The following is a 280497-nucleotide window of genomic DNA, read 5'->3' on the forward strand; positions in this document are numbered from 1 at the left end:
CCTTCAAGAGTAAAACCAAGTACAAGACACAGAAAATAGGTATAATTAAGAGCAGTAGTAGAATATGGCAAAATATGGAGCAGTTCAGTGCAAGTACAAGATGATGAAGTACTGGTACAATTAGGTGACATATAGTCTATTATAGTCAAGAGTTGTGAGGTTTACAGATGCTGTCTGAACAGGTGTGTCTTGAGGAGGCGTCGGAAGGTTGTCAGGGACTGAGCAGTCCTGATATCCGTGGGTAGGTCGTTCCACCACTGAGGGGCAAGGGTGGAGAAGGAGCGTGCTCTGGAAGCGGGGGTGCGGAGGGGGGGGCCAGACGGGTAGGGAGAAATAATAGTCTGAAGATAGGAGGGAGCAGAAGGGTCAAGGCAGCAATAAGCGAGCACAAGAGTTTTGAATTGGATGTGAGCGGTGATAGGGAGCCAGTGGAGGGAGCGAAGCAGCAGAGTAGAGCGGGAGAAACGAGGAAGGGAAAAGACAAGGCGAGCAGGAGAAGCTGGAGTCGATGGATAGCAGAGGCAGGGAGGCCGGCCAGGAGGGAGTTGCAGTAGTCAAGACAGGACAATACCAGGGCCTGAACTAGCTGCGTGGAGTAGTTGGTGAGGAAGGGGCGAATTCTGCATATGTTGCTGAGGAAGAAGCTACAGGAGTGTGCCAGAGTAGAGATGTGCCGAGAGTAGGAGAGGGAGTGGTCGAGGGTGACATGAGGTTCTTGGTGGATGAGGAGGGAGAGAGGGTGGTGGATTCAAGAGGAAGGCTGCGCAGGCAGAATAGAGAGTTGGTGATGGAGAGAAGTTTCAGTGGAGTGTGCTGGGCAAAAACCTGACTGGAGGGGTCGAGCAGAGGATGTTTTGACATGGTTGCTTGCATTACTGTATCAGTATTTCTAGTTGCAGACTGCATGCATATCTCAGAATGGATTTTATGAAACAAAATGTAAAATTAATAAACATCATTTGTATAAATAAAAATAATACTGTATGAGTTTAAAAGGTTAAAACACACTCCACACAAGAATATTTACTTATGAGAAAAGAAAAAAAAAACGGATTTGCTTCAAACTACGTATTAAACAAACACAAAATATTTCAATTGCAGGCATTTAAAAGTGTGAAGGGATTAGATATGGCCACTGTGCTGCACTTGTCTCTAACAGTCAGGAACACAATTTATTGTCCTGTTTAATGTTTACCTCAATGCTTAAAACAACGTTTGTAGCTGTAGTTTACATGGCAAGTGTTGAGAGATATCTAGTGCTTGAATAACGTGTTCATATTCGATGGTCCTGAGTGAATATTGTTCTTACCAGATCTTACTGTGGAATCTATCTTGCGTTCATTCAAATCCAACGACAGAATGAGCAGCTGAATCGCACTGTACCAAATCACTGCGGTACTAAGCAGATGCAGAGCTTTATGATCTCTAAGGTAGAAAAGGAACTTTCTTTTTCAGAATTATCCTTATTATATATAAACAGAATACTCCATGAACACCCACACAGTGCTGTGGATATTTCCCACGTGAGGATAGCTGGAAGTGGGGGCTCTTCCGGGTTATTTGTCTATCCTCATTGGTGGAACAGCTACAGTACTCTATGAACAGGCATGGTGTCTCCTCTATTTGTCATTGCAAGTGATAAAACATCTTGGGTTGGTTTGATAGCAAGTTTTATGATGCACATTACTTCCATAAAATGTGTTTTGCATTTTTATGGTGTTGGGTGGTAATGTGGCTTTGTTTATAACCTCAGCTGACTGAGGTTTGTGTTTCATATTTCAGTTTATTTAATGCTGACCATTTGTTGTCATTATGGCTGAATTTGAACTACCAAAACAAACAACTAGATAATCCGTTTTGATTGTGGAACTACTGAAATACCACAATGGATTTGGAGTAAGTAATACGTATGACGACATGAGTTGTGCATCATGCCTTTGCAGAGATATGTCCCTCTGATCAACCAACAAGCTTTTAAGGCCATCATTGTGTAATTGCCAGTATGAAATTATACAAGCAGTTACGATGCAACATGAATTCGTCAGCATCCATTCACTTGTATTATTACTACCTTAGCAATTACATTGCTAATTGTTAAAGTTTTATCTGTGACGAAGCAACAGATTCAGATGACTTGAAAAATGAATCAAATAAAACATCAAAGGATTGTGTTACGAAATTATTTTTAAAACAGGCTTTGCAGTGCAAGCTATGTATGACTTTGTGGAACACCTGCTTGTGTACTTTATTAGACAGAATAATTAAAGACTGCTGTACATATGTTGAGGGTCACTGAGTTAAGTAGTGGTGTTCTAAATAATGTTTTACAAAAAAAGGGTCAAATAGCAAATTAAAGGCTACCTTGTATAAAGCAGATTTGATCTCTCCTCTGTATTAGCGTCTATTGGACGTGAAAGAAATTGTGATATTAGTAGATAACAAAGCCATCCCTAATGGTGTCATTGATTGGAGCCATGCACTCGGAGTACATGCAACCTTCAGCACAATGTAACACCCAGTAGAGGTATAGGACAGCCCAGACCCTAGAAAGCCATTCAAGCTAATTTACAGAAATTAAAACATGTAGGATCTCTTTCTCATTTAAAGTTTCCCCGCTCTGTATCATTCATTGTTTAGAAAGAGCTTGCAAGACGGTTGTTAAAATAAAGCTGTTTCCTTCTCATTGAGGAGTGAACATGTTCAAAGGCAAAGCAACAGTAGACTTGAATTCCGACATTTCTAGTCTGTGGCCGTTTTTGAGTAGTACGAGTGAAAGGGAAGAGTTGTGTGATGCACTGCCGTGTCGGATTCTGGCCTGTTGTTCAGATCAGGTTAAAAACTTTATAACAACACCTGCAGAGCAGCTTGCTGTATAGTGGTTAAGTGATACTTAGCATCTTTCATACTTTCCATACATTTCATTTCTGAGTCCAATGTTATTTCATGCTATTCCAGAAAGCATTTTCTTCTTTCTTTCCTTTTTTTAAGGCAATGAAGTGGGGAAGCATATGAGCTGTGCACTGAAGCTCACAAGTGAAGGATTGTGCACTGAATCCAGTGCAACATGGACATGACTCCCCACCTCACTTTCCTCACAATCAGCCTTGATAATGCTCTAACAGAAACAGCAAGAGAATCATACAGCACACACATATGATATTAAAAAATGTAAGAAATGAAATATTAGGGAAATGTAAATGTTAAGTAGCCCTTTAACTAACATGTTTGGCCTTGCTTTAACTTAAAGAGAATGCCTTAGGCCTTGAACAGTTGTCCTTTGCACATGGAGACTGGGTCAGCAGTGGGGTTGGTTTTGTTATTTACTCAAACACTTACTCTACCCCCTTATAAAAGTTCTCCATAGTAAAAGCATAGCAAAGTGTAATACAGCATGGAGAAAGCATCGTAAAGTATAGGTAAGCATTGTAAGTCACAGAGGTATGGTAAAGCATATTAAAAACATGGCCAACTGGGGTAAACTGTGGTAACAGCATAGTATAACCATGGGAAAACTGCAACATGAACACTACAGTATTTTAACAGGAATACTTCAAATGGAATTTAAAGCGGGGTTCATGTTGTCATTTTAAACAGTACAGCGCTCTGGGGTGCTTTGTGCATTTCATACTGTAATTGGAATTTTTTACAAAAAATAAAGATATTTTTGTTGCAATATGTTTCATTGAAAGAGGGAGTTAATTTGCATGTTTTTTTAATAAAACATGTTTTTAATGACTGAAACAAGAAGACGAAGCATGCAATTAATGAAAGATTAATGTTGCATTCCTTCAGCGGTGGAAGAGCTGCTTCATAGTAGATTTGAATAGACTGATTCATATTTAAATAACCACTTTGATGATGATACAGCCACTTTCATCAATGGACCGAGATGCACTTATCTGCTTCAAAGGAAACATTTCTCTGAACAATTAAGTGGTATGTACTGTGCATCCCACTTTACACAAATAAACACACAATAACAACAGCAAAATATGGGTTAATAAAATCACGACAGCACTGAGCCTGTCGTTGGCTTAGCAGGGCTGGCTGTCCTAAAAGTGGCTTATTTCTTCTTTAAGATGCATAGATCCAGACATTATAGTTTTATGAACTGGCATCCATAGTTTCAAAATATATGTCTTGTTACAAAGATGTGTTAGTTAATATAAAAATAATGTTGTGTGTGTGTGTGTGTGTGTGTGTGTGTGTGTGTCTATATATATATATATATATATATATATATATATATACACACACCGTCCATAGTCTTCATATTCATTTCATATCGACAATTGCTAACTTACAATATATACATATTATAATTATGCAGGAGGATATCTGAGTTATAATAACACCAATACATATACAATAATAAATAAACCGTTTTTAAAACAACATTCTGATTTCTTCAAAGTTATCCATACCATATTGAATCAAACAAGAAAAGCATGTTTTGTTTTTTTGTTTTTTTTAATTCACATCCTAGCATGAAATGTCTACAGCTACTTAATGTGTGCAGCAACTGCAAACATGCAGAATTACATTCTGTTTAAATACAAATAAAATCATAATAAAATATCTAGCAACGCGCCTAGGCAACGCTTACACATGCAGGACAAACAGTTCTAAAGAGCCTAGTTAAAATTCATGCTTATCTCAAGTATCCCCGTTTACAATAATCAGACACCATCTGACACCGTGGTAGCTAGCGCTCCAGTCAGTGAACGCTGTGTGCTGCGTTGATATTGCGTAGCTGTGCAGTGCATGTATGAAGGAACTGTGTTAGGAGCTGTGTAATACACACACTCGAGCACCCGCAGCTCGGGAGCCGCAACCACATCGGTGTTTTTTTCTGCTGTTTATTTGGAGCTAAACTCACATCGTCGTCATACTTACCAGACTGTTGTTTTATTTATTTTTCAATGTGTTTGATTATTTTTTAAAGACACGGAGCATCGGGTTCTTTCTTTCTTTCTTTCTTTCTTTCTTTCTTTCTTTCTTTCTTTCTTCATTGAAGCATTTCTTTTTAAAATATGACCAGAGACAGATCGGCAACGTTTCCAAACGATCGGGAATTGCGATCCTATTTTTGCAAGAAGGAATCGCCGAATAAGAAGAAAAACTGAATTATATTAAAACATATATAATAGTATAATAACAGGAGTAAAATAAACGACCGGAAAGGAGAGAGCGTGAGACAGAGTGAGAGAGAGAGCAGCGATGATGAATATCAATGGCCTGGATCTGCAAAACGTCAGCGCTTGGCTTGTCAGTCTGTGTACTACAGTGCTATAGTGACTGTACAATGTTTGAAGCATGGTCCTACCTGCAATAGCCCAGTTGAATATTTCATATAAAGGTTTATTGTTATAATATCAATATGTATTATATGAAAAAGACATGATTATTGATTAAACCATAGGGAGCATTTTTTTTTTTTTACTGAAACTGTTTTCATATTTTTTATAGGTAATAATTTTTTTAGAGGGGGTTGAAAAAAGAAAGTAGCCTACCGTATAGCAAGTAGGGTATAACTTGTCGATACCATAGTGTATATGCCATTAAAAAAAACAAAAAAAAAAACAAAAAAAAAAAAACATGGAAATGACAGCAGAATCAACCAATTTCAGTGGGAAATTCAACAACCGTTACGAGAATAAAAACTCCTGGGGACCCAGTCGTAATGGCTACATAAAGACCTGTGTCACGCCATTAAAAAGGGACCCTGAATGCCAGATGTGGGGGGCATTAATGCTGAAGAGAATCTGGAGTTCCTGGAAAGTCTCGTCCGCGGTGTGCGTCGGCTCTCTCTCGGTTCTGTTGGCTTTGAAGTTTGTGAACGGGGAAATCGAGTACAGCAGCAGCAACAGGGGCAAGGTGCCGGACTCGCCGGTGCCCCACTCTCTCTCGGGGTGCGCGGCGGAGCTCCTGGTAGCTTGGTGGCACTCGGCGGCGCCCCTGTTCTCACTGGTATGTGCGTTCTTCTGGGTTGGCTTGTACCTAACACGCTGCGGGGTCATGCTAAAAACTGCGCTTTTCCTCCTGACGGTCTGCCACCTGGGAGAAGCGGCTGCCCAGCTCTTGCTCTTCGGCTCGGAGGATCAGTTGCTCTCTTTCACGGCAACGCTGGTGGTACTGGCCTGCTTGGCAACCGGGGCACTGCTGAGAGTGAAACTGAAGCAGGGTCTTTCTGTCATCGTCTTTATCAGCCTGGTCAGGACCCTTTCTCTGATCTCGCTGAATAAAGTCCGGGACGGTTGTAGACCCTACCTGGCGTACCTGGTTGGGGTGCTGGGCTTCCTTCTTGCGAGGTATACAGACCAGCTATTGCCGAGCCCGGGCCAGCACGAAGAGGGCTGTACTTCCCTGACGGGGGCAAAGGAGCACATCCCTGTATTTAAAAGGAGAAGGAGATCCAGCTCTGTAATTTCATCAGACATGGCGAACAGTCAGTCCAGCAGCAGCAGATCACACAGAAGGACTTCGTTGCCATGCATTCAGAGGGATCAGGTAAGGGCTTTCAGCATTGTGAGCATTCTGCTTGCTCCATCATGTTAGTCTTGCGGTCACACACGCATGGTGGCATTGTGCTGTCTTTGTTTTGTTCGATTTATGCAGATTGGAGTGGGGGTCTAGGGGTAGCAATACTGTACGCTGCCTGCTACACTATAGATATATTTATTACATGTTATAAACAAAAAAATTGTATATTTTGCATTATTTTAAATCAGCTGAGCTTTTTTAAATTAAGAAATGTCTGTTTTTCTATTTCACATTAAGTTTGTGTTTACATTTAAAATGTTGTGTGCGTTTAAACGCTAAAGGTATAACCTATACAATCTAATTGGACATGGTCATTATTTTCGCCTGTACTGTACTACTCGGTTTTGTAAACCTTACTTTAATGTGGTATAGGCTACACTTGGAGATACTGTTGCGATCTAAAATAACAGTTAGAGGTCCATTTCCACTATTGTATGCCGAGCTTTGGAAACTCTTTTCCAGTTACAAGCACATAGTCCAGCTCTATAGCTGTCCACTGCAGCTTCCTATGGTATTACAATATATAGAATATAGGCTATGCCAGACTTTTGGCGGTGTGTGGCTACCTGAAGTCAATTAACGAGAAGTGAAAACAACACAACACGGGTCATGTTTAGTTCAGTGCGAAACAACATTTCCAGTAGTTAGCATGCAGTCACAAATTATTATTCAAGAGGGGAGTAAACATGTAACGCGAGATATAGATACGGGTTTAGTGCTTTCAAAGATTTACTAACAAACAAAATGAAAAGTTTTCATACAGAACTACTGAAACGACACAGTACGTATATACCCTACTCGTCTCTATCTATCTATCTATCTATCTATCTATCTATCTATCTATCTATACGACTAAGTGCTGTAGTACTTAAGCTGCTAAACAGCTGCAGCAGTTTGGCAAATACGGTGCGTTTAAGCAATAATTGTAACTATTGATGTCATTTATGTATTTTAGTTTTCAAGTAAATTAATATAAAAACAATCATGAGGCTGGACCATTTACTGAGAAGAGACTAGTATAACTTCTTAAGTTGTTAGGGCATGCACTGTAGCCTATTATTATTATTATTATTATTATTATTATTATTATTATTATTATTATTATTAATAATAATAATAATAATAATAATAATAATAATAATAATATGTATTTGCCTCGTTAAGATAACTAATTCAATTCGTTTTGAAGCTCTAGATTTAAGAGAAATGGAACGTTTTGAAATGTTGGGTAAACATGTAACACTTAAATTACATATATACTCTATAAAAAACAATGATACATTATTATTATTATTATTATTATTATTATTATTATTATTATTTATTTCTTAGCAGACGCCCTTATCCAGGGCGACGTACAGTTGTATACAAAAAATACATATCAAGAATAACAATACAATTAAGAGCAAGATGTAATAATATAAGATATACTCTAATATAAGGGAGCTGTTTGCGGATTGGCTATTGTCTCCTTTTTTATAATTAAACGGGCTGTCTTAACTTTCATTATAACCACATCGCGTTGATACAAAATGAAGCGCAGGGAGGACGCTGTGAAGAGACCTGGATACTCTTTGTCTCTACCTGCTCGTTTTCAGACTACGACAGGAGCCAGTAAACGCTTACAAGACAGATCAAAGTCAACATCAGTGTTATAAACTGAACGTTTAATAAAAATAAAACATAACAGTACCGCTTCATAAGATAATTAAACCAGCAGCGTCTTGGTTTATGTTGAGAATACACTGACATTGTTTTTCTTTAAAACTTATCTACGGGCAGCGTTTGGGTTTCCAAGTGCAATTCTGTGCTTTAGTTGATTGAACTAGCTGGCCTCTAGTGGCGAGCAGTGGTATTGCACGCATTGGAGACACAGTGGAAGTCAGTCTCTGCAGAAGTAGGACAGACAACTGTCCTGTAAATAGCATCAGACTCAAACCTGAGAATTTGACATTACTGCTGACCTGAGCTGATAACTGCCTTGTTTTAAATGTAATAGAAATGTTGCACACTAGCTTGACTACCAGAAAATAGCATGCATACTGCAGTTAAAGATCATGTAGGAGTGTGTTTCTCAATGTATCGATATTGCGGGTCTTGCAGAAAGAATGAACCTGCATCGTGTTATTACAGCAGGTCACTACCCCCTGCAGTGGTTTATGCCACCACACTGCACTTCACGGCGCATGCATTAGGACTAGCTGGATTCTTTCAGGTTATTCGCTCGTATCCTATATGTAGCAGCACACACCTCCAAGGTGTGTAGTTCCCAATGCGAGTTCTTACACCGTGTACGTCTCTCAGTGTGAACTTTGCACCCGATATGGAAAGTCCACTTGGAACCCTTTCTATCAGATACTATTGTTGAGGGTATTCCTGTTTCGATAAGCAACCCTTAGCAGCCTCCACAGAAAGCACAAGGTGAATTCAATGATATGAAACACCGTGCTTTATTTATGTATTTATTTTTACTTCGTCAAGAACGTCTCACTTTTTACAATACATTTAACATGGTTTGCCATGTTTATTAATATGCTTTACCATACCTCGCTATTCCTTACAATGCTTACCCATGCTTACCCATGCTTTCACAATGCTTTATTCCACTTTGCTGTGCTTTCACTATGGGGAACTTTTATACAGTTTTCTCAGTCATTAGTGAGGATACTACTGTACGTAATTACAATATTGGCTGCCTGGTAGAAATGCAGCAATTCATTGACTAGTGATTGCCATTGCTTTTACGCCTCAGTTATATTTATTGATCAGCGAATTGCCCTGGTTATTTGGAACCTCGCGCCTCACGCTGCCACCCAGTGACGTCACTAGACTAAAGACTCCTCGGATTGTATTGGGAAATGTCAAAAACAAATTTATATATATATATATATATATATATATATATATATATATATATATATATATATATATAATGGAGTTTTCTTAATGCATGTATTATATTATATTTAGGGCTTCTGTTGTTCTGTTTTTATTCATTTCATTTTTCGGTGCTTTTTTAATTTTATTTTAGCTATTTTTGAGTTTTATGTAAATCGCTTTCGATCTTTATATAATGTATGAAATTATTGTTTTTGGTTACTTTCCAAAATGTTTTTTTTTTCTTCTGTCAAAATATGTATCCTAACTCGACAGTACTTGCACACTTAAGTTGTACCTTCTTTCCTTTGCTGTCTTCCACAATGAAATCCTTATGGTCACGGGCACATTCTTCTGGGGTTTTTGTGTGTAGGCATTTTTTTTTTTTTACATTTCACAACAATTTGCAATTCTGTTTTTTAAATCCTCAGTATCTTAACTGTAATACAGTTTTAAATCCCGCAAACAAACCATCCTAATTGCGATCTCGTTTTAAAGCTCGCAGGCAGAGTCTCCAATAGGAGTGTAGGAATGTGCTGTCACTCAGTAGCTGGGGTGTGTTTAAAGTATTCAGAACGAATCAATGATAGATACAAGTCAGGAAGGAGGGACATTGCCCAGCAGCACTACATAATAATTATATTTCACTACGTAATAATTAAATTACCCTACATAATTAAATTACACGACATAATAATTAAATTACCCTACATAATTAAATTACACGACATAATAATTAAATTACACGACATAATAATTATATTACACTACATAATAATGCGCACAGCTGTATCAAATGGCCTCTGTGAAAAGTCTACACATGCTTTATTTTGCTTTTTGCTTTTGAGTAATAAAGTGTCCTTAATGCATTCATTGCTGTTGATTATGAGTTATCCCATATTCAATTAGTAAATGCGTTGCTGATTGTACACCTACTGCTGTACCCGATAATACTAGTATCTGTTTCTCAAAGAAAATAAGCTCTCATCATTTTATTGTATTTAACAGTGAGGACTTCTTTTTGATGCGATTCTCCTGCAATGACACATCAAATTACCCATTAGATATTTGCACTACAACTCCATTGCACAGCAATCGTATTGTGCTACTAGTTTTTTCGCAGAAAAATCTTTCATTTGTGGGCATTTATCTTCATGAGCTGTCCTCAGAACCTCAGTTATTTTCATATAGCCTACATAATAACTTGCCTAGCATTGTCAAGAGGGAGTAGGGCTAGCATGGGCAGCCAGGACGGTGTTACCCTAGCATTGTCAAGAGGGAGTAGGGCTAGCATGGGCAGCCAGGACGGCATTGCCCTAGCATTGTCAAGAGGGAGTAGGGCTAGCATGGGCAGCCAGGACGGCATTGCCCTTGCATTGTCAAGAGGGTGTAGGGCTAGCATGGGCAGCCAGGACGGCATTGCCCTAGCATTGTCAAGAGGGAGTAGGGCTAGCATGGGCAGCCAGGACAGCGTTTCCCTAGCATTGTCAAGAGGGAGTAGGGCTACCATGGGCAGCCAGGACGGCATTGCCCTAGCATTGTCAAGAGGGTGTAGGGCTACCATGGGCAGCCAGGACGGCATTGCCCTAGCATTGTCAAGAGGGAGTAGGGCTAGCATGGGCAGCCAGGACGGCATTGCCCTAGCATTGTCAAGAGGGAGTAGGGCTACCATGGGCAGCCAGGACGGCATTGCCCTAGCATTGTCAAGAGGGTGTAGGGCTACCATGGGCAGCCAGGACGGCATTGCCCTAGCATTGTCAAGAGGGTGTAGGGCTACCATGGGCAGCCAGGACGGCATTGCCCTAGCATTGTCAAGAGGGTGTAGGGCTAGCATGGGCAGCCAGGACGGCGCTGATTTGCTGTGGGTGAGTCTGAAGGGTGTTTAAATTGCCGTGGAGGGATACAAAATCATTCCACAAGGAATACTGTCTCTAATTCCTTCTGTTCAGCAGAATGACCCACAGTCTTCAGATTAGTGAAGGCTCCTTGTTAAACATCAGTAATCTGCGCAGTCTTGCATATGGAAGCACCTGCCCACCGATCATCTTCTATTTCTCTAGCAAAGCCTGTCATAGCCGCTGTCTGTCCAGCTTGGTGAAATTGCAGGGAGGCAGGATTGCAAGCAGGGAGATGCAGCTTTTATATTTTACAGAGTACACGCAAAGGTGCCGTTTGTACAGTATAGCAAACTAATCCTTTAAGTGATCCCAAGGATGCAAAACCCCGTGCTGCAGATAAGAGGAGTTTCTGTTTTGTCCAGTACCCTCTGTGAATACAGAGTGAAAAGGGGAGCAGGGTCTCTGTATAGTCAGGTTCTTCACACTGGAGAGTTTGTTCAAAAGCACTAATAAGGAATCAGTTCATTTCATTGCGAAGTCTGTCTCTGTGCCTGGAAATAATCCAAGGTATTTGAGGCCACGGCGTGTTATCTCACAACCCAGGATAAACACAACAGAAATATTTACAGGGCTGGCTAATAGGGCACTGCCATTCACCCCAGCCGAGCGCTCTCCCCTTCATGTATGATACTGTGTGCATCTACACTGTACTTTTAAATACAAAAGCTTATATCAAACTATAAAACGTGAATAGACTTTTGTGCCACGTTTTACAATAAAAAAAAATTAAACACTAGCTACATTTAATAGAAAAAAAATACTATATAATTATACACAACACACATTTACCGATATACAGTATATATCTATATCTGTATATAGATAGATAGACACACAATGCGTGGGAGAGTACTTTTTCATAGGTAAACCATGCTATTTGTGCTTAGCAAAAATAACATTGATATATAATGTGTATATATATCAAGGATACCTGAGTTTTGAATAACCTTTGTTATCATCACATAGCAAGCGTCTTGATCTTTTCAAACCTGAGCTTGAGACTCTGTCTGTCTGTCTGTCTGTCTGTCTGTCTGTCTGTCTGTCTGCCTGTCTGTCTGACTGTCTGTCTGTCTGTCTGTCTGTCTGCCTGCCTGCCTGCCTGCCTGTCTGTCTGTCTCTGCCTGCCTGCCTGTCTGCCTGCCTGTCTGTCTGTCTGTCTGTCTGCCTGCCTGCCTGCCTGTCTGTCTGTCTGTCTGTCTGTCTGTCTGACTGTCTGTCTCTGCCTGCCTGCCTGCCTGCCTGCCTGTCTGCCTGTCTGTCTCTGCCTGCCTGCCTGTCTGCCTGTCTGTCTGTCAGTACAACTGGCAAGGTACATGCTGTGCATTAGTACCATGTGCATACATACGGTATATATGAAACACAATAAAATGTTCTGCATTACATCTATAGGATTTCAAAGTACAGCATTGCATCCATACCTATTAAACTCAGTAATGGTATGCAATATTTCGTAAAACTAAAAGACACATATACAATTTAATGACAAATGTTATGACTATAAAGACACTGAAATAAGCTTAGTCGAACTGTTAGTCATTGAGTATTACTAAGCGTAGTATAAAAGCTTACTTTATTAACGGATTAATAATATACTAACTGATTAAGGTTTATGGTTCTATTGTGTATTTATGTTTTTTTCTAGAAAAATATCTTTCTAAGAGTGTGTGTATTTAGTGTGCTTATTGTTTACTGTAAGAGTTTAAATGACATGATCAGTGCTTGACATTAAATACTTCACATGTGGCTCTTTTGAATGGGATGAGTAGTGCATTATATCACTCACCATACTCACCCCCTCTGTTTAAGTGTGGACTCACTGCAGGATTAATCTGCTTTAATTAAATGCTAAGTGGATAGTACAGATCCACAAAGCCGGCACCTGCAGTGACAGTCAGTCAGTCACTGCCTGACCTGTAAACTGAGCACTGAACCGCACTCCCGAAACTTACATTGAAGAAAATGTGTGATCAGGTTCAAAAACAATACATCAATGCTGAGAGACTGTTACTCGCAGCCTTTTGGGGATTGTAAAATATGATCCAGCCCTGCTGGTCGATTGCCAGCTACGTGCATCGCCAGCTGACATTTCTAGAAGTGTAACATGATGTGACTTTAAGCATCAGGTGCGTGTATTCTTTTAATATCACTGCACTGAAATTCATCTAAAAACAAAAAAACAACAACTGTACTGTGACAGTCTGGCTGGTGTACATATGCAGAATACTCTATTCAGGTGAAATCGTTTTGCAATATATACAGTGCCTTGCAAAAGTATTCAGACCCCTGACCAATTCTCTCATATTACTGAATTACAAATGGCACATTGAAATTTCGTTCTGTTTGATATTTTATTTTAAAACACTGAAACTCAAAATCAATTATTGTAAGGTGACACTGGTTTTATGTTGGGAAATATTTTTAAGAAAAATAAAAAACTGAAATATCTTGCTTGCATAAGTATTCAACCCCTGTGCTGTGGAAGCTCCCAGTTTACACCGATGAAAGAAATTGCCCTAACGAGGACACAATTACCTTACCATTGGCCTCCACCTGTGAACCATTAAAGTTGCTGTCACATTTTCTGGATAAAAACCCCACTGTTGAAGGATCATTGGTCAGGCTGTGAATCTGAAGGAAAATGAAGACCAAAGAGCATTCTACCGAAGTTAGAGATAAAGTAATACAAATGCATAGATTAGGGAAAGGGTACAAAATAATATCCAAGTGTTTGGATATCCCAGTGAGCACAGTTGGATCAATAATCAGGAAGTGGAAGCTGCATCACACCACCCAGGCACTGCCAAGAAAAGGCCGTCCCTCAGAACTCAGCGCTCAAACAAGAAGGAGACTTGTGAGAGAAGCCACAGAGAGGCCAACAATCACTTTGAAGGAGCTACAGAGTTCAGTGGCTGGAAGTGGAGTAATGGTGCACCAGTCAACCATATCAAGAGCTCTGCATAACACTGGCCTGTATGGGAGGGAGGCAAGAAAGAAGCTGTTACTCAAAAAGTATCATCTGAAAGCACGTCTGGAGTTTGCCAGAAAGCATGAGAGTGACCCAGCTGTGATGTGGGAAAAGGTTTTGTGGTCAGATGAGACCAAGATAGAGCTTTTTGGCCAAAACTCAAAGCGCTATGTGTGGCGCAAACCTAACACTGCCCATGCCTCAAGACACACCATCCCTACAGTGAAGTATGGTGGTGGCAGCATCATGCTGTGGGGATGCTTCTCATCAGCAGGGACTGGGCATCTTGTTAAAATTGAAGGAAGAATGGATGGAGCAAAATACAGGGAAATACTGCAAGAGGACCTGCTTCAGTCCGCTAAAAAACTGAAGCTTGGGAGGAAATTCACATTTCAGCAGGACAATGATCCCAAGCACAAGGCCAAAGCAACATTGGAGTGGCTCAAGAACAAAAAGGTGAATTTCCTACATTGGCCCAGTCAAAGTCCTGATCTCAATCCCATTGAGAATCTGTGGCACTATTTGAAAATTGCGGTCCACAAGTGTCGTCCAACCAACCTGAACAACCTGGAGCAAATCTGCCAAGAAAAATGGGTCAAAATCACTCCGACACTGTATGCAAAGCTGGTACATACTTACCCCAAAAGACTTAAAGCTGTTATTGCAGCGAAAGGTGGCTCTACCAAATATTAATGTGTGGGGGTTGAATACTTATGCAAGCAAGATATTTCAGTTTTTTATTGTATTTAACAGTGAGGACTTCTTTTTGATGCGATTCTCCTGCAATGACACATCAAATTACCCATTAGATATTTGCACTACAACTCCATTGCACAGCAATCGTATTGTGCTACTAGTTTTTTCGCAGAAAAATCTTTCATTTGTGGGCATTTATCTTCATGAGCTGTCCTCAGAACCTCAGTTATTTTCATATAGCCTACATAATAACTTGCCTAGCATTGTCAAGAGGGAGTAGGGCTAGCATGGGCAGCCAGGACGGTGTTACCCTAGCATTGTCAAGAGGGAGTAGGGCTAGCATGGGCAGCCAGGACGGCATTGCCCTAGCATTGTCAAGAGGGAGTAGGGCTAGCATGGGCAGCCAGGACGGCATTGCCCTTGCATTGTCAAGAGGGTGTAGGGCTAGCATGGGCAGCCAGGACGGCATTGCCCTTGCATTGTCAAGAGGGTGTAGGGCTAGCATGGGCAGCCAGGACGGCATTGCCCTAGCATTGTCAAGAGGGAGTAGGGCTAGCATGGGCAGCCAGGACAGCGTTTCCCTAGCATTGTCAAGAGGGAGTAGGGCTACCATGGGCAGCCAGGACGGCATTGCCCTAGCATTGTCAAGAGGGTGTAGGGCTACCATGGGCAGCCAGGACGGCATTGCCCTAGCATTGTCAAGAGGGAGTAGGGCTAGCATGGGCAGCCAGGACGGCATTGCCCTAGCATTGTCAAGAGGGAGTAGGGCTACCATGGGCAGCCAGGACGGCATTGCCCTAGCATTGTCAAGAGGGTGTAGGGCTACCATGGGCAGCCAGGACGGCATTGCCCTAGCATTGTCAAGAGGGTGTAGGGCTACCATGGGCAGCCAGGACGGCATTGCCCTAGCATTGTCAAGAGGGTGTAGGGCTAGCATGGGCAGCCAGGACGGCGCTGATTTGCTGTGGGTGAGTCTGAAGGGTGTTTAAATTGCCGTGGAGGGATACAAAATCATTCCACAAGGAATACTGTCTCTAATTCCTTCTGTTCAGCAGAATGACCCACAGTCTTCAGATTAGTGAAGGCTCCTTGTTAAACATCAGTAATCTGCGCAGTCTTGCATATGGAAGCACCTGCCCACCGATCATCTTCTATTTCTCTAGCAAAGCCTGTCATAGCCGCTGTCTGTCCAGCTTGGTGAAATTGCAGGGAGGCAGGATTGCAAGCAGGGAGATGCAGCTTTTATATTTTACAGAGTACACGCAAAGGTGCCGTTTGTACAGTATAGCAAACTAATCCTTTAAGTGATCCCAAGGATGCAAAACCCCGTGCTGCAGATAAGAGGAGTTTCTGTTTTGTCCAGTACCCTCTGTGAATACAGAGTGAAAAGGGGAGCAGGGTCTCTGTATAGTCAGGTTCTTCACACTGGAGAGTTTGTTCAAAAGCACTAATAAGGAATCAGTTCATTTCATTGCGAAGTCTGTCTCTGTGCCTGGAAATAATCCAAGGTATTTGAGGCCACGGCGTGTTATCTCACAACCCAGGATAAACACAACAGAAATATTTACAGGGCTGGCTAATAGGGCACTGCCATTCACCCCAGCCGAGCGCTCTCCCCTTCATGTATGATACTGTGTGCATCTACACTGTACTTTTAAATACAAAAGCTTATATCAAACTATAAAACGTGAATAGACTTTTGTGCCACGTTTTACAATAAAAAAAAATTAAACACTAGCTACATTTAATAGAAAAAAAAATACTATATAATTATACACAACACACATTTACCGATATACAGTATATATCTATATCTGTATATAGATAGATAGACACACAATGCGTGGGAGAGTACTTTTTCATAGGTAAACCATGCTATTTGTGCTTAGCAAAAATAACATTGATATATAATGTGTATATATATCAAGGATACCTGAGTTTTGAATAACCTTTGTTATCATCACATAGCAAGCGTCTTGATCTTTTCAAACCTGAGCTTGAGACTCTGTCTGTCTGTCTGTCTGTCTGTCTGTCTGTCTGTCTGCCTGTCTGTCTGACTGTCTGTCTGTCTGTCTGTCTGTCTGCCTGCCTGCCTGCCTGCCTGTCTGTCTGTCTCTGCCTGCCTGCCTGTCTGCCTGCCTGTCTGTCTGTCTGTCTGTCTGCCTGCCTGCCTGCCTGTCTGTCTGTCTGTCTGTCTGTCTGACTGTCTGTCTCTGCCTGCCTGCCTGCCTGCCTGCCTGTCTGCCTGTCTGTCTCTGCCTGCCTGCCTGTCTGCCTGTCTGTCTGTCAGTACAACTGGCAAGGTACATGCTGTGCATTAGTACCATGTGCATACATACGGTATATATGAAACACAATAAAATGTTCTGCATTACATCTATAGGATTTCAAAGTACAGCATTGCATCCATACCTATTAAACTCAGTAATGGTATGCAATATTTCGTAAAACTAAAAGACACATATACAATTTAATGACAAATGTTATGACTATAAAGACACTGAAATAAGCTTAGTCGAACTGTTAGTCATTGAGTATTACTAAGCGTAGTATAAAAGCTTACTTTATTAACGGATTAATAATATACTAACTGATTAAGGTTTATGGTTCTATTGTGTATTTATGTTTTTTTCTAGAAAAATATCTTTCTAAGAGTGTGTGTATTTAGTGTGCTTATTGTTTACTGTAAGAGTTTAAATGACATGATCAGTGCTTGACATTAAATACTTCACATGTGGCTCTTTTGAATGGGATGAGTAGTGCATTATATCACTCACCATACTCACCCCCTCTGTTTAAGTGTGGACTCACTGCAGGATTAATCTGCTTTAATTAAATGCTAAGTGGATAGTACAGATCCACAAAGCCGGCACCTGCAGTGACAGTCAGTCAGTCACTGCCTGACCTGTAAACTGAGCACTGAACCGCACTCCCGAAACTTACATTGAAGAAAATGTGTGATCAGGTTCAAAAACAATACATCAATGCTGAGAGACTGTTACTCGCAGCCTTTTGGGGATTGTAAAATATGATCCAGCCCTGCTGGTCGATTGCCAGCTACGTGCATCGCCAGCTGACATTTCTAGAAGTGTAACATGATGTGACTTTAAGCATCAGGTGCGTGTATTCTTTTAATATCACTGCACTGAAATTCATCTAAAAACAAAAAAACAACAACTGTACTGTGACAGTCTGGCTGGTGTACATATGCAGAATACTCTATTCAGGTGAAATCGTTTTGCAATATATACAGTGCCTTGCAAAAGTATTCAGACCCCTGACCAATTCTCTCATATTACTGAATTACAAATGGCACATTGAAATTTCGTTCTGTTTGATATTTTATTTTAAAACACTGAAACTCAAAATCAATTATTGTAAGGTGACACTGGTTTTATGTTGGGAAATATTTTTAAGAAAAATAAAAAACTGAAATATCTTGCTTGCATAAGTATTCAACCCCTGTGCTGTGGAAGCTCCCAGTTTACACCGATGAAAGAAATTGCCCTAACGAGGACACAATTACCTTACCATTGGCCTCCACCTGTGAACCATTAAAGTTGCTGTCACATTTTCTGGATAAAAACCCCACTGTTGAAGGATCATTGGTCAGGCTGTGAATCTGAAGGAAAATGAAGACCAAAAAGCATTCTACCGAAGTTAGAGATAAAGTAATACAAATGCATAGATTAGGGAAAGGGTACAAAATAATATCCAAGTGTTTGGATATCCCAGTGAGCACAGTTGGATCAATAATCAGGAAGTGGAAGCTGCATCACACCACCCAGGCACTGCCAAGAAAAGGCCGTCCCTCAGAACTCAGCGCTCAAACAAGAAGGAGACTTGTGAGAGAAGCCACAGAGAGGCCAACAATCACTTTGAAGGAGCTACAGAGTTCAGTGGCTGGAAGTGGAGTAATGGTGCACCAGTCAACCATATCAAGAGCTCTGCATAACACTGGCCTGTATGGGAGGGAGGCAAGAAAGAAGCTGTTACTCAAAAAGTATCATCTGAAAGCACGTCTGGAGTTTGCCAGAAAGCATGAGAGTGACCCAGCTGTGATGTGGGAAAAGGTTTTGTGGTCAGATGAGACCAAGATAGAGCTTTTTGGCCAAAACTCAAAGCGCTATGTGTGGCGCAAACCTAACACTGCCCATGCCTCAAGACACACCATCCCTACAGTGAAGTATGGTGGTGGCAGCATCATGCTGTGGGGATGCTTCTCATCAGCAGGGACTGGGCATCTTGTTAAAATTGAAGGAAGAATGGATGGAGCAAAATACAGGGAAATACTGCAAGAGGACCTGCTTCAGTCCGCTAAAAAACTGAAGCTTGGGAGGAAATTCACATTTCAGCAGGACAATGATCCCAAGCACAAGGCCAAAGCAACATTGGAGTGGCTCAAGAACAAAAAGGTGAATTTCCTACATTGGCCCAGTCAAAGTCCTGATCTCAATCCCATTGAGAATCTGTGGCACTATTTGAAAATTGCGGTCCACAAGTGTCGTCCAACCAACCTGAACAACCTGGAGCAAATCTGCCAAGAAAAATGGGTCAAAATCACTCCGACACTGTATGCAAAGCTGGTACATACTTACCCCAAAAGACTTAAAGCTGTTATTGCAGCGAAAGGTGGCTCTACCAAATATTAATGTGTGGGGGTTGAATACTTATGCAAGCAAGATATTTCAGTTTTTTATTTTTCTTAAAAATATTTCCCAACATAAAACCAATGTCACCTTACAATAATTGATTTTGAGTTTCAGTGTTTTAAAATCAAATATCAAACAGAACGAAATTTCAATGTACCATTTGTAATTCAGTAATATGAGAGAATTGGTCAGGGGTCTGAATACTTTTGCAAGGCACTGTATATACTGTATATATATATATATATATATTTTTTTTTTTTTATAGATTTTCATATTTAAAGTGCAGTTATTATATATATATATATATATATAATGGAAATGCTGAGCAAAAAAACGAATCCATGGGATTGTGCGAAAATGGAAAACAATTGTTTGTTTAGGACAAAATAATAACCTTACTTAGATTCGTAGCACAGTATAATTAAAAGAGAAAAGAAAACACTTGCAAATCATTAAAAAAAACACATTCTGCAGAACTGTAAAACCCAAAGCTACGTCCCTCAAGATGGGTAAAATAATGGGTTGTTTTGGTTAGTTTTACTTGTCAGTGAATGTGCCAGTTATCTCTCGTTTTATAAGTGATCTCATCTCGTGTAGTCTGTGGTGCTCTTTCATTAAAAACTTGTGTCTTATCTCTCACTCTCGTTTTCTTTTAACTCTCAACTCGCAGATCTGAAACTGGGGACTGTAGTCAAGATTTAATAAACACAAACACACCTTCATATCATCCAAAACTCAGTCAATGAATTGGAGGGAAAATGGGTCCCTCAACCAGTATCAGCTATTCTTCTTCTTCTTCTTCTTCTTCTTCTTCTTCTTCTTCTTCTTCATCTTCTTCTTCTTCTTCTTCTTCTTCTTCTTCTTCTTCATCTTCTTCTTCTTCTTCTTATTATTATGTATGCATGTATGCATGTATTTAATATACTACTACTACTTATAATAATAATAATAATAATAATAATAATAATAATAATAATAATAATAATAATAATAATAATAATAATGAATTGTCTGCCACTTATTGATATTGCAGTTATCATATTTTCTTATAGGGAATGACCTTGTTACCTGTATAAGCTGTTTCTCTATGTTTACTTAATAATAGTTACAGTTCTAAAACCCATGCAGTATAGTTAATTATAGTTACTTTTATGCATGCCTTTTTTTTATTCCCAGACTTATTTATACAGCAAATGATTTTTATTTTAAACGTCTTTCCTACCCTTTTTTGACTGACCTTCCTGTACTGTATGAGAAACCAGCCTGCCTGAGACCAGGACTCTGAAACCTGTTGCTTCACACAGTGTTTTGTGTTGGATTCTTGGCTCGGCAGTCTTAGGGTAGGTTCAGCTGCAGAGCAGCTAGTGGACTGGCTGTGTGCTGTATTTTAATGTTCAACTGCCAGACCAGCGGTTCTCTTCCAGGTAAATTGACCATTAAAGGGTTAATGTGGAAGTGTAAACAGCTGGTTGAAGCTGAAAATCTGACACTGCTCACCCCTTGTCAGGTGTGCTCCCAGTCACTTGGCGACTGTGTCGTTTACAGCAAAGATCCAGCCCAACAGCTGTGATTTATCAAGAGTGACATGAAAACAAATATTATCAGAGTAAGCAGAGGAAACTTTGTAAAGCACGTGCAATAAAGGTATTTTTAATCCACCTTCACGATTTCCTGATGAATTAAATAAAAGTATAGCTTTGTTTTTTTTTCTCAATGAAACTTCTTGTTTTTTTTTAACTACAACAAGGATTTCAGTGGTAAAAATACCACCACTTGGACCACATTCCCACAATCTAAATATTTTCAAATACCTTTGATGTTTTAAGGAGTGTTAATTCTCAGTACTTTACCCCGTACTGCAGCACAATTTTCAATTACATTTGGCATCAAAGGGTTGCTGAAGCCCCCAAACCAAACATGAAAGCAAGCAAAACAGCATCTTGCCCCGCAAGTCCTAGATGCTCTGTGTTTCTATCTCACTCTCTGTTCTTGTTGACTTTTGCATCGCATGAATTCAATTTCATCTTGAAGGCCGTGGTTCATTTTGCAGCAGAGGCCGCAAACTGGTACCATATGTGAAAAAAGAAAGTGCTGTAATTGGGCTTGGTTTTGACTACTGTTGTTTGACGTGTAATTTGCAGTTTTTTATCTGCAGTTTTCATGAGCTGTTGTGGATAATTGCTGCAAGTGGAATTCAGGGGAAACATGGGGGAAATATAACTGGCCACTCTAAATAAATACAAAATCAATATAAATACATAGCCGTGCATTTTAAATGTAGGTCTTAAAATGGTAAAAAGCCAGTTTTCCTCCTTTTCCTTATCTTCTTATGATGAGTTTAGACATTGGGAGATATGCTGGGTTCTCCCATGTGGAAAGATATATTTTTTTATGAATGGGAAACATGTTAAATATATGAATAATAACCTTACCATATATTTTCAACATATAAAATAAATAAATGGCTCACAGATTGAATTATATTTAAAATATATTCCAAATTCACAAGATATGTGTAATATATATTTTTATACATTACTAATTTATTTTATTTAACTGACTAAAAATATATTTTACAATATATTGTTACAAATATATATTTGCAACAAACTTACCATACATTTAAAATATATTATGTTTTTGCCTTACATTCGTCATACATTTTAAAAACATTATTTATGGATGCTGTTTAAATATATTAAAAACTATATTAAGCAACAAATTTGTGTAAATATTTTGGAACTGAATAAAAATACATTAAGAATGTATTCATAAGCTTCCCTGAAGCGTATAATGATGCTAATATGTGATGTTGACCTTGATTAAACATTGATAAGAACATTAACTAAATATATACAGTACATACATTATAGATTTAATTGTATTGAAACATGTATTCGCCTTTTTTTAAATGTAATATGAATCAATATATTTATTTGTTTTACATGTTTATTGTTCATTTGGGAGTTTAGTAGCCTGCTTGGCTGCAGAATAATTATTTGTTTTTTTATTATGTGCCATACACAAGTACATATATTATATTTCAAATGTATACATAACGTATTTTTCTCATATGAATTGTATATTTCTCAATATATTTACTTTATATTTAAAATCATTAATAATATATTTAACATATATACACATTTATGTATTTTAAATACATAAAACATATATCATATATTTTTCATATCTAGAAAAGGTATTTTTGGTGTATCTTGGTGATATATTTTTAATATATTCTATTTAATTCAAGAATGATGTTGGTAAAATATAAGTATCATACATTTCTTATTATATATAAAAAATATATTTTTGTTCCATATGGGCTGATACTCCCATATCGAGTCATTCTTTATTTTGTAATATTTATTTTAGTTCACCTGGTTTTGAACTTGCTTTGAGCTTGACTGGAGAATCCTAACTGCTAGCAAAGAACAGCCTTCCTCATTCCATTCAAACCATGTGACAGCGTGACTTTCCCGCACTGCTGACCTGGCCTACTGCACCATATATATACCATACACTAAACTTTGAAAATCATCAAAGAATACAATTTAGTACAACTTTGACACATTATACAACTTTAGGAACCATCAAAAATTCAGTAAAATGTTTCTACACTTTGATACTTGCTGTTAAGGCATTGTAATAATGTGTAATTGAAATTAATAAAATGAAAGTTCTTAGTTGCTTAACAACATAGACAGGATCTCCAGCCCTTACTGACGAAATAGAAGAAACATCAAGCATGAGGTTAATTTGCTTAACTGCGACAATTTAAAGCACGCAATGCTCCAGCTAAAGGTTTTGATGGTCTGAATAATTCTGTAACTTTCATTTGCCTCAGTCTGCTGGTCCTTTTTTTTGGCAGGTTGTGGCAAAGTGCCCCGCCCCTGTGTGCATTTGTGTGTTCTGTGTATGTATGTTGCGTGCGTATGTTAATGTTGGTGTATAGATTGGTACACGGGATATAAACGGGTCTGTGTTTCACGTGTGTTTAAATTGTATATTTGTATTTAGGCACGGGATTGCACATCACGCACGTGCATTTAAAATATAATATGTGAACACAGGGTTTCACGTAATGAATTCACGTGCTGGGATTCAAGTGAATAATTAATTAGTAATTGAATCCCAGCACAAACAGTATAAATAGACACACATTTCTTGCACTCGGGGTTAGGTGTTCGGTGAGTGGAGAACGGGATTGGAGACGGAGGTAAAGAGAATAGTGGTAATAATAATAATAATAGTTAGAGTATCTGCTCACCGTGTTTGTTTGTCTGTGTAGTCCGTTTTGTTTGTCTTTTTATTTTGGCGTGTAGTGCCGTGTCCTGTTTTGTTTTGTGTTAAAACCTTTTATTTGTTAATAAACGCTGAGTGCAGCCATTGCACTCAGCTCACCATCGCCGTCTGTCTGTGTGTGTATTCCTTCCTGCTTCCGGTCTGACGCCACCCACTCTGGCCGTCTTTGTGACACAGGTGTATTCAGTTGATTAGACAGTATGGTTTCCTTCATTTATACCTTCATTTCGGGCCCAACAGAACCTAGAACCAGTCTTCCAGCACGTAAATAACGTGCAAACCAAGTGAGAAAGCGCCCTAATTGATTAAGGCAAGGGAAAGAGAATACAAACGAATATAATGGTATTTGAAGGTGCTTTGGGATCATTTTAAACTGTTTGAAACATCATTGTTGTTATTCTTATTCTCATTCTTACTGTGGTAAGCACAGTCCACCAAACCCATTTTGATTCCAAATGAATTGGCGGCACTCCTAATATTAACATGTTTCCAGCTGTATAAAGAAACACTAGAAACTGGCAAAACACTGTAGTTCTATTGTTGTTTGACGGGTCACATCATTAAATTGTTCTTGAGATAACTTCCACTTGTATGGTGACCTTTAAAAGCTGAAGTGTGATGGTTACCAGCTGTTTACTAACTGTGTGTTCATTCCAGAAGGCTTGGCGTACCTCAGAGCAAAGGGAAACAGTAGTTTGCAGAAACGTGTATACATGTTCTGGAGATGTATGTAACAGCAGTTGTAATGTATATTGTGGGCTTGATTCTCAAAGCTGTGTACTCCAAATCAACATTAGCACAGTTTTTTTTTTTTTTTTGAATGGAAAGAACACTAATGAAACATCTGAAACGAATAGGAAACAACATCATATTCGAGCCCCTGAATTAAAAGTCTTTGCTGTTTATTTCTGGTTTGGTAACTTCATTGGGTGCGTTTCTCGTTTCTGAAAAAATTGTGCTAATGATGAATTGGAGTGAATAGCTTTGAGCCTTTAGTCCTAAATATGTCTTTTAATGTGTTCTTAAAGGACAAAGATTCTAAATGGAATCTCCTGAAAAAAATCAGACTTCATTTTTTTTTGTCATCAATACACATGGTGTCTGCTTAGCGCGACTGTGAGCGCAATGCCGACAGTTTACCATATTCAAAATGTTTAAGTTTAAACAGGAAAAAAGTCGACATTTTCTTTTCATGTTGCATACTTTTGTGGGCAGCTTGGACCTTGTATTAACATGTTTTCAAATATAATAACATAGGCCGGCGTGCTACACTAAATCAGTGTGAAAGTGCTTGGTGCAGAGGCTTGTTCAAATCACAAATTGAGACAGGGGGTGGAGGCATTCTTGTCATCAGAAGATACGGGACGTGCACTGCGCTGCTTGGCTGGGATTTCTTCATAGCAGATGAAAAGCGAAGCATACATCATTGCCTGGAGAATACAGTGGAGATTTACAGTACATGGCGATATTAAGGCCACTATCAGCTGTACCTTAAACCTTACGCCACTGTTAAATTACTTTTCTAATTAGGAACACATGCTCTAACTCTGGTGCTCATTTGATTTAAAAAAATAACTATTAGAAACTCAAACAGTAACTTAGAACAGGTTGCACCCTACACATGACATCATAACTTAAATCCAGCCACAGTCCAATCCCGCTTCATACATTCTAAACTTTTAACAAAATCCCATTACCATTGCAACATGCTAAAGGCATATCTGAAAACAGTTTCTCATTGACTCTGTTTCTTAAAAGATTTACATCAGTGTTAGGAATGCGAGAGGGCCATTCCTGACAGGCATCATATTTCAGTGGCAGGGAAACGAGACACATTCCCCTGCCGAGATAAAGAACAAGCACGCGATAAGTGACCACTACAACCCGCATACCAGAACGGGGGCTGCCAATGAGGCTTTGGATACAAAACGAAAGTCAGCATGCAAATGGGACGGGTTATCAGCACTTGGCATTTTTGTGCAAATAAGATGCAGTCACAACTTTTGAAGACATTTAGGGGATTTTTTAAACATTTTTTTTAATCTTCATCAAGACGCATTTAAGAGCAGGGAAATTCCTGCTCTCGTAGGTCTGTTCATGCGACCCGGAGTCTGTCTGGAAGTAGTGAAGCCGGGGACTCCATGTGAATATTCCAGAGGTGAGGATTGTGTTTGGATTATCATGTTTATAAAATAAATAAATATGGCTATTATCACTATGTAAAAGATCGAGCTGACTCTGGGTTAGATTTAGATGTCTAAATATTGTCGGAGGCCATCTGGCCCCCCAGTGCTCCTAGTAGGGGCAGCAGTGTGGAGTAGTGGTTAGGGCACTGGACTCGTGGGTTCAATTCCAGGTGGGGGACACTGCTGCTGTACTCTTGATCAAGGTACTTTACCTAGATTGCTCCAGTAAAATCTCCAGATATCTTGTAAAAATTGTAAGTCGCCCTGGATAAGGGTATCTGCTAAGAAATAAATAATTTATTATTATTATTATTTATTTCTTAGCAGACACCCTTATCCAGGGCGACTTACAATTGTTACAAGATATCACATTATACATTATTTCACATTATACAGATATCACATTATTTTACATACAATTACCCATTTATACAGTTGGGTTTTTACTGGAGCAAGCTAGGTAAAGTACCTTGCTCAAGGGTACAACAGCAGTGTCCTCCACTGGGGATTGAACCCACAACCCTCCGGTCTAGAGTCCAGAACCCTAACCACTACTCCACACTGCTGCCCATAATAAATAATAATATTAGTTGGTTGATCTCAAAACTTGATTTAGCATCAACAACATGGCTTGGCAAACCATTCCATATCCTTACCACTCTCTGGGTAAGAAATAATGTTTCCTAAATTCGTCTCCACTTCATTTTCTTCAGACAGCACCTGTAGAACACCTCTTTTCCCTCTGGACACTTTATCACTCTTCCTTAAATGCGCTTTAGTTGCTCTTATCTGCTCCCTATTTTACTGCATTTAATCCTGTACTTTAGAGTACTGTAATCTGTCAAGTGTTATTTAATCTGTAGTATTTTGTATTTAATTATATCCTGATGTAACGATCACTGACACTGTTATCTGCTCCCTTATTGAATCGTATTTTGTCATATACTTGTACTTGCTAGAACCGAAGTCATTGTATCTTATCTTGCTCTTAATTGTATTAATACTTAGTACTGTAATTCTTGAAATGTATCTTTGTTTACGACTGTAAGTCACCCTGGATAAGAGCATCTGCTAAGAAATAATAATAATAATAATAATAATAATAATAATAATAATAATAATAATAATGATAATTTTCAGCTCTGTCCTCTGATCCTGGTGTCTGTGCTCAGTTTAAACTACTGGCTTGCGTTAGCTTAGTCAGTACTTTAAAATTAGCACCGAAACCAGTGTAAAAAACAATATTTGATGACCTTTTGGCACAGCAGACAGACAGGTGCCTTGGTCACTGAACCTGGGTGTCGTTTTGCAGTAGCTGTGTGAAGGGCACTGAGATCCCCTTCCAGAAGCTCTTCCTGTTAGTGACAAGCAGTGTGATGGATGAGCTTTCAGAGCAGTGGCTGGTTGGAGAGACTTCCTTTCTGATCCCGGCCAGGCCTGACACACACCTCAGACAGATTGCCCACACACATCTGGCTACATCCTGACTGAGAACAAGAGGAGGCTAAAAGCACATATGTGCAACATCACCCAAGCTAGCATCAAAATAAACACATGGATCATTAAAGGCAGATCTCGATTGGAACGAGTAACCCTGCTTCATGAACCAGAATACACATACACAATCAATGTGCAACCGCACTTCCCAAATGAAATCCCATATGGAAATGAACAGCTGAAATATACAAGAACTTTTGTTATTTTATTTATTTTATTAATTTGGAATCTGCAATTATTTTTCACCCGATTTTAATTCACCACTGCAACCCTCGCACTAACGCATCCTCCGAAACGTGTGCCGTCAGCCATCCGCACTTTTTTTCACACTGCAAGCCCGCCGTGAAGCTACTACAGCGAAGTACAGTGTCGGAGGACCATGCAGTTCTGAGTTGCACACAGGCAGGCCTGCAGGCACCTGGCTAGCCACAGGGGTCACTGGTGCACGGTGAGCCAAGGATTCCCCAGCCGACCTAAACCCGGGCAGTGCTTGGCCAATTGTGCGCCACACACTGGGAACTCCCAGTCACAATCGGCAGTGACATAGCGTTGATTTGAACTGGCGACTCCAAACTATAGGGTGCATCCTGCACTCCATGCGAAGTGCCTTTACTGGACGCGCCACTCGGGAACCCCCCTAGAACTTTCATTTTTGACCCTATTCTATATGTAATATATGCAGTATGTTGCAGCACAAATAGTTTAACCGCCTGTGCTGCCATACTGTATGTAAGCTGTGTTTTAGCACAAGGAAGCAAAAACAGTAATGCAACAAAGGTAAAAAAGTCTATTTTTCCCTTTGTTACCAAGCTTATATAAAAATGTTCAGGCAACACCTATAAAGCTAACATTTTCAACTGAGGCTCGTAGGTATGCAAACAATATATATTTAAATATATAAACTTTACAGGGCTCCTTTAAAATACAGTGAGAGCTCTTCTTTATATTTCCGACATACAGTGGTTGGTTAGTAAATGATCTTTGGTAATTATTTTCATTTCAGCAGTGAAGTCTCCCAGGAAAGTTTTCTTCCTTTCCTTTCTTCCAAGCATCTGCCATCTAATATCTAATCCAACCTGATTGGCATTCCTGAACAAAATTAATTAACTTCTTTAGAACTGACTTCAGTTGGACTAAATGATTAATCATCCTCATCAATAAAATATCTCAATCCCACTCCGTGTTCTCAGTGCCTCTTTGACTTCCAAGCACTTAAACCCAACCTGGCTTGGAAATCGGTCACTGTAGTGTACAGGGCTGCGGGCAACTGCACAGTGGGAGGTGCTTTGGCTCCCTGCAGTGTCTGCTGTGTGTTTTAGGATGCTTCAGTTTGTGAAAAAAAGAAATAAAATGAATTTAATCTGAATGAATTGTGTGCAATGTATTTATCCCATTTGGTTAACCAATTTAAAAACAAGGTAGTTTCAGTTATTACAGGGTCATGAGGAGAGGAGGAATCATGTGCTCTGGTTATTGCAGGGTGTCAGTGAGGAGAGGAGGAATCATGTGAACTGGTTATTGCAAGGTGTCAGTGAGGAGAGGAGGAATCATGTGCTCTGGTTATTGCAGGGTGAGTCAGTGAGGAGAGGAGGAATCATGTGCTCTGGTTATTTCAGGGTGAGTCAGTGAGGAGAGGAGGAATCATGTGAACTGGTTATTGCAGGGTGTCAGTGAGGAGAGGAGGAATCATGTGCTCTGGTTATTGCAGGGTGAGTCAGTGAGGAGAGGAGGAATCATGTGCTCTGGTTATTGCAGGGTGTCAGTGAGGAGAGGAGGAATCATGTGCTCTGGTTATTTCAGGGTGAGTCAGTGAGGAGAGGAGGAATCATGTGCTCTGGTTATTGCAGGGTGAGTCAGTGGGGAGAGGAGGAATCATGTGCTCTGGTTATTGCAGGGTGTCAGTGAGGAGAGGAGGAATCATGTGCTCTGGTTATTGCAGGGTGTCAGTGAGGAGAGGAGGAATCATGTGCTCTGGTTATTGCAGGGTGAGTCAGTGAGGAGAGGAGGAATCATGTGCTCTGGTTATTGCAGGGTGTCAGTGAGGAGAGGAGGAATCATGTGCTCTGGTTATTGCAGGGAGTCAGTGAGGAGAGGAGGAATCATGTGCTCTGGTTATTGCAGGGTGAGTCAGTGAGGAGAGGAGGAATCATGTGCTCTGGTTATTGCAGGGAGTCAGTGAGGAGAGGAGGAATCATGTGCTCTGGTTATTGCACGGTATCAGTGAGGAGAGGAGGAATCATGTGCTCTGGTTATTGCAGGGAGTCAGTGAGGAGAGGAGGAATCATGTGCTCTGGTTATTGCAGGGTGAGTCAGTGAGGAGAGGAGGAATCATGTGCTCTGGTTATTTCAGGGTGAGTCAGTGAGGAGAGGAGGAATCATGTGCTCTGGTTATTGCAGGGTGTCAGTGAGGAGAGGAGGAATCATGTGCTCTGGTTATTGCAGGGTGAGTCAGTGAGGAGAGGAGGAATCATGTGCTCTGGTTATTGCAGGGTGAGTCAGTGAGGAGAGGAGGAATCATGTGCTCTGGTTATTGCACGGTATCAGTGAGGAGAGGAGGAATCATGTGCTCTGGTTATTGCAGGGTGTCAGTGAGGAGAGGAGGAATCATGTGCTCTGGTTATTGCAGGGTGAGTCAGTGAGGAGAGGAGGAATCATGTGCTCTGGTTATTGCAGGGTGTCAGTGAGGAGAGGAGGAATCATGTGCTCTGGTTATTGCAGGGTGTCAGTGAGGAGAGGAGGAATCATGTGCTCTGGTTATTGCAGGGTGAGTCAGTGAGGAGAGGAGGAATCATGTGCTCTGGTTATTGCAGGGTGAGTCAGTGAGGAGAGGAGGAATCATGTGCTTTGGTTATTGCAGGGTGAGTCAGTGAGGAGAGGAGGAATCATGTGCTCTGGTTATTGCAGGGTGTCAGTGAGGAGAGGAGGAATCATGTGCTCTGGTTATTGCAGGGTGAGTCAGTGAGGAGAGGAGGAATCATGTGCTCTGGTTATTGCAGGGTGAGTCAGTGAGGAGAGGAGGAATCATGTGCTCTGGTTATTGCAGGGTGAGTCAGTGAGGAGAGGAGGAATCATGTGCTCTGGTTATTGCAGGGTGAGTCAGTGGGGAGAGGAGGAATCATGTGCTCTGGTTATTGCAGGGTGTCAGTGAGGAGAGGAGGAATCATGTGCTCTGGTTATTGCAGGGTGAGTCAGTGAGGAGAGGAGGAATCATGTGCTCTGGTTATTGCAGGGTGAGTCAGTGAGGAGAGGAGGAATCATGTGCTCTGGTTATTGCATATGTGGGAGATTCCATACAATACCATAGCGATTTCATTTGTATATCGTCCGTCGTTTTCAAGCATTGCAGGGCCCTGTTATATAAATGTTTTCGCTAGTGCCTTCTGCAGTGTACTCGCTTTACAGAACTATATAACAAACTAAAGAAAAGGCCAAATCAAATGTGTTATGCTTAGCTTTCAAAATATTAGATGACAATGGAGTATTTTGTTACCTCCTTAAAAAAAATCAGTAAAAATAACTTATTTTAAATGCTACAACATGAAAATGACTATTCTTTGCTAAATTAATCATCGATATGAGCCTGAATTGTCTGTATTGACTGTTTTTCTTCTTACTTTTGCAGTGTGTGTGGTGTCATGGTTTTGTATTGAGACAGCACTGTCACTCCCCCTGAGTCTAAAAACGAACCTTAACTGACAGCATTTAGAACAAGGGGACTTTTGTCTCACTATCGCTATAGTACAGATGGCTGGACAGCACTGTCATAAAAATGCTGTGACCTTGTGCTGTAGCACCACAAGGTATACAGTATACCAGACTGGGTTTGGAAAATACACACAACTCAAATACTAAAACTGCCAGGGTTACACAACTTCTAAAGCCAATAACTTAAGGAGGTTGTATAGCTAACAAAAAAGTCCATCCATTTTCCATATCTATTCACTAATTAGGTCTCAGATTTGCAGTTTTGCTAATAATCTCTGTTTTAGCAAACATGTATTTTAATTTAAAAGCATGACATTTGGTACTACACTGGATTAAATAAATCAGCTAGTCCTGCAATTTCATGGTCATTTGGAATTGTCCCCACCTCTTCAGGGTTTTCTATGTTTGTTAGTAACCAACCAGCTGCTTCCCCTAATGACTGACATGCTCTGCAGCCAGTACAATGCTTGACCCCAAAGACACTGCTGAGATGAAATAACCTACAGTAGGAAGTGAAGGAGTAACAGACTTCCTGGAAGACAAAGCACGCAAACTGAGAGCTCTCTGCTACCCAGTGTAGTACCAGATATAAAAATCTATGTCATATTTTCTTTTGCAGTTGCACATTTGAGGCGTTTACAGTGAATGAAAGTGTAGGACGAGTAAGATAGACTGGGAGTACAGTGTCCGTTCCAAACACTTCAATATAAAGGTGATGTTCATTCTTGACTTGTTCTCGACAGCAGGATACCGAGTTGTTATTTTAGACCCACAGTACATATAGTACTGTGGGTAAAGTGCTTTGGTAAAGGAATCTCCTTTGCAGTGGTCTGCATGCGGTTGACAAGCCTGTGTGTGCACAGTATGTACAGCAGTGTCACGTAGGAACGTATTTGCTCAGTTGTGAAGCTGCATATCATTTACAGTCTGGATACTCAGTCTTGGTGAATGTGGGCTTCAAGAGTGTCTTTTGATTAGGAATGCTCAGTGGAAAACTGTTTGACTGGCCCGGGGTTTGACTTTGAGACATTATCGACTGGATCTTGAAAATCCTTAAAGGGTAGAGCATAGGCATTTTCATAATAGTTTATCTGTCAGTGTTTAATGTCCTGTTGTATTTGTTCTCTGTTATTCTCTATTGCTGTTACTGCCCATATCACTATTATTATTATTATTATTATTATTATTATTATTATTATTATTATTATTATTATTGCTATCGTTAAACCAGGCTTTCTAACTATGCCAGCCAAACTTGCCATTTCAACCACTGGGGGGTCTGCTTCTCTTTTTTTTTTTTTTTTTTTGTTTCTGAAGTGCTTTGAAAACAAGCCAAGACAGTAAATATGACATAATTTGATATTGGCACCAATAGCATGAATTCACAACCCCAAAATAAAAATAAAAAGGATCATTATTGACAGTTCTTTATTAGCCGTCTATTGGCTCATAAGAAGCTAGAAGGGCGTGATCTTTTTCATCCTGTCGTGTGGAACATGGGAAGGTTATGTAGATGCTTCAATCTCTAATCTGCAGGCTGGTAGCATCTGAAGAACCTGAATCTCTACAGTGGTGAATTTAAATATTTCTGCAAACAGTGACGTGTATAGAACAGAGATTATATTAAAAATAAAAAAATAAATAATAATTTGTGTTTTTATTACTGATTCTTGATTAAATAGGCCATTTAAGGTGAACAAATCTGAACTGCTGTATATTGAAAAAAGCATAAACAAACTTTTATTAAAATTTCAAGAGCATGACAAGCTACAGTACTAAAACACTTAGAAACACCCTTCGCAATACTGACAGCAGATAATATAAAACAACACAAGAAGGCTATCTCCCACGATGACTCATCTCTTCATTGGAACCCAGTTGCATCAGTGTTCTGCAACTGAGCCAATATTCTGCAAGTGAGCCAATGTTCTGCAAGGAGCAGACATCTCTACATTTCCACACTGAATTCTTCCTCAAATAAAGTCATTTTTTGAAAATAAAAATCAAACAATGTGTGCGCAGTGTTTTTAACTGCAGTTATGCACAAGCTTTTGAAATGAAAATGTTTCCTGTTCCAACTGAAGCCTGGTGATGGTTGTGTTGAGTACAGACACATGTCAGTAACGTGCTGTCATATCAAGAGAGAGAGAGACGAGAGAACAACGTGTGCCCTGATAATAAGAGATTGGAGCTCGACACTCTGATAATGGTGACGTGGTGCCTGCTTGTCAACTAAAGAGAGTTGGGTTAAGAGGGCTTGAATGTGGTCTTCAGTCCTGGAATTAGGGTTACTGTCAGAATGAAATGTATTCTGTTGTTTAGACCAAGACGCTGCTGTGGTTTCAAATCCCATGTTCTCCTTCAGCGATAATGTCAAGTCTACTATGGGCAACTAGGTATGCCAAAGAGCTAAAGCATGATAAAGTGCTCTGCAGTTTGTTTCTGGCTTACAATTGATTGTATTTCTGTCGCTGTTTCTGTAGTTCTGTGTTGCTCTGAGACTTTGGAGGCCAGCAGCTTTGTGCTTGCATGAGCTCCTACCTCCACTCCAGCACAATCGATGAGACAGACAAAGTCTGATTCTCTCCGGACATTCTTTTCCAAGTCTTGTGTTCTAAGAGAAGGCATGGTCATTTGTTGTATTGATTTCGTTTTTTCTTGGAGTGAACCAGGCAGTCACTCACAGTTGTGTCATTTGGAATTCCACACATATACTGTATCAATATAAACAAAGCACAGCTTACATTTTGTGCAACTTACTGTACATTAGTTTTATGAAAATGCGAAAAAAACAAGACTAACCCTAGCTGGGATTAAATGTGAGATATCCTGATTGCAGGTTTTCAAAAGCCCCAAATAACAAAGACTTTGAGAGCTGTGTTCAGTTATTTCATGATTACATCATGACTTGAAATGCCTTATCACAGTTCTTTCTTGTAATGCAAGTGTTGGCTATAATTTGTAACTTTGTATCCACTCTTAAAACTGAATTGCTGCAGAGTAAAGGCAGTACAATGATTTAAAAAAAAAAAAAAGAAAACCAAGATAAAAACATTGTCAGTTGGGTCAATGGGGAAGTTATTTAATATCGACTGTTGGAAGAATATGTGTGTATATATATATATATATATATATATATATATATATATATATATATATATATATATATATATATATATGGAATAAGCCATATTAATGATGGCTACAGTACATTTACCAAAAATGGTGAAATACTCTTTTTAATATTTACAGTGGCCAGATATTTCATTTTTTTAGATGAGAGGGTGGGATTTATAATCTGCCAGGAACTGCTTTTGCATAAGGGTTTGAAAAACTCCTGGCTCAGCATACATGCATTGCACTACAGCAGTGATTGTAAAAGTGTTTTTGTCTGAAGAAAAAAACAATTATCTGGCAGTATCTTGGTTTTGGACTTGATTAACCTAGCAAAGCAAGATAATATTGCAGGCATGGAGTAAATCCAGCACAGTACTGGTACATTAGATATTATACTGTATACTTTCCTGGAATAGTTAATTTCTTACCTGTTGAATGTCATAGTGTGTGTTCTGTATCATTTCCCTTTTCAGCCACAAACTGCTGAAAAGACTCCTAAAAGCTGGATTTTTAGAAATAACGACTACAACGTATGCAACCGAGGTAACTGTCAGATAGTAATGTGAAAATCTCAATACAAAACCACGGTTACTTAGGGATATAAAAATAATAATTCATTTCAGATGCAGACCCGTGGTTACATTTTTTTTCTTGAACAGTCAACAACTTTCCATTTTGAAAGTCCAGTCACATTATACACCTCAGGCCATGGCAATCACATGTTGGTTCTTTTTATTTTTTTCTGGGGGAAAAAAAGGGGATACTGTGGCTTTAAGATAAGGATAAGGAACAGTAACCTCTTCATAAGCACCAGAGGGCTTCTCCTGACCCGTCTGTTTGTTTTCACAGTGCTTTGGAGGATTGTTTGTGTTTAGTTTGAAGGGAAATTCATTTTCACATGCATGCTCGAGCGCAGTAATGTGGAGCACGTGTGGGAGGAGCTTTGATTGTGGCAGCATTTTCGGGCGATGGAGAGGGAGAGGGTTTATTTTTCCAGGTCGTGCTCCGGGCCTCATGTGGCTGTGCAAGGAATTCTTTCATCGCTCCAAGCACGTTTCCTTACTGCTTGAGACAGGGAACAGAGGGCACCTTTATTTACTTATTCCAGTCTGAGCAGACATGCCAGAGTGGCTCTGAGCCGGTACAACTGGAATATTTAAAGCAAAGTAAAAGAACTAGAAAAAAAGGCAGCCAAGTCCTGCACTCAGGCACTGTGTGATGATTGTTTTCAATGTCAGTCAACCAAAGAATCGGAAAACAAGAAGGATAACTGACTGTAGACTTCTTTGTGTTGTGTGTTTTCACACATATCCACCTAGGTGCATTTCATTGAGTTTTCAAACTCTTGCTAAGAGTCACCAAGGGTCTTTTCAATCATACTCTGCTTGTCTGAATTATTATTGTTATTATTATTATTATTATTACTATACTTCTATGGCACTTCATACATGATGTCATACTTGAACGTATACAATATATACATACATGATGTAATACTGGCAAAATGTAGCATTATGATCATGTCATCCGAGTCTTTGCCCCCTTCCCTTTGTCATCGTCTGCCGTCATAACTGTAACAAGAAGAGGTACTGGAAAACCTGAATGCCCCGAATGGTTCAATGACTGACAGGAAACTGGTGGCATTTTCACTGGAAGGGAAAGCAGTGTTGCAAGTACAGTAACATCAGCAATATCGGACATGTGTTTCTTTCATACAAAGTGCCTCTTGCGTTGTTATTCTCCTTGATGATTTCTCCAGTCTTTCTCACAGAAAATTAATTGAATTTATCATCTGAAAGTGAGTTTAAAACAGCAAAAAGAAAAAATATACATAAATAACAATCCCTAATTGCAGCAGAACCCAAGAGCATGGCTTGTCATTCACATAGGGGCCGGTGGAGGTAAATGCTTGGAGCTTGGAGCCGTTTAGCATGAAAAAATGTGTTGACTCTGAGCAGTCGTGACTATCACTGTCAAACCCAATTGAGCCATGTATTGGAAGTAATTACAATGCTGCACTATCACTGAGATTTGATCTTAATTAAAATAAATTAAACGGTGCAAATAAAAAAAAAGAGGCATTGGAGAAGGGAATCCATTCGCCATAAATCATTCTGTTAAGAGGGAAGGAGAGGGGGGAGGGATTAATATTGTGTGTCATTGACATCATATTTTATTTCATGTAACATTCGTGTTGAAATGCTTTGGCAACATTGGATCACTCCTGTCATGCTAATAAAGCCAGTTTGAATTTGAATTTGAAAAGTTTGAATTTGAAAATATGTTTGTCACAGTATGTAAGCTGATGTTAAAGCAATCTGAAATATTTATGGGTATGATCCTGGGTTCGCTTTGCTTCTCAGACAGTAGCCGGCATAACCTTTACTGCTTTGTTTTTAATTTCACTGCCGTTATATAAGGCTGTTTTCACATTAGCGGCTACTGTAAGTATCCAAACTGACAGCTCTCCTTTATGACAGCTAAGTAGCTGATGCATCTTCGCCTGGCTAAACCTGGAAATAGCTAGAGACAGACAAACGTCTTTCTCAGTTTCAGAGTTGTCCTTCACATCCTGAGCAAGATGAATAATTAAAAGAATATTTGCAGTTCTGTGAGCTGTATTTGAGGGTTTTAAATGTAAACAGCATCTTACTAATGTCACTACTGTTGCTGGAGTACCGTTTACAGACCTGCCAAGAATTTACCAATAAGATAAATCTAAAAAAACAAAGAGTATTTGTTTGTATTGCAAACAAGGCCATGTGTGTCAAGTGATACAAAGCATGCAAATTCCAACGCCGCATTCAGTTATCCGTAATGAGGATTGACATGGCACTCCATGTCAGGTATTATTTGTACTGTTATGTGTTGCTCAGCGGGGACGTGCTTGTTTGACAGTGGATTTGCTGTATTTATTAAACATTTGGCCTGTAAAATGGGCTCTCAGCAAAACAAATGACAGACATGTTATTTAAGATGACTGAAGGTATGAATGCAGGGTTGTGAAGAAGGGACAGCACAATGCACGCTGTTGCTTCATTTTTTCCCCCTGTCTTGTGTATTTATATTGTACTGTACTGTATTTTATTATAATTATTTTTTAATTATCAGCTAGTATTCTGTGCATCAATAGTTGCATTGGCTTCCTGATTCACAGTGTTCCTGGTTCACAGTGTTCCTGATTCATAGTGTTCCTGGTTCACAGTGTTCCTGGTTGACATCGTTCCTGATTCACAGCATTCCTGGTTCACATATTTCCTGATTCACAGTGTTTCTGATTCACAGTGTTTCTGATTTACAGTGTTCCTGATTCACAGCGTTCCTGGTTCACAGTGTTCCTGGTTCAGAGCGTTCCTGGTTCACAGTGTTCCTGGTTCACAGCGTTCCTGGTTCACATATTTCCTGATTCACAGTGTTCCTGGTTCACAACTTTCCTGGTTCACAGTGTTCCTGGTTCAGAGCGTTCCTGGTTCACAGTGTTCCTGGTTCACAGCGTTCCTGGTTCACATATTTCCTGATTCACAGTGTTCCTGGTTCACAGTGTTCCTGGTTCACAGCGTTCCTGGTTCACAGTGTTCCTGTTTCACATATCTCCTGATTCACAGTGTTTCTGATTCACAGTGTTTCTGATTTACAGTGTTCCTGATTCACAGTGTTCCTGGTTGACATACATACAGACACTGTCATTCCAAAGATCTGATTTAAAGAAAGATTTCTCTCTGAAGTTAGATGTTTCCATACAAGTCATTTTCTCAGCATCGTCTCATTGTGTAATATTGAAAAGAACACAAGTTCAGATTGAACATAAACCAGCATAACTACCAGCTTTTTATTTCATCAGTTCTGAATGCCTCATGTTATCAGTTCACACAGGTATGTGCTGCCAGTAGACTATTGCTTTTGACTTTGTTGCCAAGATGGCTGTATTTGCATCAAGGCGCAGGAGGAGCTGCTGTGAACGCTCCCTCTCTCACTCGCTAGAGCTGAAGCACATTATGAACTAAATGGCCCTCTATTAGTGTTTATCTCCAAGGGAAAGGCTGTGAAGGGGAGATCAAAGGACTTTCTTATGGAGCTTACTGCTGCGAAGAAGGGGAAAAAGAGGGCACTCACAGGCGGAAACTGAGCTAAACACACAGTTCCAGACTAAGTAGTGTGGCTGCTGAGACAATTGTGGGGTATCAAGGGGGGAAGCGTCATTGGGGCATTATTGTTATTTGTAATTTAGTTTTTTGTATAGGGTTTTAGGAATACCAGTGCGTTGGGTAGGGAACACAATTGTATTGTTTTATTGGTGGTTTTATGGTATTTATTGGGGAGACTTTTTTGGGTTGCACTCAATTTTGGGTGTTGTTTCTAAGGGGGGGGGGGGGGTGTTTCTGTGTGGATGTCACCAATGACTCAGTGGTGCTATTGTTTTTAAAACTGATATATTAATAAAGATTTGGAATTTGACACTGTGCGTGGTGTGTGGCATACTGGACCTCCTGTCTAAGTTACATTGGGATCCGACTGGCAGTGGAGTCTTCGCTGACTAGACAAATAGAATCGTACCTTTCACATACATGGAAATTTCCAAGAATGTGACGTCTGTATAAGCCATTATGAGGAGTGGCTGGGAACATTAACAGCCTGGCATATGGTATTTAGATGCGCCATTGACACAGAGCAAGAGACACCTGAGGGCACAGCGCTGTGCACAGAAGCAGCTCCGGGCCATGCTGTCCTCATTCTCTGCTTCCTGATCATTTCATTACCAATGCCATTTGTATCCATTGGTCTTCACTAAATGTCAGAGTGCAGGTCTGCTAGAACACAGTTAAACCTGCTTTTTCCAGTGCTTAGTGTCCCCGGTTTATATTGAAATGGTACACACTGTTTGTTTGTTTGTTTGTTTGTTTTGCACTGACCAAGGTAATATCGTAAATAATGTATCTTGACCCGCAGCTCAACTAGTTTTATTTTGCTTTGCTGAAGCAACATATGAATATGAGTCACAATATATTGTTTATCGCCAAAATCAATCACTTTGGTCAAGTCCGTTGCAACTTGGAAGTTAAAAAGCCTTTTCATACCCCGTGAATCTCCTGCAAGAGGTGCAGTTGTGTGAGTTTGACTTGACCCATGCTTTTTCTTTGCATTGTGTTCCTCCTTTGAGATATGCTGAGGCTTCTCTCAGTGTGTGGTAACTCAGCACTGGTCACTCATGGTGGGACTGGAGCAAATAAACACAGGCCTGTTGCCTTTAGGGCTATCAATGTGTTGAGCATGTTGACTGATAGGGTTAGGGTTAGGGTTAGGGTTTGGGTGGGGTCATTATACTTGCTGGGGCGGATCGCTTAAGAGGATGCGCCTACATTGATTGCCTTCAACCCTGACACTAGCAAACGCATGTCTTTCCTGTCAGTAGCCCCAGGGGAAGGGCCAGGGCCTGACGCTTCGCAGTTCATTGTCAACGTGTCGCAGTGCAGTCAGATGGCGGCTCTGTGCTTCTACAGATACAAAAGCACATAAAGGAGTGAAGTGCTTTTTCCATTACCGTGACTGCAGGGCTATCACTGGCGCCATTGGTATGCTTTTTCTTTTGGTTTCTTTTAAAGGTTTTTAAGTCGCTGCTGGTGTTAAAAACTTCAATGTGGTGCTAAGGCTTTGTTTCACCGATAATGCTGCCAATGCTAATAAGAGGGAAGAAAATGGAAGTCCTTTAACACTACAGCACTTATTTGTGAAAATATGGTAAGCAGCAGTGTGACTGGTAGCATTATTGGGTATTTTATCAGCAGAGTGTTAAAATATTATTCTAGGAAAAGGAAAAATCAGCCTCAGTGATTTTGAAGTTATTCTCCTGAGTTTACCTCAATGCAGAGGCACAGTTTCCAGCGAGCCTTATGGGAAAAGCCATTCCAGTTAAAAAATGTGCGTTTTATTACCATGTTCACTCTGCTGTGTCTGAAGCATGTTGATTCACAGAGGACAGATGGAAAAGTGAGTGTTACCTCAAGTGACAGGATCCAGCAGATTGTAGAACAGAACCTCGCTGGTGATGTCACAGCTGACATGACACACTTGTGAGTGACAGGATCCAGCAGATTGTAGAACAGAACCTTGCTGGTGATGTCACAGCTGACATGACACACTTGTGAGTGACAGGATCCAGCAGATTGTAGAACAGAACCTCGCTGGTGATGTCACAGCTGACATGACACACTTGTGAGTGACAGGATCCAGCAGATTGTAGAACAGAACCTCGCTGGTGATGTCACAGCTGACATGACACACTTGTGAGTGACAGGATCCAGCAGATTGTAGAACAGAACCTCGCTGGTGATGTCACAGCTGACATGACACACTTGTGAGTGACAGGATCCAGCAGATTGTAGAACAGAACCTCGCTGGTGATGTCACAGCTGACATGACACACTTGTGAGTGACAGGATCCAGCAGATTGTAGAACAGAACCTCGCTGGTGATGTCACAGCTGACATAGTGCCCACTATGGACTATCATCAGGGGTTCATTTGTTAACAAAAAGGTACCAGATCTTATAATTAAGAAAGAGGGATAGCATTTCTGTTTATATACCTAATGTACTGACCTTGATTTACACAGGGTTTCGTGTCTTATTGTCGGTGTCGGTAGCTGCTTGCCCACCTTTGCCTAGCCGTGTTTCAACATAATCTTCTATTTTAAACAATGCTAGCGGCGGGCCGACTAATCTGATGAACAGGAGTGATGACACTGCAGGTGTTAAGAGCGCTAGTTTTTTGGCGTTTCGTCGTTTGGGTTGTAAATAAAAACTATAGTAATTTTCTTACACATAGATGTTACATCCTAAAATATATATCGTTACAGTACACATTTGTCATTCAACTTTTTTTCATACGGTTCATCATTTGAAAACTGTCAGACGAAAAGGTACCAGATCTGGGATCGGACCGGGCAATATGTTTGACCGCAGTAGAAACCTGGTTTAGATCCTCTGCTTTATTTTTCTCATTTCAAAGTTTGATATTGGTGTGTTTGGTTTGAGTGAATTGAGGCTACAGTCACTACCTGACAACTTGCTTCCTTTAATTAATATGAGTTAGTGATGGATGCTCACTGTAATTAATGTGAATTAGTGACGGAAGCAGTGTGGGGGTTGGTGAGATTATTGTGCGGATTGAATCGATCTCAATCACAATTGCAATTGACGATTAGTCTTTTTTTTTTTGCATTGTTATTTTATTTTGTCCAAATTAGTGCACAACCCCAGCTACAATTATACAGCTAATAAGAAACGACTCCTTACAAGCACATTTAAATAATGTACTGGTGTGTTTTGGCCTCAAGTAATATGTTTATGGTAATTTACTGTAACTGTACCTGTCTGTTACCCCAGGAGTAGGTCCCAGAGGGCCAATTACAAGTTTAATAGGCATAATTCATTAGTGGATATCCTTACCATTATACAAAGGTGACATTGTTTCCTTATGTCCTCTGTAAGCTATAACATTATTTACAGGTTGGCGCCTTTAAAACTGAATCCAACCCAAAATGGGTATTCCAAGTTGGACCTTGAGTGCGCCAAACAGCCCCACTCTGATGAAGCCAAGGTGGTGCTTATTAGTAGTAGACAGGTCCTATGATTACTCTAATAGAACAAACTGTGCCAGAGGGTAGGGCTAGCTGTAACTATTCATTTTGAAATCTTCACCACTTACCAGGGCATAAACAAACAGAATTAATAAATACGTGAGTCTGACTGATCATGAGATACTACCAGTTTTTCGATAGCAACAGGGAGACATTTCTTACTCATTTCTTAAGCTGTTCCAAATGGTGAGTCAGCCACAAATGTTCACACTATTTTTACTCATGCACAGTAATAGGAAATACAATGCTAAGTTTAAGCCCCCAGTAAATATTTTTTTTGCTAGGATAAATATATAGTTTTTTTTCATGAAGATTCCCAGTCGGCCCCCATATCAGTCACATTCTTGGTGACCAGGCCACTGAGTGAGTGTGTTTGAATCATGGACTGTCTGCTTGGATTCATATCAGTATCGGAACTGCTTTTACATGGCAGAGATTGAGAAACATTTTTGGTGAATTGCAGGACTTTAAAATTGTAAGGAGATTGTGAGATGTGACCCATGGTGTTCTTGCACAAGACGTGACTTTTTAGGCAAATACATTTTCAAAAGGCAGATTAAATGATTTTAGTGCTTTACTGATTTATTACACTGGCAGCAGAGCCAGCCCTGGCAGTTTAAAAGAGCAATACGTCACTGGCTTTGGCTTTGTTGAGCGCAAAGGTACTTAGCACATCCTGTTATAAGCACTCTGTACCAATTCTGTTTTCATGTGGCCAAGAGAAATCAAATTATCCCGTGATTGATCTGGTGTTTCTGAAAAGTTTGGAGAATAACTGGAGTCTTTGCTCAACAGCCTTTTTGAAAGATGTCAAATTTATGATTTCCTTCTACTTCTTCACTGCCGGGCGCTCTCTGCTGAGTTCTAGGGTCTTTCTGTCTGCCTCTTGTTGTTATGAGTAATTGTGTAATGTCTTTCTGACGTCAGTCTCTGTGCTTGTTACCCTGGTTACGAAGTCTGCTCTGGTCCCAAGTGAGCATTTTCAGCATCCATCTTTACTCACTCAACCTTGACTGTGGATTGAACCCCCAGTTTAAAGGAAATTACTGTACAGTAATTAATTACTACTAATCATTAGCTCTTTGGTTTAAAAAAGTATAGACTTTAACAACTGTTGCCTTTTGTTAAACAGTTCATGATTTGAGTTTATTTGAATTTGCTTCCCCTACTGTGAGTCTGCAAGCTGTTCCTGTGTAATGCAGCATGGAAAATGCTGATTATTTTCTGCTTGCTTTTTGCTTAGTGCTTGATATTCTTTGCTTGGAAACTGCCTTTCTTTTTTCTGAGACATTCAGTTTGGTTTATGCTTAATACAGACCAGGTAGAAAAGCACAATGCAGTCAGCAGCGTGCAGTCAACAACATTACAGCAGAGAAAAGAACATTGAGGATTCAAAAGTAAATTGCTTCCATCTGCTATGGCTTTGATTGAGAGCAAAAAAAAAAATGACCAAACATGTGGCAATCAATTTTATTGTTTCGTTCTCAGTAATGCACTTCCAACAATGCACCTCTTCTTTGGATTCCAAACGCATTGACCTTAAACCTATGCAGATGTATTGTATGAAACCTGGATTGCAACTTTTACAGCATTGGGGATAATTGATTAACTTTACAGTATCCAAAAGATAACAGGGCTTTGGAATATTGAACCAGGCAGCACCCAGTCCAAAATAAAAACTTTAAAACAAGGCACATTATTGCAGGTGTACACTGTATAAGAGGGTAGAACTGTTTTGAATGGTTATATATGTATGGTGTACAGGCAATTCAGATGTGTAAACTAACTCAAAGCAGTTCATATAATGATCAAAGATTTGTTTAAGCAAATAACATCGATATTTCTGTTTCAACAGTGGTGCGTTTGAGAAGGATTTACAAGCCTGCCACATAATGCTATTTGTAAGACAACGAGTGGTTGATTAATGAAAAAAAAAATGGTGCCTTCATATAGTGTGCAGAAGAGGCAGCAAGTTTAAGAGTAGGTAGAAAGTTATAAATGTTAGGCAGGGTTACCAAACTTTTTAACATTTGACAAGCAGACATTCAGTCCGCTAAAACTAAAACTATATCGGTGAGTGGTACAGCAAAAGAATGTGTTTATCCACAAGTGTGACATCCAGCCTTTCTATCTAATGAGCTTTGTTTCATTTGAACTGGATTGTGGCCAGCTTAAATTGAGAATTGTGGCCTGTAAATACAGTACGCATCAGCAGAACCACAGCCTGGACGCTGCTGAATTACTGCAAACTTGCGCAAGCTTCTTGGTAATTTCCCAGAACAGGTCGTTCACTTGGTCAGTGAAGGAGTGTTCGCAATATGAAGCATGACCTTCTGTGGGATGCAGTGCTGTTTGTTTAGTGGGAGTGGATTCAGCAAGATGTCCTCCCAGAAAATATCCTTATCCAGGGCGACTTACAATCGTAAGCAAATACATTTCAATTCATCCTTATAAAGATGTATTAAAAGTGAAAGCGCTAACCAAATAATTCCATGAATATTGCCTGCTGTGCGCTTTCATGTGTTATATAGGTTTCAAATGTGCAGTTTTGAAAGAAACACATGCTATTTTTATTTTAAAACACCTTGGCCATTTCACCTGGATTGAGAATTGTATCTATCCTTTCAATGGCTTCTTTCCTGTCATTAACCAACCAGTAACATGCTTTGAGCCAGAAAACACTGCTGAGGTGAAATGACCTAGGAAGTGCACCTGTAACAGATTTCTTGAGAGTAAATCATGGAAACTGAACACTTTCTTTAAGCTACTGTAGTACGAGATATCATGTTTTAAAATGTAAATAGATATTTTATAAAAGCTGCACAATTGCGACTAGTGTAACTAAAAGAAGTGCAGCACAGGTTAAGATTCATGCCTCCTCTCGTTCGTAAATGTTCTTGTGTCCTAATGTCAGTTATATGGTTTTAATAAGTGCCTGTTAAATTAGGAGTGAAAAACAGTAGATTTTACAACCAGAGACAGCTTTGCCGCAGCAACCTCAAATTCCTGAAGAGTGTAGTTCCAGTTCATCAGACTACTGTAGAAATTATAATTATAAGGCAAATAAAATCGAAAGGGTAAGAAGACACAAATTGAATTGGAGAGGAGCAAGAAAAGGGGGAAATAACTTGTCATTTTGGATTAAGCCAGACCGAAATGTCAAGCCTGATTTTCATTCACTTTGACTCAGTCCTCAAGGTGACATGTCATCTGAGTGAAAATTAAGAGATGGGGTTTATTTTCAAAGAGTAAAAAATACTTTCAAAATGGGAAAATACCCATTAAACTTAAAAACAAACAAACAAAAACATTAAAGAAACAGAGCAGGTATTTACATACTACTGTGTACTGTATATGATGCAAAGTAAATTTGACATTTAGACTGGATTGCCAAACTAAGGATAAAAGCAATTCTCACCTGAGATACAATTGACTCTTTGTGGTATTCTTCTGACTAACGTGCTGTTTAAAGTATAAAACATTTGTAGTTGAACCAGCTGAGTGTCATAAGGACAGCTGACAGAATTTTGAATTAATTAGGTTTCATTTGACAAATGCTGGCTATAAATGTGCAGGTTATTGGTGTCTGTGTTGGGTCCTGGTTAATTCATTACATTCATTTGAAACACCAGAGCCCTCCCATTAGAAGAGTGGATGCAATCACCATAGCATGACCCCAGCAGTGTGGCTAATGCGCCCACGTAAGTGAATCATCCATAAGCCAGATCTGAGTTAAATCAAATTCGTCTTCATAGTTTAATCATACACCTGGGCCAGAAGCAGAAAGGGGAAGTGGGTGTCTAGAGAAGTGAAAGGGAGAGATAAATGATTTACCAGGACTGAGATTTTAAACAGTAAATCAAGCATCAACTTCCATTAGAGTGGAGGTCCTGTGAAGGTCCTAGGCAGCGTGTGTGCCGTTTTTTGCTCGACAGTTAATGGTGAGTCCACTGCTTTTTAACCCTCTTAATGTACAAATAATAATGCATTACTGTAAATGTCCAGTAGATGGTGTATATATATATTTGTAAGGTTAGTTCTGGGTGTAACCAAAAAGGAAAGGTTTGGTCAAAAGTGAAGTTTCACATTTCTGGGCTTGGGTTTGTGCTACAGAACTCTTTCTTTATGGCATTTAGGTTCTGATCAAATTGCAGATACATACCTTTGGTTGGAGGGGTGCATCAGGGTAGAAGTGCAGGATTAAGGTGCACCTCTTCTCACATATGCACTTGAAGTTAACAGTTCATGTGTGATCTTGTGCACATTTTACCTGCATTCAGAACCGTGATACTGCAGAGTCAGTATGCAACTTGTATTTGGAAATAGCTGTAGACCTGTTATTGAATGCTGTGCTCTGGACTGAGAGCAGGTACTAATGGCAATTGTGGAAAACTACAGTCTGTAGCAATTAACTGATTACAGTCTGTAGCAATTAACTGCTGTCAGTTTATGTTACATTTTCTTTTTTTTTTTTTTTTTGGAATCGCCAATTGTTTTTTACCTCATTTTCTCTCCAATTTGAAATGTCCAATTTCAAGCCTGGCTCACCGCTGCAACCCCCACGCTGACTCGGGAGTGACGAAGACGAGCACACACGTCCTCCGAAACATGTGCTGTCAGCCGTCCACTTCTTTTCACTCTGCAGCCCCGCCATGCAGCTACCTCAGAGCTGCAGCATCAGAGGACCACGCAGCCCTGGTCCGTTTACAGGCAGGCCCGCAGGTGCCCGGGCAGTCTACAGGGGTCGCTGGTAAGCGTGAGCCAAGGACACCCTGGCTGATCTAAGCCCTTCCCACTCCCGGCGGCTCTCGGCCAATTGTGCGCCGCCCCCTGGGAACTCCCATCCACGGCCTGCAGTGGAATAGCCTGTGATCTCCAAGGCTGTAGGGCGCATCCTGCACTCCACGCAGAGTGCCTTTACTGGATGCGCCACTCGGGAGCCCCTGTGTTCAATTTTGGGCTGCAGCTCGATGTTTTAGGAGGACTGAATATTTCCGCTGGCAAGACAATCGGCTCCTTTCACTTTCTGAAGCTAACCAATGGATGTTGCCAAGCTACTGAGCCATGGAGGCGAGGCCCAGTCTGGATAGTTTGATTGGAGCTAACAAAAGAATTTCATAAATCTTACGTGTTGTGCTCTTCTGATTGTTGCATAGGTCTCAAATGTGCAGTTTTGAAAGAAACACCTGTTATAGTATTTTTTTTTATTTTAAGACATGATATTTGGTCCTACACAAGGTTAAAAATAAAATCACTGTTTGCAAGCCTTCTTTGGTCATTTCATCTGGAGGGTGAAATTGTCCCCGCCCCTTCAACGGCTTCTTTCCTGTCATTTACCAACCAGCTGCTGCTTCCCCTGTTGACTGACATGCTTTTAGCCAGTAATATTCTTTGACACATGAAGACACTGATGAGGGAAAATGACCTAGGAATTTGAACAGATTTCCTGCATCGAAACTTTGCCCTAATATAGTACCAGATATCATATTTTATGAAAATACTGTACGTTTGCTATTTTAAGGTGTTTCTTTCAATACTGCACAAACCACACATGAGACCAGTATAGTGAATGGAATTGCCAAGCAGGTAAGATTCATGGAATGATTTTGTCCACGGTATTATTTAACACAGGAGCATGGTCTGCTGTTCACGAAGCTGACAATGGGGACTCTTTGCATGGATAATGTTCAGAAAAGCTAACCCCATTCTCTCCTCATTGCTTGAATGTATTGAAGCAGGCCCTTCTCTGCATCTCTCGTTACTCGGTAATGAACAGCAGGAAAGCACTCACTCTGTATGCCGGGTGATCTTTCTCAAGGAGTTTGCCAAGACTTGACACTTTAAGTAATTGGCTTTGCCAGCCAGGCTTCTGTAAGCGCAATCTGAAATACCCAGGCTGGGTTTTTAAAACAACACTCCCCTTTGACAGCTCACATTATCCATTACAATGTTCACAGTTCAAGAATATTATCCTGGATTTTTCATGCATGTAAATACTAGAACACTTTCCCCGGCCCCCTTATAGTACTGCAAAGTCCTGTATGCATTATGCTTTTGTATATACAGGGGTTGAACAAATACATAAATACACTGGAAACATCTCCAGAACTTCATGAGTTTGTTCACAGAATGGGCCATTCTGAGAACAAATCTATGAATTATTGGGATTTAGCCGTTTGCTATTTATGATGGTCAATGCCCATTGAAATAATTCTTACCTGTCAAGCACCTCCATTCACTATGTAGGTCTCACATGTGCAGTTTTTAAAGAAGCATGTGTTCTTTCATTTTAATTAATGATAGCTGGTTCCATACTAGATTAAAGAAAACTATGTGTGCAAGTCTTATATTAGAGTAGTCTGTGATACAACACATTCACTACATATGCCAGGCATACTGCCATGCTTTGCAGATGCTGGATGACAAGGACATTGCTGAAGTGAATTGACCTAGGAAGTGTAACAGACTACATAAAGGTAGTGAAAAAACAAAACAAAACTGAGAACTGCCTTTAACTTGGAATGGTAACAGATAATACATGTTTGTTATAACTGCACTTCTTTTATAACTGCACTTTGGAAGCACTGATTGAACTTGTGATACTTGTGAGTCAATGGCATATTTGCTACCATTGGAAAATGTGTCTGGGTATTTTATTTAATAAGCACTTTTTTGTTGACATCAACTTTGTAACCCCTAAACAAATTCCTGTTGTTTGTTTTAGCCATCTTTGGTCAATATTGTTTTGCTAACCCAAGCATGTGCATCATTTTTGAGATGACAGTATTTCAGTGAATGGACTGTGTTAGATGCTGGGCTGGGTGTCCAATGGGTACAGTTCAGTGATCTCAATCTGCTGTGGTTTTTCAGCCTTCTTGCTTCTATATATATTTCAAAGTTACATACATTCATTAATCGCTTGGTAACTGAATGGACTTCATGGTTACTGTATGCCAGTGGAAGAACAGTCTTATAACAGAGGGTAGGAGATGCTTTTTTACACAGAGAGTGGTGATGTTATGGAATGGGTTATCTAGCCATGGATCAATACGGTCCTTTAAGAGTCAACTTGACAAAGTTCTGAGATCAATCAGCTACTAGGAACCAGACAAGCATTGGTGGGCTGGAAAGCCTCCTTTTATTAATGTTCTTATCTTATGCAGATTTTAACTCTATACCTGCCATTGTGTATTCTGTATTCTGTATATTCTCATGCATTCGGACTGTATGAATGTAATATTCTCGTTCATTCGGACTGTATGAATGTAATATTCTCATGCATTCGGACTGTATGAATGTAATATTCTCATGCATTCGGACTGTATGAATGTAATATTCTCATGCATTCGGACTGTATGAATGTAATATTCTCGTTCATTCGGACTGTATGAATGTAATATTCTCATTCATTCGGACTGTATGAATGTAATATTCTCATTCATTCGGACTGTATAATATATATATACATGGACACACAATGCTCAGTATATTAAAATTCCCGAAAGCTACCGAAACAAAAATCCTGATATCCTTCCACAATAGCAGCCATTAATCTTCCAAATCTAAAAGGGGTTAGAATTTCCCAAACATAAAGTACAAAACGCGTTCAAATAGTGATATGTATAACAAATCACATGCATGGTGCGGACAACTGCGTAGAAATTCAAAAAACAGAGTCCGACACATTGCTCTGGATGGTGATATAACTGGGATGATTCTCCCAGTTATGGACAGCTTCGATTGTTAACATCTGTGGTCTACTGCAGAGGGCACACTGGGAGACTGTATAGCTGTGCATGATTATGATCTCTGTAAATCTGTGGACGTATGGAGGTGCATTCACGACCCCTGTCTGCCCAGTGAGAGGTGCACTCATTGCAGCTCTGTGCTCTGTGATCAACCCCAGCATTGCTACAAAAGTAAAAAGAAATCAATAAAAAAGAAACTAATGCTCTGTATATTTATCTAATGACTCTGTGTAGGTTTAACAGCAATATATCAAAGTCTTTACAATGTTTTCCTATTCCTGCGGTTTCTTTTCCAGGTTCTCCAGACCGCTCCTTGTTAGTTTGTCCCAGTGTCGTTTTCTAGACATGACCCCCCCCCCCCCCCCCCACCACGATCTTGTAAATAAATAACAGTGGGTGGTCTTCTCTAATCCCTGCCGAAATTACACGTCTCATGTGGAATTTGTGACCTCCCGCCATCGCTAATATGTTAAAGATGACCTGCGCTGTCAAAGCTTGCCTTTGCAGAGCCAGGGAGCCTGTGTTGTTCTTCCTGACAATCTAACTCAGCAGTGATGGTTTTTTTTTTGTTTTGATTAAAAAAATGAGAATGTTGGATTGTATTGATTTGGTATTTGATTAATTGGAATATCACTCTTTGTAAAGTTCCTAAATTAGTGGTTTGGGTGGCTTGGGAACTAGAAGGCTGTTTGCCTAGCATGCCAGATCACTCCATGCAGCTCTTGCAAATGTCACATTTGCAGGAAACGCTGTACATCAGCATTGCTGTATCCTGTGCTGTACATACAGCAGGAGCACAGCCAACAAAGATACAATACAACAATAACAATGCAATCCATATCATGACACACAGGTCAGTGTACAGGTATATAACATGGATATGAAATAAGGTAGCATTATTATTATTATTATTATTATGATACATACTTTACCTGCTCTGCCTGCCTGCCTGCCTGCCTGCCTGTCTGTTTATCGATCACCTAACATAAACATAATTAAGTGACAATGGCACTGCTAGGATTAAGGCGAACTTTCCCTCACAGCTTTGAAGGCACACCTCGATCCTAACCTTGACAACAACAGCCCTGTTCATTCTTCGGTCGCTCCAGACAATTGTTTCTAATTGAGTGATCATTGTGCTTGGTTGAGTCTGCCAGGCATGCTTCACCCCACCACACCTCCAGAGGACAAAGGCTGGAGTGTGTCTGAGCCTTTTAAGAAAGGGGTGTAATGTTTGTTGTTATTAATACTGTGCAAACTGTGTTAAAGGAAATGCTGAAATGCACACCTTGCGTGGGCAGCAATGGTACTGTTATGCTAGATTTTGATAAATACTGTGGTAAACTTTTATGAGGGTTATGAGAAGTATAAAGTTATTTCTTACTGTATTTGTTTTTTTGATAATCTAGCCCTATCTGCATTTTTTCTTACTGTCCAAGAAAATCCCTTTTTTGCATTTACAAACACCTGCTCTTATATCTTGTGTTGCGTCCAATCAAGACAGAAGAAACACGTTGTCACCGTGCTTCCTGTTTGATGAAGGGGTAGGGAAGCTATGAATGGAGGGTTTGGAAGGTCAGTCTGTTGGTCGGGCAGCAGATGTTAATTAGCAGACAAGCTGCAAAACCACAGCTAATTAGTGCAGGTGTTAAGGGATTCAAAATCCAGAGATTGTAACAAACCAGGTTCAGTTAAAGTAGCTTAAATATTATAGCTCTGTAGATGAATGGTCTGGAAATAAACCAATGAAGGCAAGCACAAGCTCACAGCACAACAGTTGTATCATAAGAACTTAAGAACATAAGAAAGTTTACAAACGAGAAGAGGCCATTCAGCATGGAGTGCCCTTTTCATCCAGTGCCCTTTTCTTAGGACATCATTGTATAAGTGTAATAATTAACATGCATGCAGTGCGATAATAATTATATTGATGTGGTTTGCGAGTCCTTGATCTGATATGTCAAGTCCTTGGGTATAATATGTACAGATTGGTTGATTTCAAAGTATTTAAAATTCCACTGAGAGATCATTTATGAGTCACCTTTTAAAGCTGTGTAACTGTGACTCAAAAGTGGCCTGAACATGAAAAATCAAAAGACATGCTCCTTACTATAGCAGAATAACACATTACACAGCAATGTTTGCTAAATATGCACAGAAACTTTCACAGTGTTTACTAAAAATCTAACTTTTTTTCATTTTTTAATCAAACCTCATATTGATTCAGGATCATAGATGAAATCCACCACAGATTAATCAAGCTTTGTTATTTTGGCATGTGAATCTCCCTATAAATAATGCAATGTAAACAGACGTGTCTCCCTCCCAGCCAGCCCCTCTCAAGTGATTCTTGCTGGATATATAACATTAATGCTTATGTATTGTATGATATGATGTTTTCTATAAAGGATATTTAATAATGAGAATACACAATGCCACACTTGTTGTCAGCCAGGATCTCCTTGTAACAAGATGTTTTTACAACAAAACTGGACATGTTTGAGAAATACATACAACACGTTCACAGTCATTTTTTGACACATTGGTAGCAATCACTGCATGAAGTCCTGTGAACTATTCCCCCACTCAGACATTGGCTTCCTTAATCTTTGATGGGATAAGTTTATGTTGTTTTTATTGTCCTGAACTGGCATCACTTCGAAAGTAGAGATTCACTGGAAGAGAAGAGCTGCTGAACCATAACCTTCTTTTAATTCATGAATAGAAAATGCTAAAACAAATCAAAATTCAATGACAAATGTTTAAACAATTTTTCATTGTTTTCATTGAAAGACTTCCAGTGGAAGCGTTTGTCATTGCAATTGACTTTCTTTTTGCATTTCTAAATTCAGCACTACTGAGTGTTTGATGGTTATGGGTGAAACTCAGAAATAAGTTGAGAAAAATACAATTGAAAAATGTGGGAAAGCAAACCTGTCTTTAAACAAGCACATGTTACTTATTTGAAATAATGAAAACATCACTCCTCGCTTTTGAAAACAAGCAATGATACTGATATTTCAAGTGGTAAATGTGTCATGGATTGTTCAGATTCAGAACAGGAGTTGGGAGGCTTTTTTTCCACTCAGAGAATAATAAATACGTATAATAGTGTTGTGAGTAAAGACTGTAGCACTGAGGTCATTCAAGAAACATTTATACTGTCCTGGGAATGAGGTTGTGCCAAAGACAGATGAGCAGACAGTCTCCAACCCAACATGTCTTGCTGTGCTGTGCTCTCATGTGGTTTACCGGTGGACAGTAATGTGGACTTCACTAGATCTGTCTTCATGGGAATCCTGGGTGGTTTTAATGGTGTTGACACGTCTATTAGCCTATCCCATGTGTCTGCTCTCCTGACTACGCAATTAAAAACTGTAAGTTCTTTGAGGGGAGGGTTAATGGGAGCCCTCTGGCAGCTTCCCAGGGATCCCTATTCATTCTGTTTTTCTTTTCTCTCCCTAACAGCCTTATTATAACACTGCACGACACTATATTCCCCTGTTTGGACTGAGAGCACTGTGAAGCTAGCGATTCTGCAATAGCATGAATGTGGTGTTATTCATAGCGAGTCAGGACCAGCTACCTATTGACGATGAGTAGCTCTTCTGAGTCTGGGGGACTAGCAAAGTTTACTTCTATAACAAATATAGAATATCGTAAAGAGATGAAAGCTGATATTCAGGGGGGATGTTAACAAACTAGAATGTCAACAAGGTGTGTGTTTTTGTCAATGCCGCAAAAAGAAAATGATTGTAGAAAATAATATTGTCAGGATTGTGTAGATAGGCATGTAGTGCTAGTGCTGGTCCTGTGCAGGCCTGAAGCCACCTTCTTTAATAATGGCTTCTCATGGACAGCCATGTGAAATAAGAGGCAGGAATCTGGGGATACTCCTAATGCGCCTTGAAATTAGGACCTTCTGCAATGCAGCACTGTGCTCCAGCTGTTTAGCTAATTGTGCCAAGTTTGTTGGGATAGCAAATGAATGTGACTCCTCTGACTATTCCGTGGAAAAAAGTGGCTCAGGACAAGGTCATAAACTCTTAGTTAGCATGCAGTTTCACAGAGGACCCCATTAGAATGGCAGGCTGCCAGGGCATGTTGGATTGGCGCACTCATTTATGAATAGCAATTATACAAAAATGTGATACACCCGGCTGATTTTGTATGTGTTTGTAATGTCTAGTTGCAGATTGGATTGTAGACTGCAATTGGGATTGGTGGCTGCCCCAGGTTGACACTGGAGCGAGATGTACAGACTGGTTTCATGATGCAGATGGGAATGTGGCTATTGTGTACCCTGTTTGGACCAGTTCCCTGGAATCAGTACAACGGTGTGCTCTCCCTCTTAGCATCAGGGCTTTACTGTCCCGGGCTGGCAGCTTTCATTGCTCCCGCTTCGGAGAAGCACACGCATACTCTAATTAAGGGTGGAGGAGACAGACAGTGCACCCGTGTTACAGTGAGCACGGCGCTGTGTTTCTCCTTCTCCTTGGCCTCCATGCTTTGGCAGCTCTCTCCAGTGATTAGCTCCAGCGTTGACGTAAATGACCCATATTGAGTGACCCCTGCGGAAAACCTGTAAAACATTAGACAGCATGAATAAGAACAGTTTTTTTCTTTTTTCATGAGGTCTGCAGATGGTTGAATGTGTGCTTATGGCTGGGGGAAGTCTGGACGAAACCAGTCACCTGGACTGGAATCAAATTTCTTGGAGAAGGTTTATTTTGGCATTTAGTCGTTTATTCAAAATGTAAGCCTTGCAAAGTCATTGGCCCGTGTGAGGGGAATGCTTGCTCTGAAACCACAGCCTCAGTCCCCCCTGCTGGAGATGAATTAGCTTGTGGGCTTTGTTTCACAGATCAGTGATGCACCCTGTAGACGTCCCTCGTGCTGATACCACAGAACGGTCAGGCTCGAGAAAACCACACAGGTTCCTGTGTAAAAGCGGTTTTCAAAGAACACTTTTGAAATGACCTGGAATTCATTTAAAGTGTTAAAAATACTATCTAGTTCTAGATCTGACAGTCCCTGAGACACCAATTTTGGACTATCTCACCTAAAGTGACATTGGATAGTTCCAAGATTAGTGCTAATCAGGGTCTGTGAAACCCGATGAACAGGTCAAAGATTCATCCTTCAATATAATTTAGTTATATAGGGGGACACGATAATGGTACCCACTAGGAAAAGGCTGTAGTTAAGATAACTCTGATATTTAACACCCCCTTACCAAGTTGCTCTTTAAGTTTCGAATTCATTTTATGGTTGTTTATCCTACTTGAACAATCAATGTGCTGATAACAACTCAGAATATCAGAAGCTTTGACACACTGGCCAGTGTCGATTGATCTGTGTAGCTGTTTATAAGTAAGTATGCAAGTGCCAAGAAAAATAAGTGATACTGCAGCAAAAAGACAAGACAGCCTCGAGAAAGACCCCTGCTTGAAAGAGAGAACTTTGCTTTTTACGCTCTTGAAACTTAAAGAGCTTGTAGTTTGATAGTTTTATTGACAGACCACTTACTTGCTGTATTTCACTTGCTGTATTTTTATAGCAATTACACAAATACTGTATAATGTGCTTCTTCTTTTTCTTCTTTATTTATGTTTTTATTTGTTTATTTATTTATGTATTCATGTATTTATTATTATTGTATTGTGTTCTAGCTGCCTGCTGCAGCTACATCTAGATACACTTTTGATTAAGTTAGATGCATGAGATGATGCTGACTGTACTTCTATAAAGACACTGGCTGATCTAGCCTATAAAACATATTTATTAACAAAGACTTGTTGTTTATAACTGATCAATAGCAATAAGAACCACCCGTAATGATTGACAACATTATAAAAGTGGAAGAGAACAGGTCTGAATACATGTTGGTGTCACGGAGCCCTATTCACAAAACATTAAGGACTGGTTTTTGGAACATGATTGTAATGTTATAATCTTTTTTACATAAGAGAATGTTATTCTCACAGATTAAAAAAACATCTTATAATTGAGAGTAATCTTCTCTAAAACAGTTTTAAAAAGGGTTTAATTATTTTTTTTTCAAAATGGGCTTAAAAAAAAAAAAACCTATCAATAACAACATTCATTAAACAGTCCTTAGCATTTTGTTAATAGGGCGCACTTTATCCCAATAAATAATAATGATATCAACATCTGTTCCTTTGTGTGTGTGTGTGTGTGTGTGCTGCTTGAAAGAATAACATGCCCATGGAACTGTTTAAAAGTATTCCACACTGTAACATGATCAGTGCGTAACAATGTAGCTCTCGCTGTTCCGTGACATATTCCGTTCCATTGTGTTTCCTGTTTTCTCTGCTATCTGTGTGGAGAGATGGAACACCTTGTTACAGACAGAGCTCTGAATGCATTTCAGACATGTACAAACTGTCTGTGTTCAGCATCAGGTTTGCATTATTGATTTCACAGCCTGCCAGGAAGTTTCTTAACTGTCAGGTTCCACTTACTGTATTAAACATTAACTTGGCTAAGGACATACTTAACGCATCCAGACTCTAATTACGTGTAGGATCCTGTTAATTAATGTGTTTACTTATTTAGTAATTATCATAGCTGCATCTCTTAGTGGAGGTATTCCCTCATTTTTTAGGTTTGTTTTTGGAGGTTATCTCACTTGTTTAACTGATTTCTTCACATCTCTGTGTAAAGAGAATTTTTTAAGGTGTATTTGCTCATAGGAAAATAAGATCAGACACCTATTTTAATACCTGTGTATTCCTCTGAAGAAACCTTCTTTGAACTTTAAAGTGGTTGCAGCTAACCTAATAATGACCGGGTGTCCACTTACATTCAGTGTAAAGGTCTCAAGTGTGCAGTGTTGAAAGAAACACATGTTATGGCAAACATGTATTTTCATTTTGAAACATGGCATCTGCTACACTAGATACAATACAGTTCTCAGTCTAATTGCCTCACCTTCCAGGAAATCTTTTGCAGCTTCACTTTCTAGGTCTTTTTGCCTCAGCACTTTGGGGTCAAAGCATCTTACATAGGGTTAGAGACTTGTATAGGGAGTGGATGGACATGGTGTAGAAAATGCATGTGTGCATAAACATAGGGTTAGAGACTTGTATAGGGAGTGGATGGACATGGTGTGGAAAATGCATGTGTGCATAAACACAGGGTTAGAGACTTGTATAGGGAGTGGATGGACATGGTGTAGAAAATGCATGTGTGCATAAACACAGGGTTAGAGACTTGTATAGAGAGTGGATGGACATGGTGTGGAAAATGCATGTGTGCATAAACACAGGGTTAGAGACTTGTATAGGGAGTGGATGGACATGGTGTGGAAAATGCATGTGTGCATAAACACAGGGTTAGAGACTTGTATAGGGAGTGGATGGACATGGTGTGGAAAATGCACGTGTGCATAAACACAGGGTTAGAGACTTGTATAGGGAGTGGATGGACATGGTGTGGAAAATGCACGTGTGCATAAACACAGGGTTAGAGACTTGTATAGGGAGTGGATGGACATGGTGTGGAAAATGCACGTGTGCATAAACACAGGGTTAGAGACTTGTATAGGGAGTGTATGGACATGGTGTGGAAAATGCATGTGTGCATAAACACAGGGTTAGAGACTTGTATAGGGAGTGGATGGACATGGTGTGGAAAATGCATGTGTGCATAAACATAGGGTTAGAGACTTGTATAGGGAGTGGATGGACATGGTGTAGAAAATGCATGTGTGCATAAACATAGGGTTAGAGACTTGTATAGGGAGTGGATGGACATGGTGTGGAAAATGCATGTGTGCATAAACACAGGGTTAGAGACTTGTATAGGGAGTGGATGGACATGGTGTGGAAAATGCATGTGTGCATAAACATAGGGTTAGAGACTTGTATAGGGAGTGGATGGACATGGTGTGGAAAATGCATGTGTGCATAAACACAGGGTTAGAGACTTGTATAGGGAGTGGATGGACATGGTGTGGAAAATGCATGTGTGCATAAACATAGGGTTAGAGACTTGTATAGGGAGTGTATGGACATGGTGTGGAAAATGCATGTGTGCATAAACACAGGGTTAGAGACTTGTATAGGGAGTGGATGGACATGGTGTGGAAAATGCACGTGTGCATAAACACAGGGTTAGAGACTTGTATAGGGAGTGTATGGACATGGTGTGGAAAATGCATGTGTGCATAAACACAGGGTTAGAGACTTGTATAGGGAGTGGATGGACATGGTGTGGAAAATGCATGTGTGCATAAACACAGGGTTAGAGACTTGTATAGGGAGTGGATGGACATGGTGTGGAAAATGCATGTGTGCATAAACATAGGGTTAGAGACTTGTATAGGGAGTGGATGGACATGGTGTAGAAAATGCATGTGTGCATAAACACAGGGTTAGAGACTTGTATAGGGAGTGGATGGACATGGTGTGGAAAATGCACGTGTGCATAAACACAGGGTTAGAGACTTGTATAGGGAGTGGATGGACATGGTGTGGAAAATGCATGTGTGCATAAACACAGGGTTAGAGACTTGTATAGGGAGTGGATGGACATGGTGTGGAAAATGGATGGAATTATTTTGTTTGCTTAAACCAGTTTAAATAAGCTATAACTTATTGCACTTGTGCTACCACCCTTATACAAGTTCCCCATAGTAAAATCATTGCTAAGTATAATAAAGCACAATAAAAGCATGGTAATGCATAGGGAAGCATTGTAAAGAATAGCAGGGTTTTGCATATTGATAAACATGGCAAAACCAGGGTCCTCTATAGTAAATACATAGTATAACCATGGGGAAAGCCTGATAAAACTGCAAACATAGCATGCAGAAACACAGTGGTAAATGTTTATAAGAGTAATGCCCCTTCGAACCGGATTATCGCATTGCTATTCAATTGTATGGCCTGATGCAAACATTTGTCAAGTTCTTGACTTACAAAATAAAATAATGCCTCAAGTTATGTTATAGCTGCTACTGCTAATTTTGATATTGCTGGACCAATTATAAAACAATTTAATACACCCGATTGCATTTTTCGAATATTTACAGTCAAAATGAAAAACCTTTTTAACCAAAATGTCTTCTTTTCTTGTAGAATTAGACACATTTACAAAATCACATCATCTCAAGGACCGTTTTATGAATGTTTTTTAAGGAATGTTTTTTTTAAAAGAAGTTTATAAACATTCTCTTACATGTAAAACAGTGCTTTGCAAGCTAAAATTAACCCGAAAACAATTGAAAAGAGTTCCTTGAACTGCAAACTGGGTTGAATTAATCAGGATTTGAAAAAAAACATTCACTAAAACAGTCTTTAAAGTTCTGTGAAAAGAGTCCAATATTCGAAAAGAGTCCAGTATGACTGGTCCCCTATCGCTGTGATGAAGTTTCTTTGATTTTTCAAACAATAATAAACAAGTGAAGTACACAACTCTTTGGCGTGATTATAAAGGGTCAGTGATAATGTTGCTCATTGTAAGGGAGTTTTCTCATGCTTTTCCCATGGTTATACTCTGCATTCTCTGCAGTCTACCCAGGTTTGCCATGTTTATTAATATGCTTTACCACCCCTCGCTGTTCTTTACCATGCTTCCCCATGCTTTCATTGTGCTTTATTGCACTTTGCTGTGCTTTTACTGTAGTAAACATTTATAATGGTTTGCTTTGGTTGAACATTTTTCAAGGCTTTGGATATGTAGATCCTGATTGTGTTGGTGTGAATGAACAACTTATCGGTGCACAGCGATCCCAGTATCATATCAGCACTTTCCACTTAATTTATTGTTTAGAAGTTTATCTTCTTCTGTCCTTTCACCTCTTTATCATTGCAAGCGTTTGCTTTTTGAACAGCACCTGTGTTCAGGACTGGGCTAGGTGTCCTGCTCACTACAGGAACCAGGATTATTGTAGGTTCTTTTTGTAACAGTTCTGTATTTTAGCGGCAGTAAGTTAGGTGTATTGTTTAAAGAATTACCACTTTAATAAAGTAATCGTAATGATCTAAACCTTGGAAGATCTTAATACCACCACACTTACATTTATTTAAAACTGGTATTTCGCAAACCTCATTTCTCTGTATTTTGATTGTGTGTTGTAATGATAATACAGTAAGTGGATCTATGCAGCAGTTAGAAATATCCAAAACTTTAGTCCTTTTTTATATAAGTTCTTGCAATTTCCTCCTTTACACAAGAGCCACCTGGAGTGCTTATTTTGAACTAACTGTACCAAAGTACAGTCTATGGTTCCACGCATAGAACAGAAGACTAGCTGTTTCATAATTAAATGCACTGCAACATCTGGTAAAAATTGAACCCAGATAAATTAAGAACTAAGAAATAATAAAAAAAATAAAAAGTGAAAAGCGAGCTTATCGGATATGATTGAGCGGTAGCCTAAACATTGGAACAATGATGTGCTTTAAAATTATATGCAATTAAGATTGTTATCAGTTAGAGTTAAAATTACCCAAAATTACATCCCATACGCTCTGGAACTAATACAGCACAGTTAAGTTCTTGTCTCGTACAGTTAGTTACAAAAAAATGAGTCTTTGAATGTATGTAGTCTGTGATATCAGCGGTCAAGCATTACACCCACCTCGTAACAAACAGCCATCATGATATGTAATTACAACTCATGGCCATCAGGTGGTGCTGTAAGGAACAACTCCCCTTTAAGATGCTCATGTGTATCACTGGTGCTTCTGAGAATTTCCATTGCACGTTTCTTCTTGTAGCCACACTATAATGTACTTATACCTATAACATTAAAGCCTCACTTAAATGTAACATACATTCCAAAAAACATATTTATTAAGCTCTCACTGTAACTTCATGTGAGAATTACAGGACTGGCTCACCATGAATGCGTTGTATTCCAACCATTTCTATGGGTGAGAGAGGGTACTACAGTTATGCTTATCAAGTTTCCCTTCTGAGGAGAATTCAATCCACAGTGAAGCATTCTTCACATGTTCTTTTGATGTATTCAGGCACTCATCTTTTGTTCTATACTGTAGGTCCATATTTAGTCTAACTAATGAATGCTTGTGAGGAATTAAATGAAAGATGGAGGAGACGCAGCATGTACAGAATGTACGAACGAGAGGAGGCCTTTCAGCCTAATCAGTACCTGTCCGGTTAAAGAAGGGGCACTATTCAACTGAAGAACGACAGACTCACTTCTGATAACTCCTGCAATATCTCCAGTCAATTCAGAGGAGACGTGATCCCTTTAATAACACGTCTAAACACATTTTGGGAACGAGAAAAGGTCATTCGCCCCATTAGCACACCATCCTCCCCTACTGGGGGAATTAATTTAAAAGCACAGAATCTAGTCTTTTTTTAAATGTTTCCAGTGTTTTAGATCCCAATGTTTTAGATCATGTTATCTAAATAATGCAGGACCATGACATTTTGAAAACATCATTTGGGAATGAATCATGTGGTTTCAACATGTGGTGGTTGCTTATTATTTAGGGAGTGTGGACAGGTTCATATTATGAACACGTCTCATATATTATAACCCAAAAGATAGATTGGGTATTGTCCAGTTAAGAGGTCTGACTGTACACTTTAGATCCATATTGCTAGAATTGCGGAAACATCTTGACCCTTGGTTAATCATTGGTCGCGTTCTGTTTTTGAGTTAATAAAAGCCTGGAACATGTCAGTGTGTGAAAAACGTTATCTGATCAGCATCAATCATGCTGTGTTAGCTCCAGTGCATAATGGACTATCCCAAGACCCGCACTGCTGTCTTTCCCTGCTTAACCTCTATATACTGCAGGCATTTACGCTCTGCAGTTTGTGTGCTTGTAAATTTTTTTTAAAGCAATAATGTAATGTGACCTTTTATGAACAAAATGTAATAAACTGTCAGCCTCGTAAAAAAAAAAAAAGTACAGTACCTGCTAGTTTGTCTGTGTGCAATTCCCATAAGAGAAAAGAGCCTTTAGTGTCATGGGAGTTCTTGTGTAAAAAGTTACTTAATGACTGTCAACTTAATCACATCAGTAAATAGAGCAAACTCATAAAAACTTGTAACAAGTGAATGTGTTCATAGTCGTGCTGTGGGAACGAGACACATACTGGTTCTTGGTCACCCAATGTAACATTGTGTGTAGAATATTTAAACCCTATATGATTTTGCGTGGATGGAGTGTGTTTGTTTTTACTGCTGCTTGGTATATTCACTGATTTCATTTTCTTTATTGTTTTTTTCTGTCCTTTTTATTGTTTTAATGATATTTTCAGTCATACTGATGTATTGTAACAATGATGAAGACACTGTGACTGCTCTAGCCTGTGAAATGTCTAGACAAACAGAACTGAAGAGCAGCTCCTGAATTCATAGTCAAAGCACCTCAAGACAAGAAATAAACAACACCATTTATAATAAGATCCACTCTGAATCACTGCAAACATCACAAAATGGTACCCCCGCTTTAAATTATGATTAGTATTTAAAACTGCTTCCTCTTTTAGCTGAAATTTATCTTTATTGTTTGGATTTCAAAAATTACAATTTTGTTTGAAAATCATTTTGTTGCAGAACATGACATAATGTGCATAATAATAATAATAGTGTAGGGTTAGAACTGTTCTGAAAAACATTAAAGGATTAGCACAATATTATAGACTCACTGCTTCAGAGCCATGTGTCCCAATTTGAAAGTCTTTATCGAGGAGCCTGCTGGATAAAGCAGGCTTAGTTTGCACTGCGGGTTTGACTAACTGTTACAGTGAGCTGCTAATGACCCATTAGTGCACCACTGTCTGCTAGCAAGGGTGTTTGTCAGATTGGGTCAAACAGGAGGCAGGCAAGCAGATCCCTGAGCTGTCTGAATTAGTGCTGTTCAAGGAAGTTGTCGTTTGTTTTTTGGTCACCACTGTGTGTGCAGCCAGTCGCTGCCTTGTGGGTGCTAGGCAACAACATGAATAAAGTATGGGGGGGGGGGGGGGGGAGCGCTCATATGTCAGGCTTATTGACATCTGTGGGGGAATGACAAGTTTACTAGCCTGGCTAGATTGTAAATTGCCGGGTTGTCCCCTGGAATTGTAAACAGCGCTGATCCTGCAGAAGCGTGCGCAGTACAAAGCTGATTGTTAGGACCACGTCTTCAATTGTTCAAAATAAATCCCTGGGAAAGTCACCTAACCTTTGACCTCGGGCCATTCAACTCTACAAAGGATAAAAGCAGGAATAAAATGAATAAAATACCATTGTACACTCAAGAAAATCTGTGGCAGAGCATTTCCTCTGCATTGCCAGCAATGGCATCTCAGAGGATTTGGCACAATGAATGTGCAGTGGGTACGACAGCACTGATGTTGTACTATGGCACTACACTGAATCACTGTGTTTGTGGTCCCACGGCACCGCACTGCGTCGCCCGTGCTTGTGGTCCCACGGCCCCGCACTGCGTCGCCCGTGCTTGTGGTCCCACGGCACCGCACTGCGTCGCCCATGCTTGTGGTCCCACGGCACCGCACTGCGTCGCCCGTGCTTGTGGTCCCACGGCCCCGCACTGCGTCGCCCGTGCTTGTGGTCCCACGGCACGGCACTGCGTCGCCCGTGCTTGTGGTCCCACGGCACCGCACTGCGTCGCCCGTGCTTGTGGTCCCACGGCCCCGCACTGCGTCGCCCGTGCTTGTGGTCCCACGGCACCGCACTGCGTCGCCCATGCTTGTGGTCCCACGGCACCGCACTGCGTCGCCTGTGCTTGTGGTGCCACGGCACCGCACTGCGTCGCCCGTGCTTGTGGTGCCACGGCACCGCACTGCGTCGCCCGTGCTTGTGGTCCCACTGCCCCGCACTGCGTCGCCCATGCTTGTGCTCTCACTGGCAGAGCCATTGCTTAGCCCATGACCTGCTTCTTAACCCTGTAATACACAAGCATTTTTTAAATGAGAAAAGCTGCTTTAGCTATGTAACTAGATTCCATTTCTTGTACAAAACACTTTTCCCGTCCGGCAACACATAATGCACTGCACGTGTTCTGTTTGTGTTCCAGCACATAACGAGATTGAAAGGGGTATAAAGGGGTGCCTTATAAAGGGGGAGCACTGTAAGCTTCATATTTCATACCCTTACAAACTCTCTAATCCTAAACAGGTTATTATTGTTAATCATCAGTAAGCTGAGGGTGTCTGGCCCTAACCAGCTGACCCTCTAGAATTAATACAATACTAAAGCTGAAATCAGTAGCAGGAAATATCTTCATGCCAAAATAGTTAATAAAATCAGAAATGCCCCTTTGGTGCGTGAATGTGTGGATCATCATACAGTATGTTTGGCATTGACGTAATTGAATGAAAGCCGGATTCATCTGGGAGTTGTTTTTCTTAGTTCAGCTGCAGACAGATTTTCTTTCTGAAACAAATCTACACAGTGGAACCTGAGCGGATAACGATTTACCCTATCAAACCTGTCAGACCATTTTATCTTAAAAACCCAGGAAGGCTGAAACCGTTTAACTCTTTGTTTGTATTTTGGTTGAGTATACTGTAGTAATAGCTGACCCTGTGTGGTCTATGCACAGTAACTGGACAATGCACTTCCTGAGGACTGTATGTACCAGTTGGCTGCACAGTAGGAATTGGGTAACATTTTTTAACTTGATGTTTTCAGTTTGGATTTGTACTGTGGGTATAGTGGTGATATCATGAATGCGATTTTTGTTTCACTCAGAAGAAACAAAATATTTAAACAAGGGGATTTCTTTAGTTTTTTATTCCATGTAATCATTATGAAGTTAATATTTTCAGCATGCATTCATGCACTAACCTAACAGCACTTACAGCATACAACCCATACACCTTCACAAAGGCTTAAGTGTTTTCCTTGTTGTTTTACTCTGCAGCTAATGATTTGCACCATCGTGGTACCCCTTAATGTACATACTGGACAATGTTAAACATGCTCTACGTGAATGTGCCTGTCAGAAAGGACTAGCTGCATGTAAACCCCCCAGTGATAGCGAGCCCCTGTGCAGTCAGGCATATCTGTTACAAATGGCCTCAATTTACGGTAATTATCTGGTCATTCCTCAAATTGAGGGACTTCTGCAGCTGAGCGGGGAGTGGTTGCAATGTTGAGGTCGATGTGCTTTTGAGCGGGGCACTGTAGAGTACACTGGGGTTACAGTGGGCAGGCTTGTTAAAGATGTGTCCACCACACTTGCTTCCTCATTCCCCTGGGAACAGCAGTGGAGCCGTTATAAATGTTTACCGGAGCAAAAGCGAGGCAAAGTGTAATAAAGCAGCGTGCAGGCATGGTGCATAGTATAACCATGGGAAAACTGCAGCATTACTGTGCAGATTTACTGTGGCAGGCTTTTAAAAGGAGTGGCAGGCTTTTCTAAGTTCCTATTTTGACGAACTGTTACAGTGAGATGCTAATGACCCATTAGTGCACCACATGGAGATTATTCATATATTCTAATCGTTATCCCCTGTAACCCACGTGGAGATCCGGAGCTGTGAATGTTAAACAAAGCTCTCCTTGATGATTATGGTTTTGTTTTCCTCTTATTATTATTGCTCATTAATAGCAATACTATTATTATTCAGATACATGTAAAGAACTAGCATATTTTAAGAGACACTATATATCTTGGTTCATTTGTTCATTTGATCTTAATGTTCCACTACAATTGCTACATTTTATACTGTGATTAAGTTTTGCTAAGAGCAACCGTATCACTATACGCGGGCTCCTTTATGGAAACAGCCTTGACCTTACCGAAGTTTAATACTGACATTAAGCAACACCTATTCATTATGCTGTACCAGAGAAATCCTACTTGTAAAACATACTGCATGCCTCTTGGACTCTAATTGCATGTGACTGTATAGGTTGTCACTAATTAGTGTAGAATGACTTGTAATGCCTTCAGGAACCTCAATGGTTGGTTATTGAGTGTGCTGGACTTCCACAAAGCCCTGGTTACTGTAAGCAAACAAAAACTGAACTGTAAAATGGAATCATCAGGTGTTGAAACACACCGAAATGGAAAGAGGACCAATCAAGATAACCCACAAGCATGTGTGCCGTGTTTTTAGTAGGTGTGCACTGTGCTCGAGCCCAGATAGAAACGTGTCATCTCTAATGGTGTTTCTCTCTTTCTTTACGGATGCTTTCCCAGTCGGAGTGGGACCACAAGCGCGGCTCAAGAGGATCCCAGGTGAGTGAAACAATTGATAGATTCACACATTTCATCACCTTGCTATTTCTTACTCAATTATTGTTATTGTCACTGTGTCTGATTTTTAAAGTGAAGTGTTGGTAATTGCACAGTGCTGCAGAACAGACGCAGTATGGCCATGCAAACATATAAAGGCTTCATTGCAATGGTTTCATTGTGGAAAGTGATGCTGTCAACTCAACATGGTCACCGGTGGTGAAAAGGAAAACCGAGTCAGTTGAAGTGAAAGAAACAACTTGTGTTTGATTCCAAGTGACGCTGTAATACTACTGTGGTATTAACTGCACAGCAGTAACATTTCACTCACTGTATGGTAGGTTATCAATCACACATTTCTTTATAACCCATTACAACATCACCTGATATTTATATATGCTTTCATGCAAAACTGAACCGCACTCAGTTAAAGAAGCCATTGGAAGTTTGGAAAAATTGACATCTATGTAGCTGAGACATGTTTCTGTTTTTGCCGATACTCCTAAATTGATTCTTGTAATTTGATTAGCTTGGTTGCATCGATTATGTTCATTTGAATGTGCGTGTGTGTGTGTGTGTGTGTGTGTGTGTGTGTGTGTGTGAGTGTGTGTCTGTCTGTCTGTGTGTGTGCTTTTTTATGTTTTATTGTATTATACGTCAACTTCTTGACCAGGTCTCATGTGAATAAAATATATTTTAATCCCAATGGGATTTTCCTGGTTAAATAAAATAACATACACATTTTGAAAATGGTGTAAGCTGCAGAGGCTTTGTAGTTTCTGGTGCTCTGCTTGAAGTATTTGTTGATCTCTCAGGATACAAACTAGAGTTCTCTCTGCTCTCGCTCTGCCAGTGGTGTTGTGAGGCAGGCAGTCACTGGCTCTTAGCCCTAGTTGAATTAGTACTGGAGGTTATGTAGAGGTTTCGTTTGGATTCATCTAAATATTTCTCCTCGTTGATGATGTATTAATTAAGTGTGAATAAACAGCGCTCTGAATTCACTCTTTAGTTCCGGTAGTGAACTGATAATGTCTGTCAGTGCTTTCCTCCAATCTAGAAATGAAGGGAACAGAATTGACTTTGCCGTTGGGTATTGCTGGGTTTTAAACGCTCTTCAGGCCTGAAATTTATTACCAAGAGAAACGCTGTTAGATTTATCAGCAAATCATGATGGCATGTTAACCCAGTTTGGATTTAGAAACAAATGGCTTCAGATGGCCTTTTCCTTCTTTCTGTATTTCCCTTTTTGCAGTCATTCTGAGTGGTTCTGCGGGGTTCAGCTGCTCCTATATTAAGGGATGGGGTGACTGAGTGATTAACCCTTTTAGCCAAGCCCTCATACCTATTTAATGCCAATTTTCACAATGTTAAATACTGTATATTGGACACTGGGCTGCAAAGGGCTCCTATTGGGTGATCAAAATCTACCTTTTCCTGACAGACAGACAGATACGTCACGCATGACTATTAAACACTCAGTAGTGCTGAATTTAGAAACACTGACATAAACTCAATTTCAATTACAAACGTTTAGACTAGAAGTCTTTTTCAATGTCTGCCTGAAAAAAAAAAGACTTCTAGTCAAAACATTTGTAATTTAATTTGAGTTTCTTTTAGCATTTCTTAAGTAGATGCAGATAAAAGTGTTGGGGCTGACAGAGTTGAAAGGTCACATTGTCACATGATATGAATGGTATGAGGAAGCCTGTTTAGTCCTGCAGCTGAGAATACAACAGCCAAGCTCAAAGCCAAGTAAAGGCAGAGCAAAATGATAACAATCAATACGGGACCAACTGAACTCAGACTCATTGCAAGCACCATACTGTACAGGATGAACTCAAGTCAAAGAACTTTGGAACTTGCTCTTTAATTGAATTGGACCCTTATTCCTGTTCCCGTTCACTACTGTACTGTGAAATTGAATCACTGTCCGTTTTGCTGCAGCAGTGTTCTCATTCGGCCCCCTGACTTGGAGTCACCCTGCATGGGACGGTTGTTTTCAGACACACAGACTGAAAGGTGAACTGGAATGTTATTGAAATACTGCTGATTGATACATAGCTGCTGTGAAGAATTGTCAAGTCCCATCCAAGAAAAGCATGTCTATTATTTTAACTGAATAGTTGTACTGTTCTGTTTTCTGTTTTAAATGTAAAATGAAGGCCTGTTTCCTCTCAGCTGTCAGGAAGCTCTTTATCTGGCATGCTGGTCATGCTTTTTAAATGAGTGTGAACTCCATATACAGTAGGCTCATTCTTGTGACTTATATTTGTAACAATGGTAAAATATCAGTGATTTAGGGAAGCCGATCCTTCTGCAGTGAAGTGTAGTACGTGTACAATTTACTGTAAGCTGAATTTGTAAATGGATCCATTTGTCAAATATCAATGGAGCATAGTAATAAAAAGACTTGAGATGAATAATACAAAAATGTAAAAACTCAACCTATTACAAAATTGTATTCTTTTTTTTTCAAAGAATTGTTGTGACTTTAATATGGGGCATATTTCACACCTTTCCCCCCACCTTAAAATGCTTTTTGGTTGACATGTTATCAAGCAGGGATTGATGATGACATCATTGTTTTATATGACTGAGAACCTGGACATAGAGCAGCATTAAACAGCATTGTTTTCTGTGTGGCACACACGTTATACACTGTTTCAATCCTCCTGAACATGTACTTAACATTTTCTGCTAAGGGAAAGATTTGCTTAAAGTTGGCATTATATATTTGCCAACAAATCCATTAAGAAACTAGAAATGTGTGTGCATGAGTTTTGTCATGCTATTTTGTTTTCTTTAATACAAACCCTCCACTGTACCAAACCAGGCCATGTGCATAAGTATGTTTTCATTGGCGTCTGTTCTGAATGGAAGTTCTCTTTTATTTGGATTTGTATCTCCGATCTCCTGAATGTGGGCAGATACCTCAGTTGCATGAAATCCAGCCCAAACAGCACTTCATTATATAGCCCAGAGGCTTTGATATTTGTCCTCTGGTCTCTAGGCAACAGCTATTTCAATAGAAGTGTTTCCTGTGCTTGCCACCTATTTCATATGGAGCTCCTCAGCCTGCCTCTGAGAAAACATTCAGTAGCAGAGGCTGCTCAAGACCAGCACTGGCTAGCAGTACTGTACAAGTGTGTGTGAACACTTTGGCATTGCACTCACTGGCATCACCACCGAATGGAGGAAGTTGGACTAAAGTGTTGAAATTCTTCACAAAGGAGTCTTCATCTGAGCCTGAAAAGATGAGCAGGGTGCGTCAGCTCCCAGCAAAGCGATGCCGAGAATCCAAGGTGCATGGTTATACCTTATTTCAATAGCGCACAGTGCGCCGTGCCGAGACTCCAAGGTGCATGGTTATACCTTATTTCAATAGCGCACAGTGCGCCGTGCCGAGACTCCAAGGTGCATGGTCATACCTTATTTCAATAGTGCACAGTGCGCCGTGCCGAGAATCCAAGGTGCATGGTTATACCTTATTTCAATAGCGCACAGTGCGCCGTGCCGAGACTCCAAGGTGCATGGTCATACCTTATTTCAATAGTGCACAGTGCGTCGTGCCGAGACTCCAAGGTGCATGGTTATACCTTATTTCAATAGCGCACAGTGCGCCGTGCCGAGAATCCAAGGTGCATGGTTATACCTTATTTCAATAGCGCACAGTGCGCCGTGCCGAGACTCCAAGGTGCATGGTTATACCTTATTTCAATAGCGCACAGTGCGCCGTGCCGAGACTCCAAGGTGCATGGTTATACCTTATTTCAATAGCGCACAGTGCGCCGTGCCGAGAATCCAAGGTGCATGGTTATACCTTATTTCAATAGCGCACAGTGCGCCGTGCCGAGACTCCAAGGTGCATGATCATACCTTATTTCAATAGCGCACAGTGCGCCGTGCCGAGACTCCAAGGTGCATGGTTATACCTTATTTCAATAGCGCACAGTGCGCCGTGCCGAGAATCCAAGGTGCATGGTTATACCTTATTTCAATAGCGCACAGTGCGTCGTGCCGAGACTCCAAGGTGCATGGTTATACCTTATTTCAATAGCGCACAGTGCGCCGTGCCGAGACTCCAAGGTGCATGGTTATACCTTATTTCAATAGCGCACAGTGCGTCGTGCCGAGACTCCAAGGTGCATGGTTATACCTTATTTCAATAGCGCACAGTGCGCCGTGCCGAGACTCCAAGGTGCATGGTTATACCTCATTTCAATAGCGCACAGTGCGCCGTGCCGAGACTCCAAGGTGCATGGTTATACCTTATTTCAATAGCGCACAGTGCGCCGTGCCGAGACTCCAAGGTGCATGGTTATACCTTATTTCAATAGCGCACAGTGCGTCGTGCCGAGACTCCAAGGTGCATGGTTATACCTTATTTCAATAGCGCACAGTGCGCCGTGCCGAGACTCCAAGGTGCATGGTTATACCTTATTTCAATAGCGCACAGTGCGCCGTGCCGAGACTCCAAGGTGCATGGTTATACCTTATTTCAATAGCGCACAGTGCGCCGTGCCGAGACTCCAAGGTGCATGGTTATACCTTATTTCAATAGTGCACAGTCGCCGTGCCTTTCTATTTGTTTGTTGGTTTGTTGCTTGGTTGGTTAAATTCTGAGGTTCGCTCTTTTTTTTATTTTTTGTATTCTGTTTCTGCAGTTTTCCTCTGGAAGAATATGCTTTCAGTAACGTGTTGCTTTAAATAGACAGTGTATTACTTGACTAAAGGAGTTTCTACCACTGGAATAGACCTACAAGGTAGTGTACTAAAAGTGATTAATAAGCAACACAATACTGGTATATAGCAGTAGAAAAAGTGAAGAAATGTATAAGGGCTTTAAAAAAAAACTGTTTCTTTGCATTAAAAAAGGTGCCTGCCTCCCAGTGGAATAATCTTGAATAAATTACTTCTAATAAACAAAATAAATCAATAAATAAGCATACAGATTTCCTTGTAAGATGCTCATACCTGTGAATGAGAAAGAGAACAATTTGTATATATTTGGTTACAGTATTTCCAATTTAAACAAGGGTTACTTTGGCACATGAAAGGGAATTGCAGTGTTTCTTTTGTGAACAAACTGCTTTTATCGTTTTATAAAGCGTAGTTTCATTTGTTTTGCAACTTGTTTTTAACTGCTATTGGGGCACAGTCTTCTAGCATATCACTTGTGGTGGCATTTGATTGGTCTGCATTGCCAACCATTTCCTTTTAAACTCTTTATCTACAGTACATCAAAACTGTGGCATCTGTGCTTTACCATTCTTCTCAGTGGTCTTTAGCTGTGATGTTCTGTATACTGTATTACACTTTGCTGATCATTCCCCATGGTAAACCAGGCTTTTCAATTGATCGGACTCGAACAGCGGAACTTACTATTGACCAAATTACTGCAGTATAGAGAAGAAAAAGCACTATGCTTGCAGACCCGATTTTATTCCTGTTTATTCTCGTGGGTTGTGAGCGGTACACTTCAAATTAGACGCTTGCCTTTAATGTTCACCGTAATTATACTTCTATAAAACCCTAATGTGCCTCTTACAAAATAACTAGCCACCCTTTTGGAAGGTTTTCAGTGTTCCTACTGTACACGTTAATGTTGTGTCTAAACTTTCTCGGAATGCTGAAATACAAACGACTCTGCCCAAACCAGCTGGCTGTACTGAAGTGAAATATCTAGCTGTGTTCTAGGCTAACTGCTCCCCCACACGTTCCAGTACAGATCACACACGTTCCTTTGTGTCAGTGCCTGCAAAGCTGACTGATCTGCAGCAGAGTGCCTTGCAAAAACACACAGATACTTATATGCATGATGCTTACATATATTTGTTTTTCAATGAAAGCATCCTCTGTTTTGTGTGAGGTTGTTTTTGCTTCACACTCACAGTACAGACACCAGGAAATGACTACAATACTAAAATCCATTATTGCTAGGTAATCCTTGACTATGTGACGACCAGATGTAATAAGTAGGGAAGTAAAGAATTGATTATGGTTTCATTGCAGAACATTTTGAGCTGGTTCCCACATACTTATCTCCACCAAATCTGGAACTTACCTAGAACAGAGGGGCAGGACTTTCTTTTCTTTTTCTTAATCTTTTACAAACTATCAAATTCAATTGTAAGTTGTCTTCTGTGCTGGTAAGTTACATTATAGAGGTCAGTTAGATGAAGAACATGCCAACAGTCAAGTTATATCACCAGCTATAATTGCTGATGATCAAGTTATATCAACAGATATAATTGCTGATGATTTCTAAAGCTCCAGCTGCACTTGGAGCTTTAGAAAGTCCCCCGGATGTGGTGATCGCAACAGAAAATAATAACAAGGATACATTTGTTAATATAACTCTTCTGTTTCACACCCATGCCACGTTGCTCTTTAATGAACCACTAACACATTATAGAAACATATAAAATACTAAGATATTGAACTAGTACCAAATCAGTGAACTTGTGAATCGAATTGCATAATCGGTCGGGTGATGAATTTCTGCTATGAACGATAGCTGTCTGGGGTTGCTAGGTTACCAGTGGCTACCACATTGTGTCAGTCTATTGTGTACAATACCTGTGGTCTAGTAACAGTGCTGTGCTTGAAATGCATCTGAATGGAAGCTCAATAGCACTGAAGAAAAGATCAAAGCTGCATACTCTGAACCCCTGGAACACTTTGATTCCAGTTGCTGTGTGGTTGTGACATTCCTCATGTTGGGAATGCAGTTTTTTTTCATGTTTACCATGTGTATGGCGAAGTGGCAGGCACGAAAACGCAAAGGGAAATACTGTATTAGGGGCCAGATTGTGCTTTTGACTTTTGTTGAAGCCTGGGCTTAATCAATGATGGAGAATTAAGCTGAGGGAAACATGAAGCCACTTTTTCAGGAACAGTGGCTTGAAACCTTGAGAACAGGAGACCTCGTTTGCGGCAGCTTTGCTGTATGGAAGTGTTTGTAATGTCTTGTCAAATCTACAGTATGTTGTCCAAAACTCAGTACGATATAAATCTACGGTCTCATTTAAAGATAAAGTTTTCTAACAAACATTCATTGGCAAGATAACTGAGAATGAATCAGCCCATTTAGACAGGTTTAGCTACAATAGGCTTGATAGTAAGTTTACATTACATGCAGGCTAGTAACCTTCCATATGTGCCCCATTCTTTCATCACCATGTCCACCAAAACAAAGAGAGTTAAAATAATACAGTTCATTCAACGACTTGCACATCAGAGGTGAGACGTATTACACTATATAAAGTAATGACCTGCCATTTGGCATTTTGTAGTTTGTTTTATTGACGGCAGGAAATACCAGTTTTGCAATTTTTACACATACTTCATACTTTGTTTAATAGCCCTGGGAAGAAAAATGTTCCTTGGCAACACGGTCTACAGTAATGATTTTAATGATACTACTTAAGCCTAATATAATGTCTGAATAGTTTTGTTCTAGCGTGAGCAAACCATAAAAAAAAACAACAAAAAAAAAAAAACTTTCCAGCTATATAATCTAAAGGCCTAATTGTTAAACTATATTTCAGTCCTCCTTTTAGTCAAATACACGTTACCGGTCATGATTGCTTGCAGACTTTGGTTCTTGGGTGATTTAAAAATCCCTAATCCCCACAAATGAATTTAGAAATGACTAAGAAAGGTGTAAAATGATATTTGGAGGAGTAATGATGTAGGCTTATTTATTAAGCCGAAGTTGGTGCCCTCAATTGTTAGTCCAAACACTAAGTGTAGCAGGAATGAATTGTGCCCCATTGCAATGCAGGTTTGCAACCCAGCTGGAGCGTCAGGTTAGTGGGGTGCCCAGTGAGTTTGAGAGCACACCCGCAGGGCTGGCCTTGGTCCTCCGTTACAGAGTCTGTCCTGTCCCCTGTCGGTGACATGAGATGAGGACAGGTTAAAAGCTCTAAAACCACGAATGCACATTAGCCCAGCTCCTTTGTACTGTGATTAAGGTCGCTGGTTCGAACTCAGCCTCCGTCCTGTTACACAAGGAGCTAGCTGACATGTGCTGACGAGCTCCTGGCTGTAAAGAGACCAGTGGCTTGGCTTTGGGCTCAGAAGACGCTAACAGATTCGATAGGCCTTTGCTTCAGCAGTTCAACATTCATAAACACAGAATTTGAATTCACTCGTTTTGTTTAGCATTATCAACATTCTTCCTATAAAAAATATTTCTGAAGGAGTTGTTCAGCCTCATAAACTGCACTTTGTTTTTCTCCCCCTTCCACTGATTTCTTGTAAGTTTAATGAGAACTGATTAGCCTGAATCTTCAGGCTGTATCTGTATTCTCATGCATTTGTACTCATGCAGTATTTGTTCATTTTTTGGTCACTGACACTGAGTTACAGGGACTTGCTAAGCCTGATGATTTGAACTGGGTCTGGGAATTAAATTAATGAGGCAGGAAGGCTGAAGCAAAGGTCAACAGAAACATTAAAAAGGCATGTTTTTAAGAAGCAGGAATACTTTTTCTTTTGTTTATTGGATTGCCATGCATTATTGTTCAACTTTCAAATGGAGATCCAGACCTTAAATAGAGGAGACCCGATACTGCAGCTATTCCATGAATGAGGAGAGCCAAATAAGCCACAAGCACCCAAAAGGGTTGAGTGGGTTGTTTACGGCTATCGTCCTGAATGAAATAACCACAGCACTCATATGAATGTTCGTGGACTATTCTGTTTATATAAAAAGGGTAGATCAAGCTCTGCACCTCATAGCTGCTTCCCAACACAGCTTACACTGGAGTAGCACAATTATGCATGGCATTCTGTCATGGAATTGAAAGTAATGCAAGATACATTAAAACAATGTATTAGTAAATACCAAATATTCAATGTAGATCTCTCAACACTTTGTTATGAAAATGTCAGTGTTTGCTGTAGGAGTCCGTATATCACCCATATTTCAGTTTCAAATGGAATGGATGTGTTGGTTTGCCCCAGTGTAGTGCAGTTGTTTTAGAGCTCAGCTGTGAGCTCCAATGGATGTTTCGGGGCTGACCAACTTCAACAGTGACTGCTTGTTTTACAGGATCAAAGCAAAGTTGCAGTGGATCAGATGGTGGGATTTGCCAGCTCTGGCTACCCCCGCAGTCCCGGTGACCCCTTCCAACCACAGATGGCGAGTTTAGCAACATTAAAAAGGCCAGTTTATTTTAGAAATGAGAAGGGGTGACATAAAAGCCAAGCCCCGTTCCCAAAGCATCGGGCGACTGTGTCTAATAAATTCCGCAGGCCCTTCTCAGTAACCTTCGCTGTCTCGTTCTTTTTTCTTACGCCAAGCTCCGAGCTCACAGCACTGCAGATGTAGTCATGCATACTTGAGGGGGGGGTGGGGGGTGGGGGTCACAAAAGGCAGTTTTGTCCCTGAGCAGTTTTATTTTTTCATGTCTGCTGACGTCAAAGAAAATCACCAGATGGCATTTCAATGACTTTACTGAGACAGGAGCCTTTTATTACGAGAGCCACGTGTCCCTATTCATTTCCATTCCCTGAGTGACCAGACTGTAGGCTGCCACTGTTGAGCACCTTAGAGAGGACAGTCAGCCAGCTCTGCATTGGATATTGTTACCTTGAAAGGATCTGTTAAGGACAGCTTGCTACAGCCCTGTGTTAGGTTACAGTGCACCATCAACAAGCAGCCCCTTCAGCACCACCTGACAAGGCTGGGTTTGTTTTCCAAAGCACACAATAGCGTCTGTGATATACCGGGAAGTATGAAGCCAAATATTTGCATGAGGTTTCAACATGAAATAGACAAAACGTTACCAGCAGACAAAGCCACCTCTTCTGCCGTAGAATGAAGCACTTCTGTAGCACATTGTGTTCTGCTAATGGGGCTGACAAAAAAAAATACATGCTTTCCTTATTCCTTGAAAACGCAGACTAGTTTACAGCATGCTGAGAAGTGTGGTTCATACACGGCTCTTTCTTATTCTCTTGGCTTGTTTGTTTGTTTGTGAACTTTACTGTACATCTGTGTTGCTCTGCTGGTACAAGGGGCAATCAATACTGCAGCAGTGTGGAGTAATGGTTAGGGCTCTGGACTCTTGACCGGAGGGTTGTGGGTTCAATCCCCAGTGGGGGACACTGCTGCTGTACCCTTGAGCAAGGTACTTTACCTAGATTGCTCCAGTAAAAACCCAACTGTATAAATGGGTAATTGTATGTAAAATAATGTGATATCTTGTAACAAATGTAAGTCGCCCTGGATAAGGGCGTCTGCTAAGAAATAAATAATAATAATAATAATAATAATAATAATAATAATAATAATAATAATAATAATAATAAGGGCGTCTGCTAAGAAATAATAATAATAATAATAATACTTGTGAAAGTGATTGGTTCTGAATGTGTGAATTGAAAATGTTAATTAACGCTGTGCATTCATGTTGTATAGTATCAGTAATGTCTACCTGGCCTGAGAAGTTGCAATGAAACTATGCAACATTCAATAACAAATAAAAGCGACCTTCAAAAAACTCACAGTGATAAATGCAAAGGATATCTACCACATGACTTGTTACTTCATTCAAACCCACTTGTATCATTTCTCTCCAACTATGGGTCAGCCACAGATTGCACAATATTACACAAAGAACAGACAAATTCTTCTCAGTTACTGGGTATTGTTGATAATTAACATTTTGTTTTGGTCTCTTAATAGCTGGTCAGTACAGTATCCGCTTACAGCTTAAACAAGACCTGGGGATTAAATAAATAAGGCAGGAAGGGAAGCTGATCAACATTTTAATAACAGAAGATGAAATAGGAAAATGCAGTAATCCAATTATGTGTGGTGTATTCAGTTTAAATATCTAAACTGTACTCTGTTCATATATATGGATTTATTTTCATGTTGATGGCGTTTTCTTCATGTTGATGGTGTTCTCATCATGTTGATGGTATTTTCTTCATGCTGATGGTGTTGGTGGTGTTCTCTTCATGTTGGTGGTGTTCTCATCATGTTGATGGTGTTTTCTTCATGCTGATGGTGTTGGTGGTGTTCTTCATGTTGGTGATGTTTTCTTCATGTTGATGGTGTTTTCTTCATGTTGGTGGTGTTATCTTCATGTTGGTGGTGTTATCTTCATGTTGATGGTATTTTCTTCATGCTGATGGTGTTGGTGGTGTTCTCTTCATGTTGATGGTGTTTTCTTCATGTTGGTGGTGTTATCTTCATGTTGATGGTATTTTCTTCATGCTGATGGTGTTGGTGGTGTTCTCTTCATGTTGATGGTGTTCTCATCATGTTGATGGTGTTTTCTTCATGCTGATGGTGTTGATGGTGTTATCTTCATGTTGATGGTGTTTTCTTAATGTTGATGGTGTTTTCTTCATGCTGATGGTGTTATCTTCATGTTGGTGGTGTTTTCTTAATGTTGATGGTGTTTTCTTCATGTTGATGGTATTTTCTTCATGCTGATGGTGTTGATGGTGTTCTCTTCATGTTGGTGGTGTTTTCTTCGTGTTGGTGGTGTTTTCTTCATGTTGATGGTGTTTTCTTCATGTTGATGGTGTTTTCTTCATGTTGATGGTATTTTCTTCATGTTGATGGTGTTTTCTTCATGCTGATGGTGTTGATGGTGTTATCTTCATGCTGATGGCGTTTTCTTCATATTGGTGGTGTTCTCTTCATGTTGATGGTGTTCTCTTCATGTTGGTGGTGTTTTCTTCATGTTGGTGGTGTTTTCTTCATGTTGGTGGTGTTTTCTTCATGTTGGTGGTGTTTTCTTCATGTTGATGGTGTTTTCTTCATGTTGATGGCGTTTTCTTCATATTGGTGGTGTTCTCTTCATGTTGATGGTGTTGATGGTGTTCTCTTCATGTTGGTGGTGTTTTCTTCATGTTGGTGGTGTTTTCTTCATGTTGGTGGTGTTTTCTTCATGTTGATGGTGTTTTCTTCATGTTGATGGTGTTTTCTTCATGTTGGTGGTGTTTTCTTCATGTTGGTGGTGTTTTCTTCATGTTGGTGGTGTTTTCTTCATGTTTATGGTGTTTTCTTCATGCTGATGGTGTTGATGGTGTTCTCTTCATGTAGATGGTGTTTTCTTCATGTTGATGGTGTTCTCTTCATGTTGGTGGTGTTTTCTTCATGTTGGTGGTGTTTTCTTCATGTTGGTGGTGTTTTCTTCATGTTGATGGTATTTTCTTCATGTTGATGGTGTTTTCTTCATGCCGATGGTGTTGATGGTGTTATCTTCATGCTGATGGTGTTTTCTTCATATTGGTGGTGTTCTCTTCATGTTGATGGTGTTCTCTTCATGTTGGTGGTGTTTTTTTCATGTTGGTGGTGTTCTCTTCATGTTGATGGTGTTTTCTTCATGTTGATGGTGTTATCTTCATGCTGATGGTGTTGATGGTGTTCTCTTCATGTTGATGGTGTTTTCTTCATGTTGATGGTGTTATCTTCATGCTGATGGCGTTTTCTTCATATTGGTGGTGTTCTCTTCATGTTGATGGTGTTCTCTTCATGTTGGTGGTGTTTTCTTCATGTTGATGGTGTTCTCATCATGTTGATGGTATTTTCTTCATGCTGATGGTGTTGGTGGTGTTCTTCATGTTGATGGTGTTTTCTTCATGTTGATGGTGTTCTCTTCATGTTGGTGGTGTTCTCTTCATGTTGATGGTGTTTTCTTCCGGTGTTGCACTGTGCAGGGAGTGTTCTTTGTTTATTCACAATTTTGAACGTGCCATTGGGAATGACAGCGGATTTGTTCTGACAAAACAATTTAAAAGTTTGAACCTGTTTTCTAAGGACAGTGCTTCGTGAAAGTAGGATGTTTAAATTAAGAAGCGAGCCAAAGTGTTTTTTTTTTTAACTTTAAAAGCAAGTGATGACCCCATATAAATCATCACAATGCTTCCAATAGATAGTACAGTTAGCTTCCTTGCTTATTCTTCCAATCAAAACCAAGATCAAACTCAAGTTCTGGGATCAATCAGAACCGTACGAGCATTCAGGGTCAGAACAGCCTCGTCTCTTTCATATTTTTTCTTATGTTCATTATCAAATTAATGTAAACATGACAACAGTAACTAAAGTATAGTTACATAGAATGTAAATCCTGCTCCCTGATTGGCTGCATTGCATTCCATGATTTATCTTGCAGAATAAAGCATTTTATACCAGGCCCATAATCGCTTAACATGGTACAAATGGGTTAGAACTTCAAAATGTAATTCAGATATAGAAATATGTCTCTTAAAGTATCCTACCTAGATTAATGAAAGTGACAGCATCTACCCAAAGATCAGAACTATCTGATGAGTTGCTAAAAGTTTCCTAGGGTTTGTGATGGCCATGTTGCTGTGACTATTGGAACAATGTGCTGTTTTTGGAAGTGGCGTTGTGAATAACAGAACCACAGATGGCTTTGTACTGCTGCCCCTGTTGCTGCTGCTTTCAGATAGATTGGCTAATGCAGGCTATCCAAGCGTTAGGCTGTGAACACACAAGACTTTATTATGCTACGAATATTCAGGCTGAAATCATGTATCTTTGTTTAGCTTATATTTTATTATAGGATTTCAACACTCAACCACAAACTGTTTTGACTGAAAAAAAACCTTTGTTTTTTTAAAAATATATAATGCCATTCTTCTCTGCTCTATTATAATTACTTTTTATTTTGAGATATAAATGGCATTAATGACACCCTTGGATACATGGCTTTCTCTGCCTCTGTGTCTCTCTCTAAAGAGACTGTGTCTGTGAAGTGTCTTTGAAGCTACCTAGCTGGATGAAAATTAATGACAATTAATCAGAACATGGAAATTAAAAAAACAAATAAGTACAGTAAGTACATCAAAGTGAAAAATGGAGGAAATATATATTATATATATATAATTTGTTTTTTTAGCAGACACCTTCATCCAAGGCAACTTACAGAGACTAGGTTGTGTGAACTATGCATCAGCTGCAGAGTCACTTACAGCAGGGGTTCCCAAACTGTGGTCCGCGGCCAAAAGGTGGGCCACGGGAGCAATGACATTCTATGTATTTTTTTCTATTAATAGCAAAAAGCAGGCGCTGGTGGCAGCTGTAAATATAGAAAGATAAATTATAGAAAGGGAGGCTTGGCGGACTGTCAATCAAAGCAGAAATTCACAAATCAGAGCTAACAGATTGCCTACCTGTAGGCGTGATGTAAAGCGAGAGCTCTGACAATAGGGCAGTGTCAAGGTCATGTGATCGCTCTGCTGGCAGATGTCATGTCGAATCCGCTACCAAAGAATACGTTTTACAAAATATAAAGAACAAAAAAAGCAGCAACTGGAGTTTGAATGGGTTTTTTCTTTAGCAGAAATGTTTTCATACTAACTTTTGTACTTGATAACATTCATTTAAAAATTCAATTGATGAATACATTTTTGTGACTAGCTATTAACATTTAAAATATTGAGTACTTTGACATCATGTTTCAGTAGTAACTAAATCGAGTTATCATTCAAACTCATAAATCTTGTTACATACCGGTAATTGATTTATGAAATTGTTTGGATATACTGCTATTTTATTAATTACTGGCTCGTTGACAATTAATTACTGGCTCGTTGTTGTCTTAAAATAACGCTAGAATATGTTTTATTCAGTAATAATAATAATAATAATAATAATAATAATAATAATAATAATAATAATAATAATAATAATAATAAACATTTTTTGACTGATTTCAAATTACAGTGCAGATTTATTTTCATAAGTTTTCTTTAAGTGGCACAGCTGCGCTCCGATTATTTTTTTTTGGGGGGGGGGGGGGGTGTTGCAAACCAACTGAATGTCATTTTGCAAGTTGTATTTAGTTGCACAGAGTATTGGCGAAAAAAGTAACTTGTGCAAGGCTCTCGTTTCCCTCTGTATTGTGCACATTTGTCTTTTTTGTGCATGACAGTTCAACATGAAAGGTAATGGTTGGATGTTTTAGTTACAGTGTTCAGAAATCAGGATTTAAGAGTTATGTTTTTGTGCACGTTGTACTGTTTTTACTCAAAAGTGATTCCTGTTCACGTATTTATGAATGGGAATAATAAGAGACATGCACTTCTTTCTTGTTTGATGACCAAGAAAAATAACTGCATTTCTAAAATTTTCAATTATACAAAGCTGCCTAATTTAAAGGTTTGATAAAAAATGTCTGTTTTAGTTTTTGCAATTTATTTTATTTACTAAAATTAAAATGTTTCAATTTTTTATTTTCACTCAGTTCATATTCTATGTGATTTCCATCTTTCTATTTATTCAAATGAATAAAGGACAGTTTAGATTAGGTTTATTTATAATGTTACAGGTTTAAACAGGTTTTTAATTTGACATTTTCCCCAAGGAGTGCTAATAGTGGGCTGCAGTGCCTAATTCAGTTGAACAGGTGGGCCTCAGGTAAAAAAAGTTGGGGAACCCCTGACTTACAACAACATCTCACCTGAAAGACAGAGCACAAGGAAGTTTAGTGACTTGCTCAGGGTCACACAGTGAGTGAGCTGGGATTTGAACCAGGGACCTACTGGTTACAAGCCCCTTTTCACCTGAAAAAAGAAACAAGGACCAGGGGTCACAAATGGAGATTAGATAAATGGGGCATTCAGAACAGAAAATAGGAGGCACTTTTTTACACAGAGAATTGTGAGGGTCTGGAACCAACTCCCCAGTAATGTTGTTGAAGCTGACACCCTGGGATCCTTCAATAAGCTGCTTGATGAGATTCTGGGATCAATAAGCTACTAACAACCAAACAAGCAAGATAGGCTGAATGGCCTCCTCTTGTTTGTAAACTTTCTTATGTGGAAGGATGGTGGGCAATTCACTGACACACATGGGAGACAGAAGGTTTATTTGAAAACACCACACTGGTGCCCAGTTTTATTATTTTAGAAATTAGAAATTTTAGCCCGCAGAGGGCGCTGTTGTCCATGGCCTGAGTACCGGCAACAGTAAACAGGACCGCAGGAATACCAATACTGGTAAACAGATAAAAGCTGGTGCACTCACAGGTGCTCAAAATAATAATGAAAATAAAAGGTGAAATGAAAAGTGAAAATAAAACACAGTAATAAAACTACAAAATGAAGGTGCTGCTTACGCAGTGCCCCCACTGCCGCTAAGCCGGTCAGCTCGGGATCTCCGTCCTACACTGTTATGCACTATACACTGGGGTGGCCAAGGTTCCCCTGTCATTACACACGTCCCCTTGGGTACGGAACAATAGATTTTAATAAATGATTTATTTATTGCTGGCTGTCTTCGTCAGTCGTGCTTGCTGCTGCCCCCTTCCTGCAGTACCATGCATGCGCCAGATAGTCAGCACAGATCTCCCCGTTACAGACGACGACTCTGCTTTCCAAGCCTCGAGTTCAATCAAGAGACAACATTGCAATCGGTTGAATGACATTCTGAAAACAATCCGGACTGTAGTGTGATCACACTATACTTCTTGCATAGGTGAGGTGGTTGCTTAGCTTTTACACTAGTACAGTCCTCACTGTTTCATAATTGTTGAGTTGGTTAATTCATGGTTTAGGCCACACTGACAGTAAATTGCACAAGCACTATATTTTACTGTATATGGGTCCCACACTAAGTCCCAGTTTTAAGTATTTTGTGGTTTATTTATTACAGTGTATAGGTGAGACAATTCCTGTAACTGAGCAGTCAGGATCTGTTTTCATTGGATTTTGTTTTAACTGAAAAGAAGGACTATAAGTTCATGCACTCTTAGGAGCAAATGTGGAGCTAAAACCTATTAGATTTCACCCACATACTGTTAATAGCTCCCTATTGGCTCTCTTTATAACATTACCTTGCATTTTTTTCCCCAAAACTCTTTCCTCGGTAAAAGGGTAATTTAATTTTCATCACAACAAGGAATTGCTGTGGGCTACACTGCGGATCTGAGTGGAGCTGCAAACTGTGGATCAATGGGAGTCTAAATCAGATTTTCTGACCCCCAATTAATGACCCATTAGCTGCATGACTTGGTAAATGCATAGTATAACTATGGGAAAAGCACTGTAAAACTGCAAAAACACTGTGGTTAACCTTTATCAGGGATCCTCGAGGTGTTAATACATACACTGTAGCTGGAAGTGATCCCACACCCAGTTAATAAAGTTTGGGAACTCTGCTGTACAGGGTTAAGAATGAACAACATGGAAAATCATGTTGATCCACTTCACTTATGCCAGAAAACCTAATGAGCTGTCAGAGTAGCTAATTTAGTTAAAACATAATCCTGTACCACCCTAAAATCTAATTATAATTTATGAAATTACAAACTATAGAAAAACATTCCTGGGAGATCTGCTTCAAAGTCCAGTTATTTCTTAAAATAATATACAGTGTTTTAAAACTTTTTTTAAGGAAACTTTGCTAAATGTGTATATTTAAGAAGTGAAATCGAAATGGTAATGTCATCCAATCTTCAGGAATGTGCTCTTTATTCCCATTCCTGGAAGCTACACCTTTTTTCCATGCCCGCTGCATATTTTCGGCGCTTCTAATACCAGATCAAATCGACAATCGAATTGCTAGTATCAATGTACCAAGTATCCAGGATTTCTATCTTCCCTCAATCCATTACGTCCCCGCTGTGCACCAGAGTTCACCTCCTCCTCTTATCCTGCTCCCCTGCCCATGGCTTCCCTACGGTCAGCCTCTCCACTTACCTGCAAGCTAATTTATGGGCAGGGGTATCTACACAGGTGAGGCCAAAGGCCAAAGAATAAAGTGTAAAATATGTATAATATAGTAGTGTTGTCTAGTCCATGTTGTAACAAATAATAAGAACATAAGAACATAAGAAAGTTTACAAACGAAAGGAGGCCATTCAGCCCATCTTGCTCATTTGGTTGTTAGTAGCTTATTGATCCCAGAATCTCATCAAGCAGCTTCTTGAAGGATCCCAGGGTGTCAGCTTCAACAACATTACTGGGGAATTGGTTCCAGACCCTCACAATTCTCTGTGTAAAAAAGTGCCTCCTATTTTCTGTTCTAAATGCTCCTTTATCTAATCTCCATTTGTGATCCCTGTTCCTTGTTTCTTTTTTCAGGTCAAAAAAGTCCCCTGGGTCGCCATTGTCTGTACCTTTTAGGATTTTGAATGTTTGAATCAGATTGCCGCGTAGTCTTCTATGTTCAAGACCGAATAGATTCAATTATTTTAGCCTGTCTGCATATGACATGCCTTTTAAACCCGGGATAATTCTGGTTGCTCTTCTTTGCACTCTTTCTAGAGCAGCAATATCCTTTTTGTAACGAGGTGTCCAGAACTGATCACAATATTCTAGGTGAGGTCTTACTAATGCATTGTAAAGTTTAAACATTACTTCCCTTGATTTAAATTCAGCACTTCTCACAATATATCCGAGCATCTTGTTGACCTTTTTTATAGCCTCCCCACATTGTCTAGATTCAGTATCTCCCATAAGATATTTATAATGCACATTTTTATTGCCTGCATGCAATACTTTACACTTTTCTCTATTAAATTTCATTTGCCATGTGTCTGCCCAATTCTGAATGCTGTCTAGATCATTTTGAATGACCTTTGCTGCTGCAAAAGTGTTTGCCACTCCTCCTATTTTTGTGTCGTCTGCAAATTTAACAAGTTTGCTTACTACCAGAATCTAAATCATTAATGTAGATTAGGAATAGCCTAATACTGATCCCTGTGGTACACCACTGTTTACCTCGCTCCATTTTGAGGTTTCTCCTCTAATCAGTACTTTCTGTTTTCTACATGTTAACCACTCCCTAATCCATGTGCATGCATTTCCTTGAATCCCTACTGCGTTCAGTTTGAGAATTAATCTTTTATGCGGGACTTTGTCAAAAGCTTTCTGGAAATCTAAATAAACCATGCAAGGAAATTATCCATTGTCAACGTTGCATCCTCAAAAAAATCAAGCAGGTTAGTTAGACACAATCTCCCTTTCCTAAAACCATGCTGACTGTCTCCCAGGATAATGTTACCATATAGGTAATTTTCCATTTTAGATCTTATTATAGTTTCCATATAATAGAAGTCAGGCTTATTGGTCTGTAGTTACCTGGTTCGATTTTGTCTCCCTTTTTGTGGATCGGTATTACGTTTGCAATTTTCCAGTCTGTCGGTACAACCCCTGTGTCAAGAGACTGTTGCATGATCTTGGTTAGCGGTTTGTAAATAACTTCTTTCATTTCTTTGAGTACTATTGGGAGGATCTCATCCGGCCCAGGGGATTTGTTTATTTTAAGAGCTCCTAGTCCCTTTAACACTTCTGCCTCTGTTATGCTAATCTGTCACATACGTTTCCTGACTGAACTAGCATTCTTTGTATTGAACGCTCATTAGGTGTCTGCCATCAGACGCTGGGCAGAAGCAAATTCCATGAGTCTATATTACAAACTCTCACAGTCGGAGTCCCAGTTCAGACCGTGTTGATATCGATCTGCTGCTGATGGAAACAAACAGAATGAGTTTCAAATCGCTCTCAACTCCAAAGAGTGAAAGAAGTCTATCAGGCTAATATGTTGATATGCTTTAATTTATAACGTGAAAGTCTTGCCGAATAACGCTGATCTGAACACGTTGAAACGCTGATCTGATCAGTTTCATAAAGTGACTTTTAGAAGTCTGTGCTACAATTATCAATGCTACAAGTTTGCAATATTACGTTAGCAAGATAAGCTACAAATTACACACTAGTAAGAATTTACCCCTTTCCACATTTAATTTCACCTGTGAAGACATGTGTAACTCTGTAATAGGAATAATTATTCTTAACAAAACATCAAAGGACATCTGCACCAGAAATTAATGTGCTTGCACGCATGCTGTGACTAACTGAAGGCTCGGTTGCCAGTGTCAATAGCTTCATTCAGAACTTATAATAAAGTTGTATGGGGGGGTCAGATAACGTCCTTTAGTGAAAGAATGTATTTATAATGTTCTGGCGTTGGCCAACAAGAACAGCCTGGTAGACATTACGTCATTATTGGTACCTTTTCCTTCAGATTTAGAAAGGGGTTTGAAGTGCTTTTGTTTTTATAAACCAGGGTCCAATTTTCAAAGCAATTGAATTACACAGGGAAAAAAATAGGGAATTGCTCATTCTTTATGCAACAGCCACATCAACTAATTCCCTGGCTGTTCTCAAAACAAAACACAGCATGAAACCCTCTTGTGGGTAAGAGGGTTTCATAATGCAGTCATCGTGTCCACTTTAAAATTGAAAGCCCTGTGTATAGTATGTAAACAAATGAAAAGCGTATGTTAACCATACAAGGGCATTCCAATGCTTCCTCATGTTGGCACTGCCACAGGTATTGGTACATAAATGATATGCTGGAACATCTTTAGAGTGCGTTTCGCAATATGAAGGCTGCATTAACAATGAACTTGTTAGACACATTGCAGGCACTGGAGGGATTTTATTTACATCCTGTTTTGTTTGCTGCAATGGAATAGATGGTGCGTTCCGAGACCAAAGGAGGACGCCCAGCATGTTACATGCTTATCCCAGTATACCATGGCAAAGGCATAGCAAGGTGTTGGAAAGGATAGTGAACTCTTGGTAAAACACAGAGAAACAATACATAGGGAAGCATAGGTGTGTGCAGAGTACTCGGACAGTAAAAGTGTATTTTACGATTTATGATGAATAATGCATGAGTGAACACTGCAGATACAGATTGCCAATAAAGTACTGATCAAAATGCTAGGTAAATGCATATGACAGCACTGAATGACATTTTTTGGCTCTTTGGGTTTTAGATCCAACAATGTCATCCAAATGAGGATGAGTTACGAGTGATGTTTTCACCCCTAGTATAGTCAGGGGAAATTGCTCTGCATCCCTATACACTTACCAGCATGCTAATTACTCTTTAAAAAACAATACATCAAGAAAACAGGTATCAGTTCCTCTCTTTGTCTTTAAATGGTTTTTCTCCATTTTATTTCAGTTTTGTTGTTCTGTTCTTTGTTCTGTAGTGTGTGGTGCGTCTGGAGCACTTATAAAAGTATAAGACTTCTTGCCAAGAAACAATTTGTTTGGCAAAATTACTGCGAAATCAGTCAGCAATCTGGCACTTTCAAACCCTGCTGAAAGCTTGTTCTGTACATTTGATTTTTATTAAGCTTTCATCTGCAAAGTAAAACACTGCATATTAGCACCACTAAACGACTTCTCTTTCACCAGATACAGCACCTAGCACCTTGAGATGCGTTTTCAGTGTATGTTGTTTTTCATTAAGAATGCTTGCTCTTGGTTACGTGAATGAAAGTAACTTGGTAGGATGTGCTTCAATCCAGCACCCCGATTTGCTACATAAAATTGACGTCTCCTGTGTTAAATCATGGCAGGATCAAAGCCTGCTTTCCAATGGAAATGTTCACTGCAGATCTGCGTTGCGTTATTGAATCGCCAGGCTTTGTCCTAACATGACATTGTGATTTCAGGACAGAGGGTAAGCAATGGACAGATGCCATGGCAGATGCTAGTTGCCTCACAAACCCAGAGGATCTGCCAGGGGCTTCATAGCAGGAAAGGGTGCATTCAAGACATTTCATGAACTACTTATGAGCGTGAGTCAGAATTTGGGAAGTCTCAGTCCTTAAAGGTGTACATGCTAGCATTTTAAAACAATGTTTCTACCATTGGATAAAGTGTTTACATGAATTGCATTGCTTTACTTGTTGTCCGTGTTGCAGCACTATATATATATATATATATATATGTTTGCCATAATTCTCATTATTTTAATATAAATCATCTGTAGGACGGTCACAAATAATTAAAAAAAAATTTGATTTATGACCCATGATGTGTGAATAGAAATATCAAAACAGTATATTGCTGCAATTCATACAACACAGGATACAACATATGGCTGCTAAAATAATGTGTTTGTTGTAAAAACTACAGGTTGTTTAGGAACAGTTGGTTCCCCGCTCCTCCTCTGGCTATGCTGGCCTGTGACTTCATGAATCCGATTGGTTCATCAGTCCAACCTTTCTGGAATTTTACAATGACATCATTGATTTGCACATATGCAGAGGCAGACACTGCAATAGAAAGAATGCAAGTCAAAAATTGGAGAGTTTATTATACAGATTAACTAATCAAACTGAGAACTCAGCAGCCACAACCGTCTCCACTGTACACAAAGCACGTGCATGAGAGGCAGGCTGAACAATGCGTAGGACCGTTCTCACTCCCTCACTCCTTTCCAAATCGCTGTATAGCTGAAGGTATGGTTTCAAAGTGTAATTCAAGCATGCCACACTCCTCGCTGGAAGTCTTTAGAGTAAAGAGTCAATGGTTTCAACTCCAGCTTCAATGTATGAGGATATTTTATGCGTAGTGGTTTGGGTGGTTCAGGGAATGCCATCAGTTTTATCAAAGACCAGGTGGAGGCAGGGCTCTCAGTCTAGGCATATGCTTGATGTGCATTAGCAAAATGCCTGTGTTGTCAACGTTCCCTTTTAAATGAGTAAGCGCACAGCTCGATCTTTGTTAGACAGTGGAAATGCATTACCGAGAGCCTGAGGCTGAAACAGAATGCACTGGGACCCAGAGAGCCTTGAAACCAAGCTCTCTATCTATCTATAGGGACCCTGAGTAGCCTATGGCTATTATAGGTTATACATCTAATTTAGTTAAACTCTCCATGTAAAAAATAAATAAGTAAATGCCAAAGATAAAGGGTATACTCATAATAAACAGTCTACACCATTGAAACTCAGTAATTGAATTTGGTGTTTGGGTTAATGTCACAAAGTTATTGCAAAGCCTTGGCACATAGGGTTCTTCAGACAAGAGAGCAAAAGAACCTGGAGCCTGTGAGAATGGTTGCAAACTTGAAGCTACCTTATCTTTTCTCTTTTTGAGTAGAAGTACACACGTTAACACTTTTCGACACATTGCACATCTCTAGCAACAACCCTTTTCCTCTACTCTTGAACCTAGCTGTGTTTTTGGAAGTGTGTCTTGTTACCCATTGCAGTTGTGGTCTAGGATGCTCTGACTAATCAGATGCCTACTACGACTATTACTTCTAGTGGCAATAAGATTAATTGCTTGCTGTGGTTTAAGGCTTTAGAAAAATAGTATGACCTCATGCTGTGGTTCCTAAACTTTGGTCCATGGTGCCCCTTACTGAGCTATGGAGATGGACTGGATGAACTGAATCTATTTAGCCTTGAACAAAGAAGGATTTTGGGGGGGGGGGGGGCATGATTGAAGTCTTTAAAATCTTAAAAGGAGTTGATGTAGTTAACCCTGACCAATGCTTTAAGCACCATACAAAAAACAGGACCCGAGGACATTAAGTGGAGACAGACTTAGGACAGAGGGAAGGAGACACTTCTTCACACAGAGAGTGGTAAGGGTATGGAAGATCCAGATTCACAAAGTTTTGAGAGCAATCACTACTAGGAACCGGAGGAGCATAGATGGGTTGAATGGCCTCCTTTGGATCGTAACATTTTCTGTTCTCACTTTTATTATGAATTAGTCATTTAGCAGATGCTTTTATCCAAAGCAACTTACAGAGACTTGGGGGTGAACTAAACCATTTTCGTGTACCAATCCCACAGTGGCGTAAAGGTCTGTCTTCCCCTCTCTCTGGCACAGTACTCTGGAACCACAGTCACGGTGGACATCGCTGTCATGGGGGAGGCTCACGGGCTCATCACAGACCTGCTGGCAGACCCCTCGCTCCCTCCCAACACCTGCTCCTCCCTGAGAGCCGTCAGCAACCTGCTGAGCACACAGCTCACTTTCCAGCCTGTCCACCGGCCCCGCATCAACCCGTTGGGGTCCTTCAACGAGAACTACACCTGCTCCGACTCCGAAGAGGGGCCTGAGCGCGGCGATAAGCTGGCCATCCCCAAGGTAGGAGGCTTTGACTCTTGCTGGTCTGAAGGGTCTGTAAAGGTCACAGGGCTCAGTTATCACTTTTAAAACACATGCTGGTCTAAAGACTGTACCGTTTTCTACAGGGCTCAGTTATCACTGTTAAAACACATGCGGGTCTGAAGAGTGTACAGTTTACAGGGCTCAGTGATCACTGTTGAAACACACACTGGTCTGAAGACTGTACAGGCTACTGGGCTCAGGATCACTGTGAAATGCTGTGCTGTTTGTGATCAGCCTTGTATCGAGAATGCAAGTACAGTGGAATGGCATTGTGGGGTGAATTGGAGTCATGACCATACCGCCTTAGTTGAGGGAACACTGTACTAAAAAAAACTGCTGTACATTTACCTCACATCTTACTTTCACCTTTATTTTCATTTTACTTTTCTTTACTCTTCTCTCTGTTTCTCCGGTAATTTCACAACATTACCATAACCAGGTGACAATAACAGACCACCTCACTGGTGAAAACTGCAGATCGAATTCCAAAAGATCTGATTAAGAGTATTTACCAAGGCTGGAGCCAATACCAAGCCGATAACATACACTAACACTACCAAAATAACCAACACCTGGAGCCAATACCAACCCGATAACCAACACTATATTACAACATATTGAGAAAGGCTTTTGGAATGGGACATTAGGCCTGCAGAGGTGTGAGTGTCTTACAATTGGGTGTTTTAAAGAAAAAATCTACTGATTACGGGTAGCATGTTTTTATCTTACTTAAGCATGCAAAGAAGAAACCAGGGCAAAGCAGACCCAAAATAAAGGGCTGCAGTCTTGACGCAATTCATATTCGAAAAAAATTATGCCAGCTGGAATAATGTGAGCTGCAAACTGCATCTGTACAATAAAGACTCATTTCAGATTTCAATCAACTCTAGTACTGTCAAATCTGAAGTGACCAGTCACCCTTATGCTGGGATTAAATTTGCATTATGCCGCCTCTATGCTTATCGTGACTTTAAAGCAGTATCAAATAATAAAACTGTGATCTATAAAATTGCAGTTATATTCTGCTAAAACCGATCACTTGACCCAAAAAATCCTGTGCATAATAAAGATCACAAGTCTTGCTTTATTAGAGTTTTTTGGCATTATTAAAAATGCACATAGAGGTAGAGCACACTGTTTCTGTTAGCTGCAGGGAAGATGATAGGAATGGAAAGTGGGCTGTATTCTCAAGCAGGCTGTACAGGGAACACGGATGAGCTGTTTTCATACAGACAATGCTTTTAAAAACAATGCTAAAGATTAATTGCACTGTATTTAGAGGGGCAATCAGCATCCAGTTAGCATCCTAATGGAATATCAGACAGGTATTAATCAGTGGTTCAAAATCAATCAAAATTCTAAAGATCTTCTCAAAAGCCTTCCAATCCACCTTCCAATCCACCCAGCTTCCATAACAAACGAAGGCAGAGCATTCCATAATTTCAGCGCTGACAAGAACACGGTGTGATGGATCAGCGCGTCCGTGCATATTATTATACACGGTGTGATGGATCAGCGCGTCCGTGCATATTATTATACACGGTGTGATGGATCAGCGCGTCCGTGCATATTATTATACACGGTGTGATGGATCAGCGCGTCCGTGCATATTATTATACACGGTGTGATGGATCAGCGCGTCCGTGCATATTATTATACACGGTGTGATGGATCAGCGCGTCCGTGCATATTATTATACACGGTGTGATGGATCAGCGCGCCCGTGCATATTATTATACACGGTGTGATGGATCAGCGCGTCCGTGCATATTATTATACACGGTGTGATGGATCAGCGCGCCCGTGCATATTATTATACACGGTGTTATGGATCAGCGCGCCCGTGCATATTATTATACACGGTGTGATGGATCAGCGCGCCCGTGCATATTATTATACACGGTGTGATGGATCAGCGCGCCCGTGCATATTATTATACACGGTGTGATGGATCAGCGCGCCCGTGCATATTATTATACACGGTGTGATGGATCAGCGCGCCCGTGCATATTATTATACACGGTGTGATGGATCAGCGCGTCCGTGCATATTATTATACACGGTGTGATGGATCAGCGCGCCCGTGCATAATATTATACACGGTGTGATGGATCAGCCCGCCCGTGCATATTATTATACACGGTGTGATGGATCAGCGCGTCCGTGCATATTATTATACACGGTGTGATGGATCAGCGCGCCCGTGCATATTATTATACACGGTGTGATGGATCAGCGCGTCCGTGCATATTATTATACACGGTGTGATGGATCAGCGCGCCCGTGCATATTATTATACACGGTGTGATGGATCAGCGCGCCCGTGCATATTATTATACACGGTGTGATGGATCAGCGCGTCCGTGCATATTATTATACACGGTGTGATGGATCAGCGCGCCCGTGCATATTATTATACACGGTGTGATGGATCAGCGCGCCCGTGCATATTATTATACACGGTGTGATGGATCAGCGCGCTCGTGCATATTATTATACACGGTGTGATGGATCAGCGCGCCCGTGCATATTATTATACACGGTGTGATGGATCAGCGCGCCCGTGCATATTATTATACACGGTGTGATGGATCAGCGCGTCCGTGCATATTATTATACACGGTGTGATGGATCAGCGCGCCCGTGCATATTATTATACACGGTGTGATGGATCAGCGCGTCCGTGCATATTATTATACACGGTGTGATGGATCAGCTCGTCCGTGCATATTATTATACACGGTGTGATGGATCAGCGCGCCCGTGCATATTATTATACACGGTGTGATGGATCAGCGCGTCCGTGCATATTATTATACACGGTGTGATGGATCAGCGCGCCCGTGCATATTATTATACACGGTGTTATGGATCAGCGTGCCCGTGCATATTATTATACACGGTGTGATGGATCAGCGCGCCCGTGCATATTATTATACACGGTGTGATGGATCAGTGCGTCCGTGCATATTATTATACACGGTGTGATGGATCAGCGCGCCCGTGCATATTATTATACACGGTGTGATGGATCAGCGCGTCTGTGCATATTATTATACACGGTGTGATGGATCAGCGCGCCCGTGCATATTACTATACACGGTGTGATGGATCAGCGCGCCCGTGCATATTATTATACACGGTGTGATGGATCAGCGTGCCCGTGCATATTATTATACACGGTGTGATGGATCAGCGCGCCCGTGCATATTATTATACACGGTGTGATGGATCAGCGTGCCCGTGCATATTATTATACACGGTGTGATGGATCAGCGCGCCCGTGCATATTATTATACACGGTGTGATGGATCAGCGCGCCCGTGCATATTATACACGGTGTGATGGATCAGCGTGCCCGTGCATATTATTATACACGGTGTGATGGATCAGCGCGTCCGTGCATATTATTATACATGGTGTGATGGATCAGCGCGTCCGTGTATAATAATAATAATCAGCGTACTAAGGTTTGGCTCCTATGCAGTTTGCTCAGTTTTTTACTATGTGGAATTAAAAGCTCAGGATATTTTATTTTAGAGGGGTTCTATTTATGTCATGAGTTTTGAAAATGAACAGTCTTTATTCAAAGCTTAAATGATACATATATATATATATATATATATATATATATATATATATATATATATAATGGTATTGAAATCAAGATTGCATTGTGTTTTCAGCGTCTGAGGAGAAGTCTGCCCCCGGGTCTGCTGAGACGGATTTCATCCACGTGGACGACCACGACGTCAGCCACAGGCCTGCCGACCATTGAGCCGGGGCCGGTGAGGAGAGACCGCAGCGGCAGCATCAAACCAGTCCATGAAGCCGCCACGAGCAGGTAAACTGGAGGAAACCGAGTAACAAGCACAGGGCTGACGTGGGAAACCAATTCCACAGAAATGGCGCTTTGCTGTTATAGAAACAGGTCATGGGAACTGCAGAGTGGGTATGAACAGTAGATCTGTGTGATAAGTGGAAACATTGGATGTGGCTTATTTGGGCGAGCATCCAGTGGAGAGTAACACACTTCTCTAAAGGGGAGGACGGTTAAGTTCACAAAACCTTTTTCTATTTAGTATTGAGTGTTTTATAGTTATTGAAAAACATGAATGCGAAAGAAAAACTTCTTCTGAAGACAAGCAGGCAAATAACTTTTTAAAACATTTTTATCAACTGTTTTTTTGGACACTGAAATGTCCTCAAGTTCTGTTATAACATTTTCCTGAAGGTTAGAGGAAGTGTTGGAACAGTGGCACTAAACCAGTCGGCCTAGAAGTAAAGAATTCCTCCCTTAAAAACAGGTAATTTAAAAAGAAAACAGCGAGAAAAGACATTTTTCACAGTGTCACCTGCTGTAAATACCCAGGAGTGTAGGAGGACTCGCTCTTGCCATATTTGGTATTTATTCCAAGAGTAGCTCTTTTTTATTTTTATTTGAGAGTTTTAGTTAAATATTACACAATTACATGTACCTCAAAGCCAAAACTTGAATTACCTTTTCACTCCATATATGGTAATGTTTTCTCAGCATCACTTCCTCTTATGGAATTTAAGCATAGGATATTTTTACCTTACTCCTGTACATTCAGAGCACCAATCAAGCCCTTAAGATATGCAGTCTGTCTATGTTACATACTGTACAGCTATGGCCAAAAGTGTTGCATCACCTAGAATTTTAGAATTTTAGTTTTAATTTATATATATATATATATATATATATATATATATATATATATATATATATATATATATATATATATATATATATATATATATATATATATATATATATATATATATATATATATATATATATATATATATATATATATATATATATATATATATATATATATATATATGGGCAGCAGTGTGGAGTAGTGGTTAGGGCTCTGGACTCTTGACCAGAGGGTCGTGGGTTCAATCCCAGGTGGGGACACTGCCGCTGTACCCTTGAGCAAGGTACTTTACCTAGATTGCTCCAGTAAAAACCCAACTGCATAAATGGGTAATTGTATGTAAAAATAATGTGATATCTTGTAACAATTGTAAGTCGCCCTGGATAAGGGCGTCTGCTAAGAAATAAATAATAATATATATATATATATACACACACACACAGTGCCTTGCAAAAGTATTCAGACCCCTGACCAATTCTTTCATATTATCGAATTACAAATGGTACACTGAAATTTCATTCTGTTTGATATTTTATTTTAAAACACTGAAACTCAAAATCAATTATTGTAAGGTGACATTGGTTTTATGTTGGGAAATATTTTTAAGAAAAATAAAAAACTGAAATATCTTGCTTGCATAAGTATTCAACCCCTGTGCTGTGGAAGCTCCCAGTTTACACCGATGAAAGAAATTGCCCTAACGAGGACACAATTACCTTACCATTGGCCTCCACCTGTGAACCATTAAAGTTACTGTCACATTTTCTGGATAAAAACCCCACTGTTGAAGGACCATTGGTCAGGCTGTGAATCTGAAGGAAAATGAAGACCAAAGAGCACTCTACAGAAGTTAGAGATAAAGTAATACAAATGCATAGATTAGGGAAAGGGTACAAAATAATATCCAAGTGTTTGGATATCCCAGTGAGCACAGTTGGATCAATAATCAGGAAGTGGAAGCTGCATCACACCACCCAGGCACTGCCAAGAAAAGGCCGTCCCTCAGAACTCAGCGCTCAAACAAGAAGGAGACTTGTGAGAGAAGCCACAGAGAGGCCAACAATCACTTTGAAGGAGCTACAGAGTTCAGTGGCTGGGAGTGGAGTAATGGTGCATCAGTCAACCATATCAAGAGCTCTGCATAACACTGGCCTGTATGGGAGGGTGGCAAGAAAGAAGCCGTTACTCAAAAAGTACCATCTGAAAGCATGTCTGGAGTTTACCAGAAAGCATGAGAGTGACCCAGCTGCGATGTGGGAAAAGGTTTTGTGGTCAGATGAGACCAAGATAGAGCTTTTTGGCCAAAACTCAAAGCACTATGTGTGGCGCAAACCTAACACTGCCCATGCCTCAAGACACACCATCCCTACAGTGAAGTATGGTGGTGGTAGCATCATGCTGTGGGGATGCTTCTCATCAGCAGGGACTGGGCATCTTGTTAAAACTGAAGGAAGAATGGATGGAGCAAAATACAGGGAAATACTGCAAGAGAACCTGCTACAGTCTGCTAAAAAACTGAAGCTTGGGAGGAAATTCACCTTTCAGCAGGACAATGATCCCAAGCACAAGGCCAAAGCAACATTGGAGTGGCTCAAGAACAAAAAGGTGAATGTCCTACAGCGGCCCAGTCAAAGTCCTGATCTCAATCCCATTGAGAATCTGTGGCACTATTTGAAAATTGCGGTCCACAAGCGTCGTCCAACCAACCTGAACAACCTGGAGCAAATCTGTCAAGAAGAATGGGCCAAAATCACTCCGACACTGTGTGCAAAGCTGGTACATACTTACCCCAAAAGACTTAAAGCTGTTATTGCAGCGAAAGGTGGCTCTACCAAATATTAATGTGTGGGGGTTGAATACTTATGTAAGCAAGATATTTCAGTTTTTTATTTTTCTTAAAAATATTTCCCAACATAAAACCAATAAGTCACCTTACAATAACTGATTTTGAGTTTCAGTGTTTTACAATAAAATATCAAACAGAACGAAATTTCAATGTACCATTTGTAATTCAGTAATATGAGAGAATTGTTCTGGGATCTGAATACTTTTGCAAGGCACTGTATATATATATATATATATATATATATATATATGAACATTATTTAGATATTTTATTTACCATTATGTAATCAAAGAAACTACTAAATGATATTGCAAACATCTACCGGAAGCCATAATAGTAGTACAGTATTTCATGTTAGATTTCGAAAATGTCGCATTTTTCAAGTATATGGAAAACCACAAAGCGGTATGTAATTCAATATGTTAACATAACATTATTCAGCAGATTTCATTTCACTTTATGCAGAAAAATTAGTTAATACTATTGGGTGATGGAAAACTTTTGGCAATTTGAATCTTGTTTTTGACAAGATTCTTGTTTTGCGGCACGGTCTAGAAGGCAGACTCTAACGGTTGTTCTGGCTCTTGTCCTGCAGCACAGTCTGGAAGGCAGACTCTAACGGTTGTTCTGGCTCTTGTCCTGCAGCACGGTCTAGAAGGCAGACTCTAACGGTTGTTCTGGCTCTTGTCTTGCGGCACGGTCTAGAAGGCAGACTCTAACGGTTGTTCTGGCTCTTGTCTTGCAGCACGGTCTAGAAGGCAGACTCTAACGGTTGTTCTGGCTCTTGTCTTGCAGCACGGTCTAGAAGGCAGACTCTAATGGTTGTTCTGGCTCTTGTCTTGCAGCACTGTCTAGAAGGCAGACTCTAACGGTTGTTCTGGCTCTTGTTTTGCAGCACAGCTAACAGTGACCCCTGGAACAACTCAATCATGCTGACGATAAACAAGAGCCGGTCCCTCTCTGCCTCGTACGCTGCCCCCAGTGCCAACCACCTGAACGCCAAGAGGCAGAGCAGACCAGGTGAGCCTCTGTTTTTTTTTCTTATAGTAAGTCTGGCTTACCTAGTGAACTGTATATGAAAGCTGTAGTTGTGTGATTGAGCATATTATTGGAAAACCATAGCCACGACCATGCTGCTTTATAACTCGTTCAGTGGTACAAAGGGCAGCATTATAAAGGGCAAGAATTGCACCAAACTCACAGGGATCCCTCTCCGCATCACTGCCTGTGACCTAAACTTGTCTGTACCAAAAACAATGGATACAGCTGCTCCAGCAGTGAAGCCTGATAAAACCACGGCTGGATGAAAAAAATCTGAACACCAGTCGAGATCTGAACTAAAAGGCAACAAATCTCAACGAAAGGCAAATCTCGGCTCAAAGGCAAACGAAAACACATTAAAGGGGGATACAGGGAATATTGGCCACAATATTTTGTTTTATTTTGTGATCTGAAAGACTGCCCTCAGCTGTACGACAGCCTGTTTACTCATTAAAATATAGTGCAGTCTGCCAGTCTTCACTTCACTGAGCAATGGCACTGAACAAAATCAACCCAGAGAAGTAGGTCATGTATATTGTCACCTTTAGTGCAGCGTGGTTGAGGGTTAACGAAGCAGGAAGGCATAGGCATGGGCTCTCCGAGAGGGAAATGTCATAGACTGAACTGTGACCTCCTGCAAGGAAGCACACAGATCAATCGGAGCAGTCTCTAAGCTAAAGCTGCAAGTCCACTTCAATCCAGCAGTGCTGTGTAGTGCATGCATTGTTTTGCACCTCACAGAAAATGTTCCCATCATGCCCACTGCAAACGTACTGCCAAGCCCTTCATAGATATTCAGCAGCTCCTAAAAATAAGCTACAGTATAAGGAACAGTGGTTTAGTGAATCGATAGCTTTTACTTTAATTAAGGTCGGAGAGTGTAATGCACTGCTAAGTAAATTGGTAACACTTAAAAAAGATGACTGCAAATTCATAATGAATTCCGGCTGAATACCACAGGAATAACAGCTGAATATCTACTGCATTTCCTCTGAGTTCTGAAGTCATTCATTTAGAATTCAGCCCTGTTAATCAATGTGAATTTAATTACCCCATATTCATTCTGTTTCTTCGTAGCAAATTATGTTGATCACAAGAATTTGCAGCCGTTCATTTGAAGTGTTACCAGTAAACTTTTTATTTCAAAAGAAATAAAGAAGCGTGTGTTTGCTTCATGTGGGTTTAATAAAACAGTTATTGAATAAATATTTGTTAGCACAGATTGTATTGAATTCTGACAGTTGGTGGTGACATTTATTGTGCTAGCAATAGGAAAGGAATAAAACAAGCACTTCCAAAAACAGTTGCATGAAAGCCAGTGTTCCATGAGATGATTTTAAAGCATGTGCCATTAAATTACGAGCGCTGCTGGAGTAAAGTTTGTTAGGAATGTTCTCCTTAACATGTGATGCTACTGCTTTATCTAGAGATGTGCACCAAATACATGTCTCCTTTAGGGTTTTAGTAAGATGTATGAGGGCATTGGTGCCACCTGGTGTCCAGATACTGAAATTACACTACATTTCCGAAACCCAGAAAAACTATTATAAACGTCACAAAAAAGTGATGTAATTATTTAAGATTGGTAACCCCATTCTTGATCATTTATTAAATATTAAATACCACTACTACTACGACTACTACGACTACTACTACTACTACTACTACTACTAATAATAACCAAATGTATGTTGGCAAAACCAAGCTGTTCTGTTGAATATGCGTCACCTGATATCAACAAATAGAAAAGTAATTCTGTTTTCTGCACATCTCTGCTTTCTTTTGTCCTTCTTAGTTTTTTCTTTTAATGTGCTTATGACGAGGGTGTTCTTTTGCTAGGTTGTCCGCCTTCCAACATCTCACCTCTCACCTCCCCGTGCAATTCACCCATCCAGGGGACCCCGGCCAGTAGCCCCACCAGCAAACACTCCTCTGTCGAGTTCCCCGACACGACGGACCCTGCCCTGATCACCCAGCACAAAGCCTTACCCTCCACTCAGAGCTCCTCGGACCCCCTGGGGCCGCACAGGGACCCCTCGGCACTCTGTAGTAGGTAAGACTGTGGTGTGAACTTCTAGCCATGTTTCTTTTATTCTTTTCATTGCCATTCTCCATAACTATCCAACACTACATATCTATCAGAACGGCTCCATCCATATCACCCTGGCCGCCAGTTGAGAGCGACACATTCAGGGCTGCTGGTTCCACCACTGTCTAGGTACGTCACGCTAGGGGGTGGCAGTTCTCCCACCTTGCTCCGGCTCTCTGGAATGCTTTGCAGGGATCATTGGCAATGATCAGATAACTGTGCACAGGATTGGAGTGCAGCTGTAGGGAAGCAATCACTCATAGCAAGGGGCAGCTGCAATGACTTCACCTGCCCCCTGCCAGTGGAAGTTTAATCACACAGCCAGGTGGTCCAGCCGTATTGAACCTGAAAACAAGGGCTTTACTGTCTGGAAAGGCCTGCCTCATGCAGTTCAATGTCCCAAAGCCTGTATTTCTATATCTTCTGGCAGATTGATTTGGAACAGAGATTAAACATAGTTTGAAGAAAAACATCCATGGTCCTTTACAAGGGATTACAGACAGCATATTGATCAGTCGGGCTGCAGGAAATCTAAGATCCATTTTCTATTGTGCTATTAGGGTTACTCATAGCATCCCTTCCTTACTGTATTTTAAATTAATCTAATATGATTAGTGGAAAAGATATGAGAAAAAAACATAATTTAATAAGAATTTCATGAAGCTTCTATTTTATTTTTTGTAGGTGACAAAAAAACTAAAAGCGCAAATGTTTACTACAAAAAAAGAGAAAATATATAAAAAATATCTGTATCGTATAAAGATATCTGAATCGTATAAAGATATCTGAATCGTATAAAGATATCTGAATCGTATAAAAAATATCTGAATCGTATAAAGATATCTGAATCATATAAAGATATCTGAATCGTATAAAGATATCTGAATCATATAAAGATATCTGAATCGTATAAAGATATCTGAATCGTATAAAGATATCTGAATCATATAAAGATATCTGAATCGTATAAAGATATCTGAATCGTATAAAGATATCTGAATCGTATAAAGATATCTGAATCGTATAAAAAATATCTGAATCGTATAAAAAATATCTGAATCGTATAAAGATATCTGAATCATATAAAGATATCTGAATCGTATAAAGATATCTGAATCATATAAAGATATCTGAATCGTATAAAGATATCTGAATCGTATAAAGATATCTGAATCATATAAAGATATCTGAATCATATAAAGATATCTACAGGATAAAAAAATGTAATTTTATATTCATCTGATATGTTGTTTTTTTTATCAGCTACATATAAAATGTCATTTTTGTATCCTGTCGATATCTTTCTGTCCACAGAATCCGGCATAAAACAGTAGTCTGATGACATTGAATTGGCTACAACAAAGCAATCATTCTATTCCATTCCTGAACTGGGTGTAATAAGGCAGGGCGGTGCTATGTGTGGGAGGGCTGCCTGGCTGCCCAGCTCACAGTCCTCTTTCCATTGCACACTGTGGAATAATTGACCTGACACCCCTGAGATATGCAGTGGTTCTAAAGCCCTTGTGATGACTGTTTTCATCTATTATTAATTAAAGGAAGCTGTTAGTTGCAAAGCGACTCAAACCTGAACTTCTGCAGGCTTTTCAAAAACAGATGATGAAATCTTTTTTTTTTCTCTCCTCAAGTTTTCAACTTGGGGCTCAGAGAAAACTGCTTTGTATATTCCATCTGGGGAAAGCTGTTTTTTCTTTTGTGTAAATAATTCAAAACCATCTTCATTCAGCTTCTCGCATGTTTTTAAAATGTTCCAATTTTTATGAATCGTAGGCTTTCTAAGGCTGATTCCCTTATAAAAGCTTGCCATAGTAGAATCATAGCAAAGTGTACTAATACATAGTGAAAGCATGGTGAAGCATAGGTAAGCATTGTAAAGTAAAACGAGGTATGGTAAATCATATTAATAAACATGGAAAACCAGGGTAAACTGTGGTATAGGCACATTTTTGACATTTTCTTCTGGTATGAACTCAAAACATGCTGCTTGCTTTAAGTTGTATAATTGAAACCAGTGGTACTAACTACGGCTTTTCTATTGAAAAAAATTACAAAATGAAGCTCCAAGCCTTTGCTATAGATACTTCTTTATATCCTTTTCCTAGCTGTGGAAGATCATTCAGCAAAATAAACCGCAGTGAAGGCAGTCTGGACAGAGCGGAGACACCCACACATTCAATTAACAGGACAGGTAATGAGTACCCTCGTACTGGTGCAGCTAATTACCATTGTGTCATTCTATAGCGAGGAAATGCAATCGTTATTTGCTTGTGCCAGAGAAATGACAATATTACCATTGACTATGGCTGGTTACTCAGTTAATGTCCTCATGTATGGGTTCTTTGCTTGTTTTTTTATTGTTTAATTTGGGATATGCAGATTTTCACATGCAAGGGTAGGATGAAAACCTTATAAATATTGTTAAACAAACTAATAAGAGGTAATGGGCTAGATTCTCAAAGCTATTTACTCCAAATCGTCATTAGCGCCAGCGTCATTATGTTTTTTCTGAATGGAAAAAAAACACCAATTAAACATCTAAAATGAATAGGAAACAACTTAATATGTCATTCAAGCCCCTGAATTAAAAGTCTTAAGGGTAGGTGTACTAAAATGTTGCGCCTGTCGCAATAGTCACAAACCAGTTTCAAACGAGTTGGAAGTCTAGAGTGAAATGTACTAAACAGGAGACTCTTGCAATGCTAGAGATCTCGCTAAGATGACGAAACAGATATTTAAATTAGTATATTGCTGCTCTCTTCATGAACATATTTTCTCTTAGTACATACAACAAAATGTATACTTTTCGAATTGTCTTAACGAAGATGCATATTGTGGTATGTTTGCGCTGCGACTGGCCCATCTTAGTACACCTACCCCTTAGTTGTTTATTTCTGGTTGCGTAACTTTATCGGATGTGTTTCTCCTTTCTGAAAACAAAATTGTGCAAATGACGAATTGGAGTAAATAGCTTTGAGAATTTAGCCCAAGATGTTAAAACTTCAGATAGATCTTTAAGCTATCTAATGTTTCAGCATCTTTATTCAGCCGGCTACAGTATTGCAGATCACCCTCTGTGATGGTCATTCTTTTTCCTTCTGGGTTTTCTGAAGCAGCACTGTAAAACATGCAGTCCTCTTCATGTGCTGATCATCATCGTGTATTAAGTCCACTCTTGTTTTGCAATGCACAGAGGACCCTGCTCAAGCGACGTCGGACTACGACAGCACCCACGAAACCAACAACAGCGACAGCAGCGACATCGCCCAGAACGAGGACCATCCTGAGTGTTCCAAAGCACAGGGCGAGCCCAGGGAAGGGTCTGTCTGCAGATCGTACAGACCAGACACCCTCATCTTGCACCCCTTGATGCCACCCGAGGTATATCACAGACCAGACACCCTCAGCTTAATGCCACCCTAGGTATATAACAGACCAGACACCCTCAGCTTAATGCCACCCGAGGTATATAACAGACCAGACACCTGCATCTTAACATGGCATAAAAAGTCAATTGACAGCCTGTAAGGTTTGTGAATTCAGGTAAACATGGAATTAACTACTTTGTTACGTTATAAGGATGAGTCCAGACCATGTTTCATATGTTAACAGCTAAAAATCCCTACATCTTTGTTATCATGATGACACTGTCTGTGACTTTAAAACTACAATCTATGCTCAACATTCAGCACAGTTTCAAAGTGGTTGTGTAACTTTGACCCCTAGGCTGTAAGCAAAGTGAAGACCCCAGAGGTGCAAGGGGTCATACAGTGAATACCATTCCAACAAGCCAGCAGCCATCCACTGGCATGCTCTGCAATGTGAAGTACTGCAAAGTGAGAGTTAAGGAGATGGTATGTGCCCTGTCTGTCTGCTGCAGGACAAGCCCATTCTAGCTGCAGAGCCCTTGGTGATGGAACACCTTCACCCCATCATGGAGCAGCTGAACAACTGGAACTTCCCCATCTTCGACCTGGTGGAGAGGACCGGGGGAAAGTGTGGCTGCATCCTGAGCCAGGTGGGTCCTCAACCTCCTCAAACAGAGTAGTGGAGCTGTGCCCGCTTTGCATTAGTGAGACAGAGGCGAGGGGCATGTGACGCTACACTGCCCAATGAGCAACACAGACGAGGCTGCGGCTGACAGTCTAGTGACACAAAAACGCTCAACTCATGCTTTATTCAGGAATGTTGTTGTTGTTTTTACAGGTTTGGGTATTGGGATGTCTTTAATAGTTGGCAGAGTTACCTCTAGCCAGTAGTTTAAGTGCAGTAAACCGATTGACTGTAAACCTGCTTGATGTCTACACTTTGTTGCTGTGATCCTTTTAAAGGATTTTCTATACCTGCTAACTGGCCAGTAGGAGGATTATAAATATTTGTTCCCTACCCTGAGCTGGTCACCATGGCACCAGTAGTTGCTGGAATTCTGAAGTGATATATATTGTCTTTTATGGGCCCTCATAAAAGCGCCTGCAGTATACCATGGTAAATCAGTGGAGTACTTTTGTACCAACCTGGGTTATTCTGTTCATCATTGTGATTTATATAGATTGGCTGGCCTGACTTCTTTCTTTGTGAAGACTGAAACACTGCTACATACTGTAATTGTTTATTAGCCTATCCTTGGCAAAACCCCAAATTATTACTTAGCTCTGGTAGTACTTATAATCTTAGATCTCAGACTGTTCTAAGTTTTCTCAGTTCCTAAACTTCGTACAGTTTTCTAGCTCTATGGTCTTGGAATAAACTTCAGGAAGAAGTGAAAATGACTGTCTTGATAACTTTCAAGGTATCCATCTGTGTAGACGAGACATGGTTTTGTTTTGGTCGGTGCTCCTAAAGTGTTTGTAATGTGACTAACTTGTTTGTATTGGTTGTCTTCATTTAAACTTGTGTGTTTTTTGTATTATATGATACCTTCTTGACCAGGTCTCCCTTGAAAGGGGATTCTAATCTCGACAGGACTTACCCGGTCAAATAAAAAAAAAAAACATAATAATGTATAAATAAATAAAATAAATAAACAGTACCAAAAGCTTGGTAAAACATGGTAAAAAATACATATACAAGCTACAGTAAATGTGTGGCAAAAGAAGGACTTGTAGTAATTGCACATCTTTAAAAAGACACAAGACGGCTCGGGATTTACAACACAGTGCTTATAAGATCGTGAAACCCCTTTAACACCTGCCCCCCCCCCAGCACTGTGACAGCACTGAGCATGTGATTGAGTGGGGGCTGCTGAAGCTGCTTCTCTTACCAGCCCCTGCCTCTCTGTGTTGCAGGTATCCTACAAGCTCTTTGAAGACACAGGGCTTTTCGAAACGTTTAAGATCCCGGTCAGAGAGTTCATTAATTACTTTCATGCGCTGGAGAATGGATACAGAGACATACCTTGTGAGTAACCCCTTCTGTTTATACAGCACTGTCTGCAAGAGAAGCTTTGCAAAGTAGTGGTCTTTTTATCCCTTTCCATTTCTGATTGTGACTGTACTGAAAGTGCGATCCCTCACTCACATCCCTGATCACTGCCCAACACGCTTCTGCAGGAGGTACAAATGGAATCCATCTGGAGAGCCCAGATGCCCTTGAATGGCTTTCCAGTCTCAACGTACAGCTAAAAACCTGGGCCATTGCTTTTCAAATGCCATACGAAAGAGAGACCATTTGAAAGTGTTTGCGATCATTTTGAGGATTCTGGGTTCTTTTGCTCCCATGTTGAGTTATTATCACTCCGAATCTGCCTACATTTAAACATAATTACAATGTTATTGTGTATAGTTCCAATGCACTTCATGGGTAAATCGTTTTGCAAAATATATGTAAGTACACAATTGTATCAGAAAAGGGTTAGGGTTAAGTTTTTATATCTTTAACCACTAGAGGGAACCAGAAGGCTGCCACAGCATGTTACATTCTCAGAGACTATGTTGTAGTGCCATCCTTTGAAATTTATCTATTTATGTATTTATATATTTTTTGTTATGAACAGATCACAACAGAATCCATGCCACTGATGTTCTGCATGCAGTCTGGTACCTCACAACCCAGCAGATTCCTGGACTCCCCAGTGCACTCAATGACCACGGCTCTGTCAGCGATTCAGGTAGCGGCTTGCCCACTCCAGTTGCTGACTGTAACAGCAAGGTCTGTGCAGAGTCCCATACGGGATTATCTGAGGTCAGCTAATTTAGAAACTGGTAAATGTCAGCACCCTGAACAGAGTGTCAATGATGCCTGATGATCACCCAAAGCTCTGTGGGGTGCTTGTGAAGATCTGGGAGCTGACAGGCTGTTACTGAACACACCAACACCTTTCTCAAAACACATTCGGCTGACCCCTCAGTGTAATAAAATTGTTTAATGAAGCGTCATCACGTACTGCAATTGTCTAGCGTTTATTTTTGCAAGGAAGCAGCTTATTATTATTATTATTATTATTATTATTATTATTATTATTATTATTATTATTATTTTGAGGTGGTTAGGGTGCTTTCAGTTTAGAAGCTGCTCCAGTTACTTACTGTCCACATGTAATGTGGGTTAGATCTTATATTAGTACAGCAGCATATTGCCAAAAAAAAAAGGCATTTTATTTTGGCTGATCAAGTCTACATTACATTATCAATGGAAGGCAACCGAAGAGCAGCTCCTCAACTCGGTGAACGCACCTCGACACAGACTTATGAGTGTTTTCAAAAGGAACCACTCAAAAATAAAATGGTAAATAAATCAATCTGAAGCCATTTGCTCTTCAATATTATTTTCCATTTGAATTGATGTATTTATTCTTATGTTTATTGGCCAGTGTATCTTATGCTTTATAACGATCATTTCGTTAGTTGTCCATTAATTGACTGATTTCACGAGCACGTGTGTTTCCATTGCTGACCGGCTCGCTCCATGTTTCTTGTGTTGTCGGTTTGTTTCGCACAGACTCGGACAGTGGTATCACTCACGGTCATATGGGATATGTTGTATCAAAAACGTACAGTGCTACAGAAGACCATTACGGCTGCCTGTCTGCTAACATCCCTGCCCTGGAGCTGATGGCGCTGTACGTTGCTGCAGCCATGCATGATTACGATCACCCAGGAAGAACAAACGCCTTTCTGGTGGCCACCAGTGCCCCTCAGGTAAGCAGGATTGAAATAGGAAAAACAGGGATTTCAAATTCATAGCAGAGTCTACCCTTATACAAGCTGACCACGGCCATGGTGCAGCTTTCCCATGCTTTCAGTATGCATTGACCATAGCTTACCATGGTTTGCCATGTTTTTGTATATGTTTTAGCAGACCTCTCTGATCTTTACAGTGCTTACCTATGCTTTACCATGCTTTCACTAAGCTTTTGTTACACTTTGCTATGCTTTTATTATGGGAAACTTTTATAAGGGTTCAGAGCAGTCTGTATTCACTTATCATTGTATCTTTGCCATCATTGTATCCTTGTTTACATTGACTTAGAGTAAGCACTAATATTATCAGCTATAGTTGGGCACAAACATGGCGTATTCTTCCTATACGCACCTAGAAGCTCCTGGAGTTGTGCTTGGATACACCCATGAGTTTCATCCAGTCAGAGTGACGAATGGAACCAATGTACATGCTGCCAGTCGAAGAGCTTATTGATAACAAAGCAAACAAAGACAGTGAGAAAGACCCTTGCAGTCCTGCTGAAATGTATTACCCAATGCCATGCATCTAATCTTGCAGAGTGGGGCGTCTAGTGTGGCTTGATCAAATTCCAAACATCATAAGTACCATTCTGACTTCCCCTCGACAGACCCCTGGTTCGCAGTGCTGTCCCAATACTTTCCAGCACACTGCCAGCAAAGGACTGAACCACTACAGAACAAGTCAGTCCACACATAGATTACTAAAACAAAGAAATGAAAAAATCTTTAGCAGCAATACCAGAGCTCAGCTTCACTCTGCAGCTCTCTCGCCCAAATTTAAACGACATATCTTATATAATAAGACACGCCTTAAGTGCGACGCATTAACGATGCAGGGTTTACAGCCCTGAAAGAGCGTTCAAGGACCACACAAGAGGTACTCATGTTTCTGAAAATGCAGGCAATTACTAAGTTTAGACTGGAACAGCAGCTCATTGGGACCCTGAGTGGCTCACCTAGGGGTTGGAGGACGTTCACTGACCTTTAGTTCTCTTGAGCTGTCGTGAGGAATTTCTGTGTTGAGGGAACATGATTGGACATTAGGGGATAAAAACGGGGGGTGTAATTAGGCTTAATATTTATGGACATGCCCTGCAATAACCTCTTTGTTTCGGGCAGGCTGTGTTGTACAACGACCGGTCAGTGCTGGAGAACCACCACGCCGCGTCCGGCTGGAATCTGTTCATGTCTCGGCCGGAGTACAACTTCCTTGTGAACCTGGACCACGCGGAGTTCAAGCGTTTCCGCTTCCTCGTCATAGAGGCCATCCTGGCCACGGATCTCAAGAAACACTTTGATTTTCTGTCCGCTTTCAATTCCAAGGTAACTGGGTTTCAGCTGCTCGGACTGCCTGTGTTGTCCTAGTGTGTAATCATTAACTATGATCACAGAGTAAGCGTGGATAAGTGGCCTTGGTCTCGGCAAACGACTGCCTCTGTGTGTCTTGTATTGTGCATTGGACCATGATAAAAGGAGATATGTTGAATTAAATAACTTATTTGGCAATGTTGAAGTGATAAAGTTCAGCTCCCATACAAAAAAAGACTTTAATAATTGTCATCTCACCATGATGTTAAATAAAAGGTCAAAATTATGTTCATATCATATCTTTTTATTATTATGTCTCAAACCTAAAATCCTAGGTGATGCAAAACTTTTGGCCACAGCTGTATACTTTAGACAGGGAAAAATCAATAACGTTACGAAACCACAAACACACACTCAGCAATTCATTTGGAAGCCTGTAAGTAGCCTCAAGGGCTGATCAAAGAATAACAGTTAACCTGCTAATACAAGGGAGCGTGTCCTGAAATTGGTCAATGCAACCTGTACTCTAAACTCTGCCGTGTCAGTTAGGATTGCATGTCTTAATAAGCAGGGTGTGGTGCTAGCCCTAACCCTAACCCTAACTCTACGCTGTGCACTGCCGTGTCAGTTAGGATTGCATGTCTTAATAAGCAGGGTGTGGTGCTAGCCCTAACCCTAACCCTAACTCTACGCTGTGCACTGCCGTGTCAGTTAGGATTGCATGTCTTAATAAGCAGGGTGTGGTGCTAGCCCTAACCCTAACCCTAACTCTACACTGTGCACTGCCGTGTCAGTTAGGATTGCATGTCTTAATAAGCAGGGTGTGGTGCTAGCCATAACCCTAACCCTAACTCTACGCTGCGCACTGCTGTGTCAGTTAGGATTGCATGTCTTAATAAGCAGGGTGTGGTGCTAGCCCTAACCCTAACCCTAACTCTACGCTGTGCACTGCCGTGTCAGTTAGGATTGCATGTCTTAATAAGCAGGGTGTGGTGCTAGCCCTAACCCTAACCCTAACTCTACACTGTGCACTGCCGTGTCAGTTAGGATTGCATGTCTTAATAAGCAGGGTGTGGTGCTAGCCCTAACCCTAACCCTAACTCTACACTGTGCACTGCCGTGTCAGTTAGGATTGCATGTCTTAATAAGCAGGGTGTGGTGCTAGCCCTAACCCTAACCCTAACTCTACGCTGCGCACTGCCGTGTCAGTTAGGATTGCATGTCTTAATAAGCAGGGTGTGGTGCTAGCCCTAACCCTAACCCTAACTCTACGCTGCGCACTGCCGTGTCAGTTAGGATTATTTTAATAAGGAAATGTTTTATTTGAACTTTGATGACTTGTGTTTGTGTCTCTAAATGAGAAGTCTTTAAAATCTTATAAGGACTTGGCAAAATGAACACTAGCCGATACTTTTGACCCAGCACTGAAACCAGGACTAAAGAACACAGCTGGAAGTTGGGTGGAGACAGGATTAGGGCAGGAGGCACTGTTTTACACAGATAGTGGTGACGGTATGTGATAGGTTACCAAGCCTTGCTGTTAATGTAGAGTCATTGGGATCCTTTCAGACCAAGCTGAAGTTTTAAGAGCAACCAGCTTCTAGGAACTGGACGATCACTGATGGGCTGGACGGCTTCTCTCATTTGCATATGTTCTAATGTTCTTATGTTTAGACAGTTTAAGCAAGAGAAATATTAACTTCAGTTTCTTTAGTTGCAGCTGAAAGAAAATTCCACTAGGTGGTGCTGGTGTCCAACAAGTCATACTGCAAGCCCAACACCCCAGACCCACTTTTAACAGAGAAACTTTGTCTAATACATTTACATGTATTCATATAGAAGTATGACGTATTGTACCCAATAATCAAACTATTAAAGACAAGACATCTTTTCGGTTATATTTGGAATGAAAATTAAACTATTAAATATAACAGGTTAACAGTAGCACAATGGAAATAACTTGCACATAACTACTGAAAAACACTCTTTTATTTAGTTGAATATCGATAAAGTATCACAGCTTTAGGACATTTTATTTTATTTTAAACATGAGAGCTAGCCTAAAAAAGTAAATCTGTGAAAAAATAATTTTGGACCGTATTTTCAAAGCATTTACTCCAGTCCTTAATTAACTAATATTTTTTTTGAAAGACACAAATTCAACAGATATGTTCAAAATGGAGAAACAAACATAAAAAATAGGAATTCATGAAAGACTGGAGTAAAACATAAAACATAAAATGTGAGCCTGGGGACAGGTTTTTACCCCTCTTAGACAGATACATGTAAACAAATAAGCGACCAATCATTCAGGGTGATATTACGTGTATTATGTAAGATACAGTGTGTCTGATGTACTGTTTAAATCCTCTCTCCAGGTAAATGAAGACATTGGGCCTGGCATCGACTGGTCCAATGAAAATGACCGCTTGCTCGTGTGCCAAATGTGTATTAAACTGGCCGACATCAACGGCCCTGCGAAGTGCAAAGACCTCCATCTGCAGTGGACCGAGGGGATCGTGAATGAGTTTTATGAACAGGTCAGTGTGTTTATGATCCTGGCAGGCAGACACAGATCTCAGATTGTTTCCATGCTGAGCTCTTGTCACGGTAAAGGCAGCCACCAGTGGTGTTTTATGAATGTGCCACTCTGTGGCAAAGGCTGAATGGAAAAGCCTATTGATAACACTGAAGCCCAGTGATAATTCACAGGGCAAGGGAAGTGCTTTCTATGCAGTTATCTCCAGGGAAAGAAAAAAAAAATAGAACTAATCCTGTCCAATAGGGGAAGCATCCTCTACTGGTCTAAGAGTATGCTTGAGTTTTTTGTTTGTTTGTGCTGCTAGTGCTCTTTTAAAGTGAAGTTCTGCATTTAAGAGTGCGCTTGAACAACAGTTTGTAACAAGGATTTGGAAATGCTTTCAATGGCTATACAAAATGATGACGTATGTGTCTGTGCAATTAAGTATATTGCATAGAAGTATATCTAAGGATTGCAAAATAGCTTTTGTTTGCTGCAACGGACTGAGGTTTTCTGAAGAATCTGTTGAGAAAATAAATATTCTAAGTGGGTTCCGGCAAAACAGACTGATGAGTGTAATTAGAGAGTTAGAGTGTGCTGAGCTAATGGTAGGACGTTGAGTAGTTATAGGAATGGACCCTACTTCTCATTGCTCACATGCAAATACAATTTACAATACACAATCTCTATTATATTATAAAAAAACAAGTTTCTTCAGCGCATTGAACACGGCTACACTGAAGAAGACACCAGCCAAAACGTTTGTCTACGTGACTTGAGCTATGAAGATTAGCCTGGGAAAAAGAAGAGCTAGGTCTTCAAAAATCTTAAAAGGACTTGACAACATTAACCCCAGCCAATACTTTCAGTGCAGCACAGAATCCAGGACCAGAGGGCATGGTTTGACATGAAGTGGAGACGAAGTCAGAGAGTCCATGGAATGGGCTTCCTACAGCTGTGGCCAAAAGTTTTGCATTACACTAGATTTTTAGGATTGAGAAATAATGATAAAAAATTTAAAAAATCAGAAAGAAACTACAAAATGATATCGCAAAAGTCTACCGGAAGCCATAATAGTATTATGTATTTCATGTTAGATTTCGAATTGTCACATTTTTCCAATTTTGTCAGTTTTTCGTTAAGTATATGTAATTCAATATGTTAACGTAACATTATTTAGCAGGTTTCATTCGACTTTATGAAGCAAAATTAGTTTTTTTATCGTTATTTCTCAATCCTAAAAACTAGGGTAATGCAAAACTTTTGGCCATAGCTGTAGACATTTTGTTGAATCGTTGGAATATTGTAAGACCCAAATTGACAACTTCTTGAGATCAACCGCTGGGAGGCGCACCATCACTGCTGGGTGGAATGGCTTCTTCTCGTTCGTAACTGTTCTTATGCTCATTGCAGGGGGATGAGGAGTCGAGCTTGGGCCTTCCCACCAGCCCCTTCATGGACCGCTCAGCCCCGCAGCTGGCCAAGCTGCAGGAGTCCTTCATCACCCACATCGTGGGGCCGCTCTGCAGCTCCTACAACTCAGCGGGCCTCATGCCTGGGCGCTGGGTGGAGGGAGCCCAGGGCGAGGAGGAGGAGGAGGAGGAGGAGGAGGTGGGGGCGAGGGACAGTGACGACAACGAGGAGGATGAAGACATGACAGAGGAAGACACCTCCGACAGCTCAGAGGCATCACGTAGGGCCTTTACTGTGTTCTTTTTGTCATGCAACGGGTTCTCCTCCTTAGAAAAGTTTACCCCAGTAATATTTGCAATTTTTCCCATGTTGTACTATGCTTTTTTAATATGCTTTGCCATACCTCTCTGGGCTTTGCAATGCTTACCACCTATGCTTTCACTATGCTTTATTACGCTATGATTTTACTACGGGAAACTTTTCATAAGGGTACATAGTACTGATTGCTTGACTCTCTAGTTGAACATTCAGACGTTTATATCTCCTAGGCCTAAACTGTGATTCCTAACGTCCTTCGTCTCTCCGCAGGGAAAGGGGGTGGCAAGAAAAGGAGGAAAATCTACTGCCAGATCACCCAGCACCTGCTGGAGAACCATGAGATGTGGAAGAAGGTGATTGAGGAAGAGCAGAGGGCAGAGGAGGAGGAGCAGGAGAAGCACAGTGCAGAAGAGCCGACGAGAGAACCCATCTTGGCAATCACAGAGGAGGAGGAAGAGGGGGCCAAGGAGGAGAGGGGAGGGGAGGGAGAAGGATCCAGAGGGAGTGGCACAACTGAGGCTCAAGAGCCATGCACACACTGACAAGGAAACAGGGATTACCTGCAGAGACTGGCTGTGCACGGACTCCTGTTATTTTACCAGCACATCACTTAGACACAACACTGTAGATGTTTCAGGATAATGTGCCTAAAGAAATGGGGAATGGGGGGTTACTTTTTTAAATTTTTTTGTAAAAATTGGAAAGTAATAAATAAGGTCAGGTACAGAACGTGGACTTAACCTTCCGTTTGAGGAAGCTTCCACACCAGTCACACAAAGGACTTTCCAAAAAAAGAGAGAAACGTGAGAAGGATGTTGAAGACTGGTGTGTATGTAGTGTACTTCAGTGTCCATTTTTTTTTGTAAAACACACACACATAGTGGAGGCTGACAAACAATGTAACACAGTGCTTGCAAAGCACTTTGTGTAGAATTCGCTGGAGAGTCTCTAGGTACAGATTTTTGTAGCTTTCATTCCATCGTATGAATGGGGTGAAAAAAAATGTTTTAAAAGATTTTAACCAATATGCTTTGTGGATTTCGTTTAGTGCACACGAACAAGCACTGTAGGCATCTTCACGTGTTCTTGTTTCCATGCTAGGAGTTATTGCTGATACCAATGACAGCATTGTGTTGTAAATATATGAGGAAGATTTGTTTTATTCAGTTTCTTCAGCTCCAGTAGACTATAAAAGCAAAGTTGTTGTTTTTTGTTGTTTTTTTTCTTCTAAATATTTCATTTTGTATTATTATTATTTTTCAATTTCAGCCATGTTCATAAATAACAATATAAAGTTCAGGACTTTTATTAAAAAACAAAAACAAAAAAAAAACAACAACATTTGTCAGGAAAGTATGGATAACCAGGTCTCCAGAAATTCTTTAGTTCTAGTAATTCTGGTACTTTGTTAACAGGGTTCCAGCTTTTAAATGATTTCAAATCTGGGCTACATATCCCCAGCCCTCAATGAGCACTCACTGAGCTAGAGGCTAGATTTTAATGTGACCCAATTCCTTGAATATTGACTCTTCAAGATACAAGTCCAAACAGGTTACAGCTGTGCACCATTAATCTGTGTATATATAGTGATTCCAAGAGTTCTGAAGACAGGGCTTTTTACTGAGTCGTTCTACCAAAGCTACAAACTGAGGCACAGGGTTCCCATTAGAAAAGATGTTTTGGTAGACTTTGGTGTTCATGCTTTAGGATATACACAGGACTTGACACAGTCATAGGCAACAGGAGAACAGCAGTTGGCAGCACTCTGAACTAGCAAGCTTGTAAACCATAGAGAAGATAGCACTGAACTGGGCTGCACCCATATGACAGAATGACTGTAGCATAGTTCTGCAGCTTGCATTCTTATTATAGTGCAGCAATCTAGTAACTAGAAAGCAACCCTGATTCAAACACGGTTCTCAACAACAACACAGCTGTGTAGTGCAAGGGGACAGGAGATTTTTGCTTGTTCTGTTGCCCGACAGTGGAGCTCAAGCTCAGATGTAGGGTACATCGGTATAATGAAGGTACTATTAAAATACTGTGATAATTCACCTCACTGCAGATTCAGGGACCACCTAACCGCTAAAGGGAAGAAATGCAGTGCCCAGTGCCGCAGAGGTGTTCTCACTGTGCTACCGTTAAGGTGTGACTCCATTCGTTAATGCAGCACACAGCAGTACTTCAATGGTACGCAGTGGGGTCTTTCTGTGTACCTCCCCCTCTGTGGTGTGTGAGTAACAACTATACAAACCTGGGAAAGGAGGGAGGATTTAAAGCCTAATAAAAGGGAGTCGTTTTACTTCTAATTAGCTCTTCAGAGATTTGAGACAGGAGCACAGGTTAAAGGAGTTACCATATTGGTAACGTTCTTAAAAAAAAAAAGTATGGGATTTAAAAATAAAATGAAACAAGATTTTTTTTTTCTTTTTTCTGTAGCATTACAAAAGCAATATCGTCCAATTTCTTTGAAACAAAACAAACACACCTTTGCTGTCCAGTATTTCAGGTTTTACAAATGAAGGGTTACGAGGACAGCTTTGTATTTCATTTTAAAGGGACTATTAAAAAGGCTTTTAAACAAGGGGGAAAAAATAAGATAAACGTGCCAAAAATGTTCCAGATACCTTGGAAATTAGTAAAAGATTTTTTATTTGTATTTTTGGTTTTTGGTTTTGTTATAAATTACAATTGCTATGAATTGCAATTGGGTATTTACGGGTTTATATTTGAATACGGCTTTCAACTTCAGTGTTTTAGCTGATATGGGTGATGTAATGTTTTCTCTGGGCAAGGTGTTGTTTTTGTGAAAGGCTGAGGGGTAACATTGGACTAAAACTCTCTGACTAAAACACCACAGGTCAAAGATAGAGCACCATGGAGACTGGGCTACAGTGTAAAAGGGTCACCCAGATGAACAGAGTTATTCAGTGTCCATGTGTATCTTAAAATGACAGTCAGGCAAATCATTTAAAATCCTTCATTTTGTATTATTATTCACTGATACCCCACCAAACTGAATAAAATAACGCATCTCGCTGTGGAATCAATAGGATTTGCTGTAGAAGCAGTTGAATTTAATACCAAGCATATTAAACATTTGACGAGGCAGTGTGCTCCATGTTATTCTTGGTTGTTGTATTCAAACCACCTGTCCATTCTCTATTAATCCGTTGGCTTCATATAGATCATCTGGTACTCTGGATAATGCGTGGTGTATGTTTTTGTTGGTCAAGTAGTGAAAATTGAAAGCCATCGGTGTAACAGTAAAATGATTATAAAATATTTATTGGACTTAGCCACAGCAAGTGGGTTAAATTAACTGGGATTTTATTACAAACGGACTGATGGCAAATGAAAAAAGTAGCGTATGATCTCCATAACTCTAAGTTCTGCTTGGGTCAGTGCCCAAGTCTATTGCAAAGAATGGGAACTTGCCTCATTTCACAGCAAAGTCATGACAGCTCCCATAGAGATACTGGGAACCCAGCCTTTCCTTTACCAGAGAACTGTGCATCAAGCAGCTCAGGAGGAATGGGAGAGGACGATCCACACAGCCCTCACCTGCTGTGGCTCCTCTGTTGATACAACGGGGTTTATTTTAATCATCAGACAGTGGCAGATCTTTATACCATCGCACTATCACGGACCTCCAGTGCACCGTCACCTGTACTGATCCACGGTATCTTTATTGGAAGGGTCAATAAATCAGCTGCAATTATTACAGAGTTAAAATATCTGCCACAGTTTAGATCATTAAATGAACCCCAGTAACTCCAAAAAAAAGTGAAGACATGGTGGCATAAACTGTGCAGAGCCGCTGTGCAGAGAATAACATTACGCAGACACTGTGTGTGCTGCCAGAGGAGCTGCTGGGAATGAGGCTGTTCCTGTTAAGATCACATCAGAGTTTGTTGTAATGAGGCTGTTCCTGTTAAGATCACATCAGAGTTTGCTGTAATGCGGCTGTTCCTGTTAAGATCACATTAGAGTTTGTTGTATGGGGGGGGGGGGTGATGATTTAATTGGTTGACCTCGGTAGTCAGAACTTAAAAGACTTTTCTGTCTTTGATGTCAGCTATGAAGTTATGAATGCACTGTATAAAAGAGGAAGCCACAGTCATTGCTTACGTGTTGGCCCTTCCTCATGTCTAGTGTAACTCATTGCTGAAAGTTAAAAATCAAGCCTATCTGCTAGGTTACCTGAAGCTATTGTACTTTAGCAGTATGCGAACAGTATGTGCATATTTGTGTAGGACAGTCGTTCAGTTATGCACACAATTCATGAGGTTGTGTACACAAGCTAAGACTCGTTTCTGCTTGTAGATTTATATCTGAATGCAAAGCAAATTCACTAACAGAGAGCCAACAAAAACATTTATTTAATTAACAAATGACTGCCTTGTTCATAAATGTTATTATGCCCTTATGTTTCAAGTGAAATGATGATACATTGATTTCAAATATCCGCACTGACATTCTCTGCAGCACTGGAAACAAAAACAAGAATCACAGTGCTGACCATATGCACTGATCATTGAAAAACCTTTACATTACAATAATGAGACTATTGTAAAACTGTGATATTACCCAATATCTGATGTGACCTTAACAGGGTTTGACAGGATTGCATACCCTGTATCATCACAGGCTTAATGTCCCACAGGACTCAAGTGAAATCTGTGCTTACGATGTGAATCTGTTGTTCACGAGATGATTTATGTTATATTGCTTTTACATGTTTTACATTTTTTTAAACCGTTACCTTCATCTCCTGCTCCACACACATTCTATGGAATTTGACATGAAGATGCACTACTTAAACTTGCTTTCTAGAGTAGACAAAGCAGAATTTTTCACAGCGCTGTGCAAAACAATCAACAATTTCTTTAGTATATACCAGTGAAGCCTCCCACTGATTCATTGCAAAAATATCCATTGCACACATATTAAACTGCAAACCAGTACACACACCCACCCACCCACCCACCTGCACACACACACGCACGCACACCCACATGCACGCACGCACACACACACACACCCACCCACCTGCACGCACACCCACACGCACGCACGCACACACACACCCACCCACCTGCACACACACACGCACGCACACCCACATGCACGCACGCACACACACACCCACCAACCTGCACACACACACGCACGCACACCCACACGCACGCACGCACACACACACACCCACCCACCTGCACACACACACGCACGCACGCACACACACCCACCCACCTGCACACACACACGCACGCACACCCACACGCACGCACACACACACACCCACCCACCTGCACACACACACGCACGCACGCACACACACACGCACGCACACACCCACCTGCACACACACACGCACGCACACACACGCACGCACACACACGCACGCACACACACACACACACACACACACGCCCACACATACACACCCACCCACCTGCACACACACACGCCCACACACCCACACGCACACACTCACGCACACACACACGCACGCACACACACACACACACACACACACACCCACGCACACACACACACACCCACCCACCTGCACACACACACGCCCGCACACCCACACGCACACACACACACACAGGGACGCTAATACGATATGGTGTTGAATGTATTATTCATATGAATTCAACACGATTTAAAAAATGAATAAGGTATTTACATTGTTCTTAATGGAAAGTGTTATTTTTAAGTGAAAACAAACTGAGACTGATTAAATCAAGTTATATATATGTGTGTGTGTGTGTGTGTGTGTAATTTTAACTGCACAAATATGCACATGTAATGTGTATTTGCATTAAGACTTCACCAAAGTGAGGAGATATATACTGTAGAGATTTCCACCTTCCATTGTTTTGGCTTTGTCTTAATGTCTTTTCAAAACCATTAACATTAATAGAAACTTTTCATTACAAGGATAACCAAACAACCTTTAAACAATCAGAGATGGTTGACAAAAAAAAACAGCCTTGTATTTTTAATACTTCACAGACTGAATAATTGTTCTCCTCTCACTAGTATCTTGCACTTAACACATCTAGCAATACTTTAAAAAAAAAAAAAATATATATATATATATATATATATATATATATATATATATATATATATATATATATATATATATATATATATTCATTCACAAGTATTTGTTAAGTGAAAGATTATGGTTTTATTTTTTTTTGCTGGTAAATGTTCAGTTTTGTACAAAATATATTCTGTACAGGTACAAAAAAAAAAAATCTTTTAGAAAAAACCGTATTTATTTTTACTGTTTTTGTAAGTTAGACACTATACTGTAGCTCATTTTTTTGCCAGATTTACTGGAAGTGCCTCTTGGTAAAATGTATTATACAGTAAATATGTATTGAAATTCTTAGAAATATTTGTCACAAACTGAACAGTGTGTACGTTGTAATGTGAAGACGTTGAATTACATGAATTTCATTCTGTGGTATCCAGAGTTGTGTGCTTTTTTACTGTTCGTGCTGTCCCCATTCCTCGAGAACACTGTGGACAATTCATCTGACCTAAATGGTAAAATTACATTTTGAATCAATAAAAGAAAAAGAAAACAACTACATTAGTTAATTTAAAATGATATAAACTTCAACTTGAATTAAATACCCATCAATGAATGGATTGCACATACAATCATACGTGGATAGTGACTAACTTCCGTATTTTATACCAAGCATCAAAAGAAACGTATCACTGTTATAACACATTTATTTTCGAAAAACATAAGGTATATAAATGATGGGCATTGACGCAATGTTTTGGGTTTCTTTTTAACCACTCGATCATTCATCCTTGACCGTGACACGCTTGAGTGACTATGACTGAAGCATATGCACTTAATCACCTAAGTAGTGAGACAGCTGATTGGACACTGGATATGGAGTGACTTCACCTGTTGAATTGCAAACTTGAATAAAAGCAATAAAGAAAATCACAGAAAAAAACAATATGCCACGTCTGTCAAGAGAGCAGCGCCTTCGTGCAATCGGCATGTTGGAGGCTGGACTAGGGCAGCGTACTGTGGCTTGGGTGCTCACAGCCAGCAATTTCAAACTTGGCGAGACGGTATAACCACTCTGTCAATGACAGGCCATGAACTGGAAGATCAAGAGTCACAACACCTGCCCAAGATCGACAGATCATTTTGCAGCATCTTCATGATGTCAATTGTTAATCAGCACAATAAACAGCCACTGTACCTGCTCTAAATCAGAGTTTGTCATTTTTCAATCACATCTAGTGAATTTTATCCAAATATAAGTGATACTTTTGATGCTCAAATATAAATGATAAGTTTCTTTTGATGCTCAAATATAAGTGATATGTTTCTTTTGATGCTTATATATAAGCGTGCTGTATTGGGAGGTCTGTAGAGGATATGCAATACATGTTCACAGTGCTGTATTGGGAGGTCTGTAGAGGATATGCAATGCATGTTCACAGTGCTGTATTGGGAGGTCTGTAGAGGATATGCAATGCATGTTCACAGTGCTGTATTGGGAGATCTGTAGAGGATATGCAATGCATGTTCACAGTGCTGTATTGGGAGGTCTGTAGAGGATATGCAATGCATGTTCACAGTGCTGTATTGGGAGGTCTGTAGAGGATATGAAATGCATGTTCACAGTGCTGTATTGGGAGGTCTGTTGAGGATATGCAATGCATGTTCACAGTGCTGTATTGGGAGGTCTGTAGAGGATATGCAATGCATGTTCACAGTGCTGTATTGGGAGGTCTGTAGAGGATATGCAATGCATGTTCACAGTGCTGTATTGGGAGGTCTGTAGAGGATACGCAATGCATGTTCACAGTGCTGTATTGGGAGGTCTGTAGAGGATATGCAATGCATGTTCACAGAGTGCTGTAGTTATTCCACCAGTTTTCCTCATGAAATAAGCACAGCACTTCATGGAGTATTCTGTGTATGCAACAAGTGGATGGAAAATTAAGTCTGTTTAAACCTCAATTAAACCGCTGATTTGGGAACTCCACATCTGCATGGCAGCACATGGTCATTTGGAACAGTGCAATTCACCCCAGTGATTCGGTTGTTGGATTTGAATGAATGCAAGACTGTTGGAAACTAAAAAGGAAAGAGGCAATAAGCTTGGGGTTAGACTGCAGGACACCCTCTGACCTTCAGTTCTACTGAGATCCACTGCAGTGAGGAAACATAACTGGGCATTCTGATCAGGGAGAACAACAACGTATTGGGTAAAATTGGGTATATATGTGTGTGTGTGTGTGTGTGTGTGTGTGTGTGTGTGTGTGTGTGCGTGTGTGTGTGTGTATTATTTGGAAATAAGTAATACGTCCACATGAAACAGAAGTTTGTAAATACAAACCACCCAAGTAGGAAACTGATGAAATAGTGAAAGCTGATTTAAGCAGTTTAACAGCTCTGTGACCCACCGATTTACTGTACACACACACATACTTGGTATTTTAATACATTTTTGTCTGCCATGCTGGCACTTGCTCCTAACCCAGTTGCTAAGCACACAGCAGGACCCCTGGGTAAGGGAGCATACAGCTCAGAACTGCATTGCACCTGCACAATCTGTAAAGGTTCCCTGTGATAAGACAAGACTTGAAACTGCATTGCACCTGCACAATCTGTAAGGGTTCCCTGTGATAAGACAAGACTTGAAACTGCATTGCATCTGCACAATCTGTAAGGGTTCCCTGTGATAAGACAAGACTTGAAACTGCATTGCACCTGCACAATCTGTAAGGGTTCCCTGTGATAAGACAAGACATGAAACTGCATTGCACCTGCACACTCTGTAAGGGTTCCCTGTGATAAGACAAGACATGAAACTGCATTGCACCTGCACAATCTGTAAGGGTTCCCTGTGATAAGACAAGACTTGAAACTGCATTGCACCTGCACAATCTGTAAAGGTTCCCTGTGATAAGACAAGACTTGAAACTGCATTGCACCTGCACAATCTGTAAGGGTTCCCTGTGATAAGACAAGACATGAAACTGCATTGCACCTGCACAATCTGTAAGGGTTCCCTGTAATAAGACAAGACATGAAACTGCATTGCACCTGCACAATCTGTAAGGGTTCTCTGTGATAAGACAAGACTTGAAACTGCATTGCATCTGCACAATCTGTAAGGGTTCCTTGTGATAAGACAAGACTTGAAACTGCATTGCACCTGCACAATCTGTAAGGGTTCCCTGTAATAAGACAAGACTTGAAACTGCATTGCATCTGCACAGTCTGTAAGGGTTCCCTGTAATAAGACAAGACTTGAAACTGCATTGCACCTGCACAATCTGTAAGGGTTCCCTGTGATAAGACAAGACATGATGACAACAGAACAATCAGTGTTAAGAGACCTAGAAAACAAGTTGTTCTGAGCTGTGGAAAGATACAATTCACACATCTTTTAACTCAGTGGCTTTATAAGGAATATTAGCTACATTTTCCAATTAGTTATTCGCACTTTTCTTATTCCTGAAAGCACAAAACTCTATTTAGGCAGATTACATGAGCCGTGACATCCTAAAAAAAACCTTGTCTTCATTATGAAATGTTATGAAATATTTTATTTTTCTTAGAATGGAACGGTTACATAATTAGATTAAGTAAAGATCTTAAGGATTTAGTTATTCAAATTCATTAGTTTCGGATTTGTCTAAAACCATAGGTTTCTACGCTAGTCCCCAGAACAGTGTGTTAAAACGGAAAATGAGATTAGCCAAGAGGCTTGTGTAACAATAAGAAGCCATTCTCTCACCTGCAGTGTGTTAATAAATACAACTAACACAGCTAGCAGCCTCACTCCATGTGTCAGAAAGAACTCCTTTAAACAAACTGGTTGATACACCAGAAGGAAAAGGATGCTTGATATAAACTGTTAGATAGAGGGAGGAAAACAATCAGTTATTCAGGCATGAACATTAAAACAGACTCCTGGAGATGACATTCCCAAGTGCTTTATGGTCCAACTATAATTAATAATAAATACCAGAAGAAGGAGAAGAAGAAGAAGAAGAAGAAGAAGAAGAAGAAGCAGAAGAAGGAGAAGAAGAAGAAGAAGAAGAAGCAGAAGAAGAAGAAGAAGAAGAAGAAGAATGGCAGTTCATTTAGCACTACTGCATTTTCAACAGCCTCATGCTGTATTTTAACAGAAAGAGTTCCCCGACATAAAGTAATGGATCTCTCTCGGGTTCAAACCAGTAAAAAGAAAACATTCTAAATCTTTTATAAAACCCTTGTAAACATCTATAAGGGTTAGCACGTTTTAAATAAAATGGCATTTTATTGAGTATGTTTCTCATACAATTTGGACTGTGTGTTGATTTGAAATGCACAGAATTGCTGTGTGGGGTTATTCAAGGCTAGACAACAATTCGTACTTGACAAGAGTTGAAGAGTTGCTTCTCCTTAATTAAAAATGTGTTATTTTCCACCTTCCTCACATTGCAAGACATGTGTGAGTGTGTGTGATGGGATAATCTTAATTATACTGATTTACAAGTGAATGCTCAGGAATTCAGCTGGGGAGAGGCTAGAGGAACATAGTTCATCGTGTTCCCACCAGCGTTCAATAAAGAGGCTGCTCCGGGCATGCAGGGTATTTGAAAAGGTTCATGACTTTGATAAAAAATCAAAAGAGTTTTCACATTGTGAATAAATACATACCCCAAAATACAGTAAGATTACAATTGTGTTAATTAAACATTAAGCTATGCCTGTGGGTGTTCAAAAGAGGATTTCATTTTTTCATATTTCAATGGCCAGCTTGTTATAATGACCTCACAATGAGCTTTCAATTCCGAGCTCCCCACAGCAATGGCCATCAATAGGAAACAGTTAATTCTGTGTAGTATAACCATAAAACTCATTGGTTCTTCATGGGTAACTCTTACATGTAAAAAACGGTCTCTACTTCATCACACAAACAGTGGTGAGACTCTGTAACAACAGTACATCCCACAACGCTGCCATTGTAACAGGACTGAAGTTGGACGTGAATTGACGACCATGCACATCGCAGGAAAGCATCTTAACCACTATGCCCAGCCTTTAACATGTTACACAAACTCCAATAGTCATCTTCACTGGTAGTATTTGAAGTTCAATTGCATTTGTAAAGAATAATTTGGGCATCATACAGGATACAAGTTATTCTTCAATTCAAACTAATTTGTTGACTTCAGGGACCTTTGATCCCAATGCTGAGATAAAACCTGAGGGTTTAAATGAGAACGCTGTGTCTATAATTGATCCTTTGGGGCTCAGGCTTTCAAATTATGTTTGTTGTCCCAGTTAGTAGTTCTGATGCATTGAAAAGCAGAGTTGAGCCTGTCATAAATTTAAAGAAGTGGTGGACTGTTAACCTAGGCGTCCTGTTTAAATTCCCTCTGACCCAACTCATTTCAGATTAGAAAGTCTTCAAATCCCCTGCCTCATTAAAAAGGGTACAGGGCATGCCTGGTAATGAGCTATTGTATTTCTGTGAATCTGTGTGTTCAGCGTTCCAATATATACACTCTGCCTATCTGCTTTGCCTTATTCAAATCCGTCCACATAGTTTTCACATGACCAGTTATCTCCAAAAAAAAAAATTAACCCCATAGTTAATCAAGACTAATTAGATTTTCACACCAGCAGATTTCTGAATGCAATGGTGTGTGTGATTGATAATCTGCCAACACCAATGTCTTTGTGTTACCCTTTTGAAAGACAACAATAGTAGACTGTATTGGTGACCCAGAATGGCCAGTAACACTAGTGGAATTGAGAGGATCCGGCATCCAGTGTATCACCATTAAAGACACCCAGAACTGAGAGCATCAGACATCCAGTGTATCACCATTAAAGACACCCAGAACTGAGAGCATCAGGCATCCAGTGTATCACCATTAAAGACACCCAGAATTGAGAGCATCAGGCATCCAGTGTATCACCATTAAAGACACCCAGAACTGAGAGCATCAGACATCCAGTGTATCACCATTAAAGACACCCAGAATTGAGAGCATCAGGCATCCAGTGTATCACCATTAAAGACACCCAGAACTGAGAGCATCAGGCATCCAGTGTATCACCATTAAAGACACCCAGAACTGAGAGCATCAGGCATCCAGTGTATCACCATTAAAGACACCCAGAACTGAGAGCATCAGGCATCCAGTGTATCACCATTAAAGACACCCAGAACTGAGAGCATCAGGCATCCAGTGTATCACCATTAAAGACACCCAGAACTGAGAGCATCAGGCATCCAGTGTATCACCATTAAAGACACCCAGAACTGAGAGCATCAGGCATCCAGTGTATCACCATTAAAGACACCCAGAACTGAGAGCATCAGGCATCCAGTGTATCACCATTAAAGACACCCAGAACTGAGAGCATCAGGCATCCAGTGTATCACCATTAAAGACACCCAGAACTGAGAGCATCAGGCATCCAGTGTATCACCATTAAAGACACCCAGAACTGAGAGCATCAGACATCCAGTGTATCACCATTAAAGACACCCAGAACTGAGAGCATCAGGCATCCAGTGTATCACCATTAAAGACACCCAGAACTGAGAGCATCAGGCATCCAGTGTATCACCATTAAAGACACCCAGAACTGAGAGCATCAGGCATCCAGTGTATCACCATTAAAGACACCCAGAACTGAGAGCATCAGACATCCAGTGTATCACCATTAAAGACACCCAGAACTGAGAGCATCAGGCATCCAGTGTATCACCATTAAAGACACCCAGAACTGAGAGCATCAGGCATCCAGTGTATCACCATTAAAGACACCCAGAACTGAGAGCATCAGGCATCCAGTGTATCACCATTAAAGACACTCAGAACTGAGAGCATCAGGCATCCAGTGTATCACCATTAAAGACACCCAGAACTGAGAGCATCAGGCATCCAGTGTATCACCATTAAAGACACTCAGAACTGAGAGCATCAGGCATCCAGTGTATCACCATTAAAGACACCCAGAACTGAGAGCATCAGGCATCCAGTGTATCACCATTAAAGACACCCAGAACTGAGAGCATCAGGCATCCAGTGTATCACCATTAAAGACACCCAGAACTGAGAGCATCAGGCATCCAGTTTATCAGTGGATCCCCCAGTCTGGGGAACATTGCTTTGTCAGCATCATTTGGGAGAGGAAATGTTTTTATGCACTGTGGCCCCCTGAACCCATCTCGTGCCCCCCCCCCCAGTTTTGGAACCCCTGCTTTAACAAAATAAAAAAAACATATCTGCTACATAAAATACACAAAACAAAATTAAGGGCAAATTTGTTTAGTTGCGTTTTAGTTGAGTAACATTTTTAATAACTGGCTCAAATCAGCCTGAGGGTAATCACCATCACAATTAAGTGTCTGTAACTACCAAAACAATACAGTGAATAATATTGCCTACTCGAGTAGGTGAAAGAAATCTAAATTTGCAAGTTTTCTTTTCAGGCACTTTCTTAGGCGTAACTCCTGTTAACCAACCAGCTGCTTCCTTGAATGACTGACATGCTTCCCAGCCAGTAACATACATGGCCCACAAAAACATTGCTGAAATTATGGCAATTGTGGTCTACTGTATAAAGAATTACAGCTTCAGGTAAGGCAACGCAAATTCTATTGAGATGTGACAGATTTCTCTATACAGATGACAGGTGATTGGAGAAAGCCTCTGACCAGCCATTCCTAGGTGAGGAGAGAAATCAAAGCAGTAAGATTGGACTGACAGTTGGTTTTAGTGTTGTCTCTCTTCCCTTGCAGATGGAGTAGCATGTATATAAATACAATTGCTGTACTGTTAACACTTCAGCTGCCTCTGATGAAAGGCTGATACATGAAAGGCGCACTACAGCCCATAATGTTGTTTTTTGTGGGGACTGGTTCAAAAGAAGAAGCCGGCTGCTTCTGTCCAGCAGCTTACCTGCATCCTGCGCTGTACCGTGCCAGAATCTCTCCTCTTCCCAAGTCTACAGACAAAACTTCTGTCTCCAGCTTTGCTCCACAAATCGAGTTCAGCGACGATTTGCCAAAGATGATCGCCTTTTTTCATAAAAGCGTTATCACGTGTTTGCGTCAACTCTTCAGCGGCTTGCATAAAGCCGAACTTTTTGCTACGCTTTTCACCAACTTTAAGTATCCGGCATTGACGTCAGAGATGAGAAATGTGTGAATTAAACCTTAAAACCCTGGACCGAATGCAGCAGGAGCCTTTGTGAAATACCAAGGATACGTCAATTGCAAGTGTGCAACCTTTTGTTCTGTTTCAGTATATCCCCTCCCCGTCTTTGCGCAGTTAGTGTAAGCATAGGTGACTAGCTTGCTCATCAAATGCACGGGACAGCGGTCAGTGGGGGACCCGTGTGTTGAAGACACTTTGCTTCTTGAAGTTTGAAGAACGCAAACATTAGAGCAAAAATATTTCTTTCACAAGTTAGTTTCAGGTAAGTAAACATTTGCTTATCAACTTTTCGAATGTTACTGTCTGTATTAGTGTCGATGCAACTTTCACTTACAGGTACAGCTGGTCCTGATGAAAATTAACTACGGTATTTTTGTAGTTTTTACCATGGTTATAATATACATTTACCATCGTTTACCCTGGTTTGCCTTGTTTATTATTATTATTATTATTATTATTATTATTATTATTATTATTATTATTATTATTAATAATAATAATAATAATAATAATAATAATAATAATAATAATAATAATAATATGCTTTTTCCATACCTCCCTATTCTTTACAGTGCTTACCTATGCTTTACCATTTTTGCTACGGTTTGAATTTTCCTTTCTAATGTGGGTTTCTAAAATGAAAAAATCTTGGTATAGCCTATTAAACAAATACACAAAATCACATACATTAGTTCATTTTAACTGTTTTGTGCTTTAAAAAAAAAACTTTGCCTATATAATAACCGACCCCATTCACAAATATGTTAAATAATTGTGTTGAAAACAAATGCTATGTGTGAGACTCTGTGACACACACACACGCGATCCAGAGCATCGTGATCCAGACCTCGGTCACATGCACACGCACAACTGCAGAACACTGCGGCATTATCTTATACAAGCAAGCGAGAACCCATGAATGCAATTACGTTACCGGGTATGTATTTGCATTATGTGTGTTACTGTTCGTATGATTGCGGGATTGGATTGGCGTCAAAACAGATACAAACGAGGCGTAAAAAGGTTGAACGTTTGGCGATAGTCCTTCTCGTTGTAACAAACTTTTTTTTTTCTTTTCTCCAAGTCTCCTAGTACATGGCCAGCATTGCTACACTTGGAGTCCTCCAGAGGATCTTTGATTGCTGATTAAATGTGATTTATATTTGAACACATGCTCCACTTATCTCACACCTAGTGATAGTATTCACAGTGGTTGCCAAACAGATTATTTTGAAATGACACTACCTTTTTCCTTTTTTGTTCAGAACTACATTTGTGAGACCTACATAGCTAGAACCCCTTTTAACCCATTAATTGCCATTGCCCTCATTTGAGGACAGACGACTTTGTCATTTTTTTGGATAATTTCTAACTGCCATGTGCCTGTTAAGTCTAAAAAAAGTTAACTCTAAATGTAATGTATCAAATGACATAAATACAGTTTGTGTTCTAATTTTTTCAAAGAAAAATGAATTTGGTTCTTAATGGGTTAAGTAAATGCATATTATAACTTTTGTCAATGTTTATGTTTTCGATAGGCACATACAATGAATTGACAGATAAGAAGCATACATGTGCAAGTGCCTGCTGAATCGTATGAATTATTCAGTTCATATTCAAAGAAAGAAAGAGTTTTATGATCAACACAAAATCTCTGTGTGGTTATTTTCCACACAGGCTTTGGCTCTCTACTTAACTGTAAATTAAAAGCCTTACCAGAATGATCTTCGTATCTAGATTTCCACTCGTCTGAACTAATAACATTAAGATTCTATTGATGTTTTTTGTGTTTGTGTGTGTGTGTGTGTGTGTGTGTGTTTGTGTTTTGTTTTGTTTCAGGATTGTGTGCATCAATGCCGAGACATTTTATTATGGAAAGTTCTCAGAAGGAGCATGGTATTATTCCTTGGAAGATTCACCCGCCCCCCAAAGAGAAACCGCTCCCGAGGAGTGGCCAGTCAAACGGGAGGCAGTCCTGCTTTGCCACCCTTAAGGTACCTGTGTGTGTGTGTCCTGTTTTCACGCCCGTGCGGAATGATTTCGTAGCGCCGCCCTTTCTGCACGTGTAGAACGTGGCACTGTAACATTGGGGCACTCATGCTATTTCTTGCTGCTCATCTCTTGCCAGGACCCCATTTGAAAACAAGATGTATACCTCATGAGTTCTGTCCTGGTTATATAAATAAATACACTTGAATTTTAAATTTGAATTTGACTGTGAACAAAGCAGAAAAAAGAGCCCTAAACTCATGATGACTTTGGCTTCTTACAGCCAGTCCAGAGCACTTTCATGAATGTTAAACTTTTTTTTTTTTCATAAAAATCTTAACTGAGTAAAAGAGCCACTTGGTATGGCTGTGAAATATCAGCGTTATCTTAGGTAATGTGTTCTTCTTCTTATTGAGCATTCTGTGAGGAACTGTGTGCAAATCTGCTGCCACCGTACCTGCTGCTGCTACTGGCAGCTTTATATGTTCAGTGTTATGGAAACTCCTCTGGCAAAATCTGACGGCACCCTTCTCACTTAAGACTTTCTCTTCTAACTTTCTTTAAAACTCACCATTAAACTGCCTTCCTGTAACACTCTGGCCCTTGTGGATGTAAGAAATGCTACAACAATAATAATAATAATAATAATAATAATAATAATAATAATAATAATAATAATAATAATAATAATAACCCAATGCCATGGCATTAATGTGGTATTGTATTGATGTCACTTACCATGCTGATGTATGGTACTGTAGATTTACCACGCTTTAGATTCACTCTATGATATCTTCAGCTATGGGCGCTCCTGCGTTCGGACAGGCTGGACCCTGGTATAAGTCTGTGTGCCTGTCGGGGTTATTACATGGTAAGATTACCTCCTTCAATGAAACAGAACATGCAAATGTAGGGGAGTGTACTATTCTACTTGAACCTTAGCGAGTCCCTCTTTCACTCTTTTTACCAAACTTCTCACCTATGAAAAGAGAAAGAGAACCGCTTTGTGCCCTTCGGCTTTCTTCCGGAATGCTTGCTTTTGTTGTGTAACCTTGTACTGGTGCCATATGCAGGGGCCTTTGGGGAAATGTGTCCTTTTGAGATTTTGTTTTACTGGTTAAGTAAAAGTAAACATTTAAATAATGTAAAAAAAAAAATAATAAAAAAAAAACTTTAAACAAAAAAAAAAACAAACCCAGTTGATTTCCGGTTGCTAAGTTACAGGTTATCAGGCTGCTTGGGTTGGAGAGAAACAGCCCTGAAAGGCTTCCTGTGTCCGAGCGCAGGGCTTGAAATAAACCAAACTCAATTAAGCTTTAAATACCCTGTGACGTAAATAGGACAGTAGATTCCAGGCCATTCGGTATGGTATTGATCTTACTCTATCAGCCTCCCGTCTTGGCATGGCATAAGGTATCTGTGCTGACGTTGCTTATTAGATTATCAGATGAACCCTCCCCCGTAACACAGAAGGAATGTGTTTCAGCAGAGTGGTGACCACTAGGAATGGTGCCACAGTGAATATCTTGGCAATGCATTGTAAAAATTCAATGAATAAAATAATTCAGTTAATTAAAATGTTATCTCATTATTTTTATTTTTTATGTTCTCAAATGTAGTTATGGACCACAATGAACAGTACAATGTCCTTCAATGGAAAAGTGGAATGTGTTCCATTTCTGATCAAAACATCCACATCCACACGTCAAAACATCCACATCCACACATCAAAGTACACTGACTGTTCTCGCGATAGTCTTTCCTTGACCACTCTTGCCTAATTGCCTGCCTGTTTCTTGAAGGGAGGCATGTCAGCAAATAGGGCTGGTTTAGTTTACTTTAGTTTCTGTACTCATGATCAATTATCATTTGGTGAAAGTCTGATAAGGTGTCAGAGTTTAAATACCCAAGAGGAAGACATGCATCAGTGAGCACTCAGTGAGACCTTAAAGAATATCATTAAACACACAAGAGGAAAACATGCATCAGTGAGCACTCAGTAAGACCTTAAAGAATATCATTAAACACACAAGAGGAAGACGTGCATCAGTGAGCACTCGGTGAGACCTTAAAGAATATCATTAAACACACAAGAGGAAGACGTGCATCAGTGAGCACTCAGTAAGACCTTAAAGAATATCATTAAACACACAAGAGGAAGACGTGCATCAGTGAGCACTCAGTGAGACCTTAAAGAATATCATTAAGGGGGTCCCTGAGGCTCGCCCAGTAAAAGCACAGACGATCTTTTGTTAATTATAAATGTATAATTTTGGACATTCTGCTCCCCTGGTGTCAGCTAAAACTGTTAGCTTGCAGTCCTTCAGTTAATCTATGTAACTGTCACTAAGCCCTGCAAAATACTCTCAAGAATAACACTGTGTAGTATCTTTAGTTTTTTCACTGCACCCAACTAGGTCAGGGCTTATCAGATCAAATTAGCTGTTCTTTAGCAGACATTAAAGAGGTCACTTTCAGTGAAACTCAGCTGGAGGATAAAGTTATACGCTTAACTATTTCTGCGGTTTCTCTTGCTCATACAGCACGGTGGGAATGTATCTGTCAGTATAGTTTGTTACTTATTCTGAGCTTGGCATCTGTGTGCACTTTCAGAACCACAAGTGTACAAACATCCTATCCCTTATTCACTGCTTCTTAGCTTCAGTCTGAGTAACTACGGCAAGTCTGCTATGACCTACACAGCGTGCGAAACAAACTTGCCCAGAGCAGTTACTGAGATCTTCTAGGGATCAATATCTGTAGCTGACGAGCACAGAATGAGCTCTGATTTGTTTAAGCAACGAAACCCCAAAGCCAATGACATGCTTTGACCTGATATAGCCTCATATGGCCTCCCAATTAAAAGCGTAACTAATGGAGGCCCCAGGTGCTTTGATATGATGTTTCAGTCATTCCCATGTTCTCAATTACCAGTCCTGATTCACATATTCTTTACAAAGTGTTGCAAGACTGAGATGTGTGGTATATTATGAATCAAAACCTTTAACTGGGCTGCTAACTCTGGACTAACAGAACGCTCTCCTGTTTGTTCCAGATGTTTCTCATGGCATTGTCTTTTGCCTATTTTGCTAAGGCATTATCTGGAAGCTACATGAAAAGCACAATAACTCAACTGGAGAGGCGATTTGATATTCCCAGTTATTTAATAGGAGTTATTGATGGGAGCTTTGAGATTGGTAAGTGTTTAAATGTGTGTGTGTCTATCAACTGTTATTACATTTATGTCTGCTGTATTTATCCAGCAGTGTTGCATCTTGTTTTATGGCAGTGGGACTTTTTTCTGAAATGTTTATTCCTTAAAGTAACAAAAAGTAACTTTAAACTGTAAAGTAACAAGACAATGGAGCATGTTGATGCATCAGCACCAATGGCATATTCTCCAACATTTAGTCTCGGCCTAGTCTTTTGGTTCCAGCCTTTATTTACACTTTAACTCAGTTGTAGCCCGTTAACCTGACACAACACTGTTAGTTCTCTTCCTGTGCAGAATATAATCAGACACGAATACAGATACCGCTCTGAAACATCACAGTTTATCTCCATTAATGTAGTCTTCTCCTTTAGAATCCCTTTGCATAGGATTTTTGGTTTCATTCATTACATTCTGGTGCCTTGACCTCAAAATGAATGTCAAGCATGTCTATTTTGTTCTAAGTTCAACTGGTGTAACCATTAACCTGTCCCCCAGTATGTAAGACATGCCATGTTTGTTCTATGTGGCATTTCTTACATTCACTAGAGATGTGTGTTGCCAGGGGGACAGGTTACTGGTTACACTCTGGTGTACCAGCTGTTTCAGACCCATACCCAGTTGCATTGCTGTTTGATGCCTCTGCGGGAGACTCATTCTATTGATTCATCGCCGTTCTCTCCGGTTAGGTAATTTGTTGGTGATTGCTTTCGTCAGCTACTTCGGAGCAAAGCTCCACAGACCCAAAATGATCGGAGCCGGGTGCCTTATTATGTCGATAGGGACGTTTTTAATTGCAATGCCTCATTTCTTTATCGGTCGGTAAGTACATTTTTTTGTATTTTATTATTGTTATGCTTTATGCCTCCTCACACTGGACCTGCGGTGCTCAGTGAGCGAGCGAATTTCTAAATGTGATCTGTTTTATTTTTTTTTGCTTTCACTTGGACCAGGAGTTCATTATTGTTGCATTTGGTTTGACTCCCCCAGCGAAGGAAATGCACTCGCTTTGCCATGTCCGGTGTGAAGAGGGCTTTAATGATGCCTGATGTTTTTATTTTTTTTGCTTCCATTGTTAAACAGCAAATTGGTGTTTTGTACACAGCTATAAGTTTGAAACGACAACTAGATCTTCCGCCAACTCAACCAGTTACCTTTCTCCATGTCCAGCAAGCTCAGATCAGACAGTGCCTGGTGCAATGGACAAGCCGTCAATAATAACCAGCACAGGTAGGAGTGATTAGACCATGTGATTGTACAGTAGCATCCATTTGGGACCTTACTAACACCCTATGCACACTGCCTAAATAATGCATGAACACCACTCATTGAAACCACGTGACTGCCATTCAGAAGAACATAAGAGAAAACATTGATGAACAAGAGGAGGCCATTTAGCCCATTAATGCTTGTCCCATTCCTATTAGCTAGCTGGTCAGGCCTTAAAGGATTCCAGCGATTCAGCATCGACAGCATGGCTAGGTAACTCGTTCCACACCCTCACCACTCTGTGTTAAGAAAGTCTCCAGCCCTGTGTCTTAAGTGTGTCTCCACTTCATTTCCAGCTGTGTGTTCCCTCTGCTTCCTGTGCTGAGTTTTGGCTGGAGATAGCTTTGTCAACTCTTTTAAGATTATAAAGACCAATCCCATCTACCCTAATCCTTTGTTCTTTGCTAAGTTAATTCAGTTCATTCACTAACATGTTTTACAAAATGTGACGATTGTGCAGTATTTACAGTAAGTAGTGTGGATAGGGTATGAATTAGATGGGTCATGCCATAGTCATTACTGAGAACAAACCTAAGTAAGTAGCGTAATGCAGGGTTTCTTTAGCAAAATCTAGTTGTTTGTCTGTCACTTATATAAAATGAACATGGCATTTTCTCCTTTAAAAAGCAGTAGGAGTTAGGAGTAGGAAATACAATGTGCCTGGAAGGGAATCATTTTAAAATGAAGTTCCTCACCAGAGTTGTTCACTTCCAATATCAGAGGGCCAGGGATCATATGTTCTCCAAAACAGCTGAATTGACTTCTTTAATTTAGTTTCCTTTTCAGAATGGATCTTGTTTTTCCCCCCATTCGTTTTCTCCAGTTTCTCCTCTTTCTCCTCTTTCGGTACAGGCTGTGAGAAGGAGGTGGGCTTCTCCATGTGGATCTATGTCTTCTTGGGCAATGTGCTGCGTGGGATTGGGGAGACTCCGGTGCAGCCGCTGGGCATCTCTTACATCGATGATTTTGCTCGAGAAGAAGATGCAGCTTTCTACATCGGTATTTTTTATGTATGGAATATCAGATGCTGAATTGCTAAGAGGATAGGAAGCCGAACGTTACTCTTACAAGTGTTGTATCTTTCAGGCTGTGTCCAGACCATAGCCATCATCGGGCCAGTGTTTGGATTTCTACTTGGATCTCTGTGTGCCAGAATATTTGTAGACATTGGATTTGTGGATATGGGTAAGAAAAAAATAAAATAAAAAAATAACATATTTATGCAGCTTTGCTTCTGGATAAAACAGAATGCATACATCCTAACTTTGGAAGAACGTATACACCGATGAATCATATCTTATCATGAACTTTGAATATGATTTTTGCACAGAACACGCCACCTAATGGCCGATTAAGGTTATTGCTTAGTTTCCTTTTAAAAATCAGATCAGCTTCTCTGCACACAAGTGATTGCTTGTCTGATGCATGATTGAGTTTTACTGCTGTCTGCCGTTTCCCTATCTCTGTAATACTCACAGGTCTGCTTTCTTCAAGGAGAGTTTCACTTGTGAAGACCGTGGTTAACCCTGTTGTATTTGTTTCCAGATAGCATCACAATAGCCCCCGGTGATGCCCGCTGGGTCGGCGCATGGTGGCTCGGCTATTTGATAGCTGGGTTCATTACACTTTTATCCGCAATCCCGTTCTGGTTCCTTCCAAAGTCAATGCCAATCCCAGACACGAGACGAAATTCAAAAACTTTCCCTGAACAATCCCGGTTTATCAAAGAATCGCCCACAGAGAAGAAATATGGCAATGAAGAGCCAGCAAATTTCACAGAAATAGCAAAAGGTGAGTTTGTTTTTGATCGGCAGGATTTTTTTTTCAACATCATAAAGCAAGCTTTTTCAGTATAAAGTGTACATGGTGTGAATAACATTTCTGTCTTTTTCAGATTTTGTTCCCTCATTGAAAAGCCTGCTTGTAAACCCTGTCTACGTCTTGTACCTGTGTGTAACAATAATACAGTTCAATTCCTTGATTGGCATGGTAACGTACAAGCCCAAATACATTGAGCAGCATTATGGACAATCGGCTTCAAAAGCCAACTTTCTGATTGGTACGTGTGTTTCTTCATTGTATGCTATTGGCTGTGTTTATACTGTAGTTCTGAAACCAAAGGCTCCTATTTTAAAGTGTAAAGGAGAAGGCTTAGGCTGTTTAGTTTTATACTGCTATATGTAAGTGTCACAAAGACGGCCAGAGTGGGTGGCGTCAGACCAGACAGGAATTCAAAACAAAGACAGTGGTTGATGAGCTGAGTGCAATGGCTGCACTCAGCGTTTATTTAACAAATAAAACGGTTGTAAACAGCACAAAACAGGACACGGCACTTGCGCCAAAATAAACAGACATACAAAAACGGACTAACACTAAACAAACGGTGCACGGAGACAAACAAACACGGTGAGAACAAACACTTATATTTACGCTCTTTCTTCACTTTACTTTTACTCCTCTCTCTCTCACCCGTTCTCCTCTTCCGAACACCCAACAACCACTGAGTGAAAATGTGCATCTATATATACTGTTGTGCTGGGATTCAATTACTAATTAATTATTCACTTGAATCCCAGCACGTGAATTAATTACGTGAAACCCCGTGTTCACATATTATATTTTAAATGCACGTGCGTGATGTGCAATCCCGTGCCTAAATACAAATATACACTTTTTAAATACACGTGAAACACAGACCCGTTTATATCCCGTGTACCAATCTATACACCAACATTAACACACACACGCATATACAACACAGAACACACAAATGCACACAGGGGCGGGGCACTTTGCCACAGTAAGGTAGACGGAAATAAAAATCCTAAACGGTTTAGTATTGTACTGTGATGTACTGTTTTGTGAGCATCTTCCATTGGTTATCAATTTGTAAGAAAAAAGCTCTGTCATTAATTATATCATGATGCATTTTAAATCCCTGTAACTGAATACCGGTGTGAAAATCACTGTCAAATTTAAAATAAATACAAAAGTTAAATATAAAGTTGACAATAAATACTAAATCACATCTGCTTTGAAAATGTGTACAACAGATTAAACGCTAAACGTCCATTTACACAGACCGGTTTAAAAGTGAATTTATTAAACTAGATCTACAGTGTTTGACTGTTTGATTCCTAGCTGGATTTACATAGTAGTTACTTAGTAAATACATGTGTACTTACACATAATTACTTCCATATAATGTACTTAATGTGTCAATGTTATTTGCATAATATAATCCTAATCCTATCCTTAACTTTTATAAGGGATATTAGCACAGTCCACTGTTTTATCAGGACCACTGTGCAATATATTTGCCACCAGCACAGAATGCTTTTTTTTATTTCCACAGCACAGGGTACTGGAGAAACTGACAAGCCAAACAAACTCTGCAGTAGTTTGGATAATTAGTTCTGTAAATAGTTTTGCAGTACTCTTAACAGACCAACATTGTGATAGTGTGACATGTTTCAGTGTAAAGGCTTCCTTTATCTCCTCTTTAATTCCAACGCTCCTATTTTTAGGTGTCATTAATATCCCTGCTGTAGCACTGGGGATATTCTCCGGTGGGCTTCTGATGAAGAAATTCAAACTGAGTGTGATGGGAGCTGCAAAGTTTGTACTCGGGACGTCTTTGCTTGGCTACGTCTTGTCTCTTTTCTTCTTCGCAATGGGCTGTGAGAATGCCACAGTGGCTGGGTTAACTGTCTCCTACCAAGGGTACGTTTATTTCATACAATTAAAACTAATTGTACATTCAAAATTAATTGTACTCAACTTTTTAGTTGTTCCAGATAAACATCTTAAACCAACGACTTTTGTCGTTTGTCGTTTGTGGAGCTCTATTCCGGTTGACATTTGGGAGGTTGAAACAATGAAGTCTAAATTGAAAACATACTGTTTTTAATGTGCTTTTATAAAATTGGTTGTAGCTGGAGTGTATTGTACACATGAGCTCTCTTGTTTTGTTTTTAACTTTGTACAGCGCTCTGGGATGCCATGGCATAAAGGGTACTAAATCATTTTTATTGTACTGTATTGTATCATCTTATGCTCCCGCCCAATGATGCAATAACTAATTAAAGTATGTCCCTTGGTGAGTTAAACAGATCACCAAGGGACAAACTTTCAAAGCGTTTACTCTTTAATTAACTCCAATGTTTTGAAAGAGGTAAAACACCCTGTTCATTTTACAAAACTAGAACTGACAACTAAGTAATAAGATCTGATTTCTTTAAGCACTCTCAAGGTGTTAGTTTCTTATTTTTAAGAGGATTTGTTTTCTCCTTTCAAAAAATAGGAGTTAATTAAAGAATGGAGGAAAATATGGCCCTGTGTCTTTTATTTTGCGAGCCTCATTAGGAGCCTCATGCAGAGCACAAGAATGCAGTTGTATTTAAATGCTTTGGTGAAAAGTTTTCTCAATGCATGTGTTCTGTTCCTAGGTCCTGGCGTATGCACGTGTTCCTTTGCTAGGTACAGTCGTGTGCACGTGTTCTGTTGCTATGTACAGTCATATGCACGTACTTCCCTCCCTAGTCTTTTCAGAGCAATAGTATTCTACGTGCAAAGTATTACTACGAAAGCCAAATAAGAGCGCTTAATACGCTTCACACCCTTCAGCTAATCTGTGTGTGCTTTAGATTTAGTGGACAACATGCAAACTGCAGAACTATAAACAGTGAACTATTGTTCTGCCAATAAATAACAATCTCAATTGTAGATAAATGTCCCCTAGGGTTCCTTTTAGCACTACTGTGTACCTTGACTGAGTGTTTAAAGTTCCTGAGAGATCAGTGGGGCTTACGTTATTGAAGTAATATTCTATATTCTTTAACGTTTTGTTACAATTACTGCTGGTTTTGTCTGGTTTGCATATTATCGATGTTGTCTTTTCCAGGATCAAACAGGCCTCTTTCCATGAGAACGCCTTGCTTGCAGACTGCAACTCTGGTTGCATTTGTTCAGTGAAGCAGTGGGATCCAGTTTGTGGGGACAATGGAATCACCTATATCTCTCCTTGCCTGGCTGGATGCAAAACATTGAGTGGATCTGGGAAAAACACAGTAAGAGCATTTTGCAGTAAATACAGTACAATACAATTTCACATTAACCACTCTGTGACTGCTGGTGAAAGCTGTTATGAGGTTAAAGATGTGGTAGCTAACAACTTAATTACACTTCTATTGATTGGCTTCATGGGTCTCAAATGTGCACTTGTGAGAACTGCACATTTGAATCCTATATATACTGTTTATTTATCTATCTATCTATCTATCTATCTATCTATCTATCTATCTCTCTGTCTCTCTATATATATATTTATAGATCTATATATATATATATATATATATATCTATAACAATCAGAAGTGCAGAACAGGTGAGATTTATGCAGTTGTTTCTATATCTTTTATTGCTAACGTGATTCTGTGATTCTAGATAAGGACATCAAAGATTGAACACCTAGTTTATAGTTTTTTTTCTTTTCTTGAAGTGCTTCCTCTTGTTTTTTTCTCAGGTGTTTGATGACTGCAGGTGTGTGGCAGAGCCCGGCTCCTCCCTGGGGAATGATTCAGCTGTCCTGGGACACTGCCAGCAGAGAGAGGATTGTGACAGAGTGTTCCCTTATTTCCTGGCTCTGTCTGTCCTCAGCTCTTTTGTCATTTCTTTGGGGGGCACGCCTGGATACATCTTACTCATGCGGTAATCAAATTGATACTTAACTACAACCTCCCCAGACCCTGCGTACATTTAAATGGGATTTCTAAGCTGAGGGAACACAAAGCCACTTTTTTAGAAACCTGATTCCAGGAGACCAGGAGACCTAGTTTGAGGCAACTTTGCCTAACTTTGCAACTGTGTCAAACAGCAAGTCTTCCCTGGTGTGCCATGCAGTGACCTGAAACCCAGGCTCCTGAAAGCAAGTTTCCAGCCACAAAGGGGCTTCGTGTTCCCTCAGCTTTATGCAGTAAAATGTTCAATAGTACCATGCTATTGAGTGCTGTATAGTTTTGGGTGATACACAGTATGATAGCCAGGTTAATCACAGCCGATCCTTGTTTTGTTTGAGAAAAAGATTTCTTCTCAATAAGGGTCAGCGCTCAAAGTGAAATCATTTTTAAAAAGATATCTTCTCAATAAGGGTCAGCGCTCAAAGTGAAATCATTTTTAAAAAGATATCTTCTCAATAAGGGTCAGCGCTCAAAGTGAAATCATTTTTAAAAAGATATCTTCTCAATAAGGGTCAGCGCTCAAAGTGAAATCACTTTTAAAAAGATATCTTCTCAATAAGGGTCAGCGCTCAAAGTGAAATCACTTTTAAAAAGATATCTTCTCAATAAGGGTCAGTGCTCAAAGTGAAATCATTTTTAAAAAGATATCTTCTCAATAAGGGTCAGCGCTCAAAGTGAAATCACTTTTAAAAAGATATCTTCTCAATAAGGGTCAGCGCTCAAAGTGAAATCATTTTTAAAAAGATATCTTCTCAATAAGGGTCAGCGCTCAAAGTGAAATCATTTTTAAAAAGATATCTTCTCAATAAGGGTCAGTGCTCAAAGTGAAATCTTTTTTTTTTTTTTAATTGTCAAATTAAACTAAAAACGATTAAGCATAACTAAATATAAGTGAAAGTTAAGAAAACAATAAAAGCATCACTTGTTTTAAGTTGTTGTACTGTAGTGTACCTTTTAAGGAAACATTGTGAAAGCGCTTTACAAGTTTCAAGTAAAATAAAAAAAAAAAATGAAGTGCAGTAATAAAAGAGAGCTTAAGCATTATCTTGAGCTGAACATTGCATTTGGGTCAGTGTGGCGGTGTACGCCATTATGTAATGGAAATAGAGCAAATGTCTGCTCTAATAGTGTGAAAAGGTCAGTGCTGCCACCTTGTGAGAATGACCACAAATTGCAATTGTTTTTTTTTAGACAGTAACAAAGCCTGTGTCAATAGTACTATTTTTTCTGAACTGAGAAAAAGAAAAACATAGAATTTTACGAATCTTTAAATAAACTACAAAATTCCTGTTAATGTACAGATTTGTGAATTTCCACCATACTGTACAGCGCTCTTCTGAATTCCATAGGTGTCTTGTGGTTGATCGGATCTGCAGTACAGTAACATGCGATTGTGTGGCATTTTTTTTATTGGTACGATTCTAGATGGAAGCACCAAAAAACCCACCGTGTGTGATTTATAAATCAAAACCAGCTGTACTTTATATCTACATTTTACCCTTATTTTCTTATCCGTGTAAAGGGGCATTTAGAACAGAAAATAGGAGGCACTTTTTTACACAGAGAATTGTGAGGGTCTGGAACCAACTCCCCAGTAATGTTGTTGAAGCTGACACCCTGGTATCCTTCAAGAAGCTGCTTGATGAGATTCTGGGATCAATAAGCTACTAACAACAAAACGAGCAAGATGGGCTGAATGGCCTCCTCTCGTTTGTAAACTCTCTTATGTTCTTTAGTTCTAATATCCTGATGTGTGAGATCTGTGTGGGGCTCACTAATTATTCTGTGGAGAGCTGTGCACTGAAGCCCACAGTGTTTCTTCTGTATTGTAATTTCACTGTGTTATTAAAAGCGAACAGCTAATACTGCGTTTGATGTTTTTTAGGTGCATTAAGCCTGAATTAAAATCCTTGGCTTTGGGTTTTCACACATTGGCCACAAGAACACTTGGTGAGTTATTTTAGAGAGAGACCTGGCCCAGCACACCACCCCTGTGAAGAAAGGCCCCTCACACCTGTGGGTGAGAATATCAGGGCAGCTGCACACTGACCTGTTCCTCTGTGCTCTGTACCTGCCCCCCCCCCCCCCTCCCACTCGCCCAACTGGGACCCACAATACCTCTCCACCCTCCAGCATGAAACAGCCCACTTCCAGACACAGGGCAAGACCCTTCTGTTTGGGGATTTCAATGCCCGGACAGGTAGAGAACTAGACTTTATTCCCACAGAGGGAAACAGACACATATTTGGAGATAACATACCCTGTTTCAAAACACAACTAAAACACAGAAGTAGCTACGATACTGGCAAGAAACTACTAGAGCTGTGTAAAAGCCTAGGCCTGTACATAGTGAACGGGAGAGTGAGAGGCGACCCTCTAGGCAGATTCACGTTTAACTCCCCATTGGGCAGCAGTGCCATAGACTACACAATAACAGATCTAGACATGATTGGTATCAATGCACTGACAGTCAGAACACAATCTTACGTATCAGACCACTGCCAAATTGTCCTCTACCTAAAGAAAACCCCCAAACCTACCCACAGTAACCCCCTACAAACCTCCTCCCACTCCCTCCACAGTACAAATGGAATCAGGAGAGCACAGAACACTACCAGCAAACACTAAACTCCCCAGAAATTATAGAAATGAGAAGTGCTTTCCTGAACAAAAACTACAATCAGACCCAAAAAGATATAAGAGATGGTTTGACAGAGAATGTGCAAAATTAAGACACAATGTAAGAAAACAGGCCAACCTGAAACACAGACAGCCCCTCAGAGCAGACCTGCGAGACTCCTACCACCACACACTGCGAGAATACAAAGCCACTCTCAGACACAAACACACCCGCTCCCTAACCCTAACCCTAACCACACACTGCGAGAATACAAAGCCACTCAGACACAAACACACCCGCTCCCTAACCCTAACCCTAACCACACACTGCGAGAATACAAAGCCACTCTCAGACACAAACACACCCGCTCCCTAACCCTAACCCTAACCACACACTGCGAGAATACAAAGCCACTCTCAGGCACAAACACACCTGCTACATGCAACACACACTGACCCAGATCCAAGAGGCCATAGATCACAACTCTTTTTGGCAAACCTGGAACAAACTAAACCCAACAAAAAGACACACCCCACAGCAATCCAAAACGGACAAATCTGGACAGAACATTTCTAGCACCTGTATAAAGGAATCCAAACTGAAGCCCAGGCACCACAACAAAAAGAAATTCAGAATAAACTGAACTCCCTGGGGGCAATAATTAAAGATTACCAACCTCCCCTAGGCACCCCTGTTACCATTAAGGAGATCAGAGAAAATATTTCCAAATTGAAGCCCAGGAAAGCCAGTTGCCCTGATCAGATCCTCACTGAGATGTTGAAACACAGCGCCCCTCACCTCCAGGCCACTATGCTGAGGCTGTTTAACCTGGTCCTGCTCTCCGGGTAATTCCCTGTGTAGTGGGCACAGGGGCTCATCACCACCCTCTACAAGGGTGGCGACATCCTCAATCCAATCATCCCACAAATAAAAAAATCTCTGCAAAACATTCCCAGACCTGCCAGACTCTCAAAAACTCCCAATCCTCTGTGTCCAACTGGCAGCCCAGTACACAGCCGCCTGTCACAGCCTGAGGGACAAACAGTGAGCACTCTACATTAGTTCAAGTCTTGTTATATTTCATTGTTGTTATTGTTAAATTATTAATAACGTGGTTATTATTTATATTTGTTTACCATGATATATTAGCTTTGTTCACTGGGAAGGCTTGTTATTTCCTTGTACTCTTGGTGCACCCTTTAGTTATCTAAACTAAAACATGTCACTTTTGAGAGTTGACTTATTGTTTGTCTTTTTTTTTATACAGCAGGAATCCCAGCTCCTATGTATTTTGGAGCCCTCATAGACACCACCTGCTTGAAATGGGGAAACAATAGATGTGGCGGGCGGGGAGCATGCAGGATATACGACACCAGTGCTTACAGGTAACACTTCAACTGAGTTCAAAATAGAAGAAACTAAGTCAAGTAGACAACTGCTTTGGCGAATGCCTTCATCAGTGTGTGAGCTCAGCAGTAGTGTGGTGTTCAGTTTGGATGAATTGGAAGGGTTAGCCCCTCCCCATAGGGATTTCTTGTAAAAAAGTGTTGCAGTGTTTCTTTTCAGCACTATTTCATTTGAGACCCACTTGTCCATTTGTCACAAGGACAGGTATTTGAAGTCTAAACGTTACAATATGTCACTGGAAGGTCTCATTTTGATTGACAGCTGTGGTGGGTGTGAATGTCACTGATATGCTTGTTTAAAAATTATTTGAATCCAAATAAATGAAAAAATGGTCCCATGTGCACTGTTTATTTAATGAATTTGCTTTTTTCACCCTTTTATCCAAGCTAAGAGTTAACCGAATTGGGCCTTTCGCTGTCCAATTTAATTTTTTTACTGATAAAATGGGATTGCAGTTTGCGGTTGGTACAGCTCCCACTTGGAATTCATTTATCTGAGTAACCCCTTGTGTATTCTTGTTATCTTTGCAGAATTGTTTACTTGGGATTGACGTTGGGGTTACGGACAGTGTCATACTTCTTCTGTTTCGCCGTTCTCGTTCTCTTGAAAAGGCAGTACAAACACAAAGAGAAAAGCGACTTAGCTAACGGCACAGCAGAGGTGCACCCGCTGAGGAAGGACGAGTCAAACTCTTTTAATAGCGAGCATTTGATAAGGACAGCGGACTGTTATACAGGGAAGGAGACGCGCCTGTGAAGTGGATTAGATACAGCCAGCATGCCATTCATGTGGGACCCTGCCATGGCAGTCCTCTTCAAAGTTCTTATACAATATATAAGTTGTATATTTGTACTGGAGTAATGTAGATGATGGAAAATAAAGATTTTTTATAATAGTTCAATTAACACAATTCCAATGTATATGATAGAAGAGTTTCTGCAAAAAGTCTTAAACTGTGAACTGTTTTTTTTGTTATTTTTACATGTTTCTTAGTGAAGAATGTAATTGCTCTGTTATTTTCTTTAATTTTGTGAACAAGCTTTCGAACGATGTATGGAAATGTATATCTTTTTGTAGTTGTTTTTTTTTAAAAAGATGGTGTGTTTCTAAACAAAAAATGCAAACAACTTTGTATTTAATCAGTACAAGGTAAATCCATTCACTTGCATGTACTTTCTGATGCTCCCAGAAAAAATAAAACCCTTTCCAAATTGCTTCTCCATCATGGCCAACAGAGGGTCAAAACTACGGCAGAACATTAGCACCACAAAAAACAAAATTATTGCGAGATAATACTGCGTTATTTTGCATTCATTATTGCATTATTTTGCAATAATTATTGCGTTATTATGAGATAGTTTTCATCAGTAATAAAGATGTCAAATTACAGCAGAAGTGACATGCAGCTGGACAGTGAGAAACTGTCAAGGTGCTCTATTACAGTTCTTTTACAGTTTTGTACAAAAAAACATTCAGAGTTTTCTATAACATATATTATAGTTTTTTAAAACTTCACAAATACATAATATTGCTACTTAATACTCCTTTTCATTCAGTCCATGTCATGATCCCATAGGTTAGGCCAGGGGTTTTCTCCCTATTCAGTATGCAGCCCCAAGTGTAGCCAACCTCCATTCAGGCTCCTCTCCAATAAGACCGATGGGATGGAAATGACCATTTTAATTTAAACGAGCTGAAGAAACGGCATTCGCACACTTCAGTCAGATAAAGGGTAGTGGTAGTGAGAACACAATTATTAAAACGTCATTTCAAGCTACCTCCATGTACTTCTTAATGTTCGAAGTGATTTGGTTATATTAATTACAGCATGTAGTAAAGAGCTAACATTTGGTACCAGTGCAAACTGTGTATGTGCTGCGATATCGGCCACAGCAAGCGTTCTTGCACAGATGTCAGCATGTGACCAGCAGGCTCCAGAGATAGGGACTATGAGAGCCGCTGAGAAAAAGCTCACCGGGTGAGTTTTAAAGGATGATTTGGAAGAGATTTGCAGTGCGCATGCAAACTGTGCCAACAGTATCGCAGTGGCACTGTATTTTCAATAGAAAATGCGCTATCCCAGAAAGTCCATGAAGTGTTTATATTGAAAAGTTAGTTTAAAATATATATATATATATATATATATATATATATATATATATATATATATATATATATATATATATACATGTTTTATATTGCAGCCAACCACTGTGGCTACATTTGGGTTTGTATGATATAATTTTTGTTCTTTTAGATGTATCTCAATTTGTTTGGTTAAGCATACCCTATGTACTGCACAATGCCATAAGAAGTCCAGCAAAAGTATGATATTCCACTATACTATCTTAACCAAGAAGTTAGATTCAAAATACAGCCGAACGTTCGAAAGGTGGGCTGCATGTGTGGTAGACGGGGATTACAGCATTCCACTGTTGCCAGTTCTGTGATGTGTTCAGAGATTGGCCTATAGATGAAAAGTTTGATGAAATGTTGCCATAGCTCTGGGAAGAAACATACAGCACTGCATTCATTTTTTTATCAAAGCCAACCGCTAAGCCACGTTTCCAATGCACCATGAAACCAGTGTGTGAAACTCAATCTCATCTCGTTCCCAATATCAAACTGGGACTGCATCCGGTTCCATCTGCAGTTCACAATCCAGTCTGGACATTGCACAAAAGATCAGCTCTATGTGTAATTGTTTTTGTATGATTGCTGTTTATTAATGAATTCACTAACCGTCGATATTTCCTCAACAATATAATATATTCATAGCCTTCAAGTTATTATTATTATTATTTATTTCTTAGCAGATGCCCTTATCCAGGGCGACTTACAATTGTTACAAGATATCACATTATTTTTACATACAATTACCCATTTATACAGTTGGGTTTTTACTGGAGCAATCTAGGTAAAATACCTTGCTCAAGGGTACAGCAGCAGTGTCCCCCACCAGGGATTGAACCCACGACCCTCCGGTCAAGAGTCCAGAGCCCTAACCACTACACCACACTGCTGCTGCCAAGTTCAGCCAACATCTTTTTTCTGCAGTCTGCAATAAAACAAATACAATTAGGGTAGGGGTGAGGTCGGGGTGAGGGAAACTATTGACAAAAGTGCTTATTAGCATATTACATGTTTGGGTAACACTTTATTTTTAGCACAACATATTAGGCATTTATTATGTACTTATTTGTGACTAATTATCACATAATACATCATGTATAGCCTCCTAATAAGGGTTTGTTAGGTACTTATGCTTATTCTCAAACATGCCTTACTAACAGGTTACTGGACATTAATAAAGGATTTGCATGTCTTATACTGAAGTGAAGACTGTTCTTGGCCATATCAGGTCCTACTAGCTGCTTGTATATGATTAATACCTTGGTAATAAAGCAACAAAACAAAGTGCACCATGCATGGATAGCACTCTATCCCAGAGTTGGAATTTGATTCCAATAAAGGGCTTATTAGGAGGATGTTGGTCACTAGTAAAGAGTTTTGCAGCACCTATTCTGAAGTGAAGGTTTCATTTTCATTAATTAAGAGCTTATTAGAAGCATATAGGTCATTAATAAAGAGTTTTGCAGCCCCTATTCTGAAGTAAAGGCTTATTTTACATTACTTAAGAACTTATTAGCAGCATATGTCATTAATACAGTTTTGATCTAACAAATAATGCACAAAGAAGCAATTATCACCAGGGCATCTTTAATCAGTTGTGTAACCTGTATACTGAAGTGAAGACGCCAGGCACCTCGTGAAGCTTTTACTCACATTAATGAACCTCACAAAAAAATAATAATAATAAGTTGAAGTAAAAAAGAAACAGACACAATCCTTTTAATGAAGAATGTATTTTGGTTGTTTGAAAGAACTGTTAAAACTTGTAACAAATTGCCATATAATTATTTTCTCAGTAAAATATACAATCTTAAATTGGGAATAAATTTTCCAAAAAAGGTCAGATACATTAAATAAGAACATAAGAAAGTTTACAAACGAGAGGAGGCCATTCAGCCCATCTTGCTCGTTTGGTTGTTAGTAGCTTATTGATCCCAGAATCTCATCAAGCAGCTTCTTGAAGGATCCCAGGGTGTCAGCTTCAACAACATTATTGGGGAGTTGGTTCCAGACCCTCACAATTCTTTGTGTAAAAAAGTGCCTCCTATTTTCTGTTCTGAATGCCCCTTTATCCAATCTCCATCTGCGTTCCTAAACAGATACAGCACCAACTGGTGCAATGTATAATGTATCATTTTTTTCTACGGCCATCAGCAGTCTCTTGTAAAGGGATAACATTTGCAATAGCATTGGAAATTTAAACACATTTAAGTACTATTTATTTTTTCCATATTCGGTATTATTACCATTACAGAAATGGGGATTTTTAAACGTGATTTCTAACATGATTTTCAGCTTTAACATCACAAATTAACATGAACAGTTAGCGCCCTAGTTAGCGAACAATACAAAACCGTAAATCTACAGGCTTATATATTTTTTTACATTCGGTATATGCATTGGAGTAAGAGTCGTGTTTTATTGAATTGTATTGAACAATAGTATTGTTAACTTTAAAAATGGGTTCTATAAGTAAAAAAAAAATATATATATATATATTTTTTTCTTTTTCCACTTCAAAGAAAGAAAAAAAATTCTCTGTATTAGTCATCAGTTATTGCGGTACGCCAATATGGAACATGCAGTTAACAGATTCCCGTTTTAACAGTTCTTTCAAAAAACCCAAATAAATTCCTAATTATCTGTAGTATTATCTGTAGTATTTTGTAGTTAATCATATCCTGATGTAACTATCACTGTCACTGTTATCTGCTGTATTATTGAATTGTATTTATCTTGTATTTATCTTGCTCTTATTGTATTATTACTTGTACTGTAACACTTGAAATGTATTTGCTTACGATTGTAAGTCACCCTGGATAAGGGCGTCTGCTAAGAAATAAATAATAATAATAATAAATAATTAAAAGGTGAGTAAGAGCTTCATGGGGTGCTTGGAGTCTTCACTTCAGTATACAGGTTGCACAACTGATTAAAGATACCTTGGTGATAATTGCTTCTTTGTGCATTATTTATTAGCTCAAAACTATATTAATACTGCTAATAAGTTCTTAAGTGATGAAAATGAAACCTTCACTTCAGAATAGGTGCTGCAAAAGTCTTTACTAGTGACCAACATCCTCCTAATAAGCCCTTTATTGGAAACAAAGTCCACCTCTGGGATAGAGTGCTATCCATGCATGGTGCACTTTGTTTTGTTGCTTTATTACCAAGGTATTAATCATATACAAGCAGCTAGTAGGACCTGATATGGCCAAGAACAGTCTTCACTTCAGTATAAGACATGCAAATCCTTTATTAATGTCCAGTAACCTGTTAGTAAGGCATGTTTGAGAATAAGCATAAGTACCTAACAAACCCTTATTAGGAGGCTATACATGATGTATTATGTGATAATTAGTCACAAATAACTACATAATAAATGCCTAATATGTAGTGCTTAAAATAAAGTGTTACCCCTTGATATATTGTCAACCTGAAAATATCCAAATAGTGTATATTTACAAAAATAAGTTGGTAAAATAATAAAAAATAAAATGATAAACTCTGTTACAGTAATTAGATGCAGGTTTGGTAACTGACAAATGACTTGTCTGCACATTAAATGTTTGATATATTGTTAACCTGAAGAGATCCACACAGTGTATACTTACATCGAAAGGTAGATAGGAACAATTATTCAGTTTAAACTGAAATTAAAACAGGTGAATCTCACCCATTGCTTGGATTAATCGGCTGTTCTGGTATTGTATTCTTCCAAGGACAGATGTTAAATGTGCTGAAGGAAGAATAACAGTGAAAGAGATTAGCACCTTTCAGGAAGATGTCTGGTTAGGGTTGGCCAACAAAAGTGAAATAACCGTGGGGTCACTTGCATGGCACGCACAGTTCACTCCCTTCTATTCAAAGAATATTTATTTATTTCATAAGGGTGTTTTGGACTCAAAAAGCACAACTCGGTTACTGATTAGAGTGTGTCATTGGCTGCAGATAAGGGCTTCTTTACAGTGAGCAAAGTCTAATTGGAAAAAAGCTGTGCAGTGAAGAAGAGAGACCCCCAGAATCTTACAGGTACACTTTCTTCTTTTTTCTTTCTTTTTGCTGTTGTTTATGTTTTAGACATATGGTACGCATGATCTCAGTAAGTATTAAAATACTATTAAACGTACTGATAATAAGAAAGTTAAAGATGCTATTGAGGGCTTTTGGTATTATTCGTGACATGTTTTTTGTTGCCTTTGTTTAGCACCAGCTTCTTGATACCCGCTGTGAAGATGAATGCATTGCATTTTTTTTTTTTGCTGATATTATATTACATTTTGCAAATAAAGAAAACCCAGTTTTAAAGTAACTCATCATATTGAAAATATTTTGTTAAATATGCATGTATTTATGTATGTATTTGTGAATTTGATATTTAGTTTTCTTCTTTTAACATTCTTTTCTGTGTTCAATAAGTAGACTAAAACTCATTCTGATTGGAGGTGCGTTGTGCAAGACCAAGCCAAATCTACTGTATGATGGAGCCAGCCAGTGGAGCCCCATCATCGCCGACAGGGGCACGCAAGAGGCGACAGCGCTGTTGCTCCAAACTCAAGGTCGGTGTTCCGTTGTGTTGGTGTTTTGTACACACACTCCTCTGTTTAAGTTAATTGTAACACGGATTTGTACATGGTATGTATAAAGTGTTCTTGGCAATGAGAATACAATCATATAAGATGCTTTTTCCAAAAAAAAAATAATTGAGAAGATAAAAAAAAAAAAACAGTTTTTGAAATATGACCAAAAGACATGTGTGCTACATATCAGATATCCTTTTCTGCTTTACTTCGGAAACTAATTAATTAAAGAAAAAGTGGTAATTAACAATCATAAGAATAAGTATGTATGTGTATATATATATATATATATATATATATATATATATATATATATATATATATATACTGTATATATGTACAGGCTTCCTTGAGAAAGATATGTACAACATATCGAAACGTTGGGCAGCTGGCTCTTTGAGCTAAAATATATATATTTAAAATAAAAATTTGAAATATATAGTGCCTATAGAAAGTCTACACCCCCTTTTAAATTTTTCACCTTTTTTTTCATTTATCTACACATCCTACCATACAACTTCCAAGTGAAAAAAATATTCTAGAAATTTGTAGAAAATTAATTAAAAATAAAAACTGAAATAGCTTGGTTGGATAAGTGTCCACCCCTCTTGTAATAGCAATCCTAAATTAGCTCAGGTGTAACCAATCGCCTTCAAAATCACACAACAAGTTAAGTGGCCTCCACCTGTGTTAAATTGTAGTGATTCACATGATTTCAGGATAAATTCAGCAGTTCCTGTAGGTTCCCTCTGCTGGGTAGTGCATTTCAAAGCGAAGACTCAACCATGAGCACCAAGGCACTTTCAAAAGAACTCCGGGACTTGTTGAAAGGCACAGATCAGGGGATGGGTATAAAAAAATATCAAAGGCCTTGAATATCCCTTGGCGCACGGTCAAGACGATTATTAAACTGATCAGAGAGGCTACCAAGAGGCCGATAGCAATTTTGCAAGAGTTAAAGGCTTTTATGGCCAAGATTGGTCAAAGTGTGCATGTGACAACAATATCCCAAGCACTACACAAATCTGGCCTGTATGGTAGGGTGGCAAGAAGGAAGCCATTACTCAAGAAAGCCCACCTTGAATCCCGTTTGAAGTATGCAAAAAAACACTCAGGAGATTCTGTAACCATGTGGCAAAAAGTTTTGTGATCTGATGAAACTAAAATGGAACTTTTTGGCCTAAATGCAAAGCGTTATGTTTGGCACAAACCCAACACAGTGCATCACCCAAAGGACACCATCCCTACTGTGAAGCATGGTGGTGGCAGCACCATGTTATGGGGATGTTTCTTATCGGCAGGGACTGGGGCACTTGTCAGGATAGAAGGGAAAATGAATGGAGCAAAGTATAGAGAAGTCCTTGAGGAAAACCTGCTGCCCTCTGCAAGAAAGCTGAAACTGGGATGGAAGTTCACCTTTCAGCATGACAACGACCCAAAGCACACAGCCAAAGCTACACTGGAGTGGCTAAGGAACAAAAAGGTAAATGTCTTTGAGTGGCCCAGTCAGAGCCCCGACCTAAATCCAGTCAAAAATTTGTGGCATGACTTGAAGATTGCTGTCCATCAACGCTCCCCAAGGAACTTGACAGAGCTTGAACAGTTTTGTAAAGAAGAATGGTCAAATATTGTCAAATCTAGGTGTGCAAAGTTGGTAGAGACCTATCCCAACAGACTCATAGCTGTAATTGCTGCCAAAACTTTTTCCCCTTAACAGTGTGGAGTATGGTGTGTAGATAAGTGGAAAAGAATCCTCATTTAAATGCATGAAACTCTGAGGCACTGACACAACAAAATGTGAAAAAAAGTTCAAGGGGGTGTAGACTTTCTATAGGCACTATATATATATATAGTGCCTATAGATATATGTATATATCTATATCTATATATCTATATATATATATATATATATATATATATGTTTTAATGCATTAACTCATACCCTTTTGCAGTTAATATGTATAGGTGACTCTGTCCTTATGTTATAAGAGCCCTATGCAAAGTGCTCCAGATAAGACACCCTTATACCATAAGAGACAGGGACATCATTCAGGAAACAGTGGATAGGTTTATTTTCATGGGGGTGGTATTTAGATATTATCTGTACCCAAAGTATTAGGTTCCCAGTATTCCAATTTCAATTGTTGACTCCACTATTCTCTATTGCTATTGAGTCTGGCACTTATCAGTGAAGGCTGTGTGACTACAGATATACACTCAAGATAGCCCCTGACTTGCCAGTGGTTGTCCAGGTTTATGCAAACAGCAATGTTAGTCTGGAGTAAACATGCCAGGCTGTTTTTTGTAAAATCATTGAGTTGTGGCAATTATGTGAAGGCCTATTCAGCCATGTTGAAATGCTTTGTTTGTTTTGAGCTGGTTAAAGGTAAAGTCTAAGGCTAAAACCATGACCCCCTTGGACCCTGAATGGAAAAAAAAACACCAATTAAACGTCTAAAACGAAATAAGAAGCATCTTAATACTTTATTGAAGCCTCTGAATTAAAAGTTATTTATTTCTGGTTTCGTGACTTTAATGGGTGCGTTTCTCCTTTCTGAATAATTTGTGCAAATGACGAATTGGAGTAAATAGCTTTGACATTATTGTCAGGGCAAACGGTGGCTGAACCCTGTTTAGCACCTATTGTACAGTATACCTTTAGCACCCATTGTACAGTATACCTTTAGCACCCATTGTACAGTATACCTTTAGCACCCATTGTACAGTATACCTTTAGCACCTTTGTGGGCAGCAGTGTGGAGTAGTGGTTAGGGCTCTGGACTCTTGACCGGAGGGTTGTGGGTTCAATCCCCAGTGCGGGACACTGCTGTTGTACCCTTGAGCAAGGTACTTTACCTAGATTGCGCCAGTAAAAACCCAACTGTATAAATGGGTAATTGTATGTAAAATAATGTGCTATCTGTATAATGTGAAATAATGTATAATGTGTCTTGTAACAATTGTAAGTCGCCCTGGATAAGGGCGTCTGCTAAGAAATAAATAATAATAATAATAGCACCCATTGTACAGTATACCTTTAGCACACTTTCATTCGATTTCCTTTTCTCTTGCAGTTGTTCCTGATGGCATTGTCTTTTGCCTACTTTGCGAAAGCATTTCAAGGGAGTTATATGAAGAGCTCAATCACACAAATAGAAAGACGCTTCAATATCCCCAGCTCCTTAATTGGGGTCATTGATGGAAGCTTTGAAATGGGTACATTTTTGTCTATGTATTTATTTATTTAAAATATTCAGTGCAGGATAGAGCCTTGAGGTGGACCATCTCGTTTCAAGGGATTCCTAGAGGACAACAGGCAGTGTACAGTTCACATTCGTTCATCTGTACAGTAAACATACAGTATGATAAAATGATACACCGTGAGCCGAATACTTGAAGACAATTACAAGTGCTGCAATAGCAGATCCTTAAAAACAGGGAGAGTGACACTTGCCTTTATTTCAGCAGGAAGGCTATTCCAGCTTGATGGAGCAAAATAAGCATAAGGAACACTTCCCAATGGACTTCCTAGCAGGTGGAATGTAGAAGTTAAGGCTAGCTCTTGAACGTAATGAATAATTATTAGAACAGCTTTGTAACAGACTGGTCAGATAGGCTGGCATTTGATTTTGTACAGCCTTAAAGATAGTTTGGCATCAATGAAAGTTTCTACGTGAATTTAGATTAAGCACATTTCATAAAGAACACAATGATGGAATCACACTGCAGGATAAATCTGTTAAGAAAAGTGTTCAGTTTTTGCAGAGCAGTTACAGTAACAAACTAATCAACAATATCTCTAATTATAAATAGTAAATAGGACACATACTGTGTCACTACAATGTGTGCTATATCTAGGCCATCTTTGAGAATGAACCTAGCCAACATTTTAAACATTTATGGGATACAAACCGGTCAGACCTGCCTAGAATACACTGCACAATTCCAAAGTTAAAACACTTTCTAAATCTACTGTGCAGGGGTTCATTTGTAAACAGAAAGGTACCCAAACTTATAATTAATGGAGAAAGATGGCATTTTTGTTTTGTTTACGGTAGCTCCCATGTTCTCATCTGCTTGTGGATTGGGGTTTCGTGCCTTATAGTTTGTGTCGGTAGCTGCATGCCAAGCTTTGCCTTGCCACGTTTTAACATAATCTTCAGTCTTTTTTTCATATGGTTCACCATTCTCAAATTAAGAAAGGTACCGGATCTGGGATCTGGCACAACCAGATGGCACAAGATCAGTGGATTCAAGCTGTCCTGTTAAATTGTGTTACTGTTACTGTTTGTTCCTCTGCAGGTAATTTGCTAGTTATAGCTGTTGTTAGTTACTTTGGAGCCAAAATGCACAGGCCAAAACTAATTGGGACAGGCTGTTTGCTGATGGCCCTTGGGTCCTTCGTGACTGTAATACCTCACTTCATGATGGGAAAGTAAGTACCACCCTGACTCCATTACAGTTAAAGCGTTTAGCTATTCTGTTTATTAATTTTTCTGTAAAAGTAAAGGCATGGTGAGTAAAGTACTAGCGTGGTAAAGCAAGTCTATTAGTTTGGTAAAACACAGCATGTGAAGTTATGATGGTAATCTATATGAGAAGGAGATAATTGAATATGTTTGTTTTGCAACATTCAATTTGCTCTTAAATATTTGTTTTTTTACACAGCAGTAATTTTGAGTCAATTTTGCAGTATTTATTTAGAACATAAATCAGAATTGAAAATACACTATTAAAAAATGTTTCAACTGTGTTTCTTCAGTAGTATGGCCACCGTCCTTTTAAGGCAACAATTAGTTGGTCCCTTATTGTCCTTTAAAAAGAGAGGTGCCACTGAATCTGAGATGGTTCCATCATGTGGATTTCTGGTTTATACATTACAAAAATGGGCAGGCTGGAAAAGCTTGTTGATTTGGCTTCAAACTTGATTTCCCTTGGCTTTGTTGCTGTTGTTTTTATCACACAGATACGAGCATGAAACATCAATTGCACATTCAGTGAATTTAACTACAGACATCTTACCCTGCCAGTCGAACCAAGCCATTACCTCAGATGAAACTGCTAACTCAGAGGAGATCTCAGTGGCAGGTAGGAACATCATGCACAGCACTGTCACTTGTAAGCTCCTCTAACCTGACCAGCATCATGATAGCATCTTCAGAACTTGTATGTGTGCCCAGACGCACTGGAACTAGTATATAAGTGGTCTGGTGTAGGCGTGAGAGGTCTGTGGAGGTTAATATATATAGCAACCCATACGGAAAATAAATATATTTGTAATATATGGAATTATGCATTTTTTAAACCTGAAATGTATTTATAATATATTTTCTTAAACATGACATGTTGCTTAAATATATTTATAATATACTATAAATGTATTTTGTAAATCAACATATTGACATTTATACATTTTTTTTTCTAAATTATATTCAAAATACATTGTAAAATATGTTGTAAATAAATGTATTCACATTAATATATTTAAAAGTGTATGCAGTGTTTTCAAACAATATATTTATATATTGCATATAATGGGAGACTGCGATGGCAGCACTAAATTTAAGACAAGAAGGCTTCATAAGTTTATCCATGTACAGCAGATAAAAACACAGACACTGTGATTTTAATTTGGTAAATAAGTTTATTCTTGATGGAACAAATATGGTCGTTAATCTTTCTGCAGATACCGAAGTGTTACAGATACCTCATAAATAACTGGGCTAAGCCTAGTATTTAGAAGAAAAAAAAAAAAAAAAAAAAAAAAAAAAAAAAAGAGAGGTCAATAACAATCAAGGACACAATAGGCTGTTCATATTTTAAGTCACCTTATATTTAAACTGTATGCCCACCAATATGAAAAAAAGAATGAAATTGTAAAAATGTATTTCCAGTTTATTAGTGTTTTTTTTTTTTTTTTTTTTTTTTAACTTTCATAGCTCTATTTTCAGCAACAATTCCATAGCTTTTCAATTGGAAGCAGCAGTTTTTTGCAAACAGCCTTTTAGCATATGTTGAAAGCGTTTCATTTTTGTACTTGAGTGTTTTATATACACTGAATTTTTACAAAATGTTGATATATTCCGTTAGGTTTAAAGATAGTGGTTATTTTTAAGTGAAATTGCGGAATTCCATTCCTTTCTTATTTATTTGCTTCATATCTGTTTGGTGGAACACATGCAAAATATGGTGTGTGTCCAGGCACTTTACATTATGTAGCCTAATAAATTGTGAATACATTATATTGTAACAGATTTCTTAAACTGAATTGCTAAAACACTTTGTTCCAAAGAATTAACAGAAGTTAAAAATCTCTCTTTACAAAAAAGATAAAACAACTCAGTCAGAAATCAGCCACAGCACAAAAAAGAGGGAATCCAGGGCAAGTAACAGATAGAAGCAAAATGTAAGATTTATTACTTATCCAGCCAATAGCAAAACTATACAATTAACCCTCAGGTCTTATGTAAATAGTAATTAATAAGTCTGGCAACCCCTGACAAAAGATAAACAAAATCCACTACAAAGAAAGGTAACTCATATTTTTCTGAGTTAGCTATATAAATATAAGTAACTCAGAAAATACTATTTGTATAGGGATATATTAATCAAGACAATAATATCACAACCCAGGAGTATATTGACTAAATTGGCAGAGTTTAACAATTATATGCACCCTTTAGATATTAACACCACCGAGACAAAAACAATCACTTATACAGATTTTAGAGATTTATATCCCTTCACCCAACAAATAAGGAGTAACTAACAATTACAGGTTAGAGACCCAATAATATAATCCACTCAAGGGATAGCACAGAGAAAAAAAAAATAATGTTCAAAAACAAAAAACAAACAAACAGTCTTAATCCAAAGATCCATAAAACTCAAACAAGAAAAAAAAAAAAAACAATGTCCCAAAAAACAAAACAAAAAATGGCCATTAAAAAAATTGTAATCCAATAGCAGCAGAAAAAAGAAAAAAAACAAAACCCCAAAAGGATTGATCTCACCCAATTCTACTGTTCAGGTCCACGGTGATGAAACTTCTTAATAGAGCTGCAATGTTCCTTTTAATCCATGCTTGAGAAAAAAGAAACTCGCACCAGCGATTGAAAATAGTGCGTTCAAACCAAAACCAATGCAAATATAGAAAAAGAACACGACTAGCAAACACGAAAGTATCAAAGCAAAACAAAACATTAAACTTACTATTAAAGAAAAAACAAACGTTAGTAAAGCCGAGTAAAAGATAATGTCCATGAAAAGACTGAATATCTAATCCTAAACAAAGGAAACTACATCTTAAAAATCAATAGACATACTAAAACCCAGACTAACGAAATAGATAAAGAAGTAAATAAACTTAGCCAAAGGTTCCAAAAGAATGGCAAGTCCTGAGAGCACCAGCTGAGAACAAAGAACTCTCCAAAATAATTTTCTACCATCTTTTAAATTACCCGGCTACCAGTCAGGAAACGAGACCTGTGTAAAAAAAAACTATGGCAAGCCGAAAGGGACAGAATTGAAAAAAGCGTAGCAGTAATTCCAAGTGAAAAAATTAAGCAAGGCAATCTTAGTCAAATAACTACTGCTAACCACATCATATATATTAGAAGATCTGATCAAATAAAACACTTGACAGATATATATTTTAGCAATGGATAGTATTCCAAAGTATATTTAATTTGTTAGAAGCACAGAATATAGAACATAGAAAGTAAAGTAGTAACACGTCCAGACCATCTGCAATTCAGGTATGAATTAAACAGGTGTTGTGCTTATTACAACACATTGTGTGACAATCGTCACAATATAATACATGTTTAGTAAATATATTGAATAATACATTTCTAAAAAATACATGGACAATATAATTGATATATTGTTACCTGAAATTATATTTTAAATATATTTAAAATATGTTTAAGCAAATACATTGTAAATATATTTTCCATATAATGAAAATTGCCCAATTTTATAATATGTTAAATATATTTTATATAACGTTACATACATAATACATATATTTTTCCATATATTTTATAATTCCCAAAGACTATGAGTTTTATATGAATAATATATTTAATATATATATTTTTTTAGTATGGGAAAGACTCATTTATATGTACATTTACTTACACCCCGTTCGTTTCGGATGGATTGTAAGTTCTCTTTACTTGAATACCAGACAATGCTTGTGAGAATCTCTGAATAAGTGGAATAACTACTGTTATCGGGAAAGGATCCCCTGGGGATTTACTTTGTTCATGAGCAAATCCCCTAATAATTCCTACTTTTCTTACATTTGTTATAAAAGTACTGCCTGGGTTTGACAAATGAGAACATTGGAAAACTCCATCGGAACTTCAGTCTTTTGCAAATATGGCAACTTACCTTAATAGAGCTTGAACCTCTTCTAGTTTAAGATGCATCTTAGGAACGAGACGTCTGAATTTCATGAAGTGTACCAGGCACATTTGGTACCAGGCACATTCTACATATAATAATCCATTGCATATCCGACTGCGATGGGACCAGAGTAAGGGCGGATATGTAAAAAGTCGGATGAATGAACCCTGTTTTAAATACCATTATACACAGCTATAACAATTGCTATATTCAAACAATTATTGTTTGAGATTCAGCTTTTATTAGGGAGCTCCCCTAAATCCCTTGTGTAGAAAGATACAGGGTATTAATGCTTGTGACAGAGCAGCTGTCTGCCGTGTGGGTGTGTGCATTCACTGCTGAGGGGCAGGCAGGAGATTGAGACAGAGGTTGAAGTTGATACGCCCTCTGCAGGCGAACAGGATTTATTTACATATCAACACACTCAACAGCTCACGTGACACTACCAGCAATGGCAGCGCACGGAGCACATACAACACAGTGTATGACAAGTTTAGTAGGCTCTGTAATATCTGAACTAATCTCTGTTCAATAATAAGCTAACATTGCTGAAGAGGTTGAACATGGTGGATAAATGGGTAGGGCGGATATGTGACAGGTGGATACACAACGGATTACTATACCGTGAAAGGTGGTGGTTTGTTCATAAAATCTGGGTTAAACTAAAGCAAATTTCTTGGATAAACAGTCAATACACCTGCTGTGCATTGAAAAATATGTACTGCTTGTACTGCGTTGTACAATAATCTACAAAGCATTTGTACAATTATATCAAATTTATACAATTTACGTTGTGTCAGGTTTCTATTGGATATATAAAAGGAGTTGCAGAAACCCTCTTTAGAGTTAGATTTTATTTTTTTCTCTTTTTGTGCAGAATGTCAAAAGGAAGCTAGTTCACCAATGTGGATATATGTGTTTCTTGGAAATATGTTACGTGGAATTGGTGAAACACCGGTCATGCCCTTAGGGGTTTCCTACGTGGATGATTTTGCAAGAGAAGAAAACACAGCTTTTTACCTTGGTAAGTACACAGAGCTTGGTAAGTAAAATGTATAGAATAAGATTTCAGTCCCCACTAAAGCCCCATTAGAATTAGTGCCAACTACACTTAAGAGCCTTTTTGTACAGTGGTAAAATATGTCAGGATCGGGACATAATGGTGTGAAATGTCCTTGAGATCATAAACCTTGTGATCTCCACATAACGGAGTGAAATATTATTTATCTTGTGATCTCCACTTAACACATTTTGAGTTTATTTTTTCCCCTGTGTATAATGAGCCCCTTTACTCAGGAGTGTCTCATCCCAACAATACACATTAGAAAAACAAGGTACTTACTATTTAAGTGGAATAAGTGCACAGTGAAATGTTTCATCCTGCTAAGCTTGCTTGGTAACACTGTTTTATTGCAGCCTGCATACAGACGGTTGGGATTCTTGGACCTGTGTTTGGATATATGATGGGGTCACTGTGTGCTAAACTGTATGTGGATATCGGATTTGTAAATCTAAGTAAGTTCTCTTCTTGTCTTCAGATTTAGTCTTTTACAATTAGAATTTCACCATTTTAGCGAGGTTCACTGTTCTCCCATTGATTTACTTGCTTAAATAAAGGACGATTGATCTGTTTTAATTAGCTGGAAAACAAAAGTATAATTTGTACCGTATCACAGTAAAATAACTCCCGGAAGTAGAGTAAACCCAGTACCCCATCAAATGACCTATTACAGAAATGACAGAGACACTCTTTAGTACTGTAGAATGGTATTTTTTTCTGACATCATTTATACATTGGTGGTCCTTTCCATGATATCTAATTGATGCAGTCATTTATAAATTGGTCATTTTAGACGCTGCATACATTTCAGCAGGAGTTAGTCTGTGCCAGAATGCACTGGATCCCAGATCCGAGAATTAAACAGTTTGCAATGATGAACCGTATGAAAAAAATTGCATAAAATAACTCTACATACATATAACAAAAATGCTTTCCTGTTCCGTGACATTAATGACAACAAAAGTGTGCTGTAAAGTGTACTATATCTATGCCTATGAGTAGGAAAATGATTTGTTTTTGAACAAACAAAAACCTATCCAGGTGAAGACATTAGGGTTATAAGCTCTGGTAACAAATGAGACCCTGCATTCCACGCAGAGTTTGTTAGGATATTCCCATATTAGTTCCAGCACTATTTTACTAGTCAATGAATGCATTGCGTTTTAAAATATTATTTCCCATTACAATGCATACAATTCCTAGAAAGCTGTGCAATTGCTTTGTTCCAGGCACTGTGACGATCAATCTAAAGGATTCACGCTGGGTTGGTGCTTGGTGGCTGGGGTTCCTGGTGGCTGGAATAGTTATGCTTCTTGCTAGCATTCCATTCTGGTTCTTGCCGAGGTCCCTTCCAAAGCAAGGTGAAGGCAAGAAGCACGACTCAACGCAGGAGGAGGAACGTGGATCCAAAACCAAAAAGCAAGAACATGCTGTTGATTTTTCACAGATGACTAAAGGCAAGTTTATTGCAGCATATTTATGTTGTTATATCTGATATATTCAGTGTTAGAACCCAAACTCCAAACCTCAAATCCCAACCACAACCATGCAGTTATCCAAGAGATGTGAAGTGACTGTACAATAATGGCTAAAGGATGGTTGCATTATGTGTAATTGATACTGAAGATTTATTTTAAATATCTCTAAAATAACTGTATACTAGGGATCAGCATCGTAACCAGAGCTGACACTCTACCGAGGTCAAACTCAGGTTTCAAGCTATAGCTGGCACTGTTTATTTAACTGCTGGTATTTACTATTCAACCTCCAAATCTATGTTACATGGCAAACCTACAGAGAAAATTAAGGAGTCTTTAGTACTTTAGCAGAATTTTTACATGCGCATCAGCACTGATGATGCAAAAAACAACCGAGGACATGACCTTGGTGTACTCATAGCTAGTTATGGCCATGCTAGGGATGTGCCGAGTACTTGGATCATCTGAGTATCCCGAGTATGAATAACACACTACAAAGCCTCTTACAGGTAACATTGTTCTTTCATGTAAAAAAATACATTCAATGAGTTACAATTGGGCAGGATTGACTCTAAATCTTAAATTAGAGTTAGAGAGCCAAGCCAAGCGAGAAGGAGGAGGGACTTGCAATTCAGAGTTAGGTTGCAAAGGTGTACATTTTCAAGCACTGTCTCATAACTTTCTGAATGGAAACCAGGAGTACTTTATGGAACATTTTCACTCCGGTGACATCGTCGTAGTCCGTGTGTATATCACACTTACATTTTCAAAACTATATATATCACCTGCCTGTAATTTGCGGTCTGCTGCGTGTAAAGGGTGAAAATTAACCTGAGCCTTAAGGCTGTGTTACAATATATATATATATATATATACATTGTATTGAGAGAGAGAGAGAGAAACAGACAGATAGAGAGAGAGAGAGAGAGAGAGAGAGAGAGAGAGAGAGAGAGAGAGAGAGAGAGAGAGAGAGAGAGAGATGCCACACCCAGCACAGAGCCTGCCAGGAACACTGCCAAGCTCACCCCCAGTCTGTCACCAAAGATGCTCAGTCCTGTGAAAGCCATCAAAGACTGCCTGTCAGACCTGGAGAGGGAGTTTACTAAATTCAGAGAATCCATCACAGCCAAACTAAACCAAGGAGAAAGTATAGAATTTGCTGCTGTAGAGAGACAAAAGAGGAAGTCACAATCCCAGCCCTCATAAGGGGACGTTCTCAACAGCGCTGTGAACCCCACACAACAGCAGAGAAGAAACACAACAACCAACACCAACACAGACATAGACAATACAGAGCACAAGAGACACCAACCCCATCCCCTGAAGAACAGACTCAACCTTCAAACCCCCAAACCAGCAACAAACACCCGCAGCCTGACGTGGTGGTTCTCATGGACTCCAACGGGCGCTATCTTGACGAAAGGCGTCTATTTCCAGGAAAGCGAATCACTAAAATCAGATGCCCCAATACAGAGAGAGCCTTCCAAATTATAGCAAAGCCACAGTTTGTAGCCCCAAAATACATCCTAATCCACACAGGGACAAATGATCTGCCGCAACATTCAGAAGATCTGCCCAAATCACTGGAACAACTGGTGATTATTCAAAGGTTAATTCTTCTGAAATTAACCTTTGAATATCAAGATCAGAAAACCTCTGGAGAGTATATATTTACACTTCTCAGAAAAAACAGTAGTAATAATAATAAAAACAACAACAATAATAGAACTCTTTAGAACGGTTCATAAACAATTGTGTTCACAACTTATCTCACCGTAAACAGTTCTATCAGTAGCAACGATCTCGTTCAGAATCAGCAGCTGGAATGGTCAGGGCTTGTGCTCTTCAGTGTTTGGAATGAAGAGTTCAGTCCCTGATTTTGTAAATAGTTTAAAAGACATGGATGTAATTATTCTTTGTGAAACATGGCTCAGTGCAGATGTGTCTAGTCAATGTCCCGTGGGGTATGGGGAGCTCAGAGTGCCCTCCCTAAAGAGTACGAAAATCAAACATGGCAGAGAGTCAGGCGGCATAATTGTATGGTATAAAGGGGAAATTTCTCATTCCATCAGCCCGGTAAAAAGAGGAGTTTCACATTTATGGTTAAAGTTGAAAGGAAGCATTTTCCAAATGCACAGAGATCTCTACCTGTGTGCTGCACACATACCACCCTCCGACTCCCCTTATTATAATGAGGAGGTTTTCCACAATCTGGAGTCAGAGGTGCTGCACTTCCACACACTGGGGAATGTGCTGCTCTGTGGAGACTTGAACTCCAGAACGGACAGAGAAAATGATTTTATAACAATAGAGGGAAATAAGTACATCTTTGGAAATTCTCCTTTGTACCAAGACTCTATCACACTAAACAGAAACAGCTATGATAGTGTAGTCAATAAGAATGGGAAACAGCTGCTGCAGATGTGCAGAAGTGTAGGAATGTACATTGTAAACGGCTGGACTAGAGGAGACTCTCTAGGAAGGTTCACCTTCAGCTCTGCTTGGGGCTGCAGTGTGGTGGACTATTTCATCACTGACATGGACCCCCAGCTCATTAACAACTTCATAGTCAGTCCACAGTCCACCCTGTTAGACCACAGCCAGACAGTGCTGTATTTAAAAAGGTCAGCACAGCCCAACATTGATGTAAACACACACACACACATCTATACAAACTCCCACCCACCTATAAATGGAAACAAACCAGCCATTTACAATACCAGGAAATCATCAACAGTGACGAAATCAAACACATGTTAAACCATTTCTTACATAAAAGCTATCAGACTGATGCAAATGGAGTCAATCTGGCTGTGAGAGACTTCAGCAAAATGTTACTAATAGCAGCAGACAAATCAGAATTAAGGAAAACAAACACAATTATTAAGATCCAGAAAACAAAACCTAAAGAAAAATGGTTTGACAGGGAATGTAAAGCAATGAGGAACAAATTAAGAGAACTATCTAATCTGAAACATAGAGATCAACAAAATAAAGAATTATGACTCAATTACTGTCAAACTTTAAAACACTACAAACATACACTTAAAAAGAAAAAACAAGCCTATGTGAGCAAACAATTATTACAGCTTGAACAATCAATTGATAATAATTCTTTCTGGTCAAACTGGAAGAATCTGAACTCCAGTAACAGTAACAAGGAATTGGCAATCCTTAATGGAAATATTTGGAAACAATATTTTGAAAAACTTTACAAACCAATCACCTCTAGATGCTCCAATCACCCTGCAGGAGGTGACAGACAAACTGAAGTCCCTCTCAGCCAGGAAAGCCTGTGGCCTCGATAGCATCAGCAATGAGATGTTAAAATACAGCAACAACCATCTGAAAGAGGCCCTGGTGAAACTGTTTAACATCATTCTGAGCACAGGCTGCTTCCCAGATTTCTGGAACAAAGGGCTCATTACACCTATTGTTAAAAATGGAGACAGATTAGACCCGAATAATTACAGGGGTATCTGTGTAAACAGTAACTTAGGGAAAGTATTCTGCAGTATTATTAACACCCGAATACTGAACTTTCTGACAGAACACAGAGTAAAAGCCAGATAGGCTTCTTACCAAAGCACCGCCCTACAGACCACATTTACACCCTGCAGGCCATCATTAACAAGCATGTCAATCAGACCAGCAAAGGAAAAGTGTTTGCTTGTTTCATCGACTTTAAAAAAGCCTTTGATTCAATCTGGCACCCTGGTCTCTTCTTCAAACTCCTCCAAAGTGGCATAGGGGGCAAGGTGTATGATATTATTAAATCAATGAAATAAAAGCAGTGTCAAAATTAAGAACAAAAGGACAGAGTTTTTCACACAGGGCAGGGGAGTGAGACAATGGTCTAACCTGAGCCCAACTCTCTTTAACATCTATGTGGATGAGTTGGCTACAGTGCTGGAGCAGTCCTCTGTCCCAGGAGTAACTCTGGATGACACTCAAATTAAATGCTTGCTCTATGCTGACAATCTGGTTCTGTTATCTCCCACAGAGCATGGGCTGCAACAGAGTTTGAACCTGCTGGAGCAGTATTGTGAAACATGGGCTATAAACATGAACAAAACAAAAATTATGATTTTCCAAAAAAAAAGCCAGGATTCAGGGAAATAAATACCAGTTCACCCTTGCTGGCAAAACATTAGAGCACACAGCAAATCACACCTACCTGGGACTAATGATCAGTGCTTTAACCCAGCTGTCTGTGCACTGAGACAAAAAGCCAGCAGAGCCATTCATGCAATAAAGAAATGGCTGTATAACCTAAAACCAACAATCACGGTCTGGCTCAAACTCTTTGACCAAGTTATACAACCAATCCTTTTGTACGGCAATAAAGTTTGGGGTCCCACTCTAAATTGTGAATATAGTAATTGGGACAAAAGTCTAACAGAAATCTTACATTTAGAATTCTGCAAAAACATCTTGCAGTTGCATAGAAATGCTCCAAGCAATGCTTGTAGAGCTGAGCTAGGACGTCTTCCCTTACTGCTCACTGTACAAAAGAGAGCTTTGAGGTACTGCAGCTACCTGCACCAAAGCAACCCCGACTCCTACCAGTTCAAGACCTGAAGAGCCAGGAGAGCTGCTCAAATAAAAAGACCATCAACTACATGATGGAGAAGCTCTGTGAGGAGAACCAGATCAGCATCACAGAGCCTCAGAACAGCTGCTCTAATCAGGCCCCAGTGAGATCTAAAATAACCACCGCCCTGAAAAACAAATACCTGATAGACTGGGAGAGCCAAGTAAAATGGCTAGAGTGCTACCAGAGTTTAAACAGACCATACGCCCTGGCAGGATATCTTAAAGACCAAAAACAAAAACAACTACTGACCAAATACAGATTGAGCGACCACACATTAGCAATCGAAAAGGGTCAACACAGAGCCACGTGGAGACCCAGAGAGAGAAGACTGTGTGAGCAGTGTGAGTTACACCACATAGAGACAGAGCTCCACTTCCTACTGCACTGCCCCAAATACAAGCTGCTCAGGGACATATTCATACCCAAATTCAAGAGGCACATCAGTGACTTCACCCACCTCACAGAAACTGAAAAATTACAAATATTTTTAGGAGAGGTGGGGATAACATGTGCACTAGCTGCAGAATATGTGACTGTCTGCCACAGTCTAAGAGAAACACATTAACCTGCAGTGAAAATTGTCTTTTCATTGTGTCTGTTCATAGACTGTACCTGTCTGTTTGTATGTTGCTTTGGCAAAACGTGTTTATTCCTGTCATGCCAATAAAGCTTATTGAATTGAATTGAAATTGAATTGAGAGAGGGAGAGAGAGAGAGAGAGAGAGAGAGAGAGAGAGAGAGAGAGAGAGACCACCCATTGTGACAAAGTTCTTGAAACTAACTACTCATCTCTTCTTATCTCTTTACAGATTTCCTACCTTCACTGAAAAGCCTGTTTTGCAACCCAATATTTTTCTGCATTTTGTGTGTGTCTGTTATACAAGTCAATGCTTTTATAGGAATCATCACCTTCAAACCAAAGTTTATTGAGCAAACGTATGGCCAGTCTCCCTCCAAAGCCATATTTTTAATAGGTAAGTAACTGCTAGTGAATATTTTTTATGTACAGTAATTAAAATGTTGCATGATGTGCTATAATTAGCACAATGTTTCTTTAGGTCAAAATGACAGTACTCTCTATTGTAATCAGATCCACATATTGCCGTCTTTACCCCTGATTGACTCTTAATCCTATTCACCCTGTTAAACCCTTGATGAGTGTATGCATGAATATTATAATGCTTTGCCAATATTCTAATGCCCTTGTAGCTGTAATTTAGGATTGGATTACCCAACTATTTCTACAGGTATTAACTTTGGCAGGGATAATACTACACATGTTGGATGAAAGGCCATCCACTGCAGGGCTGTTCCATGAAAATTGAAAATATATTTGTTATATTATATTTTAATTTTAATGCATGTCATCTTGTAAAACGATTGTGGAACTGAAAGTTTTCCCAGTTTCCTGATCATACTGCACAGACAGTCATGAAGATCATAAGGATACAGTGCCGTGAAAAAGTATTTGCCTCCTGTCTGATTTTCTGCATTTTTGCATATTTTTGACACTGAATGTTATCAGATCTTCAACCAAAACCTAATATTAGATAAAAGGGACCCTGAGTGAACAAATAACACAAAAATGTGATACATATTTCAATTATTTATTAAAGAAAGTTATGCAACACCCAATGCCCCAGTGTGAAAAAGTAATCGCCCCCCCAGACTCATAACTGGTTACGCCACCTTTAGCAGCAATAACTGCAACCAAACGCTTCCTGTAGTTATTGATTAGTCTCTCACAGCACCGTGGAGGAATTTTGGCCCACTCCTCCATGCAGAACTGCTTCAACTCGAGCATGAACTGCTCATTTCAGGTCCTGCCACAACATCTCAATGGGGTTTAGGTCTGGACTTTGATTAGGCCATTCCAAAACTTTAAATTTCTTGTTCTTCAACCATTCTGATGTAGACTTGCTTGTGTGTTTCGGATCATTGTCTTGCTGCATGATCCAGCTGTGCTTCAGCTTCAGCTCACGGAGGGATGGCCTGACATTCTCCTGTAGAATTCTCTGATACAGAGCAGAATTCATGGTTCCTTCAATGATGGCAAGGCGTCCAGGTCCTGATGCAACAAAGCATCCCCAAACCATGACACTACCACCACCATGCTTGACCGTATGAGGTTCTTACTGTGGAATGCAGTGTTTGGTTTTCGCCAGACATAACGGGGCCCATGTCGGCCAAAAAGTTCCACTTTTGACTCATCTGTCCATAGAACATTGTTCCAGAACTATTGAGGATCATCCAGGTGCTTTTTGGAAAACTTGAGACAAGCATTCATGTTCTTCTTAGTGAGCAATGGTTTCCACTTTGCTACTCTGCCATGAATCCCATTTTTGCCCAGTGTCTTTCTGATGGTGGAGTCATGAACACTGACCTTAGCCGAGGCGAGAGGCCTGCGGATCCCTGGATGTTGTTCTAGGGTTCTTTGTGACTTCCTGGACAATTTTACACCTTGCTCTTGGAGAGATTTTGGCAGGACGGCCACTCCTGGGAAGATTCACTAGAACCTGTGTGCTGACAACTTCACTCTGATGGTAAGGGCCAAAGTTAGTCAGATTTATATTGGGCAGGGCTGGCCCAAATCAGGCCTGGTTGTTAACCAAAGTACTCAAACAGCTGACCCTAATTATCCCTTTAATTGGGTTGAGTTAACTAGGGGGGGGGGCAATAACTTTTTCACACCTGAAGATTGCATGTTTGATTACCTTGCACACCAAACAAATGAAAGAAGCACCAAACTTTGGTGTCATTTTTTCTCTCAGACTACCTCTATATACAACTACAACCCACAAAAAAATCTGACCAAATACAATGTGAAAAATGTGCAAAAATGCAGAAAATCAGACAGGGGGCAAATACTTTTTCAAGGCACTGTATATCTCTTGACATTCCCTTGCTCAGGAACCTTGCACTTGCCTGCTGTGGCGCTCGGGATCTTCACTGGTGGGTTTGTCCTGAAGAAACTCAAGTTAACTGTGATTGGAGCTGCAAGAGTGACGATTGGAGCCTCTTTTACCTCCTTCCTTCTCAGTGTGTCGTATTATGGGTTAAGCTGTGAGAATGCTAAGGTAGCAGGACTCACGGTCTCCTACGAAGGGTATAGATATATTTCCCTTTTTTAACTACAAGTTTCCGAAAAAGTAAAACATACAATCATTTAAACCATTGAAAAGGACACATGAAGATGTATCGACTGATCTTATCGACTTTTTGTTTTGAAGTACCAGGACGATCAGTGGGTCTATTCTACAAAAATCTCAGCTGAGATCCACAAGAGAAGTGTATTTGATTGTATATTAGCAGTGTATTTATCTCATATTCTTTATATTAGCAGTGTATTTATCTCATATTCTTTATATTAGCAGTGTATTTATCTCATATTCTTTATATTAGCAGTGTATTTAACTGCACTACAGTACTAAGAGTCATAGCTTTTAGTGTATAATTTGTTATATTTTTATAATGATTTTTGTTTTCAGGTTGAACAATGTTTCATACCAGGAAAACACTTTGCTGTCCCAATGCAATTCTGAATGTGCCTGCTCTCTGAAATACTGGGATCCTGTCTGCGCTGACAATGGAATGACATTCGTGTCCCCTTGTCTCGCTGGTTGCAAAACTTCTACTGGAACTGGGAAACAAATGGTAAAATCCTCTGGTGTCCTGCAATAAGCAATCTAGGCAGGAAACTCACTTTTACACTTTCAAATCACGTAAACATCAAGCATATTCTATGTGCTTCCAATACTCAGGAAACATTTCAGTCCAATAGCTAGTATCTTATTTGTCACTCAATAAATGATATGTCCAATGATCTGCAAGGAAGGGATTTATATCTCAAAGGATTTCATCACCGCTGTTTGTCAGAGTTAGCCTCCTCCTCCCCAGTCTCCACTTGCTTTTTGGTTTCGTCTAAAGGGGAGGGCAGCTATCCTGCCCCCCTGCCCATGGCTTCCCTATGGTCAGCCTCTCCACTTATCTGCAAGCTTGAAAGGCGAGGCCAAATGTAGTGTGAAAACATGTATAATGCAGTAATGTTGTCTACTCTTAGCTTTAATAAATAATTATTCTATGAGTTTCCTGACTGCAGTAAGGTTATTGTCAGGAATATTGTGTTCTGTCCGTTTTTATTCCATAAGTAGTGAATATATATATATATATATATATATATATATATATATATATATATATATATATATATATATATATATATATATATATAGTTTTGCTGTAAATGAAATGTAGTGATGTATATTCCATGTTTTTTTTTCTTGACTCTCCAGTTAACTTTCATATACAATCTTCTAAGTGTATAGTTATACTGGGTTTTGTGTTTAGGTCTTTCATAACTGCAGCTGTGTTGCGACGGGAACTGAATCTAAAAACACCTCAGTGGTTCTGGGTCAGTGCGCCAGAGGAGATGACTGTGGAACCATGTTTACCTACTATTTGGTTGTTTCTGTAATCGGTGCTTACATTTCTGCTTGTGGTGCCACCCCAGGGACCATCATACTCCTTAGGTAAGGCATTGTTACCTTGGTCACAGCACTGCTGGAATACCTGTATGCTGCTGGTGTTCTGTTAAGCTTGTTTTGCAGTAAGGGATGGTAATGATGTTTTCACACACTGTGATCTTGTCAGAATTTCACCCATGGTTCAGTATTACATGAGGAAGGTTTTGTGGAGGGGGGAAGTACATTTGTATTACATTTTTCTCCCCAGGATGGGGTTTTCAAACCATAACTGCAAAAACCCTATTTACATAGTAAACGTGACACAGGACATCTCCCCCTCTATATCTGTTTAACCTGTACCTTGCTCTTCAGGTCTATTAATCCAGAGCTGAAATCCTTAGCCCTCGGAATCCTAACCTTGGTTATAAGAACTCTTGGTAAGAGCATGTCTTCAGCATTCATTTTGTATTCATTTTTTAAAAAATCTTTATTGTAGACAGGTGAGACAGATAGGTAGAGTAGTAGTGGGAGCAGGAGACCTGTCTAGTAGTTGCCATCTTCCAGAGCCCTGCTAAGTTCAGATTTTCTCCAACAGCCTCTCGTTGCAGGTCTCTCCTCACTGGACTCCCACAGCTAGACTCCCAGCTCTTTGATAGAGAGGCTGTTCGGTTGGCTGCCACTTTCTGCTGGTGCACAAATAGGCTAGCAGTGATGTATTTTTTTATTTTTTCTGTGATCTTTTGTTGCTTTTGTGCTTTTTTTCATTTGCAAGTGAAATGTGACATTAGAGCCTTATCGAGCACTGTATTCTGCAATACTGACTTTGGATACAGTTTTAATTCTGGAAACTGTGCTGTTGTTGTCTTTTGGTTTTGCTAAATTGAATTGCCTTTTACGTTTTACGCAGTTCTGTGCATGGATAACATTGAGATTTAATTTTGCTGTTAGGTCGTTAATGTTAAATTCGACATACCGCTACAATACGTACTGGATTTAAAAGTATGTACTGTATTACAGTTAACATGTCGTCTCTTTAGCTTTGGCAAGTGATATTTTCAGAATCATATCATTCTGATTTAAAATACTACTTCTGTTAAAAATATAGTACTGTACCAACAAAACCAATACAGTACATCTAAATGGAAGTCTGCTTTTTTAAATATTGTCAGCTTTTCAGGGAACACAAAAAAGACACAAGGGAATGGAACGGGCCAGAATGTAATAATCAGAGATGCATCACACGCGTTTAACCGTCACTGAAGTCAGCATTTTCTCGGGTCAGATATGTGAGTGCTGATTGTAGTATATCACGCCCCCCCCCCCCCCCCCCCGTCTTTTTTCTGGAGCTCTGCATCCAACAAAATTACGAATTACTCAAACGCTCAGCTATTTTTTATTCGTCACCAATTTAAGAACTGTATCAATGCCATTTTAATTGTTTTTACATGTATTTTTAAAGACTATGCCTGGACAATGTCATTTTACACTATATTGTGAATATCTTTTTTTTTCCCTGGCTCTGCCGCATTTGATCTCATCAGATAAAAAAAAACAAAAAACAGTATTTATGTACTTATTTATGCTTTTGTAATATATATTGAATCTCAAACACAAGGTCAGTCATTTATTCCAGACCCCTGGTATAAAAAGCAGCTTTAAACCTGTGTTTATAGCAACAGTCATTGGATGCACTTTTGAAAAACATCTTTAATATAAAATCTAAATAAATATATTATTTACAATAAAAAATAAAAAATGACATTTCAAATCAATGTTTATAGAGAATTTTAAATAGCTTTCAAACCAGCTCTGTTTTTCTGTTTTTCAAATTGGGAGCACATGCATGTACTACAGAGGAGCCAGCTTAGTTACTGGACATTCCATAGGAGAGTTTCATTTGTCATCTTACCTTGTGATACTTTAAATTTCATTAAAATGACAACAAGCACAGTGTACTATATATATGTAGATTAATTTTCTTAGCAAAAAATCAATATCAGCATCATTCAGTGTTGAATTCCAATAGGTATCGCAAGGCATATCACAATATTGTCTTCAGTATTGCAATATATTGCAATACAGATCCTCAGTCCCAATACCCACCCCTATGTCATACATATGTTGACCTTTGTACATTTGAGTACAGTATGTTATTGCAAATAAATAATGCAGGAGATTGGATTGGAGAATCTGTTACTTTTTTATGCCTGCAGTTAACAAGGCTTTCTGATTGCAGGTGGAATCCCTTCTCCAATTTATTTTGGTGCTCTCATAGACATGACGTGCTTAAAGTGGGGGTCCAACAAGTGTGGAGGCAGAGGGGCTTGCAGGATGTACGATTCGAACGCATTCAAGTAAGCGTTGCAACCTTTTCATTTCATCTATATGTCAAGGCTCGGCAGATTCTAGGACTTCTTGATCTGAGTAATGCTAAAGACTGAGCCAATTCATTGAAGGAAGGGGAGCACCGGACAAATCCATACAAACCACTGAAGCACAACCCTAACACTCCCAGGCATGGCTCTTATCCAGCGAATCTGTAGTTGAAGTGCTACAGGATATGGACTACAGCAGGAACGGTAACGGTCTGATTAGAGCTACAATAACACATGTCTACGGTTTCTTTTTTGCAGGGCCATCTTCCTTGGATTAGTTTATGGACTGTACAGCCTGTCATACTTGCTGTGGTTTGTCTTGTACACGCTGCTGAAGAGGCGCTTTCAAGAGAACCAAGCAGACCATGTGTCTGAAGATGAAGGCAAGGCAAACTTAAAGGAAAAGGAGGACACTGGCAGTCACAAGGACCGTCATCAGCAGGAGGAAGATCTGCTGGAAAGGGAGAGCGGTATTTAGCAGGAAACTTCATTGGTGCGACTCATTTCTACACCTATCTTTTCTGCACAAACGATATTAGCCAATGCAAGCGATTGGTGGGATCCTATTGAACCTGGGACTTTTTATTTTGTTTTATTTTTTGTACTATTAATTTGAGAGTATTGAGACAGGAGTTGGAGGTTGCAATATGAATACACGCAGAATGTATCAGAAGCTGATGTCCAGTTTATATTAATGCAATATGACTTCAATGGTAAATTATGCCACTATTAGTCATTTGTGATATGAATTTGAATTAACAAACTTACTTATAATAATAATAAAGTAGTATCCTTTGTTTTAGAACTGTGGCAGACAATGGAGTTTCTGCCTGCTAGAACCAGAAGATGATATCAAATGAGTACAATATTTAATGAGCTGGATTCAAGCGCTCTTTCTGTCCATTTAGGGATGGCGTGGTTCACAGCTGATCAAAGCTATGCAGTGTGTTTAAGGGTTAGTACAGTCGTGTCACACAGGCTATGTTTAAAAAACAATAGGAGTAGCATGCTGTGATTGCAGCACTAATATTTCTGAAAAAGAAATCTGACATTGGTTTACAACAAAGTTCCATGTGCCACACCAGCAACAGTCTGGAGGTGTGCATGTCTCGACTTTTTATAAAAAAAAAAAGTACAGTATGAAAAGATGATCCTGTTTTGAGATTATTCAGTCTTTTGTGAAAGTCTTTTGACGATTGTGGGCTTTGTGCTGTTTGGCAAACTTTTTATTTTGATACTGAGTTTCATTGGCCCTTGGTTATTTCTTAACATGAGATTTTCAACAGGATTACAGAAGGTAACGAGTATATTTCTGTCTCAGTAAGTAATTTGTATCAGATGGCTTGTATCAGATTTAGTAAAAATTACTTCACAATAAAATTGGCTGTAGTATTTCATTGTTCTTATTTAACTATATAATATAAAACATTTACATATCTTATAACATTTTAATCTAAGTGTGGCAAAGAGATTAGTGCACTGCAGACTATCTACAGCTAAACCCTACCACATAGTGGAGAAATCTGTAATTGTGTTTCTGTGATTGGATCTGTCCGAGAACACAAGCCACGTTTCCATCAACAACATGAAACTCAAACTCTCCTCGTTCCAATATCGAACTAGGGATACCGACGATTCCATCTGCATTCTGAAAACCAATTGGATAGTCGACATCACACTGCATTCTGTAAACCAATCTGCAATTGGACGTTACAGATTGCATAGTCAACATCACAGTTTTCTATAGTGCCATAATAAATGGATTCACCTACCACCAACAGTTCCTTGATCACAGATATATTTCTACCTTTTTTTTTGCAATCCATGGTTTAAATCGCACCTCCTGTGTCCTTCACATTGGACACTCATTAGGTGACTTTCTCTCATCAGTGCCAGTTCTGCCAACCTGCAATCCAAATTGAGGCTTCTGAAGAACTTGCAGTATCCAGGTTTATGGAGAGTGAAGGGATCTGCACACAGGTTTGCAGGCAATCATACACTTACAGGCATCTAGATTAGTCAGCATACCAGTTGCACTAGTGTAATAAATATGAAACCTGGCAATGATGCTGGTCTTTCACTCTTTTATACAGAATATGGGGTCATTGCAGACTGACAGAGTCTCAACTGAAATTGATTCGATCCAAATCTGCTGCTAATGGAAACTAACCTGACTGATTCTATAGTTATGAAAAACCACAGCATCCAGTATTTATGGCACGGGCAGATGCATCAATAACAAACAAGACTTTTGTTATCCTAATGAGAAGGGGACAAGTATGAAGGCTGCTGATACTTAGCATTAGTTAGCAGTCCTGTTAGACTTCTGGGTTGATTTGGTCTTTAAAGGGAAAAAAATAAAAGACAGAGAGAAAAGAAGAAGAAGCTGTTGAATTTTGTTAAGTAAAGAATCTTGAAAAAATGTTTGGAAAAAGTTTGGAAATCCTTTTAAAGAAATATCAGGGAAGTGTTAGTATGTGCTGACCACCAACTGGTAAATAATTAAAAATTATTTACAGTTACAGCGGCTTACAATGATTTTCACTTCTAACAGTTAACAAAAATGCAGGGTACTTTAAGCCCCCCTTTGAAAGGAAAGCTCCTCTTGATGTGAGTAGAGCAGATCAGTAACACTCTGTGCTAAGCTCATGCTATCATTCCAGGTTCACCAAAGAGACACTCCTACAATATGAATTATCAAAGTAACTTTCATGAATATCTTAAGTCAGGAAAAATGCCTTAAGTTTGGTTCCCCAAACTGTTTGGCAGACAAGAGCTTTACTGATTGTCACTGGTTACACAGCATATAATAATGGAACTGAATGAAAACCTGGTGCACCTCTTGGGAGAATGGGACCCTTTCCTGTATGGAAATTCCTGCAAGCAAACAGACTTGCGTATTAACAGGTAAGAACCAGGTGCCTGCATGGACAGCTGCTCTGTTCTGTGGTAATGGTTGTATCCCTGGCAGATCTGAAACAAGTATTAACAGGTAAGAACAAGGTGCCTTCATCGACCCACAGCTGCTCTGCTCTGTGGTAATGGTTGTATCTCTGTATTCTTGACACTAAAGTAGGAAACAACCGCAACTAAAGTGGAATTTCTGAAGTGAAGAGAATTCAGAATTGAAAGTCCCCCCCCCCCGCTCCTCCACTGAAACTGAAGCAAAAGGGAAATCACAGTTTCAGAGGGGACAGGATTTACAGTTGCACACCCCTAGTGGTCATTTTTCAGAAATGTAGCTTTTACATGCACACCCAGCAGTGAAAAAATGACATTTTGGTTAATAACCTAACAGAAAGAACAAAAAAGCAAGTATAGAGCACATGTGATAGGATATCAAACAGGTAAGAAATAAACAATGAGAAACATGTAGAAGATATGAAGTACCGTTGAACACCCAACCCTAATGGTTTCTTATTCCTCAATCAGATATTTTCTGTGTCCAGAGCTTTTCTGAGAATTAGCATCTGATGGCATGTATTACCTTTGAGCGCTCCGTTAGTTAGTTTTCATTTTTAAAGGGCTTAATGTTCACTCTAGCTTTTGCACTATTTCAAAAGATTTTATTATATTATTATTATTATTATTATTATTATTATTATTATTATTATTATTATTATTATTATTATTATTATTTTTACTGTTGGATCAGATAATTTCTCATTAAATGTAGCTGATCTCCGATACTTGGATAGGGAAGGCTAGTTTTATGTATTCAGTTCTAGGTCTTGATAATGAAAGAGTTAATTATTTGCTGATGATGAGAAATATGATGGAATGTTTCTTAGTGGAGCCCCTGCTTTCCTCAGTAATTGCTTTACGGACCGACCCCTTTCACTCGGAAACGTAAGGTAAGATAGAGCTTCTGGAAATACAAAGAAAGCCTGACAAAATATTCTTGCAGCATTCTTTCCATTCTGTTTAGTTTAGTTTTCATTAGTTTTTAACAGTTTCTGCAGAAATTTGACAAAAGAAGTGTTCTCAGAAATATATATGATCTTTAAACCTGTATCTGTGATGATTAAGTATTTCAGTTTTAATACTCTGTATATCATGTGATAACAGATAGTACTCCTATTGTGAAACGTTAAATAGCTCTTTAAAATCAATTTAAAAGACAAATGTGCTTGACTTGACTTGAATACTATTTTCTGGGTTGATTTAAGAACAAAAGCAGTGTTTTTTGTGAGTGAAAACTAAATTGACAGAATAAAGTGCTATGGGCCAAATATCTAATTATCTAAATATCTAGTTAGCAGTTTGTTCATCTAAAATCCGATATATATATATATATATATATATATATATATATATATATATATATATATATATATAGATATATAGATATATAATATGTTTATATATATATATATATATATATATATATATATATATATATATATATATATATATATAACGTTTTATCATTATTAAACAATTTGCATATGCTGTTTTATGTCTAAAACCTTTCTACATGACAAGAATAAAGTTTCAAATCAGGGCCATGGGATTAAGTTACTGCTTGTAAATGTGACTGTCTTTCCTTCTATCTGTTCTCAGACTGTCCAGAACTCCGCTAGCTTGAACAGACAGCTCAGGCTCCTCATTAAAATATAACTGTATACTATATCTCGAGACACAGCACAGAGCCACAAGAATTCATTATGTGGTTAACAGTTGCAATACTCAATAACAGTCGAAATTGCCATGACAACCCAATAGTTGGAATTCCAGTCTGTTTATTTCATAGAACAGCTTAACCACTCTAATGAGCAAAATAAAATAATATGTGCGCTACAGTAGCAACAAGTAGCCAAAAATAGGGCTCAATACTAATGTATGCTTGGGGTCTGTGAATATATATATATATATATATATATATATATATATATATATATATATATATATATATATATATATATATATATATAAAGTTACACAAAACAGATATCTACATATTTATTTCAAGAATTTTTTTTTCCAAAACTCCAAAAAATACTAATTCAAAAGTATTCATACCCTTTGATGCTATGATAATATTGTCTACAAGGTGCTAGAAATAATGCAGAACCTAATATTAGAAAAGTCCAGAAAATGCTGGATGTGGGTGAACATTCTTAGAGGGTTAGGCATAGGATGATTGCTGTCATTGCCAATAGGTCAATCTGGGAAAAAGTAAAGAGCTATCTGAAGACTTTAGGCAGAAAATGATTTATTGTCTTAAAGCTGGAGAAGGATACAAGAAGACTTCCAAGCATTTGACCATCCCAATTTCAACTATTGTTTCTATTTATCAAGACGTACAAGACTCATGGTACTGTCTGGAAGAAAGAAGGTTCTTTCACCAAGAACAAGTAGAATTGTGAGGGAAGTTAATAACAATCTGAGATTGACTGCCAAAGGTATTCAAAGTGAATTTGCTGTAAGTGGGACTGGGGTTTCCATTTCAACCACAGGTCGAGTATTGCATGGTTATAGAATGCTCGCAGGCCAAGGAAAAAGCCACTCTTAGGAAAACATCACAAGGACAATCGCTTAAATTTTGCAAAATGGCATTTGAATGATGGATATGAGTTCTGCTCAAATGTTTTGTGGAGTGATGAAACAAAAATCGAGCTATTTGGTCACGCTGATAGTCATTACGTTTGGAGAAAGTCTGGTGAGGCATACAAAGAAAAGAACACCATACCTACTGTCAAGCATGGAGGTGGTAATATCCTTCTATGGGTCTGTTTTCCTCTAATGGCACAGGAAATGTAGTTCCAATACGGATTCCATAGCATATCAAAAGATATTGGCCAATCATCTGAAACCCTCCGCTACAAAACTTGGTTTAAAGCACAAATGGACGTTCCAGCACAACAACGATCCAAAGCACACATCGAATTCTACTTCAGAATGGTTAAAGAGGAATAAAATCATTGTTCTGGGCTGGCCTAGTCAAAGTCCTGATCTAAATCTGATTGAGAATCTTTGGTACAAGAACCAGGTGCCTTCATGGACCCGCAGCTGCTATGTTCTGTGGTAATGGTTGTATCCCTGGCAGATCTGAAACAAGTATTAACAGGTAAGAACCAGGTTTCTTCATGGACCCACAGCTGCTCATTGACAAATATCCTAATCGTTTAAAAGAGGTTATTATTGCTAAAGGTGACTCAACTAGCTATTAATTTCATTTTCCTTGTCAGGGTATGAGTACTTTTGAATTAGCATTTTTGGAGTTTTGCAAAAAAAATTGCTGAAATAAATAATTGTAGACATCTATTTCTACTTTTTTTCCTCATCCACAAAAGCAAAACTTTTGCTACAAAAGATTCTTCCTATAATTCTTTGTTTTCGAGAAATTTCTAGAAATTATAAATTTCCATTGGGGTATGTAAACTTTTGACTACAACTGTATATATCTGCTCACCCTAGCAGATCCAGAAAGGTCTGTTTAATCAGACCTTTTATACTGCTCTTCTTCCAGTAAATTATGCCCAGCTGTCTGGAGTTAGCTGATTATTTAAACTACCAGCTCTTTGTTGAGGAATTCTGGCAACTGTAGTCTTTTCCCAGACTTCTAAATGGTAGGATTGCATTTTTCTTACCATTGTTTTACAGGAGCATCTGCAGTCACCAAAAGCGAACTGTAGAAAGAGCATTTGCCAGTGCAACTGGTCTTAGGTTTGTTCTTATGCAAGATAATGCCTGTTGTCTTAATGTTAGGATTATCATGGGTGATCTTGAGCGGGAGACTATAGAGGTTATGGACAGACTTTCATAAGGACCATTTTCAAACTGTCTGGAAAACATATTCAGAGACAGCCTATAGGCCTATAGGCATTTTCATTTCCATGGGTCTTGTGCTCAGATGCATGACACTAATGTTACACATAATAAAATGAATGTATCTGTTCATTTCAAAGAATAAAGAGTGCTACCCTGAGTAGTGTGTGTATATCTATATACAATGTGGTGCATGCATTTCTTAGCACAGGGCTTCCAAGCCTTGGGTAGTGTCCCAGTTTTCATGTCACTGATTAGCGATGCAGTTGAACGCTTTGATTCTATTCCGCATGCTGTTGACGCATGGATTGGTGATCTGCTTATTCATGTTCTGGACACCTGTAACAATAATGTGTCCTAGCCTTGGGTTGAAGCTTGTTTCTATCTTCCTAGGGCTGACCCTCTTTTGGTATAGATCAAAGGTTTCTGATCGCATGTTTAATTAAAATACCACGAGCCGTCTATTACATGTTGATTGAAGGTATTCTGAAGACTCAGAGGAGAACACATTTCCAGCAGACACACACTAACCCAAGAGACAACAATGGGAAGCAATGTAGGAAAACCTGCTGGACAGCAGACGGAGGTGGACAAGCCTTGTATCAGGGAATGCAAGAAAACAGGACAAACGTGTTGTTCACAACTTAAGGTAAACAGAAACACAGAGTAAAACCGACAATGTCAAGAAGTAACAATTCTCTTAAAACAGTGGTTTGAAGGGGTGACAACAGAGGCTTTAAAGCCTATTCTCATACCTCTTTGGTAATGATCCTTTTTTGTTTGTTTTTACCTTAATATCAAATGTGCAGATTTTTCAAGAACCACTTTTCTTACTGGTACTTCTTTATTTGGTAACACTTGATATAAAGTGTCTCTAATAACTGTGTATTTACATAGCAGCTATCCCAAACTCTCTAACCTTATCCCTAACCCTAACCCTAACTCTAAACCTCACTCTTTTCAGATACAATTGTGTACTTACATATATTGTGCAAAAGGATTTACACATTACATGCAATGTAATCATACATAATCACAGTGTAATGATGTGTAAGTGCACATGCATTTACTATGTAAGTACTATGTAAATACACAGTGATTAGAGATGCTTCATGTGAAGTGCTACCCTTCATGTCCTGTGTCAGATATCACTCCCCATGAAATGTGACCTCCAGCACCTCCACCCCATTGCTTTGCTGCAGTGTGCTGCTTGAAAGACATGCATAGCCACAGTTTAAATAAAAAAGAACTATTAAAACAATCAATCAAGAACAAAAGGATCTTCAGCACAAACCCTGAAAAGGGGAGCTTATGGAATCATTCCAAGCTGATTCAAGGGGACAGAAACAAACCCAGGTGGAGACATAACATGTCACTGTGTTGGCTTGTTGTTTTCCCCACAGATGTTTTTAGTGGCCCTGTCCTTTGCCTACTTTGCTAAAGCGCTGTCAGGGACCTACATGAAAAGCTCCATCACACAGATAGAAAGACGCTTTGATCTCCCCAGCTCTTACACTGGTCTCATTGATGGCGGCTTTGAAATGGGTAAATGCTTTTAACAATAATAATAATAATAATAATAATAATAATAATAATAATAATAATAATAATAATAATAATAATAATAATAATAATAATAGGTAACATTTAGTGTCAAATAACTGTAATTACTCATATTTAATGCAGCGGCATGCTTTATTGCAAGAAAGAAACTATAGTTGCTATAGGGACTTTTGTAATTGCACTGTATTTGCACATGTGGGTATGTGGGTATTTAAAATGTATTTAAAATGCGATTACAGTGCAATTACAGTGCAGTGTTACCAAAAATAACAGGAGCAATAATAATTAACATGTACATAAAATCTTTATTCAAGTCTCCCGTTGACACTGCAAAAAGACAACTACGCACAAACCTGCAGGCTGCTATTACAGTATAGGAAAAATAGCACCACTGAAAAGACTTTCTCATTTCCAGGTAACTTGCTGTTCCTTGCTGTTGTAAGTCACTTTGGAGTCAAATTTCACCGGCCAAAACTGATAGGAGCTGGCTGTCTGCTGATGTGTCTGGGATCGTGTTTAACTGGAATGCCTCACTTTTTTATGGGCCGGTAGGTAAAGACTGATTAAATACATGCCAGATGGAAGTAAATACAATTGGTTTTATAGGAAATTCTCAAAGTAAGAAACGGAAACAAACTAGAAGTAAAAATCTGATTACAAGACATATAACAATGTAATAACAAGCTAATAACTGGGAGCTACCAACATACAATATTCTGTTTTCCTCCTTTTACATGGTAACTATGGTGGCATAAGTGTGTAATTACAACACTGTGCCCTGGTGTTAGCACACTATTACATGAGGTGACACTCTGTTCACAAGGCCAGCGCCATATAATATTATTACGCAGTAGTTATCATTGATATTTACCCAGTCATTACATTGTAATTATGTGTCTATTAATTCCTTGTAATCTAAAGTGATACCCACAAATCTTTGGGAATAGACTCATGTGTTGTAAATCTGCCAATTAATCAATAATAGGCAAATCGGTACTCCTGTTGAAATTATGTATTTCTGAAATGTGGTTGTGGTGTCTTTGCAGCTATAAATATGAAACAGTAATTAGAACTTCAGTCAATGTCACCAGAAATACCTCGCCGTGTCTACCCTACCAGAATCAGTCTGGGGGTGCTGTGGTACCAGGGAGGCCTTCAGAAGGTTTGAATGCAGGTATGTTATCAATGTAGCTACCTGATACCTCCACCTGCAGTGTGTAATACAGTGTGATGTACTGGATGGCTCTATGAAACTCCAGCATACACACACACACACATATATATATATATATATATATATATATATATATATATATATATATATATATATATATATATATATATGTATATGTATCCTTTCATTTATTTATTCCTGCTTAACTGTGAAACATCCCCTCTCATGCAGGCTGTGAGAAGGAAGCAGGCTCCTACATGTGGGTTTATGTGTTCCTGGGAAATGCTTTACGTGGAATAGGGGAAACACCTGTTATGCCTTTGGGGATTTCATATATTGATGATTTTGCAAAAGCAGAGAATTCTGCTTTCTACATTGGTAAGTCAGCCATAGTTGCAGCATTTCTTACAATCCACCTGTTCTTTGTTTTAAATACCTAATTTTGTTAATATGTGGAACCATGGTGTGGTCCAGGGGCCCGAATCAAGGGCTGTTCCCTTTTGTAATCTGCAGTCCACTTGCTATTTAAACCCCTAGCCCAGCTCTATCTTTGTTCTGTCCCACTACACATCCTCTTCAGCTGCATCTCCCTTGGGGAGAGTGGGAGGCAGGCAGAGCTCACCACCATGTCGTGGGGTTTTAGCTATGCCGGGCCTCACCTCTACCAGGGCGGATCTCAGCAAACCCCCGCCCAAATGGTACGAGCCACTGAAGCACTATCCAGTCTGACTCTCTGCATGCTGTATGTAGGAAGAACCGCTGTTTAAATACCCAGTTAAAGATGCAATTAATTAAAGGTGAAATGGGTTAAATGAATTGTCACTCTTCAATATGTGGAGTAGTGGTTAGGGCTCTGGACTCTTGACCGGAGGGTTGTGGGTTCAATCCCCAGTGGGGGACACTGCTGTTGTACCCCTGAGCAAGGTACTTTACCTAGATTGCTCCAGTAAAAACCCAACTGTATAAATGGGTAATTGTATGTAAAAATAATGTGATATATGTGAAATAATGTGATATGTTGTAACAATTGTAAGTCGCCCTGGATAAGGGCGTCTGCTAAGAAATAAATAATAATAATAATAATAATAATATAAACTTCTCCCGGACAAGCTCAAGATTGCTGGGGACAAATGAAATGCCACAGCACTGTTATGTCTTTTATACATTTTATCAAAAGTTAGAAAACAGATACGAGAGCCAATGGCTTCAGAACACACATGAATGATTGTTTCAAATCGAATCCTGGGTCTGTAAAAAGTCACATGATACAAACCCACAACACAGCATCCAGCTCACTGGTCAGTTTAAAAATAAACAGAGCTGTTAATTTTAAACAGACAACCATTGTCTCTATTGTAATGGAAACAGATCTCAATACACAAGTGGTCTATGAAGTAGATTCCAGAGACAGACCGTTTGTCTGCACAGACCATTTTTGTTTTCAAGCTGGATCATCAGTGGGGTCTTTTCCTGCCTGAGAACAGGTCTTCAAACCTTCCCCAGTAGATCAGAGATTTTGTGAAAACATATAGGTTTGTTTAAATCCTTATAATAATATATTACTCACAAGTTTACTTCACAGAGCTGTTTCAGTAGGGCGATGGCTTGGGTGCTGTTCCATTGTTCAGTTCCTTGTTCAATAAGACAAATCCACTCCACTTTAAGATGACATTTTCCGGTCAGGCAAGAGCGAAGGAACAGCAAAGAGTCATTTTTATTGGTCGATCGACCCCCCAAGACCCACCTCCTGACCTCTCAGAGAGAGAGAGAGAGGCGACATACTCTCACCCAACCTCTCTGTGTCATTGCCATGATTGACAGGCGGATCCCACGGGGGTCCCGACCACCCCCTGCAGGATCATGCATGCATCCAATAGCCAGCACAGATCTCCCCTATCACACTGCTCCTTTCTGTGACCTTGAGGGTGTTTACAACTTAACCCTTCGCGGTCCTATGTCTGACCCTGTCCGACATCATCTAAAAAAAGCAAAAAACAGGTTTCTAGTCGTATTTTCTCCGGAAAAAGCCGAGAAAACCATTCAATGGCCGAGTGGGAGCGACAGGAGCCAAGACAAGCCGATTAAAAAAAAAAGAAAAAAAAAGGCGTATCTCATGAATAGTCATACTTGCCCCTGGCATCACATAGGGGTGGTCATAAGGAAACAAGTTGGCTGTTACTGAATCAGCGCACAGAGAATATCACGGACATTTGCAGAGCTTTTTTGAGATGTTATAGTAATAAAATAATGACTTGGATTGCATTATTGAGGAGTTTGGTGATAAAACGAGTGATCAGGAGATGATTGATCGGCATGTACGACTATTATTATTATTATTATTATTATTATTATTATTATTATTTATTTCTTAGCATATGTGAAAGTTATAGCGAATGAAAGGGTGGGGCGGGGCTGGAGATGCCTGGTGATTGCTTTGTTGATATGCAGGGCCTTTTAAACCTGTTTGACTGTGGAAAAAAATACTTTTAAACAGCGCGTCTAAAATTAACTGCGCGTGTGAAAATAAATTGGACCTGACGCGCCTGACGCACACTTAATAAATGGACTGCAAAGGGTTAAACACATGTTAGTATCACGCTGCTTCAAAAACAATAAAAGATTGGGGTGCCAGCTCCTGGGAATTCAGCAAGTTAACTACTTGAGCAGTGAGCCTCAGTTTTATCACTTCGTTGCTATAGTTACCATGCAAGCCTGTTGGTGCCATTATAATGATGCTTAACCCTTTCATCATTCTATTAGTCCTACATGTACATTGCTCCTGTCCAGTGACTCCTGTGGCGTCCCCTCTTTTTTTTCAGCTTGCCTACAAACAGTCTCACTTCTCGGCCCGATGTTTGGCTTTCTGCTTGGATCATTATGTGCAAAACTGTATGTTGACATAGGGTTTGTGGATCTTGGTGAGTAACCTGGCACACCTAATGCTAAATAATATACCACATAGATAAGACTGTCAGGATTTTTACATTAAAATGCAATGTGTGTGGGGGGGGGGGGGGGATTCCTGCTGTTACAAAACTGGTATGAAGGTCTAGGCCATTATCTCATACCTGAGATGACACTGGTAAATTACATATCCAGAGAAAACAACAGGTTTGCTTGTTTCTGGGAGCATGGGTCATGCTGCATCTGTATTGGATTGACAAGCTGTCATTACAATTGAAACCTCAATACCATCAATGTAATATTTACCTACATTACAGGGCGGATTCAAAAACACACAGAGTAGGCCATTGCAATGTTTTAATCAATACTGGAAACTAGGCAAAATGTAGCGGTGTATTGCTGGCCTATTACACATAGCAGAGTTGATGCAACTTGTTTCAAGGTTGTTCAGGTTTTTTTGCTAGTGACACACTTTCTTGGGGGGGGGTTGAGCCTGAATAAACAATTATTATTATTTTATTTATTTCTTAGCAGACGCCCTTATCCAGGGCGACTTACAATTGTTACAAGATATCACATTATTTTTTACATACAATTACATTATTTTTTACACATTATTTTTACATACAATTACCCATTTATACAGTTCGGTTTTTACTGGAGCAATCTAGGTAAAGTACCTTGCTCAAGGGTACAGCAGCAGTGTCCCACACCTGGGATTGAACCCACAACCCTCCGGTCAAGAGTCCAGAGCCCTAACCACTGCTCCACACTGCTGCTACAATAGATGAACATGGGCCGGGAGCCCCTAGATTGTTTAGAACATATTCAGTATTTTGCATGGTTTGAATCTATGTATGATTTGCAACCATCTGTACATGAAGAACCACCATTTCAGAGAATGCATGACATGACAAGCCCACTGTACATTAGTCCCACACTCTTGAAAGAGAAAGTCCCTTCAGATTACATTGCAGTTTCTTTGTACTGTCCTCTTACCTTGTGCAGGGTTTCTGTGTGAAGGGGCTTTCACCTGAGCTGTAGAGCTGCTCTTCTGTTCTAATTGCCTGCCATAGGTATATGAAATCCAGGCTATAACAGACTCCAAATTGATTGTGTATAAGTAAGAACAAGTGCCATGTAGTGAACATACGTAAAACATATAGTGCACATATGAGCATACAGTGCACATATATACATACAGAGCACATATAAACATACAGAGCACATATATACATACAGAACACATATATACATACAGAGCACATATATACTGTACATACAGCTAGAGCCAAAAGCCAAAAACTATATGAAAAACTATATCAATTTAGATATTTTATTTAATATAATGTAATCAAAGAAACTACAAAATTATACCTCAGAAATCTATCGGAAACCATAATAGTAGTACAGTATTTCATCTTAGAAATGTCCATTTTTTTCATTTTTGACAGTTTTTTGTGAAGTATGTGGAAAACTACAAAGTGGTATGTAATTCAATATGTTAATGTTTCATGCGATTCTATAGGGTGATGCAAAACTTTTGGCCATACTGTAGCTGTACATGCGTACATACATACGTTAGCATAAAGTGATGAGCATGTAAGCCAATACGTTTTCAACAAGGCCTGTTATTTTACAGAAAGTGTGACCATAACCCCCAGGGATGCCCGCTGGGTGGGAGCCTGGTGGCTGGGATTCCTTGTATCCGCAGTCATCATGCTGTTCGCCAGTTTCCCATTCTGGTTCCTCCCAAAGTCTCTTCCAAAACAAGGGGAAGAGAAAATGGAATCGGGAGCAACTGCAGAACAGTCGGAATGTGTCAAAGAAGGATGCCGGGAAGCAACAAACGCAAGACCTCTCCCATTAAAACTGGCCGACATTGCAAAAGGTAAGTGAAAAAAAATGTTTGGTTCCTACCAAAGTCTTTTCCGAAGCAAGGGGATATTTTACTTTTGGTTGAGGAAAAGAATCCTGTTAGCACATGTTTTCTTTACACGTGTATGGGAGCGTACAGAAAGGCAACAGAGTGTCTACAACCTGTGGTTATTTTCCTCAGTGTGAATTTGAAACTTTTCTTTCTGAAATGTGTTTATCCATCAAACATACAATTGCATGAATAAAAAGCATCAATCGTCATCACCTTGTAAAACATATTGCAGCATTATAGGACTGAGAGAGAGAGAGAGAGAGCAATATTAAGCAATGAGTTTGTTCTTAACACTACATGATAATCAGGACTGTATAAATCAGAGACTCATGTACGTATGTTCTTTCAGCTTTTCTTCCGTCGTTGAAAAAGCTGTTGTGCACTCCAGCATACTTCTTACTTTTATGTGGGAGCATCCTAAAGTTCAATTCCTTCATTGGCTTAGTGACCTTCAAACCAAAATATATGGAGCAGCAGTTTGGACAATCTGCATCCAAAGCCAACTTCTTAATAGGTAATGATTCGTTCAGATCATTCAAAGTGTTCCAATTCAAACAGCTTCTATTCGCACGCTGATTCTAAATTCTTTTTTATGTTTTTTTTTTCTAGGAGTACTCAATTTGCCTGCAGTTGCTATTGGGATTTTCATTGGTGGACTTCTCATGAAAAAGTACAAGCTCGGTGTGGTTGCGGGTGCTCAGCTGTCATTCGGAACCTCTTTCGTGTCTTTCCTTCTATTGATGACTCAGTTTGGAATAAAGTGTGAGAACTCCAAGGTAGCTGGGTTTACAGTATCCTATACTGGGTATGTACCTATAAACTACCAGACATTTAGTAAGCCATCCTGTTCACTTCAGATTGGGACCACAGTGCTGAGTGTATGTGGGGAAGTAAGGAATCTTGGGACCTATTCTTTTCCTTACAATCCTAAGATCTACATAAGAATATAAGTACTATAAGAACTTTACGAATGAGAGAAATCAATCAATGATTGTCCTAGTTTCTGATTGATCTCTAAACTTTGTCAAGGATCCCACTGATTTAGCATTAACATTACTAGGTAACCTAGGTTTGGAAAGGTGTAAGCATAGATGGGCACACAAACTTGGATGTGATTGATCATGGAAGTGTTATGACTACGATAGACTATAAGGAGGAGATCCAGGTTACTGGTAATGACTCTGACCTCATGCTGATAATGTCAGCTGGTATCTGGAGGTTAAAGGAGAAACTAAGTTGACAAATGTATGGGCCTTCATTGGTGTACTGATTAGAATGGTATGTAATGATACTAACATAGCAATGACTTCACTGTCTGAGGGCCTTGCACTGAGCGGTCATTCTTAGACCTTAATCTCATTGGGGTATCCTTTTCAAGTTGAATCATTCCTGCACCACTCTGAACAAAGAAAATCCATTAAGTCATCATTGATACAAACGAGCACAGGACAATACCAAAGAGAAAAATATAAGGGGTGTGTGAAACTGTCAAACGACTAGGAAAGTGTGTCAGTTTGAATTTTATCAACTAGTTCAATGTTAGGAAACCCTACAATGTCTGTCTTTATTAAGATCCCTAGACAGCACATGGCACACCGCCACATTCTTTTAATACTAATAATAATAATTGGCTTCTAGTAATAAATGCATGTAAAGTAAATGCATGTAAAACATGCGTAACAGACAACTTTCCCTGAAACATATTTCATTAAAAGCAAAATGGTGGTTCTGGCAGGCAACTCACTTTAACCTTAGCTCCAAACATCAAGCATAAACATCAAGCATATTTTAGACACTTCCAATAGCATATCAAATCATCAGTCGAATAGCTAATATCTTATTTAAATCCATTAGATTCCCACTGGGCACCAGAGTTTGCCTTCTTCTTCAAAGCCTCCATCTACTTTTTGGCTATCCTGCCGCCCTGCCCATTGCTTCTCTCTCCCCTTATCTGCGAGCTAATTTATAGGCTGGGGTACCTCAAAAGGTGAGGCCAAAGGCCAGAAAATGTAGTGTAAAATATGTATAATGTTGGAGGGTTATCTAGTGTGTAAAATATGTATAATGTTGTAGGGTTATCTAGTGTGTAAAATATGTATAATGTTGGAGGGTTATCTAGTCTACATGGGTTTCCTGAGTGGCCTGTATTTTGTTTTTTTGTTTGATATTGGATATGTTTACAAGATTGTTAACGGTCACTTTTTGTACTTTATTTCAGAACAAGCCAGATCTCGTACAATGAAAAAACACTACTCTCTGCTTGTAACAGTGGCTGCACTTGCTCACTGAAGCAATGGGACCCTGTGTGTGCAGACAGTGGGATTACATATGTGTCCCCATGCCTTGCTGGCTGTAAAGAGACAACGGGATTTGGAAAAGAGACAGTAAGGCCACTTTCATTTTAGTCCTACTGCAAAGTTTAAGAGTTTTCCTAAATATGACGGGCAGCGCTTTAGATTACAGGACACACATAAGCATGTAATAACATGGGAATAACTGGGTAGTTACTGTGACAGGCAGCTAGTCTGCTGTTACCAATTCTGTCTCCTGACAGTGCGATGTGATGAGGTTAAACACTCTGTAACCAGCAGCACAGAGGAGCCTGGCTCTTTTGCATAGTGGTTAAGACGCTGGTTTAACATGATAACTACTGGTTGAATAAGTGCTGTTACCTTGTAATTACATCAGTCAACACAATTATGTTCACAAGGAAATTTCCATGTAGTTGCAAAGTAAGAGCAGGAATCATAGGTGACTATCACGTTATTACAATGTAATTACATGGATATTCAAGCTTTGTAATCTAAATTGTTATAGACAGATTTGTCTGACTAAGTGTTGACTTCGTTGTATTGCTACTAGTTCAGATATGAACAAAGTCTGTTTTTTTTAATTACAGTATGTAAGAAAATGTTTTTAAAAGGTGCTTTTTTGAATCTTGCATTTTCAAGGTCTTTCACAACTGCAGCTGTGTGGCATTTGCACCTCCTCCATCTGGAAATATCTCAGTCATACTGGGTCAGTGCCCAAGGAAAGATGACTGCAGGAGAAGCTTCATCTACTACCTGGCCGTGTCAGTCATTGGTTCCTTTATAAGTGCCCTGGGGGCCACACCAGGATACATTGTGACAATCAGGTACATCTTCATGCAAGTGTCTCCAATTACTGTGTGTTTACATAGTAGTTACTTAGTAAAAACATGTGTACGTACACATAATTACAATGTTATTATGCATAGACACATGTACTTAATGTGTAAAGCTTTTTGCACAATATGCAATTACAGAATTGTATCAGAAAAGAATTAGAGTTGGGGTTAGGTTAGGGTTAATAATTGTGATACATTTAATAATTGTGATACATTTTTTTAATTGCTTGACAGGCCTAATTTTTTATATATATATATTAGGGCTGTCAAGCGATTAATAAAATGTATCTTAGTTAATCTCTGCCTTCACTGTAAATTTAATTCACATGTATTCATCGAATGATTAAAGTATTGGGTTTAAATCAAGTGGCAAGTGCATACCTATAGCATGCAAGTATAGCAGTCAAAATAAGAAGACCATACATGACTGCTCCTAGCATTGAGTTTCCATGGAAATCTTACATTCCAGGTGCATCAAACCGGAACTGAAGTCCTTGGCTGTAGGAATGCAATCCTTGGTTACAAGAACCCTAGGTGAGTGAGAGGATTGAGCAGTCTGGTTATAAGAGCCCTGGGTGAGTGAGAGGACTGAGCAGTCTGGTTATAAGAGCCCTGGGTGAGTGAGAGGACTGAGCAGTCTGTTTATAACTGCCCTGGGTGAGTGAGAGGACTGAGCAGTCTGGTTATAAGAGCCCTGGGTGAGTGAGAGGACTGAGCAGTCTGGTTATAAGAGCCCTGGGTGAGTGAGAGGATTGAGCAGTCTGGTTATAAGAGCCCTGGGTGAGTGAGAGGACTGAGCAGTCTGGTTATAAGAGCCCTGGGTGAGTGAGAGGACTGAGCAGTCTGGTTATAAGAGCCCTTGGTGAGTGATAAAGGACTGATCCCACATTTACTTAGTTTAGCCAGAAAGAAGTTTGAAAAGCAGCTGGCATTTTGTAGTTGCTTTTCGTAAATAATTTACTTGAGAAGATTACCAATGATTAGAAATTATAAATCACGTAAAAAGAAAGCAACAGTTATGGGTTTGTCAAGTACCAAGTGACAGATGCCATCCCGTGCAAAGAACACATGCCACAATTGTGATGTTAAAAGCACAGGCATGCTCTTCTATTAGCACTTTAAACAGCAGTGGTATTTGGATTGGTCCTGGCTCAGATCAATTGAATACGTTCAGTTTTCTTACGAGTGACTGCTTTCATTGCAGGTGGCATCCCGGCCCCAGTGTATTTTGGAGCGCTGATCGATTCCACCTGCTTGAAATGGGGCAGCAAGAAGTGTGGCGGCAGAGGAGCTTGCAGGATGTATAATTCAGATGCATACAGGTGAGTGGACCCCGGATCAGCACAGCCCCCTCTATCAGCACACACGGAGCTACAGAGACACACACACAGATCAGCACAGCCCCCTCTATCAGCACACACGGAGCTACAGAGACACACACACAGATCAGCACAGCCCCCTCTATCAGCACACACGGAGCTACAGAGACACACACACAGATCAGCACAGCCCCCTCTATCAGCACACATGGAGCTACAGAGACACACACACAGATCACACAGCACATTGTGCTCTCTTGCAGGCTCATTTACCTGGGGTTGATCTCTGCTTTGAGCGGCTCGTCCTATTTCTTCATGATCGCCGTCATTCTGTTGTTGAGGAAACAGTTCAAGCGCGTGGAGAAGAAGACCCAAGACGATGCAGATGGGCACACTGAGATCGAATTCACCCACGTGGACGAAGCTGAGTTAAACCATGACATGAAACTGGTGGACTGCCTGCACGAAGCAGGAGCCAACCCAGAGTAACACAGGATCAACAAACACAATAGAGTCACCCAGCAGGGACAGGATTGAGCGCTATGCAGAACTTTAAAGAGACACAATTATAGAACTCATCAAGTTGAAATAATAATGTGAAGGGTATATGATTTCAGTTTATTATTATTATTATTATTATTATTATTATTATTATTATTATTATTATTATTATTATTTGCAACTTTAGTATGTTTCTGGAATCCTATGCAATATACTGTATATTTGTTATTAAAAAAATAAAAATAAAATCTTATGACAATACAATAAATTGAATATAAATCTGAATCAATGTGTTTGATGGAGTTGCAGATGACCAGTCCCAGGGTCTTATCGGAGACTGGCGTTACAGTTCTATTAATCATTGTATCAAAATGCGGCCAGTCTCAACCTAAAATTACGGGATATGGCAACTTTGCAGCCACTGCCATTATTACGCAGCGGGTATGACATCCAACAGTCAAATCTAATTTAGTGAGGAGTAGTCCTTGTTATCCCCATGGATACAGGAAGTGCTCTTTAAATCGTGGTGCAGGTGTTTGCTAGCACAGTGAAGGAAGTGCTCAAGGGTGTGTGCTGGTTTGGTAACGGCAGCTCCCGGGTCCCTACTCCTCCTCTGCAATACACAAAACAAAACAACACGTAACAAAACAAACAATGCTCCAGGTACGTTCTCAGCGCAAGGGGCCGTACCTGCGTAGCTGCCTCCCCTTTGTACTGCCCAACTCTACCTTGCAATCAGCCCCGAGCCCCGGTGTAACCAATCGCTGCCTGGCCCGCAGCTGATCGCATTTGAGTCGTTTCGTGTACTGACAGCTACGTGCCCCCACCAACATGGCCTACTTCCTGTTTCCGCCCACCATCAAGGCAGCCCGTCTATAGGGAAGCGTACCACCAACCTTACACAGCGTCCTTTCTGATCGGGAGGGAGATTTACAACATTGATTCTTTCACTCTTTATCACAGGCATGCATTCATAACTCTCACTCACCCACCAGGGGATTGTGAGAAGTGTTTATTCATGCATGAATGCTTGCCTTATACATAGGATAAACATCATTTGTTACAAAGGAACATGGAACGAATCTGAGTAATTAAACCCACATGAATTAACAGGGCTGAATTCAGAATGAATGGCTTCAGAACTCAGAGGAAGTGCAGAAGATATTCAGGTGTTATTCCTGCGGCATTGAGTTGAAATTCATTAGGAATTTGAAGCCATTATTTTAAAATGTTACTAAAAATGTTCACTGCATCATGTACTGTAATTCTGACACAGGTTAAATTCACCAGCTTACACGGCACTCAGACCAAGGTGTTTTTTTCTTTTCTTTTCACCAATACAGGTAAATTTATAGAAAATAAAAACTGAAACATGTGGTCTAAAAAGGGTATCAGCCTTTTTAAAATATTGTAATATATATATATATAGTATATACTGTATATATAACACAACATTGAATATAAGCTGCTGCCTGCTGTGCAGCTAACTAGAAAGAGTTTAAACACACCAGACAACAAACAAACAAACTAACAAAGTAACAAATAAATAACTAAATAACTGGCTAAATCATCAGCAGGAAGTCATCTGTCACACTCTAATCTCCCACAAGTGGTTTTCTCATTATCAGAGCTGGGAGGACTGGATTATTCAAATTCACCCGAGCAGGGTATTCTGGCTCATGAGTTGCTCAGCGGTAGGATTGCTGGGCTGAGTGCTGCCTGCCCCTACTTGATCTGCCAGTGAATACGCACTTGATTAAAAATTGCACTCTCCTAACTAACTCTTGTTGACATTGGCTGGACATATCATTTGCTTTTGAAAAAAAAAAAGTTCCTGTAATATTGATTCAAGGAGGACTTTTTCAGTGTTTACTTTGCTGTTGATTGATTTTGTAATTGAACAATGAGGTGGTGGCCCTCTCTTCATAGCGTCCAATGCATGTTCACGGCCCCACTCTCTCATATAAACTCCTGGAAACCTGATAGCTGCCTTGAGAGGTGACAGATATAACAGAGAGAGTTCAAGGACCACCTTTTTAAAGCAAGGGCAAAAGCAAAGTGTACGAGTGAATAGAATAATGTGTCATTGTGGCAAAGTGGTAAGTAAGGGGAACAGGTGTAGCGGTGATGCGGTGCAGGAGTGACAGGCAGACAACGGTATTCCAGTGAAAACAGTGCTTTATTCTTTTTTCCAGGTCTGGTGACCGCAAAGCAACTAAATCCCCGGCGATACACAACGATGTGTAACGCACGGGGATAACAATAAACAAGGCACAGTCCTGAACAAAAACAAACAGACGGTCACCAGTCCTGGGTGAGTGCAGTATTGCTGGGGCAAACACAGATAGTGCGGGGTGCAGTGGTGCTCCGGATAGTGCTGACCCTTGGCGACAGCTCCGGAGTAGTGCTTTAACTGTCTGGTGGTGAAAAACACAGACAATTACACAGACAAACACAACACAACACAACACGTAGTTATTTTCTTTTTAACGATGAGAGCTCCTCTCTCGATCCTTCTCTCTCCAAACGTTTAACCCAAACGAAGGAAAAGAACAGCGTTACCCTGGCCCCTATATGTAATCCCGCATGATATCTAGGTAAACGGTTGCAGCTGCCTTATTACTTGCAGCTGCCCCTTGTTTACCTGTCAAATCAATACGGTCTTACAACAGAGTCTCGCTTCCTTCCAGGCTGACCCACTTTCCGGTCCCGGAAACGAACTGTCAGGCCAGCCCTTCCAGATACTTCTCCTCCCGTTCTTTAGCGCCCTCACAGGTCGGGAGGAAGATTTATCACCAGAACTCATTGTATTTCTGTCACAGTCATATAAAACTAACAAGAAATATCTCATATAGAACGGCAGGTAAATCATTGCTAGTTTTTAACATTACGGATAAATTGCTCAGGAATTTCGACTTTGTCTTTGCACTGTGTGGTTGCAAGAGGCACATCATACCTCAAGGTATCGATGAAATCTCTGAGTGTGACACGTGCTTTGCACTGATGTGTGTGTGTTTGTTAAGAAGAGTCCTCAGTGAAAGTGACCACGCATTGCCCAGCACAGCTTTGCGATTCCTGTACTACTATTATGGCTTCTGGTGGACTTTTGCATATCATGTTGTAGTTTCTTTGATTACATAATGTTAAATAAAATATTTAAATTATGTTCATATTTTTATTTATTATCATTTTTTTTTTTTTTAATTATGTCTCAATCCTAAAATTCTAGGTGATGCAAAACTTTTTGCCATAGGTGCACATACTGTATTAACTCTGTATATCCATGGTTTTGTTATTACACTTCAAATTACAAATCCTTTCTCAAGTTGTAGTGTGGTAATAATTCTATAGAGTGATTGGTCTTCCACATTCATATTTCATATTTCTTTCCAATAAAATTTAAATCAATACCTTAGCTAAATTCAAAAAGTTATTAACATAAATGCTAAAACTATATTTGAATTATACTTTCCGGATCTATTTCAAAGTTCTTAATAAAAATACGAAAAAATATAATTTTATCTATAAATTCAGGGCTCATTCAAAGTACTTGACCAGTGAATTTACGAACAAGAAAAAAATGAGAAAATGACTCCATTGAGAAAAAAAAAACCTCTTTAATTTTTATTTAACCACGCATTTAAAGAACAAAGTTACATTTTAAGAAAAAAATATCAAAGGTTCATAAAACTAATGTTTCAAAATAACCCATAATATCATTCAATTTCTGATAAATACCCAACAAGCTCTACCCAAAGTCAGTTAAAACCCATCTATAGCATAGAAATATTAGATGTGATTTAAACAGTTAAGTTTACACACTATATTATATCAAGAAATGTCTTAAGATAAGATAAATAGGTTTAATAATTGTATCAACACATTCAAGAGTTATTGAAGCAGGTTCCAGCATTTAACATGTTTAATAGTATTACTATTGATAAGAAGAACAGAGCAGCCCCACAGCACACAGACACAGCCCCACAGCACACAGACACAGCCTCACAGCACACAGACACAGCCTCACAGCACACAGACACAGCCCCACAGCACACAGACACAGCCCCACAGCACACAGACACAGCCCCACAGCACACAGGCACAGCCTCACAGCACACAGGCACAGCCTCACAGCACACAGGCACAGCCTCACAGCACACAGACACAGCCTCACAGAACAGACACAGCCCCACAGCACAGACACAGCCCCACAGCACACAGACACAGCCTCACAGCACACAGACACAGCCCCACAGCACACAGACACAGCCTCACAGCACACAGACAAAGCCTCACAGCACACAGACACAGCCCCACAGCACACAGACACAGCCCTGTAAGCTGTACAAGCTTCATCACTCCTACAGATGGGCTCCAAACAGCACACAGGAATACAAGAACACAAATGACACTGATGAAACACCTAATAAACACTTTCCAAAGCAAACAATTTCAACCTGATGGGAAAGGAGTAAATCTGGCAGCAAAATACTACAAACACACCCGAAAAAAGAAAAAGCAACAACATATTAATAAACATTGGGAAACATGGAATAATATCAATTTAAAAAAAAACAAGAATTGGCAATTCAAAATTATCTGGAAATACTACTTTGAAAATCTCTATAGTGAAACACCAGAGAAAGATCAAACTACAGAACAGAATTGTATTCAAGAAAAACCGAAACACTGCTGCTGTACCCTTGAGCAAGGTACTTTACCTAGATTGTTCCAATAAAAACCCAACTGTATAAATGGGTAATTGTATGTAAAAAAAATAATAAATAATGTCAAATAATGTATAATTTGATATCTTGTAACAATTGTAAGTCGCCCTGGATAAGGGTGTCTGCTAAGAAATAAATAATAATAATAATAATAATAATAATAATAATAATAATAATAATAATAATAATAATAATAATGTTGCCATACCAATAAAGCACCTTTGAATTTGAATTTGACTTTGACAGAGAGAATGTCTTGCGTTCAGTTGTTTTTAAGATTTGAAAATAGGTGTGTCTCCTAGGTTACTGTCACTCAATTGGTTGACTTTTCTAGTCATTCAGTTGGTAAACCCTCAATCCAGTCATTTGATTGGTAAATTCTCAACCAGAGGTGGTTCCCTTCAAATGAGGTGTGTAGGAAGGTCATTCCACCACTGCGGAGCAAGGGTGGAGAAGGAGCGGGCTCTGGAGGCAGGGGAGCGTAGCGGAGAAGAATCGGCAAGTGCGTGCCAGAGTGGAGATGTGCTGGGAATAAGAGAGGCAGGGGTCCAGGGTGACTCTGAGGTTCTTAGCGGAGGAAGAAGGAGAGAGTGTGGTAGATTCCAGAGGAACAGATAGAGAGATCAGAGGAGGGGGAGGAGGAGGGAAAGAAAAGGAGGTCAGATTTAGAGAGGTTGAGTTTGAGGTGATGCGAGTACATCCAGGAGGAAATAGCAGACAGACAGGTAGAGATACGGGAGGAGATGGTGGAGTCAGAGGTGGGGAAGGAGAAGAAAATCTGAGCATCATCAGCATAGAAATGGTATGAGAAACCATAGGATGCGATGAGGGGGCCCAGGGAGCGGGTGTAGAGAGAGAATAGGAGAGGACCCAAGACTGACCCTTGGGGGACTCCAGTTAAGAGAGGGTGAGGTGTGGAGGTTGCTCCACGCCAGGTTACCTGGTAAGTGCGGTTGGAGAGGTAGGAGGAGAACCAGGCCAGAGCAGTGCCAGAGATCCCCAGGTCAGCGAGAGATGATAGTAGAATAGAGTGATCAACAGTGTCAAAGGCAGCAGAGAGGTTGAGGAGAATTAGGACAGAGGAGAGAGAGGCAGCTCGGGCACACTTTAGTGAGTTGGTGACAGACAGGAGGGCGGTTTCAGTGGAGTGAGCAGAGCGGAAGCCAGATTGGAGAGGGTCAAGCAGAGAGTGGTTGGACAGGAAAGCAGAGAGCTGGCGGTGTACAGTCTGTTCGAGGGTTTTGGAGAGGAAGGGTAGGAGGGAGACAGGATGGTAGCTCTGGAGGGAGGTGGGGTCGAGGGTAGGTTTTTTGAGGAGGGGAGTGATGGAGGCTTTTTTGAAGGCAGAGGGAAAGATACCAGAAAGTAGAGAGGTGTTGAGGAGGGAGGAGATGATGGGGAGTAGAGCAGGAGCAGCAGCTTGAAAGAAGTGAGTGGGGAGGGGGTCCAAGGCACACGTGGTGGGTTTGTGACCCAGGAGCAGGGAGGAGAGGTCAGAGTCTGAGAGGGGCAAGAAGGTGGAGAAGGAGGGCGAGTTACTAGGGGATGTAGTGGGTGTATTTAAATACATTTAAATACATTTAGTTTTCCATTCGGTCGTGGTATTTCTTTGGAGGACTTTTTAGTTCCAATCTGCTTATAAGCATTTCCAACATCAATGACAATGTTCAATCTCATTGAAAAACGTTTTTCATGTCCATTCAGGTAATCTAACAAAGAGATTTGTATTTGATAACCCTTTATTCATTTTGAAGAAAAAGGTTTCTTGCCGAATTCTTTCTGTTTTGTTAAGAATTATAATGTTGTTATCTGGAATACATTTCTCCTTTGTGTTGTGTTTCTATAGATCACCTTAGATCGACTTTACCTCCATTCTCAGTATTTTGATATTTGACAGGTTCTGAACGGATCAGAGAGACAGTAAAGTCTGTGAGTTAAGTGTCCAAAGTGTGAAACATGATGTTTCAAGCTGCGGTCACACAGTTCTGATAAAAATCTGCACTCGTATAAACAATTCCACCGAGTCGATCCTCAAAGCAGGGGTTTTGGGATAACAGGCCAATTACAGGTTCTTCCAGTTTATAATCAATTTAAATCTAGCAGCCTTTCCAAGGTGTGATATCTTCATTTGCAACTTGTTTTTAACTGCAAGTCTGCTTCTAAACCGAGCGATGATACTTGCAATCTTAGCAAAGTATCTGAGGCAGATCTTTTCAACCGATACAGTATTTTGATAATGGTTTTGAAGGAAACTGTCAACATAGAAGCTTCAATATCTCAATTCAAATCTGCAGCAGGATTGTTTACTTTTTCTCAAAGTAGGTATTTTTAAGTTATTTACAGTATTCAATTCGTTATTCGCCTTCATTATTCATTTTTACATTATCTTTAGGACTAGAATAACAGCACCACATTGTTATTCCAAAGCAATTCTGTGCAAATCTATTGAAATCCATATGAATTTGTGACCTGATCCGTACAGTGGACCAAGATCCTAAACCTAAATGTAACACAACATTCCATCTCAAGTGTTCAGTATCTAACCATATTGAATTCTCAGCATGTTAGCATGCATGACACAGTATTGGACTGCATGTATCTGTGTGCATCTTTACACCCACACAACACTATGTGGAATCACAAGCTAACATGTTTAATCACCAGTCCCCTCAAGGAAACTCATTACAGTTCAGGTAACACGGATTGTGAACTGTTTGTGAAACATGTAAAGAATAAAAGTACAGCTAACTTATTATTTTTTTTATTTGGATTTGAGTGCATGTTTGTGTATGTGTGTAGGTTTCTGTATTTAAGTTACCATTAGGTCCTATAACATTTATTAGCGACATAAATAAAATAAAAACTTTTAGTAATTAAAATATCTAGTTATGTGCAGTATGTGTTAATCCCGGTCGTGCTGTTCTGTAACTTGTTCACAATGTGTATCATAAAGTCAAAGCCTCCTCCTCTTGGCTTTAGAGATGAGATGAGACATGCCTGATATACGTAAGTAAAGTTGCTGAAAGTAATCAGAGCGCGTGCAGCTGTTTGATTTCAACTCGTCATTCAAACCGACTAGTTGCTATTATTGTGGTTACTATTGCCGCAAACCCTATTCTCGATTATTTATTTATTTATTTAACTTTATTTGCTATACTAAATTTAAATAGATAGATAGGACAGCGAGGAAGCAGAATAGTCGACATTGACATAACATTCAGAGGGCGTGTACAACAACGGAGATTTTCTTTCAACACGCAGAAAAAATACGCACTTTACCCTGCTGGAAATTCCAGCGCTGATCACCAACTAGGGTTGTGATTTGGAACAATTTAAACTGGTCTGACCACATCTCCCAGCTCCAAGCCGGTCTGACCACATCTCCCAGCTCCTAGCTGGTCTGACCAGCGTCTCCCAGCGCCTCCTCGATTCTTAATATAGGGTTCTGGTGTAAATTATTCCTTTGTACATTTTGACCATTGTATGCGATGTCTTATCTGACAAAGCACTGCTAACTTCCATAATAGTTATTAGCAACATATCCAAGACATACGTAATTTGATTTATATATATATATATATATATATATATATATATATATATATATATATATATATATATATATATATATATATCGTCCTGGCATGGGTTTTGATAATTTAAAGTAAGTTTAATGTCCGTGATATAGACAGCCTGATTTTCACGCGTTTTAGAGAGAAAATTGGGGTCGCAATGCATTTGCATTTTTTCCCCACCTAATTATACGCCTTTATCTTCAACATTGGCAGGATAATTTCTCCCACTCGCAAAGCCTTTTGCATCTTCTGCTCATGGCTGATTTAACTGAAACGTCAATTGATTTTCAGGGTCCATAACAAGCCAATTAGTCACATTTCAATATCGTGGACTTCCATTTAACTTGAAAACAACGAGGAAGCAAAAATGTCGTCACAACAATGTGAAAAAAAGACGGGAAAGAAATTCCAAGCCCCCCAGCTTCGGACAAGACGTAAAACCGAGAGCCTATATTGGAAGTGGCTGCAGCAGCAGCTGTTGATGAAGTATAGTTCACGCCCTATCATCTGTAAGTCGCTTTGATACAACTAAGCGTCTCTGCTAAGTGACCAAATAATAATCATTCGGTGTCTTTGACATAGAAGACTGACAGATGCCTGATCTGTCCCCAGCTGTTGTTTAGATGGACCCGTTGTATTAAAATGAAGGGCTGCAGTGACGTTTACAGGTACAGGTAGGCATTTCTGAGGGCTGTTTGTGATTCTAAATCACTCGCACAGCTCTGTTAAAGTGCATATGTCCAATCTGTATACGCATAACTTGTACTGGAGTTAGATCTAGAAATGCCTGACCTCATACATGCCAAAGTATATGGTCCTGACAATATATATATATATATATATATATATATATATATATATATATACATTCTGCACAGTAGAGTTAGTGAAAACCACACTCTGTGCTCTTCGTGCGGCTGACACATCTGCTGATCACTAACTTATAGAAAGGTAAGAACGCTTCATGATGTCTATTTGTATTGTCATGATGGTCGTGTCGTGTTGAGTTGGGCGGTGGGGGGATACGTCTATTATATGATGAGCGTCTTGTGCGTATGACTCCTCTCATGTGTATGATGCATTCTTTTACAGCAGACATCGTTCACTAGCTTGCTTTTCCTTTTGTTTTGTTTTTTCATTTTGTTGCACCGCTAAGTTTCTCCATTTGTTTTCTGTTAGTCTCTCTCTCTCTCTCTCTCTCTCTCTCTCTCTCTCTCTCTCTCTCTCTCTCTCTCTCTCTCTCTCTCTCTCTCTCTCTCACCGTCTTACTGCGTGCACGTGTCCAGTAAGAGACACCAGCGTTTAGCTAGCAAGATAACGGAGCAAGTGAATTGGATTTCAAACTGTAAAATAGCGATTTGAATTTATTCATTTATCTATTTTAACCTGGGCTGTGGGCCCCTCGGCAGGCCAGGCCCTGGACAAATGTCCCGGGTGCCCCCCACCCCCGCCCCCACAACCCCTTAAATCCGGCCCAGGGGCCAAGGTTAGTAGAAACAATTGGGTCAACCTTGGCCCTCATCGGTTTTACAGTTGTGCCCACTTGCTTTGTGCTGGGCAAGGCTGCCCCAATGGCTTCTTGAAACTTGGGTTGTGTTTTTGATATTGTACATGTGTTCATACCGGGGGGGGGGGGGGCGGCGCTGGTGACGGATCAAGATTTTTGCACATGGCTGACATCTATTCCACTGACCTAAACTTAAGGGCTACGCACACCGGGAGAAAAGCAAAAGACACGTGTACATAAAAAAAAACAACTGTTGCTAGTCAAGGAAAGAAAATACTGTGTGAGACGAAACAAAAATAAATAAAACAAAGAAATAGTCTGCGTACACCCCAAACTAAAAAAATGACGTTTAACAGTGAATGTTTTTTTGTCATCTGGTTTAACATATAAAGTATTCAAATTATTCAATTATTCATAATATCTGTAGATGAGTTTATAATCTTTTTAGGTGTAAAAGTGAGTGCCCTGGCAGTGTGAATGTGAAATTCCCCAGGGGCTGATGGGTCCCAGACCCCCTTGTGCCTAGGAAAGCATGCACTGCTGCTCCACATTGGGTAATCCAGACAGTCCACTCCTTATTTTTTGCAGGCGTCCAGCCCTGCTAGTTGTTGTTTTAAATGCTTCCGCCTCTGTGGGTCTAATTATGCTATGGTCTCATTTTGTAATCTGATTATTTATTTTACAGTTGGGATGTTTAGTCAAATTTAAGTGTGTATAATATATATATGCAAGGTATTGCATGCAGGCAATAAAAATGTGCATTATAAATATCATATGGGAGATACTGAAATTGAAGAAGGGAACTATGAAAAAGACCTAGGAGTTTATGTTGACTCAGAAATGTCTTCATCTAGACAATTTGGGGAAGCTATAAAAAAAGGCCAACAAGATGCTCTGGTATATTGTGAGAAGTGTTGAATTTAAATAATGGGAAGTAATATTAAAACTTTACAATGCATTAGTAAGACCTCACCTAGAATATTGTGTTCAGTTCCGGTCACCTCGTTACAAAAAGGATACTGCTGCTCTAGAAAGAGTGCAAAGAAGAGCAACCAGAATTATCCCAGGTTTAAAAGGCATGTCGTATGCAGACAGGCTAAAAGAATAGAATCTATTCAGTCTTGAATAAAGAAGACTACGCGGCGATCTGATTCAAACATTCAAAATCCTAAAAGGTATAGACAATGTTGACCCAGGGGACTTCTTTGACCTGAAAAAAGAAACAAGGACCAGGGGTCACAAATGGAGATTAGATAAAGGGGCATTCAGAACAGAAAATAGGAGGCACTTTTTTACACAGAGAATTGTGAGGGTCTGGAACCAACTCCCCAGTAATTTTGTTGAAACTGACACCCTAGGGTCCTTCAAGAAGCTGCTTGATGAGATTCTGGGATTAATAAGATACTAACAACCAAACAAGCAAGGTGGGCTGAATGGCCTCCTCTCGTTTGTAAACTTTCTTATGTTCTTATAATTTGTTATTCCTGAAACCCGTTGCTACCCACCAAACCCCTCACCCATGGATCTTGACCCCTCCATGCACACTTTCAGAAAGGCTCCGGCACCGTTGACTGCAGGCATAATTACGTGTCTCTTCTTCTTCATGTAGCGTTCCTATGTAGTATGTACAGTCATTTCATATGAGATCGCACTGCGGGAGGGGGGGTCGTCACAGCCTGAAACATTTCCAAAGGGGGGCCCAGCAAAACAAGTTTGAAAACGCCTGCTTTAAAGGACCATAACTATGTGTATGTATTCTAGGTAATGTGCTAGTGTTACCATTTGTAAACTACTCTGGAGCAAAGTTTCACAGACTTAAAGTTTCACAAAAATAATTGGTGCTGGATGCAACATTACTCACAGCGCTACCTCATTTCCTTATGGGACGGTAAGTCAACTCTGCATCAAACATGTCTGCTCTAGAAATGCTCAATACATTGAATATTGTAGGATGCTATAAACAATGTTAGACTGCTATTAAAGAATTAGCAATTCAGTGTTAAAGAGTACGGAATGAAGGTATTGGTAAGAAACATTCGAATTACTTTATAATTTTTTAATCCAGGTGTGCACAATACAAGACTTTCAAGGTCCAGATTCTTCCTGGTCTTTGTTTAACTTGCATCCTATATTGCACCTGTTTAACTTGCACCTGTAGAACTCCTCTGTTTGTATCCTGGGACACTATCACCCTTCATGTAAATGTGCTTTATTTTGCTCTTATCAGCCCCTATTTTACTGCATTTAATCCTGTACTTGAGAATACTGTAATCTGCCAAGTTTTTAACCTGTAGTACTTTGTATTTACTCACATCCTGATGTAACTATCACTATTTAATCATATCCTGATGTAACTATCACTATTACCTGCTGTATTATTGAATTGTGGTTTGTCAAACTTGTACTTTACTTGAACAAAAGTTATTGTATTTCTTGCTCTTATTGTATTACTTGTATTGTAACGCTTTAAATGTTTTTGCTTACGATTGTAAGTCGCCCTGGATAAGGGCGTCTGCTAAGAAATAAATAATAATAATAATAATAATAATAATAATAAATAACTGAATTGAACCAACAAATTAGTTCATTCATTATTTATATCCTTATGGGACGGTAAGTCAACTCTGCATCAAACATGTCTGCTCTAGAAACACTGAATAATGCATCTATAAATGTGTTAGAAAAGATGTTATAAACAGTTACTGTTATTAAAGATAATAAGAGACTAGCAATCGAGTACGGAGCTAAGGTCTTGATAAGAACTTTATAAATTTAATCCAGGTGTGCACAATACCGGTCTTCCAAGTCTGCATTCTTCCTGGTCTTTTCAGAGGGAACATCCTGTATAGTTAATGGTGCCTAATGTCCTCCATCTAAGACAAATAGGACTGCAAATATCAATACTGGTTAATTATCTCTTAAAGCTTCGAAGGTATTGTTGCAGCTGAACCAGGAGTAGCTTTATTTGGGATGATCCAGAGGACTGAACTGACATAGTAAGATTTTTTAAAGTGCTTTTTTAAATGAACTAATAACATTATTATATTCGGATGTATTTCTCCTGATGATGTTCTTAATCATGTCTGGTTTTGCTTTATTTTAGATTCCAATGACAAAGAATAGCATTACATAGTAGCTGCTTAAGAATGATTTATTCCCATAATGATTGCTTGATGTGTACTTCATATGAGCTCAATATGAATTTAGAATGAAATGATGCGTTAGTATGTATGTTTGTGATTGTTATTAATGGAAATAAAAGTAAAGCATTAACTCAATGTTACAAAGTAAACAGAAATCCCATGAAACAAAATAAAACATTACAGTATAAAGTATTTCAAAATGTGTTTACAATGTGAAACTCTTAAACTTGAATTACAGTGCAGTATTTTGTTAAAAAATTTGACAGAATGCATAGTTTTAAATACATTCTAGTTATTAATAAATACATTACTACATTTTTTTTTTATTTGAATGTAAGTGAAGGGATAGTGAAATGGTTTTAACTGAGTATCATAAATTGTATATTGCTGCTTTCTTTTTATTAATTTTTTTATAAAGATCCATAAGAAATACCATGGGCCGGGTAACTGTAGATGATTTGAGTTTAGCCTGCCTGCAGTTAATTCCTAATCAGAACCAGCTGTTAATAACTCTTTCTGAACAGTGTAAAGGCATATTTGGGCACAGTCAGTATTCATTATTGGACAGCTAACAGAAGACTCAAACCTGTTCAGGAACAATGACAGTGGAGACGAGAGCAGAGGGGTTTTCTGATCCTCCTTCAAAGAAAGAACTGCCTCTTCTTGAAGATCCGGCAGAAGCAAAAACAAGAAAATGCTGCACTCCCAATATAAAGGTATGTGCTAATGTGCCTGGTCCTTGTGCTGTACGTGCTGTAGCGGTGAACTTGTAAAGATTACTGCTACAAAAGAGCTCTTTATAAAAACACTGACTGACCCAGAAGATACTCAAGGGGGTAATAACTAAGGCTAGAAATTGTAACACTTTCAAATATTGGCTGCAAATGTATAATGAAGTCTGACTGACTACCACAGGAATAACACTTGAATATCTTGCACTTCCTCTGAGTTCTGAAGTCATTCATTTTGAATTCAGTCTTGTTAGTTCATGCAGATTTAATTACCCGTATTCATTCCATGTTCCTTTGTAACAAATGATGTTGATCACGTCTATAAGCCTAGCTTATTACCCATTTAAAAAGCCATACCAACCATCTCATTGCACTGTGTGCTATCAATCTGCCCTGTGATTTTATAACGTGGATATGGCTGTTGTATTCCTCCGCACAAACCAACTGCATATGAGATATCTTGGTATGATTAGATAATCGTCTTGTCTTCGAGGAAAAGCAAATGCAGAGGAGACCCAAATGTTATCCATGTTCCACCAATGCAGAATGGCTGGGTGGGATCTTTGTTCTTCATATTACCTCAAACATGGGTTTCTGAAAAAGTGACTTCTAAAATAGACTGAATCCTGTACCAGTTATCACAATTACTGATGCAGAAACACATTTTTTAAGTAAAATACAGCTTGCTCATTAAAATGATTTGAAGATAAATCTCTGTATTTAGTAAGCAAGCAGTCCAATGGGGGTAAAACAGGCAACAAATATTCCAGCCCCATCCCACAAACCAGCAGGGGTGCCCCAATACTTCCTGGAGCTGCTCTTTTTTGGAGTTTCAGATCTGAACTTTATAACACAGCTTCCACAGCCTGCTCTGTGTGCTTGTTATGCACGTGTCACAAAGGGAGTTCAAGGTTATACACACAGTAGCACACGCCACCACATCTCAAACTAATACATTCACAGTAGCCTTCAGTGCGGTCGATACAATCAATGATGAGCTTTAAACTGTACAGTAGGTTCTTTATGCACACCACATGGCAGGACTGTGAAGATGATGTCATAATGCACAATTACTATACATTGAAAATGATTCAGCTTAGCAATAAGGCAGTGGCCCAATAGAAACCGACAAACATTATCTACAACCTGAAATGACAAACTATCGGCTGCAAAATAGTACATTGATTTTGATGGGTTAGCAAAAGTTGATGTTACACCCAAATAACTAAACTTAGTGGAAACCCAGTTTAAGAAATCTGCACAATATCTGTAGTCCTGCAAGGCCAAATTGGATATATTAATATATACCCTCCCGTATTTTTATATTAATTCATTTGGAAGGAGATTCTCTGGCTAAAAGAGAACTACATGGAAACCCACACTACCCGAAAGGTACTAGCATGGGAAAGTTGAGACTTTGTGGAAACCCGGCCGGTGTAACTACAGTGCAGTTAGACACTTAATCCAAAGTGTTGTTTTATTTGTTTGTTTGTTTTATTTGTTTGTATATCTTTGTTTTCTTGACAGATGTTTTTGGTAGCTCTATCGTTTACATACTTTTGCAAAACATTATCTGGAAGTTACATGAAAAGCTCCATTACCCAGATAGAGAGGAGATTTGAAATTCCCAGTTCTGTTATCGGGGTTATTGATGGCAGCTTTGAAATGGGTAGGTACTTTAAAACCCCATTTCCTGTGCAATTTTACACTGTATGCTATGGGCATGTCTGCTTGGTTTAAGGGACCAGAACTATGCTTGTGTATTTATTTTAGGTAATTTGCTGGTGTTACCATTGGTAAGCTACTTTGGAGCAAAGTTTCACAGACCAAAAATAATCGGTGCTGGATGCATGCTGATGTCTATTGGAACATTACTCACAGCACTACCTCATTTCCTTATGGGACGGTAAGTCAACTCTGCATCAAACATGCCTACTCTAGAAACACTCAATACATTGAATATTATAGGATGCTATAAACAATGTTAGACTGCAATTAAAAAACTAGCAATTCAGTGTCAAAGAGCACGGAACGAAGTTATTGGTAAGAATCATTCTAATTACTTTATAACTTTTTAATCCAGGTGTGCACAATACAAGGCTTTCAAGGTCCAGATTCTTCTGGTCTTTGTTTTTGCATCCTAAATAACTGAATTGAACCAACAAATCAGTTCATTATTTATAGATCCCTATAAAACCCGTAGCAGCCTTTCTGGAAATGGAAGTAGTAGAACAGGACAAGGTAGCGAGACTAGACAAGGTAGCTTGGAGTGGCACATCTTGTATTAAGTACACATCTCCACAGCTGTGCACTCTGTAGGTAATGGGAATTGTGGTAACTTTATTATTTATTACAATGACTCAGACAATTCTACTTTAATAGAGTATTCAAATTACACGGTTTATTGATTAATAAAAGGTTATTCGTAACAGATTATATTCAATATTTGATTACATTCATTGGTGATTCAAGATACAGGAACATCACAATTATTGCAACACATTCTTGTAGTCGAATAATGGCAGTCACCTAACTTGCAGTCAAAATAGTAAGTAGCCATTTTACCTTCAACTGGGCACACTCTCAGACAGGTTACAGAGGAGAGGTTTCTTCCATTCAAGACCAGAGAGAATTCAGATAGTGTAGTCTCCTTTAAGCTTATATAGAGTTGGCTCTGAAAATACACAACCTCATTCCTAGACATTCTATAGTCTAAACATCTGGTTTTGGTCAAATTATGCTGACACAGCACTCTCACATATAGCATGGACCTTTACAATAGAGACCCCTTCTCCGCTCCACATTGGACCCCTGTTAGCCCACTATAATAAGAAACTTAAATCCATCTTAACCATGGATTCCTTTAAGACTTTAAGAATCTTTCCAATAGTCCACACTCATGCTTTTACACACAGACAATGTTAAATGTGTAATTCATCTTTACAACACGATACCTACGGCATATATTCTGATTACACACTCTGCCCCGAGGCACTTGCAAACTCCCCTGAAATAGCCCATAGTCCATCAACAACAATGCAACAAATGCAACCCAATTCCCTGCCCCTGGGCATCAGTCCCTTCTTTTAGTCCAGGTGCCTCCCTTCTTTTAGTCCAGGGGCCTCCCTTCTTTTAGCCCAGGTGCCTCCCTTGAATCCCTTTACAAGGGTCACTGCAGATGCAGTGGTGCACCAATGTTGGTCTGTGGAGGCCCGTCCGTGCAACCCCTGCAGATTCCAGCTCTCATGCGTGCACCACCCATGAGCGATTGGAAGCAGCCACCTTGCATCTTCTGCTTGCTCCGTGCACACTGGAGCTCCATGCTCTGCAGTATCCCAGACTGCACACGCCGGTACAATATTGTCACTGTGAACATGTTGTTGTAATAAACTGTTATTCCTTGTAAATATTCCTCAAAACCTTCAATGTATTTAGAGAAGGAAAAGTTATTCTAATTGGCTTTCTGCTTGTTTTGTATTTTATTCTGATGATTTTCTTCACAGCTATAACTACGAATCAACAATATCAGCTTCAACTAACTCCAGCACAGTGAGCTTCCCGTGTTCACAAGACCCAGGCCAGCTTACAGAGCTTGAGGCCCAGCAACAATCTTCCAGAATAGCGGGTAAGGAACGCTAATGTGCACTGAGATCAATACAAAACCAAAAAAAGCTGCCTACCCTATTGAGTCTGTGTGTAATGGGCAGTGTTGTGTGATGCACTGCAGTTACAGATTCTGAACCCTGTCGGTGAGATGAGGTTAAAAGCTCTCTGACCATGAATGCAGATGAGAAAGGCTTATTTGCACAGTGGTTAAGAAGCTCACTTGTGGTTTGCTTGGTCGTTGGTTTGTGCCCAGCCTCTGCTGACAATAAAAAAAAACAAACAAAAAAAACTTGATATCGTATTGAGTCTGCATCTGCATCAATAACCCTCTCATGGATTGTGTTTTATTTTACACACACACCCTTTCTTTTGTCCAGCTTGTGAACATGATGGAGGCTCCCTGATGTGGGTTGCTGTGCTGCTGGGAAACATGTTACGAGGGGTTGGTGAAGCAACCATTCCACCGCTGGGAATTTCATTCATTGATGATTTCGCCAGCCCAGAAAACTCAGCCTTTTACATTGGTAACTCTGCCTTTGACTCATGATAACTGTAATCAAGAAAAATCGATCTGGTGACTCATTGGTTTGTTTTCCCAATGTGTGTTTCAGGGTGCCTCCATACCATTGCAGTGATTGGACCTCTTTTTGGGTTCACGCTGGGTGCATTTTGTGCAAGGCTGTATGTAGACATCGGGTTTGTTGATCTTGGTAAGTCAGAAGAAACAGTTTGCAATGATTGCTTAAAACCGTTCTGTATTTAGACAGACAGTTAACAGTATCATAACATTCCAGTAACTTTACTTCCAGTAAAGCTTGTGTTGTGTAATTTAAAATGTTTCCACTTTAGTTAATACCTAAGAGCTTCAAACACATTAAAGGGAATTACATGGATTGTGTGAGTATGTGCACAGCCCTAATAAATACATTACTTGCCTGATATGTCATTATATAATATGTATAATTGATGCATGCCAAAGCAAGTTAAAACTGTACCTTAGCTACATTTACACAATTGTTTTTAAATACCTAAAGAGTTATCTTTTTGTTTGGCTCACATTTGATCAAATTTACTATAGGCTTGACCATTTTTGTGTGGTCATTATTGCAGGAAGTATTACCATATCAATGAAGGATTCCCGGTGGGTCGGTGCTTGGTGGCTTGGCTTTATAATCGCTGGAGGAACTAGCTTGGTTTCTGCATTTCCGTTCTTTTTTCTGCCCAAAACTCTGCCCAAAGAAGGGGGTCCGGAAAAAGATTCCACCGCTGCAGCAGAACAAAATCTGTTACAAGGAAACCAGCAAACAAACGCAACAGACGAGCAGCCCAAAATCATAGACGTTGCAAAGGGTACGTTTTATATTTGGGTGTTTGTGCTCGCTCCCCCCTCCCCTCCCCTCCCTCCCTCCCCCCCAACATTATTTATGTATTTTAATGACAATCTCCTTTTTACCTGCAGGTTTTTTCCCAGCTTTGAAGCGTCTGCTCACAAACAAGATCTACGTATTCTATCTAATTGCAAACATTATAATGTTCAATGCCTTCATCATTTTGATAACATATACGCCAAAATATCTTGAACAACAGTTTGGAGAATCCACATCCAAAGCAAACTTTTTAATAGGTAAAGTACAGCGTACAATTCTGACCCAATTACTCTGACAGGTGTTTAGCTACAAAAAATATAGGAAGAATTTTTTCTCCATTAAAAATAACCAATAGGCCTGTAACCACCTTATCACTATTATAACACATTTATTTTTGAAAAAACATAAGGTATATAAATGATGGACATTGACAATGTTTTTGGTTTCTTTTTAATCAGTCTATCATTCATCCATGACCATGACACGCTTGAGTCACTTTAACTGAAGCACATGCACTTAATCGCCTAATTAGTGAGACAGTTGATTGGACACTGGATATGGTGTGATTTCAGCTGTTGAATTACAAGCTTGAATAAAAGCAATAAACAAAATTGCAGAAAAAAACTAATATGCCACATTTGTCAAGAGAGAAGCACCTTCGTGCAATCGGCATTTTGGAGGCTGGACTAGGACAGCGTACTGTGGCTCACCCTCTTGGGTGCTCACAGCCAGCAATTTCAAACCTGGCAAGACGGTATAACCAGACACACTCTGTCAATGACAGGCCACGAACTGGGAGACCAAGAGTCACAACACCTGCCCAAGATCAACAGATCATTTTGCAGCATCTTCGTGATGTCAGTTATTAATCAGCACAATAAAAAGTCACTGCACCTGCTCTAAAACTGTTTGTTATTTTATCTAAATAGAAGTGATAAGATTTTTTGATGCTCAATGTATGTGTATATATATAGAGAGAGAGAGAGAGAGAGAGAGAGAGAGAGAGAGAGAGAGAGAGAGAGAGAGAGAGAGAGAGAGAGAGAGAGAGAGAGAGAGAGAGAGAGAGAGAGAGAGAGAGAGAGAGAGAGAGAGAGAGAGAGAGAGAGAGAGAGAGAGAGAGATATACCTAATCATTTGCTCCGTAGCGTTGAATACAAACCATATATTCTAGGCTAGAACTATGTACACTGTCCTATAAGAACTTGCATATTGTGTATCGTGTCTGTCCACTAATTCCAAGAGCTGTGTCAAGCATTTTGGAAGTTGAGGGCCATTAAGCAAATCTTTGTCTTTAGGTGTTACCAGCATGCCGGCTGTTTCCTTGGGGATTTTCTTTAGCGGTATTATCATGAAGAAGTTTAAGCTAGATCTCCTGGGAGCTGCCAAGGTAGCCCTGGGTACAGCCATCCTTGGCTGTCTCTGTACCTTCCCTTTATTTGCATTAACCTGTGACAATGCTGAGATCGCTGGACTCACAGTTTCCTATGGAGGGTGAGTGGTTTTGGCTTTCATTATCTAGAACTATTTTTTTGACCACTAACCTTATTGAACTGATTCTTAAACTGGGATTGTATAGTATTTTGAAATTGACCGTTTTGACATATTATTAAAGCAGCAGTATTTAATTGTTTTGAATTCAGATGAAATTAAAACACATTTAAAAATGCTTTTTGAGCCAAGGTTAACGTGTGATGAATTGCAAAACTGGAAATATACCAAATTCTGCCGAGTCAACGCCCACGGGACGTGAAGTTGTCGTTAAGGTAAAAGTGGGCGTTTGCTCAGGCAGAGGCATTATTAACATTAAGGAGATTATGTTTACAATTAGGCATGCTGAAAATTCAAAGGTGGAGCACAGCACACAGTCACGCTAAAGAATCGAGAAGTGAAAAACAATTCAGAGTTGCTGCAGTGTGTCCACTGTTCTGTTTCAAATATTTTCACAAACATTAAACTTTAAAGATACAGTGTGTGGTGCAAAAGCACATCATGAAAAAACACATTTGTAGATGAAGAATGGTAGAATAAAAGTCACTACATTTAAACACACACACACATATATATATATATATATATATATAATATATATATATATATATATATATATATATATACAGTATATATACATATATAACATGACATTTTCCATCCACTAAAATAAATGGATTTACATAATCTCTAAGTAAGAAATTGGAGTGCCCAGTGTGAAAACACAACAGGAAATAATAAATTAATGTATCATCCAAAGTAGCACTATCGCATAAAATGTTCAATACAAAAATCCAATAAAGTGTCAAAAAAATAAAAAAAAAAAAATAATCCAAAATATGGATTGTAGTGTAACAGGAAAGCGTAATCAATCAGATGCGGAGTATATCATCTGATCCTAAACCGCTGAACTCTGTCTTCGTCATCTGAACCTTCGCCATCGATGATGCAAGTACTTGTCTGAATCATTAATGCACACAGTAACTACTTCTAGGCAGTTTTTTCTATTTACATCCGCCGAGGTATTTCCCCTCAGGCATTATTTGCGCATGGTTATTGAAAAATGGAAAATAATGGTGAGAATTTTACTTTCAGCTATCGTGAGGGTGGGGAGGGCGATCTTTCAAACTGGGGCGTTGACTCGGCAGAATCTTGTATATAAAAATAAATAAACATCAATGACATTCAATTGAAGACATTGCGAAAGACTTCTCGTCTAAATGGTTGTCACTGAATTGATTTTGTTTCTTTTAGCTTTTCTAAATGCAACCCTATAGAGTGTTAAGTGTTTAGTTATGGACGTATTTCAGAACAGGGATTTCAGACTTGGAGAGCAGCGTGTCGGTGGCCTGTAACTCTGGCTGTGGTTGCCCAGTGAACCAGTGGGAGCCAGTGTGCGGAGAGAATGGAATGACGTATGTTTCCCCTTGCTTCGCTGGCTGTAACATATCCAGAGGAAGTGGAAAAAACACGGTGAGGTCAACCTACACAGTACTCCATTCCCGCTCCCATCTGATCCTTACACCATAGTTACTAACCCCCTGGGGTTAGTTCACCATCACACTTCAGTACCCTCTACTGCCCAGGCTCCCCAGCAGTCCAGGATGGGCTTCCTCTCCATGGTTCAGGAGCTTGGTCACATCAGTTAGCTTGAAAGCAGGAGTAGAAGTTCCATGCTGCTGTTCTGATCTGTGAATGGGTTGCAGCAGTGACAGCATATCAAAAAGAAAGGAAAGCCTTCATGACATGCTTTCACACTGCATTATCTTTCCCTTGCTCTAGACATTTCATGACTGCAGATGTATTGAAGCTTTTCCCGAGTCAGGATCTGGGAATTTCTCGGCAGTTCTGGGCCAGTGCCCCAGAGAGGAGAAGTGTTCCAGAATGTTCATATATTACTTGGCGTTCCAGTCCTTGAGCTTCTTCGTGTTCTCTCTGGGAAGCACTCCGCTGTACATTATAAACCTCAGGTAAACCAGCCCTCCTTCCTTCCAGTGATGTCTACTGTTACAAATGCATTCCTTAACATTCCTGTGTCCTATTGCCATTGTAAGGTATTGACAATCATTCTGATTGGCTCTTAATGCTTTTTTTTCTATATAGTCTGTTAAGGGGCCTTGAGTACAGAAGCCACTCTTCAATTTCCAAGATTCCATTTTGCAGACAGACCCAGCTCTCTTGCATTGTAATTAGACACTTGCGTGTTGTGAGTGGGGTCACTGGTTTGCACCCAGCTCAGCCCTGTTACACTAGTACACAATGCAAACAGCATCAGAATGTAATGTCTGTGTATCTTGTACCACTTGGAGTTGTGGCAATAGCAGTTGTTGGTATAGTACATGGAAAATGTATTTGTGTTTGTGGCAATGCGCCCCGCCCCTGTGTGCATTTGTGTGTTTTGTGTGTATGTTGCGTGTGTAAATGTTGGTGTATAGTCATTGGTACACGGGATATAAACGGGTCTGTGTTTCACGTGTATTTAAATAGTGTATATTTGTATTTAGGCACGAGGAGAGCACAAATCACTTCACGTGCTGGTTAAATGTAATATGTGAGCACGGGGTTGCACAGAATTAATTCACGTGCTGGGATTCAAGTGAATAATTAATTAGTAATTGAATCCCAGCACAATAGTATATATAGACGCACATTTCTTGCACTCAGGGTTAGGTGTTCAGAGAGTGGAGAACGGGTGAGAGAGAAGGAGTAAAATCGTCAGCGTAATTATAAATATAATAAGTGTATTCTCACCGTGTTTGTTCGTCTCCGTTTCACCTGTGTGTTAGTGTCTAGTCGTTTTGTCTGTCTGTTTATTTTGGCGTCAAGTGCCGTGTCCTGTTTTGTATTCCATTGTTCAAACCTTTTATTTGTTATTAAACGCTGAGTGCAGCCATTGCACTCGGCTCATCATCACAACCACCGTCTCTGTCTGTGTATTCCTCTCTGGTCTGACGCCACCCACTCTGGCCGTCTTTGTGACACGTGGTGTCATCGTGGGATAGCCGCGCCTCCAAGCGTCAGACCAGGAGGGGTTTTGTTTAAAAAAAAAAAAAAAAAAAAAAAGAAAAAATATAATGGCAGAAGACGCCACAAAATGGCGGGACTGGTTCCTGGAGAATGCTGGGCTGGAGGCCCAGTCTCTGCCCATAGTCGTCCAGGCCCTGTGGATGATGGACAGTGAGAGATGGGAGGCCTATCAGGAGGAACACACCCCAAACACCTTGGAGGAAGGTGTGGAGTTTGTCCTCAGCTACCTGGAGGCAACCATAAATGGAACAGCAGCCCAGGTAGCAGGACCACCAGCAGAGGAGTACCTGCTGTCCCCATCTCCACCAGCAGAGGGTGAGTACCTGCTGTCCCCATCTCCACCAGCAGAGGGTGAGTACCTGCTGTCCCCATCTCCACCAGCAGAGGGTGAATGCCTGCTGGTTTTGCCTTCACAGCCCAAGCGGGAGGCAGAGACGGATAAAGAGGTGAAGGACAGGGAGGAGGAGTGCCGCCTAAGGGCCAGGCATCCACGGCGATGTAACAAGCCATCGTCGGGGTGCCTCCTCTGCGACCAGGATCACCTGTTCGCCCACTGTCCCTTCCGCAGTTATGGGGAGGAGCCTGAGCGTCCACAGCCCAAGCGGGAGGAGCCTGAGCGTCCACAGCCCGAGTGGGAGGAGCCTGAGCGTCCACAGCCCGAGTGGGAGGAGCCTGAGCGTCCACAGCCCGAGTGGGAGGAGCCTGAGCGTCCACAGCCTGAGTGGGAGGAGCCCGAGCGTCCTACGCCTGAGTGGGAGGAGCCCGAACGTCCTACGCCTGAGTGGGGGGAGCCCGAACGTCCACAGCCCAAGAGGGGGGAGTCGGTGCGTCCACAGCCCAAAAGGGAGGAGTCGGTGCGTCCACAGCCCAAAAGGGAGGAGTCGGTGCGTCCACAGCCCAAAGGGAGGCAAGTCGGGGCTTCCACAGCCCTGGGACCCAAGCCACCAGCAGAGGGAAAATGCCTGCTGGTTCAGCCCCAAGAGCCGGAAGGGGAGGGGTTACAGGCTCAACCCCCTGGAAATTTTTGGGGGGGAGAAGGGCAGGATGCTGGTGTCCCCCAGCAGCCTCTCGCTATGCTGCTGAAGGCAGCACGGCGCGCACATGCCCAGCCGCCACAGCAGAGGGAGCCAGCACCGCCAGGAGCAGAGGAGCTGGAGCTGCCTCTGCCTCCACCACCTCCAGGAGCAGAGGAGCAGGAGCTGCCTCTGCCTCCACCACCTCCAGGAGCAGAGGAGCAGGAACTGCCTCTGCCTCCGCCACCACCACCGCAAGGAGCAGAGGAGCAGGAGCTGCCTCTGCCTCCGCCACCACCACCGCAAGGAGCAGAGGAGCAGGAGCTGCCTCTGCCTCCGCCACCACCAACCCCAGCAGCAGTTTCGCTGCCGGAGATCGTGGGGGAGGTCCGGAGACCTGCTCCCACTGCAGCTTTTTCGCTGCAGGAGTTCTTGTGGCCGGAGCCCCACAGGAGGGAGCTGCCGGCTACGAAGAAGGGGGAGGTCGGGGGACCACCTGCCCCCGCAGCTTTTTCGCTGCAGGACGGGACCAACAGGCTGTCAGCCGTGCCACTACCGGCAGGGGTGCTGACAGCATGGCCAGCCATGGGCCCACTGAAGCCTCCCTTCCCAGCCCGAGACTTTGTCCTGGACTGCTGGGTTTTTAAGGGGGGAGGTGGCCGTTGAGGCCATGTGTGCTGCGCACAAGGGGGGGTATATGTGGCAATGCGCCCCGCCCCTGTGTGCATTTGTGTGTTCTGTGTGTGTATGTTGCGTGTGTAAATGTTGGTGTATAGTCATTGGTACACGGGATATAAACGGGTCTGTGTTTCACGTGTATTTAAATAGTGTATATTTGTATTTAGGCACGAGGAGAGCACAAATCACTTCACGTGCTGGTTAAATGTAATATGTGAGCACGGGGTTGCACAGAATTAATTCACGTGCTGGGATTCAAGTGAATAATTAATTAGTAATTGAATCCCAGCACAATAGTATATATAGACGCACATTTCTTGCACTCAGGGTTAGGTGTTCAGAGAGTGGAGAACGGGTGAGAGAGAAGGAGTAAAATCGTCAGCGTAATTATAAATATAATAAGTGTATTCTCACCGTGTTTGTTCGTCTCCGTTTCACCTGTGTGTTAGTGTCTAGTCGTTTTGTCTGTCTGTTTATTTTGGCGTCAAGTGCCGTGTCCTGTTTTGTATTCCATTGTTCAAACCTTTTATTTGTTATTAAACGCTGAGTGCAGCCATTGCACTCGGCTCATCATCACAACCACCGTCTCTGTCTGTGTATTCCTCTCTGGTCTGACGCCACCCACTCTGGCCGTCTTTGTGACAGTGTTGGATTCAGGTTAGTCTAACAAACGCTCTGTATTGTACATGGACAGGTGTGTTGAGCCAGACCTAAAATCACTGTCGGTGGGCATCTTCACAATGGCACTCAGAGTGCTGGGTAGGTTACATTTATTTGTTTTTACTATTAAGAAAGATAATATAACAATTAAGTTCTTTCAAAACACGAAAATTACTAACATCTATAAATGTATTGTAATACTGTCACACAGTATCCCATGTCATTTACTTCATATGATTTCTTTCTTCCTTAATGTTCCAAATACATATTGTTAATTGCAGATCAATAGGGTCCCATTGTAAAATCCCACAAATGCTCTTATCCAGTTAGAAATAAGGGAGCAGATGAACAGAGAGTATGGGCTAGATTATCCAAGTCTTAAATACCAATTAAAAGATAAAACACCAATTCTCAAATAAGAAACTTAGGACCATATTTTCAAAGTTTCTACTCTAGTCTTTAACTGCTATTTTTTTGAAAAAGGTAAAGCACCTTAATTTCACAAAACTAGAACTAAACCACCAAGTTTCACATTTCAGTTGCTCTTAAGCACTCTCTCTGTGTTTTTGTTTTTCATTTTCTAACGTTAACATGTTTTTTTATAAAATAAATATGAGAAAGACTGGAGTAAACGCTTTGACATTATGGCATTATTTATATTTATATAAACTTTATATAATAAATTGACTGTTAGTACTCTCTGATTTCTTTTCAGGTGGGATCCCAGCTCCAATTTATTTTGGAGCCCTGATTGACTCAACATGCATAAAATGGGGGACCAAGAAGTGTGGGGGTCGTGGAGCATGCAGGATGTACGACAACATCTCATTCAGGTAACACATGTGTCCAAGACTAAGAGTAATTACTTGCATATGGAATTCACAGTAAGCTCATTCCTAACCTACTTTTCTGTAAACTACAAAGACGCCCCTTTAATGCCAATGAGCTTAACTGAACATTCTGTCAACCACTCTAATGCGATATTTGTATAGTAATACTAAAACAAACATATACATTTCTATGACAATTCTCATAGAAAAAACACCTCCCTAACTCTGCTTGAAGCCCTGTGCGCCTCCCTAACTCTGCTTGAAGCCCTGTGCGCCTCACTAACTCTGCTTGAAGCCCTGTGTGCCTCACTAACTCTGCTTGAAGCCCTGTGTGCCTCACTAACATTTATTTCACAGGATCTTCTTCCTTGGATCTAACTCTGCTTTATTTCACAGGCTCCTCTTCCTTGGATTAATATTGGGCCTGCGCTTGATGGGTTACGTCTTTTTTGGGTTTGTCATCGTTCAGGTAAAAAAGAAATTCACAAGAGACCACAGAAAAGCTTCCGCTGAAGGTGAAGTCTTTTTGAAGCAGGAAATGAAAAACAACGTCCTTCCTGAGCAGAAACCTGCTGGTCTGAGTGAGAAGGAAGTGGAATCCAGTGCCTAAACAACCTGAACTGCAGCAGCGTGTTTCATTTAAATGTGCATAAGAGGGGCTCTGGGTGGAAAATGTTGAGAAACACTGATGTAATACGTTATGAAAACAGTCAAAGTAATCAACAGATGTACTGCAAGCAGTTGCTGTCTCATGGGTTTCTAATGTTATCACGCGACACTTTGAAACCCCCTGCTTTCAAAGCATTCTAAGTGACAGCTCCACTTTCAGCCCCAAGAGGCTGAAAGGCTTATTTTATACATCTTCAATTTGGAAATATATTTCATTTCTTATGTATCCTATGTATGTTTTGCGTAATTCTTATTTACTTAAGCACATTTCTGTTTCTGCTTAAATCCTTCTTTACCAGGCTTAGTAACTGATGTCCTTTTTTCAACTACAAGAATCTTCTGAAAAGACTCCTAAATGATACAAAGTGAGTTAGTCTTAGAAATTACCGATAGGGGTGTGCAACTAATTTCTGCCCCATCTGAAATTGTGGCAACTGTGAGTTAATGAATAACAGTGGTCATTTATTTCAAAGCCCCTACACTTAAGAAATACAGTTTAGGAGTCTTTTCAGAAGTATGCAGAAGTGTGCAATTTTTTAATAATTCTCTGCTGTGTTCTTGCACTCATTTTATACAACTTTTAAAATGTGTGTAATATTTCACCCGATGGTGGCATATCAGTGGCTGTTTTCTGTCTCTTAATGTGGTTGCGTCTGTTCATTTAAATCACAGAAAGTAGTTAAAACATGTTCTGGTTTCTTTATGTAATAATAGGACATACAATTATAAAAAGACACTTCAGATGAACCTGTTCTCATTGATGGTGATGTTTTGTACTGATGAGTGAATGAGGCTCCCTCATATTTGGTGGCTTATCATTTGGGTCACACTTTACATTGTGCCTCTAATAAATGTATTTACATAGTAGTTACTTATTAAATACATGTGTACTTACACATCATTACAATGTTATTATGCACAGTTACAATGTACTTAATGTGTAAATCTGTTTGCATGATATTATGTAAGTACACATTTTTTACCACAAGGGGCACACATTCAAGGAAATACACAGAAGCTGAGAGAGACTAATTAATCACAGTGTTTTTTGTCGATTCAATAATTGTAATTCATTTTGTAAAAATAAAAAATGAAATTTAAAGTTAACCTGTCTTATGAATTGCTTTATTTGTTTGTTACTGTTACTTTTTCAAAGACTTTTGTAAATTGGGACTCAACTTTAAGTGGGTGACTGTAACAGGGTGAAGGAAGATGGAGGGTGGAGGTCGGCTAGAATAGCTGTTCTGAGTTTCAAACCAGTTGAGGTGTCAAACTCCAGACCTCGAGGGCCGCGGGGTCTTCTGGTTTTCATTTCAACTTAAGCTCTCAATTAACATACTTGATCTAATTATTTGTTCAATTTGACATATTTAACATTTGTCAAGGTCCTTTACAGTTGATGGTTTTAAAAATGCCCTTGATTCAAGGTACACTACCTGTGAAACATTTTGAGGCCTGAAGAGAAGTGTTAAATGTGTCCAGTTAATCAAATAATTAGACCAATTAAGTAATTGAAAGTTCAGGTGGAACGAAAACCAGAAGACACGGCGGTCCTCCAGGAGCTGAGTTTGACACCCCTGATATAGGAACTGTGTAGCTGAGTCTGTTGGTTGAGGGGAGTTTGGTGCGGGAGTGAGGCAGAGCAGAGGCGGAGAGTTTACTCTTGACCATTACTTTCCCAGGAGGATTAAGCACCGGGGCGGACCAGAGAACCACGAAAGTTTGGAGGGCTGTGGAGAGGCGAAGCTAGGACCTGGTAAAGAAGATGGTGCTAGTAAAACATGTGTTGCACCTAATTGAGACTTCTCTTCTCACCACACCCGACCACAGTGACCTTTTAGATTCACAAACATAAAAAACACTATAAAGTTTAATTGAGCTAACTTTGTTTTTTGGTAACTAGTTTAAGCTATAGGTATCAGAATTAAAGTTAAAATTATTTTTAATAATACTGATTAAAAAACACAAAGGTTATTCCAGCCGACGTTTGTCCGGCTGTCTGTTCAAAATGCACAGACATACACTTTTATTATGAGCAATCTAACAGGTACTGAGAACTGAGAACAAGGGTACATGCCACCCTCCTGCCAGCCTCAGAACAAGGGTACATGCCACCCTCCTGCCCAGTGTGAGAAGAAGGGTACATGCCACCCTCCTGCCAGCCTCAGAACAAGGGTACATGCCACCCTCCTGCCCAGTGTGAGAAGAAGGGTACATGCCACCCTCCTGCCAGCCTGAGAACAAGGGTACATGCCACCCTCCTGCCCAGTGTGAGAAGAAGGGTACATGCCACCCTCCTGCCCAGTGTGAGAAGAAGGGTACATGCCACCCTCCTGCCCAGTGTGAGAAGAAGGGTACATGCCACCCTCCTGCCCAGTGTGAGAAGAAGGGTACATGCCACCCTCCTGCCAGCCTGAGAACAAGGGTACATGCCGTCCTCCTCCCTGTCCTCCTCTAAGCTATTTCATACCATCATGTACACCCATAATATTTTCTGAGGGCTGTCTGGAGTATTGTCATGCTTTGAAGTTTGTACCTCACTTTACATTAAGTGCCTCTAATTACTTTATATTTACATAGCAGTTAGTAAATACATGTGTACTTAGGGTTAGGGTTTGGGGTTACAATTACAATACAGTACAGATGTTTTAACGGACAAGAGTCAAGCTTTTCAGAGGGAACATCCTGTATAGTTAATGGTGCCTAATGTCCTCCATCTAAGACAAATAGGACTGCAAATATCAATACTGGTTAATTATCTCTTAAAGCTTCGAAGGTATTGTTGCAGTTGAACCAGGAGTAGCTATATTTGGGATGATCCAGAAGACTGAACTGACATAGTAAGATTTTTCATTAAAGTGCTTTTTTAAATGAAATAATAACATTATTATATTCGGATGTATTTCTCCTGGTGATGTTCTTCATCATGTCTGGTTTTGCTTTATTTTAGATTCCAATGACAAAGAATAGCATTACATAGTAGCTGCTTAAGAATGATTTATTCCCATAATGATTGCTTGATGTGTACTTCATATGAGCTCAATATGAATTTAGAATGAAATGATGCATTAGTATGTATGTTTGTGATCGTTATTAATGGAAATAAAAGTAAAGCATTAACTCAATGTTACAAAGTAAACAGAAATCCCATGAAACAAAATAAAACATTACAGTATAAAGTATTTCAAAATGTGTTTACAATGTGAAACTCTTAAACTTGAATTAGTGCAGCCTTTTGTTAAAAAATTTGACAGAATGCATAGTTTTAAATACATTGTAGTTCAGTTTAGCCTGCCTGCAGTTAATTCCTAATCAGAACCAGCTGTTAATAACTCTTTCTGAACAGTGTAAAAGCATATTTGGGCACAGTCAGTATTCATTATTGGACAGCTAACAGAAGACTCAAACCTGTTCAGGAACAATGACAGTGGAGACGAGAGCAGAGGGGTTTTCTGATCCTCCTTCAAAGAAAGAACTGCCTCTTCTTGAAGATCCGGCAGAAGCAAAAACAAGAAAATGCTGCACTCCCAATATAAAGGTATGTGCTAATGTGCCTGGTCATTGTGCTGTACGTGCTGTAGCGGTGAACTTGTAAAGATTACTGCTACAAAAGAGCTCTTTATAAAAACACTGACTGACCCAGAAGATACTCACAACTTTTTAAAGGAATATTTAAAGGGGGGATAACCAAGGGTTTAAAATAATTTTCTTAACTCTTAAGAGCACAATGACTTTCCTACAAGTCCCTTTTCTGTGATTTAGCTTGCCAGACATGATTTCAACTTTCATGACACCACCAACCACGACATTTCAGATTCACTTCCTTTGAAAACGCAATGCTACTGGTAGAAAGGCACCCACATTATTATAAGAGGCACTTTGTTTAATAACTGTTAACTAGTTTACTAACACTTTAACATGTGTTTCTTATTGTGTGTTACTGGTGAGTTCATATATAATAACATATTTATAAACCAAAACTAAGAAAATATAATAATACATTACTATAGTAACATCTTTACAACTGTTTAAACAAAGCAAAGCCCATTTCAATGATGTGATCAACTTGGCTTAGGGGCTGATGGTTCAGCTTAATAGTTCAGTTAATAAAGTAACCACAGCTCGTTGAGATAGAGCTGGTTGTTCAGTTAATACAGTAACCGCTGCTCGTTGAGATAGAGCTGGTTGTTCAGTTAATACAGTAACCACAGCTCGTTGAGATAGAGCTGGTTGTTCAGTTAATACAGTAACTGCTGCTCGTTGAGATAGAGCTGGTTGTTCAGTTAATACAGTAACCGCTGCTCGTTGAGATAGAGCTAGTTGTTCAGTTAATACAGTAACCTCTGCTCGTTGAGATAGAGCTAGTTGTTCAGTTAATACAGTAACCGCTGCTCGTTGAGATAGAGCTGGTTGTTCAGTTAATACAGTAACCGCTGCTCTTTGAGATAGAGTTGGTTGTTCAGTTAATACAGTAACCGCTGCTCGTTGAGATAGAGCTGGTTGTTCAGTTAATACAGTAACCGCTGCTCGTTGAGATAGAGCTGGTTGTTCAGTTAATACAGTAACCGCTGCTCGTTGAGATAGAGCTGGTTGTTCAGTTAATACAGTAACCGCTGCTCTTTGAGATAGAGCTGGTTGTTCAGTTAATACAGTAACCGCTGCTCGTTGAGATAGAGCTGGTTGTTCAGTTAATAAAGTAACCACAGCTCGTTAAGATAGAGCTGGTTGTTCAGTTAATACAGTAACCGCTGCTCTTTGAGATAGAGCTGGTTGTTCAGTTAATACAGTAACCGCTGCTCGTTGAGATAGAGCTGGTTGTTCAGTTAATACAGTAACCGCTGCTCGTTGAGATAGAGCTGGTTGTTCAGTTAATACAGTAACCGCTGCTCGTTGAGATAGAGCTGGTTGTTCAGTTAATACAGTAACCGCTGCTCGTTGAGATAGAGCTGGTTGTTCAGTTAATAAAGTAACCACAGCTCGTTGAGATAGAGCTGGTTGTTCAGTTAATACAGTAACCGCTGCTCGTTGAGATAGAGCTGGTTGTTCAGTTAATACAGTAACCGCTGCTCGTTGAGATAGAGCTGGTTGTTCAGTTAATAAAGTAACCACAGCTCGTTAAGATAGAGCTGGTTGGGGGGGGAATCACTGGATGGGTTTCTTAATCCAGTATATGCTCTGTACCTTTCAAACTTGGAAACCATGGTTTGATTTGATCAGCCTTTAACCTTTTACAGCACTGAGGAATCATCCTGTATTGCGTCAACTTCATATGGGATTACACTTAAAAATGCGTTGTTGAGGAACTCCAGGGGGTTCCCCAGTGCTGGAAAATGCTCTAAAAACAACTGGGGCTTATCATCAGTGTATAGGTTGATCAAACAAACCTCTAAATCAGGTAGACAAACATTTCAGCTAGCACTATTTTGCAGCAGATAGTTTTTTGTCATTTCAGGTTGTAGATAATGTTTGTCGATTTCTTTTGGGCATCAGGGTGGCGTGTGCTACTGTGTGTATAACCTTGAACTCCCTTTGTGACACGTGCATAACAAGCACACAGAGCAGGCTGTGGAAGCTGTGTTACAAAGTTCAGATCCAATACTCCACAAAAGCATGTGCAGTGGCTCCACAAAGTATTGGGACATGCCTGCTGGTTTCTGATACTGGGGCTGGGACATAACACTACCTGTTTTATCACACTCAGACTGCTTGACTTCTAAATATATAGATGATAACCTGCAGACCATGTTAATGAGCAGGCTGTATTATACCTCAGGAACATGTTTCGCAATGCTAAATCCTGGTACAGTCTGTCTTGGACGTTACCGTTGCAGAAACCCATTTTTTAAGTAAAATGATTCTGAATTGGTAGTAAATGGATAACATTATTAAGGCAGCATGGTTTTGCTGATACTTGAAGAGTGGGCGATTGTCTATTCACATCAAGAAATCTCGTAGGCAAGCGGTCTGTCTAGAGGGGTTACAACTGAGAATCTGGCCATTCGTTTCCTATGGGGTGCAAGGTACTGGATAGAATAATGGTGCAAAACAGTAAAATTGCATTGTATCTTTGTTTGTATTATATCTTTATATCTTTGTTTTCTTGACAGATGTTTTTGGTAGCTCTATAGTTTACAAACTTTTCCAAAGCATTATCTGGAAGTTACATGAAAAGCTTCATTACCCAGATAGAGAGGAGATTTGAGATTCCCAGTTCTGTTATTGGGGTTATTGATGTCAGCTTTGAAATGGGTAGGTATGACTTCAAAAGCCCTTTTTCCATGTCATTTTATACAGTACCCTAAGGGCATGTCTACTTTGTTTAAGGGAACTATGCTCGTGTATTTATTTTAGGTAATTTGCTGGTGTTAACATTGGTAAGCTATTTTGGAGCAAAGTTTCACAGACCAAAAATAATCAGTGCTGGATGCACGCTTATACTATTGGAACATTACTCATGACGGTACCTCATTTCCTTATGGGACGGTAAGGGTTTTCTTTTGTGGATAAAGTTCGGTCCTAGAACTGAAATTAATTGAATGCATTTGCTTCAAAATGTTGATTGACTTTATGTTAGATGTTCTTGTTTTTGCACAAACAATCCTTAGCTATTTGAAAGTCTTTATGCAGATTCTGGTGGTTTTCTTCACAGCTATAAATACGAATCAACAATATCAGCTTCAACTAACTCCAGCACAGTGAGCGTCCCGTGTTCACAAGACCCAGGCCAGCTTACAGAGCTTGAGGCCCAGCAACAATCTTCCAGAATAGTGGGTAAGGAAAGCTAATGCTCACTGAGATCAATACAAAACCAAAAAAAGCTACCTATCCTATTGAGTCTGTGTGTAACGGGCAGTGTTGTGTGATGCACTGCCATTACAGATTCTGAACCCTGTCAGTGAGATGAGGTTGAAAGCTCTCTGACCATGAATGCAGATGAGACAGGCTTATTTGCACAGCGGTGTGACAGGGTCTTACGTCACGTGCATGGATAGTCGCTGTTTACAAAGTACAGAGAGACATTGGGGGGGTGGAGTTGAAACGCCGGCACAGGCGCACAGGATTTATTAATACAAACAGAAATTAAAGTAAAGGTGGTCATGTGACGTTACCAGCCATGGTAACGCACAGAGGACACATACAGCAAGCTGTACAAAAGGCAAAATAAAACACAGTACAAAAACTACAAATAAAAGGTGCCCCAGAGGGCGAGCGCTAGCCTTAAAATGAGGCGTCCCGCTCCAGGAACAGGCTACACTACGTAACCCTCGCTATACATCACATGGGATCACTATCCCCTAAACTAACCTACTCATGAGCCGGTATTCATATAATGACTTGTGATGCTTCATACGGTCTTAGCTGCAGTCTCAGGGTTGCGTAGCTGTCGTTCCTGCAGAGTGGACCCTTTCCTGCTGAGTATACGCAGCACCCCTCTGGCATGGCGTTGCAGTCGCCCCGAGCCATCTCCTGCGGATGCTTTTGAACTGACGGACACTCGGTCAAGACCCGCCCACCTGCTGATTGAGGTCCAGCACAGCCAATCGCTTGCTGCCCTTCCCCTCAACCAAGTCTAGCAGGCAGCAAGTCTCAATCGAGCGCCCGTCTGTAAAACAATAATTCAATTAAACAAATCAACTCCAAAACGACACACAAACCTATTTCCCCATACAAATGATATCCACCCTAAATACACACGTGCAGGACAATCGCCCTGCTACAAGTGGTTAAGAAGCTCACTTGTGGTTTGCGTGGTCGTTGGTTTGTGCCCAGCCTCTGCTGACAATAAAAAATAAAATAAAAACGTGATATCATATTGAGTCTGCATCTGCATCAATAACCCTCTCATGGATTGTGTTTTATTTTACACACACACCCTTTCTTTTGTCCAGCTTGTGAACATGATGGAGGCTCCCTGATGTGGGTTGCTGTGCTGCTGGGAAACATGGTGAAGCAACCATTGCACCGCTGGGAATTTCATTCATTGATGATTTTGCCAGCCCAGAAAACTCAGCCTTTTACATTGGTAACTCTGCCTTTGACGTGGACATGACTCATGAAAGGCAAAAAGAATGCTTCGCTATATAGTCAAAAGTGTACAAATCAAATTAGGTTATGATGATGTTGTATAATGGTGAGTTAGCACAGTGTTCAATTCTGGTTCCTGAAATATGAAATGGACATTGTGGCCCTGGAGAGAAACCAGAGTAATCCCAGGGATTAAAGGAAAGAGTTACTGTATAGCAATAGGTTAAAGAAACAGACTCTGGGGGTGGGTGGGAGTGGGGGGTTGATGGAAGTTGTTAAAATCTTAAAAGGTGCTATCAAAGTTCAAACTAGCCAATACATTAAACTCAGCACAGCTGACATTAAGTGGAGATAGACTTGGGACAGGGGGTAGGAAACCCTTCTCTACACAGTGTATGGTATGGAGTACCAAGCCTTGTTGTTGATGCTGAATCCCTGAGATCCTTCAAGACTCAACGTTCTTATAACTGTCATAAAGAAAATCGAATTGGAGATGCCTCCATACCATTACAGTGATTGGACCTCTTTTTGGGTTCACGCTGGGGTCCTTTTGTGCCAGGCTGTATGTAGACATCAGGCTTGTTGATCTTGGTAAGTCATTAAAAGAAACACAAACTTAGTACAAAAAACACCAGTTTGCAAGGATGGCTCATCAGTTTGTTAAGCTCTGATTTGTGTTTTCTTGTCTATTGCTGTTGTATTATTATTATTATTATTATTATTATTATTATTATTATTATTATTATTATTATTATTATTTATTTCTTAGCAGACGCCCTTATCCAGGGCGACTTACAATCGTAAGCTAATACATTAAGTGTTACAATACAAGTAATACAATAAGAGCAAGAAATACAATGACTTTGGTTCAAGCAAGTACAAGTGTGACAAAATACAATTCAATAATACAGCAGATAATAGTGACAGTGATAGTTACATCAAGATATGATTAAATACAAAATACTACAGGTTAAACACTTGGCAGATTACAGTACTCTGAAGTACAGGATTAAATGCAGTAAAATAGGGGGCAGATAAGAGCAAATAAAGTGCATTTAAGGAAGGGTGATAGTGTCCCAGGGGATAAACAGAGGAGTTCTACAGGTGCTGTCTGAAGAGGTGAGTCTTAAGGAGGCCCTGGAATGTGGTCAGGGACTGGGCAGTCCTGACATCTGTAGGTAGGTCATTCCACCACTGCGGAGCGAGGGTGGAGAAGGAGCGGGCTCTGGAGGCAGGGGAGCTTAGAGGAGGTAGAGCCAGTCTTCTAGTGCAGGCAGAGCGGAGAGGTCGAGTGGGGGTGTAGGGAGAGATGAGGGTCTGGAGGTAGCTGGGTGCAGTCTGGTCAAGGCATCTGTAGGCTAGTACAAGAGTCTTGAACTGGATGCAAGCGGTGATCGGTAGCCAGTGGAGTGAGTGGAGTAGTGGAGTTGCGTGGGAGAAGCGAGGCATTGAGAACACCAGGCGGGCAGCGGAGTTCTGGATGAGCTGGAGCAGACGGGTTGTATCATGTTAGCTGTTGCTTTGTGCTCAGCACCCTTCAATGTCAAAAATATTGGTTAAAAAAAAGAAAATACTGTCATTGCTGTTTCCCTTTCTTATGACTTTTTAAAACTGTGTGCAGCTGGTATCCATTGTGTATGTATTTATTTGCTTATTTATTTAAGTTATTTATAGCACAAAGTATTCCCATATCAATGAAGGATTCCCGGTGGGTCGGTGCTTGGTGGCTTGGCTTTATAATCGCTGGAGGAACTAGCTTGGTTTCTGCATTTCCGTTCTTTTTTCTGCCCAAAACTCTGCCCAAAGAAGGGGGTCCGGAAAAAGATTCCACCGCTGCAGCAGAACAAAATCTGTTACAAGGAAACCAGCAAACAAACGCAACAGACGAGCAGCCCAAAATCATAGACGTTGCAAAGGGTACGTTTTATATTTGAGTTGCACCGTTGTTTTCTTAATTGTGTACAAATTATATTTATTGATTTTTGGCTTTTAGTTATGTTCTTTTAGTTTTAATACCTTCTTAAGATATTTTGCCATGGTGATAAAGCATGATCTAACGATTTGGGATTTGATACAAAGCTGGACCCATCAGCAGCACCGGTGTAGTGTTATTTTCAGGTATGTGGTAAAAAGTGTTACTCAGCACACTGCACTTGCTCGCGCATGCCTAAACAACTTCTGCTAAGAAAGCTGGACTTCTCATTTTGTCTTGTTCGTCATGAATTATTTTTTCTTTTTAGAGAAATTGATTGTCTATTTCCAGTTTAAGTTTGCAAAAAAAAGTATGTATAATTAATGGTAAATGTACCTCTGACAATAGGAAAACACCCATCTGATCGCAATTGATTGCACCTGTACCAAATTCTGACCACATACCACTTTCTAACATTACACAGGTCACGTTTTGGTATGCGTACCACATTCTGATGATGTACCACTTTCTAAGACTACACCAGCACTGTAACTGTGCTCTACCTGATGTTCCTATGCCTAGATGTCGTTTATTAAATACTCCTGATTACATTAAGTACACATGTACATGTAAGTAACTACTATGTAAATACACAGTAATTAGAGACACTTCATATAAAATGTTACCAAAAAATCAATGTGAGCAGAATTTCGCCTAGTTCTACAAAGACTTCCAATGTCTCCAGATAAAGGTAAGAGCTCTACTCTTATGCTATGTGCAGCACTTAGCAGACAAAGGAGATAAACAGAAGACTGAGACAATATCTTGTACATTCCGATATTCCAAGGCATGTTTCTCCTCCTAATACATGTATTCTCTTCCAAAGGAGGTTTATCAGAATCTGAGCAGATGTATTTTTACCTTTGACCAGCTTCAAGTAGAATTAAATGAGTCAAATGAGTTTCATTCATGGTCTACATAAGGGGGGGGGGGGGGGGGGGTGTCACACTTTTTCCACCAGGGGGTGGTCTTAAGAATATAAGAACATAAGAACAATACAAATGAGAGGAGGCCATTTGACCCATCATTTGCACCTCACTAACTCTGCTTAACTGTCTCTCAACTACGCCTGATTGCACTGGACCATGGTACTCTAGAACATCAAAAATATGAACTATTTTGGACAGTGGACAGTATGAATTTTAGAACACACATATTAATTCCATACAGTGAGTCTAGTTTAAATGAATACTGTATGTGTAGTATAATATAAAAACAGTAAAATGAAAATAAAAATGGGAAAGTTGAAGTTAAACATCTAACACAAGATGCTAAACATGGATCCAGTTTCACAGTAGTGCTCATTACCTTACACATGCAGTTTGGATTTCTGAGGTTCAGGTGTAGATTGTTACACTGTAGTTACACATGTGGTTGCATGTAATTACTATGTAACTGCATACAAGCTCAGCTGTATCTCATACAAATCACACTTCATGCACCAGAGGGCAGCAGAGTAACATTTTCTTCCACACACTTGAAAGAATTGACAATAGAGTTTCATTTCATCTTGATCTGCATCATCCAGGTACACTTCCATTCATTGAGCATCTTTGAACACTGCCGCTGCAGGTAAAGTCAGTATTTGAGGAAGCTGGGAAATAGCGGTCAGTCTTCTCCACCTGTAATTAATCTGTTAGGTGAACTTCTTTTAAATCGTGTTTTCTGTATGTCTAATCCAATGGAAGCAGCACCCATGCTGGATGTGTACATATGAGGTGGTACTGTTTGCTGGGTCTGTTGATTGATGGCTGGTTTCAATCTTTTTGAGAGGACACAAGCCACAAGCCCAACAAGCTTCTCTTTACTGAACCGCACAGCTGTCTGGTCCAGGTGCTTATCCAAAATGTACCAATTTAACCTGCTTTTAACCCTGCCCCAGCTAAACTACAACTAAACTGCAACACTTTACACTGTGTCTCTAATAGTCACACAGTAAATACATGCGTACGTACAGTGTTACTATGCATAGCTACAATGTACTTAACATGTAAATCTTTTTGAGCGATATATGTAAGTACACAATTGTAGCAGAAAATGGTTAGGGTTGGATTTTGAGTTTGGGTTAGGTTTTAGGGATATGATTAGGGTTATATCATGCAAAAAGATGACACATTAAGTACATTGTAATTATGCACGTATTTACTATGTAACTATTATTATTATTTATTTCTTAGCAGACGTCCTTATCCAGGGAGACTTACAATTGTTACAAGATGTCACATTATTTTTTACATACAATTACCCATTTATACAGTTGGGTTTTTACTGGAGCAATCTAGGTAAAGTACCTTGCTCAAGGGTACAGCAGCAGTGTCCCCCTCCTGGGATTGAACCCACGACCCTCAAGAGTCCAGAGCCCTGACCACTACTCCACACTGTTGCCCAACTACTATGTAAATACACAGTAAGTACAGACACAATGTAAAGTGTTACCAACAAAACATGCACTATTTCCATAATGTAATGTACAGAGCTTCTTCCTGTCCCAATATCATATGAATTGCTTTATTTCTTTATTGCTATTTAGATGTGTTGAAAGACAAATCAAATATTGTTTTTTTTTTTCTGCCACCTTATAAACCATCACCTTCAAATTGCTTTTGCTGTCAGTTACACTTGCCGCTGTCATGCAGTGTGAAAAATGAAAGATTAGTTGAAGTTTTAATGCTGGGGACACAGCCCTTCAAAGGAGCGGTGTTTAAACTGACAGCAATCAATAACAAGCAGTCCACTTTTGCCTTCATGCGAGATGCAACACTGAGGTTTCCCCTGCTTGCGTCGGGCATTGCACTCCCACACGTTAATGTAGTCACCCTTGTTTATATAGCAAATGATTTTCCTCAATAAAGATGTCAGTGGAAAAAATGAACTGCTTAATGTTTTGCGCCTGTAAAGTTACAAGCAAAATAAATGTTTCATTAATGTTCAAAATGTTTTTTCTCATTTCATTGGTGCTGGTGTTGTTAGTGGACCAGTAAGATGTACTCATCTCTGTCTGCTGTCACAGAATCCTAAACCTGTGTTTCTCTGTGGAACCGTCATGAAATATGCAGGTCCATAGTCACAATGCTCCTCCAAGCCAAAAAGGGAAAAGTTGTTACAAAGCTCAAAATAAACGAATTGCTCCAACGTGCACCTTAGCTGTGTCTTGCTAGTTTTGTGACATTAGCTTTTCCTTTAACAAACGATGCAAACTGAGCACGTTGGTAAATGCTTTGTGAATACAACCCACCATGTCTTTGTTGCCTCCTTTCAGGATATGATTCTTGTTTGTTTCTAAAATAAGAAAAACTACTGGACTGAAGCCATTCCAGGCTAAGTGGATACCACTCAGGCTGAACTCTCTCCTTTAGCGTTCAGCGGGTGAAGAGGCAACAGGAACTGAAGTCAGCCCGTGATCTTCAGCCTGTGCCCTGGTGGCACTGCTCAGGGCTACGGAGGAAGAACCATAAGGCAATCGTCCGTTCCAACAATGTAGGAGGGAAAAGGGCAAAGCGGTGCTACCTTTGAGGTCCTCAGCCAAGAACGGCAACTCATCTGGAACCGATTTGAATCCCAATCTCTCGATCGCTCGCCTCACCCTGCCCTCCACTTGGCAGGACTTTAAACAGGTGTGCCACTGTGCATCCCTCAATGATGTAGCTGGACTGGGTCATTCAGCCCACAGAGGTTCAACAAGGTGTGTGTGCGTAGGAGACAACTTCCATTGTCCCCAGCGGGAGCTCACACCTACTCTATCACATCAGATAGGAAAGCAACACAAATATCCATTAAAGCAGGATACACTGCACGACAGCACACACATTGGGAATTAACTCAGCATCCCCATATTCTCAGTACAGAGTTTCACATTATGTTGTGGTTATGAACGATTGAATTGCTAGAGAACACAGTAAAATATTGTATCAAAGAAGGGAAAAAAAGACCTTGCTGTCTTGTTAACTTAGGGTAGGTGTGAATGTTTCATTTATTGTTAAGGAAATGTTTATGTGAATTCCCTCAGTAGCAGTGTGGGCTGAAAGAGTCTTAATTTATTAATGAAAATGTGCAGTATGCTGCTATATGGTTTCACTTTGCTTATTGATGTTTTCGGTACCTTTCCCAACATGTTGAGTTGTGTCATTTGTTGTGTATAAATCCAGTTGAAAGGGAGCTGCTACTTCCATACAGACGCCCCTTCAAGCTTACGCCAGCAGGACATATTCACACAGATTATAGACTGGCTGCTGCGTATGTCTGTTTGTATGACTAGCATAAAGTGTGACACTCATAAAACTGTTCTAGACCATTGAGGAAGCCAACAACAGTATAGGTCAGACTACTTTCATTAATATCAAACCATATTTACCTTTATAAGAAGGGATTTGGAAAATTTTACAAAAGCTTTAAAAAACCGTCTAAGGAAACTAGTCAGAAAGAAATAGTGAAAAGAGTTAAGAGGGGTTCACTTGATTAGGACATGACAGAATACAGGTATTGGATGTATTGTATAACCTACACATGCATCAAGTTGCCAGGTGGGTAAGTATGTTATACAATACATCCCTAAAATTATGCTTTTGCCTGTTAGTTTTATTGAAATGTATAATCTCGCTATTCTGTTTTGGGCCTCGATCAAGCAATGGCGTTTTTGTTGAACTGTGGGTTTGCTTGGTGTTGCGGATTACAATAATGTCCACTAGGGCCTTGGGTGACATCCTCAAATTCCTTTCGAACCCGGGTCCCTAGGGGTGAAAGGATTGTGAACCATCTGTACCACCTGCACTGGCAAAATGATTGATGCATCTGACGAACAACAGTGCCAGACTAATGAAATGACAGCTTTTGTGTTTGAATTGTGTTGTGGTTATATGCTTTACGCACATGAAGAGTACTTGTGAGAAAAAAAAAGCATTTGATACCATTCAATGCTGCAACAGGTGCATTTTGTTCCTCTGCTGTTTGTTTGTTTAATTATATGTTATGATTATCTGAAGCACAACGCATAAACATTAACAATCAGTGAGTGGACTAAGTATCAGTGAGCTGAGCACTAACCCCCCATGCTGGGCCTCCCACACGATCACCGCAGTAACACATTCTGCGTATTGTTTAATAATAACCCAGACGGCATTCTGATAAGTACTTTGATTAATTAATACAACAATAGCCTCTGTGTGTGTTCAGAAATCAGAGAAGATCCATTCCGAGAAATCTGTTTAGCCAGATGATGCCGAGTTCAACTCAGTGCAGTCACATTTTTGTGGCCGGGCATTTTCTTTCTTTCTTTCTTTCTTTCTTTCTTTCTTTCTTTCTTTCTTTCTTTAAATGCACACATTCATAGTGCCCTTCTGTATGACAAGTGCATGACTTGGAAGGGATTCAAAGTGTTATTTTAAAATGCAACGGTTTAATCTTTAGGATCATTCTTAACATTCAGGGGGTTTTCCCAGAACCCCACGCTATAAAGGCACCAATACCAGAAAGTGAGAGCCTTGCTAATGAAACATCGTGGACTGACTGTCAGCTTGAGACATGGCTGCTTTCATTATTAGGAAGCACGTATTCCAACCAGGGGAGGTGAGGGGGGCCCTGTGGTTGCTAAGTGAGTGTGTTACTCATTATGCTAAAAGAGCAATTCTGTTGCGGTATTGAGGCTGAACATCCTCAATAACTGGTAAATATACCCTCAACATGAGGCATTATAAGCCAGGTGTGGGTATGGAATATCACAGTCATCTTCTTCTTCTTCTTCTTCTTCTTCTTCTTCTTCTTCTTGTAACTTCATATCCTGTTTCAGTCATCACATCCTTATGGCTAGTTTAAAAAACCCCTGTGGCCTAAAAAGGGCTCTTCAACATGTCTTCTCTCCAAGTCCAGCTGGTACGGCACTTTAAGGGAGACTTAAATACAGCATACCTACATTGTGCTTGTTACATAAGCAGAATACTTCACCATCGTTACTGGAGTGCTGTGTTTATTTCACTTATGAGGACAGCCGTAAACAGCCCACTCACCCCCTTCAGAGACTCATCGGTTAGTTGACTTTTTGTGGAACTGCAGTACCCCATGAACATGCATAGAGTATGCTCTAAATAAGGCTGTTCACAAGATTGGGGCGGGGGGGGGGGGGGGGGGGGGGCGTGAGTTACTGTAGGTGTTGTTATCTGTAGTGTTATATACAGTTGTGTGCAAATTTATTAGAACACACCATTGCTTCTGTCATTGTTTAAGATGCCTAATTAAAGCACAAAGTGGTCAAACATTTTTACACGTGAGTGCCTATTGTTTCTACATCACTGACTACAGACCGGAACAGCCCTTCACCACTGAATTGAAATGCTACTGTGGAACAGCCCTTCAATGCTGAATTGAAATGCTACTGTGGAACAGACCTTCAATGCTGAATTGAAATGCTACTGTGGAACAGACCTTCAATGCTGAATTGAAATGCTACTGTGGAACAGCCCTTCAATGCTGAATTGAAATGCTACTGTGGAACAGTCCTTCAATGCTGAATTGAAATGCTACTGTGGAACAGTCCTTCAATGCTGAATTGAAATGCTACTGTGGAACAGCCCTTCAATGCTGAATTGAAATGCTACTGTGGAACAGCCCTTCAATGATGAATTGAAATGCTACTGTGGAACAGTCCTTCACTGCTGAATTGGAATGCTACTGTGGAACAGTCCTTCAATGCTGAATTGAAATGCTACTGTGGAACAGTCCTTCAATGCTGAATTGAAATGCTACTGTGGAACAGTCCTTCACTGCTGAATTGGAATGCTACTGTGGAACAGTCCTTCAATGCTGAATTGAAATGCTACTGTGGAACAGTCCTTCAATGCTGAATTGAAATGCTACTGTGGAACAGCCCTTCAATTCTGAATTGGAATACTGTTGTGGAACAGCCCTTCAATGCTGAATTGAAATGCTACTGTGGAACAGTCCTTCAATGATGAATTGGAATGCTACTGTGGAACAGCCCTTCAATGCTGAATTGAAATGCTACTGTGGAACAGTCCTTCACCACTGAATTGAAATGCTACTGTGGAACAGTCCTTCAATGATGAATTGGAATGCTACTGTGGAACAGCCCTTCAATGCTGAATTGGAATACTGCTGTGGAACAGCCCTTCACCACTGAATTGAAATGCTACTGTGGAACAGCCCTTCAATGCTGAATTGGAATGCTGCTGTGGAACAGCCCTTCAATGCTGAATTGAAATGCTACTGTGGAACAGTCCTTCAATGCTGAATTGGAATGCTACTGTGGAACAGCGCTTCACCACTGAATTGAAATGCTACTGGGGAACAGTCCTTCAATGCTGAATTGGAATGCTACTGTGGAACAGCCCTTCAATGCTGAATTGAAATGCTACTGTGGAACAGTCCTCCAATGCTGAATTGAAATGCTACTGTGGAACAGTCCTTCAATGTTGAATTGAAATGCTACTGTGGAACAGCCCTTCAATGCTGAATTGAAATGCTACTGTGGAACAGTCCTCCAATGCTGAATTGAAATGCTACTGTGGAACAGTCCTTCAATGCTGAATTGAAATGCTACTGTGGAACAGCCCTTCAATGCTGAATTGGAATGTGTACCTTCAGTTCCTTAACCCCTTCAGGTACACAAGGAATTGAGCAGCTCTTCAAACAGTTTCTTCTCAAAATACAATTGAGTGTGACTCAAGTATTACGAGGAGACTGACTGATTTGGATGACCAGATACAACCTCAATTATAAATCCTGTTTCATGCCCCTCATTTGTGGGACACATAGGTCCCTTTAACCTCAAAGAGTTAAAGGCAAACCCAAATGTCCATACATTTAAAAATAATAATAAGAAAGCTAAAAATAAGCCAGGAGGGCTGTGTTTAACTGGTAAAATTCACAGCGTTTGATCTTTATATCTTTGACAGAAGCCAGGAGACCTGTCTCTTACTGCAAGTAGATTTTAATTAAATGTACACACCTTTTGCATTTTTTAAAGTATAAGTCTGCTTTTATATTTATATTCCTGTCTAAAATAATATTGTTGTGTGCCCTGTTATGTAAGTAAATAAAGTAAATAAAGTAATTATTCACAAAATGCAAGCTGCATTTACAGATGTACTCAATATAATGTTCCTTCTTTAAAAATGCTGTTGTTGTTTTACTTTGTTTAGAGCTAGGTATTTAATTTTCTAAAGAGATTCCACATCACTTTGATACTGTACAATCAATTAGATGAGTGCTTAAAAGCATCAATGTGCACCAATCTCACAGAGTAGTGGCAATAACAATGCACAGCTACCCTTTTAATGATGTGTAACGGGTGTTTGTATTTTTTGATCTGGTATTTTTTGAGGACTTGTTTTAATCTCAACAGTTTGATTAAGCAAGTGGAATACCTAACCGTACAGTTTGATTCACACATTTCACTGTTATTTTCCTTGTTTAACCAGCAGGTTGATTCACACATTTCACTGTTATTTTCCTTGTTTAACCAGCAGTTTGCTGCATTCAGTTTCTCCAAGTTGTGAGCTGTGATCTTGGGTATCGAGAGCTGTTGCCGGGTCAGTGACTGGCGTGTGGGCTTGTACTGGGTTATGTATTAATATGTGCTGCTGCTGCTGCTGCTGATGATGATGATGATGATGATGATGATGGTGATGATGATGATGATGATGATGATGATGCAGTGACGATGCTCTGATCGTTATGTGTCTCCAGCTTCTCGTAGCTCCCTCTTTCTATGTACATCTAAATCACAGGCTATATTTGGATTGGATGATGTCACAGGTGGGTAAGGTGTGAAGCATATATAACTCCTGCAATCTCTTGAAGCTCAGAGAAACTGAAGCCTAGGTCCAGCACACACCAGACCCTGCTGCAGAACTAGGCTGGACCTGTTCCTTTACTTAACCCTGATTCCAAGATACTAATAGTAAGTGAATGCCTTTATTTGTGTGCCTACCTGCTGTAGAATTCTAAATAGCACAGATTCCTTCTACCGGTACAGAACCCTACAGGCACATGCTCATGTTTAGCTTATACATTTTGAACGTTTAATTATGGGGCATTGAAAGTCATTTTTCAATCGTATTGAAAAGATGCTTATATTATGGTAGGCTGGTTTTCTGCTTTAAATGTATGTAGTTTTGCATAGGTTTTGTAATTGCTTTCATTGTCAGGACAATTAATGATACTGTGATGATTGCTCTGGTTTTCAGAAGTGTACAATGTGTTACTTGAGGCTGTCTACTGTTCTCATTGTGCTGTCTATGACTCTAAACTGTCTCAGCGCCACCACGGCAAACAGGTCAGTAACACACTGCATTCAGTAACAAAACTGTCATATTGCACTCGTCTTAAATACATATACTTCTGTTTCACTAGCTGTACCTTCCAATCTCATAACTTCTTATTTTCTTCAGATTGCACTTCAATCACTTTTCCTTCCTCTAATCTGGATACATGTATCTTTTGTTTGTCATTTTTGCGTTTGGAACATTGTCACAAAATAAGACTACTAATTATATATATATATACATATATATTCCCCTAGTATTGCAATATGAAGTGACTGTGATTTATTTTTCTCTTTGGAAACCATTAAGGCAGTATTTTATGGCAGCATGTGTTTCTTTGTCCCCTGCCTGATTCAAGGGAGCAGTCTGATGTTCGACCAGGCAGAGAGAGCTGGCTGCTGCCTGGCTTCGCAAAAAACTCCTTCATCAGCCTCACCGCTACAGAGCCAGAGCAGGAGTCCGTCAAGGCAAAGAGGTACCAGGGTTGCTTTGCTATTTCTCAATTACTTTGCAACGCGTCTGTGCAGCATCAGCGCTGCAGATGAGCGCATCTTGCTATCTACAGTGCACTGCATGGGATGTTGATGCCGACTGATAATGCAAGTGTGTCGCATCACACATGTATGTGTAAGCATCAGACATGTATAATAGTTGTGTGTCAGCATCAGACATGTATAACAGTTGTGTGTCAGCATCAGACATGTATAACAGTTGTGTGTCACATCACACATGTATAATAGTTGTGTGTCGCATCACACATGTATAACAGTTGTGTGTCAGCATCAGACATGTATAATAGTTGTGTGTCACATCCCACATGTATAATAGTTGTGTGTCAGCATCAGACATGTATAATAGTTGTGTGTCACATCACACATGTATAATAGTTGTGTGTCACATCACACATGTATAATAGTTGTGTGTCGCATCACACATGTATAATAGTTGTGTGTCAGCATCAGACATGTATAACAGTTGTGTGTCAGCATCAGACATGTATAATAGTTGTGTGTCAGCATCAGACATGTAAATATCTGTGAGTCATTGTTAGATATTGGCAATAGAAGTGTATTAGCATCAGGAATTTACAATAGAAGCATGCTAGTCTTAGAAACTGAACTATGATGTCCTCTTCAGTTAAAAATAAAAATGCATGATTGATCATGACCAGCTACATGTTTCTATTTGCAATATATTATATTTGTATATAGAACTTTGTATTAAGAAACCAGACTTTACTGTAATTGATTACAAAGGAAATATGAAAAAAAAAAAAAAAGATAGAATTTCATTTTGAATCAGCTGGATCTTTTGAAATGTTTTCTTGAATTGTTTCCATTATTCAGAGTCATGGATTAAGCTTGTCTACCTGTAATGTAACACAAACTAATGCATGAAATGTGTATAGGATCAGGTTTTTAACAAAGTATTTTGCAATGAGCATAGCTGCATTTTATATTAACCTGGCGACAGTTACCAAAGTAATGACAGAGTTCTCTGTTACAGAGCGGTCTAAGTACAGAGTGGTGTGTCATTATCTCAGTTATAACTGTTACTAATGAATCGAGCTGGGGTAGTAATAAATAATACAAAATGAACTGGTAATGTCTTAATAACATTAAGAATTACAGGTAATGTTTCCCAGTTGATATAAAGCATTTACTGAAATGTTACAGTATGTGTATTTACATGAAAGCAATCAATAAAGCTGCATGTTTAGACCTCATCCAAGCTCTACACTGTACAGTCAATAAAGCTGCATGTTTAGACCTCATCCGAGCTCTACACTGTACAGTCAATAAAGCTGCATGTTTAGACCTCATCCGAGCTCTACACTGTACAGTCAATAAAGCTGCATGTTTAGACCTCATCCGAGCTCTACACTGTACAGTCCTGTCAATCACACGAGGCTTTTCCTTTTAAAAGATCTGGATACAATAAAAAGACATCCCAGTGTGAGAACTTTCATCTGACATTACATCCCATGATGAACATTTGAACACAATTAAGGTACAGGGGAATATTGTTCATGAGTGTGGAGTTACATACAGTATTGAATGTACAACCTTTTTTTTTTTTTTGTCAGTGCTTTTTTCCTACAAAAATGTTTGAAATAAGCATGGAAGACTGGTCAAACCAAGCACAAAGAAATACAAGTGACACTTTTCCAACCTGTCTCAACATTCAATCTGCAACACCCTCTGATGTTTACTTAGACTATATGCACTAAGGCTAGGTCTAGCTTTATAATTATTCTCCCTTCATCTCAAACCACTCAATGAAGAATATAATCTTGAATTCATAGGAAACTGTTGTTCGGCGAGTGCCTTCATCAGTGCGGCTGGAGAATTCAAGAATTTACTAATATTTTTGGACTGAATAGAAACCAATTTTTGACTTTGGACATGGACTGAAATGGTATTTCTGCATTGGATTTTTTTTTTTTAAATGAGAACATAAAAAATGGCTTGTTTTTTTTTAAAAAAAGTTTTGTTTTTCATTTTCAGAAGTCATATGGAAAAGAGGAGGTGCAACACAGCTACCTGCGTGACGCAACGCTTAGCGGACTTCCTCGTCCGATCCAGCAACAGCATCGGCGCGGTCTACACGCCGACTAACGTGGGCTCCAACACGTATGGAAAGAGGGCCGGACTGGCTCCACTCAGCAGAGAAACTCTGAAATATATACCGTTTTAGGACACGGCGTAGTCATGGAAATCAATTGTAGTTTTCTGTACAAAACAAAAATAAATGTAGTTGTTTTTAAACTCTAAACTACCAGTGCCTTTTTTGGAGTGACGTGTCTGGTTAAGACTACTGTATTTGTGTTTTTAAGTGTACACTGTTTATAAATTGACTGCATTTCATTTCACTTCTTGATTAAGCATTTAGAATTGTAAAAAATTGGCGGAGGGGAGGGGGTCCAAATTAAAAGAGCTGTATTAATCAATTTTTTTTTTAAATTAAAGAAATTGAAAATACATAATTTGTGTGCTTATCATTATCAATACATTCAGCGATAAATATATGACATAAAAATATATAAATTGTAGGTCAGACTTAAAAAGCTTTTGATAATGTCAATATCTTTATTCAACATGTTGAAGCACAGCAGCTACTGTTAAAGGGTTGTAGAAAAAAACGAACACAGAGGAATCGCTCAATTCTGAAGAACAAAGGGTTTGAGTCAAATGAGCTTCGTAATGAGCTGGTCACAGTGACGGAGTCCAGTGCATTCAGGTATTACACAATGTGCGCTGCACCACACAAGTGAGGCGTGCTGGCATAACAACATGAAATAGGCCTAGACAAAAATATTCATTAAACATTTAACATCTGTAAATTAGAAAACAAGTTGAATCCGCGTGCATTATCAATGCAAAGCAACAAACACAGCGAGCGCTTTCCTGTGCAATGCTGTATGCAGCCCCGAACAAGCCTTTTCTACTCAGTACCCTGCCCCTCAGTAAAACAACAACAGCAACAAATCCCTGCTTTTAAAACGGTGTACGTACAGTACAGAACACAAAACTATTGCTATGAAACACAGGCCTGAACAGGTGCAAAATAAATACAAAACTACACTATGGGCAACATTCTCAGGAAAAACATTGCTGTCTCTTCCAATTGTAATGTGTTTGACAGATTGGTGTTTGACATTATCAAACCCTTTTGTTAATGAATGGATTCCGTTACCCTTCCTAGCCTCGCTCAGCTGGTTTGTTGCAATATGTTATCACAGTAATAATGAGCTGTTAGCATGCGCAAATGAAGTAGTGCTTATTTACACTGAGCTTTCTGACACATTAGCATACTTAAATGCTGGAAGTGTGTGCTTGTGTTTGGCTTTCGAAGTTGGAAAAAAGATTGATTTCATTAATTCAAATGTGCTTTAAAACAGTTCTTGAAACAGTCCTTGAGGTTTTTGTGAATAGGATGCTGAATCCGCTTCTTGTTTATAATTTGATGCACTTTTTTTTAAGTGGTAATCATATTTCTCATAGGTTACAGCCCATTAGCTGGTGAGCTTATGTTCTGTGGCCATTGAGTGTACTGGAAATCCATTACGCACCCCATCCAAACATTACTGCAAAGCAAAGCATGCCATTAGTTTAAATTACTTCAACAACGCGCTGAATCACCACCAGTGGGCCTGTTTGACCCCACACAAATTTAACTCATAATGAATGCGCCTTATTTAACATAAAAATTACAACAGCAAATAAATAAACAAATAAATAAATAAATAAATAAATAAATAAATAATAATAATTATTATTATTATTAATAATAATAATAATAATAATAATAATAATAATAATAATAATAATAATAATTTCACATCAAAAAAATGCAGGCATGATTAAATGGTCTGTATATCTCTTCTATTTTAATGGTTATTTTCATTTAAAGAAAAAGTACTTGAGTGGTGGCAGTCACTGCACCCGTACTAGTGGATGATGATTGCATACCCAATTCATGTTGATCTTACATTTAATGGAGTGTGTTTGTTAATTATTGATACTGTTCCAGCAGGGAAGACATTTCTTGCGAGTCTATCCCCAGAATGACTCAGTGCTTTAACATGTCACTCATTTGTTTTTGCTGAACCCTTGCAGAAAAGTTGGCAAATGCCAATATGATACCGCTACAATACTGTGGCAATGTGCCCCGTCCCTGTGTGCATTTGTGTGTTGCGTGCGTGTGTAAATGTTGGTGTATACTCATTGGTACACGGGATATAAACGGGTCTGTGTTTCACGTGTATTTAAAAAGTGTAGATTTGTATTTAGGCACGAGGAGAGCACAAATTAATTCACATGCTGGGATTCAAGTGAATAATTAATTAGTAATTGAATCCCAGCACAACAGTATATATAGACACATTTTCTTTCACTCGTGGTTGGGTGTTCAGTGAGTGGAGAACGGGATTGGAGACGGAGGTAATTGTAAAAGAATAAGAAGTAGTTGTTTTGTACTCACCGTGTTTGTTTGTCTCCGTGCACCGTTTGTGTGTTAGTACGTTTTGTTTGTCTTTTTATTTTGGCGTATAGTGCCGTGTCCTGTGTTTTTGTTTCAAACCTTTTATTTTCTGTTCTGTTTATTAAATGCTGAGCGAAAGCATTCGCTCAGCTTCACCAAACCACACCTCTCTGTCTGTTTATTTCCTGCTTCTGGTCTGACGCCACCCACTCCGGCCATCTTTGTGACAAATACCAACGTACTTTTCAGATTGCAACATGGTCAGCAATGGCAACACAAGGGAAGCTGGAACAAATACTGCACAGCGGTCCTGCTGACCGTGACGCACGAGTGCACACTGATAGATACTGCACAGCGGTCCTGCTGACTGTGACGCACGAGTACACACTGATAGATACTGCACAGCGGCCCTGCTGACTGTGACGCACGAGTACACACTGATAGATACTGCACAGCAGTCCTGCTGACTGTGACGCACGAGCACACATTGATAGATACTGCACAGCGGCCCTGCTGACTGTGACGCACGAGCACACACTGATAGATACTGCACAGCGGTCCTGCTGACCGTGACGCACGAGTACACACTGATAGATACTGCACAGCGGTCCTGCTGACTGTGACGCACGAGCACACACTGATAGATACTGCACAGCGGTCCTGCTGACTGTGACGCACGAGTACACACTGATAGATACTGCACAGCAGTCCTGCTGACTGTGACGCACGAGTACACACGGATAGATACTGCAGAGCGGTCCTGCTGACTGTGACGCACGAGCACATCCTGATAGATACTGCACAGCGGTCCTGCTGACTGTGACGCACGAGCACATCCTGATAGATACTGCACAGCGGCCCTGCTGACTGTGACGCACGAGCACACACTGATAGATACTGCACAGCGGTCCTGCTGACTGTGACGCACGAGCACATCCTGATAGATACTGCACAGCGGTCCTGCTGACTGTGACGCATGAGTACACACGGATAGATACTGCACAGCGGTCCTGCTGACTGTGACGCACGAGCACATCCTGATAGATACTGCACAGCGGTCCTGCTGACTGTGACGCACGAGCACATCCTGATAGATACTGCACAGCGGTCCTGCTGACTGTGACGCACGAGCACATCCTGATAGATACTGCACAGCGGTCCTGCTGACCGTGACGCACGAGCACACACTGATAGATACTGCAGAGCGGTCCTGCTGACTGTGACGCACGAGTACACACTGATAGATACTGCACAGCGGCCCTGCTGACCGTGACGCACGAGTACACACGGATAGATACTGCAGAGCGGCCCTGCTGACTGTGACGCACGAGCACATCCTGATAGATACTGCAGAGCGGTCCTGCTGACTGTGACGCATGAGTACACACTGATAGATACTGCACAGCCTTCCTGCTCACTGTGAGGCATGAGTGCACACTGATAGATACTGGAACTAGAATTTGTTAAAGGGGGCCGCTTGGTGTGGGTATGATATATCACGGTTGTCTTAAATGTAATTTTAATTTAATTGTTGCTCCTGTATTGAGTTAGTGTCACTTTTCTCCAAATCTGCCTTTACCTGGCTTTGAGCAGGGCTGAGCTTGCCTAGAGTATTACCTGGCTTTGAGCCGTGTTGTAGCTAATTATTAAAATAGTGAGTTTTCAGTTTATCAATGACTTTTCTTCTTTATTATATATCTGTACAGAGTTTAGACGTGATACTGACAGCTCTGTTGAGGCTATTCAAGTATATGAAAACTTTACACAGGTGGTCCAATAAATAGGAAGTTCCTTTTTACACTTGGCCAGCATGCTCCTTGTGCTAGATTTCTCTAAAAACCCTGTGGTATACTGCTTACTAGCGTGAGTAAAGACATGTCTGATGGCACATCACATCAGTAACACGGATCACCGGAGACGCTTCATCATAAGATCCTCCATGGCACAGCACTAAAAAGAAAGTTACTTTTAAAACCAGACAAATGTTTTATAATGAGAAATCCTTGTGAATGTCTTCTTACAACCTGTAATGAGCTAGCATCTCAACCCATTGAACTGAATGGAAAGGCAAGCCCTGTAGGTGGAGAGTATAGTAAGTACAGATTCAACACAGAGAGGTGGACTGTCCTTAACTCGAAATCCAAAACGACTCCCTAGAGGATGGCCCTTACAAAAGAGCCCGTAAAACCAGAATAAATCAAATAGATGTTTCGGGGGGAGGAGAGGAAATCAGTCTCCGAGGTTGAAATGCAGGTGAACCAATCTAGAAAGCTGGCCATTTGCTTGATAAGGTGGTGTGGATGTGGTGACACAAGCATGACACCTAATCAGCACCCAGCAATGGAGACAAATTGAAGCCAGTGACTGGCAATGACGCTATACTGTGGACATTTCTTCCATGGCACCTTTTTGGAATACATGGTTAGACACATTTAACACAACTGGATCCATTTAAATGATCTAAACCGGGACTGATGGAAATACATTATCTCTATAGTAATGCTGATGGTGTTTTCCCCTCAAGGATGACTTACTAATCCCCTTAATAATAGCAATGAATACAGAACAGAGAGCTACTCGGTAGAGCAAGTGTACACGGTTTACTCATCCAAGCGGTCTTTCCTTCCACAAAAGACAAGAAACCCAACAACGATGTATACCACATGAAAAATTTTAGATGCACCAGAGAATCTAAAAGCCACAGACCCTTAAATGACAAACTAATGTATTGTGACTCATAATGATTATTGGCTGTTGACGTGTTGTGTTTTATTTTATTTTTTATTTGGAGGCGTAATTATTCTGGCAGCATAAATAATTGGCTTTACAGGTACTTAATGGTCTGTCAGTTAACTTCTCTTTGAATTTAACTGCATCACACAATGTTATAAGCAGAGAGGACACTGGGGGTGGTAGGAGCAATTCATCTGGATCTCAAGGGAATCAGGATATCTTTGGTTAAGGGGATTTTAGCAGCATAACAGCATCAGATCAGCCTTCCCTAAACTGTGTGTAATGTGTGACTCTTTCCAGCCTATTTTTATTGTATTAACTAAAAGGGTGTTTGCCTAACACAGCACATCACACTAACGTGCGCTCGCAAATATTATTACTAATATTGTGCTATTGTGTCTATTGACAGTGGGGTTTGGGGGGAATGCTTTGTTATAACAATCTGGGATTATGCGGCTTTTGTTCCACAACAATTATGAAGGCGTATACAGATTTTCCCAAAAGTTCTGAGTCAAAAGCTTTCGCAAAAACCAGCTTCTAAATAACCACAGAAGAAAGGTTTTGTCCGTCATACCTTCATATTTGAAAAAAATAAAAATAATTTAAACAGATTTTTTTTTTTATTAAAAAGTTATTTTAGTTGGTATTTTAAATTGAGTTTTTGACACTTGGCAGTCAGTTTCCAGTAACCAATTTTTTGTGTGTAAAACGAACAAATACTGCAATGTAACAAAATGAATAACACTGCACTTGGTGTGTGGCTCATAATCTTTACCTACTTGTGATGTACTGCTTGAAACCATGATATTTGGATAACTAGATAGATTAAACAGGCAATTTAATGCCCCTGTCCCAGGAGATGGCTTGTTCATTATAATTTCAATATACCTATAGAGCAGGCAGTTATCTATTCACACCTACCAAATAAGTAGTAACCAAGGTAAGTGGGGCAAAACAGGCAATGATACATACTGTACTAGCACAGGTTTTATATCATCTGGGGAGCTATCGTATGTGTGACACGATTAAACCTCATTCCCACTGCACACCCAAGCTGGCACCGAGCCAGGCTGGCCTGGTACTGCACCTGAAGAGCCTGGTATAGTTTCCACTGCACTCCCAAGCTGGCACCGAGTCAGGCTGGCCTGGTACTGCACCTGAAGAGCCTGGTATAGTTTCCACTGCACTCCCAAGCTGGCACCGAGCCAGGCTGGCCTGGTACTGCACCTGAAGAGCCTGGTATAGTTTCCACTGCACTCCCAAGCTGGCACCGAGCCAGGCTGGCCTGGTACTGCACCTGAAGAGCCTGGTATAGTTTCCACTGCAGGACCATGACTTGGGCAGGGATGGGGAAGAGCGCTTATCAAACTGACATCACATGTGTAGTAAATTGATGAAAACAGTGAACACAATGCCTAGGAAACTGTAGCATGTTATTATTTAAATCAGTACAATACCAACAGAGCACTGACCTGTGAAGTAACGTTCTTATCTTAAGCTGCCCTTAGTACCCCAGGGATGGAAATAAGACTCCTATTGCTTAGCAGTTTCACTCTCTCCAGGTTTTACTACGAGCTTGATTAGCCACAGTGTGTTTTGGTAACAAGCTCAGGTGTGTCTTATTAAACACACAGTAAAACCAGGAATGGGTCAAACTGCTATGCAATGGGAGTCTTATTTCCATCCCTGGTACACCGCTTATTTGAGTTCTCTAATATTACAAGTAATAGAAAAAGTACTCTATAGCCTACAGTGTCGCGAGAGAGTACTCTGCTAAGGGTAAAGCAGATACTGTATTACATTGCTTTAATTAAGGCAAATTACTGCTCCTTAACATTAATTATGCTACTGTTATACCCTTTCAGAATGTGCTTCAGTTAAAATGTTAAACCTTGACCTGCACTACTTTGAAAAATCCATTACAGTGTAACACATATGCAAACTTGACCTGGATAACAGATAATATCAAAGCCAGAGGTCTACAGTACAGTGGCTCACATGGTAAAGGCACTGCTGAGTCATTATTCAGGCGCTGGTGCATTGACATTTGAGGTCTTGTCGTCTAAGGAGGAAGAATGACTGGGGTTGGTTCGCTCCCTACAGGTCAGAAGTGGACAGCGAGGTTCAGTACCTTGGCAACACCAGCTGCCTGTTGAAAAGAGGTGATGGGTGGAGATGCAGGTTCAGAGCCGTGTCTCCTTACCTGGCATGACCCTAATCCTGCTATGAACAACGAGCCAAAATGTGTGGATGCTGGTGCAGCGAGCGAGGGGCCAAATCGTGCAATAATCACACAGTACCATAATCACAGAGAGAGTTGTTGTGTTCACTGTGTACGATGTGACAGACAGACACGATCAGCGTCCAAGTGTCCTCCTCATTTTCTGCAGTGCTTATTTGTTTTAGAGGATCTAAACCACCTGCACGTCATTTATGTATGATTTATTTTATGCAAGCACTGTGAATAATTGCATTTCCTGTTATCCTGTTTTATTATTATTTTATAAACCTCATAGATCACCTCACAGGACTTTAGAACCTTGAAACTCTTCAGAGCAGTCTTGTCTATGTGAGTAAGTTAGTTCCCTTATAAAAGTGTACAGTTAATACACTAAGAAATTGCCCTTAAATTAAAGCATGACCTTAAATTTAAATGAAGGTGCTGCATACCAAATAATAGAATAAACTAAAACTTTGATAAAGTTTGAAAGAGGGAAGCTTGTTTTTTAGTCATGTTTTAAACAATTAACATTTATTAAGATGTTAAAAAATAGTTTATTGTCAGAATTATTTTGGCTGACATATGGAAAGAAATATACCCAGTACCTTGATGAGAGTCTACTCTCATAGCTAATCCACTCACTTCAATGAATTCTGTGTCTCTAAATGCTTGTCTCTCCATCACAGTACTCATTTCATTGTATGAAATAATATATCAACAAAACATGCTGTGATTTTTGGACTGGCATTTACCAATTCAATTCTATATTAAATGAAACATTCCCATTCCATATCAACCATGGGTCTGCTTACTTGTAAAGGCACAAACTAAATTGCATCCTACATCTCAACCATTTTTTTAAAAGGTATCTTTTTTAGGTTCAGTCTACATTAACATGCTAAAATGTTTTTTCCCCCGACTCATCAGCACCCACCCCCAATCAATTTTATTGACAAAAAATAACAATAATAATAATTTTGCAAATAAATTATGCATTCCTTCTGGTTTGAACCACAGACAGGTAGTGTCATCTCCAATCTCGTTCTGTTGCATAGCCTGATACACCTTGTCTAAATGAAATGCAACCCAATCGTGGAACCTGCGTCAAATGTTATAAATAGACAGCAGAAGCATCCGGCCTGGAAAAAAAAAAAAAAAAAAGATATAAAAGCTGGAACAATATGCCAGAATATTTATCATTTATGGCATGGCTTTTTATGTCATCCCTACAAGAATGTTTATCAGCACTGTCACGACCAATTTCCAGCTCTCCACTACATACTCTGTTAAAAATATAAGGGTTGGTTCAAATGTTCATGAATTCAGAGTCATTTTTAATTAAACAGGCCTTTTGGTTTTTTTTTTTTTTCAAGTCTTCTACCACCGTTTGTGTCACACACAGCCCTCCAACAAATAACAACAACCATGCTTCTATCTTTTTCGAAGTTCTTTAGAAAAAAAGCATTATATTATTAAAATAATATCTTATTTTTGGTATCACTGACGACATTGCAAAGATACCTAATGTATTCAAAATGTGGTAAAAAGGGGAAAGGGATTCTAAGTGGTATAGCGTTCATACGTTACGCTTTTATGCTGTAATTGTTGCCACTCGAATGATTTGGGGAAGCACTTAAGCATTCGCCTTTTACTTGATTACGTTTGACCTTCTCAGAGCACCGTAGTTTCATTTTGCTCTTTCTAACCCCTTTTAAAATCCTGCTGTTTACTGTGTTTGAGTTTAAATTACACAGCGCATGTTATTCTTCACACACCGGTTGGTTGTTTGTATAATATCATGAACCTAAACATTCTTAGTTTCTGATATATCTGTGACAGCGTTGCCCGTGTAAACTGAACACCGCGGAAGTGGTCATTCAAACTGACACTGTGTTCCACGGCTTCTCGGTTACACTCAGCTTTGCAAAGAAAAATACTGATAGCGATGGCGGCTACAGAATCGGAGAAGTGCAAGTTTTTAATCGTGGGTGGAGGCATCGCAGGGGTCACACGTGCTGATCAGGTTAACGGGTTGAGTTTAACTGAAAACCGTATTTCACTTAAGTTCTATACGGTCATTAGGATGAAACTAAAAAGTAGCAATAATTTGTTTGTGTCACGACTGTGGTAAAATGATGCACATTCTTTTGAGATTTGACCCTTACTTTATTATGCCACAATGATTTGTAGGTTTTACTTTGTCATTTACTTCCTGTGTTACACTAAATATTACCCCACCTAGTTTGTTTATGGGCAGCTTAGAACACAAGTTCTCTCAGGTGAGTTCCAGTGACCATAAACAAAATAAATGCTGGGGCACAAATCTGGTAAAGGCAGTGGATTTTACTGCTGCCAGTAACTGCATAAACCACATTCTTTATATATTATTATTTATGTCTTAGCAGACTTACAATTGTTACAAGATATCACATTATTTTTCCATACAATTACCCATTTATGGGTTTTTACTGGAGCAATCTAGGTAAAGTACCTTGCTCAAGGATACAGCAGCAGTGTCCCCCACTGGGGATTGAACCCACGACCCTCCGGTCAAGAGTCCAGAGCCCTGACCACTACTCCACACTGCTGCCTAAAATGAATCTTCCTTTCACAAATAACATAAGGCCAATTGGACAGAGATATGTCTCTCTTCAGCCCAAGCGTGCTGTTAAACTACTAGCAGCAGTCTTTTGGAGGTTTCTTACTGGCAGTAGAATTTTTATCATAATAAGAAACCCCAAAAGGGCTGCTGTCACGCCAGAGTTAAGTTCTGAAAACTAAAAAGGTCCACAGTAAATCAATCTTCTGTTTAAGAAGTTCAGAAAACATGTTTTGCAAGTAGCCTCTTCCACAGTATTTTTGTTAAATCTTGTCTGTATGTCTCAGTATTGTTATTGTGGTGCTGTTGTCATAGTCATGCTGTTCTCTGGGTTGAAGTCAGCCCTCCCCTGTTTTAACACCCTTATATTATTAGGCAGTGTGATATTTTGGTTTTTTTTAGGGACATCAGCAATGCTCATACAAATCCTGCCCCTATTCCAGGAGGTGGCTTTTCCACATCTCTCTGCCACAGATATAACGGTGCTGCTTTTTTCTCTCACTAAGACATTGTATTAATATGCAGAGCCTAAGGGTGATTTTACAGAAGAGCTCTTGTATCAAAACAAGCAATCATAGCTGCACTGTGACATACTGGAGGCACGCAGTATTTTACACAAGTGTGTGTTTGTCAGGAAATTTAAAGCTGCAGAGAGGCACTCAGTCATTTGGTTTTGCACAGCTATGTATAGATGCATGATATCTCCCAATGTGTAACCTTCTGTGCACTCTGTTTTATCAGTCCAGTTCGTTTACATTCCCCATAGTTCATTTTAACTGCCCATTCCCTGAGTCACATACCACTGTTAAGAACATATGCTGCAACAGTAGCTATAACTGAGACACTGTTTTATAGCTCAGTAGGGAAATTAAAAGAAAGTTTTAACTGTTTTAATCTTTAATCCACCCCATGCAAAATGAACAATTCTTCCACATCCCATACTGATCCGTTCATAAGTTTATGCGTGTTCTTTTTGCGGTAGTGTGCTCTAATGATAGGTCTAATCCCTGGCAGAGGAACACACAAAGATTATTTTGTAGATGTCCTGTTTGTAATTTGTAGTGAAACACCACATAAAAAAGCAACAAGAAAAGAGAAGTTTCACCAACCTTGTTTTTCTCTTTTTCATCCACATCCTAATTAGAATGGAGCTCTGTGCCAAATTGAGAGCACAATAAAGTGCATCACTCTCCCCTGTATTTTATTAGATACTGTCATTCCGCATGGCTTGTAACTACATGTGGAAGTTGAAATTACATGTCGTAACATCCCTAGTTAAATAAGCTTAATAACAGGGTGCAGTCAGTGCTGCTATAATTACTCGGATATGCTATTAGCCTTTGCTCTTTACCTGATCTGTATGAGGTAAACCTCTGGGAATGAGCTTCTACCCAGTAAGGCATACTATACTGTACCCAGCAGCGAGAGCCAATCACAGCGCAGCACTGCAGAGCACCACAGGGGCTTGTGTGCAGTTTGGAACATCAGGGATACTTGGATTTGTACTTGGATTTTTATGCATTTATTTAGAACTCATCTTCAAGTCCAAATCGGGTTAAAAAGCGTTTAAAAAAAAAAACTGCTACTCTTGATCTAAAAACTGAAATGTATCAAAAACCTTAATGAGCATAGGCACAGTTCTGGAAGGAATTAATTTGCCCATGCCTGTAGGAGATAAATACATGTAATCAGTTGTATTCATTGTGTATGCTCTTGGTGTATTCCCTGAACCAAAACTGCCACTAAAATAATGATAAACAATTAACATTAGGAACAGAAGAACTAGGCCATTGAGGCTGTGTGGTCCAGTGGTTAAAGAAAAGGGCTTGTAACCAGGAGGTCCCCAGTTCAAATCCCACTTCAGCCACTGATTCATTGTGTGACCCTGAGCAAGTCACTTAACCTCCTTGTGCTCTGTCTTTCGGGTGAGACGTAGTTGTAAGTGACTCTGCAGCTGATGCATAGTTCACACACCCTAGTCTCTGTAAGTCACCTTGGATAAAGGCGTCTGCTAAATAAACTAATAATAATAATTGAGAAAATCAGTGGTGGTCCAGTTCCTTTATCTAATTGATCACAGACATTTGTCTAGATGGTTCTAAAAGGATCCCAATGATCCCGCACCGATTTTAATATTTATTACATTTTGGACATATAGAAGAAGTTGTATATGTAGACCCACATCTTGTGCATGTGTTCATTTCATTTCGAATGTGATAATGAATCTATTGCACTTTGCTTGTGCACCCGCTAGCATTACAAGCAGAAGCATGTGGTTTCATTCACAGATCAGTCACTATGATCTCTTGCAGGTTCTGGGAGTGTTACAAGACCTGCTTTTCATGTTCACTGCATCAGGCATTTCCAGAAGTGTTACTGCTTCTTACTTAAACAAGAATGAATTTGTTTTTAAGGGTAGTTTGCCTGGTGATAAGTATTCTCATTTCTAATGAAGCTCACAATAATAGCATTGAAGTTCGCTGTAAATGATTGTGGAGGTCCTTGTAAGAGAGTAGCGTGACAAGTGTCCGAGTGGGCAGGAATTATGCATAAGAAAGACGACACAGTAAACTCTTCACTATTACTGCTTCCATACAAAATCTAAATTTAGCACAGTCTTTTTAACAAAGGGTAAGGCTTCAAGCGCTTCTCTTCCCTTACCACATGGACACAAGGTCAATAATTGTGGCCAGCACTTGAACACAATACCCTAACCCGATGGTCCTTGACTCCAATACATTCCTGTCCAGCAGCACCTATTTTGTGCTTTTATATTTTATACTATTTTAAAAGTATTTTAAAACATTCCAGATTTCTTTTTACCTTGCTGCCTTCTGCCATGTTTGTGTTAGACTTAAATCAGACGGGTACATTATGTAATTGACAAACAACAAACATTGTAGCGTACCCATGTAGCCCATGTTTAGATCTTAAATAGGCCTTGTTTATAAGTTGTAATTAGCCGAATGGATACCCAGGCATTTTCAGGATGCTTTTAGATTTCCAGTATCTATCTATCTATCTATCTATCTATCTATCTATTTATCTATAGGCACGTCTTGCTCTGATCTGGAAGCTCTTTAGCATACTCCTTCTGTGGGAGTCAAGTTATGTGCAGCTGGATATGTAAAATAAATAAATAAATAAATAAAATACATACAGCCAGCACTAAAATATCCCAGTCCACAAGATCAGAGTTTAAAACTATGCATTTATCTGAAAATGCAAGCTTGTTTTCTTTATGTTTTATTTATTTCGTTACGTTGATAGAAAGATTAAATGTAAATCAGATATTAAAAGAGACTTCGTTTAAGGTAATGCAGGAAGCTAAATTGACATCGGCAAGACGAATTAGAGAAATAAGTAATGAAATAGAGATAGTAATAAATGACATAAATTGCATGTTCCCTCCATCAGAAATGAGACAGTTACTTCGTAAAGTAGGCAACCTTGAGAACAAAAAACTAGAATATTTGAACAACAAAAAGATAATGCAATTACACAAATTAAGAGGTCAACCGGGATTACAAAATAGAATAGGTCTAGAAAAAAAAAAAAAAAATTCAAATCATAACAAATCAGAGAATAAGGAAAACACTGCTGAAACACTTTCGAATAGAATGCTTGAGCAATGCGAGTATAAGAGTTATGATGACTACAACATAGTTCAAATAGAGAAGGACGGGAACTGTTTCTTTAGATGTTTAGGTGTAGTTTTATACGGTTCACAAAATGACCATCGAACAATTAGACATAATGTAATAGAACTAATGGAAAGCAATATAAAACAATATGAAATGTACATCGACTCAGTGACCCATATTGAAAAAATGAAATTAAGTGATGGGAGTATAGATTCTTGGGCTACAGAGGCAGAAGTTATGGCAGCTGTAGACCTCCTAAATAGGCCCATGCACGTATACATAGACTTAAAGAATAAGGACTGTTTTTAATTCGAAGGCACAATAGAATATATTAAAAATAAGAACGATCCAATTAATCTTTTATACAACAATAACCATTTCTCAGTTATTGTATTTAAAGACAATGAAACCGGAAGAAAATCTAAATACTGTGGCATAATTAAGAAAGATAATCAAAATAAATCTAAAACAGTAAAAATAAACCAGGTTAAAGTAAATAATAAAATGCAAAATAGAGAATTAAACATGACTAAGACAGAGAATTCAAAACAGAAAGATAGGAGACCCAAAAATAGACATGGTACCAAATACACAAAAGAGAAGACAGAAGACATAGTATTTAATTTATCAAGTAAAACTTTAACCACATCCCAAAAAGCGGTACTGAGTAAAGGACTTAAGTTTATACTGACTAAAAGATACATCGATAAAGATAAACTGGCCACTGAATTAAAGGAGTGGGAGAGACACATGAGATTAGCAGAATATTTTTTCAATGAAAATATCTCGGATTCAGAGGGTAATTATGAACATGGGATTAAGGTTAATAGTACCAGCACATGGACTCCTCCGGATGGAAGAGATAAATGGTTAGATATGTATATTGAAGTAGTTAAACAAGAAATAATAGTAGGACTAAAGAAAAGATGTAAACTTAATTTAATCAATATTGAAGAACAAGCTATGACTGAGTTGTTAAATGATGATGATATAATGATAAGACCAGCAGATAAAGGCTCAGGAATAGTGATAATGAAGTAAAAATGATGTCACAAAATATAGAACACCATTACATCATGTAAGAATAAATCATGGATTTGAATGTAAACAATAACAAATAGTTGTCATGCCGTCAAAAACCTATAAATACCTCCAATGTTTTGATTCAAACACAGGCTCCCTTGATAAAGATATGTACAACATATCGAAACGTGAGCCAGTAGGCTCTTTGAGCTAATATATATATGTATATATATATATATATATATATATATATATATATATATATATATTTTAGCTCAAAGAGCCAGCTGCCCAACGTTTCGATATGTTGTACATATCTTTCTCAAGGGAGCCTGTGTTTGAATCCAAACATTGGAGGTATTTATAGGTTTTTGACGGCATGACAACTACTTGTTATTGTTTACATTCAAATTCATGATTTATTCTTACATGATGTAATGGTGTTCTATATATTGTGACATCATTTTTACTTCTATCTTTGAATCTGTATTAATTCCAATTAACACTACTTTACATAAACTTATATTTTTATTATGTCATGCAATGCTGGCTCTGAGGATCAGTCTAGATTTGGCCTCCCCAGCGCATCCGCATGCACAACTTTTGAATTAATTTTGTTTATTTATTTAAATGTTATATATTTATTGAAGTTAATTAGTTCATTCTTTTCTGTTGAGTCCCGCTGGCATAATCGTGTTCAGTCTATTTATCCATTTACTTTCTTTTATTCTTCTATATGTCGCATTGTCTAATTTGAGCTGTTCTAATACTACAAACTTTACATCATTTATGTCATGTCCCTGACTGGTGAAGTGCTGTACTATTGGTTCATTCATTTTTTTATTTCTAATTAACGAAAGGTGGTTCTGAATTCTTTTATATAAAGTAGTTCCAGTCTCTCCAACATATTTGATTTCATCACATTTTTCACAGGCTATTCCATAAACAACATTGCTATTTTTACAGTAGGTATTAGTTTTTAGTGGATATGTGGTGTTCTTATGTTTAATTATATTTTTACGTTTGTCTATGTATTTACACACTTTACATCTACTAGTGCATATGTTAGTAGAACCTATTTTGTCAATTATTCTTTTATGTTTACTGTGAACTAAAATATCACCTAAATTAGCTTCTCTTTTGAATGCTACAACTGGGGCCTTAAGAAATACTTTTTTTAATTTTTCTGAATTATGTAGAATCCGCAAGTGTTTCCAAACTATCTTAGAAATATTGGGCAAAAGTTTAGAGTAAGTCATTATTAATGGGACTCTTTTGACCTTTTTATCTCTATTTTTATAATCTAGTAGATCATCTCTTTTTAGTTTATCCACTTTTCTTAACTCCGTCTCTATAATTCTTTCTTTGTATCCTCTTTTTTTAAGATTTGTTTTTAATACATTTCTTTGTTTTACATAGTCACTTTCTTTTGAGCATATTCTTCGTATTCTTATTCCTAGACCCTTTGGGATTGCCCTTTTAGTGTGTATCGGATGTGCAGAGGACATGTGTAAATACTGGTGCATGTCAGTAGGTTTACAGAAGAGGTCAGTCTCAATTGAACCTTCTTAAAGTTTATAATTACATTTTGTGCCTATAGTAAGTATTCACCCCCCTTGGATTTTTTTACAGTTTGTTATGTTACAACCTGCAATCTTGATGCATTTAAATGTTTTTTTTTTTCCTTTGATTTACACAACCTACTCAACACTTTGAAGAGGCAAGAGAATTTTTATTGCGAAACAACAGGTAATGAAAAATAAAAAAAACTGAAATGTCTTGGTTAGATAAGTATTCACCACCCTGAGTCAATACTAATACTTGGTAGAACCACCTTTGGCAGCAATTACAGCTGTGAGTCTTTTGGGGTAAGTCTCCACCAGGTTTGCACATCTGGATCGTGCAATATTCGCCCATGCTTCTTGGCAAAATTGTTCAAGCTCTGCCAAGTTGGATGGGGATCGTTGGTGGACAGCAAGTCTTGCCACAGATTCTCAATTGGATTCAAGTCTGGGCTTTGACTGGGCCACTCTAGGACATTCACTTTCTTGTTTTTAAGCCAGTCCAGTGTCGCTTTGGCTGGGTGCTTGGGGTCATTGTCCTGCTGAAAGGTGAATCTCCGTCCCAGTCTTGGGTCTTTTGCAGACTGAAGCAGGTTTTCCTCAAGGATTTGTCTGTATTTAGCTCCATCCATTTTGCCCTCTACCCTGACATGCTTCTCAGTCCCTGCCGATGAAAAGCATCCCCATAGCATGATGCTGCCACCACCGTGCTTCACAGTAGGGATGGTGTTACCTGGGTGATGTGCTGTGTTGGGTTTGCGCCAGACATAACACTTTCCATTTAGGCCAAATAGTTCAATTTTTGTTTCAACTCTGCCACTGTGTGGATGTTGGTGGTAATACATTAAGGTACTGTAATGAACCTTGTTGTGATCTTTTTTAACATTTTTGTTTTTTGGGGATTTTAGACAGTATGCACCGAAGATGGGAGACATTATGAATATGAAAAGTTGTGCATATGTGCAGGAGCGAGACCAAAGCTGATCACCCACGGCAACCCTCACGTGCTTGGAATCCGTGACACAGACAGTGCACAGGTAAAGAACGGCAGGCAGTGTGAGCACTGGGGTTGTAACGAGTCATCACGTATGGACGAGACAGTCTTTACTTGATATATCATATCCTAATAGATACTGTACCTGTCGTGGCCCTGACTGGCCGTTCAATGGTAATTTAACGCTGGACTCTTGTTAAGAAACAAAATTACATGAGATAGGGAGGGTATGTATTCATACCAACTCTAAAACACACTTTATTCTTCATTCAAGAACCATGTGATGAACTGCAATGAGCTCTGTTGTGCTTTTGGTCTTGTATCATGATGCAGACCTTGTGATACATTTCATACTGTGACATTAGGGTATCATTACACCCCTAGTGGGACCTCCAGAATTCCCAAACTAGTCCCAGTGCACTGTATAAAGGGCTTTGTGTAAGTAAGAGCCATCTCCATTCACTGAGCTGACACTTCTGTTCAAGTTCCCTTTTGCTTTGCTGGCAATGCGCAGCAGTGCTCCAGAGGTTTCTTGTACTTACTCTTTCAGTGACAATCGATTTCCTGCATCTTATTAATAGTGGGGCCCTGTTTGTTGCTTTTGTTTGCATGCAGGTGTTTCAGAAACGTTTGTCCAGTGCCAGAAGAATTGCCGTGGTGGGGAATGGAGGAATAGCTCTGGAGCTTGTGTAAGTACCTTTCATGTGGTTTGATAAACGAGCAAGTAAGAAAGGAGTCCCCAGACACAGAGAGAGGATTGGAGCACAGAGTTTCTCAAAGACGAGGAGCGTGTGATTCAATGATTTGGTTTTGCAGGTTCCTTTGGCATTAGCATAACCGGGTATTTGTTGTCCTCTCCAGGTATGAAATAGAGGGCTGTGAAATGACCTGGGCTGTAAAGGATAAAGCCATGGGAAACACATTCTTTGATGCTGGAGCAGCTCAGTTTTTAGTTCCTCAGTTGGAATCTGCGAAGCCGAAGGCTCCAGCAATTTGTAAAAGGACTAAATACAGCACCGAAGGTAAGCTTGTGTTATTAGCACTAGCATTTAGCAGTCTGATGGTATAAAACATGGTTATTTGTGATAATACAGCATAACAAATAAACAAGACTGAACAAATCTTCTGATAACATCATGGCAATCGATTATTGCTGCAAATCTTCTCAGAGCCGACACATAAATAAATACTTAATTAACTTTCAAAGACATAACTTTCAGTGACAGTATATATTTTCCCCATTTATGAAAAATAAAAATGACAAATAATAAAAAGTAGGCCACTCAATGTCCGCTCATTCAATGTATCTGTATTAACTCCTCTAGGGTTGTCACAGCTCCTAGTCGACCTGTTGCAGCAGGTACAAGCTTTCTGCACATGTCTGCGGTATATCTTAAACACACTTCAACAGGACAGTTATGAAGACTTTCACCACCCTCTTCAACTCAAATTCTCGATTAGATTCAGAACTGGGGTGAGAGATATGGAGCATATGTTTCCAACACCCAGTGTTAAAAAACGGAATTAAAACCAGCAGTGTGTTATTACTCATGCTTCCATTCAATAACATCCATTGATTTGTGTTTTACCAACAGTAATGGTTTGATACTTTGATACTTGGTATTTATTAACACATTTTTAGTACGTCGTTTTCCCCGGGACACCTTGTTAACAGTGTTTTTGTTTTTCAGGTTTCGCACAAAGTCCACTTTGGTTACCAGTGTGAAATCAGTGAAATATACCAACAGGAGGAATTCACAAAGTTAATGAAAACACCCCTGGCATTCCCAGAGCATGGTTCAGATCAAACAGAATCAACAGCAGATAAAGGTGCATGTCAAAGTGCGCTCATGCATTTAGGATTCATTGGATAAAGGTGCATGTCAAAGTGTGCTCATGCATTTAGGATTCATTGGATAAAGGTGCATGTCAAAGTGTGCTCATGCATTTAGGGGTTCATTAGTTCAGTACAGTATTTGTAATTAAATGATTTTGTTCTTGGGTATAAACAATCTCACATTTTGGATTTTGTTTAATGCAGTATGAGCAATAAAAAGATGCTTCATCCCTATCTAGTGGTGACTTTGTAGATTGCATGTCAAGAAAATGTACACTGGAGAGAAGTGTATATGGGATATTAAGAATGTGCCCTCTATCCCTTTTTAAAACATGAATCTGGTTCAAATGTATTGCAGATCAACTGTTTCTTTTTTTTTTTCAACCTCCAGAGCTTTGGCCAGTGTACATACAGTTAACCAACGGGAAGACGTATGGCTGTGATTTCATTTTTAGTGCAACCGGAGTTATCCCAAATACTGAGCCTTTTGTCAGAGGTAACAATGTAAGCATGGATACTTCAGTTTTGCTACTTTATAACAATGTAAATTAGCACGCAGGCTCAGTTTTACACTAAAATATAATCCAGAGGTGTCTGTTTACTGCAGTCTTCCATTGTTCAGCTTGTAATGTTGTAAACACACACATATATTTATATTTATATATATACAGACATGCTCAAATTTGTTGGTACCCCTCCACAAAAAACGAAGAATGCACAATTTTCTCTGAAATAACTTGAAACTGACAAAAGTAATTGGCATCCACCATTGTTTATTCCATATTTAATAGAAATCAGACTTTGCTTTTGATTTTTTATTCAACATAATATTGTAAATAAGAAAACAAATGAAAATGTCATGGACAAAAATGATGGGACCGCTAACCTAATATTTTGTTGCACAACCTTTAGAGGCAATCACTGCAATCAAACGTTTTCTGTAGCTCTCAATGAGACTTCTGCACCTGTTAACAGGTAGTTTGGCCCTGTCAGTCTGCGACTGAGACAGAGCTTTCTGACACTGGGCAGTACGTTTCGCTCCAGAATGCCTTGATAGTCTTGAGATTTCATTGTGCCCTGCACAGATTCAAGGCACCCTGTGCCAGGCGCAGCAAAGCAGCCCCAAAACATAACCGAGCCTCCTCCATGTTTCACTGTAGGTATGGTGTTCTTTTCTTTGAAAGCTTCATTTTTTCATCTGTGAACATAGAGCTGATGTGACTTGCCAAATAGCTCCAGTTTTGACTTATCTGTCCAAAGGACATTCTCCCAGAAGGACTGTGGCTTGTCAATATGCATTTTAGCAAATTCCAGTCTGGCTTTTTTATGTTTTTCTTTCAAAAGTGGAGTCCTCCTGGGTCTTCTTCCATGGAGCCCACTTTCGCTCAAAAAGCGACGGATGGTGCGATCAGAAACTGACGTACCTTCACCTTGGAGTTCAGCTTGTATCTCTTTGGCAGTTATCCTTGGTTCTTTTTCTACCATTCGCACTATCCTTCTGTTCAATCTGGGGTCGATTTTCCTCTTGTGGCCGCGCCCAGGGAGGTTGGCTACAGTTCCATGGACCTTAAACTTCTTAATAATATTTGCAACTGTTGTCACAGGAACATCAAGCTGCTTGGAGATGGTCTTGTAGCCTTTACGTTTACCATGCTTGTCTATTATTTTCTTTCTGATCTCCTCAGACAACTCTCTCCTTTGCTTTCTCTAGTCCATGTTCAGTGTGGTGCACACAATGATACCAAACAGCACAGTGACTACTTTTCTCCATTTAAATAGGCTGAATGACTAATTACAAGATTGGAGACATGTGTGATACTAATTAAAGAAACTAATTAGTTTGAAATATCACTATAATCCAATTATTTATTATCTTTTCTAAGGGGTACCAACAAATGTGTCCAGGCCATTTTAAAATATCTTTGTAGAATAAGCAATAATTCATCTCTTTTCACAGCTTATTTGCTTTATTCTATGACATACCAAAGGCATGCAAGTATACATGATAAAATAGCTTTTAATTTCATCACTTTTCAGGAGGAATGAAGCATTATTTCAATGAGCTGTAAGGGTACCAACAAATTTGAGCACGTCTGTATATATATATATATATATATATATATATATATATATATATAATATCTGACCAATGCACGCAGTGTTTTGTGACATGTGCTTTTGGATTTTGAACTGCAGGGTAAACCACTCAAATCTATAAATCTGCTTAAGAACTGACAGTCAAAGCATAGTAGGTCATATTTCCCTACTGTTCACTCAGTGGCCACAGGATGGTGCTCGAAAACCTTTTAGTTTTTATATTGGTAAAAAAACAATACTGTATATATACAGTATATGATTTGACCATTTGCAAAGGTTTATACAACATCTCTGTTAATGTGAAGTTGTACAAAGTTCTTCATGTTCAAATATTCTTTCAAAATGTAAACACGTTTTCGAATATTCTTTCATTTAAATGGAGATGTGTGCACAACTGCATGGGAGCCCAGCTCTCTGTGGCAGCAGGTAAGACTACAGAGATATTGATCTGGGCACACTGTGCATTGTCTCTGATTTACTGTGTATTTACACAGTGGTTACTTAGTAAATACACATGTACTTACACAATTACAATGCTATTATGCATAGTTAGAATGCACTTAATGTGTAAAAATATATATATATATATATATATATATATATATATAAATATATATATATATATATAAAGTGCACAGCTGTATCAGAAAAGGGTTAGGATTATGTGCAAAACATTTTACACATTAAGTACATTGTAACTGTGCATAATAACATAAGTATGCATGCATTTGTTTTACTAAGTAACTACTATGTAAATACACAGTAATCGGAGACACTCGGTGTAAAGTGTGTGTGTCATTTTCTGAATGTATTTTTTTAGATGAGGTTGTGGACACAAGCCAGGCAGATGGGATGGTATGCAGCGAAGTGCATGGCAGCAGATACACTGGGACAGTCTATTGAGATGGACTTCTGCTTTGAGCTCTTTGCACACATCACTAAGTTTTTCAATCATAAGGTGAGTATGATCCATGGCATATACTGAAACACGCCTTCCAGTCTTCTGGGTCCAGAGGTTTTGGTTATTATGTCCAAGCTTTCAGTCAAAAAAAAGTGGTTTTCTGTCTTCCGAAAATGACTTCTAATAAAAACGTTTGCCATTGCATTTGTTAGTTTTAGTACTGTATATATATATATATATATATATATATATATATATATATATATATATATATATATACATACATACACATACATACATATATATATATATATATATATACACACACATACATATATATATAAACACAACACAACACTTCACACCTCTTCAGAAACAGTTCAATAGGCATGTGCGATAAATTCATTCTGGAAATGTGTACAAAAGCATTTTTTTCCCCCAGAATGACCAAACATCTCTGCTCTCCCATGCACATACATGTACCACTTCGTGTTTTCCAGTTGGTCTTACTGGGAAAGTACAACGCTCAGGGCCTGGGCAGGGATCACGAGCTCCTGCTGCGATGCACTAAAGGTCATGAGTATGTGAAGGTGGTCATGCAGCGCGGGAGGATGATGGGCACTGTACTCATTGGTGACACGGACCTGGAGGAAGCATTTAAAAACCTGATCCTGAACCAGATGGACCTGTCTGCAAACGGGGAGGACCTTCTGAACCCCAATATCGATATACAGGACTACTTTGATTAGTGATGAGCAGAAATTAGTATCAGTGTAAGATCGATGGTGCTCAAGGGACACTATAGAAACTGGTGTGCGATTCAGCATTCAAGGAAGCCTCTTTTTATTAAATTAAGGTAAAGAATACAACCATAATAATATGTGGTGACTGAAGTGTACGCAAGGGAAATGCAAACCATAAAAAACGCCAAGGACTGCATGGTATTTATTTTTTTTAATTTCAAAATGTATTGCAGTGTACAATTTGTTTAATAAAAGTCTACAGTCTTTATAGGTTTAGTAGTGATTGCAGAACTAATTACATGTTTTTTTTCTTTTTTAAAGCATGTGAATTACACAAAATAAGTGCTTACAGCACCACGCTTCTGCATAAATGAGCTGTCATCACCCAGCAAAATGTGTTGATTACTGTTGACTATGATCTGAAAATAAAATGCCCATTACAAAATAAATTTGGTAAAAGCAATGGACACTGTAATCACTCAAAAAAAACTTTACTGTCTTAACAGTAGCGTATGCTCAAAGGCAAATAAAAACCTTACTACTAGAAAACAAAGTGAAAATATTACAATTGGATACCTGAGGCAGAAAACAGCAAATGCATTCTGAATTACAGTACACATTCATCTCCAGCTGGCTAATTGAACAGCAAGTCATTTTTCTTTTAATCAAGTCATGCTAAACAAATAAGTATAAAGTTTTGTTTTAAAGCAGGTAGGCTGACTCTGGACTAGGCTTTTAACATTGGCCTAATTAGGACACACCACATACTGTACCTCCTGTAATTTATAATTAAGGCTCACGGGACAATCTGGAATGATACAAACTGCTTTGCAATGGGAGTCTTAAAATTAGCCTGTGCCAAGTGCCAATCAACAGGGTACTCATAAGGAATACAAGTATACTTTACAGACTACAGTAAGTGCCAATTAACAGTGTATACTGCAATAGATACACTAAGATTTTATATATATATATATATATATATATATATATATATATATATATATATATATATATATATATATATATATATATATATATATATATATATATATATATAATATATATATATATATATATATATATATATTATATATATATATATTTTTTTTTTTTTTTAATTGCGAATTCAGTGAAAATCCAAAATTATTGTTGCAAGTCTTGATTGGTACAGCTTTGTATTTCAGGTATTGTGCAGAATACCCATCTTGGAATAACGGCAGTATTAACCCATTATATTCTAAAGCCATAGAAAAAAGTGCTTAGCAGTTGAGCTAGAGGGCTCAGGAGAGCTTAATAATAATAATTGTTTTTTGAATTGCTAAAATGAACAGATTAAACTACAGAAAAGCAAAAACACACAGAGAAATCCAGGCCTGAAAATGTTGACTAATCTATTTGGTAACCTTTCTGTCACTTCCTCTGCATACTGACCCGTCTCCACAGACTCCTAACAGTCCTGATTAACGAAGGCCCACAGTTGAGTCTCACATTTCTGAGGGGGCCTTTATCCCCGTAATCAGAGTCTCGCAGGTTTTCCCTGGAAATACAATTGATCCTTTGCAGCTGTTTGGAGTAATAGCTGCGCAGGTGACTCAGTTCTTCAACCGCAGCTGCAGAAATAATTGACATTTCAGATGGAGCACTCGCCAGATTTGCTTTGTGTTGGCACTTGTGTTCCCCTGTAGGAGCTTGAGCGGTGTCCTGCCTGTTCTTTCTCTTCTTCTCTTTGGGTGTGTCTGCCTTCTGCTTCGCTCTAACTGGTGAAGCTCCAGCTGGGCATGCTGAGGGACTGTCCGCGTGGCTTTCTTTCTCTTTGTTATCTATTTGCACGTCAACCTCTATGGCAGCATGTCCCTGTATCAACTTTCCCTCTGCATTAACACGTCGATCTGCGAGTTCCGTTTCGTCATCACTGATTTGCGGTGCCTCTTCTGAAGCCTGGGTTTCTAAGGGGCTTGGGTTACATTGTCCAGCTTGGTCACGCTGCAGGTTTCTTGTTTTCTTTGTTGATTTTTTTCTCTTTTGTACAGAGGGGTTGTCCCTAATAGCTAATGTAGGAGAGCTCTCAGCCTCAGATATCGGTGGCAATACATCCTCCTGCTGGAAGATTCAGAAACAGAATTAATACTTTAAAAAGAAGCAGAACAAAAATCATGCACCGTCATGCGTAACCCACCATGCGCTCTCTAGCGAACACGTTAGTACCCATGTTACAGATTACCTGCCGTTAGTATGACACCGCATGAATCGTAACATGCACTGGAAACATGCTCCATTTTATTTATTTTTATATTGAGGCTTCACTTAAGGTGACGAAAGGAAAGGGTTTGGTATAAATTGGAAATTACGTAATTGACTGTACTTTTCTTGTTCTCCTGGAAGACTCAATCAATCACTTTCTTGATTTTCTTGGATTCCCAGCCGTCATCAGGAAGAGATCTTTTCCGCTGCCCCCCATCCTTCTTTATTCCTGCACTATTTATACCTCCTCCTCCTCCTTGTGCGCTTGTATGGGCAGACTGTGTCTTGGAATCCATAGAGGACTTTACCTGTGGATTATCAATGCAATCCAGGACCATGAGACCGTATATAAAAACTGAGAAACAGGGATTAAAGCTTATAGTTATATCCAGTGGTAATGCCAGCACTGACAAAGCGGTATGCTTAGAATAAAAAAAAAAGCTTGGAATAACAATAAGCTTGCCTATTCCTGGTCTTGTTACTGTAACAGGAGGGCACAGTGTATTAAATGGACAATGCTAAAAGCCTGGGGTCACTTTTTTTTTACTAAACAAAAACAGATTGGATCTCAATATTATGAACAAAGCGTGAAGACTGTAGCTAAGCTTAGATTTGTCAGTGAAACATCCAAGACTCAAATCACAAGTGCACATATATTACCTTCTGCAACACAGCGTGAATACTTACCATTCCTTTGCATGGGAGGCACTATTATTGATTATTGTTATTTGCAATCTTTAGATGGATTGAGATATATATATAGAGAGTCTCTCTCTCTCTCTCTCTATATCTATATATCTATATATCTATATATCTATATATCTATCTCTATCTCTCTATCTCTCTATCTCTCTATCTATCTATCTCTCTATCTATCTCTCTATCTCTCTATCTATATATATTACACACCTCTCATATGTTAGATTTGAAATAATTACATGTTATCAAAAATAGGGTGGTTCAAAAGTAGGTCATTTTCTAACAGCTTTGTACACTAGAATTGGCATTCCACTAGAAGACAGAGGAAGATCCTAAGCTTTGCATCAGAAATAGGGGACCAGTTACAGTGCAACATAAGCCTGATAATATCTTGCTAGCAATAATTCCTGGCAAGTTTGGGACCGAGTGATGCCCAAGGTATAAGAAAAAACAAGAATGAAATTACATGACTCTTAAATACAATTTTAATTGTACAAATAAGTCGTTACAAGTAATAATTAAATTTGTCATTTTTCAGCGTTGGCTATAAAAAAAAATAAGACGACCATATGCCATAAAGCCATTGTTAACCGTAAATTCACCAACAGTTACTGAAGATACAAACTGTCAGGCGACCAGAATAGCAAGCAAAAATCTAGGAGTAAAATAACTGGGCACATAAAATAATATATATAATAAAAATATATATTAAAAAAACCTGCTCACATCCTTGCAACGGTTCCATTTAAGGTAGCAGTCATCAAGTAAATATAATAGAGGGAGAAAGAGAAAAGAAATTGAGTATAGAATAAAAAAAAGCATCAAACTAATAAACAGTTTTACAAGGAAAAAAAAATACATACTACAGTTTAAGATCACATCTAACTGTAAATAAAATACAATACTGTAATGTGTTAGGCAAATACAAGGGTAAGAAATATGGTCTCAGCTACTTATTCAAATGTGTAAAGCCAGGAACAGACAGCGCAGCACTGCTGGGCATTTCTACGGTGCAATACCCCTAGTCCGCACCCGGGCACACATGAGAGGCACAAATGAGTTTTCTTACAACTGTCGAAAAAATGTAATGGTACAATACAGTAGTTGTCAGTACCACACAGTAAGCTATGTACTCGAATATAATTTACATATGGCCAAAAGTTTTGCATCACCTAGAATGTTAGGATGGTGAATTACAAAAAAAAAAAAAAATTGCGAGATTTTATTTGACATCATGCAAAATCAAAGAAAAGACAAAATGACATTGCAAAAGTCTACCAGAAACTGCAATAGTAGTACAGTATTTCATGTTAGCTTTCTAAATGTCATATTTTTACACTTTTGGAAAACTACAAAGCGATATGCAATTCAATATGTTAATGTAACATTATTTCAGCAGGTTTCATTTGACTTTATGAAGCAAAAACAGTTAATTCTATAGGGTGGGATACAAAACTTTTGGTCATAGCTGTAATGCCCCCCCCCCCCATATAATCTACTAAATAAAAACAGTGGTTTGTTTATCAAAAGTTGTTTTTGTCATTTGTTGAGCGATCAACTTAGCAAAGAAACATACATTGCTGACAGCAAGTAGCCTACTACTGAAGTGTTCAAAAATGTATCCTTTTACAGCCAGTTTTTAGTAGAAATAGTAGTGAACTACAGAAATGATGAAAAAAGGCAAAAAGTGATAACAGTATGAAACTGGCTACAGGAAGGATGCTTATCAGGGGCAATGAATAAAATACTGAACTGCCTGTCCTTGTATGAAACATGGGGGGGGGGGATCAAACACTTCAGGGTGCTTGGACACCTCCGTAGACAAGTTTGATTCATGATTTTTCCTGTCAAGCACGTGTCACCACTTGGCTGTGATTTATTAATCCACTGATGGTACCGCGCAGCAGCCAGAAAGAAATAAAATAAAAAATCCCTCTGGATTTGATTTGATTTTAATTATGCGTCACTGCGGGACTAGCGATATCGTCCCGCGCGGATCTGTCCAACACCATATGAAAGCAATGGCAGCGATACAGGCAGCGAAATGCCTCGCGTGCCGAGCCGTGCCTGTCTGTTCCACGCTTAAGTGAGGACTGAAATAAGCACAAGCACTCGAGACAATTTATCCTCACTGCAGCTACAAAACAGGAGATAACAAATGACTTTGTAGCAGAATGTGTTTGGTTTTTCTAACACAGCGATGGTAATACATATTGGGAAAGAATTACTGGAATTATTGAGTTAGCTCTGTCTGTCTTTTTTCTGTTGTTTTTTTGGTGACAATGTGATGTGACCGAAACATGAATAACTACTGAAGTTCTAACAGGACAGGTACAGCATAGCAGCTTTAGAGAGTGACGAGAGTTCAGTCTGGAGCGGGATCACAAAGACTTACTGGATCAATGCTTGTGAACTTCTTCATTTGCATCATGATCTTGTGCTTCTCGTTCTTCAGCAGACCAGCCTTCGGGCCCAATTTGATGTAGGAAATTGTAGTATATGGAGTAAAGCTAAAATCCTGTCTGGAAAAGATGGAAGAAATGTATATTACAATATATATATAAAATTTTATTTTTTTAGAACGAAAGGTAAAATCCATAATTTATACAAAACGTTGGAGCAAAAGGCTTTGAAAAATCAGCAACCAAAGAGGAGAAAACCCCTTGTTGTAAAAGTTACAAAACTACAAATAAACCCAGCAGGTATTTAATTGAAGACAGTTGGTGAAACCTGATTGAAACTTTGAAATGATATTGCTCCGTTGCGCTCAATGCCTAGGCGTTTTGTCAATCACCAAAGACATTTTGTTAAATGGCGGTGTGACATATCTACTGTGTGATATCAGGAGGTACAAATTGTGCTGTGTCAAAGTGTGCACCTGAGATACTGCTGCACCAGCAGGTAAGTGATGACCATCTCCATCTCCAGTCTGGGGAGGCTGGACGGAGGCACGCACAGGACCCTGTGCTTGGCAGCTCCCTTCCCCATCCAGGAATCGATGGTCTTCAGCGGAGTCAGCTTCTCATCCATCTGCTGAGCCTGCTGTAGGATCTGAAGAAGGTCCCTGCAGTGGTCTGCCACGTCCACCGACTCCGAGGCTGGAAGGAAGAAAGACCCACTCAAATAAAAAGTGTGCCATCTTTTAATTCTACTTTTTTATTCTTAGCAATTACAATGACTTCAGGAGAGCAAACAGGAGTTATTTTTATAAAAAAAAAAGTCCTTTCTCTTACCCTTATAAAAGTTTCCCACAGTGAAAGCAGAGCGAGGTGTAATAAAGCATAGTCAAAGTATGGTATAGCATAGGGAAGCACTGTAAAGGCCAGCAAGGTCTGGTAAAGCATATTAATAAACACGGCAAACAAGACTTGGTCGAAACATTTTCCATTTCAGCTTTTCTGCGTTTCTACACAGGATTGTCACTGTGTTACCTTCTAATGGTAAAAAAAAGTGAAAACCCAAAAGTGAACCCAAGACACTGCTTCAAGTTCAGCACAGAGAGAGAACGAGAGGGCAGAAACAGAAGTGGAGTAAAAGTACGTTTAGAACAGAAGGGAGGAAGCTATTTATTTATTTATTTTTTTACACAGTTAGAAATGCATGGAATACAAATGTAAAGTAGTAGGATCTAAAACACTGGGAACATAAAAAAAGACTACATTCTGTGCTTTTAAATGAGTTCCCCCCAATAGGGGAGGAGGGTGTGCTAACAGACAAGCATTGATGTTCTGAATGGATGGATGTTCCTGCAAACACACAGGACATTATTTGAATGAAACAGTGCAGGTCACGCATTGCAGACACTCACATGGATTATGACGGCATTGATCACACATCTTGTTGCAATGCTTTGTATCCCACACTTCATCAAAATGCTTTGCTATCAGCACGCGGCGACACCTGGGAGCAAGATACCAAATTAATATTGCTTCACTGCATGGTTGAAATGTTTTATTATATACTGTATAAATATCTAATTATTGCTGGGCCATGTATGCAATCGCTGCTTGAAATGTATTCAGTGGCAAAAATGTCCTTTGTATAGAATTCCAATTCCCCCCCCCAATTTGGAATGTCCAATTATGTTTTTGTTTTTTTCTCCTCACCGCAGGAAGTCCCCACACAGCACAGCCGTTCTGAGGGCGTGTGAGCGTCCTCCGATCTCAAGCCTAAAGCCAGAATCGCTTTAACTGGATGAGCCACTCGCAGACCACACCCCAATTCCTTTTTAAAATCAATTTCCATTTCCAATTCAAAGAAACTGGAATTGGAATTGATATCATAGAGACAAAGTAATTGTTGTGATTGTTCATCTGCTTTCATTTGAAGCCAGTTTAAATTGACTAACGGTGACTTCAGTTTAATTTGTTGCCACTGTGAGACGCTCGTTTTAACAGAATACTGCGAATTGTAATTTTGATCAATGATGTGCTGGAAATGATTAAAAGGGAATGGGAATTGAAAAGTAGAACTAATACCAACCCTGATTCCTTCATAGAATAGAATTTGAAAATGACTGCATCAAAAAGATATTGTATCATGCAAGGGAAATAATTCAGAAATGACATCTGAAATTACAGTGGAGTGTTTCTCTACTTTCCTAATTTGATGCAGTACAATTTTTTTATGGTACAAAACCTTTACAGCCAATTCAAAATGAAACACTATTCAAATATGTGTTGAAATTTTCTAAGGACTATTCAAACATTAAAAAGAATAATAATTTCATCCGTTATATGTGTGAAACGTAGCCTTGGTGGTCCAGTGGTTAAAGATAAGGGCTTGCTACCAGGAGGTTCCCGGTTCAAATCCTTGCTCAGCCACGGACTCACTGCGTGTGACCTTGAGCGACCTTGAGCAAGTCACTTAACCTCCTTGTGTTCTGTCCTTCGGATGAGACGTAAAACCGAGGTCCTAGTGCAAGTGACTCTGCAGCAGCAGTTATTGATGCATAATTCATCCCCTAGTCTCTAAGTCACTTGGATAAAAGCATCTGCTAAAATGATTGTTAAACAAACACATTTATTATAAACTAAAAAAAACTGCAGGTTCTCATTTGGTCCCTTTATTTTAACATTATTATCTACTTTCCTTAACTTAAAGCACAAGGAAAAAGGCTACTTTGAGGAAATATAATAATAATAATAATAATAATATACCTAGTTGCATCCTGGCAGTAGGACACCATTTGGTAGAGCTTCTGTTGACCAACTTTCTCCATTACGACCATTGAACTTACTTTAAAGATGTCTACAAAACTGTAGTACAAAATGCAATCCGCATTCCGGTCATCGCGACCTACAAATACAAAATAATAAAATAAAAAAACCTGAGCTCATCTTGTACTCGTTTACATGCACAGCATCATATCCCTTTGGGATTAAGGCCAGTCCCTGGATTCAGCAGAGCACCTTTCAGGACTGACACTGTTACTAAAGATGTTAACTAGAGATGCTCATAGTCAGAACCTTCCTCAGTGTTGTAGAGGCACGTCAATCATGTGTCAGAGCAGGAATTCAGTTCTAAACAGAACATACTTTGAGGCTTATTAAGAAGTATCATGTATCCATAACATGTGCAAGGGGGCAGTGGAGCACCCTCAAACAAACACTTAGCTGCTTCGTGCAAGGGGCTAAAAACACAAAGAGATTGACCAGGAAGGACACAATGAAGTGCATCAGGTCAAACACTTAGCTGCTTCGTGCAAGGGGCTAAAAACACAAAGAGATTGACCAGGAAGGACACAATGAAGTGCATCAGGTCAAACACTTAGCTGCTTCATGCAAGGGGCTAAAAACACAAAGAGATTGACCAGGAAGGACACAATGAAGTGCATCAGGTCAAACACTTAGCTGCTTCATGCAAGGGGCTAAAAACACAAAGAGATTGACCAGGAAGGACACAATGAAGTGCATCAGGTCAAACACTTAGCTGCTTCGTGCAAGGGGCTAAAAACACAAAGAGATTGACCAGGAAGGACACAACATAGTGCATCAGGTCAAACACTTAGCTGCTTCATGCAAGGGGCTAAAAACACAAAGAGATTGACCAGGAAGGACACAATGAAGTGCATCAGGTCAAACACTTAGCTGCTTCATGCAAGGGGCTAAAAACACAAAGAGATTGACCAGGAAGGACACAATGAAGTGCATCAGGTCAAACACTTAGCTGCTTCATGCAAGGGGCTAAAAACACAAAGAGATTGACCAGGAAGGACACAATGTAGTGCATCAGGTCAGCCGAATATAAAACCAAGACACAGTGTAGAAGATCCATTTTAAAACATGTGCCGATGTTCAGGTGCGGCTAGTTAGCAGCAGGCTGTATTATGTTCTGCAGTTTTTAAAGTCACCCCCATCTCTGTTACCCATGTACCGACCCAGGAGGACTGGAGACCAACAGGCCACCTCCGTTCCTCCGGTCAAGCCAATCACCCCTTTGCACCTAAACAACCGAAGCAGCAGATGTTTCCAAGCTACTGAACCAAGAGTAAAAATGTCACGTAATAAAATAGCTACTTTTGCAGGTGGGTGCAACTGAAATGTGCATCTTCCTGGCTGAATTGAGTGAGAACCGACACATTTAAACCAGTGCAGAGATCTATCACAATAGCCCTTTCAGAGAGTTGGTTTTCAGCAAGCAATAGTTTAGTACCTGCACGGCCGCTCTCCTGGTAGTAATTCTCCATAGATTTGCTCATTGTATGATGAATAACAAACCTCACGTTAGGCTTATCAATCCCCATTCCAAAGGCTACTGTTGCCACCACAACCTACAAGGAAACAGATCAAATGTAGTTAATTTTATTTAACTGTTTTCACAGTAATATGCTACAAATTACACTTTTTGTTTTACAGACAACTCAAAAATTAAAGAACATGTGAATATGTGTTTAAATTCAAATAAAATATTCGAACAGATAAAAACCCATCTCTCGTCTCAGCATTCGCTGCACTTCTGAGTGCAGTTGTTCTTAGTACAGTTAATTTGGTGCTGCATAGTTTGGAAGTCATTGGGTTGACTTGATTGTTTCATTCGCCTTGCAAGACAAGAGAGCAAGCAACAAAAGGCAGCAAAATAAATCAGTAGAAAAAAAATCAATAGTATGTGCATTAATTAATTATTGGCTCAAGTTGCAATGTTTGTCGTTTCTCATCTGTATTCAGTCTACAGAACATGTAGTAAGAAATGATTTGCGGTGTAACTTTTTGGCTCAGTTTTTCAAGTACATTTTTGAACATTTTCTTAGGGATATCAGTGAGCAGGATTCCCGAGTGAGTGAGTGAGTGAGTGAGTGAGAGAGAGCTTTTCCAGTCTCATTAATAACTGCTTTGATTCACATTACAGGACTCTTAAATCAATAACTTGCTACCAGCAGCTGCAATCAGTGGCATGGCTATTAGACACTTCTACACATGCTGGCCACAGTACCTGGAGTTTGTTCTCAGTCCACTTGTTATGCACACTAGACTTCTCAGTTGCTTCCATGTTGGCATGGTAAGGCTTGGCCTTTATTCCCATTTTCTGCAGATTTACAGAGACGTACTCGGAGTCCTTCTGGGAAAAGCAGTAAATGATACCTGTGGAAAATTCAATTTTTTTAAAATTCCGATATAAAGGCTGCTGGTAATTATGTATACAATACAGATACCATGTAAAAATAACTGAGGTGATAACATTATTATTTATTTCTTAGCAGACGCCCTTATCCAGGGCGACTTACAATTGTTACAAGATATCACATTATTTTTACATACAATTACCCATTTATACAGTTGGGTTTTTACTGGAACAATTTAGGTAAAGTACCTTGCTCAAGGGTACAGCAGCAGTGTCCCATACCAGGGATTGAACCCACAACCCTCCGGTCAAGAGTCCAGAGCCCTAACCACTACTCCACACTGCTGCATTGCAGTCAATTGCCTGTGCACTTCCATTAATAAATAGTACCTTTATTAAAATATAATAAATCCACATACAAGATTTTTTTTATTATTATGGCCATGTACTGTACCTGACTGATCTTTGTATCTCTTATTGATTAATTTCACAATGTCTTCAGTGAAATCTTCAGTGCTTGACGGTTTCAGACGTACCTTTAAATAAGCAAAGGCAATATTCAGCAATAAGAAGCAGACCAAAAAGCCAGAACAAATACGCTGCCTGGACACTATCTACCTGCTTGGATTTGGCATTGCCCTGGTATCAAGAATGTTTTCCTGGGATACTTCTCTACTACCTTGTTTTACTTTGGCGCTGTTCAGATCAAGTCCACCCAACAATGCTGCAGCTGTACCCTGATGGCGATGGCTACTTTCAAGAGAATGCACCCATCCACCATGCCAAAATCAGGACCTAATGATGGACAGTGGTGTTTTCATTGGAATTACTACACAGTATGTTATTACCAAGAATGAATGCAAGTGGAGGCAGCTAGGTTGCAGCACCAAAAACCTACAATGTATAATTTCTAAATGAAAAACTCCCCATCAGTGCTGATTGCTGAAATCTTGCTTCATATTCATTGCTCTCCGATACATTAAAGTAAAAAGCATTCAACTTGTGGAGCTGGATCTGAGGAGGATTTATTCAACGTATGTATTTATAAATTTGAACACACCTCATAATAAAGGTTAGGCCTATTGAACGAGGCAGACAGCGTAATGGTATCTTTGAGGCACAGGATTTCCTCGCAGTCCTTGAGCACGCTCTTGGTGGCAGTCGCAGTCAGTCCGATCAAAGGAACGCTTGGGAACTGTCGTTTCAGGATACCAAGGACCTTGTAGTCTGGATATTGAAACAGAAGGAGGTTTACAAACCACATGGGAAGAGCAAATACATCAGAATAAATCAATCACACACTCACTACTTCCAGCTGAAGAACATCTGTATTGAGACATCACAATAAATATCCCCGACACGTTTCGACAGCAACATCTTGTGCAAACACATCAACACATGCACTAGAACAACGACCCGAGCCCCGACTGCTTTGTTACTGGCGGCTATGGGACAGAAAAGCTTTTACTAGACTAACATGGTTCCTTTAAGGAATACCAGCCTCTTAATCCTCATGGAGTACCCTAACCATCATGGATACCTGGTCTGAAGTCATGTCCCCACTGGCTGCAACAGTGCACCTCATCCACTGCAATGCGTGTCAGCCGGCCAGCATGGTAAGCTTTTTCCAGCTTGGACATGAACATTTTGCTTTTAGCAATTTTCTCCGGGGTGACGTAAAGCAGTTTCATATCGGACGTCTTGTCAAGCATCGCACTCTGAACTGATTTAACATGTTCCTGGGAAAGAAAAAAACACATTTCTGCTTTGCTCCAGCCTCAGTCCTAATCTTCACAGAAATATAAATGGATACAAGATTACCTTTGAGCTAGATGCATTAATCGTGGCTGCTGAAATCCCTAACTTCTCCAAACTCATAAGCTGGTCCTCCATCAAAGAAACCAGTGGAGCAATTACCAAGGTAAACCCTGCAATAAAAAGAATGCTTTGTTAATTTACACAGCTTCACCAAGAGCATGTGTTTAAAATAAACATATGTACCTGCTTAATGATCAGTGGCACTTCTTACATCCCCATTTCCAGTGATTAACTAAAATGAGGAAACTGTATTTGGAAACTGAGAATACAAATCTTACTTTATACAATCATACAAGTCCCTTCTAATCCACTGTGAACCGATTCATCCTGCCACCACATCACAGCTTACTACCTGCGCAGCCAACCTGGGCCTCAGATACTAGGGCTCTGTGTGGCAGGTGGGGTCTTAATACATGCTGGACAGGAAATTCATTTATAGTGTGGCATCAGGATAAACCAGCTTGGTCTCAGTCAGAATTAAAACTAAAAATGTACAGCAGAACGACAAGGGTGAATATTAAACAGAAGCTGCAGTGGACATTGCGAGAAAGGGTGTGCACAGACAGTACCCTCGGAGCAGCCCGCTGGCAGCTGGTAGCACAGACTCTTCCCTCCTCCGGTGGGCATGATCAGAAACATGTCCCTCCCAGACATGGTGATGTTGATGGTCTCAAGCTGCAGGGGCCGGAATGCGGAGAGTTTGAACATTTCGAGAGCTTTCTGAACCTTCTTGGACCAAGGGAAATCTGGGAAAATAAGCAGTCAAGCAAATACTGTAAAACACTACATAACTGCGGCAACTTCATTTTGCGGATGTCTCACTACGGACATACAGCAAAAAACATTTACGCATGCAAACTATACATACAACTTGGAGGCTGTGTGGTCCAGTGGTTAAAAAAGGGCTTGTAACCAGGAGGTCCCCGGTTCAAATCCCACCTCAGTCACTGACTCATTATGTGACCCTGAGCAAGTCACTTAACCTCCTTGTGCTCTGTCTTTCGGGTGAGACGTAATTGTAAGTGACTCTGCAGCTGATGCATAGTTCACACACCCTAGTCTCTGTAAGTCGCCTTGGATAAAGGCATCTGCTAAATAAAGAAATAATAATAATAATAATAATAATAATAATAATAATAAAAACCTTGCTTAGTGAAGCTTTGCAAGTCCACCTCTTCCTTTTTGCTTGGCCCTGCATCCTTGGTGCACTGTTTCAGCTTCTTCTGCAACCGGTCCTTGCTGGCATTCAGTTCCCTCTGACGTTCCTGAAGATCACTAATCTGTAGCTCCACTGCCTTCAGTTCATTCTCAATGGAGTCCAACTCCTGCAATATCTCTGCAAGAAACAGAACATTTTCACAAACCCAGCAAACATAACCTTGTAACTCCCGTCACTTTGAAACTCCACCCCCTTGCCCAACCCGCCCCCAAACACACACGCACACAAACCTAATGCAATAAATCCTGCATACCTAAAGAAAGTATACACATTCTTTTCAGGCACTGTTTCTTTTTCAACTCTAAAAAGATTTTTAAAATTTTTTTTTTTAAAAGTACCTACCAGCAATATCGGCCATTTCAAACACCAATGTGAACAATGAACATTCAGGTCCTCAATTCGCTGTTTTTCAGAACACCTGTAAAAACATTTTAAAAAGCACTTAGTTCATTTTTTGAACTGCACATAAATACATTACAGCCCAGTGCAAAGAAGGAGGCTGTTAAGTACAGTGCTCATATACTGTATTGCTGCTACATACATTCTCCAAGACTGTTACTATAAAGGAGAGCTCCTGGTCTACAGGATTGCTGCAGTAGTGAAACCCCAGTTGACAGCTTGGAAGAAGACCCATCCAACTGAAGAACTGAACAGAGAGTATCATATCAATGTACTGTATAACCTCAATTCCAAACCCACTCTAATAAACTGACTGCTCAATCAAACACACCACTAGAAAGCAGGGACATTCAAACTCAGATCTTCACTACACTCATCAAATGTGATCCATGGGCCCCTCCCCACTCTATGACTTGACTCCAATGATTGTAATGACAGTGTGTGCTTGTTTACTGACTTGCAGGTTGCAACATTAACAAAAAAGTTTAAATACAGAAGCATGTTTACACTTTTGAAGTTCATTGGCTACAACACCTTTATACACAGGTGTGTGTGTGTGTGTGTGTGTGTGTGTGTGTGTGTGTCTTTTGTCCTCAAACACTTCATAACAAACCATTCATTCAGTCAGCAGGTCTCCTGTATCAATCATAGTACAGGAGTGGAAAGGTCGATATAACAAGTATTAAAGTCAACAATTAAGATGATCGGCTTCCCGCCTCCATGATAAATAGGTGATTTCCGACTGGCATAATCTGGATAAGGGCTCACTGTTTTAAATCCTTGAAGAATGAGAAGACGCACAGTTTAATAGTTGGGTCTTAAGTTAAGAGTTCCATTTCTTGTAGCTTGCAAACTGTTTTGTATACAAGAATTACAATAAATACAAAAATGTACAGTTTCACGACATCATCATTAAAAAAAAAAAAAAAAAAATCTACTGTGAGCATTTGTAAATATTTGCTATAACGCCCGGTACCAAATGTGTGCTATAAACATACTTGATCAAGACCGTGCACTACATTATATAACCGTATAAACTCTGAATTAAGTGCTTACATTAAGTGAATAATACTAACCGTGTGTACAACCAGATGAACACGTCACAGCCTGCAAACCCTTGGAGACCAACAGACAAGGATACTGATTCCAGTGAAACAGAACTGGAACAGCGCCTGATGCGGCCTCCTGGTGTTGGCTCAGTTAGGTATTTCTTAACAAAATGCCGACTGCAGACTTTGGTGTGTTCAGTCACTGTAAAATGTATCTCCTCGAATATTTGTAAGCCACGTTTTTCTCGTCTCTTCATGCACCAGAAATGCATGAAAACATGCAGATAAATCGTACCGTGCCTAAGCGGAGAATAGTGATCACTACCATTTCCTTATCATCGCTGATAAATTAAAGGTTTTCACAGTTCTGCCTTAAGTACCATCATTGTATTTCTCTCAGCAAGTAAAAAAAGAAAGCAAGTGATACATCTTTGTAAATCGTTCAACACAACAGACAAAATGTAAACAACAGGATTTCGAACCCGCCGCTCTCTCGCCGGAAGCGGAGATACCGGTACAGCTGAGACGTGACGTCATTAGCTGCAAGTAGCCTCGCTGCTCTTCGCGGGCCGAAGCGGTGAAAGCGATGCGTTATTATTGCGAAGCTGTTGCGAGAGTTTCGGAACTGTCCAGTTATTAATGACCGGAGCTGAAGAGCGGGTAGCAAGTCAAATGCTGCGGCGAACCGGAGACCTCCAGTATACCTCTATGGCGAATACGAGACAACGAATGCGATAGGAAGGACAAGCAAACCGTTTATACAACCGGTAATTATTCAATTTGGAGTGATAATTGTGTGGGGGGTTTGATCATCCTCTGGAACCAAATTGTAAACTCAGTTTAGCCCAATAAAAGGTATCCTATCTCCTCTTTCAGTATCATCCCTGGACTGATGCGCCCACCATTTCCTATCAACGACTTACAAGTTTAAAACAGTGAAATTCAGCAGATATTTAATTACACAAAGTCGTGTATTAATTTGATTTGCAGAGTGCGCAGCAAAGTCCAGAACGTATTTGCCCCCCATTTACTCGTAAATCACACGAAGAAGTTGCTTTCAATAATGAATACATTTTGCACCCGCTATTAAAAGATTGCATTAAACAAGCTAAATTAAACCCAATCAATTTGATTATAACTGCACCACTCATAAAAACGTAGTGTATTAATGTCACTGTATTAATGTCACTGTATTATATATATATAATTTATTTATTTAAGTATGCAGTGCTAGCTGGGGCGAGATTTCCTAAACTAAAAAGGTCCGAGACAGTAAAAGCAAAGCACGCACGATTGATTGCACTGGTGACAAAGCAAGCCCCTTTCGGCAATACAGTTCGAAACGTAAAAGGCTGCTGGCGAGAAGCAATCCAAATGCTGCTTAAAATGTGTGCTTGTTATTCGAAACATCTACCTGACCGGCGAAAAAAACCCGCCACAGCTAATATACTTACTTACTACTCCTCCGCCTTCCCTTCTTTTCCTGGGTCGCTGTTTCAATTTCCACCTCGCCACAGATCCTTCCCTCCTACATCATTTTTCTCCCTACGCGTATTCCTGAAGAGACACGAAGTGACGACGGTGTGGGTTCAACCGAGAGACTGCTGTGATTGGATACAACCCGAGAGGCTACGGCTGCTGTGATTGGATACAACCCGAGAGGCTACGGCTGCTGCGATTGGGCGCGGAGTTTTGAAGCAGGGAGGGAGAGGAGGCGAGAGTAGAATGACTGAGCATTAACAACTGGATTGTTATGGTGCCATTGTATTATTTTCTTTTCTTTTATAATAGCGATAGATATGGTAATTTATTGCACATTATCTGTTAGACTGATGTCTGTCGAAAATGCTGATGCATAAAACAGCCGAGTAGGACAGGATTTCTAGCTCTTCAGCACATTTTACTGACATTTGCAATATGTTTTTCATGTGTATGACTTCTCAGGATTTCTGGCACTTCAGCACATTTGACTGACATTTGCAATATGTTTTTCATGTGTATGACTTCTCAGGATTTCTGGCACTTCAGCACATTTGACTGACATTTGCAATATGTTTTTCATGTGTATGACTTCTCAGGATTTCTGGCACTTCAGCACATTTGACTGACATTTGCAATATGTTTTTCATGTGTATGACTTCTAAGTTTCCCAATCCATTCAGTCTTGACTTTAATCTACTTCCATATACATTTCAATCATTGTTATCCACTTTGGGCCTTTACAGGGCACATTTGAATGGAGTTATGGAAGAACCCTTCACCAGTATGATATAAGAATTGGTTGACGGCCTGCAGGTAACTTTGGAACTGCAGGGTTTTAACACAAGGTCTGTCAGGTTACTGGCTATATACATCTGCATAGACGAGGTAGTGCCCCTGTTGCTGGAATGAAACTCTTTTTCTAGGCACATATTTCAGTTCAGCATATGGCCTAATAGTGTATAGTGGGTTTAACTTTAAATCCAGGAGCTTTGGCAGATGGTTCAGCACTGCCCATGAGCGCTCAGCTATCACAGCTTCCATGAAGGTAATGTGTGTGATATGGTAGACTCAGACGTTTCACAAGGAAATTACTTTTGTGTAATTGAATAATCTGTCCATTTAACATGCTTTAAGTAATGAGCTTTAT

At 39.6% G+C, this 280497-nt stretch overlaps 9 protein-coding genes across 34 annotated transcripts; 7 read left to right on the top strand and 2 right to left on the bottom strand.

Moving 5' to 3' along the window:
- The first annotated feature begins 4673 nt into the window (after window positions 1–4673).
- On the top strand, window positions 4674–118139 carry LOC117416057 (cGMP-inhibited 3',5'-cyclic phosphodiesterase 3A-like). 3 transcript variants are annotated; one of them, XM_034027087.3, is made up of 16 exons: window positions 4674–6510; window positions 65991–66029; window positions 89673–89933; window positions 93644–93801; window positions 97384–97508; window positions 99369–99582; window positions 101739–101824; window positions 102827–103014; window positions 103514–103651; window positions 104919–105030; window positions 105626–105739; window positions 106570–106769; window positions 107931–108134; window positions 110498–110659; window positions 112054–112333; window positions 112642–118139. In XM_034027087.3, the coding sequence occupies exons 1-16, from the start codon at window positions 5599–5601 to the stop codon at window positions 112911–112913; spliced, it is 3465 nt and encodes a 1154-aa protein (XP_033882978.2). In that variant the 5' UTR covers window positions 4674–5598; the 3' UTR covers window positions 112914–118139. The 3 variants fall into 3 exon arrangements, with proteins under 3 accessions (XP_033882978.2, XP_033882979.2, XP_033882980.1); XM_034027089.3 differs by lacking the exon at window positions 4674–6510 and adding an exon at window positions 25446–26097; XM_034027088.3 differs by lacking the exon at window positions 65991–66029.
- An 8172-nt stretch (window positions 118140–126311) lies between these two features.
- Window positions 126312–144919, top strand: LOC117414680 (solute carrier organic anion transporter family member 1C1-like). Its single transcript, XM_034024445.3, has 15 exons — window positions 126312–126871; window positions 128449–128603; window positions 131654–131795; window positions 132499–132631; window positions 132915–133039; window positions 133931–134077; window positions 134165–134263; window positions 134624–134869; window positions 134973–135137; window positions 136606–136801; window positions 137982–138147; window positions 138602–138786; window positions 140701–140765; window positions 142703–142820; window positions 143373–144919. The coding sequence occupies exons 2-15, from the start codon at window positions 128463–128465 to the stop codon at window positions 143596–143598; spliced, it is 2154 nt and encodes a 717-aa protein (XP_033880336.3). The 5' UTR covers window positions 126312–126871; window positions 128449–128462; the 3' UTR covers window positions 143599–144919.
- Window positions 144920–148897: 3978 nt separating this feature from the next.
- On the top strand, window positions 148898–172936 carry slco1d1 (solute carrier organic anion transporter family, member 1D1). 4 transcript variants are annotated; one of them, XM_059027714.1, is made up of 16 exons: window positions 148898–149007; window positions 149398–149534; window positions 152630–152771; window positions 153858–153990; window positions 154522–154643; window positions 158845–158991; window positions 159384–159482; window positions 160257–160484; window positions 165912–166076; window positions 168013–168208; window positions 168591–168756; window positions 169450–169631; window positions 169938–170002; window positions 170161–170254; window positions 171802–171919; window positions 172199–172418. In XM_059027714.1, exons 2-16 carry the CDS (start codon window positions 149454–149456, stop codon window positions 172313–172315), a joined length of 2055 nt encoding a protein of 684 aa, XP_058883697.1. In that variant the 5' UTR covers window positions 148898–149007; window positions 149398–149453; the 3' UTR covers window positions 172316–172418. The 4 variants fall into 4 exon arrangements, with proteins under 4 accessions (XP_058883697.1, XP_033882642.2, XP_033882643.2 ...); XM_034026751.3 differs by lacking the exon at window positions 170161–170254 and having other exon boundaries at window positions 172199–172936; XM_034026752.3 differs by lacking the exon at window positions 170161–170254 and having other exon boundaries at window positions 149002–149077; window positions 149395–149534; window positions 172199–172936.
- A 2774-nt stretch (window positions 172937–175710) lies between these two features.
- On the top strand, window positions 175711–191452 carry LOC117415863 (solute carrier organic anion transporter family member 1C1-like). Of its 3 annotated transcripts, none has more exons than XM_034026747.3 (15): window positions 175711–175794; window positions 179105–179360; window positions 180115–180256; window positions 180690–180822; window positions 181321–181448; window positions 181680–181826; window positions 184268–184366; window positions 185995–186243; window positions 186632–186796; window positions 186892–187087; window positions 188501–188666; window positions 189234–189418; window positions 189900–189964; window positions 190635–190752; window positions 191013–191452. In XM_034026747.3, exons 2-15 carry the CDS (start codon window positions 179256–179258, stop codon window positions 191236–191238), a joined length of 2124 nt encoding a protein of 707 aa, XP_033882638.1. In that variant the 5' UTR covers window positions 175711–175794; window positions 179105–179255; the 3' UTR covers window positions 191239–191452. The 3 variants fall into 3 exon arrangements, with proteins under 3 accessions (XP_033882638.1, XP_033882639.1, XP_058883698.1); XM_034026748.3 differs by lacking the exon at window positions 175711–175794 and adding an exon at window positions 178420–178512; XM_059027715.1 differs by lacking the exons at window positions 175711–175794; window positions 184268–184366 and having other exon boundaries at window positions 178996–179360.
- Window positions 191453–199912: 8460 nt separating this feature from the next.
- Window positions 199913–219378, top strand: LOC117414830 (solute carrier organic anion transporter family member 1C1-like). Of its 13 annotated transcripts, none has more exons than XM_059027716.1 (17): window positions 199914–200061; window positions 200165–200226; window positions 203984–204055; window positions 204727–204918; window positions 206461–206602; window positions 206707–206839; window positions 208437–208558; window positions 208917–209063; window positions 209151–209249; window positions 209650–209889; window positions 209999–210163; window positions 211202–211397; window positions 212705–212867; window positions 213177–213364; window positions 216807–216871; window positions 217488–217605; window positions 217999–219378. In XM_059027716.1, exons 4-17 carry the CDS (start codon window positions 204802–204804, stop codon window positions 218210–218212), a joined length of 2109 nt encoding a protein of 702 aa, XP_058883699.1. In that variant the 5' UTR covers window positions 199914–200061; window positions 200165–200226; window positions 203984–204055; window positions 204727–204801; the 3' UTR covers window positions 218213–219378. The 13 variants fall into 13 exon arrangements, 12 of the variants coding, with proteins under 12 accessions (XP_058883699.1, XP_033880537.2, XP_058883700.1 ...); XM_034024646.3 differs by having other exon boundaries at window positions 204797–204918; XM_059027717.1 differs by having other exon boundaries at window positions 200165–200220.
- A 17098-nt stretch (window positions 219379–236476) lies between these two features.
- On the top strand, window positions 236477–240327 carry LOC117414811 (islet amyloid polypeptide-like). Its single transcript, XM_059027899.1, has 4 exons — window positions 236477–237179; window positions 237466–237554; window positions 237902–238018; window positions 240051–240327. The coding sequence occupies exons 2-4, from the start codon at window positions 237475–237477 to the stop codon at window positions 240238–240240; spliced, it is 387 nt and encodes a 128-aa protein (XP_058883882.1). The 5' UTR covers window positions 236477–237179; window positions 237466–237474; the 3' UTR covers window positions 240241–240327.
- A 9098-nt stretch (window positions 240328–249425) lies between these two features.
- On the top strand, window positions 249426–263131 carry LOC117414635 (pyridine nucleotide-disulfide oxidoreductase domain-containing protein 1-like). Its single transcript, XM_059027879.1, has 7 exons — window positions 249426–249503; window positions 257217–257345; window positions 257918–257991; window positions 258164–258324; window positions 259531–259643; window positions 262057–262194; window positions 262638–263131. The coding sequence occupies exons 1-7, from the start codon at window positions 249426–249428 to the stop codon at window positions 262884–262886; spliced, it is 942 nt and encodes a 313-aa protein (XP_058883862.1). The 3' UTR covers window positions 262887–263131.
- A 1162-nt stretch (window positions 263132–264293) lies between these two features.
- LOC131737617 (uncharacterized) lies at window positions 264294–265092 on the bottom strand. Its single transcript, XM_059027880.1, has 2 exons — window positions 265060–265092; window positions 264294–264983 (listed from the first exon to the last, which is right to left on the bottom strand). The coding sequence occupies exons 1-2, from the start codon at window positions 265090–265092 to the stop codon at window positions 264294–264296; spliced, it is 723 nt and encodes a 240-aa protein (XP_058883863.1).
- LOC117415760 (ATP-dependent DNA helicase Q1-like) lies at window positions 264845–279456 on the bottom strand. 7 transcript variants are annotated; one of them, XM_034026542.2, is made up of 16 exons: window positions 279323–279456; window positions 276763–276838; window positions 276346–276537; window positions 275771–275947; window positions 275205–275311; window positions 274924–275122; window positions 274444–274610; window positions 273838–273919; window positions 273255–273403; window positions 272478–272595; window positions 270983–271121; window positions 269632–269723; window positions 268702–268921; window positions 268219–268345; window positions 265246–265432; window positions 264845–264983 (listed from the first exon to the last, which is right to left on the bottom strand). In XM_034026542.2, the coding sequence occupies exons 2-15, from the start codon at window positions 276776–276778 to the stop codon at window positions 265268–265270; spliced, it is 1950 nt and encodes a 649-aa protein (XP_033882433.1). In that variant the 5' UTR covers window positions 276779–276838; window positions 279323–279456; the 3' UTR covers window positions 264845–264983; window positions 265246–265267. The 7 variants fall into 7 exon arrangements, 6 of the variants coding, with proteins under 6 accessions (XP_033882433.1, XP_058883711.1, XP_058883712.1 ...); XM_059027728.1 differs by having other exon boundaries at window positions 279327–279430; XM_059027729.1 differs by lacking the exon at window positions 279323–279456 and adding an exon at window positions 277896–278291.
- Window positions 279457–280497: the final 1041 nt, after the last annotated feature.

This window comes from Acipenser ruthenus, chromosome 7 (assembly GCF_902713425.1).
Source record: "Acipenser ruthenus chromosome 7, fAciRut3.2 maternal haplotype, whole genome shotgun sequence".
Classification (NCBI taxonomy): Eukaryota; Metazoa; Chordata; class Actinopteri; order Acipenseriformes; family Acipenseridae; genus Acipenser; species Acipenser ruthenus.

What these genes read in the sequence shown, in the direction of transcription:
- LOC117416057 (XM_034027087.3), top strand. Translation starts at nt 5,599, where the DNA reads ATGGAAATGACAGCAGAATCAACCAATTTCAGTGGGAAATTCAACAAC. An exon ending in GTGGCTGCATCCTGAGCCAG is followed by an intron (nt 103,652 to 104,918) that starts GTGGGTCCTCAA and finishes TCTGTGTTGCAG; the next exon opens with GTATCCTACAAGCTCTTTGA. An exon ending in CGGCTCTGTCAGCGATTCAG is followed by an intron (nt 105,740 to 106,569) that starts GTAGCGGCTTGC and finishes TGTTTCGCACAG; the next exon opens with ACTCGGACAGTGGTATCACT.
- LOC117414811 (XM_059027899.1), top strand. Translation starts at nt 237,475, where the DNA reads ATGTGTTACTTGAGGCTGTCTACTGTTCTCATTGTGCTGTCTATGACT. An exon ending in AGCGCCACCACGGCAAACAG is followed by an intron (nt 237,555 to 237,901) that starts GTCAGTAACACA and finishes GCCTGATTCAAG; the next exon opens with GGAGCAGTCTGATGTTCGAC. An exon ending in GAGTCCGTCAAGGCAAAGAG is followed by an intron (nt 238,019 to 240,050) that starts GTACCAGGGTTG and finishes TTTCATTTTCAG; the next exon opens with AAGTCATATGGAAAAGAGGA.
- slco1d1 (XM_034026751.3), top strand. Translation starts at nt 149,454, where the DNA reads ATGATGGAGCCAGCCAGTGGAGCCCCATCATCGCCGACAGGGGCACGC. An exon ending in TGATGGAAGCTTTGAAATGG is followed by an intron (nt 152,772 to 153,857) that starts GTACATTTTTGT and finishes GTTCCTCTGCAG; the next exon opens with GTAATTTGCTAGTTATAGCT. An exon ending in CCTCACTTCATGATGGGAAA is followed by an intron (nt 153,991 to 154,521) that starts GTAAGTACCACC and finishes TTTATCACACAG; the next exon opens with ATACGAGCATGAAACATCAA.
- LOC117415863 (XM_034026747.3), top strand. Translation starts at nt 179,256, where the DNA reads ATGGGAAGCAATGTAGGAAAACCTGCTGGACAGCAGACGGAGGTGGAC. An exon ending in CCTCACTTTTTTATGGGCCG is followed by an intron (nt 180,823 to 181,320) that starts GTAGGTAAAGAC and finishes GTGTCTTTGCAG; the next exon opens with CTATAAATATGAAACAGTAA. An exon ending in TTCAGAAGGTTTGAATGCAG is followed by an intron (nt 181,449 to 181,679) that starts GTATGTTATCAA and finishes CCTCTCATGCAG; the next exon opens with GCTGTGAGAAGGAAGCAGGC.
- LOC117414830 (XM_059027716.1), top strand. Translation starts at nt 204,802, where the DNA reads ATGACAGTGGAGACGAGAGCAGAGGGGTTTTCTGATCCTCCTTCAAAG. An exon ending in GAGGAAGTGGAAAAAACACG is followed by an intron (nt 212,868 to 213,176) that starts GTGAGGTCAACC and finishes CCCTTGCTCTAG; the next exon opens with ACATTTCATGACTGCAGATG. An exon ending in AATGGCACTCAGAGTGCTGG is followed by an intron (nt 216,872 to 217,487) that starts GTAGGTTACATT and finishes ATTTCTTTTCAG; the next exon opens with GTGGGATCCCAGCTCCAATT.
- LOC117414635 (XM_059027879.1), top strand. Translation starts at nt 249,426, where the DNA reads ATGGCGGCTACAGAATCGGAGAAGTGCAAGTTTTTAATCGTGGGTGGA. An exon ending in GGGTCACACGTGCTGATCAG is followed by an intron (nt 249,504 to 257,216) that starts GTTAACGGGTTG and finishes TGGGGATTTTAG; the next exon opens with ACAGTATGCACCGAAGATGG. An exon ending in GGAATAGCTCTGGAGCTTGT is followed by an intron (nt 257,992 to 258,163) that starts GTAAGTACCTTT and finishes TGTCCTCTCCAG; the next exon opens with GTATGAAATAGAGGGCTGTG.
- LOC117415760 (XM_034026542.2), bottom strand. An exon ending in GGGACATGACTTCAGACCAG is followed by an intron (nt 274,611 to 274,923) that starts GTATCCATGATG and finishes TTCAATATCCAG; the next exon opens with ACTACAAGGTCCTTGGTATC. An exon ending in GGACTGAGAACAAACTCCAG is followed by an intron (nt 272,596 to 273,254) that starts GTACTGTGGCCA and finishes GTTTCCTTGTAG; the next exon opens with GTTGTGGTGGCAACAGTAGC.
- LOC117414680 (XM_034024445.3), top strand. Translation starts at nt 128,463, where the DNA reads ATGCCGAGACATTTTATTATGGAAAGTTCTCAGAAGGAGCATGGTATT. An exon ending in AGATGCAGCTTTCTACATCG is followed by an intron (nt 134,078 to 134,164) that starts GTATTTTTTATG and finishes TGTATCTTTCAG; the next exon opens with GCTGTGTCCAGACCATAGCC. An exon ending in TACGACACCAGTGCTTACAG is followed by an intron (nt 142,821 to 143,372) that starts GTAACACTTCAA and finishes TTATCTTTGCAG; the next exon opens with AATTGTTTACTTGGGATTGA.
- LOC131737617 (XM_059027880.1), bottom strand. Translation starts at nt 265,092, where the DNA reads ATGGGTACTAACGTGTTCGCTAGAGAGCGCATG. An exon ending in TGTTCGCTAGAGAGCGCATG is followed by an intron (nt 264,984 to 265,059) that starts GTGGGTTACGCA and finishes TGAATCTTCCAG; the next exon opens with CAGGAGGATGTATTGCCACC.